We start from the raw sequence: 270,000 nt of genomic DNA, 5'->3' as shown, positions 1-270,000 counted from the left end.
CTGTGCTTGGGCCGACTCTGCACATATGCATGCATGTCCATAACATTTTGAAATTATGGCAGGTATCGATGATGTTGATGAGATAGAGATCTCAGAAACTCTTGTATCAAATATGATACAAAAGGCTTGATAGGGTTAAGTCGATCTTTGGATCTTGTCAAAGTCAGCTCTGCGAGTTCTATGAAACCTCAGATGTGAACTAGCGCCCATGTTTTTTGGTTTTTTGCCTGTTTGGTTCTTCAGCTGCCAGAATTGTTGTCTGACGGCCAAAAAAGATGCCCAACAGATTTACTTTACCAAGTAGATCAGAATCAGAAAGGGTTTTATTGCCAAATGTTGAGAAGGTTTACAACATTGCTTCGGTACTTAGTGCAAACATACTGTAAAACAAACACTTAAATACACATAAAAATTATAATCAAAAGTGCTAGGCAGGTAGATATATACATAAATGCAGGTGATGATTAGCGCAAAAAATGGAACAGATGCAGAGAACACAGTATAGGGTCATCACGGCCTTGCCTTATTGGTCCATTTGATTGACCTTTGTTATTATTATTTGTTTATTTATTTTAATTTAAGTTATTACAGACGAGACAGACATATCTGGGGGATAGGAAAGGAGAGAGAAAGAGAGGAAGGGAAAGAAAAACAAAGGGGAAGAGGGGCAGTGAGAGAAGACACATAAAGGAAAGAAGAAGAAAAATCACCTGTTGAGAGAAAAAAACAGAGAAACAAGCAAAAAGAGAGCAACATAATAAACACAACACCGCAGCAATAATCTAGCTAACAGTAAAGACTAAATATTGAACGCTTTTGTGCAGCACTTAGGACCAACAGCGGACAATGTGCTTTGAGGTAGCAGCCAAAAAAGCTGTAGTTTGTGTGGATCAGCACGCTTGTATTCAAAAGGTTTCTCCATGTAATGATCTGCTAGAGGGTGTGGGGAGCCATAGGGTATGGAGCAGAAACAAAACCACAAAAAACAAAGCAGCGAAAACACACAGAGCAAACACAAAAACAAAACCACAACCACCCACCCAGGGCGGGCGGAGGGGGACCAGGAAGGAGGGCCAGAAACAAAACCACAAAAAACAAAGCAGCAAAAACATACAGAGCAAACACAACAAGGACACAAGAGTCCGAGACCCAGCTTCAGGAGGGCGACCAGGAACCCGGCAGAGCAGGAGCAAATGGCGAAGCAGTTCAGGCGGCCGCCCCAGAGGTCGACAGAAAAGCAAAAGGGAGTACAAAAGTTCGGGAGGCCGACCAGGAGGCCAACGGTCCAGCAGTCCATAGCCCATGAGCTCAGGGGGCCGACCCGGAGGTCGAGAGCACAGCAGGTCACAGGCCAAAGATTCAGGGGGCCGACCCCGACGGCAATGATGTCCAACAAACGGCCCGGAAAGCAGCCGGCGATCCCGAGGGGCAAAACGAGGCTTGGGCGACAGCAACACAACCGCAGAACCAGGCGAGGCCGACACAGAAATTGAGGCCGAAGCTGGACCAGGCGGAGGCGAAGCAGGAACAAAAGCCGAGGCTGGAACTGACGACAGCGAAACAGGAGTCGAGGCCGAAGCCGGACCAGGCGAAACACAGGCTGAAGCCGGACCAGACGAACCAGAAGCAGAAGCCGAGGCTGGACCAGGTGACAGCGAAGCAGGAGCAGGACCAGGCGAGGCAGAAGCAGAGGCCGGACCAGGCGAGGCAGAAGCAGAGGCCGGAACAGGCGAGGCAGCAGCAGAGGCTGGACCAGGCGAGGCAGCAGCAGAGACTGGACCAGGCGAGGCTGAAGCCGAGGCTGGACCAGGCGAAACAGAAGCTGAGGCTGAAGCTGGACCAGGCGAAGCACAGGCTTAAGCTGGACCAGGCGAAGCAGAAGCTGAGGCTGAAGCTGGACCAGGCGAAGCAGAAACAGAGGCTGAAGCTGGACCAGGCGAAGCACAGGCTTAAGCTGGACCAGGCAAAGCAGAAGCTAAGGCTGAAGCTGGACCAGGCGAAGCAGAAGCTGAGGCTGAAGCTGGACCAGGCGAAGCAGAAACTGAGGCTGAAGCTGGACCAGGCGAAGCAGAAACTGAGGCTGGACCAGGCGAAGCAGAAGCTGAGGCTTAAGCTGGACCAGGCGAAGCAGAAGCTGAGGCTGAAGCTGGACCAGGCGAAGCACAGGCTTAAGCTGGACCAGGCGAAGCACAGGCTGAAGCTGGACCAGGCGAAGCAGAAGCTGAGGCTGAAGCTGGACCAGGCGAAGCACAGGCTGAAGCTGGACCAGGCGAAGCAGAAGCCGAGGCTGAAGCTGAACCAGGCGAAGCAGAAGCTGAGGCTGAAGCTGGACCAGGCGAAGCAGAAGCCGAGGCTGAAGCTGAACCAGACGACGGCGAAGCAGGAGCTGAGGCTGAAACTGGACCATGCGAAACAGAAGCAGAAGCCGAGGCTGAAGCTGAACCAGACGACGGCGAAGCAGAAGCATAGGCTGAAGCTGGACCATGCGAAACAGAAGCAGAAGCCGAGGCTGAGGCTGAGGCTGAACCAGGCGAAGCACAGGTTGTAGCTGGACCAGGCGAAGCAGAAGCTGAGGCTGAAGCTGGACCAGGCGAAGCAGAAGCTGAGGCTGAAGCTGGACCAGGCGAAACAGAAGCAAGAGCTGAGGCTGAGACTGGACCAGGCGACGGCGAAGCAGGAGCTGAGGCTGAAACTGGACCAGGCAAAACAGAGGCAGAAGCCGAGGCTGAGGCTGGACCAGGCAAAACAGAAGCAGAAGCCGAGGCTGTGGCTGAACCAGGCGAAGCAGGAGCTGAGGCCGGAACTGAACCAGGCAAAGCACAGGCTGAAACTGGACCAGACGAAGCAGAAGCTGAGGCCGAGGCTGGACCAGGCGAAACAGAAGCTGAGGCTGAAGCTGGAACAGGCGAAGCAGAAGCAGAACCAGGTGACAGTGAGGAAGCCGCAGGTGGTGGCTGGACGGGGTCCTCGGGCCCCCCAGCTGACATGGCAGGAGGCTGTGTAAGTTGCAGCAACACACAGTCTATAGTGGGTGAGTTTGTATGAGTTCTCAGACTGAGGTGTGGCAGAACCAGGCGAGGCGTCGTCCTCAGGCTGAGGCGCAGAAGCAGCAAGCGGTAGCGCAGCAGGTGGTGGCACTGCAGCCACAGGTGGTGAAGCAGCAGGTGGCCAGACGGGCTCCTTGGGCGAGGTGTGAAACTGGACGGGCTCCTCGGGCCCTCCAGCTGACGAGGCATGAGGCTGAACGGGCTCCTCGGGCCCTCCAGCTGACGAGGCATGAGGCTGAACGGGCTCCTCGGGCCCTCCAGCTGACGAGGCGTGAGGCTGGACAGGCTCCTCGGGCCCTTCAGCTGACGAGGCGTGAGGCTGGACGGGCTCTTCTGGCCCTCCAGCTGATGAAACATGAAGCTGGCTGGGTTCACCCGAACCTCCAGCAGACGAAACATGAAGCTGGCTGGGTTCTCCCGAACCTCCAGCAGACGAAACATGAAGCTGGCTGGGTTCTCCCGAACCTCCAGCAGACGAAACATGAAGCTGGCTGGGTTCTCCCGAACTTCCAGCAGACAAGACATGAAGCTGGCTGGGTTCTCCCGAACCTCCAGCAAACGAGACGTGAGGCCGGACGGGCTCCCCGGGCCCTCCAGCTGACACTGAAATAGGCTGCACAAGCTGCACCTCCGTCTCCGGCTCCAAACCGGCCTGGATAGCAGTCCCACGCCGCTTTTTCTTGAGAGTGGAAGACGGCTGTGCAATAGGTGGAAGTCCCTGGTAACTCCGAGGTCCCCCGAGAGCCAGTCGAGTACCCCGGAAAGAGGGCTCGTGCTCCAGAATGAGCCATGGCTTCCACCGGAGCTCCTCCTCCAATAGAGCGCAGAATATCGACTGACGCTCGTCGTGGTCCAAATCAATGGTGTCCAGCGCTTCCTCGCGCTGGACCGTGGCAGGAGTATGGCGAGACTGTGATGAGGGCGTGGAAACTGGTGAGCTGAGAGGTGGTGACGCTGCGGCGAATCTCAGCGAACCGACACGAACACACTCAGGTTCCGGAGGCAGCAATGGAGACGACTGGTTGTGGGGTTGTTGTGACTGGTAGGTGCTGGAAGCCATTTCCTGACTCGACAGTTCCTGGGCCTGCAGCATCTCTTTTACCCTTGTAAAAGCATCCACTATCCGGTTGTTCACTGATGACGCGACGAATCCTACTTCCGGGTCTAAAGTAGTCTGCGTTTAATATGGCTTTTGTGTTGTTAACATGTTTAATGTTATGTATTTTCTTCTATTTGATCTCAAAAAGCTCCTAAAACAGTCAGTGATCACTGTTGACCTCCCTCGGCTTTTATTACCGCTAATCATTTATTTAAGCTCAGTTTTTAAAACCTTAGGATGTAACTACAGCCCAGCCCATGCAGCAGTATATGAATGACTAACCTCGTATTGTGGATGGATTATCTCAGTTGTTCTCCTGGCTGAAGTTTGGTCCTTTTACAGCATCCTGCCATGCGATTACATTTGTTCCTGACCACCGAGAACACTCACGGTAACTTTTATCGAGTGGAAAAAAAAGTTAGCTTGTTTATATTATGCTAACGTAGCTGTGTCGCTAGCGGTCACGCAGCACATCATTATATACCAGCTAGCCCAACTTCAGTAACCCTACAAACGTTACTGCTGTTTAGTTTTCTGTCTTCATTTATGCTGGAAGTGATAACAGAGCTGTACGTTTTAATTTGTTTCCAAAACCCCGCAGTCAGGACATGCTATATTGTATTTAGATAGAAGCTAGCGAGCTAACTCCCTGCTAACTTCTAACTCCGTTAAATGTCATAAATTCCGTTTTCATGGATGCCTGGATGTTAAACTCAATTGTTACACCTGGTAGAGCAGAACGCTGATCATTTTATTAAAGATGAAAGACTTTAGACAGTTTTTCAACTCTCAGTAATGCCACAGTGATCGTTTGATATATGGACCTGCAGCGGAGTTTAGACCCAGACATGGCTAGTGACGTCAGACTGAACAACCGGATAGCAGGTGAGCCCGGGAGCTGAAGGAGGCGGGGATCCCTCTCCATAATAGCTTCAGCAACGTTAACCATCACAAGCTTGCTCTTCAAATCGGGCGCTGTAAAGATGCGGTCGAGGATCGCTTGGATCCGAGCCGTCTCCTCCAGACACTCGGTGAGAGCTGAATCCGCTGGGTCCATGACTGGTCGGTTCGTTCTGTCACGGCGGGGTGCGCCGATGTGTGAGGAAGCAGGACCCAAAAGCAGATGATGGACGAGGAGTTGTAAGTTGTAACAGAAAAGTGATCCTTTATTAATGACGGCACAGGAAACCAAAGCAAACTGACAAAAACACTAAGAAACAAAAACACTAAGAGGGACTGAGACCAAAAAACTATAACTATAACTGTGGTGGAAAATAACAGGCAAAGACTATGACTAAGACTACCGTAGAATAACAGACGAAAACCATGACTGTGACTGAGGTCAAATAAACAGACGAACCGACAATGACAAGCAGAAAACAGAAGGCTTAAATACCCACATGAGGTGATCAGTGGAAGTGGAGGCACATGGGGGAACAGCTGACAGACATAACCCTAATGACAGGACCAAGAAAGGAAAGCTAACTATAATGAACAAGGAACACAAGACACTGTCAAAATAAAACAGTGTTACGGCCCTAGCTGGACCTCCTGATACTGCCCTTGTGTGGGCGTGGTGTTTTCTTCTCCCTCTCCTCCTTCGTTCTGGCCCCTCCCCTTGTCTCTCTCTGCCCCTGCCTTCTCCTTTAGGTCACACCTGCTGTTCATCTGCTCTCGTTACAACCAATTACCCTCAGGGGTGATATAAGCTGGAGAAGAGCAGTGTGGTGGAGGAGGGAGAGGTTTCTGGTGGATTTCCTCTGTGCTGGTCAGAGTGTGCTACTGGCCTAGGTGTGGAACAGCCTGCTGTGTGTGACCAGCCTTCTGGTGTGTGGCCAGCCTTCTGGTGTGTGGCTCTTTGTGAGTAGTGATTGCCCATGAGTGACGGCAGCCTTCATTAGTTTGTGTGGCCTGCCTGGATATTGTTTGCTAGCATCGTTGCTGTCTCTTTCTGTTGAAGCCTTATTGTTGCTTTCTTTGTTGAAGTGGTCATTACCACTTTGGGTTGACCTCCCTGATTTCTCATTAAAGCAGCGGTGCTGTCTCCTTTTGTTGTTGCCATTTATATGATTATTGAGGTGTTTGCCTACAATAAAGATCTATTTTATGTTAAATACCTCTGCCTGGCGTTCTTTCATTCCACCTGGATCTAACTGTTACTGTCCCCCACCCTCATCGCCTAGCTTTTAAGTGGGGACGTAACAAACAGGAACACTAAAACTAAGCATGGCAACACAAACGTAACAGACCTAAATACATAATGATAAATACCATCCATCCATCCATCCATTCACTACCGCTTATCCTTTTCAGGGTCGCGGGGGGCGCTGGAGCCAATCCCAGCTGTCATAGGGCGAGAGGCGGGGTACACCCTGGACAGGTCGCCAGTCTGTCGCAGGGCCAACACACAGGGACAGACAACCATTCACACACAGATTCACACCTAGTGGCAATTTGGATTATCCAATTAACCTATCCCCACAAACTGCATGTCTTTGGACGGTGGGAGGAAGCCGGAGTACCCGGAGGGAACCCACGCAAACACGGGGAGAACATGCAAACTCCACACAGAAAGACCCCGGCCTGATGGTGGAATTGAACTCAGGACCTTCTTGCTGTGTGGCAACAGTGCTAACCACCGTGCCACCGTGCTGCCCATGATAAATACCAAAACCCCAAAACATAGAAAACCAAGGAACAATAAACAATAACAACCCAAACTAAAGACAGATAGGAACTGACACAAAAACTAATAACATATCAAAAATGAAACCAATACAAAAGAGAGGCTCAGAGCGCTGGGTCAGAGACCCAGCCTGTGACACAAGGAGGACCACCGGAGGAGCAACCGTGTCACCCTCTTGGGAAGAGCTAAGGAGAGCCACAGATGAGGGGTCACCCAGCAGCCACGGAGCAGAGAACCAGCTCACATTAACATGCCTGACTCAATAGTCTTCATGTGCATTAGGATGAATGATCACATTGAGGCAGAGGTGGGAAGTAACGAGGTACAAATACTTTGTTACTGTACTTAAGTAGAATTTTCAGGTACCTGTACTTTGGCAGCTTGTTTTTTTTACTCCCTACATTTTAACACAAATATCTTAACTTTCTACTCCTTACATTTCCAAAAACAGGCTTGTTACTTTTGGTTTAAGACATTTGAGGGGAGTTATTATTTCACATCACCGTGCACCTTCAAAACTCAAACCGGTTTGAGCCTAAACACATGAAAAGCATCCAAATGGTGCAGAAATCAGCAGGAGCGATCGCATCTCCAATCGCGATCGCGATCTCCAAGATTACATCGATCGGTGCTTCCAGGATCTTGTAATGAAGAAGGCCCAGAGTGCATCTTCCCCGGCCAAATCTGAGACGCCGTCGTCGAAAAGATGTCGCCCGGCAGCCAGCCGGCAAAGATATTGCCGACATACTGGAGTCAAACGACAACCGATTGTCCAGTTTTGATGCAAGGCTGCAATTGGTGTAGATCAGGGGTTGGCCACCCTGGGCACGCGTGCCACAGCTGGCGCGCGAAGGGTTAACTGATTGCATGACCATAGCTGGACTGGCCATCGTCCATACTGGGTATGTGCCCAATGGCCGATGGTGATTTTTCGTTTTTATGGGCCGATGATTTTTTTTTTCTTTTTTTTTTTGTAAATAACGGTATAAACAATGAAAGCTGGTGGATTGGCCAGGTGCTGGCAGATGTGTAAAAATAACTCTGGCGGTGGCTATGGCGGAGTTTCCACAGAGTAGATGAGGGAAAGGGGAGACAGGAGGAGGAGAGACCCGAGGCGGCCGCCGGTCCGAGTGTCAGGTGAACTGAACTTCAGGTAAGAAGTTATGACCTGCAGTCTATCTGGGTCAGATATAAACCAAGTTTAGGTGGAGTTTATTTTCGTTGTGCTGACTTTTTACAGTCAGTTACAATAACTCGTACTGCGTGCTAGCTAGCATGACGGAGTTTCTACAGCTGGGTGGTGCTATGATGTTACTGATAGTGAATTTTATTTTATTCATAAGGTTAGGTAGTAGAGTTGCCAACCGTCCGTAAAAAGACGGAATCGTTCTGTATTCAGAGACAATGTTATTCGTTTCTTGTTGAGGTGAAAAGAAACACAGTTTGTCCCGTAATTCAGCTACAATGAAAAAGACACAAAGCTGGAGTTATTCTGTGTTTACGCTGCACAGCTGCCTCTTATTCTCTCATTCTCTCCCCTGCCTCTCCTGTTTCTACTTCAATCATGAAACTGATCAATGATCAGCTGATCATCTCTCTTGTTTGTTTATCGCTCACTTTGCGCCAGAAAGAGGAAACCAGCGGATGTTGCGCTAAACAACAGCAGCACGTTTAAGCTTGATCAGCTGTTGTTAGAATTTATTTAATATTAATTTCTAGTATCAGCTGATGTTTGCTGGAGCCACAGCTGTAAAGCTGCTGGTCATGATGTGGGTTTGGATATGTGGTGAGAGGGAAACGTGAAGATGAAACCAGGAGATGTCCTTACTGGATCATCAGAGCTGAACAGGTGATGGAGAAACAGGTTTACCTTTTAGGTGACATGGATGAGTTGAAGTTATGAACTGTTTCTGAGAGACAAATAACACCAGGATCCTTTTCTAAGCAGCTGACAGCTGGTAACTGTGCAGGGGCGGGTCTAGCAAAGTGTTGCCAGGGGGGCAGGTAGGGCATTAACAGGGAGAGGGGGGCACAAAGAAATACTTTTCTTTCTTATTCTCATTTAAAATGTCTCACTTTTAATAAATAATTATCTGAATCTTACAACCAAAGTTTTTATCTGATGTAAAATGTATAGAAATTATACATATACCAACAAGACATGCATTTTCTGTTGTACAGACCATTTGCTGTTATGGAGTTCTTGTTATGGATAAAAAATTTGTTTCAAAATAGCTGATAACTGTTCGCTGATAGCTGCCAACATCTGCAAACAAATACAATTCTATAAAGTTGTTGTCAGGGGTTGCTGAGTGGATGTGGAGAAAAGGACTCAAACGCAGGACTCATGGTGAAGATGCAGGGTGTTTATTGTGAGGGACGAATGACGAAAACAGGAGATGGCTGACTGACTGAATAACTGAATGAACGGCTGACTGATCTGAACTTGGGAGGCAAACATGGGGCATAGACAGCAGTTACAACATTAATGACGCGACGCTGACCAGGAGAGAACTGAGGACTTAAATACACTGGCTGATCAATGACTGATAGGTGACAGGTGAGTGAGCAGCTGAACACAATTGAACTAACGATGCATGGAATAAGAACTAGAACATAATGCACACAGAGTTACGTAACACACTACAGGAAGTGGAACGTACAGAGGATAAACAGTGAACATGAACTGAAAATACTGGGTCAACGACCCAGAAACCCTGACAGTTGTTCTATATAGTGTGTAACTGTTGATATAGAGGGTTATTATATTTATTGCTAATGCAATTATATGGCACATTGACTTCTGAGGAAATTTTAGATGGCACTCATCATCAAAAAGCAGAATTTACACCGTCACTCTCCGTCAGTGATCTAATTGGAATGTTTCCGGGTTTTCATGCTGCTCACCCCTGTCCTTGGTTTCTTTCTTTATTTCTTTCACTGCTTCGATCACCTGCTTCCACACTCATCCACAAACAACAACCTTTATTTCAACACATACGCACAGCACGATCATGCACAATCATGCGCTCAACGGCAGCACATTTACATCAATCAGACAGCGCACACAGTCGTATATGATACACACACATAAGTATGAGGGGCCGTACAAGCCAAAATTTATTCTTTGACTCTCACACACATACATTCTTCTTTCACACGCATATATTTTCACTCTCACACACATATATTTTCACTCTCACACACATATATTTTCACTCTCACACACATATATTTTCACTCTCACATACATATATTTTCACTCTCACACACATATATTTTCACTCTCACACACATATATTTTCACTCTCACATACATATATTTTCACTATCACATACATATATTTTCACTCTCACACACATATATTTTCACTCTCACATACATATATTTTCACTCTCACACACATATATTTTCACTCTCACATACATATATTTTCATTCTCACACACATATATTTTCACTCTCACACACATATATTTTCACTCTCACATACATATATTTTCACTCTCACACACATATATTTTCACTCTCACACACATATATTTTCACTCTCACATACATATATTTTCACTCTCACACACATATATTTTCACTATTCAATTCAATTCAATTCAATTTTATTTATATAGCGCCAAATCACAACAAAAGTCGCCTCAAGGCGCTTCATAGATACAGAGAAAAACCCAACAATCATATGACCCCCTATGAGCAAGCACTTTGGCGACAGTGGGAAGGAAAAACTCCCTTTTAACAGGAAGAAACCTCCGGCAGAACCAGGCTCAGGGAGGGGCGGCCATCTGCTGCGACCGGTTGGGGTGAGAGAAGGAAGACAGGATAAAGACATGCTGTGGAAGAGAGACAGAGGTTAATAACAGATATGATTCAATGCAGAGAGGTCTATTAATACATAGTGAGTGAGAAAGGTGACTGGAAAGGAAAAACTCAATGCATCATGGGAATCCCCCGGCAGCCTACATCTATTGCAGCATAACAAAGGGAGGATTCAGGGTCACCTGGTCCAGCCCTAACTATATGCTTTAGAAAAAAGGAAAGTTTTAAGCCTAATCTTAAAAGTAGAGATAGTGTCTGTCTCCCGAATCCAAACTGGAAGCTGGTTCCACAGAAGAGGGGCCTGAAAACTGAAGGCTCTCCCTCCCATTCTACTTTTAAATACTCTAGGAACAACAAGTAGGCCTGCAGAGCGAGAGCGGAGCGCTCTAATAGGGTGATATGGTACTACAAGGTCATTAAGATAAGATGGGGCCTGATTATTTAAGACCTTGTATGTGAGGAGCAGGATTTTGAATTCAATTCTGGATTTAACAGGAAGCCAATGAAGGGAAGCCAAAACAGGAGAAATATGCTCTCTCTTTCTAGTCCCTGTCAGGACTCTTGCTGCAGCATTTTGGATTAGCTGAAGGCTTTTCAGTGAGTTTTTTGGACATCCTGATAATAATGAATTACAGTAGTCCAGCCTGGAAGTAATAAATGCATGAACTAGTTTTTCAGCGTCACTCTGAGACAGGATATTTCTAATTTTAGAGATGTTGCGCAAATGGAAGAAAGCAGTCTTACATATTTGTTTAATATGTGCGTTGAAGGACATGTCCTGGTCAAAAATGACTCCAAGGTTCCTCACCGCGTTACTGGAGGCCAAGGTAATGCCATCCAGAGTAAGAATCTGATTAGATACCATATTTCTAAGATTTTCAGGGCCGAGTACAATAACCTCAGTTTTATCTGAATTAAGAAGCAGAAAGTTAGCGGCCATCCAGGTCTTTATGTCTTTAAGACATTCCTGCAGTTTAACTAATTGGTGTGTGTTATCTGGCTTCATGGACAGATAGAGCTGGGTGTCATCTGCATAGCAGTGAAAATGTATGCTATGTCTTCTAATGATACTGCCTAAGGGAAGCATGTATAATGTAAACAGAATTGGTCCTAGCACTGAACCCTGTGGAACTCCATAATTAACCTCAGTGTGTGAAGAGGACTCTCCATTTACATGCACGAATTGGAGTCTATTAGATAGATATGATACAAACCACTGCAGCGCAGTACTTGTAATACCTACAGCATGTTCTAATCGCTCTAATAGGATATTATGATCAACAGTATCGAACGCTGCACTGAGGTCTAGCAGGACAAGCACAGAGATGAGTCCACTGTCAGAGGCCATAAGAAGATCATTTGTAACCTTCACTAAAGCTGTTTCTGTGCTGTGCTGAGCTCTGAAACCTGACTGAAACTCTTCAAATAAACCATTCCTCTGCAGATGATCTGTTAGCTGTTTGACAACTACTCTTTCAAGGATTTTTGATATGAAAGGAAGGTTGGAGATTGGCCTATAATTAGCTAAGACTGCTGGGTCTAGAGATGGCTTTTTGAGTAAAGGTTTAACTACAGCCAGCTTGAAGGCCTGTGGTACATAGCCGATTATTAGAGATAGGTTGATCATATTTAAGATTGAAGAATTAATTAATGGCAGGACTTCTTTGAGCAGTTTTGTAGGAATGGGGTCTAAAAGACACGTTGATGGTTTGGAGGAAGTAATTATTGAAGTTAACTCAGAAAGATCAATTGGAGAAAAAGAGTCTAACTTAATATCAATGGTACTAAGAGTAGCTGTAGATAATATTACATCTGTGGGATGATTATTGGTAATTTTTTCTCTAATGATAAAAATTTTATTTGTGAAGAAGTTCATGAAGTCATTACTAGTTAACGTTAAAGGGATGGTTGGCTCAAAAGAGCTCTGACTTTTTGTCAGCCTGGCTACAGTGCTGAAGAGAAACCTAGGGTTGTTCTTATTTTCTTCAATCAGTGATGAATAGTAAGATGTTCTGGCTTTGCGGAGGGCTTTCTTATAAAGCAGCAAACTATTTCTCCAGGCTAAATGATGATCCTCTAGATTTGTGACACGCCATTTCCTCTCCAGATTACGAGTCATCTGCTTTAGGGTACGTGTTTCAGAATTATACCACGGAGTCAGGTACTTCTGATTTGAGGCCTTAGTTTTCACAGGAGCTACAGTATCCAGAGTCGTACGTAGTGAGGAGGTGAAATTATTAACAAGATAATCGACCTCTGTTGGGGTAGCGTTCAGATAGCTGCTTTGCTCTGTGTTGGTACAGGGCATTGGAGATGATAACAGTGGGTGGATTATATTCTTAAACTTAGTTACAGTGCTTTCAGAAAGACATCTACTTTGATAAAGTCTACTCTTCACCGCTGTGTAATCAATTATTGTAAAAGTAAATGTTATCAGGAAATGATCAGACAGGAGAGGGTTTTCAGGAAACACTGTTAAATGTTCAGTTTCTATGCCATATGTTAAAACAAGATCTAGAGTGTGATTAAAGTGGTGGGTGGGTTCTTTTACATTTTGAGAGAAACCAATTGAGTCTAATAACAGATTAAATGCCATGTTGAGGCTGTCATTTTTAGCATCTACATGGATGTTAAAATCACCCACAATAATTATTTTATCTGAGCTCAGAACTAAATTAGATATAAAGTCTGAGAAATCAGACAGAAACTCTGTGTAAGGCCCAGGTGGACGATAGATGATAACAAGTAAGACTGGTTTCTGAGTTTCACAGCTGGGGTGGACAATGTTAAGCATCAGGCTTTCAAATGAATTAAAAGTCTGTCTTGGTCTTTCATTAATTAATAGGCTGGTGTGAAAAATTGCTGCCACACCGCCCCCTCGGCCTGTGCTTCGAGATTTCTGGTAGTTAGAATGGCTCGGGGGTGTTGATTCATTTAAACTAACATAATCATCCTGCTGCAACCAGGTTTCTGTAAGGCAGAGTAAATCAATTTGTTGATCAATTATTAAGTCATGTACTAACAGAGACTTGGAGGAGAGAGACCTAATATTTAATAATCCACATTTCACTGTTTTACTCTTTGGTTCAGATGTGGATACTGTATTGTTCTTTCTTTGTGATTGTTTATGTTTAAGTTGTTTGTTGCTGGTTTTTAGTTTGTTTTTTGTCTTTTTGGAAGCTGACACAGTCTCTATGGAGATGGGTTTTTGGGGGGGTAGCAGGAGGAGAGAAGCTGCAGAGAAGCGTGTAAGACTGCAACTCTGCTTCCTGGTCCCAACTCTGGATAGTCATATTTTGGGGGGTTTAATAAATTTGTCCATATTTCTAGAAATGAGAGCTGCTCCATCCAAAGTGGGATGGATGCCGTCTCTCCTAACAAGACCAGGTTTCCTCCAGAAGGTTTGCCAATTATCTATGAAGCCCACATCGTTTCTGGGACACCACTCAGACAGCCAGCAATTTAAGGAGAACATGCGGCTAAACATGTCACTCCTGGTCTGATTGGGGAGGGGACCAGAGAAAACTACAGAGTCCGACATTGTTTTGGCAAAGTTGCACACCGATTCAATATTGATTTTAGTGACCTCCGATTGGCGTAACCGGGTGTCATTACTGCCGACGTGAATTATGATTTTACTGAATTTACGTTTACCCTTAGCCAGCAGTTTTAAATTTCCTTCAATGTCGCCTGCTCTGGCCCCTGGAAGACAATTGACTATGGTTGCCGGTGTCTCTAGCTTCACATGTCTGAGAACAGAATCGCCAATTACCAGAGTTTGACCCCCGGCGGGTGTGTCGCCGAGTGGGGAAAAACGGTTAGACACATGAACGGGTTGGTGGTGTACCTGGGGCTTCTGTTTAGGACTATGCTTCCTCCTCACCGTGACCCAGCCGCCCTGATTCCCCAGCTGCTTGGGACCTGCCGGGGAACAGCTAGCGGGGCCTACGCTATTTTCGGCTGCACCAGCTACAGGGGCCTGGCTAGCTACGGGTGAATGAAGGGTGCGAAGCCGAGTCTCCAATTCAGTAATCCTGGCCTCCAGCGCTGCAAATATGCTACATTTGTTACAGATATCATTACTGCTAAAGGAGGCCGAGGAGTAACTAAACATCTGACACAATGAGCAAGAAAGTGCAGGAGGGACAGGTGAAGTAGCCATGGTGCTAATGAGTCGGCTACGAGCTAAGCTAAGCTAGCGAGACAGTACAGAGACAGTGAGTGAATACTTTGGCTATAAATTAGGTAGTGAGTACACAGAAAGTGTGCTTCGGAGGAAGCACGTGAAGATTATACTATGAAAGAAGAATGTATTTAAAAGTTGTTAATTAAATCGCTAAGCAAATAAGCTACTCAGAAACACCACCGTGTTTGAGCAGGAACAGGAAGTGATACTCTACCACAGAGCGAGCGAACATATAATTGTTAATTATATTTTTCTAACAACACAGCAGGGCGCATGTCCTGCAGCTGTTTTAACATCAGGTCAGAGACAGACTATCACATACATATATTTTCACTCTCAGGTACATATATTTTCACTCTCAGGTACATATATTTTCACTCTCACATACATATATTTTCACTCTCACATACATATATTTTCACTATCACATACATATATTTTCACTCTCACACACATATATTTTCACTCTCACATACATATATTTTCATTCTCACACACATATATTTTCACTCTCACATACATATATTTTCACTCTCACACACATATATTTTCACTCTCACACACATATATTTTCACTATCACATACATATATTTTCACTCTCACGTACATATATTTTCACTCTCACACACATATATTTTCACTCTCACATACATATATTTTAACTATCACATACATATATTTTCACTCTCACACACATATATTTTCACTCTCACATACATATATTTTCATTCTCACACACATATATTTTCACTCTCACACACATATATTTTCACTATCACATACATATATTTTCACTCTCACGTACATATATTTTCACTCTCACGTACATATATTTTCACTCTCACATACATATATTTTCATTCTCACATACATATATTTTCACTCTCACATACATATATTTTCATTCTCACACACATATATTTTCACTCTCACACACATATATTTTCACTATCACATACATATATTTTCACTCTCACGTACATATATTTTCACTCTCACACACATATATTTTCACTATCACATACATATATTTTCACTCTCACGTACATATATTTTCACTATCACACACATATATTTTCACTCTCACGTACATATATTTTCACTATCACATACATATATTTTCACTCTCACGTACATATATTTTCACTCTCACACACATATATTTTCACTCTCACATACATATATTTTCACTCTCACACACATATATTTTCACTCTCACACACATATATTTTCACTCTCACACACATATATTTTCACTCTCACATACATATATTTTCACTCTCACATACATATATTTTCACTCTCACACACATATATTTTCACTCTCACATACATATATTTTCATTCTCACACACATATATTTTCACTCTCACACACATATATTTTCACTCTCACACACATATATTTTCACTCTCACACACATATATTTTCACTCTCACATACATATATTTTCATTCTCACACACATATATTTTCACTCTCACACACATATATTTTCACTCTCACATACATATATTTTCACTATCACATACATATATTTTCACTCTCACACACATATATTTTCACTATCACATACATATATTTTCACTCTCACGTACATATATTTTCACTCTCACACACATATATTTTCACTCTCACATACATATATTTTCACTCTCACACACATATATTTTCACTCTCACACACATATATTTTCACTCTCACACACATATATTTTCACTCTCACACACATATATTTTCACTCTCACATACATATATTTTCATTCTCACACACATATATTTTCACTCTCACGTACATATATTTTCACTCTCACACACATATATTTTCACTCTCACATACATATATTTTCACTCTCACACACATATATTTTCACTCTCACATACATATATTTTCATTCTCACACACATATATTTTCACTCTCACACACATATATTTTCACTCTCACATACATATATTTTCACTATCACATACATATATTTTCACTCTCACACACATATATTTTCATTCTCACACACATATATTTTCACTCTCACACACATATATTTTCACTCTCACGTACATATATTTTCACTCTCACACACATATATTTTCACTCTCACATACATATATTTTCATTCTCACATACATATATTTTCACTCTCACACACATATATTTTCACTCTCACGTACATATATTTTCACTCTCACGTACATATATTTTCACTCTCACATACATATATTTTCACTCTCACACACATATATTTTCACTCTCACATACATATATTTTCATTCTCACACACATATATTTTCACTCTCACACACATATATTTTCACTCTCACATACATATATTTTCACTATCACATACATATATTTTCACTCTCACACACATATATTTTCATTCTCACACACATATATTTTCACTCTCACACATATATTTTCACTCTCACGTACATATATTTTCACTATCACATACATATATTTTCACTCTCACACACATATATTTTCATTCTCACACACATATATTTTCACTCTCACATACATATATTTTCACTCTCACACACATATATTTTCACTCTCACACACATATATTTTCACTCTCACATACATATATTTTCATTCTCACATACATATATTTTCATTCTCACACACATATATTTTCACTCTCACACACATATATTTTCACTATCACATACATATATTTTCACTCTCACGTACATATATTTTCACTCTCACACACATATATTTTCACTCTCACATACATATATTTTCACTCTCACACACATATATTTTCACTCTCACACACATATATTTTCACTCTCACACACATATATTTTCACTCTCACATACATATATTTTCACTCTCACACACATATATTTTCACTCTCACATACATATATTTTCATTCTCACACATATATTTTCACTCTCACACACATATATTTTCACTCTCACACACATATATTTTCACTCTCACATACATATATTTTCACTCTCACATACATATATTTTCACTCTCACATACATATATTTTCACTCTCACATACATATATTTCCACTCTCACACACATATATTTTCACTCTCACATACATATATTTTCATTCTCACACACATATATTTTCACTATCACATACATATATTTTCACTCTCACACACATATATTTTCACTCTCACATACATATATTTTCATTCTCACACACATACATTCTTCTTTCACACACATATACTTTCACTCTCACATACATATATTTTCACTCTCACACACACATATATTCTTCTTTCACATACATATACTTTCACTCTCACGTAGTTTTATTTTAATTTTTATATTTAGATATTTTTATTCTCATGTTTACACATATTTAACACACACTGCAATATTATGCTCTCTTATACATGTATTTTAATCTACATATTTACACATTTGCACTCTAACATACATGCATTTTCATTTATGCATTCCTACATTTTGCTCTCATTTACATGCGTTCAAAATGCATTTAATGTTACAAATAATATATGTATGTAAGAAGAGAATGCATACATATCTGAAGAAAATATATGTATGCAAGAGAATAATGTATGTGAATGAAAGAGTATAGTGGAAACGGAAGGAGTTTAATGGAAACGGAAGGCTGGGTGTCTGTACCGCTGTGATTGGCTGAGAAGCACGCGCGGGTCACTTTCAAGTGTCTGACAGCATGGAGGGGGGGAGAAGAAACTTGAGTTCTTCAGCAAGCTGTCGGGTTGTTAAGAAATATTTTATCATCTCCTGAAACGGTCACATCGTTGTCCTCGTCACTTGATCAAGATGGGATGGGCTCAACTGCACCCAGTGTTACCCACAGCACGGTGGAAAGTGAGATGAGGGAACTTTTTAGACCAACTAACACCCGGGTATCTTCAACGAGTCAAGTAGCTACACGGAGTTCGACTGGAGTGGGGCAGTCTTTGCGATATCAGACCCAGAAACACTTTGGCAACTGGAACTGCAGATCAAGGAAAAGGTAAGAACAAAACAGTTTGCCACTTAACTATACAACTGCGAAATACAAAATACGAAATGTGCTTTGCTGATTTAGCAACGCACTTTTTTACCCTTATAAATTTTTAGCCCTAGCTAATTTATTCAGCAGCATCCACATTAAAAACAGTAAAGACCGTGGCATTTATTTCAATATTAGTGGCTGTTTGTACTTGTGACCCGAGTGTAAGTTGATGCTTACTTTAAGATTACTTTATTAAATCTTCTTTATTAATGTGGGAGGTGGTAGCTACATTAGCCTGCTAAATAAAAGGTTGGGTTAATTTTCTTGTTGTTTTTGTTTAGTTTTGTATTTATTTATTTATTTATTTATTTTTTGGGGTAGAATTTTAATCTTGCTAGAAGACATCAATCCAACTCTGTGTTGTGAGTGGATCAATATCTGTACCACTGTAGAGGTAGATAAACATGGATGCCAAGTCATGCCTTCAGTCCAGTTTCTACAGTGTATGAAATAAGAAAAAAAGAAATATGATCGGTGTCCTTTTTGTTCTTTAGTCAAAGTAATAGCAAATGTTCCTTTGTATGCCTCTTTGTAGAGCAGTAAAAAAAAATCCTTATGCATTGTACTATATATATATATATATATTTTTTTTTTTTTTTATTTTTTTTTTTTTATTCAAGCGTCAGTGAATTAAAATGGTCAAACCCCAAAACATTTTCTATTTTACGTACATTTTCCATTTTTTTTCAAAGGCAATTTATAGGCATGCTATTACTTTATGCATTTTTTTTCTTTCAAATTATGTTTCTGTTATTTGTGTTTGCTATTATACTCAACTCTTACATGCACAAGCAACTTTAAACATATTCAAGTGGGCTAAATGGCTAGCTGCGATACTGTTTTTTTTAAAAATATAAACTGTGTAACATTTTATTTTATTTATAAAAGCTTAGCAACAGTTTAACATGTAAGCTGGTCACTACCAAGTGACATTAGCAACTTTCTTAAGGAACTGATAGTGTCTAAGTATAGGTAAATAAAACAAAAGATACATAAATCTGAATATAGTTTCTGTTTTGTTTCATAGGGCCAAGACACATTATCATGATACTTTCAACAAAGATGTCATCCTTCTTCCACGGCCATCAAGCAGTGTTGTTGTCAAGCATCGCACAAAACAACATTTACATGAACAAGGGCATATATTGAATGGATTTGAATTCCAAAAATCCTGGGACCAGAAAACTGTCTCTGAACAAATAAGGGACGCCTTTGGAGATAAACTTTCTATTGATGTAAGGTAGGTTGTGCTAGCAGTCGAAACCTAATGCGACACAGCTTTTGTCAGTAGTCTTTTCGATATCTAGGCATTTCAAAGCTTTACATAACGATTTAAGTCAGAGAACAGGTAGACATGAATCAGTAAACTAAAATAAAAGAACCAAATCAGTTATCCTTTCTTGAACACTCCATTTTTGGCATACTTTTTTGACATTTGTATAAAGTTTACTTCTGTTACTACTGGTTTAAGTCTGATTCAAAGAGGAAAACAAGATTAGCTCTAAAAAAGTTATTGGAACATTTTTGCTGTTTTGGATTTTAAACATTTTACAACTTACTGTAACTGTTTTCCAGCCTGGAGTTTCTGATGGCTTGTGGAAACAGACTGATTGCGCCCAAACTGCGAGCAGGACAGGAGCTGGATGCAAATCTCATACATAAAATTTATAAATCGAAAGCCCTATACATCAGACCATCAAAACCAATTTTGGTACGTTGTTTGACTTTTGAATGAATCTACATAGCACTGTACAGTAATAATATGAAGACCAGAAATTGGTGCATAAACAACCTTTGAACTTTCTCATCTCTGTTCTTTTTAAACTTGCCTTTCACCTTTTGTAGTTGGATAGAATAGTACCAAGTTAATGTTCCTTTTTTAAAATGTTAATCCTAAGCTCTGGTATTGACTAAATTTACAGCTGCTCTGTTGGACTGTTTGTGAATTATAGAACGTAAGACTACTGCTGTTCAGGAGATGTGTTACAATTTTGTCTGCCTAGTATGTAAAAGTAATTGTGAGAAAGATCTATTAACTCTTGAAATTTCTCACCCTATGGTAGCTGGGATAGGCTCCAACCACCCCACCTCTGATAAGAATAAGCAGAAGAGGTTGGATATATGGTATTTAATGTTCAAATTCAATATATGTGAATTATTATAATTATTATTTTATTTCTAACACTGTAATCCCTAACAGTTGTTCTAGCTCATAACTAATAAGCTCATAACACTCAAATGTCGTTTTGTAGTTGAGCAAACTATAAAGTATTGAGCTCTGTTGGCTTTTATGCAACTTTAATTGAATAGGGCTCAATATTTTTTAGCTAATTTGTTCGGAACGCTCAAAAAGTTTAAGAAGCATATATTAGTGACGTTCTGGTGGGTGGAGTCTTGTCGCTCCCTCAGGAAAGCTGAGTCAGCCATCTTGAATTTACCTTGATGCAGGGAAGATTTGGCCAGCCCGTGTGGATTAAGAGTCCCCAACTTCAACCTACCACGACCACCACCTTATTTTTTTTCATCAACTGCCCTAAATTTGGTAAGTCTAACGTGTTTTTGTTTTGTTTAAATTTAATTTCGATAAACATTCTTTTTTATTTTTTTACTGGAAATACATTCGTACTTTGCGCACAGTGAATGTTTGTTATAAATGAATTCGAATCCAAGTAATTGTAATTTTAGAAGTTTTCGAATGTGACAAATACGTAATGTTATTTCAAATTAGAACGGTGTAACGTTTTGGCAGTTTTCCGTGGGGGACAACATTTCCCATAATGCATTGTATTCTTGCCCGGGAAGTTGACGGTGGCAGTTCTAGCTCTATGCCTTTGAACTTTCTACTAAAATTTTCTACTGTCCGTTTCTACCGGTTGTCGTATTCGCCGGTAATGCACGTGCGTATTGTGAGTATACTTATTTCAATAAGTGTCCGTGTTACACAGTCAGTAGTTTACGCTGTTGAGCTATGTGTGTGTGCTAGCATGAAGCGAACAATAATAAACAACATGAGTGTGTTATCATGATGGTAATTAGACACATGTTTGTATTTTTTCGTAGTCTCAAATGTGTGGTTGTGAGATAATCTCGAAGTTCTTTTAACAGTTTAGAGGGGTATTCCACTAAGCGAGCTCTACAAGTCAAGCCTTGCGGAAAAATGCATCGCCTGATTCAGCCTAACATTACACACTGGTCAAACTCGGTGCTACGAACGAAGTTCACCTAAATTGTTCGCGCTAATTCGACAAGGCTCAACCAGCCAGACTGAGGTGCCTCCTTGACACCTTTAAGCCAGACCCTATCGATCTTTGCTAGATAAATTGAAATGAAATGAAAATAAAGAGCCGCGTTCTGCTCCCAGGCTAAGAAAGAATCATTGATGCAGACTGTGCGGATCACAAATACTCCCTAACCTGTAAGGCAGGGGTGTCCAAACTTTTTTCACTGAGGGCCACATACATAAAAATATAGGAGGGGCTGGGCCACTTACTAGAAATTAGGTAAAAAACCTTAACTTTAGTGTATTAAAGTGTATTAAAGATCACAAAATCACTTAAAAGTGGTCGAATATGTTATATTGTTGAATATAATTAAAGACAAAACCGCCTTCATCACAGCTTTCCATAAATTGATCTTTATTGATTCATTCAGAAAAAGTTTTGGTAGCTCATTTTCAGAACAGCAGCTTCAGATTTCTTCTTAGACAGAAGATTTACAGCACAGAGAAAAAACAATAAAGGGGAAAATAGGACGGGTAAATTTCAAGTTTGTTATTTAAGTTATTAAGCTTAGCAACACACCTATCAACATTAGTTTGAAACGGTTAACATTAACAGACTGAACTGGACTTAATAACAGGAGTGCATATAATCTTAGTAAATTATTGTGGTGAGTATCAGCTGCGCTGGGTATGTAAATCGGGCCATCCAGCTGCGGTGCTGATTCGACGTGACTCGTGCCAAAAATCCGGACAAATGTCACTTGATCAAGGAGCAGATCTGCATCAGATGAGATCAGCTGACTACGTGTGTGTGTGCTGTGCAAAAAATGTTTTTGAACATTAATAAGTCGTCTTTGTGCACATATTGTTTACAGATATCAGACTGCAAAGAGCGCTACAGAGAGTCAGCATTTCACCAGTTGTCAGTGGGTGAGTTTTATAATTTGTGTCCTAATTTAAATAAAAAATAAATACAAAGAAACTAGAGAATTTTGCCCTGAATTATTCAAAATTTTTAGATTTTTTTTTTGCAACAGAACAGACAAAATTAAATTACTGTGTGAACTTGTTGGCATAATTATGTTCCACCTAATTTAAAAATTGACATGCATTTTAAGTACAATGCGTGTAAACAGTGCATTTTGAAAAGCCAAAAGTGCAAACAGGGCTGAAATGGTTTTGACTGCAAATGTTTTAATTGCAGGGGTGAAGTTGGCCCAATGGAGTGGAAATGCAAGTTGTGTTCTGCAACTTCAAATACTCGGGGACAATTATTTTGGCACTACACTGTATTGCATACCCAATATTCACGAGTGTCCCCCCTGCCATGTCTCTATGACAGTTGCATTTGTACTTTTCCATCATTCGAGGCAATGAAAGCTCATCTGTCAAGATCACATAATGATTCACATAGAGTTGATGCAACTGAAGGAGCACGTAGTTGTTTTATATGTCCTTTGTGTAACTTCACACAGCCCTTTTCTGAGGGAATTCTGTTTGGTCACTTGAGAAATCATTTACGAAGTCATGAGATGGTACCATGCCCATTCAAAAACTGTAATTACAGAACAAATAGTTACTCAGCATTTAATGCACACAAAAGTAGAAAGCATAGTGGTGATTCAGGCTTTGGTGAATGTGTTGTATTGGCATACAACGATAGCGCCCCAGAGCTAGTTGCAGCAGAAAGTCTTCGGGAACCTGCTGAAACTCACAGTCCAGGGTCTGCAGACACATTTGATCTCGATGAGATAAACAGTCAGTGTGACCCAGACATGTTAAAGGCCCAGCTGAACCATAACTTGGCATCGTTATTTCTAAAGATGCAATCTATTCTTCATGTGTCAGAAATGGCATCTCAGGAAATAGTGGAACATTTGACTCAGATATTTTTCTTGTCCCAACCGATACTCAAACATGACATCAGAGAGGTCTTAGAGAGTCATGATATCACTGTCAGTGAAGCAATTCTAAATGAGGTTGTCAGTACTGTTATGGACTGCAATGTTATTGTCAGTGCCACAGCTAAGGGGAAGCCGTTATCCTCAACCAAGAGAAGGAAAACCTTCATCGAAAATAATTACCCTGTGGTAAAGCCTGTACAGTATCTGCTACAGCCAGGACACACAGCAGTACATGTTCCCATTCTCAAAATGATACAAAAAATCTTCAGTCATACAGATATTCTTGATAAAATTAAAGAAACAAAGGTGGCACAAAACGGTGTCTATGTAAGCCACCAAGATGGTTTGTACTTCAAAGAGAACACATTCTTGTCTTCAGATGAGTTCAAAATAACACTAATTTTGTACATTGATGATTTGGAGATAGCCAATCCACTTGGCACATCGCGCAAAATACACAAAATCTGTTCAGTATACTGGATGCTTGCTGATCTTCCCAGTAAATACCGGTCAGCCTTGCATGTGATTCAGCTTGCTGCTTTATGTAAAGTGGCTGACATCCAGACATTTGGGTATGAAAAAGCACTTGGTCCTTTGTTGAGAGACCTCCGTACCCTTGAACAAGATGGGATATTTATTGAGTCTATTGGTAAGGTAGTCCAAGGAACAGTCATGTGTGTGGTGTGTGACAATCTTGCAGCCCATGAGTTGGCAGGCTTTTCAAAGTCTTTTAGAGCAGAACACTTTTGCAGGTTCTGCACAGCAACACAAGTTAAACTTCAGACTCATGAAGTTGCAAGCGGCGAGTTCAGTCTTAGGACAAAAGACAGCCATAATAGTGATGTGCATGCCGTAATGCATGGGGTCATTCGGAGTCAAAATGGTGTTCAGGCAGATTGTGTCCTGAGACAGCAACTAGAGCATTTTCATACTGTCACTGGCTTTCCACCTGATGCCCTCCATGATCTTTTGGAGGGCATTGTGCCTACAGAGCTCGCCCTGTGTATTGGAGAGATGATCCGTCGCAAATACTTCACCCTTGAATATTTGAATGACAGAATTCTGTCATTTCCCTACCAAGGAACAGACAAGCTTGAGAAACCTCATAAAATACCACAGAGCTTTGCTTTAAAGAAAAGCATTGGTGGTAATGGCCATGAAAATGCCACATTGCTTAGACTGCTCCCTTTGATTATTGGAAATGCTGTTCCTGAAGAGGATGGGATATGGACTGTGCTAATGGACTTAAAAGAGGTAGTAGAGTTATCACTGTCTTCAGAATTCACAGAGGAGTCCATCCAGTATTTACAGTCGAAGATCCAAGATCATAGACAGATGCTGAAAGAAGCCTTTCCAGATTTCAAACTCCGTCCTAAGCATCACTACATTGAACACTATCCTGACCTTATACGTCTTTTTGGGCCCCTTGTACACTTGTGGACAATGAGGTTTGAGGGAAAACACAGTTTTTTCAAGAGAGTTGTACACGATACACAAAACTTTAAAAATGTGTTAAAAACACTCGCCGACAGGCATCAGTACATGGTAGCATTTCATCTCAGTGCCTCAGGATTCTTCAGACCTCACCAGCAAGCATCAAATGTCTCCTCTGTACTGGTATCAATGCTTCCAGATGTTGCAAAGACATATGTTAAACAAATAACAGCAAGCAATGTTATTTACAGCACATCAAAGATCTGCATTGATGGAACTGATTATAATGTAGGAATGTTTTTGTCTGTTGGACAAGAGGGAGGACTGCCTAAGTTCTGTAGAATTGAACAGGTTCTCCTGGTTAATAGTAGTGTTATCTTTCTTTGCCAAAGGCACATATCGCACTACATTGAACACCTGAGATCTTACGAACTTTTCCCAAATAATCTGGCTGTTCACACCCCATCAGAGCTAAATGACAAAACACCTCTCTGTGCTTACAACGTAGATGGAAGATTGCTCTTGACACCAAAACGTTTCATATTATTACATTGAAGATTTATTGAAGCAGGTTAACAGCTGACTTCAACATTCTCTTGGAGCTGTGCTGGGCAGTGGGTCCATGAATAAACTGCCTCACTCCAGCAGGTGTCCTTCCATACTTCCCATCGTTCAAGTGAGGCTATGGACTTGTGTACATTGTTTGTATCACGTTTACTCTCCATAAAAATTAATGTTTGTTCTTTTTTTTCCCTTTTTCTTTTTTTTTCTTCCCCTAGGAACCAAAAGATGGCTGCTGCCCAGAAGCATGTGCTGCGTGTGTATGTTGAACGAGACACCGCCCTGAAACTTACTCTACTTGAGCGACCAAAGTCAGTGGAGGAGCTGAAAGAAATAATTCAAGAGAGGTTCAAGCCAAGACTGGATGGGGACTTTAGCCTTCACTATGAGGATCCGGACTTTGATGGTGATCTTTGTCTCCTTGTGGACATCCAGGAGTTACCAGAGAAGGGCACATTAAGAGTTGTCAGACCTGAAAGCGACACCTTCTCTACTGCATCTTCTGACACAGACATACTCCCACATGTACCTGCGATACAGCGCCAGAAGAGTTGGCCTGATGAATTTGTTGTTCCTAGTTTTGGTTATGAAATGGATCATATACTAGAAGAAGGAAATCGAGTTTATGAAGAATCAGGAAAATTGCTGAAGTTAAAGAGATCACAGAAGAGTGAAATCCTTAGAAAAATGGCAGAAACAATCTACAGTTTTAAAGCATACGCACATGACAAGGAATTGGCAATGGCTCCTCAAGCTTTGATTAGAGCTCATCCATGTCTCAGAATGACAGCTGGTGAAGACGGGGCGTTGGGATGGAAACGCCACATGGGGTACAAGCTTGCATCTTACCGTAACAATCTGGCCAAAGCTGGGGTTGCAGAAGTAGCCATCAACACAGGGAGGCAGAGCCGAAACAACCCCAACAATGATCACCCCCATCAAAACATAAAGAAAGCTCGAAAAGCTGAGGTCAACTACATCACTAACCTACCGAAGGATCAAACCCCAGCCTCTCTGGAAAAAATGAGAGAACAGATCATGCATGAAGTCGAAAAGACTGAGAGAAACTACTTGGTCATAGGCAAGCTCATGGACACAACCTATGCCCTACGTCGCCAAGAAATTGTTGGAGCTGTTGTAGCTCCACGAGTGAGAGACGTCGTGGACAGATGGCCAGCCCTACTTATAGAGTCACAGGTAAAAATAAAATAAAATTAAAAGTGTGTGTGTGTGTGTGTGTGTGTGTGTGTGTGTGTGTGTGTATATGTCTGTCTGTCTCTTTACTGTTCTCCCAGTTTTTAAAAGTCTAGATTTTCAAACAATTTACCAAAAAGCAAATGGCAGATGTAAAATGACAACACATCACTGTGATGTTTTTTTTTCTTTTTTTCCCCATTCATAGTAAACAAAGTCTCTAGAAGTTTATTTATTTAAATTTCCTTTAGATAACATTACAAAGAATGACGAATAACTTTCTATTTTGGCCTTGGTTCTGATTAGAATTTCTCTGGTTTTGCTAACCTGAGAACTTTTTAAAATACATTCACAATTCTGTTCCTAATTCATCTTTGTTCATTTCTGTGTATTTCTGTTCATATACAGGTGGTGGCAGAGTTCCACCGAATCAACAATGTTAACCTGCGCACTCAATTCTACAAGGAGCTGGACAGACACACCCCTAGACTCATCACTTTGTTCCGAGACAAGGCCATCAAGACTGGCAAGATTGCAGAGGAGCTAGCAAAGCTCATGAGAATTTATGACATTCGGGTAAATTTTTCATTTCACATGATTCAGGATTACATTAACCGATGGTTTGTACACAGCTGTAAGAAGCCATAGTGTCAATTGCTTCAACTGTGCTCCGAGATTAAGTGATTATGCCATGGATACAAGGTTGTCATTTTAGGAGAAGGACATCTTGACAAAATCTATCCTATCAAAATATCCAAAAAAATCCAAAATACAGAATTTACCATCTATGGCTAGGGTAGGGTAGGGTAGGGTAGGGTTACCCTTCTAGATTGACAAGTTTAGCCCGTTACACAAAAAGTTTGGACACCCCTGATCTATAACAATGACAATCAGAACATGGCTATCCAACACTTTGTTTTTACTCTGCATTTGTGTAAATACTATTCTAATAGATATTGTATGTTCATCTAGGAACAGCATGATGTAAATACAAGACGGGCCCTCGTCCTTCGTGCACTTCCTGTGTACCTGCGTGAAGATGCCTCCATGTTATTCAGGACTTGTGATGTAAGTGTACTGGCCTCAGCATCAACCCCTTTGCCTAGCTGTTCAGTCAAACATATGACATCGCTCAGAACTCAAGGAGAACCAGGGTGTATATCAGGAAGGAGGTTCAACACAGTCCTCATCTGACTTGTTTTCTCCCATATATCAACTATTGTTGAATAAGATTGCAAGAAGATTGTTACGCATAAACCAGAAAACATGAAAATAGTTGAAAGATTATTATACAAAAAAAATCTGCAGATAAAAACTATCTCCCTTTTAAAATTCAAGTGTTCTATTTTTTTGGAGGTGCCATGTTGTGGTCAGAGAAATGTTTGGTAAATAACAAAAACAAAAATCTTGGCATATATTTATTATTGAAAACATTTATTTAAACATATGTTTTGAAGTCAAACCGAAATTAAGATTATTGTAATGCATCATGATGTATCGCCATATCAAATTAAATCATTGACATTATAATCCTAAAAGAAACGTGTGACTTATGAAGATTCACACCTCTAATCAATAGCATGATTTGTGTCCTTGTGGGGCTGAACTCATTCTTGTATTATTTTTGTTTTGCAGTCAGCAGATGGTCCAGACCTCACTGACACTCCTGTGGCTCTGCTGACAGTTGTCACGGATGACACTACTGATTCGGCCCTCTTCCATCCCGAAAGCATCTGCATTGTCATTGAGGATGAAATACTTGTGAATGGTCCCACAAATCTGGCTGAGTCATTTCTCCTGCTCTTTGGGTACATCTATGCACTAGACCTACAATACCCAAAGAAACTTGAGCTTACATTCACATTTATCCAGAAGGTTGTGATGTGCCTTGAGGACAACAAACCACTGAAAGGGCGTCTACTGACGCTGAAGAATGATTTGTTCAATGAGTGAATCACTCAGAATGGACTACTTGTTGAGCTGAGTATTGAGGAAGCTTTTTTTTGTTTGTTTTTTTTCCTAATCATTGGGCTTTTCTACTTCTAATTTAAAGTGAATGACTGCTCATTTTGTGGACTATTCATGTTTAACGTTGTGTTGCCTAATACCTCAATGCACTACCTGATGTTTGTTCCCAGTTATGTACAGTTGTGTAAACCAGTACATGGATGCCTCATTTCTCCTGCTTTTTGGGTAGTTCTGTGCACTAGACCTACAATACGCAGACTCTCGAGCTTTTATTCACATGTATCCAGAAGGTTGTGACCCTTGGAGTCTTTTTCTCTTGTTTTATTTATGAAGCACTTTTTTATGAGTGAGCTCTGTTGTTTGTGCCTTTTTAAAAGCACATTGTGTTTAATAAAAAGTTGTTAAATTGTTAGTGTTGTTACATGTTTTCTAACACTTTTAGCTGATTATAATTTACTGGGCAAATAGTTCAGAATTATTTGTAAGTGTATTTCCCACAGTATTTTAAAAATCTTGAAGATTAAGTGTTATTTCCCATATTATAAGTTAGAAAATATGAAAAAGTTTGAGTTCATTTCCCACATCATATGAGTTGCAATATGTAAAATATTTTGAGTGTATTTCCCACCTTAATTAAGTTGAAACATATTGAACATTTTGAGTTTATTACTCCCTAATTATAAGTTGAGGAATATCAACATTTATGAGTTAACATTGAGGTAATTTAAGGCAACTGCAACTACAATTTTTATTTTAGTTAAACTTAAAACTTTTAAAAACATCACTAGAAAATTGTTGTGTAATCTGTTACACAACAATTTTTGAGTTCTGTGAACTTATTAGGTTTTACAGTGAAGGATGATATTACAAGCTACAGCAGTGAGGAAAACTGTGAAGAAAACCCTGTTTCATCAAGGCAGCTGCGCTCATCATCTTCAGACAGTTTTGCCAGTTCAACAGCTGCCTTCCAACCAATCTCTGCTCCGACGCAATCTCCTGCCTCATCAGTTTGTAATGGAACATTATTAACGGAAACTCCTGCCTTGACCCATGAAAGTAGTATCTCACACAAGTACAGCAGCGCTTCAACAAACATTTCCTTCAGCCAGTTACCAGTGTCTTCATTGGAAATCTACCCTTCCACTAGTCAGCCTTCTACCTCATCATCTGCATCTTTAAGTGATCCAGTTCTGGTCCTGACGTGCCGAAATACCTCAAGCTCACCCTACCAGACCAGGAATCCAGAGAATGATTGTTCAGCATTACCCTCTACATCAACACACAGTCAATCTGTAAACTACGATAAATACCTTTCAATCATGACTCCACTATCTGACATGTCTTCTGATGATGAGGAACTTAACCAGGCTATACTAGCAAGCCTGCAGAGCGAAAGGTTAGTTTCAAATACAAATGTTTTACAGTAGCCAATTAAACACACCATATTTGTTGCAATCCAATACTGTAACCAGTGTTGTGAAGGAGTGTAATCCATCCTCAGATATTTATATGCATATATGATATTTATATTTGCTGTTAACAAAACAGTTTTTTGAATAATGTCTACAGAGTCAAATGATAATGCTGTAATGCTGGCAAATTTTATTTTATTTGAAATAGGCAGCGAATTTTTAACAGCCTATCTGACAATGAAATGAAATTTACTTATTGTGCATTGAAACTATTTTTCTTTGCTCTAGTGCTTTCTAGTTCTCCAAAACATATAAACAATATAAAAAGCCACTGAGCAATATACTCCTTTGTACATTTTGCTTATGATTATGATAATTTCCTTTAGGGATTAATAAAGTATGCTGATTCTGATTTTGACAAAACTTTGTATGTCCTTGTAGCCCTTGTATGTGAATGTTTTTACTGATGTTCTTTTCAATATTTTTTTCTTTTTTTTTCTTTTCTTTTTTTTAATCCTACAGGACTTCAAGTTGTTTGGTATCAGCAAAAGATATTTTGGAGGAACTTTCTGCAAAAGTAAACCAACAGAAGAAATGCAAGTTCAACATTAATAGATCAACAGTCCTGGATGGAGCAATTAGAGGTTTTAAACAAGCGACATATGATCCATGCCACACAATTTCTGTCAGGTTTTCTGACGATATGGGAGTACCTGAAGAGGCTGTTGACTTGGGTGGACCAAGAAGAGAATTTCTAAGACTTCTGATCGAAGCTTTACCCCTGTCTCCAATGTTTGAGGGTGAAGAAGGCAAAATGAACTTGGCGCTTGATAGTGCTGGTATGTATTGATTTTAGGCTGATATCCCTGGAGTAATGCAATAAAAAAATCATTTTTATGAAGTTCGTGTCAAGCGCTTTCATGCATCTATTGACATGTAATGTTTTTCATTATTTCTAGCCATGAGGGAGGACAGGTACTTCATTGCAGGCAGAGCCATTGCAGTAAGCCTTGTACATGGTGGTCCACCAGCAGGCTTTCTGTCCCCAACACTCTTCTCTTGCCTTGTTGATGGCCCAGATTTGGCTAAACCAGTTTTAGAAGATGTTGCCGATAGTGACCTGCGTGAAAAAATTAAAAGGGTAAAACTGATTTGTCAGTTGTTGGATAATGTTTTAGTATTGTGTGTGTCGCGCTGGCCTAGTAGGTGTGGCTGTTATTCCTCTCTTCCTCCTCCTGCCCACTACCTGTTCGGTGCTGCTGCGTGCGCATGGCCACTGATTAGACCTTGGGTGCAATCAACAACTAAGCACGGCCTGGTGTGCGCCGCCCTGCCAGGTGAGCCACATTAGAGCAATCAAGGGTGGGCGTGCCTAGTAGACCTTAAAATGCATGCAGCAGTCATTTGACCTGTGAGCAACATACTGAGAGGACGGCAAACAAAGCACTTTTCCACTGTGAGGAAGACTTTGAACAAGACGGGCTATTGGTAAGCTCTTGAGCTCACATTTGCTGCACATATATTTGGAACTATGGAAGCTCAGTTGTGCAAATGTTTTACGCTTAGGGAAATAGTTGCTGCATTTAAGTTTAAAAAATTATATTGACAAAAATGAATGTTTAAGTTTGAATAAATTGTTTGTTCAGTTAGTGTTCCCACATATTTATGTTAATTAATATTAAAAAGTTACCCCCCCCAAATCCTTGGGTGGATCGTAAAACTAGTGAATAAATGTTTGGTTTTGATTTAAAGAAAATAATTCTTTGTAAAGAAAATCCTTAAAGTCTATTAAAATGTTTGAACTTTAAAATGTATACTTTAAAATACAATTGTTTATAAAAAAAAGTGTTAATGCAAAGAAGACACATTTTGTATATTTAAGAACCACAGTTAAATTAACACAGTTAACCACATGGTAAATGGCTTTACTGAAGTGTATTTTGTTATTTCATCTGTCTTCTGTGTAATGCATGTAATTTATCTGAATGGTTAATGGAATGTTCTTTATTTTTGTGTTGAAAGGTTTTTTACCTGCTGCTACCTACCTACCAGCTATCAAACTAGCTGGTCACAATAAAGTTGAGTGAAATTCAAAGTCTGGTCTTTTTCAAGTGTGGGCACCTCACAGTCAAAGGAACACTTGACAGTGTGCATTTTGTTCTACTCCATGTATTAATTGGGGCCCATTAATTTTTTATTTTTTTTATTTGAAGGTTAAAGAGTGTAAATCCTTTGAAGATCTGATAGTAGCAACTGAGCCACTTCAGGAATACTTAGCCAATGCTGGCTGCCTGAGGCCGCTACGGAGGCTGGAAGACAAGGATCTGCATATACATGACATTATCATGTTCCAAGTAATACAGAGTCCGTGGTCCATTTGAAAGGTATGTATGTATTTATTTATTGTTGTCCAATAAGTAACTCAAACCCATGCTGATTGCCTTGTATTCTGGGAATTTTGTGTGACATTTCTTTGTGTAGGTACACCATGCCTCCAAAGGTGACAGCATCACATGAAAAATGCAGATTTGGGATATACACTTTTGATGATGTGAATAATCTGAAGTAAAAATTATTGTATATATAAATTCATATGTTTTAGATTATACTTCTTGGATCCATTCATTTTTGATGTGATTTGTGATTTTAAAGGTAATTCTGATCATCATTTAGATTTCAGGATGGACTACGGACACTTGAGGTGCTGGACAAAATCCAAGATCACCCAGAGAGTTTTCGCACCCTTCTATGCTGGTCACCTTCAGTGCTTACAGCTGACCTTCTTGACAGCCTCTTTACCATCCGCCTTTCTCCAGCTGGGAGCAATAAAAGGCATGCTGAAGCAGTTGTCATTAGTTTCTGGAGAGACTACCTAACAGATGCAGAAGGTAAATTTAGCGTTTTAAGCATTGTGTTCAATTTATAATGCAGTGCATCTTTTCATTGAATCAGTTAAAAGTAGAAATGCTTGCTGTGTTTTTGTCTTTAATGCCATTTTTGACAGTATTGCTTTTCCTTTAGATCAAGACGGAACACAGAAGCTGGGGACAATTCTTGCCTTCGCCACTGGAGCCAACACTGTTCCACCAATTGGCTTCTCTCCACAACCGTCCAGTTCTGAAATTCTGTGGCAGCTCTTTGAATACGTGGCAAATATATATAATGAAGACAAAATAAATGGACCTCATTAAGTGAATCTAATACACCATGCTCCTCCATAAATTTGAAAAGATTAACAAAATGATATGACACCACTCGATTTAATTCTGCCCATAATCGCTCAATTCTTTGATTATGCACAGACCTGCCAGTGATAACACTATGCCTGTTCAGTCCTTGCCTGTAAAGCATGAAACGGGCAACACCAGTGTTTTCTAGTCCATGATCACATCTCACGCTGGATGGCATTCCAAAGTTCTGAACACCAACCATGAACAGTGACAAAACACTTGATGCCCTGTTGTTATCTAAACACGCAAGGTAGATGATGGTTCTACTGAAACCATCCACACAGCCATGGAACACCATCCTCCATCTCACAAGTTTGTGGTTTCCATCTATATACCTATAGAAAAATGAAATAAGTATAAGTTATGTATGGGGAAACTATGACATGGTCAAGGATATGCACACGTTTGAGTAAATAAAACAATGAGTTATTTTGCTTTAGATAATCCATTTCGCTATAGACTTAGAATCAGGACTGTTTTCCTGTTAGAATTTTCTCACCATAACTGATTGGGGAAAGGAACACTGTACAGTCGTCGACGTATTGCATTGCGTCTTCTGAGGGAACGTCCAAAGGGGTCAATTTCTTGTAGACTTTGTCTTACACGCCACCTTTGGATTCGTAACCCACGTGATCTCAAGCTGCCATGCACATATCGTTCACCTGCATTTGTGGTATACTGAAGGATTTCCCGAACAACCCTGTTCAGGTTTTCATCGGATAATGTTGCATAAGTCAGTGGCTCAATGCCAAGGTCCTCTCTGTGCCTGTACAGAGTACGGGAGCTAACCCCTAAGCATGTTGCAATGCTTTGCCAGTTCATTCCAAGAGATACTAAATGAGATATTTGCTCTCTTGAAATGCTGTATCGCGGTCGACCTTGAGAGCAAGTCATGAGAGGTGGAGGTAGCAAGACAAGTCTGTTCTCAGATGTAGTTCCTTGTCTAGTTTCATAAGCAGTCAGTAAAAAAATTAGCCATCCATTTAAGGACTGTAATGTATTCACTGCTTCTCTATTTCTTGCATCGTCAACAAATCTTGAGATGGACAAAATTCCAGATAAGGTTTGAATGTGATCACCAAGTTCTCTATGGAGCCTCTGACGAACAAAAGAATCTGTAGCTTCTCTTTGAATTTGTTCCAAACATTCTAATACATTATTTAAAAAAGTTCTAATTTCATTTTCATTACTACTTACTCGACAAATTAACTGCAATACTAGCAAAGAAAGCAGGACAACTTTGAACAGCTTCATTGCTTGGTTCTTCTGGTTTAGGTCTGGGTATGTCAAGTAAGTTCTCCAAGTGTATTACATTTCCTGGTTTAAGAATAACTTCCTGCTTAAAGGATTAACTTCCTGTGTTAGGAAATGCAGATGTGAATGTCAGAGTGTATGTATGCAAGGGTAAAGGATAAACACTGGGATTGTATGTGTATATGAGTATAGGAGTACAAATATATATGTGTTGAAAGGTAAAGGGTATGTATATATATGTATGACTAGAAAGGGCTGCACCTGCAAGGAGAATAAATATATGTCAACATAAAAATATGTAGCATTAAGAAAAATAGAATACACGTGTGTGAAAGGAAGAGTGAATATACATGGATATGAATTAAGAATAAAGGTGTGCGAGATGACAATATATGTATGTGAGAGTGAAAATATATGTGCATGAAAGAAGAATATATGTATGTGAGAGTCAAAGTATGAATTTTGGCTTGTACGGCCCCTCATACTTAAGCCAAGCCTACTCATATTAGTAAATATGCACACACATAATCAGACTCAGGGAGCATCTCACCACGCATTTTTTCTCTCTCTCCATCTCTTTACAGTGGGGCAAAAAAGTATTTAGTCAGCCACCGATTGTGCAAGTTCCATCCATCCATTCGCTTCCGCTTATCCTTTTCAGGGTCGCGGGGGGCGCTGGAGCCTATCTCAGCTGTCATTGGGCGAGAGGCAGGGTACACCCTGGACAGGTCGCCAGTCTGTCGCAGGGCCAACACACAGAGGGACAGACAACCATTCACACTCACATTCACTCGCACACTCACACCTTACGGAAAAGTATTGTAGACCTGCACCAGACTGGGAAGAGTGAATCTACAATAGATTAGATTAGATAGAACTTTATTAATCCCTCGGGTGGGTTTCGCTGGGAAATTCGATGGCAATAGGCAAGCAGCTTGGTGTGAAAAAATCAACTGTGGGAGCAATCATCAGAAAATGGAAGACATACAAGACCACTGATAATCTCCCTCGATCTGGGGCTCCACGCAAGATCTCATCCCGTGGGGTCAAAATGATCATGAGAACGGTGAGCAAAGATCCCAGAACCACACGGGGGGACCTGGTGAATGACCTGCAGAGAGCTGGGACCAAAGTAACAAAGGTCACCATCAGTAACACACTACAATGGCAGGGAATCAAATCCCGCAGTGCCAGACGTGTTCCGCTGCTGAAGCCAGTGCATGTCCAGGCCCGTCTGAAGTTTGCTAGAGAGCACATGGATGATACAGCAGAGGATTGGGAGAATGTCATGTGGTCAGATGAAACCAAAGTAGAACTTTTTGGTATAAACTCAACTCGTCGTGTTTGGAGGAAGAAGAATACTGAGTTGCATCCCAAGAACACCATACCTACTGTGAAGCATGGGGGTGGAAACATCATGCTATGGGGCTGTTTTTCTGCCAAGGGGACAGGACGACTGATCTGTGTTAAGGACAGAATGAATGGGGCCATGTATCGTCAGATTTTGAGCCAAAACCTCCTTCCATCAGTGAGAACTTTGAAGATGAAACGAGGCTGGGTCTTCCAACATGACAATGATCCAAAACACACAGCCCGGGCAACAAAGGAGTGGCTCCGTAAGAAGCATTTGAAAGTCCTGGAGTGGCCTAGCCAGTCTCCAGACCTCAACCCCATAGAAAATCTGTGGCGGGAGTTGAAAGTCCGTGTTGCTCGGCGACAGCCCCAAAACATCACTGCTCTCGAGAAGATCTGCATGGAGGAATGGGCCAAAATACCAGCTACTGTGTGTGCAAACCTGGTAAAGACCTATAGTAAACGTTTGACCTCTGTTATTGCCAACAAAGGTTATGTTACAAAGTATTGAGTTGTATTTTTGTTATTGACCAAATACTTATTTTCCACCCTGATTTACCAATAAATTCTTTACAAATCCTACCATGTGGATTCATGGATTTTGTTTTCACATTCTGTCTCTCACAGTTGAAGTGTACCTCTGGTGCAAATTACTGACCTCTGTCATCATTTTAGGTGGGGGAACTTGCACAATCGGTGGCTGACTAAATACTTTTTTGCCCCACTGTAAATGGAGAAAGGGTGGGTGGTTTCTCTGCACAGTTGGATAAATGGTAAATGGTCTGTATTTATATAACGCTTTACTAGTCCCTAAGGACCCCAAAGCGCTTTACATATCCAGTCATCCACCCAGTCACGCACACATTCACACACTGGATGTTGTATACTATTCAAAACCGGGTATCAAAATTACACTGAAGCCTATTGGTTGAGTTTTGGTAGCATCCTGGGTATCAGTAACTAGTCATCATTAGTAGTAGGTTTGAATCTCACCTCTACCTATCCAGTGTAATGTATTTTTGTTTTATTGGATGCTTCAAATTGCAGTGGGTCATATGTGTTGACTTTCACATCTTAACATCAGGGCTCCATTTTTATATCTCATCTATAGCACCTATGTGAGCCTGTCTCAGAGTACCTGAAATCGCAAAACAGCGACAGCAAGAGAGAAAGACACAAAAGGGAAAAAATCAAGCTGCTACTATCTTCAACTATGTCATGGTTATTAATAGACAGAGACTTTCACCAGCTGAAAAACTGCATGAAAACTTACTAGAAAATAATCTAGTCAGATTCTGATATTCCTGTTTTTGTTTTGATTTTTAAAGAATGAAATGAATGAAAGAAATGTGCAAACACACATCCTGTAAGTGTCTATAAGAGGAGAAGCTAAAGGCTTCTACAGAAACTGGAAGAAGAAAACATTCCGTTTGTATTTCCCTTAAACTTTCAAACTCAGTCACTTTTTGTCTCCGTGGACACACACAGCGTGTTAACGTCAAAGCTAGTCAGAAAGATTGAGACAATGAGGGAATGTTTTTAAACTAAATTCTTTTCACCCAGCAACTCTCCTGGTCTCTCTCACCCTTCTTATATTCTATCTCTTTGCAAAGTTCAATATTTCCCCCCATCGTGTCCTTCCACCATCACACGGATTAATGTGGTTCACGGGTGTATATTTGTAGCTATCACTAAGGTGTCAGCTTTCTGTCTGAAGGTTTAGTCATTCCAATGAGCAACAACTGAAAAGCCCTTTTTGGACATGAATTCCCAGTCTTCATGTGCACTTTGATGTGCATCCCGCTTGTTTTCAGAGTCTGTGTGTGGTTTTCACTATTCTTCCAAGTTCATTTGTATGTGTATGTGAGTTTCTAGTGTATTCATGTGTGTGTGTGTGTGTGTGTGTGTGTGTGTGTGTGTGTGTGTGTGTGTGTGTGTGTGTGTGTGTGTGCAGTCGGAGGCTCCAAGCCCTCATGCGTCAGAATGCTTTTCTTTTTCTGTGGCCCCTGAGCAAACATATTAAGAACTACCTTATCACTGCTTATACAGCCATGTCCACATACACAAGACACACATATTAAACACAAGCCTAAGCACACACACACAGACACCAGATTCACAAAACAATACAGCTGACACCAAACACACAAAGCTTGCCGCCACACTCTCCAAATGTCACCGACCCATCGAGGAGGAAGGGCTGGGCTACGTGGCCTTTCAGGTCTCATTGGTTGATGCTGAGAAATCAGTCTGACGCTCTGGGACAAACCAAGGATTATAAAAGCGAGGTACGCTGACTGTGTCCGAAAAAGCAACACACTCTTGACAAGCCTTCTTTGAGAGGTGCATCCATGGATTATGAAAAGAAAAACTTTCTCTGTTTCACAGATGAAACTGATGCTGAACTGTAGGTTTTTTAGAGAAGCTGCAGAGATTTAATTGACAAATACCAATTTAGGTGTAGTATCACACCTGAAGATAACGCTGATTATCTCTTTGAGTAAACTGGAAATGACAGACTCTCCATAGACAAGTCACTAAAAGAACCCAGAAAATCTCCAGAGCTCATTTTTTGGATGGATAATTTGAGCATCAGGAGAAACAATACAGACTGAGAACTTGTAGAACAAAAACACTGTGGGAAAAAGATTCTTAGTCCAAGTTTGAAACTTTCAGAAAAAGTAAATTCATATAGACTTCAGGCCTGAGCATCATCTTTTCTTCTTTTTCAACTAAAGCCACAATGCTAAACAGAGCAACAGCTTTGATGGGGATGGCGTTCATCCTGCACGTTCTGATGATTCTAGGGATGCAAGTGGAAGCAGCAGCTGATGAAAGAGGTAAAAAAATGTTAATAATACAAGACCGCCTAATTCTCATAGCCGGCATTTCCTTATTCTTGAAGAGTTACTGGTTAAAGGTTTGTTTGTGTTTAAAAAAACTGTGCTTTCATTTAAAGCACGTCACAGTTTTTAAAAAAGTCATTCAGTCTTCAGCCTCGGTCTTTGCATCAATCGTTTCAAAAGAAGGTGTATGATGGCTGGAACCGAATAGCAGCTTCTTGTGTTTCTGTGCACGCTCTTCATGGAAAAGCCAGCCTAATCGCTTTATTGTTATTTGTTTTGTAGGCTTTGTGAAACAACCACGTTCCCTTCGTAGTCTTTTTCATGTCTCAGCTGTTCCACAGAAGACCTTAGCATTCAATTCAAACCAATACCTGAAGCACTGGCTCCTCAAAAGCACAGCAGCTCAACATGATGGTACAGCACAAACCACTGACCGAACTGCCACAAGAACTATTGCAGACACCAAGTCCAAGCAACCAGTGGTCAACAGCAACACAGCTGGTCCTGGTACACAAGCCAAGCTGCAGAAGATGATCTCAGCCCTGGAGGAATTTCACCGGGCATTTAACAGAACCCGGAGCTCACAGCTTACCATCATGCCACGAGGTAATACCACTCTTCTTTTAACTTTTTTATGCATTTCCTTCTTCATTGTATTATAAAATGTATTACTCTTTAAGGTTCCAGCATTAGCAGAAAGAAAACGCCAAGAGAAAGGTCTCAACATAAAGAATATCTCTCCCACATTAAGACACTGTATCTGGGATATTTTCTACCATTGGCCTTTATCACAGCACAAAGGAGGAGATCAGATAATCAGAGCATCAGTCAATCACCTGCCCCTCCCCATGTACCTCGATGTCTCCACCAGAATGAATGAATATGCCTTTGTGAATATGTTTTTTAAAGTTCTTTGAGTACTCTGACTAGACTAGAAAAATATTAGTTCATTTCAAAACACTTTGTACTTACGAGTTGCTGCATTAAAGACTATTTAACATCAGACTAACTCAAACATGCAGCTCCTTAGATAATGTCTGGAGAGACTCAGGACTGCACAGTATTTACAGGCTTGGCCTAAACCAAGAAGTGACCTCTGTTTTCCTGACATTTTTGTTTTGTTTTTCATTTCAGTAAGCAGCAGAAATGCCGGGGGGAAAGAGAAAGTGGTAAGTTAGACCCAAAGTCTAAAGATCTGAGTGCTGCATGAATGTATGAACAAATGTCACTTAGTAGGGCCCGCAGTCTGAAGCGGTTCAAGTGGTCAGTCAGATTAGAAACATGCAAAATAACTGCATTCAAATTAGACATAAAGAAAACAGATACGTGAATTGGCTGACAAGAAATGAGAATTTTGTGCTCCCTGCATTATTCACTTGCTTGAGTAGTCTTTGGTTGCTTGCAGGTTAATAGTCTATCTGAAGAGAAAACTGGCTTGTTGTTTAGTTTTATTCAAAACACTGGTCTTTGTCCCAAAGGTGGGCAGTTCTAATGAAGTGCTGGTTGCATTTTGAACATGACTTCTTAAATCCAGCAATAAAGAACTTTGACCAAAGGATTAAATGAACCAGAGTGTGACAGGGTGCAGAAACGAGGATGTCTTGAAATCCAAGCAAAGCCACTATGTAACAATTTCCACGTATAGGAGTGTAAAACAGCCAATGATGTTTGTGTGGTTGCATTCTTAAAAGGGGGGAGAAGGAAAGTATCTCGTTGATGACTCGTGCTTTGATTGCTGACAGCCAGTTTAATCTTTTTGTTACCGTTGTGATGGAAGCTCACTGCTGCTGAAGGAGCGGTGAATCCCACCACTGCGTGCCCAGTGTTACTTGACAGCACTGCATCCAAAGCCAGTGCAGACGTCATCCCAAGCCTGACTGGTCGAAACTGTAGGAAGTCCTTCCCACCACAGACCAAGAAGACCAACAAAAGAGGTGAGCAAAGTTAGTATATATCTTCTGACAGGTGGTGTATTTGGTTGACAGACCATAATAATAAACAGGTCAAACCTATTTATGTATTAAGCCAAGCTGCTCTCATTCAGCTTTGATTAATGCAGCACATTTGCAGAGCGGCAGTTCTTGGGGACTGGAGTGCATAATTATGTGTGCAATTTTTAGTGTGCATGAATTTATCATTGCTCTTTGAGGTGTTGTCACAGCTTTTTCACCAGCATGTCTTCAGACTGATTTATAACCACGTGTTCCTTCTTTGCTTCTTCCACAGTGTGTTTCTGGAAGTATTGCTCTCAGAAATGACAGCTTTCCAGCCGCGGCTCACTTTTGTGTCTCATCTTCTTCCTTTCGCTCATCCTTCCATCTACCCAAGTATGCGTCTCCATTTTTTATTCAGCCTCCATCCTCTTCTGTATCTCCTGCCTGACTTTTGAGTGCTAAGAAACTGTGGCTATGACAACAGAAAGATCTTCGTGCCGAACCAGGCCGGCGCCAGCCTTGGACCTTTTCATTCATGCATCAACTAACAAGACAGACCAGTCAAAACAAACCTTGTGCACCCTTGGTCAAGACACACACACTTGTTAACCCTTACGCTCCTTTATAAGACAGACACGCGTCAGTTTTTCAATGTGTGTGCCATATTTTAAATAAAGTTTATCATTTGCATAGCAAATACTGACTGTGATGACAAAGGCTGCCATTTTATTTCCTACAGTCAGAGATCTGAAACAGTAACTTCACTTTGTGGTTTTTCTTTGATTACACAGTTTGTATTTAAAGGATTTTGTAACACTGGTTGTTGAGCTGAGATCAAATACAGTACTTTATTTAGATACAGCTTCAGCAGCAGTATGTTGCAATCTGACACTAAATCATCATCAGAGTTAATAGTATTTGATGAGTGACACCAGCTAGCCTCAGTAGTCAAACCAGCCTATGTCCAGACCAGCAGTGAATTCTTCAACCGGGCGTTTCTGGGGAAACTGGACTGTGAGTATTTGGTGTCCGGGTATGTAAATTCTGGGTCACTTCATTCAAAGGGTTTCTGCAGAAGTCAGCGTCATTGTCATCCAGCTGGTGATTATATACAAGTCTCTGTGTTAAATGTGCTTGACCTTGCAATCACAATCATTTTGTCTATTTTTATTTACCACAATGATTCAAGCATACACTGCTTTGGAAAGTCAAAAGTCTAGCACAGGACCAAGAGCAGGCTATTATATCAAACATCACACCACTGTTTGAGCACATGATGGACATGGACAGTGGTTAGGTTGTGGACTGTAGCAGTGATGTAGCAGGAAAATATCTAAAAATAGTCTACCCTCGCATGGCAATAATTTGTGCATCCAGCCTTTACACTGCTGCCTTCTTGTGGCCACAGTTAGCTACAGTCTGCTGCCCTTGCTTAAATTTCATAAGGGAATGCAACCCTTGCTGTTTTGAAGGTGTGTCAGTCAATTACTTTAGTGGGCAAGATGAGAGGCCAGGAGGTTTTTCTGATGGTTTGTGCGTAAGCATTGTGGATAAACCACTGGCCTTTGACTATAAACTGATTAGAGACCAGCATGTGGCACAAGCGACCACTGACTGACCTTTCACTGTTCTGAGATCACTTACTATCTGCGCTTCATATACAGCTAGCATTAGCAAGTAAAAGAGCCTCAGTGGTTTGTCAGCGTAATACGAGTCTCCTCTTTGTACCTACTTTGGCTAACATGTGGGATGAAGAGAAGATGGATAATAAAAAAGCCGTTAATAAATTTTAGTACATTAACAAGGAAAGCTCTGATTACGATAGAGAGGGGATGGCAGCTCTAATCATATCTGATCTAATAAAATGCAGGCTCAGCAGTACTTATTAACATCTATGAGATTATCTGAATGTACTGTCTTTAACCAGCAGTTCCAAATTCATTTTCATTCATATTTTTAATCCCCTGTAGATATTTACAGTTAAAGCGTTTGCTCAAGCCTTTAATTCAGCTGATTTTTTTAATTATTAACTTACTTAATGTGCTTTAAAAAATCTAAATGAAGGCCTGTATTTCTGAGCTCACTAGTTTTTCAGAGATAAGTGGTCCTCACAGGACAGCAACTACAAACGTGATTTATTTTATGAACCATGTTGCTGGGCACTAAACTGTATATATGCAGTGTTGGGGAGTAACGGAGTACACGTACCGCCGTTACGCATTTAAAATACAAAATATGAGTAACTATTCCGTTACAGTTACCGTTTAAAAAGGTGGTATTCAGAATACAGTTACTTTGTTGAAATAAAGGCATTACACGGCAGTCTTTTCCTGTTTCATTAGGCTATGCCCTCTCTATTTTTGGTTTCCACGCCGGTGATACTCCCCCACTGAAGCTAAAAGTGAGTCCGCTGGATCCATCCTGGTCTCGTCGTTCTGTCAGGGCTCTGTGTGCGGGCAGGCGGAGATGAGCATCCAAATGCAGGACTTGGAGACATAAATGTAACTGAGAACCTCAGTTTTATTGCTGGCACCAAACAAAAAAAGAAACCAAACCGTGAAAACACAAACTGGAACACACAGGCAGGATCTGAGGGTACAATGCAACAGAGAGCAGAGGAAAGCACAGGAAAACACAGGGCTTATATACACAGGGCGGTAATCAGGGAATGGGCAACAGGAGGGAGACACAGCTGGGAGAAATTAGACTAACGAGACAGGGGGAGCGAAGCTGGACACACTGACATAAGACACAATCCTTCAAAATAAAACAGGAAACAACACACAAATCACAAAGACGCAGACTTGACACTGAGAGGCAGACAGAAAGAATATAAGACATGGAACTCAAACTATACTAAACATAAGACACAACCGAAGAACTAATCCCTCACCAAGAATAAGACATATATATTTATAATAATAAAGCACCAGAGAATAAGAAAATAATCCATAATGCAAAAAAATAAACAATGACAACTCAAAATGCTGCGTCAGAACTGACCCAGAACCGTGACATCCCACCGTTCATCTGACTCCTCAGGACTTGCCTGACCCTCTGCAGCTTGCAGCTTTCCCAGCAGTCTCTTCATGGTTTCTATTTGCCTGTTGTTCCCAAGTTCCTGTCTTGGATTTCCTCGAGCTGTCCTTTGTTGTTATCCGACTACATTTCTCTAGTCCGAATAGCATTCCAGTGTTATTGCAGTAGATCTTGGTGGTGTAGATCAGTGCACTGATGTCTTGTTCACTCTTGGCATACAGTTTGATGTCATAAAATAAAATTATTTGCGATACTTTCTGGATGTCATAATACAACAAAAATCGACATACTACTAGAAAGATAACTTTAGAGTAACTTTGTGCTGAACATTGGGGGGTTAGGGGTTAGGAGGTTAGGGGGTCTCTGGATCTCCGTTTAAATAAATAAATAAATCTGGGTAAATTCCCAGATGGTAAACATGGGACTATTTTGCTGGTAATACCTGAAATGAATAAAGAAAAGCAACAGCCTATTTATGCAAGAATATTCATAATTTTATTGGGGGGGTTATATTGGTTGGGTCTGATTATTGGGGGGGGTCATAACCCCCCTGACCCCCCTGGAGATTCTGCCCTTGTACAGACCATAATACTATTCTGAATGCTGACTGCTTTTAGTCTCCTCACCATTCTAACAATGCACCGTCAGATCTGCCTTCAGGAAATGTTTTCACTTTAATTACATTCATGTATACCTTACATAGAAGGGCTGCAACACAGACAGCAAAGGCAAAGAAAGTCCACAAAGTGATCCAATCAGTTTAATTCTAGCACTGAGCATGTACATGAAGAACAAAGTGATTTTAATACTGGGACAAGCACGGCTGAATCAGAGTGAACTGTGATCTGCATCCATCAAAAACACATTTACAGTAGACAAATCCAGAATCAAAGCACGGCCACACACAGCTAGTGACAAGCGTAAGATTCAAAGTATTTCCAAGATTATTACACTAAACAGTCCCACTGCATGAGCACACATCAGTGTGTTATTGATCTGTTTTGTTGAGACACACTGTGCTCTTTACTACCTAACAAATGCTTTATGTTTTCATTTTCTATTATCACGAAGTAGATCATGAGCAGTGATTATAAATCAGCAGTGATAGAACTGAATCACTAGCTAAGGAGTAAACACATCACACTGGAAAAATAAGATCTTTCCATGTTGGGATTTTAATGGTGTGTGAAATGAACATCATTAACATTTTCACTTTAAATAGAATAAAAGATGAAAAAATCATTTTGATTTTCTATAAACTGAGTGTTGTTATTGATCACAAAGTCAAGGCTGCGATAATTGTTGTCTTTGAGACTGCGTCTCTCACTCTCTCGCTGTGTGTGTGTGTGTGTGTGTGTGTGTGTGTGTGTGTGTGTGTGTGTGTGTGTGTGTGTGTGTGTGTGTGTGTGTGTGTACAACGGTCAGAGTCAGTGTTGCAGTGACACGGTCCTGCCATTATCTGAAAAGTGAAGTAGTTGTGTTGTCATCATTTTTAAAATGGTCAAGATAGAGATGACACACACACACACACACACACACACACACACACACAGACCCGTGTGTTAGTGCTTTCCTCTTTACTAGTTTTCCTTATGTTCTTTACATATTTCTTGATTTCCTTGATTTATACGCTGCCCTACATTTTGTTTAATTCATTTTGCAACATGCAAATAGGCAAACTCAATCTCCCTCTCAGCAGGACAGGTGCCGGTGAACTCCTCTCTCTGGTAGGCACGGTTCAAATACCGCCACACGCAGGTCATCTCCCGAGGAATCTCAAAGCCACGATATTTCTTTGCTACAACCTGAGAAAAAAGGCATAGAAAATAACCAACAATGGGTCCTTCGGATCGAGCTCATGTAAACGTTCTAGCAACCTGAATAAGCTGCAGACCTTTAGAATGTGGAGTTTGGGCAGCAGGTTGCAGTCAGCCAAGGTGAGCTCTGGCCCATCTAGGAAGCTCCTAGTTGACTCTGGCACATCTCCTAAGACATCAGCATCAATCTCTGCAGACAGGGGAGTCCTTAGGAAGTCATCAAGGCGCTGAAGAGACTTCAACAAAGCTTTCTGTAAGGCTACAAAGTCAGAGGGAGAGAAGTTCAAGTTCAAGTTCAAGTTCAAGGTTCTTTATTTGTCACATGCATAGTTATACAAGTATAACACACAGTGAAATGTAGCCTGACACGCTCCTCGACATGTGCAAAAAAAAAATTGGGGTGGGGGGGGGGTGTAGAGGAAAAACATTATATATATATACATATAGTATGTACATTGGGTGAATGTGCAGTAGTTGCAGCAAGCAGGTGAATTCTGTACATTAATATGAATAGACATCTGACTATTTTACAGGACAGACAATATAAACATATTTAAAATTAAAGGAATTGAAATGTACATTGTGCCTTGGTTTAGTGTCTGGAAGAGTCCTGACTCAGTCAATTATAGATGATGTGAGAGGGCGGGTGTGTGTGTTTAGGGCACGGATGGCTTGGGGATAGAAGCTCCTTTTGAGTCTCTCTGTCCTTGCCCGGAAGATGCGGAACCTTCTACCAGATTGCAGAAGTTGGAACAGTTTGTTGCCAGGATGGGACGGGTCCTTCAGTATCTGCTCTAGTCCGGCATCTCCTGGTGTAGGTGTCCTGAAGCGGGGAGAGAGCAATCCTGCAGCAGCGTTCTGCTGTACGGATCACTCTCTGGAGAGCTTTTTGGTCCTTCACACAGCTGTTCCCAAACCACGATGTTATGTTCTGTGTGAGGATGCTCTCCACAGCGCCTGTATAGAAAATCCTGAGGATCTTTGGAGAGACCCTGAACTTCCTCAGTTGTCGTAGGTGATACAGGCGCTGCCTAGCCTTTTTGGTCTGGACCTGAATGTGGGCAGCCCATGTCAGGTCTGAGGATGACATGACATCCTGTCAATCACACGCTGATGTGATTGACAGGATGAACTATCTGAACAAACACTGATGTTTTCCACAACAACCAGCTCCTTATTTACACACCAGTATTCACCATTTCCAAAAGACTTTTAATAAAATGCAAATATTTGCAGGTTTGTTTGGGTTTTTTTGCAAATCATTAATAGTTTAAACATATTGAATACTGTTTTTCAAAAAATACATGATTACTTTAAGGGTCTTTGAGGGTCACCTGAGCTACCCTCCCAACAATATGCTTTATCACAAAGGAGAGTTTTAAGTCTTAAGCTCATCTTAAAAGGGCGTCTGTCTCCTGAATCCAAACTGGGAGCTGATTCCACAAAACAGCCTCTGCCTCCCATTCTACTCTTAAATATCCTGAGAAGCACAAGTGAGTCAACAATCTGAGAGCTTTCTGTTCAGGTGATACCATGAGCTCTGTCACCTGAGATTGAGCCTGATTATTCAAGAAGAAAAAGAGTAAGTTATGGTGAGGGTTTCCCCACAGAGGTACGGCATGGGAAAACAGCTTTAGTTTAAATAGTTTCAATTTTCCAATATAAAACGAGGAAAAGTCTGCGTATTCCATCTTCTATAGTTTAATATAGTTTAACATCTGTATAACACTGCATGGCCATGACCAATGTTCCCTCACACAAACTCCCTGAGCGTCCCTTGGACCACTGTGAGCAACAGCAGACGTGTGCACTGTGGTCACGCCAGCATCCAGTCCATCCAAGTCACATGTTTATTAAAGTAATCAAATTACAGCATTTATGTTAGACGACTTTTAATGAACTGCTTTAGCCCACTTACAATGAAAACTTAAAAGAATCTTGTTCCTGACCTGTAGCATGTTAACACTGTTGGAAGGAAAAATAACTTCAACTCCAACTTTCTTCTTTTTTTTTATATAAAGCTCTGACTTGTATTCTGAGTCTGTGGTCTGGGAGAGAGTCTGTAACTCTGTCTGTAAAATACAGTAAACAATGACCAATGTTGGGCAGTTAATTATATAGTTACTTCTTCAAAAAAGTAACTGAGTTATGCAAACAAAGCTTTTTGCAGCTGTTTACCTAAAAATGCAGCCAAGGCGTTTTTTTATGCTGCAGTCACAAACAAACCACACACACACCTTACTAACTTTCTTGAATACATGTTTCCAACCTAACTGTGTCCCTTCTTACCATCTGTTGTGTCTTTTCTTGAGTTTTTGATGTACGCTGAGAATTTGGCAAAGATGTCGATGCCAGCTGTGTTAGCTTCTGGATGTTTGGGAGCCAGTCTGGGATATCTGGAGACAAAATGGAGAAATTTGAAATTAACCTCAACACGGCTTCCCATCGCAAACACATGTCTTTCAATGTGTGCTTGCATACCGGGGTGGAGTCAGTTTCTCCTCCAAGAATTCTTCTATCTTGTTGACATCAACCTTGACTTCACCATTAAAGGTCACAAAAGGAGGGTTGGTTCCTGGAGCAAGGTTGTGGAGGTCAGCCGGCTTCCTGATAACCCAAAAGTCAGGCGCATGTGGTCACTCTCATGTGTATCATAGTCACTGTATGAATACGTGTATGCGTCTGCACCATGTTACCGCTTGAGGTCGACTGTGGTGACATTAAAAATGACTCCTTTTAGCCACAGGATCATAAAGAGTCTCTGAGAGAAAGGACAGTTTCCGATGCTCTGTCCATCACTTCCTGCCTACACACACAAAGACCAGTCATCACGTGTCCTGCAGGTGATCTATGGATAAAAACTGTAGTGCTTCACTTATGAACAGCAGAACAAATGGGTGGATGAAGGAAATAAAGAAATAAAACCCCAAAAGAACGATACGGTGTAAGTGTAGATCTTACATCTCTTTTCTCATATTATAATTAATTTGACTGAATAAATCTGGACTCTGTGTTTAACAGAGATGTACAGGAGAATATCCTCTGCATGATAATTCCTGTTTCTCTCCCATGTGAATACACACGCACATCAGCTATCTGTTGAAGTTCAGGTGAATCTAACACAACTAAAATGTGTCTGTGTCCTATTATTAGCTGAATTGGGATAAATATCTCAGTATGGTCACTGTTAGAGATCCAATACTGGAAAGAAATTCTAAAAAAATGATCTCGCAGAGGAGTAATGTAAAGAGTAACGTGATCAATAACTTTTAGAAGCAACGTGCTTCATCTTTGCGCTATGAGTGTTGTGTAAAACAGTTTTCCTGTGAGTAAAGAATTCATACTGAATGTTGCTGCAACAGCTCTGAGCTCTCAGTAACAAACAGGAGGATAATCAGCTTACCCAGCGAGACTGCTGAGATTAACATAGCACACCAGCACTATTCAGACTATTTCATTCTGTACTCTTTTACAAACAAAAGCAGAAACTGTGTTTCAGCATAAGTTGAAAGTAAAATGCTTATTTTAAGATTTTCATGATCGTGCTGTTTTAAAGAACTCCTCAGATGTGAGGATTTACAGCTTTTCTAGACCACAGAGAAGGAAACCTGAACTTCTACATAATATTTGTATCTACCTCCATCTGTGCTGCCCACAGGGCCCGTGACAAAGGAAGGCTTTGTTTGAACAAGCTTGTTACGTGGACGCGGCCGACGCTCGGGTATTTGTGCTAAATCTCTCAGGTAATGAAAGTTATTCTCAGGATGCTGTTGAACCAGAGCACAGAGCACACAATGGTCACAGAAGTGCAAGCTTCATGTACTTTGAATCTTTTTCAAATCTCATTTAAAATTACATGCATTAAGTAATGTGGGTTACCATGGCGATGGATTAGAACAGCACTGTCTTAATGGGATGAGATAAGCAGATCAAGATTAGCTTTTTCACTTGCTGTTTGTCTGTCACGGTCCTGGGGTGGTGCTCCAGTTTGGTCACTCTTGTTGTTCATTTTTGCAGATTGTTGATGTTCACTGTGAGAGAGCTCAGCTCTTGTTCAGTTTGTTTTTCCTGTCCAGTGTCTGACACCCAACTGTGGCTGTGGTTCTGCCACATTAATAATAACAGTGACTCTTACAGGCAGCCGTTTAAGTTTATTGCTCTATTCCAGGAAGCAAGCTTAGCTAACAAGTTTGTGTGAGAGAACCAGCTGACAGACATCTGTGCTTATTCATACATTTCTGCCAAACTCACATTTTACATTTTTACAAAAATTCCAATTAGATATTAGTTTTCTATTTTGTGTGCAGTGATCAGCAGTCATGGATTAATCATCCCCTGAGTTCAGTTGCTTCCAGGCACTTTATATAGTAAGATAACAACCCTACAATGAAGCAGCAAGCTCAGAATACGTAGTCTCCATCCTTCTAACTCTCGTGATGCTAGGTTCTCGGGTTAAAATGTGTTCACAGATTGAGGTTGTAAATCATGATATCAAAGAACATTTTGAAGGCTTCTGTGTCTGAAATTCAGAGTCTGAACATGGAAATCCACTGAAATTCATCTAAATCAGATTCCACTTGCATGGCATGGATGGGTCACAAATTCAGACCAGATTCAGTTTGGCTCTGGTCATTTCCCAGCTCATCCTGTCTAGATCGGGCCAGTGTGACAGCAAACATGGATGCTGGGACGTGGAGGAGAAGGGAGATGAGCTGGTAGCTGACAGCTGAGCTACTGGGCAACACTGGCCTGAACAGGCAACTGTGTGAACAAACACTGTGAATACTGAAACAGTGTGTGCAATGTGCTGGGCCAAGACCAGGCTCGACCTCCCAAAACTATATTGAAATATTTAACCTCTGTAAAAGGCACTTCTTACAGCACATTTACTGATAAAACGAAAGACTTGGAAAGTCCCCCTGCATTTGTTTTCAGGGAACTATGAGCACTAGCAGTCACACGCACCGTCTGTCAGTGAAGGCTGAATATTAGAAGAGATTAGAAATGGGAAACATTTAAGCACTTTTCTCTATATTTATTACAGATTTTTATCCAGTACAACCAGAAATAATCTTATTCTATATATAGAAAAATTACATTCTCTCAGTGTTACTGAATAATTATTCAAAGAGTTTTTATTTAATTCAGCATGTTGTGTTAAAGTGGAGTCACTGCTCTTCCTATGGTGAAATGTGGTGGAGCTCCACCGGTCATGGCTCTCTTTGCGTCCTCACACAAAGTTGAGCTTATTGAACTAATTCAGCTGCTCTGGAACAGGAAACTCTCAGCGTCTCAGTTTAAAGTCAGAGTTTGATTAACATACTGATGAAGCTGCTACAGCCTCAAAGTTTCAGGCACCAGTGACACTACATGTGGGTAACAAGTTATAGACACCAGTGACATCTCCACACACTTTACTGAGCAGGTATCACCTGAGCTGCTGTCACAGCCTTCGTGGGCTCTATAACCCTCTCTGCTGCACTGCAAACATCGGTTCTATACATTGTGTGTGTCTGCCGTCTGTCACTGCCAGTGTTGTGTTTGTTTGTGCTCAGCTCTCAGCCTCTTTTCTTTGTATCTGCTTCCTCTTGGTTTGATGAGAGAACACAGCATTGCGTTTCACTTCTATGGTGCTGACTGTCAGATCTATGTCCCTCTGCAGAACAAAGGCTCATGTTCCACACAGCCATTACTTCAGTGTCTCAATTAAGGCTTGGATGTCTCTTAACTTTTTAAAATTCAGTGATAAAGAGACTGAGGTGATGGTGTTTGGTAGCCCCACTGAGACCCCCAATGTGTATTTAGAAACCTTGACCCAATATGTTAAGCCAGCTGTCACAAACCTGGGGGTCAAAGTGGACTGTGATCTGAAGTCATTTACCGAGGGTGCAAAATGCTGCAGCTCGTCTGAAGTTTGAGCACATTTCCTCTATTTTAGCTTCATTTCACTGGCTGCCCATTTCTTTCAGGATTCATTTCTAAAATTCTTTTATTTGCTTTTAAAGCTCTCCATGGCCTCGCCCCATCCTATCTCTCTGAGCTGCTACAGCCTTATACACCCACCCGCTCTCTCAGGTCAGCTGATCAGCTGCCCCTGATTGTGCTTTTGCTGTAGCAGATCCAGTGTTGGTTTATTTTATTTTATTTTATTTTATTTAGTTAATTCTACGTTGTTTTATGTTGTTGGGTTTTTAAAAAAAATATAAGGCTGTTTTAAGTCAAATCTTTATGTATTATGTGTTTTATTTTATTCTATTGTTATTAACTTATTTACTGCACAGCACTTTGATCGTGTGCTGGCTATTTTAAAATGCTTTATAAATAAACTTGGATTGGGGTAGACAAATTGACTGTATTTTTGGAAGTACATGAAATATCAATAAATTACACTGACAGTGAATCAGTATGTTTAATGCTAAAGTAGAATGCCATGGAAAAATCAGGATCCTTTTTGTACCACATAAAAAGACTGTAAAAACACATCTAAGCATAAATTCTACTTAATACGACAAATGCATTTATAACATATGTGGCAGTGAAATATTAACAATAAAGGTCGTTTAGTCTCTGTGTAGATTTATTTGTTATTAACTGATATTTTTGTGTAATTAAGGAAGTTTTCACTAACAATGGTGTAACATGGAAAATTATTAAAAGCTATAATTGTGCTAATTTCACTGATGGCTTAGTATCTTATAAAATTGGTTACCAAAAACATAATAAGAACAAATAAGAAGATAAATGCATATTCTTTATGACTGAGGTATTTACCGTCGCAGATTCTGGGACTCTTACAAAGAATGTGGTATTTTTCACTTTTTTTTGCACAAGTATTTAGAAGCATCGAATATTTTACAATAATTAAAAAAAAACAATCAAATAATTTATTTTTATAACGTAGGTCTCATATTTATCAAAATTATTTTCTAAGTCAGGACAGCTTGAAGTTTTTTTCGTCACATTTTATGGAGCCAATACTCTGATCTTGATGTTCAGGAAGTCGTCTTCAGGTTTGTATCAGGTTCAAACACAGACGGAGGCCTGATGGCGAGTGGGATGGAAAAAGTCTTTGATATATGAAGCTAACATTTCATAACGTTTTATCAGTCTTTATTAGTTTTATCTGTGTTTCTTGTTCCTAATTCTTTTGTGTATTCATATCATATTTCCTTTCATTTTCAGATTTTCTCTTGTACTAATGTCCTCCCTGTTCTCACAAGAACTTTATATTTCTCTGCTTATTTTCTGTGCACTTTCACTTTGCTGTATCATGAGCTTCTCCATAGAGACTAATTCATTATTCATTATGACAAAATGCTCTTTGTAAATTCCCACTATGATAATAGTAATAACTATCCGTCTGGCATTCATCACAGGCCAAAGGAACCATGGAAGAGTTGATTACCTTGACATACAGGGAGATTCCATAGGGTTGGTTCTCCAGTGTTTTACTGTCCACCACAGGACTGTCCGCTCTCCTGTCGGAGGTCACCTTGATCTCTTCCCTCATCTCTGCAGTCATCGCCTCCCGCTGAGGGACATATGAGCAACCATGTTCCAGCAGCACCACTCTCTTTTTCTTCACCTGCTCGTCTTTCTTTTTGGGCAGCGATTCATCTTTGATAACTGACTTCAGCTCATTTATCCAATCCGCCTTCCTCGGTGAACTGATCTTTTCTGCTGACGTTTCTTTATCCACCCATTCTTTCCTTCCCCACTCATTCTCCCAGAACTCTTTTTTGATGTGCCTCAGCTCTTTACTCCAGTCCTTCCTTTCAGCAGCAGTCGTCTCTTCTTCTGGCTGATCTGTTTTAATCCAGTCTCTATCTTTTCTCCTGGGTGACAGCACTTTTACTTTCCCCAGTTCGTCTTTCCTAAGACCTTGTGGCTCAGGACACAAGAACCCATTCTCCATTGTTTGCTTCAGTGTTTTAATGCTCTCATTTAGATCTGCCTCTGCCTCACTGTTGTGCACTTTTAGCTTTACGTCCTGTGTCTCCATGTCCTCTTTACCCAGTATGGCCTCGTCTCCTGGCAGCACTTGGTGATCTTCATCTTTTATCTTGTCTGTGGCATCATCAGAACCGCTCATAATGGTGAAAGGATGTACTTCTTCTGATTTTTCACTGGGCTTCTCCTCCATCGTTTCAGTCTCATCATCAAGAACGGTGACTGGCTCTTCTGCCATCTCCACTTCTCCTTCCATTGACTCTTCTACTGCTCCTCCTCCAGTCTCAAATTCTACAAGCATCTCTGTCTGTGGATGTTCTTTTGTGTTGTTTCTCCAAATTGTGTCTGCTTCTTTCAGGAGCTGCAAAGGATGCTCTTGTAAAGCACTTCCTTCTGTTGTGGATTCATTTTTCTCAGATTTGTCCTCTCCTTCTGTCCCGTCGAGCTTCACCTCGATGCCTTTCTCAGATAGAGAAGCTTCCTCCACCTGGTCCTTTGTGTCTGTATGTACCTCTTCTCCAGTCTGGCCCACTGGTTCTGGAGGAACTGTTGTAGCTTGTATTTCAAGCTTAGCAGCTTTTTCTTCTTGCATTTCTAGATCATTTCTTGCTCTGTGCTCTTCTTGGCCCATTAACTCTCCAGCAACATTATTGGCTATCGTTTCCTCCATTTCTGAACTCTTTCCTCCCCCGTCCATCTCTGCCAAGTTGTTAACTTGCTCTTCTGCTTGCTCCTTCTGGGTGACGTCTTCAGTCCTTTTAGCTTTAGTGTCTCCATCTGACTGTGGCTGTTCTTCAGAGGTTAGGGCCGTCAGCTCTGGTTCTTGTGCCGTTTGATTGGTTCCTGCTCTCACGGGGATCTCAGAGCCATGATTTACACACTCCTGGACTCCCTGGCATTGCCATGTAAGATTATCAATAACAACCTCCTGTTTTATGGATTCTGAGGGATCTTCTCCATCATTGTTTTTTATTTCATTTTGACTCTCATTATCTAATTGGTAGGTTTGATTGGCCACCTCTTCAGCTGTAACACTTCTATCGACTGGTGTGTGATCAGTGCCCAGAGCTGAAGCTTGGATGCTGGCCTGTTCATTTATTCCAGAAGAAAAAGGAGCCACTTCTATGTTCAGATTAACCTCTGTTATGTTGCCAGCAGTGGGCAAAGTAGCAGTTTCTGTTTCGCCTCGGTCACCAGTACATGTGTTGGAACCGATTCTTGACTCCCACACAGAAGTACCTCTGTCCTGAAGACAGGACACGTGATCGTCGGTGCCTTCGTCCATGTTTTCCTGCCTTACATCTGTTCCTGCGCTTGCTGTTTCTCCCCCTTGTTTGTTTTCTTCACTTTCCTCCTCTTTTTCATCATCTCCATTGCTGTTTAATATTTGCCGTTTCCCTGGTTCAACCACAACCAATAGAGGGGAAAGAGAGAGATTTTCAGCCATCTTTGTATCTTCAGATTCTTTGTCTGTTGTCAGTGTGGTGGTTATTTCTTGATGTCCATCTCCCGCTCCCATTTCTCCATTCACCTCTTCTTCCAGTACTTCACATTCATCCTCCCCCTCTCCTATTTCTCCATCTGATAACAGGGTCACATGTGTAATCTCTCCTTTCTGCCAATCATTGTCTTCTTTACTTTCATCTTCAGTTTGTTCTGCTTCAGCAACCATCAAAACATCTTCCCCAACCTCCTCTGCCAGTTCCACCTCATCATCATCATCATCTTCTTCTTCTTCCTCGGCGTCGTCTTTGATTCTGTGGGTATCCAGGTCTGAAAACATACCTTGTGGGCTGTGGGCAACGGCTCCATTTGGCAGGTCTGGACTTTGGCTACAACTTAATTGAGCCATTAGGAAAATAACACAACTTATTTAGAAAGAAATGATAGTGTCCAAGTTTGCAGGATGAATGTGCAGCTTTATAACATGTAAAATTAGTGAAAATGATCCGGCGTTCTAGAAGAGTTCAAAGATGGGTATGAAGAGTAAAACTTACACTCCCAGTTTTAAGCTTGAATCCCAGAGGAAATCAAAGCGCTGATAGAAAACAAATGAATACAGTCTCACAGGATTTCTGACGAGTCCAGATTCTAAAAAGTAAAGATGGATGGTTACCAAAGTTTGACATCTGTAACAGCACTAGGAGTGACACAAGGTTCCAAAGTTCCAAAGTAAAGCAAGAAGAAAAATCCAGATTTCCCCTGTAAGATGGTTATGGGGCTCTCTCATCAGTACTGTGCCTCAGGCACCGCTCCACGTCAATAAGTACGTTTCGCCTCCTCGCTTTCTTCTCTCTCTCTCTCACTAAGGGATTAAACCAAGGCTGATCCCACATGATCACAAGCTTAAACTCTGCCACCCAGAGGCCAGCGCCATTTGATCTGGAGTTTCTTAACACATTCAACCACACATCACAGCTACATCTACGAAACCTACCCTCCAGTAGATAGACAAAGCCATATATACAACATCTAGTGAACTTCAGTTTTATTTGTACAGTGCAGGTTCACCAGAACTATTTTATTGAAGCACTCTCAGCCCAGTTTACTACATGAACGTGTTTAAATGCTGTCTTCATTTTGTCATACTAGTATCTTTAATAGATGATATTAAGATATGAAAGAAATTTGAATAAGTCCAGACGCTTTTCTTTCCAAGCTCCTTAGACTACGACGACCTGGATGACTGAGAAGCTTCACAGACACGTGAAACAGAAAAATGTTTTTGTTTTAATTCAGCTGAAACCAATAAAAGAAAAAGTGTGTTGTTTTTGAGTAAGAAGGTTAGAGAAGGAAGAGCCTACAGACCCTTTCCAAAAAATATGAATATCATGGAAAAGTTCATTTATTACCTTAATTCCATTCAAAACGTTAAACTTTCATATATTATAGATTCAGGGTTTCAAGTACTTAGATGTTTATTTAATTACATAATTTGGGCTTCCAGCTCATAAAAAACTCAAAAACAGGATTTCAAAAAATGAGAATACTGTCAAGACCAGAGGCGGAGCCAGACATTTGAAACACCCGGGGCTTAGCCCTAAAGGGTAGTATGCATGTGGGATTTTTTTTTTTTTTTTTTTTTGGGGGGGGGGGGGGGGGGGGGGTAAGAAATGACTGAAAGATTAATTGGCTCTGTTTTGAGTTTTGTTCAAAAAAGAATGACTTCATAGAGGGAAAAATATATATCATATGCAGGACACCTTAAACTAGTTTTTTAATTAAGCAGCGAGGCAGAACAAAGTCAGGGCTGTATCAAGACACGAGGACTAATCCCCAATTCAACCAGACCCAGAACTGATCCAGAATTAAAACAGGACTACAACAGTTCAAAATCAGGACTACTGAGGACTTAACCAAGACAGAACCAGAAAGCTAGATGATAGTAGCACTAAAAATCATCATAGACCTGCACTACACTTATTTTTTAAATTCTACCAAAGAACTCTGTTTAGATTGAGAAAAGTTTATATAATTATTTATCCTTGTTGTGCAAACAAGCCTGCAGAACTTAATAAATATAGAATTTGAAAAATAGCAAACCTAAAAAGAAACACTAGATACATGAGGACCTATGATACGGTGATACTTTTGGTAAACAACCATTTGACTAACATATGAGTCTCACCTGCTCTTGTTCATCTGTTCTGTCCTCATTCTCCATCTCCCTCTCTGTTCCTCTCTCTCCCTCTCTGTTCCTCTCTCTCTCTTTGTGCTGACAATCATCAAATATACAGTTGAAACCAGATATTTACACACTCTTCAGATCAAAACACAAACACTTTTTTAATTGTAACATCAAATCAGACTAAATGCTTATTTTTTTTTTAGATTGATAAATAAATTATTTATCAATGTGTCTGTGAAGGTTTTCAGTCAACCAGGTCATCGTAGTCAAAGGAGCTTGCAAAGAAAAGCGTCTGGACTTCTTTAAGTTGCTTGAAGACATTTCACCTCTCATCCGAGAAGTTTCTTCAGTTCTAAGGTCAAATGGTGGAGAGTCCCAGATATAAAGCTAGTGGGAGTTTCCCCCCACAGAGGGACAAAAGGACCCCCTGATGATCCTCTAATCGCCTGAGCCAAGGTGGGAAACTGGGCGTGGGTCCCAATCAGCCAGAGTTTCGGGTGAGTTCATTGTGAAACCTGGCCCCACCTTATCATGCGAATTCCTGAGATCAGATGGCCCAGGATGTGAGTGGGCGTTAAGGCGTCTGGGGAGGGATCTCAAAACTGGATTATAGATGGCAGAGAGTTGGTGTCGTAAACCCCGCCTCTGTTCAAAGATGGTCGCTCACAGTGCACATAGATGGCTTCCCATATGGAAAAGATATATATAAATCTTATAAAGTTTGTATCTGTCTTGTGTGAAACTTGTATGAAAAGCATATAAGTGTGAAAACAGATATAAGATCCCTTGAAAAATTATATAATGAAACTTGTATGTTTTGGATACTTACTAAAACAATGTATGAAAGTAATGTGAGAGTGGCCACTTTCATGAATAATCACATATAAGTTTTTACTATTTCTTTTCTGTATGGGTTCTTTCACTCCTCTTTCAAACCATCTGTCCTCTCTGTCCAAAATGTGAACGTTGACATCCTCAAAGAGTGACCTTTGACCTTAAGATGCAGATGGACAGCTGAGTCTTGTCCTGTGGAGGTGGCTCTTCTGTGTTGTGCCATGCGCTTGTGAAGTGGCTGTTTGGTCTCTCCGATGTAGAGGTCTGGGCATTCCTCGCTGCACTGTACAGCATACACCACATTGTTAAGTCTGCTTTTCTTTGCAAGCTCCTTTCACTATTACTTATCAATAACATATTTGTTAACTTTCAGAGTAAAGAGAGAAACTGTCTGTATTTCTTAATTGTAAATGGCACCAATTGTATTCAAACTGAGCCACACTTATGGAGCTCCACAGTTCTGTTCCTGGTGTTTTGTTGACATCTCTTGAGGTTCCCATGTCACAGAAACAGGCTCTGTGTTTTGCCTTATATGCATCCACAGCTGTGCCACCAGTTTACTCACATGGACTCTACGAACCAATCAGAAGCTTCTTCAGCTCAGAATGGAATCGTCTGGAGTTTCTTATTAATTAACAATAAACTTAGTGTACATGTACTCCTACATTTGATGAAAGTGATAATAAATAGACCGATCTCTCTCTCTTTATTCTGACATTTAACTAATTCAAAAGATATTTCAATATTTATCCAAAACAAAACAAGTTTACTCTAAATTGATGTTGTACAGTAAAAAAAATGTTCTTGTGTTTTCCATAAAGTGTAAATATCTGGTTTCAACTGTGAATATACTGCTGTGTATTGAAGTTCCTCTTGTTTTGCATAGGAATATACTGAACAACATACATAGCATAATATATAAAATACTACCAGAGTTTTTTCTTTGAAAGAAGCCCCTTATGTCCATTCTTGTATATCAGTGCATTACTGAAACCGATTTATTTAGCTGTGGAGGGAAACAACTGAAAATATGAAATAAACACACGTGTAAGCTAAGACTCTCTAAAGAAACAGCATTGTTGTTGTTCGGCTTTTCATTTCGCCATTTGTTGATTCACTTGAAGAGCAATAACGTAATATTGGTCAAGTGATCAGTTTGATATCTTTCGTGATGCACCGTCATATTTACATTATTTGTACGGTGCGAATGATTTTCTTTGGTACCTGGTCAAACTTAAGCTCTCCTTAGTATGGCTGGCTCCGTTTCTCCAACAGCGCACTCACAGGCAGCAGCTGCCCCGCCCCCTCGCTCAGTCGTTTAGTGCCTGAGCTCGGATCATACCAATATCAGGGGGGATTCACGCACAGTCGTAAATTCCCACAGTGTGCACTATGTGCTTCGACTATTGTGTGTACTTTTTGTTTTATACAGTTGTCAGCCAGACATCTAACTATGAAAAAATAACACCCCAAAAGACCCCGGGCCTCTGACAAAACAACCCGGGCTTAAGCCCAGTAAGCCACCCCCACGCTCTGCCCCTGGTCAAGACATCACTGTTTAGTTCTCAGTTTTTGCAGGAAAAAAGAAAGAAATTAGGATTACAACAAATCAATCAAAATGTGGTACTTTCAAAATGATACGTCAATCTTCAATACTTGGTTGGGAAACACTTTGCCTTAATCGCTGCTTCAATGCGCCGTGGCATTGAGGCAATCAGCCTGTGGCTGTCGGCAAAGTTATGTGACATCAGTGATGTTTGTACTAACTTGGTTTTAAAGCCTTTACTTTCAAATATACGCCGTTCAATAGTCGACCTTAATCTTACAGAGATTGTGATGATTTTGTGGATAATTAAAGTCAGTCATATATCCACAAACACAACAAGCTGAAAGTCAGTGATGCTGCTCGGTTTGCAGTCCTGAACATCACGGCACAAGCAGGATCCACTGCACTGTTAATGTTAGCTATGTTATATTGCTGCCTCTGTTCGGTGGTGTCGAGCCAAACGCACTTTAACGTGTGTTTGAACGAGCTGACGGTTCACTCGTTAAGCTGAAAGAAAGATGCTTTAATCACAGCAGTCACACATGTGTCCACTGCACCATCTGGAACTCTTCTTGTTTACACTCGTAATAACACAAACACTAAATCCTGCTTCTCTGGTGCTGTTGTGTAGCAGTGTGTACAACTGAGACTGTCACCTGTCTGTCTGTCCTGCACTCTCTGTTTCTTTCTCTCTGATTGTGGAATAAAAGTATGAACATGTGTTTATAAGTTACACTTGTGTTTGAATCCTGCAGCTTATCACACATTTGATGTCCAGGTGTGACGACTGCAAGTGTCCAGAGTGAGGACAGACTGAGGGAGCCACTGCTGCACATCATCTGTGAGGCTTTGCACCCCTGATGATCCACCAGGACAAACTCAGCAGTGTGTGAGGAAGAGGAGGAGGAAGAGCCAGCAGCAGCTGACAGATGGAGAGAATAGACAGACTGTTCCCTGTTTGTGAAGCACTGCTAGGAAAGTTTAACATAACTGTCTGTGCTGAATCAGTCTTATTAGGTAATGTTCAAATAATGTGATCATCCCAGTGTTTCCAGTGTGAGAGAAAGTACTCAGGGCCTTCAAGCTACACACTATGAAAGGCAGCAACAAGTTCAATGTTCAGAAACTAAATGTTGGTTTCAGTTCTATGAAGCTTTGAGTATTTTGGATCAGTAGCTGCTGTGTGTTGCATCATATTGCTGTAACTGTTTATATGCTTTATATATTCTGAGCTAAGTTGATCTATAGTGTTACATCATATTCTATAAGGATGTTATGTGTTTGTAGACTTTCTGCCCAGTTTGACCCATTTAGCAGAAGTCAGCCTGTTTGAGGCTCTGATATCTATTCTGTATGACTTAAAGCAGTTATGACATGGTCTGATTATTACGGAGCCCCGCAAGGGACATGGGAGGAAAAAAAATTACAATGAACTTTTGCGAGATCTCTGTGCCGGGAGAGCGGTGTTCCTCCCGGCTGTAGTAGGACCTCCTGTTAGCTTCGAGATGGTGGGTGTCAGATCTACGAAAACGTCGGAGCACTTTTGCAAATATGTGATATCTTGTAAACCGAGCAGATATTTGACGTTTACACAGCTACATTCACGCCTCAAAATATCTTAAAAGTGTATTTTGTGACCCAGAAAGATTAATATTACAACTGAGTAGCTGCCGCCATTGTTTGAATTCAACTTTTGTGAGATCCCGAGTTACCTTTGCGAGATCTTGCAAAAGTTTTGCGAGATCCCGAGTTTGTTTTGCGAGATCTCGCAAAAGTTCATCTTAATTTTTTTTCCTCCCATGTCCCTTGCGGGGCTCTGTATAAAAGTTTATTTTGTGACCCAGAAAGAGTAATATTACAACTAAGTAGCTACAACTAAGTAACTAATCTTAAATGACTGTTCAGTACAGAAATGAAGCCCAACAATTTTACTAGTGATGTGCGGATCGATCCTGAAATATCGATTCCTCCGATACCAGTCATTTATGTTCTAGAATCGATTCTCACATCAAAATATCGATATTTTAGTAATTTAGAGTCAATTTGTAGTTTATCATTAACAGGAACACAGTGGAAAGAAACTATAACATTCGGATTGTCTACATTCAAAGGAACTACTTCCTCTTCCGCCTTTCATAGTCATGTATGAAATACGGCTGTATAAATGTCTCGCAGCCCTTTGGCGTGCGCACTCACAACAATGGCTGAGCGTAATCGGAGTCATGTGCGGACGTATATTACCTCCACAAACAGCTGAGACGTGGTTTGCGATACATGTGGCAAAAAAGTGCTCCAAGAGTGAGGTGTTGTGGCCATACTAGGGAGACGTTCAAAAGGGCTGTCTTGGGGGGGGGGGTTAAATACATTTTACAGTGTTTATTTATTGGATAAAATACGTTAAATGTCACTGTTATTATTGGCCAGCCCGGAAACAGCGGGGTGTCCAAATTCAGAGGCTGCTTCCACCTGAGGACCCGTCATTGTTCAGAATCAGAATCAGAATCAGAATGGGTTTATTGCCAGATGTTGAGGTTTACAACATTAGGAATTTGCTGCGGTGCTTCAGTGCAAACAATAAGAATAAGAATTAAAGTGCTATGTAGAAAGAAAGATATGTGCATGAGATATACATGAGATATATACATGAGAATAAGAATTAAGAGTGCTACGTAGAAGGATATATACATGAGTGCAGGTGGTGATCAGTGCCAGACATGAAATGATGCAGTGACACAGCGTAGGGTCATGTGTGAGTGGCGGGGACAGTCATGTGGTTATTGTTCATGTGTCCAACAGCAGAGGGGAAGAAACTGTTCTTGTGGCGAGAGGTTCTGGTGCGAATGGACCGGAGCCTCCTGCCTGAGGGGAGCAGGTCAAACAGACTGTGTCCAGGGTGAGAAGGGTCAGCTGAGATCCGGGCTGCACGCCGCAGTGTCCTGCGGGTGTACAGGTCCTGCAGAGATGGGAGTCTACAGCCAATCACCTTCTCAGCAGAGCGCACAACACGCTGCAGTCTCTGTTTGTCCCTGATAGTGGCTCCAGCGTACCACACGGTGATGGAGGAGGTGAGGATGGACTCGATGATTGCAGTGTAGAATTGCATCATCGTCCGTGTTGGCAGGTTGAATTTCTTCAGCTGCCTCAGGAAGTACATCCTCTGCTGGGCTTTCTTGATGACGGAGGTGATGGTAGGCTCCCACTTCAGGTCCTGGGTGATGGTGGTACCCAGGAAGCGGAATGAGTCCACAGAGGTGATGGGGGTGTCAGTCAGGATGATGGGGGGGAGTGGGGCTGTGTGCTTCCTGAAGTCCACAATAATCTCCACTGTCTTCTGGGCATTCAGCACCAGGTTGTTGTGGCTGCACCAGGACACCAGACGTTCAACCTCCCTCCTGTAGGCAGACTCATCCCCGTCAGAGATGAGCCCAATGACGGTGGTGTCATCTGCGAACTTGATTAGCTTGACAGACTGGTGGGTGGAGGTGCAGCAGTTGGTGTACAGGGAGAAGAGCAGAGGAGAAAGAACACAGCCCTGAGGGGAGCCGGTGCTGATGGTCCGGGAGTCCGAGACATTCTTCCCCAGCCTCACGTGCTGCTTCCTGTCCGTCAGGAAGTCAGTGATCCACCGGCAGATGGGATCAGGCACATTCATCTGGGAAAGCTTGCCTCGGAGATGGTCTGGAAGGATGGTGTTGAAGGCAGAGCTGAAGTCCACAAACAGGATCCTGGCGTAGGTTCCTGGGGAGTCCAGATGCTGCAGGATGAAGTGTAGGGCCATGTTGATGGCGTCGTCTACAGACCTGTTGGCTCTATATGCAAACTGCAGGGGGTCCAGGAGGGGGGCCGTGAGGGTCTTGAGATGGGAGAGAACTAGGCGCTCAAATGACTTCATGACCACAGATGTCAGAGCCACGGGTCTGTAGTCATTTAGTCCAGTGATCCTAGGTTTCTTGGGGACAGGGATTATGGTAGAGGACTTGAAGCAGGCAGGCACATGACATGCCTGCAGTGAGGAGTTGAAGATGCCAGAAAACACTGGGGCCAGCTCGTTTGCACAGTGTCTGAGGGTGGCAGGAGACACACCGTCTGGGCCGGGAGCTTTCCGAGCATTCAGATTCTTAAACTGCTTCCTCACATCTGCTTCATGAATATGAAGAGTTGTGGTCGGAGGAGGTGGTGTGAAATCCTCTTTTGTGTGGGGTGAGGAGGGGGGTGTTGTAGGTGAACAGTTTGAAGGTGGTGATGGCTCTATGGAGGGGGGAGAGGTGGGGGAATGAGTGTCCAAAGTGTCTCTATTGTTGGGGTCGTTGGAGGTGTGAAGGCTGCCTGATGGCTCGTCAAAACGACAGTAGAAGTCGTTGAGGGTGTTGGCCCTCTTGGAGACTGGAATTGTCTGGACCGCGCTATGAATTCTGCGATATGGTTTTTCAATTTTGTTGTCCGGGTGGAAAATCGGGAGAAATTCGGGAGAATGGTGGCTCCGGGAGATTTTCGGGAGGGGCACTGAAATTCGGTATTCTCCCGGAAAAATCGGGAGGGTTGGCATGTATGGTTGTGGCAACATCACTAACTTACTTTTAAAAGTTTACTCTTCGGTTGCCCCACTTCAGCCGTCCACCGTTTTTTCGGCAAAATTGTCCACACGCACCGCCGCGCTATGCATTCTGGGATATGTTGGGCTATGCAGTCTACACCACCACGTCCTTAAAATTCAGGGAAATGAAGGGCGCATTTGAGGGCCGCATTTTGAGAAGCCTTTGAAATGGGACAGCCTTCGTCACGTCGCTGTGACGTAATCGGCCTTAAAATGCGGCCTTTAAGGCTGCAGACCCCAACCTGAAACAGTTACTCATTTGTTTTGGTCATGTAAATTTACATGTAAATTCTGGAAGGACTTCCACAAGTTTATTACTGACTCTGTTCTACCTACTTTTCAACTATACTACAAGGATGTTGTCTTTGGCTATTATAATTTTAAAGACAAGGACAGTGATGCTTTCTTCTTTATAAATATGGCTTTAATTTTGGGAAAATTTCACATACACAAAAGCAAAGTCCTCGGCAGAAAGCCTGAACTTCTTGTATTAAAAATGGAACTCAATATATAGGACAATCTCCTCATCAAAAAACACTAAGGCTCTCAAGACTGTTAACATCTGTAACCGTTTGAAACAACTAACTTGATTTTGGCTCTTGCAAACTTTTGTTTATTTACGTTCCCCTTAATTTATTTTCTTTTTCTACTCACTTTTGTTTCACTGTCCCTGTCACTCTCGTTGTTCCTCACTGTAACACCACAATGTCATCTTTTATGTGATTCCTGTTTTACTTAACTCATTCACTGCTATAGCCGTCAATTGCAGTGAATGAGTCAATGGGTTTAACTCATTCACTGCCAATGGCTGGCAGTGAATGAGTTAACTGTATGTCTAAAATGTGATAAATAAAGTTTAAAAAAAAGGCTGCAGACCCTGAACTGGGATACAGCCCCTGTGTGGAGGTAAGTCATCGGACCGCTGAGGAACGTGAGACGGCAGTAACGCACCGTGAACGGATGTAAACTGCCGCGAAGGCCCGGCGAAGAAGAAAACCCGGAAGTGCTTCCGCTGTTCCGTGTAGCTACAGGTAGCTGTAAGTGCAGCTGATGTCAGACAGTAGCTCGGGTTTGAGAGCACAGTGAGGAGCCAGCGGCCGCCTGAAAGCACACACAGAAAGGACATCGCTGCTAACACCGGCGGGTAAACAGCGCAGCGACGCCTTTGTCATAATAATATGTTTATCCACAAAAATAGCTTCATGTCCTGGTTTTGGTACGCGGCATATCAAAGGTGTTGGTAGGTGTAGAGTCAGGCAGTAAGCAGTATGTGTCGGTGCTGACGGAAGGCTGTCGATGTTTCCAGATATTTGGGTGATGCAGCAGGCGGATAATGGCGGCGAGGAGGAGGCGGAGGCGGCCCCGGTAGATGTTCAGTTCACGGATTTACCGGACGCCCTGGTGGCCTGCAAAGTGGCGGAGGATTTATTCAACGAGGAAAGGCTTAAGGTAAGCTGTCAGGCACTGGCCTGTGTGCGGCGCAGCTAAACAGTGCTTACATATGAACGTGAAACATGAACCAATAGCTTTGGCGCTTTTGTGTAGTTCATTAGAGACTGTTCTTTGTTTTTAAACCAAAATATGAAATTATCTGATAGTATGACAGGAATAAACGTGTATCTATGGAGCACAGTAGCCTTAAATGAGAAAGATGTGTGTGCAGGAGAGCCACAGGTTTATGTGGTTTCATCGCTCCATCTGGTGGCAGGGGGATTACTGGCATCCATCCATGAAAATCAATGAATTAGCTCCATTAAAGACTAGTATAGTAGTAGCTATAGTCACGCCCCAAACTGATTCTGCTGGAAACCGTCTCTGGGACTTTGAAATTTCTTTAGTTCATTCCTGAGGTTCGACTTTCCTCTGGTTTGGAGTCTGTTTGCTAGCTTTAATCAGAAAAGAAGGTCCAGTTGGGTTCAGACCCAAAATGCTCCTGGATTAAACCGAATAGTCAGGGTGTTCGTTGATGTCACACAGGGGAACATGGCTGAAATGAAATGCATAATGGATGGTCTCCTACATCTCCTGCAGCTTCTTGGGGGAAGGAGGTGAGCAGGTTAACAGGTGGTTCTGTCACCAAGGCGAATCCCAAATCGGTGAGCATTTTCGTGGACTCCCCATCCTGTAAATCAGAAATGTCACTGCATTAATATTTGATGAAAATAAAACCAGCAGAATCATTCTGAGGCAGGCAGGGAGTATTCGGTCCCAGTGGACATGTGCTGTGTGGAAAAACAGATTTGTGCCGGTGAAGCCAGGACTGTGTGATACTAATAATTTGTGCAGTTACGTCACTTTCACCTTTGGAGCAGTTTCTCCTGTGGATGCTGGGTGCAGCAATGTGCAGCAGCTGGTGAGAGACTCAGTTGAGTAACAACACAAACATCAAAAACTTCTCTTTTGATGTTTGATGCTCATCTAATTAGTTGCTATTGTGATTTCAGTAATGAGACATCCTCACGGTAACTAGCTTAAGCATAACGTTTTCAACAACGGTTCGTAAACAATAACCGGTGGCTTCAGTTTGATAGTGGCTGAACTCGAGATGAACCTACGTGACTTGTTTGTGGCATTTCCTCACACGACATCCGTTTCTTTTTCTTTCTTTCTTTCTTTTGTCTTATACGTGACAGCTCAAAAGTTTTGAATGAATTCTGATAAAACTGAAGTAGTGTAGTGCGGGGTTATGTTACCAGTCCAATCAGATTTGGCTGACAGCCACCAAGGTCAACTCGTTTTTGTTGTTTCCTGTAGTCCACTGTCGCCTCCTTTGTTTCGCTGATGTTGAGAGAGGTTGTTGTCCTAGCACCAGTTGTTTGGTCCCTTCATGTCCACTCTGTAGACTGTGTCATCGTCGCCCGTGATGGTCATATCATCTGTACTGTACCGTGTTTGTGATGAGCGAGGAGGAAGTGTGTTTTCCAACTCTCACTGTCATGTTGAATGCTGAGCTGTAGTCAGCTAAGGGCTTTCACACATATATGTTCCCTTTTTCCAGGTGGGCAGGGCAGTGTGTGTGTGGCCAATGCAATGGCAACGTCTGTGGCTCGGTTTCTTCTGTAGGCTAATTGGACCAGCGTGTAAGGGAGGTAGACTGGATGTGTAGTCTGACTGTCTGCTGGCTTTGTGATGACTGATGTTAGTGCAACAGGGCAGTAGTCATTTAGACAGACCACTTGTTTCTTGGCGATGGGAATGGTGGTGGACGCCCTGAAGGGAGATGTTGAAGATATTGGCAATCACCTTTGCCAGCTGGTCACACGTGCTCTGAGAACATGACCAGGAATGCTTTCTGGTCCTGGAGCTTTATATAGCTTGACCTTTTTGAAGGCCATTGTGGCAGCCTCACTCCCCACTGGAGGACATGAAACTGTGTTTGAGTGAGCATAGAGGGTGTTTAGCTTGTCTGGGAGAGATGTGACGGACTGAACACTGACCTGGTTTTTCTTTTATTAGTCAGTGATACAGCGTAGTCGTAATCGCTTGGGGTCAGAGGAGCGCAGAAGAGCGGTAAGTGGACTCCTGTGGACTTTGTCCTGGTAGTCCCACTTGGCCTTGGTTGTGACCTCAACACTGATCACTACAAAGCGGGAAAATACCTCCAACAGGCCCCTAATCTGAGCTTATACCGTTAGGTTTTAGGGGTTTTAAGCATTCTAGCCATTTTTAATAAAATGACTTCTTATATAGGACTTCATATGTTTTATATAGCACTGAAATTTGATATAGCGCTGATTAAACTTATTCTATTCAGACATTCTTATAGATGCTAATCTGAAAGTGCTGCTGAGCCTGTACTTTGGTCAGCTCGTCATGCCCTCTCTCCATCATGCTGTTGTTAATGTAATGTAAAGAAGTCATTCACTTTTTCAAAACTCATATTCTCTACATTTCATGCTTTGCCTCTCCAAAACGTGAAATAGACATGCATGCAGAAGTTGCATTACTGCATGCAATAATTGCATTACCAGCAGGGGGAGATAATATATTTAAAGCCAGGAAGTCAGTAGTGAGCAAGTATGAAGAGCATTCTAGGGTTCATATTCCTTAGAAAAGATTAAGCTAGGCAGCTAATATGTATGTACATGCAAATGTGTTAATAACGTCTGTTTAAACACTTTTGCCTTGAAATAAAACATATCTCTGGTGTTACTGCAGCTTACTGCATGCATGTACATTTCATATTTTGGGGAGACGAAGCATTAAATGGATTTGAATATGTTTCTAGGGCAAACACTACCTAGGCTGCTTTTGTAGTTTTGTTTCTACTGTAGTATATACTGCGTCAGGCTGAACAGGGAGGGGAGCGACACCCTAATCCCATTGTGGAGTTCACCAGGAACAAGAGAAATGTGACAAAATATGTCGAAGATCAAAAGATACTGCAAAAGCAGCCCTAAAGTTTCTCTGCACTGGTTCTTATACAGCGCTTTACACAACTTGCCTCAATCATGTCTTTCTATGCTTTGTCCGTAAGTGCTTCCTATCTAACATTCATGTGCGTCCACACTGCATCACGTAGCTATTCAGGGTTAGTATCTTGCCCAAGGATATTTGGCATGCAGACTTGAGCACACAGTGGTCAAACCATCAACTTTCCGATCAGTAGGTGATCTGCGCTACCACCCCACCTAAAGAATTAGGGTATTCTTCAAAGACAAGAAGCTCAACCCAATGGAGTACACGTTTCAGCTATTAGATACAAAAATGAATGCAGAAACACCCAAAAAACGAAGAGTCGCTGACAGCAGTAAGGACCTAGCAGAGCGTTTTAAAGGAGGAAGAACAGCGTTTGGTGATATCCACGGGTTCTAGACTTGAAGATGTTATACCTGCACCGCGTGGGCCAACCTCATATTAAACACTATGGATTAAGAATGGAATCGCACTCAGGTTCATATTCAATCACAATTTGGGCAATGTTCTGCTAGGAAACCTTGGTTCCTGTCATCCATGTTGATGCTACTTGGACACGTAACACCTACCTAAGCATGGTTGCAGACAAATGTGCACCATTTCATGGAAACTGTGTGCTCTGATGACTGCAGTGTCTTTCAGTGGGTTAATGCTCCCTGCCATAAAGGGCCAAACAAGGTTCAGTGATGGTTTGAGTAGCATAACAAGGAGTTTGAGGTGTTAAGTGTTCCTCCAAATTCTCCAGATCTCAGTCCAACATCAGTGGGATGTGCTGGACAAACAATCCGATCCATGAAGACTTGACACTGGAACTGGGATTTGAAGAAGTCCTAAAACAAAGATTCTAAGTTCATTGCATTGTTCTACCTTCTAAAAACATATTTGCATGTCCAAATTGCTGCTATGAATGGAACCTTTCACCTATAAGTCACAGCTGTTAATAGTGATACTGATGTTGGTCATGTTCAATGTGTATTTCATGGAAGTATTTTAAGAGTGCACTATTAAATTTGTAAAATGGCAAAAAGCATAGTTGCATGCAGTTCTGGCCTACAAATAAATGATGCAGGAAGCAGCAGGAAGAAATAACATACTGTGATTGAGTTTTAAAAGCTTAAAAACTGGAAACAAGTTGAATATCTTTAAAATGCACGTCAGAAAAATGCAGATTGGCTCAAACAGAGTTTGTGAAGGTTTTACCAAGGAAGCAGTTTTTTAATAGAGCCTCTTATATATTTTAGCCAAAGGTGTAGGGCTGTTCGGTATAACGATATATATCAGCTCACGATATGAAAACGTCTATCGTTTCATATTACGCTATCTATCGTTTGTTTTGTGGGGCGATCGTGGCTCAAGAGTTGGGAGTTTGTCTTGTAATCGGAAGGTTGCCGGTTTGAGCCCCGGCTCCGACAGTCTCGGTCGTTGTGTCCTTGGGCAAGACACTTCACTTCACACTTCAGCCTCGCCTCTGTCAGTGCGCCCCAGGGTGGCTGTGGCTACAATGTAGCTGCCATCACCAGTGTGTGAATGTGTGGATGATTGTGTAAAGCGCTTTGGGGTCCTTAGGGACTAGAAAAAGCGCTATACAAGTACAGGCCATTTACCATTTTTACCATTTGTGGTGTCGCAAATGAAAGTGTTTACGGCAATATTTTTCATGGTTTTGATGGTCACTGTACAACTGCTTAAAGTTCTCTCATTCTCTTATATTTAATATAACCACACTACGGACAGACAAGCGACTGTTTTTATGCGTTATCGCTAGCAACAACGATCGTCTGGCTCCGCCGTCCGCTTGTTTAATTTCCACATAAACCTTTCACAATAAAGCTGAAGAGCCTGTTGAGATTTTTCAAAATAAACTGAATCATGTGAAATAGTATGCAGAGTGTTTATGAATGAGAGGCCAAAAGGAGCCGCCAGGTGCTAAAAAATAAACCTTAGAGCAGGCTTTTCCCCGCAGCATGCTGTGTAATAAATATTCACAAAGAAAAATGCGCCTGTTTCAACTTATCTAATACTGGACTCCAGGTACACAACACCCAGCTGAAAACACTTCACGCAAGTCGAGCTGCCCGAGATTCACAGAATTAGCTGAAAATGTTAAATTTTTGTGATATATATCGTTGTCGGGACGATAAATGTCTTATATCAGGATAAGATCGTGGCACCCAGACTCTGGAATAACCTCCCCGTTCGTATTCGCACTGCCGAGTCTATCCAGTCTTTTAAATTACGTCTTAAAACTTATTTTTTTACTTTGGCTTTTGATTCTGTCTAGTTGGCTGTTTTTAGCTTGTTGCGTTGTTACCTATTGTTTGTTGTCCTCTTTTATTGTTTGTTTTAACTGTCTCATGTTTTTATTGACTGTGAAGCACTATGATCAACACTGTTGTTTTAATATGTGCTATATAAATAAATTTTGATTGAGGAGATTTTGGTCATATTGCACAGCCCTGCAAAGGTGTGCAAAACACTGAAAACTCTTTTTAACAAACAAATGTTTTTAACTAGTGGACACAGTCAGGTTCTGCTAGAGTTTTCTAAACTTTCTTGGTTCTACTAACCTAGTTAGCTGGACACTAACTTCATTTTTCTCTAAGACCTGAAGGTTTGTCAGTATTATCAGCAAAATGATGATTTTCCAAATTTTCTGTTATAGTTTTGCTATGCACCTACTGGCCTCAGGAGGGCAGTAGAGGCCTGTCTCCACATGATCACTGTACCCCAGTATGAACTTAAATACTAATGTTTGCTGAGCTGTGCAAGTTTTATTTCTGTGCTAGAAAGGAGAGCACGGTGCCATAAAAATGTGTGCTTGTTTTGTGTCTGCCTGGTGAGGCAATGGAAACAAATGTGTAGATGAAACAAAAACAGTGGGATGGAAAAAATGCAGGGCTGGGCTTGCACACACAGTGGCTGCAGCAGGGTGAGGCTGAGACCTGCAGGTGATTAGTGCAAGTATGTCTGTAGTTTCTGTAGTGTTGCTTAACATCAATACACAACACTCGATGGACACTGAGCATCAGCAGACTGTCAGGAGGCTCACTAATATTACAGCACTGTGTTTGCACATTTCTGTCTCTCACACACACACAGTGTGGATATTATACATGGTTATGCTGAGGATATGTCGGCCAGTTTCCACTGGAAATGCCTTTTGGTTAAACTGTCAGCAAAGAATTTGCACTGATATATTTTTATATAACTTTAATGCAGATAAAAAAACAGCTGCTTGTTTGCACAGACCCAAAGCAACGGGTTATTTCCCTTTTCTACATCTGTTCTCTAAAAACAGGAAGTGATTTAGTAGCTGAATAAGTTCATCACAAAGTTATAAGGTGAAAAATCATAGACATGTAGATTGCTTAAAAAACAGAAAAACACATTTCATGAAGCTGATCAAATTATATAAAAACAAAAATCTCTTGACAAAGTGAAAATACATTGATGGGTTTTTTGCACTAATAAAGTTGTGGAGTTGTAAAGTATTTTGTGTAGTGTCACTTATATCGTCAGTTATATCGTTATTGTAAATTTTCAAATGTATATCGTGATAAATATTTTTGGTCATATCGCCCTGCTCTAGCATGTATATAAGAATTCACAGCCTTTGCACAATACGTTGCTGAAGCCTTTGGTCTTTCTGAGTATGATGCTGAAAGCTTGGCACCTGTTTTTGGACAGTGTCTCCCATTCTGCTTTCTAGCACCTCTGAAGCTCCTACCGGTTGGATGGGGAGCACTGACGCAGAGCCATTATCAGAGCTCCTCAGAGACCTTTCTACATCTGCTTCAGTTGTTCCCTCAGCCCTGGTACCTCTCGATTTCCCCGTGCTCGTTCTTCCTGATGTTCTAAGCTAGGACAGGATCTATCACAGCTATGGTTTTCTGCCCACCACTGTGTCTGGTTGGTTGTCCAACAGCTGCTTATCTGGAGTCCCACAGGACCTTAGCCTCATTGTTCTCAACAGCGTTTGATGATGGCTCCCACCAGGACTTGGGACTGTGTTGTCCACGTGCCACACAGATGATCCTGTACATCAGTTAAGCTACTTGGTCGTGCCTCTCAGTGAACACTGTCACAGCTTGCATCTTACATCCTGCTGCGATGTGTTGGATAGTCTCCGGGGCAGGTTTGCATAGTTTGGGGCTGAGGTCCTGGATTGTGGCTCTGACACTCGCTAATCCTTGTCCTCCCTCTTTTATAGGGACATAGAGTGTCGTGGTCATGGACTTTGGGTGGAGGGTTTTCCCTGTTTCTTTCTGTGCCTGCTTATTGTTACAGGACATGTGTCTGTGAAGGTTCTCAGTCATCCAGGTCCTCGTAGTCAAAGCAGCTTGCAAAGAAAAGCGTCTGGACTTCTTTAAGTTGCTTGAAGACGTTTCACCTCTCATCCGAGAAGTTTCTTCAGTTCTAAGGTCAAATGGTGGAGAGTCCCAGATATAAAGCTAGTGGGAGTTTCCCCCCACAGAGGGACAAAGGACCCCCTGATGATCCTCTAATCGCCTGAGCCAAGGTGTGAAACTGGGTGTGGGTCCCAATCAGCCAGAGTTTCGGGTGAGCTCATTGTGAAACCTGGCCCCACCCTATCATGCGAATTCCTGAGGTCAGATGGCCCAGGATGTGAGTGGGCGTTAAGGCGTCTGGGAAGGATCTCAAAACTGGATTATAGATGGCAGACAGTTGGTGTCGTAAACCCCGCCTCTGTTCAAAGATGGTCGCTCACAGTGGACATAGATGCTTCTTTCACTCCTCTTTCAAACCATCTGTCCTCTCTGTCCAAAATGTGAACATTGGCATCCTCAAAGAGTGACCTTTGACCTTTAGATGCAGATGGACTGCTGAGTCTTGTCCTGTGGAGGTGGCTCTTCTGTGTTGTGCCATGCGCTTGTGAAGTGGCTGTTTGGTCTCTCCAATGTAGAGGTCTGGGCATTCCTCGCTGCACTGTACAGCATACACCACATTGTTAAGTCTGTGTTTTGGCGTTTTGTCTTTGTGATGAACCAGTTTCTGTCTGAGCATGTTGCTGGGTCTGAAGTACACCGGGATGTCGTGCTTGGAGAAAACCCTCCTGAGTTTTTCTGATACACCGGCTACATAGGGGATGACAATGTTGTTGCATCTGTCCTTCTTATCCTCCCTCGCTGGTGTCTGATCTTCTTTTCTCTGCCTCTTTGCTGACTTTAAGAACGCCCAGTTAGGATAACCTAGGGCTGTTCGATATAACCGTATATATCGGATGACGATATAAAAGCGTTTCATTTTACGCTATCGTTTGTTTCGTGGTGTCGCAAAATAAACTGTTTACGGCAATATTTGTTCATGGTTCTGATGGTCACTGTAGCGGCTATATTAATTTCTTAAAGTTATCTCTTTCTCTTATATTTAATATAACCACACTACAGACGGACAAGCACCTGTTTTTATGCGTCGTCGTTAGCAACAACGACGGTAAAACCATCGCGTGTCCGCTTGTTTATGTTCCACATAAATCTTTCACAATAAAGCTCAAGATCCTGTTGAGACTTTTCAAAATAAACTGAATCACGTGACAGAGCAGATTATTTACAGATGAGAAGTAAAAAAGAGCCGCCAGGTGCTAAAAAATAAAGCTTAGACTCAAACGTTAGAACAGGCTTTTCCCCGCAGCACGCCGTGTAATAAATACTCACAAAGAAGACGGCGCCGTTACAACTTATGTCTAAAAATGTATCGTTTCATGCATCAGTTAAAACACTCGACTCCAGCTACACGACGCGCAGCTGGAAACACTTCACGCAAGTCGAGCTGCTCGAGATTCACAGAATTTACAAAAATGTTACATTTCTGTGATTTATATCGTTATCGGACGATAGATGTCTGATATCAGGATATGAGATGTTGGTCATATCGCACAGCCCTAAGATAACCACACGTTTTGAGTGCTTCCTTTACATGTGTGTGTTCCTTCTTTTTTCCTTCAGGCTTAGAGGGAACATGTTCTGCCCGGTGGTGTAGGGTCCTGATTACTCCAAGTTTGTGTTCCAGAGGGTGATGGGAGTCAAAGAGGAGGTACTGGTCCGTGTGTGGGCTTCCGGTAAACTTCGATGTTGAGGTTGCCGTTCTCTTCAATGTGCACGGCGCAGTCCAGGAAAGGCAAACAGTCGTCCTTTGTGTCTTCCCTGGTGAACTTGATGTTTTTATCCACAGCGTTAATGTGCGCGGTGAAGGATTCCACTTCTTGTGTCTTGATTTTGACCCAGGTGTCATCCACATATCTGTACCAGTGGCTGGGTACTCTTACTTTGAAAGAGCCAAGAGCCTTCCTTTCCACTTCCTCCATGTAAAGGTTGGCTACAATAGGTGACACGGGGGAGTCCATGGCACAGCCATGTTTTTGTCTGTAAAAGCCTTCGTTGTATTTGAAGTATGTGGTGGTGAGGCAGAGGTCTAACAGTGTGCAGGTCTGATCGGGGGTGAAGTTGGTCCTGTCTTCTTGTAGTCGTTTTCTGACCGTCTACACTGGACATATGCATTTACAGCTTGGAGCTTATTCGTACCATTCAGCTGGCTTGTCAGCACCTGCTTTTCCTTCTGGCTGTACCTGACTGTGGCTGACCTTTGTGCATAGTCATCATGTTCCCACTGGCCTGTGGGATATCCAGGTACGTGTAGCTTTTGTACTACATCTGCTGTTGTTCCTCCACCCCTTCAGTGCGGATGAGCTTGCCTGTCTTTGCAGCCATTCGACTGTACTTATCCAGTCTGAATAACATCCTGATGCCTTCACTGTACATCCTGGTGATGTGGATCAGTGAGTCTGTGTCCTGGCTTATAGCTTGTCACCCATGTACAGTAGTTGGCTGATGGTTGCTCCACTGCAAAATTTGTAGCCATGTCCACTGTTAAATGGTAAATGGACTGATTCTTATAGTGCTTTTCTACTCTCAAAGTGCTTTATACAACATCCATCCATTCTGTCGGGGTCGCAGGGCAGCTAGAGCCTTTCCCAGCTACCATAGGGCAGGAGGCAGGGTCCACCCTGGACAGGTCTCCAGGCTGTCGCAGGGCTAACAGACAACCATTCACACTCAGGTTCACACCTATGGGCAATTTAGACTTACCCAAGTAACCTAATTAAGCTTGACACACTTTCATACTCTGATGCACCGGAGAACAACTTGGGGTTAGTGTCTTGCTCAAGGATATTTGGCATGCAGACTGGAGGAGCCAGGGATTGAACCACCAACCGCCCGATCAGTAGATGACCTGCTCTACCTAGCTGCAGCCACCCCAAGTGTGACAGATGTGTGACAGATGTCGGTGATGATCAGGGGATTGAGGTCTAACAGCAGCAAGAACATTCAGTTGGCGTCCAGTGTTGTTTTTACAGTCCCACTGAGTTCCCCGTGAATATTATCAGTGTGTTACTAGCTTTGTACAGCGTAAATGAAACGTGTGCTTACTCAGCTTGGAACATCCAGGTTGGAGTAATCTGCTGGTAGCTTCATGGTGTCTGTAAACTTGATTTTTCAGAGTCTTAACAATCCATTCAAATTTGGCTCAGATCTACCAAAGTCTCCAAGGTCATTGTTCAAAACATCGACCTCTGACCTCTCCTTCAAGGTCAGTCATTTGATTTAGCAGACATCTGCACTCTAAGTGCTTCTTGGTGATCTTTGTAAATATTGTGACTTTTTTCCCCCTCAATGAAATGAAAAGTCATGTATGTTGTATATGTCAGCCGTCATGTTTAGTCTTTGGCTTTCGGCCTCAGAGAGACGTAGTTCTTCTTGTAATTAAATTAGTTAATATCTAACTAATTAAAGATTATACTTTTTCTTTTATTTGGCTTTAATTGATATCTTATGTAACTGTATTATTCAGTTCCAGTGTACGGCACTTTGGTTGTTTTAAAGTGCTTTATCAATAAAGATGATGATGTTGACTGTATGAGCAGTCACAGTGTTGTCTGTCATTGTGTGAAGCTTTAAGCTCTCTGCTATTAATGCCTCACAGAAGCATGTTATCAACCTGCCTCTGGATCCCTTCATGCTTCTCACTCGTCCTGTCTTTCTACTCTTCCTTCACCCCTTTTATTTTTTACTTTGGGCGTCAGTCTCCCAGCTACCTGTGTCATTTCTCTGTCTTTCAGTCATATATACAAAGAAAAGATATGAATGTATGTTTTTGTTCTGCGTGTGGAATCCAAAGTGAGGCTCCCTGTCATAGTTTCCACTAAGAAACAGCATCAGGAGGCAGTGATGTCAGCTCTGTCTCCCACTCTCTCGCACAGACGCAGTCACTGCCCTTCATTCTGTATGATTAGTCAGTGTTGTATCTGTCAGTGGAGGAATAGGAAGAGAGAAGAAAATAGATTTCCCTCCTCCTTCCACCGATGATTGGCCTGCAGTGAATGAGACCAGGAAAAAGAGAGGAGGGGACTGTGGCTAATGCGTCATAGGCTGGCAGGGCCTCATTTAAGTGGCTTTGGATCTGGGAGAGAGAGAGAGATTAAAGTGTGAGTGACATTTTCAGCTCTCCACACCCAAATCTCTGGAAAATTCCTTGAGTTTTCAGTCTGCTGCTGAGCGAGACAGGAACAAGCTGTAGCAGAAGAAAACGCAGATTAGCAAATGTTAGATGTTGTTTTCAATTTCTAACTTTAGATTCTCGTTTCATAATCTTGGAATGTGCCGCACTGCCTCTCTAACGTTGTGGACTTGATGTACTGTGGGCACCGAAGGAGAAAAACTGCTGCTGCGCATGTGAAGCCAGTGCTGGGGAAGAACCCGACCACGGTCCTGTTTGGAACATCCCGTTGTCTCTGCTCGTCCGTCACCCTGGGGAAAGCAACAGTCCTCCAACCTCGTCCCTCCTCTTCCTCAACTTCATTGACTGTTACAGCATTGCATCGCACCCTGAACTCAGTTATCAGGTGGAAAAGGTTGCGGATCGGCGGGTCGCCTGTCATGCACATTAAGACCACTAAATGTAACCGGTTCTGCCTGGTGGCCTCGGTGACCAGCCGGGAATTATTCCACCACTCTGAGGTGCAGGTAACAGTACGGTGTCACTAAAGGATTTCCTGGAATTTGACTGCAGCTGACCCTGTGTGCATCCTGAGACATCTTTACTGGCTTCCAGGCTCGACCAGCAGCTTCCAACTGCATTTTGTGTTGACTGTATATAGGTTTTATGTGCAGTTCATCATGTAATGTAGCTATTGAGAGGTCTGCTTAAACGTGATTTTACAGCTGAATCAACCCAAGCATCCAGCTCAACTACCCTCTAAAAACGGTCTTTCAGTAGTAATGCAGCAACTCGACTGTTAGATGGTGTAATGACAGCCAAGACTGACTGTAAAACACAGTAATGAGGATTTTGCAGCATGGCCGTGCTTTTTAACATAGTTTCCTTAAGCTGTTGGTGCAACTCGATAATAAAACAGTGTTAAGAAAAAGATGAATCCTACATCTGCACTAATGTGTGCTAATCTGTAGGCGTTTAGGTAATATCGATCATTTCAGTGTGTCTGCATGATCAGATGTCTGTGCCTTTATTCATAGAATCTTCAAACTGGCTCTTGCTCAATATTTTTAGTGAAGAAAGTGAAGAAAGTGCTAAATGGGCTGAACGGAGTTGAAGTCTGTAAGATGGTTCAGAGATCTCAGTCATTACTTCAGTCTCCTCCTGCTGTCTGCTTCCTCTGTGTTTCCAGGCTGGCTTTGAGGCCTTGTTCCGTTCATTCGACTCGGAGGTGCAGTTCCAGTACTTCAAGTCGTTTCGGCGGATCAGGATCAGTTTCAGAGATGCTCTGGCTGCAGCGGAGGCGAGACTCCGACTACATAAGACGGACTTCAACGGCAAAGAAATGAGACTTTACTTCGCTCAGGTAATATCTGTAGGCTGAGATCTATCAGACACATGAATGTAACTTGTTCAGACCTTCAACGCGCTAAACCAGGCGGAGCTCTTGATTCACTTTCTGAATGTCATCTATGGTTGTCCCAGAGTTTGGAATAATAAATGAAAATTGAAATAATAACTAAAAAACAGCTTGTACATTGTGGAAGAACATTAGCTTGTGTGTTATAGCAGTGTTCGTTCTTCTCTTATAGAGATGTGCATACTTTCACTTATTGTGACACCGGTCAGTATCCTCCAGACTAAATTTGACATGTTAGCTTCAGTTTAATATGAATGGAGCTGCTGCTCTGTATATGTATATAAGAATAGAATAACTTAGTGTAGTTTATAAGTGTTACATTCTGTCTACCTAAACAATGTTGTTAGCTTGCTTTATGTCAGCTAGCTGATTAATTCATCCTTTCTAATGCTACAAAATAATAAACATTTCAGTTCAGTTTTATGTACACAGCGCCAAATCACAACAACAGTCGCCTCAAGGTGCTTTATACTGTAAGGTCGACCCTACAATAACACATGCAGAGAAAAACCCAACAATCATATGACCCCCTATGAGCAGCACTTTGGCGACAGTGGGAAGGAAAAACTCCCTTTTAACAGGAAGAAACCTCCAGCAGAACCAGGCTCAGGGAGGGGCGGGGCCATCTGCTGCGACCGGTGCACAATGCCCTGTGGTGAATGACGCAGTGGGCAGTGATTAGACGTTCCACTTCACAGTAGGGCGGATCCCAGAAGCATAGGATTTCCACCTCCATGTTTGCTGTGGGGACTTTGGGTGGTACTCTCACTGGAGCAGTGGGACGATGACAGTTACATGCAAATCAACGTAGAACCTTTGCAACGTTTTTTCTTCTTCTACTAGAATGAAACTACCCTAAAAATGAGAAACTGTTCATTTGTTTTTAAGCAAACTTACAAAGTCAGAGGAGGATTGAATAAATAATTTTCTCACTGTAGTTAAAGTTGGTGAAATACACAGGAAAAAATATCCAATAAATCACTGAATCTACAGTTTAATGTGACTGTGTGGCTTCAGTGGTACGACTATAGAAGCACTGTATAAATATCAGTGCATTAGTTAGCTGGGTAGGTAGGTGACAGAAACATAATCATCAATCCATTTCTTTCTATATGATGCTACAGTCTCAGTAAACCTGTGATATATTGCTGGTTATTATAAAGTGCTGCCCTGCCTTTGCACTGTGTAGTCTGTGCACATAGGGAGTCCTCGGCTGGAGCCTCCCAAGCCAGAGAAGCAGTTCCTGATCTCGCCTCCTGCTTCCCCTCCAGTCGGCTGGGAACAGTCTCAGGACGCCACACCGGTCATCAACTATGACCTGCTTTGTGCCATCTCTAAACTGGGGCCAGGTATACAACACATTATGATTTGTGTTTTCCATCCGTGTGTGAATGTGTGACAGGTTTGTAAAACACAATCGACACTTCCTACAGCCTCAAATGCAAACTGAAGGCTCTTTACAGGCTTGGAACGAAGCTGAGTGGTACATGATTTAAAACGCTGTTCCTCTTCTTTTAATCTTTTTGTCTTCCTTCATTTAATTCTCGATAAATTCATCACAACTGATTACAAGTGCAAAGTGTGTGAGCTTGTCTCCACACTGATATTGACATCAACGCCTACAACTCAAAGTCAGGAGCCAGGTAGCAATGACTGCCAGCAGAACTGCAGACAGGTGTGGTGGTTAGAGGGAAAACCCAACACCGCGATCAGAGCGTCGTTACTGTCACGGAAACAAGTACAACAAAATTAAGTGCTGTCCCTGCTGCACTGAAAAGAACAGAAATAATAAAGAGAAAAACTATAAAATGAGATTTAAAAAGGACAAAAGAACCATCTATTGCACTTAAGGAGCTGCGCTATGGTAGGTGCTCATTGCAGTGTTTCATTTTCATTTCCACTTTATTTAACAGGGACCATGTACAACAAAACAATCTCCTTAGAGAAAAGATGTCCCAGGCCGGGATCGAGATGACATCACGTAAATAGAGCAACAGTGCATACTAGATTCCAGATACTCAGGAAGCTGAGCCCTGAATTATGATACAAACCATTCACACTGAGATCTTCAAGGTCAGTTTCATGATAATTGGTCAATAATTGACTAAAAGGCTTAGAAACTATCATTATTACAAACAGTGTATTGTGAACATATAGAAGGTATTGCAGATAAGATTTAAAATATGTCACATTTGACCACTGACCTCTTTTTCATGGGCAATAGAAAGATCTGAAGGTAAAAGTCAGTTTTAAATGGCACTATACAACTTTATTATGTTTCTTACTGCTCTTGTTTCTATTGAATACATATAGGGATTCTAAATATCACGTTACTTTTGACCTCTGACCTCTTCTTCAAGGTCAAACTTTCATGAAATGTGGGGGAGGTTCTATAAATTAATGCTTACAAGTCTTGTGCATGTCACACAATCCATTATTGTTGTTGTTGTTGTTATTGTTGTTATTATTATCATTATTATTATTATTATTATTATTATTATTATTATTATTATTATTATTATTATTATTATTATTATTATTATGTGTTAGTGAAAGTCTGGCAACACAGCTTTGTATAGCCGTACAGGCGAATGGCTCCTCGAGAGACATGGGTGACACTGAGCTCAGGGAAGTGATGGGAAACCCACACTTCATGCACATCTGCTAGCATAGACACACAGCACATTTAAAAGCAGTGAGGATTAGAAACCAACAAATGTTTCTGGCACAACTTCACCTTCTTCCAAGGTGCATGGAGAAGACAAAGATCTGATGACCCGAAGACTCCAGCAACACTTAAAGTAATCCGGTCTTTAAGTGATGACGTGACGAATCCTGCTTCCAAACTGCTGTGTTCACTAAGGCTGTTGTGTTTTTAACTTGTTTTAATGCTTTGTGTCTTGTTCTATGTAATCTACAAGCCCTTACAAACAGTCAGTGATCACTGTCGGCCTCTCGGTTTTTATTACCGCTAATCATGTTAAAGCTCTGTTTTTAAAACCTTACGATGTAACTACAGCCCAGCGCATGCAGCAGTATATTAGTGACTAACCTGGTATTGTGGATGGATAATCTCAGTTGTTCTCCTGACTGAAGCTTGGTCCGTTTACAGCATCCTGCTATGTGACTGCATTTGTCTCTAACCATCAGGAACCCTCACGTTAACTTTTATCAAGTAGCAAAAAAGTTAGCGTTCATCCTCCAGCTTCACCGTGTTTATGCTATGCTAACATAGCTGTGTCGCTAGCGATCACGTAGCACATCATTATATAGCAGCTAGCCCAACTTCAGTAACCCTACAAACGTCACTGCTGTTTAGTTTTGTCTTGATTTATGTTGGAAGTGGTAGCAGAGCTGTACGTTTGAATTTTTCAGAAATCTCTCAGTCAGAACATGCTACATCATGTTTAGGTGGAAGCTAGCGAGCTAACTTCCTGTTAACTTCTAACTCTGTTAAATGTAATAAATCCTGTTTTCATGGATGCCTGGATGTTAAACTTAATTGTTACACCTGGTAAAGCAGCAACGCTGATCATTTTATTACAGATGAAAGAATTTAGACAGTTTTTAACTCTCAGTAATGCCGCAGTGATCATGTGACTTTGGGACCTGCAGCAGAGTTTAGGCCCGGGAACGGCTAATGACGTCAGACTTAAAGACTGGATAGGGGCGGCTTTACTAAGTGACCAACACGCTTTGGCGTGTGGCCTTCAATGACCCCGATGAAGGCCACACCCCGAAACACGTTTGTCACTTAGTAAAGCTGTTCCCTATTACTTTAAATTTGACTATTTGACTGTTAAAACTATTTAGACCTGTTGCAGCTCCACATGCTGATGCTATGTTCACACCACCAATGTCAAAGTTAGAAGAAGTAAAGGTAGTATGGGTTAGGAGTTGGTGTCGGCTGATGTGGCTAAAGCATCTAGATTCTGCCTCCAGATGTATAAAAGCAATGTTTCCTAAAATTGAATGATTAAAATAGTTTCTTTGATACATTTGAAATTGCCAGCTGATGTCAGACCTCATTGACATCTAAAACTGAGATCATCAGGTCGTCAGGATCGTGACAGCTTTGTTCTCCATTTTGCATTATCTCTATCGCTGAAGAGGGAAACCTCATCGCTGCACAGTGACTTGGTACATTGTAGCACGCCCTGTGGGAAACGTCCTCCAATTTGACCTTTTTTTGTTTTATTCTTAGGGGGGAAGTACGAGCTTCACACAGCAACACCAACCACTCCCAGCGTGGTCGTCCATGTGTGCGACGACGAACGCGGTGACAGCTCCGCACCCGATGACAGCGACCAGGATGACAAGCCCCGCCCACCACGACCAAAGATCATTCAGACTCGACGGCCTGACTACACACCTAGAGTTGAGCAGTGAGCGGTGCTGACAGGGGAATCTGTACTGTGTCAGCGTCGATCAGCAGCTGAACACGCTCGCAGAGATTTGGATAAAACTGTGAGAAGGCGTCTGTGGGTGCTGCAATATCCAGCTGAAGCAAATGACTAGAATTGCATGCTGCATTTGTGTCGTGTTCGACAGACCGAAGCGGGAAAGGGTTTAAATTGACTTACTGTGTACGACTGTTGATATCTGCTCTGGTGCTCCATTTGTCTGTTATTAAGGTGTGAAGCAACCCGCTTCAGCTTTTTCACATTTTAGTGGCTTGTGTGCTCACTAGCATGAAGTCATGACAGTGTCCATTGCTCTGCACTGTTGTCTGATGTATCTGCTTGGCCTAAACAAAGCTGGCCTCCTGCTGTCTTTGCTGCGACTCAGTTTCCCAAAAAAAGCAGTTTTCCTGGAATTCTCTTCAAAGTAGTGTTTGAAGTTTGCTGCATTCTGTGTGTGTTTTGGTTGTCTCATAGCAAACAGCTGTTATTAAAGGCACCCACATAGGAAGTGATTTGTAGTGACGGAGACCTTCAGGCAACAACTATCAAGATGGCTGCTGGTGGCATGAAGTTTGGAGTTAACCCTCGAGAACCTGAATGTCTGCAGGCCGCTGACTCTCAACAACACAGCGATACACCGTGATCACATCCTGCGTGGACGGCCGTTTACTCTTTGGCTTAAAGTCCAACCAATGTTTATCTGTTACTTTAGAACGCCACACTTACCTGTTCGTGTCCCTGACCATGCCGTGCTTTAAAAAAACAGATGACACTTTCTGCCATGTGGGGGTTAAATAGTGTTCTGAAAAATGTCTTTCTGCCAATGTGTGCGAGCGCTGCTGTTCAACCAGTGACTCAAGCCCCAAACACGCTGCCGGTTATTTTGGGGCCTGTTTTGTACTTGTGGCACATCCAGCTCATGTCCTATGGCTTCTACTATGAAGCAGGATGGTCAAGATAAAAATGGTCTTATCCAGGTCATCTCAGGGTTAACCCTGGATTTTCTTTACTTAGATGGTGCAGTAAGACGTGGTATATATCACTCATGTACCCATGGTAACTAACCTCTTATAAAAAGAGGTTATGATAGAGATCGCAGATCACCACCTACGTACCAGTCTGTGCGGTCCCTCAGACCTCTGTGTGTGGATACTGGGAGGGTCTAAATTATTTTTAGTGTGTGAAGTCTACATGTTCGCTGCAATTAAACCGTTTCAGTTCTGTGAGGATTAGTGTATGGTCCCAAAACAGAGCTCCTTGTTGTACTTGCTCAGTTTGTATCAAATGAATTCTGCTCTTGTATTTATTCACTGTCAGGCTGCAGCTGATACAATAAAAACTCTTTCAAACAGACATTTCATTACATTATAGTCCATCAGATCCTCTGATGTCTTAATGATAGAGCTGTGATATTGAGAAGTTTGATAAGTTACACAGTCAGCAGTTTTGGCAGCTTTCCTTCCTGGTTTCAAATCGGCTAAACTTCATATAATTTTAATACTAAAGCAGTGTACAGCACCTCTGTTACTGCATGTGTTTAACTTCTCATATTTTTATCTTCCTTCTTAACTCTCAGCCGTATCAGACTGATGGGGACTGTGGTCACCCTGCCGACAGGCCCAAGTTTGTGAAGCGATAACTCAAGAATGAGGCGACATAGATTTTTGAAATTAATACCATAGGAGGCTGAGGGGTAGCACTGTAAAATCTGCTGCTCTGCTGGCTGTTTACGTACCATGTTTGACCAGGCAACACCATCCCTTTCATGTGATAGTGCAGAGAAATCCCGGGTTGACCAGCGATGGGAGGTTTTATCCTGATTTCAGATATTCCAGTAAGAGAATAAAGGATGGGATATACTGGACTTGCTTCGTAGTACAGGGCCCTGTTGTGTGCATGTTTGACTGTGTGCTTTCAAAGATGTACTAACTGCTGTGTTGCTGTTGCATCAGTAGGATTACAGCAATTTCCAACTAATTGTTGTTTGATTTCCAAAATGTTGCAGCCGTGAACGCGGCGTCATTGTCACCCTGCCAGTATGGGCTGGCAGACGTTGGGGACAACGAAGTATTGACTGACTGAACGAAGATGGCTTGTTTCACATTGATACCATAAGTGTATCTACTATGAGGCTGAGGTGCAGCACTGGCTATCTTTAATATGTCTGCTTTTCTGAAGTTTTTATAAGACTAGCTTAGCTTTTTCTGCTATATAGTGCTCAGCTGCAGATGTTCGAACGCTGTGTCTCAAATCTGTGTAGCTAATGCATAACACAGGACTGTCACCTCTACATGAACATTTCAGAACTGGACTGATGCTATATATCCCAGTTTAACTCTGTATAAATGGAATCACAACACATTTGTTTGTTTCAACCTGTAAATGGAACTTTAGGGCCACGTGACACTTTGTGATACTGAAAGAATCTAAAAATGAAAACGTGTCTGTCTTTGCCAGTCGAGCATCTTAACGGGCTGTAACTGCACCTTTAGTCCGGGTATTTTGTTTCCCTTTCATTTAGACACAATTGGACAGTGTGGTGGTTTGGCTACTTTTTTACTAGAATTTTATTATTTTTGAAATAAGTAATAAGTTACCGTGAATAAATATTTCACCATCTAATTCCATCTGTGTCATTGTCCTATATAAGAGTATATGTCTGTATTACACACATAAGTTTGAGTATATTTCTGAACTGTTTTAAGGACTCCTGGTTGAAGTCATTTGAATGAGGTTTGTGTTTTTCCTGTATGTGAATTTTGTAATATTTTGGTCACAGTGGGCTGGACGTTTTGACAGTGTAAATAAACACAGTTCGAAAGCCTTCCACAGACTAGAATCACAAAAAGAAGTGTCCTCACTCTGTTGTGTTAACTTCAGTGATCTCTTCCTCTAAACCATTAATGAGCCTTCTAGACTCCATTCGTTCAACACTTCTCAAAGACATTTTAGCTTTGATTAATGCTTTCTTTACTAACAGACACCGCATGCGTTCGACGTTATTAAACCATTCCTTTAAAAGGCCTTTCTTTGATCCAGCTGTCTCCCCTTATTTACTTCTTCAGACTGAAGACGTCACTTGGATGAGTGACGAAACGTTTCTCCCACTGAAAACTTCCACATGAACAGAATCAACTCTTTGGCTTTTTTAGCTCAGGTGGTAGATCAGTAACATTACTAAAATTTTATTTATATAGCACCTTTCAAGACAAACATCACAAAGGTCTTCGCACAAAAATACAAAGGCATTTAAAACAAAACAGACAAAAGTTCACCAAATGCAGGTCATTGCTTCGATCTGTGGATGCTCCATTCTGCATCTCAAATATCCTTGTGCGAGATACTAATCCCAATTCATACATCAGAGTATGAATGTGTGTGAATGTTAGATAGAAAAAGCATTTTTTTAAAAGTGCTTGTGTGAACGGGTGAATGAGGAATGTTGTATAAAGCACTGTGAGTGCTCAGGTACAGTAGAACAGCGCCATAGATGAAACGTTTTTGTGACAAATGCTAATGGAATCATTCTTATGAGTGGCATCTATTTGGTTCTTTTTTCTTTTTCTTTTTTTTTCTTTTTTTTTTTTCTCGCCTGTCCCATTTGGTTCTTTAGCCATCAGAATTGTTGTCTGAAGACCAACAAGGATACCCAATGGATTTACTTTGCCAAATGGATCATCGTGGCATTGCCGTATTGTTCCATTTGGTCGATCTTTGTTTTTATTGTTTATTATATTTTATTTTCAGATGTTACAGACGGGACAGACATGAGTGAGAGATAGGAAAGGGAGAAAGAAAGAGGAAGGAAAGGAAAAACAGAAGGGGAGAGGGACAGTGAGAAAGGGGGGGAGAAAAAAAATAAAAATCTCCTGGATCACCTGTTGAGAGAAGAATAGAAAACAAGCAGAAAAAAAACAAAGCAACATACTAAACACAACACCATCGCATTAATCTAGCTAAGTGTAAACAGCAGTAAATACTAAATATTCAATGTTGTTGTGCAGCACGCAGGACAGATGTGCTTCGAAGTAGCAGCCAAGAAAGGTGTAATTTGGGTCTACGAGCAGTGAACACCCGTGTGCATACCTGTGTGGATCAGCGCGCTTGTATTCCAAAGGTTTCTCCATGTAACGATCTGCTAGGGAGTGTGGGGGGGCCACAGCCCCTATTTGGTTCTTTTCAATTCAATTTTATTTATAAAATGCCAAATCACAACAACAGTCGCCTCAAGGTGCTTTATACTGTAAGGTCGACCCTACAATAATACATACAGAGAAAAACCCAACAATCATATGACCCCCTATGAGCAGCACTTTGGTGACAGTGGGAAGGAAAAACTCCCTTTTAACAGGAAGAAACCTCCAGCAGAACCAGGCTCAGGGAGGGGCGGGGCCATCTGCTGTGATTGGCTGGTGTGAGAGAAGGAAGACAGGATAAAGACATGCTGTGGAAGAGAGACAGAGGTTAATAACAGGTATGATTCAATTCAGAGAGGTCTGTTAACACATCGTGAGTGAAGAAGAAACACCCAGTGCATCATGGGAATCCCCAACAGCCTCAGGGATTCAGCGTCACCTGATTGAGCCTGAATCTTAGCTGGAAGCTGGTTCCACAGAAGAGGGGCCTGGAAACTGAAGGCTCTGCCTCCCATTCTACTTTTAAATACTCTAGGAACAACAAGTAGGCCTGCAGAGCGAGAGCGAAGTGCTCTAATAGGGTTATATGGTACTACAAGGTCATTAAGATAAGATGGGCCTGATTATTTAAGACCTTGTATGTGAGGAGCAGGATTTTGAATTCTGGATTTAACAGGAAGCCAAAACAGGAGAAATCTGCTCTCTCGTTCTAGTCCCTGTCAGGACTCTTGCTGCAGCATTTTGGATTAGCTGAAGGCTTTCAGGGAGTTTGTAGGACTTCCTGATAATAATGAATTACAGTCGTGTAATTCATGAACTAGTGAACCTTCTCAGGAGTGGCAGGCCGACTAATTACCCCAAGACCGCAGTGACGAGTCCTCCAAGAGGTCACAAAAGACCCCAGAACAACATCCCAAGAACCGCAGGCCTCATCTGTGCCAATTAAGGTCAGTGTTCATGAGAAAGAGACTGAGCACCAACAACAACAACATTAAAATATGGTGGTGGCAGTGTGACGGTGGCAGTGCCGCTATCGAAGAAGAATAGTTTGCACTGCTGACAGAGACGAATCTGTTGTTGAGGTATGAGGTGAGCCAGTGTAGTGCTGTGCCGCTGACACCAGCACTGAAGTGCAGGCGTTGTACAAGACCGTTGTGGTTTCTATTCTATGCTGCAGGTTGCCTTGATACTAATGATGGTCTGTTTGAAGTTGAAGCTTCATGTGTCATAAAAAGAAGTGACAAGAAAAGGAAGAACACAGCATGGATATGTCACATGATGTTAAACTGAAGCTGGTGGGCAGAAACTTGGTAGAGTGGGCAATCATAATGAAGCAGTTCCTTTTAATTTGTAGATTCAAGCTGCTCTTCATATTTCTGGCCACCAGATGTCACCAAAGACTGTATTGAAAAGCTTTGATCAATGAACCTTTTTCAATACAAGCTTCAGTGCTTCAGAAAGTGTCATTTGGCCGTCACTATCCGAAACTCACCTTTTGAGACTTTTGAGAGGATTGGAAGTTTGTAGGTTGGTCAGTAGTTTTTTGGTAAGGTGGGTTCTAGGTTATTGTTCTTCATCAGAGGTCCAACTGCCTGCTTGAAGAGAACTGAACCAGTACTGAAAGACAGAACTGTTGATGATTGAGAGAATGCTTGGACCAGCGTCTAGTGGATGGGTTGTGGATTTAATGAAAGAAGGATGGGATAGTGTGGTTTGAAAACAGATCAGAAGAAAGAATCAGTTAAAATGTGAGGGGAGGTAGTAATACTACTCCTAATATTCTGAACTTTACTAGCAGAGGCATCCTAAAAAGGCACTGGAGGAGATAACAGAGTTGGTGGTGGAGAACAAAATCCTCATAATGGGATTATTGGAGGTTTTTGTGATTTTGTAAAAGAAATATTTACAACAGCAGATTTACAGATTTCTTCTGGGTTATTTTACAAAATTAAAAACAGAGCTTGAAACTTGCTCCTCCTTCACTGTCTCTCTGGTTTTATACAATCTGTCCTGAGAGCTCCAGCAGTGTCACTGATCCAGGGTGACTTTTTAGGCCTGGGTTTACTCAGTTTATACGGAGCAATGGTTTCGATAACTGTGGCGCAAGTGGTGCTAAATAAGTTGATAAGGCGAGGGAGCTGGAGGCAGGTGCTTTCAAAGGCCTCACCAAAATTCTTAGCAGTAGAGGAATTAATACAACCTGATCAGCGTAATGTGTCCAATTCAGTGTTAGATACAGGAAACATGGAGCAGTGCATACAAATGACAGGGAAGCGGTCTGATAAGCAGGCATCAGTTATATTCAGATTAAAATCGAACACCTGATGGCAACACAGTGTGTGGCCTAGTTTGAGAGGGTGTAGTCTGTTCACGAACCGGAAATCCAGAGAGGCTGTATAGATGAATTCAAAACGCTTCTGGAAAATATCTGTCAAATATGTGAAATCACATGTACCACATCACCCTATTAGAGCACTTCGCTCTCACACTGCAGGCCTACTTGTTGTTCCTAGAGTATTTAAAAGTAGAATGGGAGGCAGAGCCTTCAGTTTTCAGGCCCCTCTTCTGTGGAACCAGCTTCCAGTTTGGATTCAGGAGACAGACACTATCTCTACTTTCAAGATTAGGCTTCAAACTTTCCTTTTTGCTAAAGCATATAGTTAGGGCTGGACCAGGTGACCCCGAATCCTCCCTTAGTTATGCTGCAATAGACATAGGCTGCCGGGGATTCCCATGATGCACTGGCTCTTTCCTTTCCAGTCGCCTTTCTCACTCACTATGTGTTAACAGACCTCTCTGCATTGAATCATATCTGTTATTAATCTCTGTCTCTCTTCCACAGCATGTCTTTATCCTGTCTTCCTTCTCTCACCCCAACCAATCACAGCAGATGGCCCCGCCCCTCCCTGAGCCTGGTTCTGCTGGAGGTTTCTTCCTGTTAAAAGGGAGTTTTTCCTTCCCACTGTCACCAAAGTGCTGCTCACAGGGGGTCATATGATTGTTGGGTTTTTCTCTGTATCTATTAATGTAGGATCTACCTTACAATATAAAGCGCCTTGAGGTGACTGTTGTTGTGATTTGGCACTGTGTAAATTGAATTGAAGTGAATTGAACATGTCTGAGTAACTTGTGTACAAAACCTTTGGTGTTTCAGAGTAAGGTCTTTGGATATTGTTGATATTGTGCAAGTATCAAGATTTTAATGGTTTATATCGTCCCCAAATGACACTGGGCTAATTAATTAAATAGTTTATTCTTTGCAAGCACTGTAAAAAAAAACTACATCTGCTCACGATAAATTATAAAACTATCAGGTCCCAGAGAGTAGTTTTACACCAACATTTGTACTCTGAGTGAGAAGACCAGGATTTACTTACACTGTGATTAGTCAATGAAAATGTCACAAACACATCAACATAATAATTTTAATCATACTAATAAAGAGTTTTAACAGTTTATTTGATTAATTTAAAAATGTAAGAAGACTATTTTCACTATTGTCAAGTCACCATAAATCATATTTGTTTGTTTTATAAAGATGCAACAGTAATGATTCATGTCAACAGAATTTTAAAGAGCAGAGCACAAATACACTTTCAGTGCGCGTTTGTCCAAATCTTAAACGTATCAAGTATCGATCCAAATACAAGAACAAACAGCAAATAATCCACTTCTGAACCTGTCGATAATGTAAACTTCCACTGACCTAATGTTAACACCAGTGTGAGAAAACAATTCTTCTCTTTGAAACACTGTTTGTGCTCCAGCTCAGCTGCAGGGTGTAGCTGTACTGAGACTGAAACGCTGATCTAACACCTCGACGTTACAATACACGATTGATACTGGAATACTGAATGCAGTATTCCAGTATTCCAGTAAGTTACTTCTGGAATACTAAATGCAGACTTTCGTTTTTTCTTTGGGAGCTATACCACAATGTACAACTGAGCCAGCGAGGCTACTGCTCCGATGTTATGTTAGTTGGTTAGTTCTGGATTTCTACGTAATTTATTTTCCCTGCTGGACTCCCTGCATTCATCCCTCCTCCCTCTTTCTTCCATTCCTTCTGTGCCTCCTCCTCCCTTTTTCTCTCTTTCCAAAGAGCAGCTTCCTTTTACACTGAAAAATGGAGACGAGAAGTGATCATTCACTGGCTTTCTCTGTCAGGGTCTTCACTCTGCAGGAAAAGGTGAGAGCTGAAGCATGCGTGGATACACATAAAGAGGTGATATTGGAGGTGACAGAGGTGCACTCTTTCACCTCCAATAAAGTGTTTTGCATGCACTGGCATTGGCTACTGTAGCTGTAATTCTGCATGAATGCTGTTGCTGTGGAAGTGAAAGCAAACAGGCTGCTGCTGTTGAGAACGTAGGATCAGCTGTGTATAATTCTAAAAAACATGCCTTTTTATTTATTATTGAGCTGTTAAGAAGAACAATTACACAAGAACTGAAATGAAAATCAGTGAAAGTTTTGGTTCAAACCCTCATCAGTATGTACAAAGGAGGTCTGGAGAGTCGTCGAAGTATGTGTGTCTACAGTCATCTGTAAAAGTCAGCAGAGGCTTTGTCACCTTTTTGCAGTTAGGCTGAAGAAGAAGAAACTGTTCATTGTTAAAGCAAGGTTAAACTAACAGATGCACATAAGTCTTACATCCTGTTGACTTGAACATTTACAGTATAGGGCCTGAAAATTCCAGTAGTGTTAATTTGTCATATTAATGTCGCTTTATAACAGTAAGGTCGACAGAGTATTTTTCCCGGTGTCAGGTAAATCATTCCTACAGTTTAAATGAGCCTGGCAGCCTGTGTTACTGTGGAGAAGCAGGGGTTGGTGCAATATGGGCTGTAAGGCCGGGTTAGGAGAGGCGTGTTCACATGTTAGTGCCATGATCGACGCCATTCTGGTAGCTATCAATAAAGGCTGATTAAATGGCCTGTATTTATATAGCGCTTTACTAGTCCCTAAGGACCCCAAAGCGCTTTACATATCCAGTCATCCACCCATTCACACACTGGTGATGAAGCTACATTGTAGCCACAGCCACCCTGGGGCGCACTGACAGAGGCGAGGCTGCCGGACACTGGCGCCACCGGGCCCTCTGACCACCACCAGTAGGCAACGAGTGAAGTGTCTTGCCCAAGGACACAACGACCGAGACTGTCGGGGCTCGAACCGGCAACCTTCCGATTACAAGGCGAACTCCCAACTCTTGAGCCACGATCGCCCAATTAGTGCATAGCACAGCAGCTATCTGGAATTTTGGTCAAGTTAAACCCAAAACTGTTCAAAGGATGGCTGGAGGGCAAAGGACTGCAGTTTTGGGCGTGTCCCTGTAGCTCTGGCATCACATGAACATTTGACTGAAGCCTGGGTTCTGGCTGGACCACTCACTGACGAGTCTTCCCTGTTTTTGCAGCAAAAACAAACATTCCCACAGTATGATGCCGCACCACCATGCTTCACTGTAGGGATTGCATTGGCCAAGTCAGTAGCATCAGAACGACCAGCTCAGCCTTCAATTTGAAAGTGGAAATTCCCACCATGACATTTCCCATCACTGAAATTGCTGTGTTGAGAATTTATCCAGTGAACAAAAGCAAAAACTTTATATAGTTTTGTCCGTGCAAGATAGGTATTGTTTTTTCTCTGCAGTTAGCAAATTCTGCTCCATAACTAATAATGCAGTTATACATAATGCAGTTCGCTTGTAGGCAAACTTAAGATTTGGAAGACAGAGCTGAACACTTTGCTGTGGTTGGCTTCTGAAGGAGGAGCAGGTTCAAGGAGAGGTGAGCAGAGGCCAGCATATGAATGTGTGCGGACAGAGAAACGACCAAGAACTCACTCTTCATCTCACCACAGGACAGGAAGCTCAGCAGGTAACTGTGCAGGATGGTAAGTACGCAAGGAAAAGCAAAACACATACACAACTATACAAACACACTATGTTTGCTTAGACCAGTGGTTAGCGGCAGTAATAACAGAAAGCCAGTTAGTAATTGAAAGTATGTATATATGTATTTATAGTGAATATCATCTGGCAATAGAAGGTGGTTAGTTCTGACCTAACTTTACTGCTCTTGTATGGAAGTTTGTGTCCCAGTGGGTCACACGTTGGCTGTAACACTTTGCATGTGAGTGGGTAGCATTAGCAGTTTATGTTTTTTGTTTAAGTAAAGTTTTCATGGAAATACGTCGCTCTGTCTTGTATTTAGTTTTCCTCAGTGATGTTTCTGAGGTCTTTATGGGTTTTGGGGTCTTTCAAGCTCACGTAGGTGGCCCAGCCAGTGTTGATCATACTCCGGCTTTCATCTAATGAATCATTCTTCCTAATCCCGAGTCACCTAGAAGCCCTTACAGCAGCCTTCATGGTGAACAAGTGAAAAGGCAAGACCAGCACAGACCTTGTACAGTGAATGGCCAGCAAAACCTTGTGCCACACATTAGTCAGTTGACTTCCATCCTCCCCTCTGGTACTGATTCACGAGGTCGCCCCTGCTTCTGTACAGTCCCAGAGGGGAGGTGTCATGATCTGAAGAAGCTGAATACTGCACCATGTCTGGTGTCAATGCAGTTGCTATGACGTGTTCTTTAAATGACTCACAGCTGCTGATCTCGGTGACGTTTGGCACTTAAAAACTCTGTGGATACAAATCTTACTGTTTTTAAGTGTCCTCTTTATGTGTGGAACGTGTTTACAGCCAACGAAGCATTGGTTTTCCAGTTCACTGTTTCCGAGGAGATGGACTGCTGCCAGGTCGGAGGTCAGTCCTTCTTAGTCACCAACAACAACAACTTCAGTCTTCTGCTGCAATTCAAAACTCCAGCTGGTTTGTAGAGTATATTCTATAATAATTCCTACCATGAGAAGTTCTGATTTGTAGACTGCTGAAAGAAACTTGTCTTTGACTCTTTAGATATGCAGAACTTCCAGAGATTACTGAAGACCGAGGAAAATGAAGAGAAGGGGAAAGGTTGGATTGAAGTACATCAGGGAGGCAATAAGGATGCAGAGAGAGGACCAACAATGTTTAACAGAAGGATTGAAAAGAACCCTGCACAGTGCTACCAGGTAAGCGAACCAAGAATTCGAACCTTAAATTTGACACTCGAACATGGTTTAATGCTTCTGCGTGTTTGCAGTTCCACAGCTGTCTGACCCAGCAGCAGAGCCTGCTTCAGGACTACTTGAGGAACGCCACCTATCAGAAAGCCATTTTAGTCAATGAGGCTGACTTCAGAGACAAGGTGCACTTCTATGAATGGATAGTGTTATAGCACGTTCCTTAATTATGTCTATAAGGTCTGTACAGTTTACCTATTTCACTGCTGTGAAACGTGTTTTCCCATTTCCTGGTTTCTTATTGTTTTCCATATAAAAGCTTGTGCTCTTGCTGAAAAGCTGTCTACAGTTTTTGCTTTGTGACACTTTCAGTTCTTTTCCTTTTCACTTTTGGTCTGAGGTTTTCACTTTGTCTTTATTCTATGGGAAGTTTGACTTGGCGTCTGCATGCTTTCTTGTCTCTGTAGGTGGTTCTGGATGTGGGCTGTGGTTCTGGTATTCTGTCTTTTTTTGCAGTGCAGGCAGGGGCTGCCAGAGTGTATGCTGTTGAGTCCAGCCCTATGGCCAAGTATACACAGGTCAGCGTGGTTCATTCTTTTACCGTTTATATTGTTTTCCTTAACTGTGCAGGTTTAACTCTTTGTTTATATTTGAAAACCTTTCTTGCAATAATGAAGCCATTGTTTAGCATTCTCTAACTAACCTACAAGCATAATTTGAAGTTTTGGTGTGTAAGAGCTAAAGACATGAAGGGCCTGGATTACAGTCTACATGCATTTTGGCTTTGATAAAGTCTTAAGTGAGACCAGAGTCATGCGTGCAAGCACATAGGGCACATACATGAGATGCAGAGCGTGGCATTCTCAGGAGTTAATGGATTGCTTCAACATGTGGCCAAGAGTTTAGTAGGATAGGGGCTGCAGAAAGCTGAAGCACACAGTACAGACTTACACCAGTGCTGGAAATGATACATTCGTAACTGAAACAATACTACTGTCATGCAAAAGTGCTTTTTAAACACAGACAGGAACAGCTATTTGTAAAAACTCTTTGGGTTAAATAAGTAATGCAAACTTTAACAACAGGAGACTTTCTGTGTGTGCATTCTTCCTTTGTGTCTGCATGGATTTGCTCCAAATATTCTGCCATCCTACCACAGTTAGAAGACATTCGTGTTAGGTGGACTGGTAATTACATATTGGCATGTACAGTGGTTTGCAAAAGTATTCGGCCCCTTGAACTTTCCCACATTTTGTCACATTACAGCCACAAACATGAATCAGTTTTATTGGACTTCCACGTGAAAGACCAACACAAAGTGGTGCACACGTGAGAAGTGGAACGAACATCAGACATGACTCCAAACATTTTTTACAAATAAATAACTGCAAAGTGGGGTGTGCGTAATTATTCAGCCCCTGAGTCAATACTTTGTAGAACCAGCTTTTGCTGCAGTTCCAGCTGCCAGTCTTTTAGGGTCTGTCTCTACCAGCTTTGCACATCTACAGACTGAAATCTTTGCCCATTCTTCTTTGCAGAACAGCTCCAGCTCAGTCAGATTAGATGGGCAGCGTTTGTGAACAGCAGTTTTCAGATCTTGCCACACAAGCAACTGTAGCTTGTAGGCTAAAGTACTTTAGTACTGCAGGCTTTAGACTACAAAAGTCCATTCCTGAGTCAAATGAGTTTAATAAACCCTAGCTAAAGTCCTGTTAAAAACTTGAGAAAACTATTTCTCATAAACATGAAAGTTTATTTGGAGACAAACTTCTCTAAAAAGTGGGGTTCACAATGGCTAAAATGATTACTTATTATGAAACAGATTGATAATGACTGGGATACAAACATAAGACAAAATAGGAACGTCTGCTAACATGTTTCCAGAGTGTTGCACAGTACAGTATAGTATGTGGGACAGTGTCCTGGTGCTATGGAGTGAAGTTAATATTCTTTAATAGTCGTGCAGTCTTACAGTGAGTTGTTTAACGCAGGAGATATTTTCTGTCTCCTGTTCAGATCCTGGTGGAGGATAACCGTCTCTCTGAGCACATCAGGGTCTTTGAGGGGGAGATGGAGCAGGTCAATCTTCCTGACATGGTGGATGTCATCATCTCTGAGCCCATGGGTTATATGTTAGTTAACGAAAGGCTCATGGAGAACTTCTTGTTTGCCAGGAGATGGCTCAAACCCAATGGTAGGAATCCAGATATTGAGGTTAAACTATGTTTTAATGTAACGAGGCATCATTTGTATAAGCCACTATGGATGTGATTAAAAACACTGAGAAAAAGAACACCTTTAATTGAGTTCCAACTGCAGGAATTCTCTTTGTTCTGAGTAAGAAGGTACTTTGTTCCAAGTGGCACCTCAAAAAGTACTGAGCAGGGCTGGACTGATTAGTTCAGCTCTTCAGCTCGGTGCATTTTCTTTACGTGAGAGGAATAACAAATGAAAACTGCTGCTGTCACTCTAATGGTGGAAGTAATAAACAGCAATGCAGTGAAATCTTGATTTCCTCTGCTGACGAGGTTTGGTTCAATTTTATGGTGACAGCAGCTCATTGGCTGAAGCAGTTTTATGAAACTGCACCTTGAGCCTGCCCCCACATTCTGCAGTGGAACAGGAGCGACTATATCTTCCTCTGTTAGCGTTTTTGTCTTTCACTTATTCATTTTCTCTGCCTTTCTATTATTATCCACTTCTCTCAATTTCCAGGTGTGATGTTTCCCTCCTATGGAGACATTCACGTGGCTCCTTTCAGTGATGACCAGCTGTACTTTGAGCACTACGCACGGGCCAATTTCTGGTCTGTCACTCACGCACAGATGCACAGACATAACTCTATTCCCGGGGACACGAACACACTGGCTCCTTTTTATATCTCGCACGTTTGACAGTCAGGCTGTGAAACATTTAGTCCAGTCCTGACTCATACAAACCAAAATGGATTTGGGTTTTTTTGTATCAGTCGAAGTCCATAAAGAAAGCAGGAAAAAGTCAGAAGCTGAAGAGGTACGGGACATATAGTAGGGTGCAAACGAGGGAAAAACATGTCAAACTGAGGGCTTAAATATGCACAGGAGGTGATTAGAGAGAAGCAACTCAGCTGGGAAAACAATGCACTGGTGAACTGAACCGGACCAACGAGACAGAAGGGGAAGTAAAACCAAATGCAAGGCACACAAAAAAAATCTAAATAACACATAGAAAGTAATATTGCTGTACCCTCTGAGTGAGTGAAATCGGTTTTAGTAGCAAGGAAGGAAATGATCTTTTTGCACAGAGACACAGTGTGGTTAATCAGATGGTGCAAAAAGCTCCATTTGGTCAACCTCACAAATAGGACGAGTGGATTTGTACAAATTGAAATGGCTGGTGATGCACAGATGCAAGGTTATCAACGGTTCCACCCTCGTGCAATAAAGGACGTATGTTCTATCACAAGACGGCTAATCATCTACATAAGGCGTGAGGGTGTAGTATCCATGGCAGTTTATCTTGAAACAACAACTGTAATCTGCATATTAGCACAAATTCCCAAATAGAATCGTTTTCTCAAAATAGTATTTAAACCTTATTCTCTGAAACACAACTGGACCCTAGTCTTGACCTTCTGATTTTTAAGCTAAGGCAGGAATATTTCTGATCACCTGGACCCATCATTTCATGTTAACACAGGGAGAAATATACTTTGAAGAAACACAACAAAAAAGGAACAGAAAGAACTTTTATGATGAGACAGCATGCCTTTCTTGTTTTTATAACATTTGTCATTCATTTGTTTGATGTGATGTTGGACAAAGTGGAAAACGGCATGCATACTAGACCAGAGGTCATACAGGGGACTCTGAGCACCTGACTCATGTGGATACAGCCCTAATTACTGGGCTCTCAGGCCTGATCACCGCTCGTATGTGCCAGCATGCTTTGGCCAGTTCACAGAACATGTTTTTAAGACTTCTGACTTCGTTTAAAATACAGCTCTGGTGACGATCGCTTCCATGCCTTTGACGTGTTCAGCCTGCAAACAATACCACCTCTGTTTTGGAGTTTGCATGTGCATGCATGCATGCCACCATGTGTGTGTATGTGAGTGCTGCTATGCTCTCTTCCCCTCACTGCTTTACCACTATGTGCAGGTCAGGCTCCGTCGGTACTGAGGAATGAATGTAAACTGTAAACGTTTTCCATCAGTTTCTACTTCCCTCACTTTTCAGCAGTAGAAGAAAGACATTTGACAATTTTAATCTTTGTAATCACATTTACAATAACATTAATTATTCTCTGAAGTTCTGCATGATTTCCTGTTTTTTGGGGGGTGGGGGTTGTGTATTTCTCATACACATTTCTGATCCAACAAACTTAAATATTAGACAAAGTTAACACAAGTGAACACAAAATGAAGGCGTTTATTATTAAGGGGAAAAAAAATCAAAACCTTCATGGCCCTGGGGGTCTGGTCTGGGGAGGTTTTGCTGCCGCGAGACCTGGAAGACTGGCCGTGGTAAACGGAACCATGAATGTCTACCAGAACATCCTGAAGGAGAATGTCCGACCATCTGCTCGTCACCCTGAGCTCTACAGCAGGATAACGATCCAAACACATCAGCAAGTCCACCTCTGACTAGACCCCTCCAAAGTCTTCATTTTGTTTTTCTTCATCCATCCAAAATCCTGACCTGAATCCGACTGACATGCTGTGGCACGACCTTAAAAATACCCTGCAGCGTGGCTGAATTACAACAATTCTGCAAAGATGAGTGGGTCTAAATTCCACTCTAAAACACTCATTGCCAGTTATGACAAACATCTGACTACTGTTGTTGGTGCTAAGCGTGGCCCAACCACTCGTTAGGTTTAGGGGGGGTAATTACTTTTGTAGGTTGTAGATGCAGATTGTTTTACACCTTCATTCACAAACTGCATGTTGTGTTTACTTTTGTTATGTTTTATCTAAATGGGAAAAAAGGAAGAGGGCAAACATTTTTTCACACCACAGTATATATAAGCTATTGTTAAATATTTTGCTCAGACTAATTAAGTTGCAATCTGAGCGCATTTAGAAACTGAGGGGTAAAATTACAGGTACGGTGTTAACCACCAGTTGTGCCAATCGGTCGACTGCAAATAACTTGATCTCTGCTCTTTACATGTTTCCCTTCAGGCAGCAGAGGAGCTTCTATGGCGTGAACCTGAGTGCTCTTCACAATGCTGCGGTGGAAGAGTTATTCAGGCAGCCTATAGTGGTATGGTGCACTGTATGATACAAAACATACATGTAGATGAATAGAAAATGTGTAATGAACATTAAACTCAGCACAAAAACTAAGGATATTTGTGATCTTAGATGGTGCCACATTTGTAAGGAAAATGTATTAGTGGGTTGCACCCATGAAAAACGTGCCAAATCTGCGCTACCATTTCCAGTCAGCTTGTTGTATGATTGACTCTTGTTTTGAGCTTCTGGTAGAGCTGATGATCAGGTGGCTGACTGGTGCCTGATTATCAGGACCTGTTAGCATGGACCCCGTTTCAACAGTCAATAGATATCTTATCCAAGCATGACACATTTGGCTGATCTGGCAACTACAATTTGGTCTTCTGCAAAATCAAGTAGCAGCACTGTTTCAAGTGAGGCCTAGTACCATCTCTAAATTGAAGGTGAAGTTTCATATAATGGGAGGTGTCAGAGACAGTCCATGAGCACTGAGTCCAGATTCTGCCTATGGCGGTTGGATCATGGCATCAAAGTACTTTTCGATTCGAGTACTAACCAGGCCTGATCGTATTTAGCATTTGAGTTTGGACAAGATCAATCATGCTCAGGGTTGTATGGTCATCAATGCCAAATTCTGTGTTAAACTGACTCCACTTTTAGCAATGAAAATTGTTCTCACAGATGGGTCATTGGCTTGAACCCAGAGACCATCATGAGTTTTACTGAACAGTCTAAACCAGGCAGGGAATAATGTGGTCAGCATGACCGGGAACATGTGATTAGTTTTTTCAATTGACTGCAGAACAGTTCCCAGTTGTTTTGATTGTCTTCCTCGTCATGTTATGATAAAAACAAAAGATAAAGCTGTTTTATTGAGGGCTCATTGGATGGTTTTGATCAAAATGATGTACATAATATTGTCAGAATTGTGGAGTCCAGCACAATTGCAGGCACGGTCTCTGCGCACAGATGAAAAATCTAACCTGAATTGAAATTAAAATAAATACTTTAACAATTCAGTTCTGCAGTGTGAGTCAGTGACTGGCTGCTCCCGTATGGGATCAGAACGATGCCACCTTATCCCACAGTCCAGCCAATGATGTGATTCACATTCGTATATATGCAGCTAATCAACGTCGCTGACAGGCTCTGACAGCGTCCTTATGTGCCGACACCGGTGTTTTAGCAAAGCGGCTGATGTGGAGTGAAGCCACGTTAATGACAACGTGTCCAACCATTGGAGATGTGAGCAGGACAGACGAACAACTGACGGGAAAGTGTGGACTTTATACCAGTTTTTAAATTGTGTTGATCGGCCACGTAAAACCAGAGTTATGATAAAATATCTGCAATGTTTGTTTTTCTTCCTGAATACTGTCGTTGTTTATATTTACTGCAGGAAGAAACGGTAAAAACGGCGTTTTATAAGGAAAACGCTCGAAAGCCTGTGAGCAAAAACAAAACTCCCAGCCTTTCCTATTGGTGGAAAAATGTACCATGTGGACCAATCAAAAAATTATATGGCAACATGGCCTTTAGTTGTTTAGGGAGGGGGAAGTTTTAGGAGTGACGGCGTGTTTGAGATGTGAGAGATTTGCGACGTTTAGCACAAATCTTGTGTAATTAGTGTGTAGTTAGTGTGTAGTCAGTGTGTAGTTAGTGTGTAGTGTAGTCAATAGTGTTGTTGTGTGTGTCAGAACAATGAGGCGACTGCTGAGTGTTACAGGTGTTACAGCAGTGACACATCTGCTGCTGTCAGGCCTGCAGGTATCAGGCTGTTGTTCTCCTTCATCTCATAGTGGACACAAATTATTTTTGGAGCGACACAAATAATTTGTGTGGCATCAGATTTGATGCAGAACAGCTGATTGTTCTGTAAATAGTTTGAAATGTTTGTTTAAAAACACCTTGGCTGCATTTTTAGGTAAACAGCTGCAAAACTTTGTTGTTTGCAAAACTCAGTTACTTTTTTGAAGAAGTAACTATATAGTTAATTACCCAACATTGGTCATTATTTACTGTATTTGCATACAGAGTTACAGACTCTCTCCCAGACCACAGACTCATAATACAGTCAGAGCTTTATTTAAAAAAGAAAGTTGTGTTTTCAAAATTGGAGTTGAAGTTATTTTTACTTCCAACAGTGTTAACATGCTACAGGTCATGAACAAGATTCTTTTAAATTTTCATTGTAAGTGGGATAAAGCAGTTAATTAGAAGTCGTCTAACATAAATGCTGTAATTTGATTACTTTAATAAACATGTGACTTGGATGGATCGGATGCTGGCGTGACCACAGTGCACACGTCTGCTGTTGCTCACAGTGGTCCAAGAGACGCTCAGGGAGTTTGTGTGTTCGTTCAGACACGTGAAACATTAGAGGCAACATTGCATGAGGGGAAGGTAAACTGGCGGTCTGACAAAGGGAGCTGAAGGCAAGGTACACAAAACAAACACAAAATAAAGCAGGAGGAGTGAAAACTGAAGAGGGAAAACACATATTCATAAACTTAATACAAGAGAACTGTCACCAGAAGGAAGGACACAAAACAAGGAATAAAGCTAAGGAAACTAGGAACTGAGAACTAAATACACTAAGGACTTCCTGAAGTTATTATAAACATTACACAAAGCAGCAACCACAATAAGCTTTTCTATTTAAAACAAAAACATCAAAGTGATGCAAAATGCTGCGTGAACTCACCCAGGACCATGAATAATATGTTCCTCAACACAACTGAGCACTCTCTGTGCATGACATCAAAACAGGAAAACAAGGAAATGTCTTTTGGACGAATGCGTCCACAGAGCCAGAAGTTCAAGTTCCAGCCTAAAGGGACAAAGAGAATCAGTGCAAAGGAGCCCTGGAGCCGCTGTGGACGAACACTTACTGTGACATTTTTTAATGTGTGCTCTTTTAATTTGTCATCACTCTGTGTGATAATTGGCATTGTTGCTTTCGCAGTTTCTTTTTCCTCCTAAATTCTATACTCTTATCAAAAGCTTGTAATAAATTTAAACGTTTGTTCCAGGACACATTTGATGTTCATATCCTGATGGCCAGGTCTGTCAAGCACTGCATCAATTTCATGGAAGCTAAAGAAGAGGATTTACTCAGGTTATACACTGAATCATATTTGTTGCCTGATCAGAAACATTGTATCTACACCTCATCTATGCAGTGATTATGTCACATTATTGATGATTTAAGATGTGACTGGAATGTACTTATAGGCAGAAAACAGATGAGTGGTTATATAAATAAACGAGTCACACCTGAGTAAAAACACAGCGTACATCAGTTAACTCTAAGAATTCCTGTTGGTTTTGTTATAGTGTGCTATAAATGATAGCTTTGCCATTTCATTTTTTTAATGTTCAAAGTTGAATTATTGACTTACTTTATGATTTAATACTTTATTATACTTTACATATGTTACTACTTAATGTTTTACTTTTTCTGGTTGGAAAGTAAGGTGATGCTAGATAGTCCAAACAGTTTGAGAAAAACACAAGTTAATGACATATTAACGAACACTGGATGCCAAAACCTTTGTGTGCAACACTTTTCTTATAATGTTTTTAACTATTTGATGAAAATTGAAAAACAAAATCTGTGTTTACAGAATAGAGATTCCCTTTGTGTTTACTCTGCTCCAGTCTGGTCTGATCCATGGACTTGCCTTCTGGTTTGATGTGGCCTACCTGGGATCCAAGTAAGTAATCCAATGCTTTCTTTCTAAGATTTAATGAAGGATTTTCAATGCAGACCAAATGGAAGGATGCATGGAACGAAAATATGTTATAGCAACAGAAAAACTTTGATTATTCAAGCACACAGAAAATTTTGATCTGACAAACAAAATATTAAGCCATGTCCCCCTCAATAGGTATATTCACCTGAAGCCGTTCAGTATGGAGGTGATCTCTCTCACTCTCTTTGTAGGGCCACAGTATGGTTCTCCACTGCTCCCACAGAGCCTCTGACCCGCTGGTTCCAGGTCAGATGTCTACTTCAGACGCCGCTCTTTGCCAAGCTTGGACAGACTTTGTCTGGGACAGTCCAACTGGCTGCTAACAACAGGTACAGCTGTGCTGTCCATAGGACTGCATTATCAATAGGGCAAAGAGGGAAAAGCAAAGGAGCTTTAATACCCTGCTTTAGTTCCACAGGTGCTTAAAGTGCTCGAGTTGCCAGTTGGACACGTTTTCACAAGAAAAGAGAGAAACTCACAGAAAAATACATAATCAGCTAATTCAGACTGTCTCGTTACTTACAAATATGAATGATACAATATTTGCCAGTTAATTATCTGTCAGTTGCCTTCCTAATCACTTTTTATGTACCTTTGTGGGCAAATAAAGGCACTTATCGCAGACAGGTCAGTGGGGTTGGGGATCAATAAAGGTTCAACAACAAGTTTTTCCCAGGTTACAGATTTCAACTTGTACCAACCCTTATCTTTCTCACTCCAGACAAAGCTATGACATCCACATCACAGCTACAGTGGACCAATCAGGCTTCAGATCTGGGAACATCCTGGATCTCAAGAATCCTTTCTTCAGGTCACTTCTCTCTACTCTTTAATGCATACATGCTGAATTATTTTGCTATAAAATTTGCCCATGAAATCTTGATTTGTTTCGTTTTGTTTGCTTTCAACTTCAGAAGTTACCCAAGTGGAAATCTTCAAAGTTCATTTTGTCAGTAGACCAAATTTAAACATGAGTACAATTTGTACAGTTCATGTAAGTTCTATGTCCATAAATATCCATCCATCCATCATCTTCTGTTTATCTGGGCATGGGTCACGTGGACAGCATTCTAAGCAGAGACTCCAAGACCTCCCACTTCCCAGCCACCTCCTTCAGCTTATCCAGGGGAACACCAAGCTTTCCCAGGCCAGCTGAGAGATGTAATCTCCCCCAGCATGTCCTGGGTCTTCTTGGGGCCTCCTTCTGCTGGGACATGCCCAGCATGTCCCTTTCAAAAGACTGAACTCCTCACACTCTCTCTAAGGGAGAGGCCAGCTACCCTTTGGAAAAAAATAATTTCTGGCACTTGTTTCTGCGTTCTTGTTTTTCTTTCAGTCACCATCCAGAGCTTGTGACCATAGGTGTGGATAGGGATGTAGATCGACCAGCAAAGCGACAGCTTAGCCTTCTACACTATGACAAACTGGTATAGCCCCAATCGCTCTGTCAGTCTCTTGTTTCCCTCTCCCCTCACTCATGAACAAGACCCTAAGATATTTAACCCTTTGGGGTCCACGGATGCGCCAGCGCATCCAAATCACATGACCAATTTAAGATGACAGAGCAATAAGTTGCAGCCACCCTGAGTCTCCATTTCAACTTGTGTTGGAAATGTGGACTTCAAACTATATACCAGTTTTTAAATTGTGTTGATAGACCAGGTAAAACCAGAGTTATGATAAAAATAAATGTTTTTTCCTGAATACTATCGTAATGTTTACTGCAGGAAGAAGAGCATAAGAGCAAAGGAAAGAGCGAGATAGCAAGTTTTGAAATGTGAGAGGTTTGTGACGTTTAGTGTGTTTGGAGTGTGAAGTTAGTCTGTTGTCTTGTGTAGTTAGTATTTAGTGTAGTTGTCTGTTTTGTTTTGTGTGTCAAAATACCTCCTGCTTCCAGGCCTGCAGGTATCAGGCTGGTTATGTGCTCCTCTGTCTTATGGTGGACAGAAATGATTTTTTTGGAGTGGCACAAATAATTTGTGCAGCATCTTATTTGATACAAAACACCTGATTGTTCTGTAAATTGTTTTAAATGGTTACAAAAAAAAAAAAATGCCTGATGTCTTTTAGGAAAATAGTTGCATATAACTTTGTTGTCTGCAAAACTTGTGCATAGGTTTTTAAAATGTACAATTTCTATTTTCATTTTTAACAAAAAATAATTCATTAAACATGTTTGTGGTTTTTACACTAAAATATATACATTTTTTACACTGATTATGTTTTATGTCTGATTTTAGATCAACTGTGTTAATAAAATTTGTCAAAATTGAAAAAATTGCTGTAAATTCAGACATGTGAGGTTGTGTTGATACCAAACAAGGCAAGATAAATAGTTTTTAAAGGTGAAATATAGAGGTAAAATCAAAGTAGTTAAAACAGCCAAGTATACCCTGGACCTCAGATGGTTAAACTCCTCTACTTGGGGCAGCAAGTCATTCCTGGCCTGAAGTGAGCACTATATACTCTTTTCTGGCTGAAGACCATGACCACCCCAGATCTCTATGTGATGTTGCAGAGACATGTCAACCAAGACAGCCCTACAACATCCAAAGGTTTTGGGGAACTCAGGGGGAACCTTGTCAAACCTAGGGGCCCAGCTACCAAGGAGCTGTTTAACTACCTCAGTGATCACGTCCCCAGTGATGGGCGGGTCTTCCCCTTGTCACTAGACTCTGCTTCCTCTACAGAAGGCGTGTCTGTGAGATTGAGGAGGTCCTTGAAATATTCCTTCCACTGCCCAACTATATCCCCAGTTGAAGTCAGCACCACCCCACCTCTACTGCACAACCATGTAAGGGCAGCACTGCTTTCCCCACCTGCGCCATGTTGCACTTGTACATCAGCTACCTCTGAAATCCCACAAGCTAACCAAGCCCAACAGAACTCCATCTTCAGCTCTCTTTAGCTCTGGTGTCCATCATCTGGTTTTGGGGATTACAACCATGACAGGCACCAACCACCTTGCTGTCAAAGCTCCTTGCAGCTGCTTCAGCGATGGAGGTGTAGAACATGGTCCATTTGTCCCCAACTTCCCCCAGAATGCTGTCAACGTTTTGCCAGAGGAAAGAGTTGAAGATCTTGCAGACTGGCACCTCTTCCAGGTGTTACCAGAGCACCCTCACTATATATTTAGGCATACCAGCTTTGTCTAGCTTCCTTCTCTGAAACCTGATGCAACTGACCACCTGGCAATCAGTTGAAAGCTCAGATCCTCACTTCACCCAAATGTACAGAACATGTGGGCACAAATCCAATGATATGATTACAAAGATCAGACATCGACCTGCGACCTAGGGCATCTTGGTGTCTCATGCCCTTATGGACACCCCTGTGTTCGAACATGGTCCTTGTTATTCACAAAAGTAAGAAAACCACTCGGGTTCAGATCAGGCAGGTCTGCTCCACCATCTTCACTGTTGCTGTCCATGTTTAGTGTTGAAGTCTCCCAGTAGGATGTTTCTTCAGGCTGTGCCCAGCCAGGACCCATGGGCTAACCTGACCACCAGACCCTCTCCCTTGAGCTCCATCCCAAGGCCTGGCTCCAGGGTAGGGCCCTGGTAACGCTTTGCAAGGCAAGATACACTGGTCCCTTGATTTTATTCTTTCCTTAGGGGTCAACTGAACTGCTCTTTGTCTGGCCCCTCACCCAGGATCAATTTGCCTTGGGAGACCCTTTCTGTTTATAAATAAATAAGATATTTTTTGTCTGTGTATGAAATTACATTTATTTAAAACAAAAGCACTTCTCCTGAGATGGAGATCCAGTGCAGGTAACCTCTGCATGCTGTGGTAGAAAGTAAGTTGATCTTCAAAATCTCCATGTATAAACTACCTTATATGCCTATATGTTGTCAATACAAACAAAGACAAACAGCTTTAAATAGCTTTATATAGGACTTTTATCACGTTGACCCTAGATCTTTCAACTCCAGAGAAGAGGTCAAATGTGACATGATATTTTAAATCTTTATACAGTACTTTCTATATGTTGTTAATACACACCACACTTACTGCATAAGAATTATAGTTTTCAAGCTGATGTATGAGGTTTTTTTCCTGAACAATAAAGCATTAAGTTGACTGTCACTTGGTGTTCGCTCGCTCTGCGGTAGAGTATCACTTCCTGTTCCTGCTCAAACACAGTGGTGTTTCTGAGTAGCTTATCTGCTTAGCAATTTAATTAAAAACTTTTAGATAACTTCTTTTTTCATAGTATAATCTTCACGTGCGTCATCCGAAGCACACTTTCTGTGTACTCACTACCTAACTTATAGCCAAAGTATTCACTCTCTGTCTCTGTACTGTTTCGCTAGCTTAGCTTAGCTTAACTCGTAGCCGACTCGTTAGCACCATGGCTACTTCACCTGTCCCTCCTGCACTTTCCTGCTGATTGTGTCAGATGTTTAGTTACTCCTCGGCCTCCTTTAGCAGTAATGATATCTGTAACAAATGTAGCATATTTGCAGCTCTGGAGGCCAGGATTGTTGAACTGGAGACTCGGCTTCGCACCCTTCATTCACCCGTAGCTAGCCAGGCCCCTGTAGCTGGTGCAGCCGAAGGTAGCGTAGGCCCCGCTAGCTGTTCCCCGGCAGACCCCGAGCAGCTGGGGAAAGAGGGCGGCTGGGTGACGGTGAGGAGGAAGCATAGTCCTAAACAGAAGCCCCAGGTACACCACCAACCCGTTCATGTGTCTAACCGTTTTTCCCCACTCAGCGACACACCCACCGGGGACATGTGAAGCTAGAGACACCGGCAACCATAGTCAATTGTCTTCCAAGGGCCAGAGCAGGCGACATTGAGGGAAATTTAAAACTGCTGGCTAAGGGTAAATGTATGTAAATAAGGGTAAAATTCACGTCGGCAGTAATGACACCCGGTTACGCCAATCGGAGGTCACTAAAATCAATATTGAATCGGTGTGCAACTTTGCCAAAACAATGTGGGACTCTGTAGTTTTCTCTGGTCCCCTCCCCAATCAGACCAGGAGTGACATGTTTAGCCGCATGTTCTGCTTAAATTGCTGGCTGTCTGAGTGGTGTCCCAGAAACGATGTGGGCTTCATAGATAATTGGCAAACCTTCTGGAGGAAACCTGGTCTTGTTAGGAGAGACGGCATCCATCCCACTTTGGATGGAGCAGCTCTCATTTCTAGAAATATGGACAAATTTATTAAACCCCCCAAAATATGACTATCCAGAGTTGGGACCAGGAAGCAGAGTTGCAGTCTTACACGCCTCTCTGCAGCTTCTCTGCTCCTGCTACCCCCCAAAAACCCATCTCCATAGAGACTGTGTCAGCTCCCAAACAGACAAAAAACAAACTAAAAACCAGCAACAAACAACTTAAACATAAACAATTACAAAGAAAGAACAATACAGTTTCCACATCTGAACCAAAGAGTAAAACAGTGAAATGTGGATTATTAAATATTAGGTCTCTCTCCTCCAAGTCTCTGTTAGTAGATGACTTAATAATTGATCAACAAATTGATTTACTCTGCCTTACAGAAACCTGGTTGCAGCAGGATGATTATGTTAGTTTAAATGAATCAACACCCCCAAGTCATTCTAACTACCAGAAATCTCGAAGCACAGGCCGAGGGGGTGGTGTGGCAGCAATTTTTCACACCAACCTATTAATCAACGAAAGACCCAGACAGACTTTTAATTCATTTGAAAGCCTGATGCTTAGCCTCGTCCACCCCAGCTGTGAAACTCAGAAACCAGTCTTACTTGTTATCATCTATCGTCCACCTGGGCCTTACACAGAGTTTCTGTCTGATTTCTCAGACTTTATATCTAATTTAGTTCTGAGCTCAGATAAAATAATTATTGTGGGTGATTTTAACATCCATGTAGATGCTAAAAATGACAGCCTCAACATGGCATTTAATCTGTTATTAGACTCAATCGGCTTCTCTCAAAATGTAAAAGAACCCACCCACCACTTTAATCACACTCTAGATCTTGTTTTAACATATGGCATAGAAACTGAACATTTAACAGTGTTTCCTGAAAACCCTCTCCTGTCTGATCATTTCCTGATAACATTTACATTTACAATAATTGATTACACAGCAGTGGAGAGTAGACTTTATCACAGTAGATGTCTTTCTGAAAGCACTGTAACTAAGTTTAAGAATATAATCCACCCACTGTTATCATCTTCAATGCCCTGTACCAACACAGAGCAGAGCAGCTATCTGAACGCTACCCCAACAGAGGTCGATTATCTTGTTAATAATTTCACCTCCTCACTACGTACGACTCTGGATACTGTAGCTCCTTGAAAACTAAGGTCTCTAATCAGAAGTACCTGACTCCGTGGTATAATTCTCAAACACGTACCCTAAAGCAGATGACTCGTAATCTGGAGAGGAAATGGCATGTCACAAATTTAGAGGATCATCATTTAGCCTGGAGAAATAGTTTGCTGCTTTATAAGAAAGCCCTCCACAAAGCCAGAATATCTTACTATTCATCACTGATTGACGCCAGGACCGCCTCCTACAACGCGGGTCTCGCCACTGGCGATATGAGCGCCTACAAAGCGGCCTCATACGGCGTGCGGCGCGCGGTGAGAGATGCCAAACGCCGGTACCGGGAACGTGTGGAGTCCCGCTTCCACCAGGGCGACACACGGAGTATGTGGCACGGACTACGCACCATTACGGACTACAAAGCCAGGGACACTGCGCCGATCAACGCCGACTCTGCATTCACCAACGAGCTGAATCGGTTCTACCCCCATTTCGAGGTTAGCCAGGCGGCTAATGCTATCTACCGCCTGACTACCGAGGACAGTGACGTCATCAGCGAGAGACCGGTGACCAGCATCGCGGAGCATGACGTCCGAGCGGCACTGAGGAGAGTGAACACAAGGAAAGCGGCGGGGCCAGACGGCATCACCGGCCGTCTGCTGCGCTGCTGTGCTGACCAGCTAGCAGGTGTGTTCACTTACATCTTCAACGAGTCCCTGGCGAAGTCTGTGGTCCCCACATGCTTCAAAAGATCCACCATCATCCCTGTGCCCAAGAACAGCAAACCCTCATCCCTGAACGATTACCGGCCAGTTGCACTGACCTCAGTAGTAATGAAGGTGTTTGAGAGGCTGCTGAAGAACATCATCTCCTCCTCCATCCCAGACACCACAGATCCGCTGCAGTTCGCCTACAGATCCAACAGATCCACCGAGGATGCCATCGCCCACGTCCTACACACCACTCTCAGCCACGTGGACAAGAAACAGGGTAACTATGTGCGAATGCTGTTTGTTGATTACAGTTCAGCGTTTAACACAATAGTGCCCTGCAGACTGTTCACAAAGCTGAGGGATCTGGGACTTAACAGCCGTCTGTGTGCATGGGTGTTGGACTTCCTCACTGGCAGAACTCAGGTGGTGAGGGTGGGCAGGTGCTTCTCCAACAGCATCACCATCAACACAGGAGCACCTCAGGGATGTGTCCTCTCGCCACTGCTCTACTCCCTCTACACTTCAGACTGTGTGGCCACCCACGGCTCCAACACCATTGTGAAGTTTGCTGACGACACAGTGGTGTTGGGTGCCATCTCCAACAATGATGAGGCGGCCTACATGGATGAAGTGAAGAATCTGGCATCGTGGTGCCAGGACAACCACCTCCAGCTGAACGTCAGCAAGACCAAGGAGCTGGTGGTGGACTTCAGAAGGGGTCAGCACAGAGACTACAAGCCCATTATCATCAATGGAGCTCCAGTGGACAGGGTGCAGTCCTTCAAGTATCTTGGTGTCCACATCTCCTCAGACCTGGCATGGGCTGCCCACATTCAGGTCCAGACCAAAAAGGCTAGGCAGCGCCTGTATCACCTACGACAACTGAGGAAGTTCAGGGTCTCTCCAAAGATCCTCAGGATTTTCTATACAGGCGCTGTGGAGAGCATCCTCACACAGAACATGACATCGTGGTTTGGGAACAGCTGTGTGAAGGACCAAAAAGCTCTCCAGAGAGTGATCTGTACAGCAGAACGCTGCTGCAGGATTGCTCTCCCCCCGCTTCAGGACACCTACACCAGGAGATGCCGGACTAGAGCAGCGCAGATACTGAAGGACCCGTCCCATCCTGGCAACAAACTGTTCCAACTTCTGCAATCTGGTAGAAGGTTCCGCATCTTCCGGGCAAGGACAGAGAGACTCAAGAGGAGCTTCTATCCCCAAGCCATCCGTGCCCTAAACACACACACCCGCCCTCTCACATCATCTATAATTGACTGAGACAGGACTCTTCCAGACACTAAACCAAGGCACAATGTACATTTCAATTCCTTTAATTTTAAATATGTTTATATTGTCTATCCTGTAAAATAGTCAGATGTCTATTCTTATTAATGTACAGAATTCACCTGCTTGCTGCTACTACTGCACATTCACCCAGTGTATATACTATATGTAGATATATATAATGTTCTTCCTTTACACCCCCCCCCAATTTTTGCACATGTCGAGGAGCGTGTCAGGCTACATTTCACTGTGTGTTATACTTGTATAACTATGCATGTGACAAATAAAGAACCTTGAACCTTGAACCTTGATTGAAGAAAATAAGAACAACCCCAGGTTTCTCTTCAGCTCTGTAGCCAGGCTGACAAAAAGCCAGAGCTCTTTTGAGCCAACCATCCCTTTAACGTTAACTAGTAATGACTTCATGAACTTCTTCACAAATAACATTTTAATCATTAGAGAAAAAATTACCAGTAATCATCCCACAGATGTAATATTATCTACAGCTACTCTTAGTACCATTGATGTTAAGTTAGACTCTTTTTCTCCAATTGATCTTTCTGAGTTAACTTCAATAATTACTTCCTCCAAACCATCAACGTGTCTTTTAGACCCCATTCCTACAAAACTGCTCAAAGAAGTCCTGCCATTAATTAATGCTTCGATCTTAAATATGATCAACCTATCTCTAATAATCGGCTATAATAATGACAACATATTAAACGAACAATATTTGTCTCATATATATAATACAGCTATACATACACTGTCAAAAATACTTGTCTTTGAGTGAAGATTTAAGGTGATAGGAAATATAAATAACTTTAAATAAATAGCTTGAATCTTTGACACAGAGTTCAAGCTCACTGCTGTAATATCTCATAATAATCTGACAATAAATATAATATTGGCCACATTGTATTTACATTACCAAAGTGAGATGATTTTAGTCTCATGAACAACATCAGCTAATTGTTATTTACTAACAAACCTTAAAATGACTGTTCAGTACAGAAATGAAGCCCAACAATCATCTTTTACTAGGGGTGCAACGATACACAAAATTCACGGTTCGGTTCGATACTTTGGTGTAACGGTTCGATATTTTTTCGATACAAAAAAAAAAGTTTGTGCCTTTTTAATTTGTCATTTATTAAAATTATAAATATATATTTTAACTCAAAAGTACAGTTTTTAAATTTAATGTTGCTGAAACAACAAAGTAATAAAATAATAAATCTATCTGATTGAGGAATCACTCATCTTTGGAAAAGAGTTTATTACAGAGAAATGCCTCTTTCCAAAATAAAAGCTATACTATATACTTCTTCTGGGCTATATAGGGCTTTGGAGTTGACGTCACGCCGCAATGCATTATGGGAGCGCAGCGCCATTTTCGGGGTCTACGAATCAAAACAAACACACTGTGTTGGAACGACAACTACAAGAAAGATGCTTAAAAGCAGCTCAAAAGAGAATGAACTGTATAGAGACCGATTGCGTCCAGAGGCGAAGCAGCGGTACTTGCAGAAAATAGCGTGCATTGGAAATGTGGACCCGTATGAAATACGGCCGTGGAGTAGAAACCCTGAAGACCAACCGCTACTGACGTAGCCTGACATATTTTCGTACCTTGTCTGTGGAGTCAGCGCATACAAGTCGTCATTCAAACAAAGGTAAGTCAGCTCGAGTACTGCGAGTAAAATGCGTTTGATTTCCCTGCAAACATTCACATTAGTGCAGCATAAATTCATTCATGAGGGGAAATTACAGTGAGAACATGTGGAGGCTGTTAGGTGGATAACATAATGAGTTCAGTGCATTGATGAGACACTGTCCTGAAGGATTTAGTTATTCTTTATGGTTAAAGAAATTGCAATGATTTATTCATATTTATTATAAATAATCCTAATTATACATCTTGCTTCCATGTTTGTATCCTGTGTCACTAAAAATAAATTTTATTTTAGTTTCATATATTGATTAATGACCTGCAGAATCTCATTATCATATTAAGTGATTCATAATTGTCACTTTATGCTTTCTCCATCTTGAAAGTGATCACATCCTTGCATTACATACTTTAGGTTCATTTTCTGCTGGCAGGTTTCTGACAGAGAACAGGCAGATTTAGAATATAACATGCAGCGTTCTATACAGGGAGTGCAGAATTATTAGGCAAATGAGTATTTTGTCCACATCATCCTCTTCATGCATGTTGTCTTACTCCAAGCTGTATAGGCTTGAAAGCCTACTACCAATTAAGCATATTAGGTGATGTGCATCTCTGTAATGAGAAGGGGTGTGGTCTAATGGCATCAACACCCTATATCAGGTGTGCATTATTATTAGGCAACGTCCTTTCCTTTGGCAAAATGTGTCAAAAGAAGGACTTGACAGGCTCAGAAAAGTCAAAAATAGTGAGATATCTTGCAGAGGGATGCAGCAGTCTCAAAATTGCAAAGCTTCTGAAGCGTGATCATCGAACAATCAAGCGTTTCATTCAAAATAGTCAACAGGGTCGCAAGAAGCGTGTGGAAAAACCAAGGTGCAAAATAACTGCCCATGAACTGAGAAAAGTCAAGCATGCAGCTGCCAAGATGCCACTTGCCACCAGTTTGGCCATATTTCAGAGCTGCAACATCACTGGAGTGCCCAAAAGCACAAGGTGTGCAATACTCAGAGACATGGCCAAGGTAAGAAAGGCTGAAAGACGACCACCACTGAACAAGACACACAAGCTGAAACGTCAAGACTGGGCCAAGAAATATCTCAAGACTGGTTTTTCTAAGGTTTTATGGACTGATGAAATGAGAGTGAGTCTTGATGGGCCAGATGGATGAGCCCGTGGCTGGATTGGTAAAGGGCAGAGAGCTCCAGTCCGACTCAGACGCCAGCAAGGTGGAGGTGGAGTACTGGTTTGGGCTGGTATCATCAAAGATGAGCTTGTGGGGCCTTTTCGGGTTGAGGATGGAGTCAAGCTCAACTCCCAGTCCTACTGCCAGTTTCTGGAAGACACCTTCTTCAAGGAGTGGTACAGGAAGAAGTCTGCATCCTTCAAGAAAAACATGATTTTCATGCAGGACAATGCTCCATCACACGCGTCCAAGTACTCCACAGCGTGGCTGGCAAGAAAGGGTATAAAAGAAGAAAAACTAATGACATGGCCTCCTTGTTCACCTGATCTGAACCCCATTGAGAACCTGTGGTCCATCATCAAATGTGAGATTTACAAGGAGGGAAAACAGTACACCTCTCTGAACAGTGTCTGGGAGGCTGTGGTTGCTGCTGCACGCAATGTTGATGGTGAACAGATCAAAACACTAACAGAATCCATGGATGGCAGGCTTTTGAGTGTCCTTGCAAAGAAAGGTGGCTATATTGGTCGCTGATTTGTTTTTGTTTTGTTTTTGAATGTCAGAAATGTATATTTGTGAATGTGGAGATGTTACATTGGTGTCACTGGTAAAAATAAATAATTGAAATGGGTATATATTTGTTTTTTGTTAAGTTGCCTAATAATTATGCACAGTAATAGTCACCTGCACACACAGATGTCCCCCTAAAATAGCTAAAACTAAAAACAAACTAAAAACTACTTCCAAAAACATTCAGCTTTGATATTAATGAGTTTTTTGGGTTCATTGAGAACATGGTTGTTGTTCAATAATATCATTATTCCTCAAAAATACAACTTGCCTAATAATTCTGCACTCCCTGTAGATGGATACATAAAAAAATGAAAAATTACATGTATGTGCTAACTTTCTAAACACTTTGTTACATTTATGATAAAGTAGATAAAACACATTTATGTCGGCCTTGGCTCATAGTTCTTGTCTTTAAATGAACTTTGTGTGTGTTTCAGGTCCTGCACTCTCAAAGACTGAATGAACCAGCATTGCAGCCATGGGTCACTGTGAGCATCACAGGAAAGGTTGAAGCCGCCCGCTGCACCTGTATGGCCGGAGTCGCGGAGACCTGCAGCCATGTCGCTGCTCTTCATTTTAATGTAGAAGCAACAGTGCTGATCCATGGCACAAGGACTGTTACAGATGAACCTGCATACTGGGTTTTGCTGGGTAATATGACCAAGATACAGCGAGAGGTTGGCCATAAGATAGACTTCTCCTCTTCAGCTGCCCAAAAAAAGGCTCTTGATCAAAACATAAACAGACCATCTGTAGTGACAGGTAAAAGAAGCCATCCTCAAAACAGAAAAATCCCACCTGCTACTGTGGAGGAGTTGTCACTGCTATTGGATACTTTGCTGGAACGAGCTAACTGCGCTAACGCTCTAGTTCACACCAATGTAATTGAGCATTGCGTGGCACATCCAACATACTGTTTTACTTTAGTCCATGACGCGCTTACCTTCAGGGTCATACATCACATGAAGACCAAAATAGTTCCAAAGGCCAGATCTGAATGAGGGTGGGGGAGGTTCAGTTTGCCATGTTGCAAGGAGACCTTAGCTTCTGTCTCGCTAGCTTGCCCTGTGCTCAGATCCACTGAGCGCTCAACACAGACAGCATCGTCAGAAGGAAAGTTGATAAAATAAATTACAAATGTTGTGTTGTTCGATACGAATGCGTACCGAACCGAAAGCACTGTTTCGAACGGTTCAATATCGATACGAGTATCGTTGCACCCCTAATATATATATATATATATATTAGGGGTGCAACGATATGTAGCTGGGTAATTATGTCATTGGCATCGGTGAGCCACTGTCAATATGTGACATATTGAAATCGCGTTTGAATTTGCACTTGTTTTTTTGCTTTCACTTTGCAATCGCGCGAACTGTGTATAGAGAGCGACAGCACTGATCTGTGAGTGATGATAATTTGCGCACCAATTCCTCTGACATCGTCTTATTAATCGTTAGCTTACTATGCAAACATGACAAGTGAAATCTCCCGCAGCTTAAACATGTGAGAGGTTGATCGCGCAGAGAATCGCTGAGCTTATGTGAGTGTGTGTGTAAAAGCAGCAGGATATATATTTGACTACAATGACCTGGATGACTGAGAACCTTCACAGACAGATATATATTTTAGTTCTGCTGAGCCAAATAAGACAGGTCAGGGTGAAGAAGTGACAGCCAAAGAAAAGCTTACCACAAAACGGAGAAGTTATGACAAATCAGACTATAAGGCAAAAAGAAAGTGCAGCTTTATGGTTTCATGGACAAAATAATTTCTGTGGCTGCAATATGACGAGCTAAATAACCAGGGCTGCACATAAGTGGTCCGCAGGTGCGCATTCGCTGTCAAAATAAAAAATGCGCACAAGGGTTAGGGTTAAATTTAAAAACTGTACTTTTGAGTTAAAATATATATTTATAATTTTAATAAATGACAAATTAAAAAGGCATGAACATTTTTTTTTTGTATCGAAAAAATATCGAACCGTGACACCAAAGTATCGAACCGAACCGTGAATTTTGTGTATCGTTGCACCCCTAATATATATATATATATATATATATAACACCCAGCACGCCCCTGCGGGCGGTTTATCCTTCAAGCTCGGGTCCTCTACCAGAGGCCTGGGAGCTTGAGGGTCCTGCGCAGTATCTTAGCTGTTCCCAGGACTGCGCTCTTCTGGACAGAGATCTCCGATGTTGTTCCCGGGATCTGCTGGAGCCACTCGCCTAGCTTGGGAGTCACCGCACCTAGTGCTCCGATTACCACGGGGACCACCGTTACCTTCACCCTCCACATCCTGTCGAGCTCTTCTCTGAGCCCTTGGTATTTCTCCAGCTTCTCGTGTTCCTTCTTCCTGATATTGCTGTCATTCGGAACCGCTACATCGATCACTACGGCCGTCTTCTTCTGTTTGTCTACCACCACTATGTCCGGTTGGTTAGCCACCACCATTTTGTCCGTCTGTATCTGGAAGTCCCACAGGATCTTAGCTCGGTCATTCTCCACCACCCTTGGGGGCATCTCCCATTTTGACCTCGGGACTTCCAGGTTATACTCGGCACAGATGTTCCTGTACACTATGCCGGCCACTTGGTTATGGCGTTCCATGTATGCCTTGCCTGCTAGCATCTTGCACCCTGCTGTTATGTGCTGGATTGTCTCTGGGGCATCTTTACACAGCCTGCACCTGGGGTCTTGCCTGGTGTGATAGACCCCAGCCTCTATGGATCTTGTGCTCAGAGCTTGTTCTTGTGCTGCCATGATTAGTGCCTCTGTGCTGTCTTTCAGTCCAGCTTTGTCCAGCCACTGGTAGGATTTCTGGATATCAGCCACCTCCTCTATCTGCCGGTGGTACATACCGTGCAGGGGCCTGTCCTTCCATGATGGTTCCTCGTCTCCCTCCTCTTTCTTGGGTTTTTGCTGCCTGAGGTATTCACTGAGCACTCGGTCAGTTGGGGCCATCTTCCCAATGTATTCTTGGATGTTCGTTGTCTCATCCTGGACTGTGGTGCTGACACTCACCAGTCCCCGGCCCCCTTCCTTCCGCTTAGCGTACAGCCTCAGGGTGCTGGACTTGGGGTGAAACCCTCCATGCATGGTAAGGAGCTTTCTTGTCTTTATGTCAGTGGCTTCTATCTCCTCCTTTGGCCAGCCTATTACCCCAGCAGGGTACCTGATCACGGGCAGGGCGTACGTGTTGATGGCCCGGATCTTGTTCTTACCATTCAGCTGACTCCTCAGGACTTGCCTGACCCTCTGCAGGTACTTGGTGGTTGCAGCTTTTCTAGTGGCCTCTTCATGGTTCCCATTCGCCTGCGGGATCCCCAAGTACTTGTAACTGTCCTCTATGTCTGCAATGTTGCCTTCTGGTAGTTCAATCCCCTCAGTTCTGACTACCTTCCCTCTCTTTGTTACCATCCGACTACACTTCTCCAGTCCGAACGACATTCCAATGTCATTGCTGTATAGCCTGGTTGTGTGGATCAGTGAATCGATGTCTCGTTCACTCTCGGCATACAGCTTGATGTCATCCATGTACAGGAGGTGGCTGACAACTGTTCCGTTCCGTAGTCGGTATCCGTAGCCAGTCTTGTTAATGATCTCACTGAGGGGGTTCAGGCCTATGCAGAACAGCAGTGGGGACAGAGCATCTCCTTGGTAGATCCCGCACTTGATGGTGACTTGTGCTATGGGCTTGGAGTTGGCCTCTAGTGTTGTACGCCACATCCCCATTGAGTTCCTGATGAAGGCTCTTAGGGTCCCATTGATCTTGTACAGTTCTAGGCATTCCAGTATCCAGCTGTGGGGCATTGAGTCATAGGCCTTCTTGTAATCAATCCAGGCAGTGCACAGGTTGGTCAGTCTGGTCTTGCAGTCTCGGCTGACTGTTCTGTCTACCAGTAGCTGGTGTTTTGCGCCTCTGGTATTCTTGCCAATTCCTTTCTGTGTCCCGCTCATGTATTGACCCATGTGCCTGTTCATCTTAGCCGATATGATGCCTGACAGGAGCTTCCATGTAGTACTGAGGCAGGTTATTGGTCGGTAGTTGGAGGGGACCGGTCCCTTCTTGGGGTCCTTGGGGATCAGGACCATCCGGCCTTCAGTTAGCCATTCCGGGTGTCTCTCGTTAACTAGCAGCTGGTTCATTTGTGCTGCCAGACGCTCGTGGAGTGCAGTCAGCTTCTTCAGCCAGTAGGCGTGAACCATGTCGGGCCCTGGTGCTGTCCAACTCTTCATACTGGAGACCCTTTCTTGGATATCTGCCACTGTGATGGTTACTGGACCCTGTTCAGGGAGGTCGCTGTGGTCTGCCCTCAGATCCTCTAGCCACTGAGCATTGCCGTTATGGGTTGCATCCTTCTCCCATATGCTCTTCCAGTATTGCTCCGTCTCCAGCCTTGGTGGTGCTGTTCTCTTATTATTGTTCCCTTGCCACTGAGAGTACACCTTTGCTGGTTCTGTGGAGAACAGCTGGTTTATTCTCCTGCCTTCTATCTCTCTGGTGTACCTCCTCAAGCGGCTGGCCAAGGCTGTGAGTCTTTGCTTGGCAGTTTCCAAGGCCTCAGGTATGGACAGCTTGCTGTATTTCTTAGGCACCTTATTTGTCGCACCTTTCTGCAACTCCGTTAGTTGGCTAACCTCCCTCCGTGCTACTTTGATCTTGCCCTCTAGCCTCCTTCTCCATGGAGGGTACTGCCCCTTGTGGCTGTTCAACTTGTAGCCAAGCATCTCACTGATCACTGCTGCCGTATTGTAGATCAGCTTGTTAGTGTCGGTAATCGTGGTTGTAGGTATTGCCCGTAGTGCTGCATTAACATCATCTAGCAGACCTTCTGAGGGTACTTCACGTAATCTTGGTAACCGGCTACGGGGGATCCAGGTTTCAAGCTTGGCCATGATCCTATTTTTCAGGTCAGTTCCTCTCGCACTCAACGATCCTTCTCCTATCGCACTTGGGGCTATGTACCCAATCTCGGGTGGGAGTGATGATATCGCCCCCCTGACCTGGCGTCCTGACTCCTCCTTGCCGTAGCATTTGTGTTGTACCTCGTCAATCTCTAGCTGTGAGAGCAGTCCCTTCTTTCGAATGTTGGAACACTGAGCTACTAGTTGTTTCGCTGTCATTGTGGATGTTGGGTATCGAAGAATCCATAGGTCCGTCATCCTATTCATGTAGCCCCTTCCGCCGGCGTTACTTGCGTAGTAGCATTCCATATATATATATATATATATATATATATATATATATATATATATATATATATATATATCAAATCAAATCAAATCACTTTTATTGGGGCGGCTGCAGCGGGGCGTGGTCTGAGCGGAGTATGTTCATACACTGCTGTCTCTCTGAGACTTGAGTGATCAGAGAAATGTCTGAAAGTCTTATGGGCATCACAGCATTTACTATTCTGAACAGTGACATTTTAAAAAATGGCTCAGACAATTTTTTGTTGACTGGAGAGCCACTGAGTTACAGTAAGTGTAATAACAATAAATTATGTTGCCATATCAACCACCTGAATGAAACATTTGAAAACATTTAAACAGATGTAAGGATTGCAGCGACCCAGAAGGTTTCTGGTTCCAGTTTTTGTGGGTGTTACCTCTTCAAGCAGAAGAATGAGCCACTGTCTGTTAACTTTGCAGAGCTCAAATTGCACTGGAATCTTGGGAATACTGTCCCATAGTTCCTGTCTGAATTCCTCAGCATATAGGTTGTCCTGCCAGTTTTACTCAACAGGTTTTACTGAAAATGGGAGAGACAAAATCGTCACATTGTATCATGTCAATGTCAATTTACTGGTCCAAAGAAAAATAAATAAAGATGATTTTTCAGGGGAAATGGTCCTCCAACTCTCCAAAGAGACTTCAGCCCGCTTGTTCAAGCTTGTGGTGCATATTATCTACATTTGTCTGACAACTCTGGGAACTTTTGTTATAGGAAATCTTCAGTGGTTTCATTTTTTTTCTTTAATCACTGCCATTAGTATGTTTTGCAACCATGAGATTGCAAAGGTCTTGAGAGAGCTCAGTGGTTTTACCCATCATTTCTCGTGTGACACTTTGGTAACAAGTTACCTTTTTAAGTAAATATATTTCTAAAGATGCTATTGTAGTTATAGTCCATCTAAAAATAAGGTTTTACCATGATGAGAGTCCTGTGATAAGTTGACTCCATGATTCAGTAACTTATGGAACCACCTTTACCAGCAGTAACTGCCAGTTTATTGGTGTATGCAGGCATTTGGTTATGCACTGCTTTCTGAATGTAGTTTTCTTTTTGGACTCTACTGATGAATAAACTAGCCAACCCCCTGATGCATAGTCTCAGTTCTTCTAGCCTTCTACCTACTGGGTTCTACAGCTTGTGCTTGATGTGAGGGAGCCCATCCATTTTAACATTGGCTTAGTGAGTGTAATTTGAGGTGAGGAGCTGATCTGAAGCCACAAATTATTGATGCCCCTGAACCTGAGCAGAAACACAGATGAAAAGCACAGAGAGAATATTCATGTTGTAAACTGGAAAATTTGTAATGCAGCTCTCCGTTGCATAAGTAATGTTAGTAATCAGGCAACTGGTAATCTGTCACATTGTTTATTGTTTTGATAGGAAAACATTACCTGATGTATTCTCTCCACAAGCCTGCTGTTAAACTGACTTGATCAAACTTTGATGATTGGGGATCGGTAACATGACACAGGGCAGAACACATGCTGCACTATCAGTTTGAGTTCTGCTGCTCCTAAACCTGCCATCACAGACAACGTAGTCTGTGTGCAATTCTCTGCCAAAGAGTTTAGGGGAATGACAACAATAAATATTTAATAAAAATAAAACACTGTAATATTTCAACACAAGAGATATAACGAGTCTGGCTGCTGTGAGTCAGTCTCACTCAACAACTTCCTAAATATTGAAAACTTTCAATTAGTTGGAAAATGTTTATTTAAAATGCACAGTAAATCATTTTCGGTAAATAGGCATTGAAAATTCTTAAAATCATTTATTACATTTAAATGTGAAATGAGCACAATCAAGGTGAGTCAAAACTACATTTATGCTCATGGCCAAGGTGCAAGTATTCACATGGATTCATAATGCCAGTGAAACTCACTGTACTGAAACCCTTCCCCACCAAACAATTCAGGCTATTTACGGCGCTTTCAACCCAACTCTGTGCTATTCATGATGTTTTAGGAGCTGAACTTTTGCATCCAAATGAAGTCTTTCTTCAGCTCCACATGTAATGCATGCACAGCTTGCAGAACACTTTAAGAAAGGGGACAGGAAGCAGATGGGGAACAGTGAGGAGGAGGGGCAGCTCACTCACCTGCTCACCCAGGTTTGACTTGTTCTCTTATCAGTGCATTGTGGCATGCAGATACACAGCAGCAGCAGAGGCTCCCAGATTTTATGATCTTTTAACAGCACAGCAGCAGTCAGCTGGACACCGGGATGATCCTGCAACAGGTCAGATTCACCTTCATTTTCCAGTGTTTTCCTCCCAGCCTCAGTTTTATTCTTCCATGGCTTCGTTTACATTCCTTATGTATGAACTGTAAAGGACACATACTCCTCAGAAACGCAGGAGCACGCTCACTTACTTGCTGTAATACTTGAATACTTGAATTGAATCTTTGTCATATTTTTTGTTTTCTAGTAAAATGTTACCTTTTATCACTTGATAAAAAACAACACCTTGCACTTACCAATATGTAACACAGCAGCTTTGTGGTTTTTGCTGTAGTCAGAGTATAGTGTAGCTCTGCCAGTGGTTTAGGTAAAGCAAATGACTTTACTAATGTCAGAGACAACTGTAACTGATTCTGTGAAACAGAAAGAGCTTGGTTAAAGAAATAAATGACTAACGGTAATGAAAAAAAGAGATTTGTCAAGCGTAGCTGGATTAAAGAGCTTAACAAAGACAGTATGAAAAATGTATTATGAGACATGAAACCATGAAAGACCAGCAAAATAACTCCCAGCAGCATAAACAGCACAGGGCAGGAAGCTTCTTCGTGGAGCAGGCATCTCATGAATATGCACTCGGAGAAAGTGAGTCTGCATTCATTCATGAAGTAAAACAGCTGGCTGGTGAATAGGATGTCTTGATCCACGCTCAATCATCCAGGTGAGTAAATCTCCAAAAGCTGATTCTGTTCATCTCGACGTTTTCAGTGGGAGAAACGTTTTGTCACTCATCCAGGTGACCAGCTGACTGCAGGTTTCCCCAATCTTATAAACTGTTCCTTCAGTGGGCTGGTGTCAGTTATTATGCACTGTTTATAAGGCTGGGGAAACCTGCAGTCAGCTGAGACTGAAGACGTCACCTGGATGATGATGAAACGTTTCTCCCACTGAAAACGTCCAGATGAACAGAATCAACTTTTGGAGATGTTATAGGACCTTCTTTCTTTGAGGGGACAACACAGATCTTCCAAAATACAAAACAACTTTGTCTCATGGTAAATGGATGAACAAGCCTTTCTTTACACCTTCAGATTGTTTATCTTCAGCATCCACTTTACTGTTTGTTGTTTTCTTTAACAGCCTAAAATGATATGCGGGCCAGGAACTGGTTTGATTTATTTAATAATTTATTTATTAATAATATAAGAAAATCCTACAGAATCGTATTAATACAGTGGTACAAAAACCGATCTTTTAAAAAGTAAAGGGACTGGTTCTTATATAACACGTTTCTACTCTGAGCACTCAAAGCACTCAAAGCACTTTGAACAACTTGCCTCATTCACACAAGCACTTTCTCTATGTTCTTTCTATCTAATGTTCACGCTAGATAAGCATCCAGATCCTTATCTAGCCTAAGGATATTTGGCATGTAGACTGGAATCAAGCCACCAAAATGTACCATTTTAAGAAAAAAAATAGGCTAATTTTGAATTCTTTTGGCAGCAACACATATCAACAAAAGTTGGGACAGCGTACCACACCCTGTTCTTTAAACAAGAGTCCATAAATGTCTGAGGAGACCAGCTGCAGGACTTTTAGGAGAGATATGTTGTTGCACTCTTGTCTAGTTGTGAAATGTTTTCAGTTGGTAGAAGGACTGCATAAGCTGCAAACACTATCACAGTCTTTGCAGATTATGCAAGTTGGGAGGATATTTTTAGCTCTAAAAGCTTTTAGGATTGATAGGCACCGTGCACATTTTCACTGCTATGCAGATGACACCCAGCTCTGTCCATGAAGCCAGATAACACACACCAATGAGTTAAACTGCAGGAATGTCTTAAAGACATAAAGACCTGGATGGCCGCTAACTTTCTGCTTCTTCTTTTTTCCAGCAGTGTCTTTATTTATTTTGAACATAGCAGTGTACACATCTATGAAGCGTAACCAAACAAGTAGAATAGAATAGAATAGAATAGAATAGAATAGAATAGAATTAAACTTTATTGTCATTGCACATGCACAGGTACAGGGCAACGAAATGCAGTTTGCATCCATCCAGAAGTGCTTTAGTGATATAGATATATTACAATATATATTAGCAATAATATAGATATGTAAGTATATAACAGAAATGGGTCTATTATGGTATGTTATAATGTACACAGTATGAAGTATGTTGTGAATATTCTATAACTATAAGTATGTACAGGCTGTAGTGAGTACAAGCTATGTACAGGCTATGAACAGGATATAAATATGAAAAAACTATACAGAATATGAAATAAATAACTTTACAGAATCTGGGATATACAGCTATACAGAAATGGGAACTATGCAAGTTGTAAACAGTTGTAGGATTAAAGATTATCGAATGTACAGAATGATTATTCACACAGAGCTATACAGTAGTGCAGTTAAGATAAGTGAGGGTGTAGATAGTTTCTACAGAGGCTATATAAAGTGCTAGTGGTTGTGAGTGGTGGTTCAGTCCATGTTATTATTGTGTTTGAGGGTACAGTTGTCCATTGTGGGTGTGTGTATGTTCAGTCCATGAGTTTAACGTGGGTCAGATGTCAGGAGGCAGAGTTCAGGAGTCTGACAGCTGTGGGGAAGAAGCTGTTCCGGTACCTGGTGGTCTTAGTCCGGAGGCTCCTGTGGCGCCTCCCAGAGGGCAGGAGGGTGAAGAGTCCATGTGATGGGTGACTGGGGTCTTTGATGATTTTCCCAGCCCTTTTCAGACACCGCTTCCTGTAGATGTCTTTTATGGCAGGAAGTGGTGCTCCGGCGATGCGCTGGGCAGTTTTCACAACCCTCTGCAACGCCTTCCGGTCCGAGGCAGAGCAGTTCCCGTACCAGACTGTTATACAGTTGGTCAGGATGCTCTCGATGGTGCAGCAATAGAAGTTCACCAGGATGTCTGAGGACAGGTGGTTCTTCCTCAGAGTCCTCAAGAAGAAGAGGCGCTGGTGAGCCTTCTTGACCAGCTTGGAGCAGTTGGTTGTCCAGATGAGATCCTCGGAGATGTGGACTCCCAGGAACTTGAAGCTGCTCACACGCTCCACAGCCGTCCCCTTAATGTGGATGGGTGGATGTGGGTCAGCATTCCTCCTGTAGTCCACGATGAGCTCCTTGGTCTTCTCGGTGTTAAGCAGCAGGTTGTTTGTGTCGCACCACTCAGCCAGACGATCCACCTCCTCCCTGTAGGCGGCCTCATCGTTGTCACTGATGAGGCCAATCACCGTGGTGTCATCTGCAAACTTAATGATGGTGTTGGAACCATCAGCAGGTGCACTTCAAGTAGCTACACTTACAGAGACTACAAGCTACACATACTGCCTTTATACACATAACACCATATAGGAGAGGATGAGAAAAAAAAAACAGCAACGACAAAACAACAAAAAACAACACAACACAAAAGCAAAACAAACAAGGAGGAAAAAAAAGAAAAAAAATTATGCACCCTCACAGGTATATGTTCAATGTAAATTAGAAAGTAGTTGTTTAATGTCAAGCAATAAACATATTCCCAAATGGACTGCAGAGGGCCACCTATGAATCCTCCCCAAAAATTTCCACCAAGTGGGGCAAGTTTTTATTAGCAAGGAAGTTTTTGAAGGGGCCCCAGATGCTATCAAAGCATCGTTGCTTACCCCTGATTGCGTAGGTGATCTTTTCTAAGGGCAGAGTAGATGTTAACTCTGAAATCCATTTACTTCTTCTTGGTCTATCCACCTCTTTCCAAGTAATGGCAATCACTCACTTAGCCATCAGCAGCCCTATGTCTAAAAATAAGCGATGTTTCCTTGTTATATTACAGTTAGCTGGACAGGTGCCCAGCAGAAAAAGTTTTGGTTCTAAATGCATTTTTATTTCTAATATTTCTTCAGTCCATTGTTTCACTTCTTCCCAGAATTTCCTAATTTCAGGACACTGCCACAAACAATGGAGAAGTGTGCCCTTTTCCTCGTTGCATTTTATACAAACATCCGGGATGGTACTGTAGAAAGCATTAAGTTTGACTGGAGTCATGTACGTACGCATTAACCAAGAGATTTAAACGCGTGTTCACTGTTTGTGATTGTGCCCTGGCGCAAGCCCTCTCCCTCTCTTCAAGGGAGATGTTCTCCTGTAAGTCTTCTTTCCAGGATTCAAGCTTCTTTACGGACGTTTCTGTAGAGGCAGCCACCAGTTCATTATAGGTTTTGGAAATCAAGCCCCTTCCCCGGCAATCTTTCACCATCATTTCTTCAAGTGTTGATAGGCCAGGAATGGACAAGGGCTGGTTTTGCTGTGCTCTAATAAAATCTCTCAGCTGTAAATATCTAAAGAACTGGCTGCGGACTATGTCATGCTTTACAACCATTTCATCAAAGGACAGTAAATGTTTATTTATTATTGTAAAGATCTCCTATTTTTTGTAACCCCCTCTCAGCCCATATTTTAAATCCCCCTTTCACCCCGTCCTGGGGGGAAATTATCATTTCCCCATATCCACAGTGGCACATTCTCTTCTGAATAGTAAATTAGTGTTCTCAGCATTGCATTGGGCCCGAAGCAGCAATAAATTTTGGTGTATTTCAGGGGACCTTGTTTGATAGTATTCATTTTCTAATTCCTTTATTTTTGTCTCTATCCGTTTTGCCTTTTGGAAAGTCAATCTTGCTTTAGAGCTAGTGATGCTAATTATTTGGCCCCTAATAAAAGCCTTAAAAGCCTCCCATCTTATGCTTGCAGAAGTTTCTGTTTTATTCATTTCAAAATAGAGGCTAATTTGTTCATCCAAAAGTGAGACAAAACCAGGGTCCGCCAACCATTTTTGTTTGCAACGCCAAATCCTAGCATCTTTCACAAGCTTTGAGTCCTCAACCAATGAGCCCTGACAGGCTCACCTGTGAGGTGAAACCATATCAGGTGATGACATCATGAAGCTCACTGAGAGAAGGCCGAGGGTTTGCAGCGCTGTCAACACAGCAGAGGGCGGCTACTGTCAGGAATGTAAAATATAAAATATATTTAGAGTTATTCATCAATTTTTTTTGCTATATAATTCCATATATCTTGTTTCATATATTTGATGGCTTCACTTTGTATCTACAAAGTAAACTATTAAAAATAAAGAAAAACCATTAAAGCGAACGTGGCTCAAGAGTTGGGAGTTCACCTTGTAATCAGAAGGTTGCCGGTTCGAGCCCCGGCTAGGACAGTCTCGATCGTTGTGTCCTTGGGCAACACACTTCACCCTACCGCCTACTGGTGTTGGCCAGAGTGGCCGATGGTGCGATATGGCAGCCTCGCCTCTGTCAGTCTGCCCCAGGGCAGCTGTGGCTACAACTGTAGCTACCTCCACCAGTGTGTGAACGTGAGAGTGAATGAATAGTGGCATTGTAAAGAGCTTTGAGGGTCTCGAAAAGCGCTGTATAAATACAATCCATTATTATTATTAAATGAGAAGGTGTGTCCAAACTTTTGACTGGTAGTGTAGCTCATAACTTGATCTTCAGGCATATTATTGTGGAGCTGATTGATAGATACAGAATGAAAGCATCAAATACTTTCCATTCAGTTTAAATGCTTAAGGCCTTAAAGCTAAGAGTAAAATTAACATTTAACTTGTGCTTGCTCATAATTCAATTCAATTCAATTCAATTTTATTTATATAGCGCCAAATCACAACATAAGTCGCCTCAAGGCGCTTCATAGATACAGAGAAAAACCCAACAATCATATGACCCCCTATGAGCAAGCACTTTGGCAAAAGTGGGAAGGAAAAACTCCCTTTTAACAGGAAGAAACCTCCGGCAGAACCAGGCTCAGGGAGGGGCGGGGCCATCTGCTGCGACCGGTTGGGGTGAGAGAAGGAAGACAGGATAAAGACATGCTGTGGAAGAGAGACAGAGGTTAATAACAGATATGATTCAATGCAGAGAGGTCTGTTAACACATAGTGAGTGAGAAAGGTGACTGGAAAGGAAAAACTCAATGCATCATGGGAATCCCCCGGCAGCCTACGTCTATTGCAGCATAACTAAGGGAGGATTCAGGGTCACCTGGTCCAGCCCTAACTATATGCTTTAGCAAAAAGGAAAGTTTGAAGCCTAATCTTGAAAGTAGAGATAGTGTCTGTCTCCTGAATCCAAACTGGAAGCTGGTTCCACAGAAGAGGGGCCTGAAAACTGAAGGCTCTGCCTCCCATTCTACTTTTAAATACTCTAGGAACAACAAGTAGGCCTGCAGAGCGAGAGCGAAGTGCTCTAATAGGGTGATATGGTACTACAAGGTCATTAAGATAAGATGGGGCCTGATTATTTAAGACCTTGTATGTGAGGAGCAGGATTTTGAATTCAATTCTGGATTTAACAGGAAGCCAAAACAGGAGAAATATGCTCTCTCTTTCTAGTCCCTGTCAGGACTCTTGCTGCAGCATTTTGGATTAGCTGAAGGCTTTTCAGGGAGTTTTTTGGACATCCTGATAATAATGAATTACAGTCGTCCAGCCTGGAAGTAATAAATGCATGAACTAGTTTTTCAGCGTCACTCTGAGACAGGATATTTCTAATTGTAGAGATGTTGCGCAAATGGAAGAACGCAGTCTTACATATTTGTTTAATATGTGCATTGAAGGACATGTCCTGGTCAAAAATGACTCCAAGGTTCCTCACAGTGTTACTGGAGGCCAAGGTAATGCCATCCAGAGTAAGAATCTGCTTAGATACCATATTTCTAAGCTTTTCAGGGCCGAGTACAATAACCTCAGTTTGATCTGAATTAAGAAGCAGAAAGTTAGCGGCCATCCAGGTCTTTATGTCTTTAAGACATTCCTGCAGTTTAACTCATTGGTGTGTGTTATCTGGCTTCATGGACAGATAGAGCTGGGTGTCATCTGCATAGCAGTGTAAATGTATGCTATGTCTTCTAATGATGCTGCCTAAGGGAAGCATGTATAATGTAAACAGAATTGGTCCTAGCACTGAACCCTGTGGAACTCCATAATTAACCTCAGTGTGTGAAGAGGACTCTCCATTTACATGCACAAACTGAAGTCTATTAGATAGATATGATACAAACCACTGCAGCACAGTACCTGTAATACCTACAGCATGTTCTAATCACTCTAATAGGATATTATGGTCGACAGTATCGAACGCTGCACTGAGGTCTAGCAGGACAAGCACAGAGATGAGTCCACTGTCAGAGGCCATAAGAAGATCATTTGTAACCTTCACTAAAGCTGTTTCTGTGCTGTGATGAGCTCTGAAACCTGACTGAAACTCTTCAAATAAACCTCTGCAGATGATCTGTTAGCTGTTTGACAACTACTCTTTCAAGGATGTTTGATATAAAGGAAGGTTGGAGATTGGCCTATAATTAGCTGAGACTGCTGGGTCTAGAGATGCTTTTTGAGTAAAGGTTTAACTACAGCCAGCTTGAAGGCCTGTGGTACATAGCCGATTATTAGAGATAGGTTGATCATATTTAAGATCGAAGAATTAATTAATGGCAGGACTTCTTTGAGCAGTTTTGTAGGAATGGGGTCTAAAAGACACGTTGATGGTTTGGAGGAAGTAATTATTGAAGTTAACTCAGAAAGATCAATTAGAGAAAAAGAGTCTAACTTAACATCAATGGTACTAAGAGTAGCTGTAGATAATATTACATCTGTGGGATGATTATTGGTAATTTTTTCTCTAATGATTAAAATGTTATTTGTGAAGAAGTTCATGAAGTCATTACTAGTTAACGTTAAAGGGATGGTTGGCTCAACAGAGCTCTGACTGTTTGTCAGCCTGGCTACAGAGCTGAAGAGAAACCTGGGGTTGTTCTTATTTTCTTCAATCAGTGATGAATAGTAAGATGTTCTGGCTTTGCGGAGGGCTTTCTTATAAAGCAGCAAACTATTTCTCCAGGCTGAATGATGATCCTCTAAATTTGTGACACGCCATTTCCTCTCCAGATTACGAGTCATCTGCTTTAGGGTACGTGTTTGAGAATTATACCACGGAGTCAGGTACTTCTGATTAGAGACCTTAGTTTTCACTGGAGCTACAGTATCCAGAGTCGTACGTAGTGAGGAGGTGAAATTATTAACAAGATGATCGACCTCTGTTGGGGTAGCGTTCAGATAGCTGCTCTGCTCTGTGTTGGTACAGGGCATTGAAGATGATAACAGTGGGTGGATTATATTCTTAAACTTAGTTACAGTGCTTTCAGAAAGACATCTACTTTGATAAAGTCTACTCTCCACCGCTGTGTAATCAATTACTGTAAATGTAAATGTTATCAGGAAATGATCAGACAGGAGAGGGTTTTCAGGAAACACTGTTAAATGTTCAGTTTCTATGCCATATGTTAAAACAAGATCTAGAGTGTGATTAAAGTGGTGGGTGGGTTCTTTTACAGTTTGAGAGAAACCAATTGAGTCTAATAACAGATTAAATGCCATGTTGAGGCTGTCATTTTTAGCATCTACATGGATGTTAAAATCACCCACAATAATTATTTTATCTGAGCTCAGAACTAAATCAGATAAAAAGTCTGAGAAATCAGACAGAAACTCTGTGTAAGGCCCAGGTGGACGATAGATGATAACAAGTAAGACTGGTTTCTGAATTTTACAGCTGGGGTGGACGAGGCTAAGCAGCAGGCTTTCAAATGAATTAAAAGTCTGTCTTGGTCTTTCATTAATTAATAGGCTGGTGTGAAAAATTGCTGCCACACCGCCCCCTCGGCCTGTGCTTCGAGATTTCTGGTAGTTATAGGGGGTCATATGATTGTTGGGTTTTTCTCTGTATCTATGAAGCGCCTTGAGGCGACTTATGTTGTGATTTGGCGCTATATAAATAAAATTGAATTGAATTGAATTGTTTGAGCCAAAGTGGACTACATGGGAGACGACCAAGGAGGACACCATTACTGAAAACAAACAATAAAAAAGCCAGACTGGAATGTGCCAACCTACATGTTGACAAGCCACAAAGCTTCTGAGAGAAAGTCCTATGGAAGGATGAGACAAAAATGGAACCTTTTGCCAAGGCACATCGGGTCTATGTTCACAGACTTTGCTTGATCTGGCACAGTGTCTTGAATCTGTGCAGGGTACAATGAAATCTCAAGACTATCAAGGGATTCTAGAGAGAAATGTGCTGGCCAGTGTCAGAAAGCTTGGTCCCAGTCGCAGTCAGGGGTCTTGCAACAGGACAATGACCCAAAGCAGAGAGCTAAAACCCCCAAGAATGGCTAAGAGGAAAACATTGGACTATTCTAAAGTGGCCTTCTATGAGCCCTGACCTCAATCCTATTGAGCATCTTTGGAAGGAGCTGAAACATGCCGTCTGGAAAAGGCGCCCTTCAAACTGGAAAAAACTGGAGCAGTTTGCTCATGAAGAGTGGGCCAAAATACCTGCTGAGGTGCAGAAGTCTCATTGACAGTTACAGGAATCATTTGATTGCAGCGATTGTCTCAAAAGGTTGTGCAACAAAATATTAAGTTGTGGGTACCATCATTTTTGTCCAGGCCTGTTCTATGCATTTATTTTGTAAGTAATTCTGTTGAAGCATGGAACGCTGAACACTGTAGCAATGCTCACAGGTACTAGTAAGACAGCTATTCAGGTGAAAGAGATTAGACAGGTTCCTCCGGCTTATCTCTCAATACATCTGAGGGAGGGCAAAAGGACTTTACATACAGCCTTTTATGATTAAAGTTATATAGAGTGACATACCAGAGTTTATCTGTACAGTGTGTGGTTTTGCTAATAGTTAATTATTCTTAAATCTAATCAGAATATGATAGAATAAGTGGTAAATGGCCTGTATTTGTATAGCGCTTTACACATTCAGTCATCCACACATTCACACACTAAATAGATCTAATCAAAATGTAATCAATAAAGTTAGAATCACCACAATGAAATGTTTCTGATACCAGAGTTCTGGTCTTTTGTCTGTGTGTGTGTGTGTGTGTGTGTGTGTGTGTGTGTGTGTGTGTGTGTGTGTGTGAACGTAATATGGTCAACACCTTGGAGACGCTTACAGCTGCTGTGAAGGCTCAAAACAACACCACTGAGCGTATGAGGGGAAACATCAGAGAAAGGCCTGCTCAAAATGAGACCCTTGAGCGACAGTTGGAAAACATCGCGGAACGGATCACTGCAGTTGTGAAGTCTCAGAATCAAAAGACTGACAACACCACGGAACAGAAGTTTGATACCATCATGGGGAGGCTCGCAGCTCTTCAATGGGAGATCGAGAGACCAGCCTCGGAGTGCTAGAATTCGAGCTGCTCACAAAGGAGAAATCAACAATATTCAACATTTGGACACCACGGCCCCAGCTGCAGGCCCAAGGCTGGAGCCCACCAAAACAACTCCCTGATAACGACTGTGTGATGACTATTCTTCCCGTCCCATGAAGGCCACCTGGATTGGCTGGAGGACTGTTTACTTAGCCTGATAGGCCGAAGGACACTGTCTCAGCTAAACTATGGACACGCACACACACACACTTACACTGATAAGCACTCACTCATCCCCCTCCCTTTCCAACGCCTTCGATGCTTGTGCCCTACCGGGGATGATAGCAGTCAACTGGACCAGCACAGATGCTGCAGGACCGGATGCGCTGTCTACGCCGGATCTCTCTTACCCTTTACTCGCCCCTGTTGCTTGTCTCGTGTTTCTATGGTGTATTGATAGTCATGTGCTTTTGTGCTGAGGTGTTTTTTCTTTTATCAAACTGTTCTCCCACTAGGAGCTCAGTCTGAGTGGAGTTTTTTTTCTCCTCCTCTTACCTCATGTAGTGTATTTTCGTTGTTTTTTTCCTATCAGCCTACCTTCTGACATGTCTGCCCAATGTGATGTTTGTGTAAAGTTGGTCAGAAGGTTCCTTTGTGAGTGCGCATGCGCCATTAGCGTGCTGCCTGCTGTAACCCCTAATTTCCCTCGGGATGAATAAAGTATTCTGATTCTGATTCTGATTCTGAATGCAAACAAACGCTGTTGTGACAGTGATGTACGCTGTTCTGATGGTATATATGCATCAATCTATCAATCGTTTGTTGTAAGATTCAGATAATTATTTATTAAAGTGAGACATTTTAAATGAGAATAAGAAAGAAAAGTATTTCTTTGTGCCCCCCTCTCCCTGTTAATGCCCTACATGGCCCCCTGGCAACACTTTGCTAGACCCGCCCCTGCACAGTTACCAGCTGTCAGCTGCTTAGAAAAGGATCCTGGTGTTATTTGTCTCTCAGAAACAGCTCATAACTTCAACTCATTCATGTCACCTAAAAGGTAAACCTGTTTCTCCATCACAGCTCTGATGATTCAGTAAGGACGTCTCCTGGTTTCATCTTCATGTTTCCCTCTCACCACATATCCAAACCCACATCATGACCAGCAGCTTTACAGCTGTGGCTCCAGCAAACATCAGCTGATACTAGAAATTAATATTAAATAAATTCTAACAACAGCTGATCAAGCTTAAACGTGCTGCTGTTGTTTAGCGCGACATCTGCTGGTTTCCTCTTTCTGGCGCAAAGTTAGCGATAAACAAACAAGAGAGACGATCAGCTGATCATTGATCAGTTTCATGATTGAAGTAGAAACAGGAGAGGGAGGGGAGAGAATGAGAGAAGAAGAGGCAGCTGTTCAGCGTAAACACAGAATAACTCCAGCTTTGTGCCTTTTTCATTGTAGCTGAATTACGGGACAAACTGTGTTTCTTTTCACCTCAACACGAAACGAATAATATTTTCTCTGAATACGAGATGATTCCGTCGTTTTACAGGACAGTTGGCAACTCTACTACCTAACCTTATGAATAAAATAAAGTTAACTATCAGTAACATCATAGCACCACCCAGCTGTATAGAAACTCCGTCATACTAGCTAGTACCCAGCATAACGAAAATAAACTCCACCTAAACTTGGTTCATATCTGACCCAGATAGACTGCAGGTCATAACTTCTTACCTGAAGTTCAGTTCACCTGATACTCGGACCGGCGGCCGCCTCGGGTCTCTCCTCCTCCTTCCTCCCTTTCTCTCATCCACCTGCTGGCCTCCACCACTTGCTAATGTTGCTGAATCTGTGGAAGCTCCGCGATAGCCACCACACGAAGTAACGAATAACGAGCCTATCAAAATCCCAGTAACGAGTAACGCGTTCCCGGTTTTGGCATAATAACTAGTTACCGTGCTCGTTACCACAATAATAACCTAGTTACTGTAACGCGTTACTTACGTGTTATGACAGACAGAGACACAGACGCAGACTCATAAGCAGGCTTAATGACATCATGGACAGACAGGGGGGGACATGGAAGGAGGGAGCAGGACAGGCACAGAACAGAAACCTAACAAAACGGCGAATAATACTGGGATACCTAATCAGAATAACAAAAGCACAAAGAAACACAAAACACAACACACAGACTCAGGACCATGACAGTGTGTGCTTCTGTGCTGCTATTGTTTGTGTTAACTGAGAACGTAGCAATGGCACAACGCCCACATCTTGTCTGAGGCGGACAAGCTTTTAGTGTATGGTCAGAATGACTAAGCAAACATTTAGGGAATGTCTGACTTTACCATGTATGATTTAATATAAGGAACCATATAGAGTATATTGTGTTTGAACCACAGACCCATGAAGAGAACAAGTATTCCTATGTAACTGAGTTAAAACGTAATCATATTGGAATCATGATATTCATATGGGGTTGCGTTAAAAGGAAGTATTGAGAGATCATACAATCATAAAGAGAAACGGTATATTCATGTCATGTCAAGTATATAAATATATGATTACGCTGAAAAAAATCATTTGAATCTATCTGTGACTGAGCTAATGAGAGCTGCTTGTTTGAGGGCCTTTCTGTCTGTTCATTGGGTTAATATCAGGCGAGTGACTTGACCATTCAAGAATATCCCACTTCTTTGCTTTAACAAACTGCTGGTTACCACTCCTAATATCGTAGCAAATTCTTAGATGTTTTTCTGTTTTCACAGCTCGAGGATGGCTTGTTTTACCTGCATGGGGAGCTCCTTTGACTGCATGTTGTCAGTTTACAGCAACATTTTACAAATGCAAGCACCACACCTCAAATCAACTCCAGGACTTTTATCTGCTTAATTGACAATGACATAACAAAGGAGCTGACCACACCTGCCCATAAAATGGCCTTTGAGTCAACTGTCCAGTTAATTGTCGTCCCTTTAAAAAGAGGCCCAAACCGCTGATCCAATTCGAATGTGGATGAACGCTGAGAGTCTGCACATTATGTCCATGAGAAATGTAACCAGAGTAATAAGATGATTTAAATGAAGTAATCTCTGACCTGGTAGCTGAAAAATGAGAGAGAAAGAGGGTAACAGGGTGTGGCTGGACATCAGGTGATTGGATGTCAATAAAGTTGATGCCAGAGGTCATCTCGGCACATGTGACGTCTAGAAAGGACGTCTAAGAGTTACTTGAAACAAGGCATTTTTTACAGTCAGAGCTTTTCTCCTTTCCTTGCACTGACTGCTATGTTATGCCCTTTAGATGGCAGAGTGACCACACAACAAATGGCTTCCACAGGAAATGGCCTCCGTAAGTCAGCTCACGTCTTGTTTATGCCTGCTGGGGTAACTTTGTTTGATTAATAAGTACATGTTCCTTTTCCCCCCTGACCTTTTTCCTGTGTGTGTACACTGGAACATCTGATTCATTTTAAACAGTTCATTATAGCATCATTCTTGTCACTCTGATTTTAGAAAGATAATCAAAGAACACAAATGATACAAATGTGAGTAGAATATCTGCTTAATATTTGATTCACAGATGAAACAAACTAAATCTTATTTTGCTAAACCTGACTTACATGAAATGTTCTTTTTTTAAAATTCACATTTAAGATGCACAATAATATTTTTTGTTTAGCATATCTATTCAGTAGTAGATGTCTAGACAGTGTCATAACGCTTTGGATGTGTGATGGAATTTCACATTAGCCTGTCAGAAACTTGAAATTAAAATTAAACATGGCATGTTTGCATTTAAATTTCTTCGAACCATGCTTTATTTTTTTATTTGTGATGACTGTCTCTTTTACACAGGTAGTCAGGGGGATGATAACCTCCAGGCCATGCTGGTGGGGGCGATGATGAGGAAAATTAAGTCTCGTAACTGGAAGAAGCAGCGATATTTCAAGCTGGAGGATGACTTCATGACCATCTGGTACCAGTCTAAGAAGACTGGCAATGTCCGCTCCACATGTAAGAGAACAGTTATAATTAAAGAACCAGTGGAAAAATGACCTAATACACCTGATCCAACAGTGGGCGTTTTGCTTACAAGTATATGTGTGTGCGGGTCACAAGCTCTTGGCATTAAGCATGCTCACAATCTGGCACAATTTTTCTTTTTTTTTGCTTTATTTTTGTGTCTAAAACCTCCTAAATTCCACTTTCTTTGTTCCTAGTTTCTGTGAATGATGTGGAAGCAGTTCGAGAGGGGCACCAGAGTGAGGTCCTCCTCAGTATTGCAGATGAGTTCCCACCTGACAGATGCTTCACATTGGTCTTTCGCGGTCGCAGGGGCAATTTGGACCTGGTGGCCGAGTCAGCTGAGGAAGCACAGTCCTGGATATGGGGCATGAGGAAACTGATTGAGAATGTGGAAAACATGGGTGAGAGGGAGAAACTCGATCAGTATCCTTCACTCAGTTTACATACATATGCGGTCAACCTAACTATATATAAAGAATTTGTGTTGGGTGTACATTACATCACATTACATTTTTCAGTAATACAGTAATGTAATGAGTTACTGTACTAAACTCAGTAATCTTATAATCACATTTGCATGTCAGATAGAAAGAGAAAAAAAATAAACATATCTTCTTCTTCCTGCAGACATGTGCTACTCTTTTGTGTGCAGAGAGGAGAACTATAGTGCCGGGTCTACAACGTTTCGGGAGTGGAGATTTGGGGTTTATTTTTATTGCATGAAAACACAGTAATAAAGTATGTCAAGGAAAGAAACTGCAGTATACTGCTATCAAAATGTCAGCTCTTTGCAAACGTCTGAACAGATAGCAGGCGAACACAAAACTGGCGAAAAACCCAGTGTGATCTTACAGCTACATGTATGCTGACCTCAGCCAGCAGCCAGTGCAGGTAACATGGAAGTGATGAGCAGTCGGGTTTACACAAGTAAACAAAATGCAGTTTCTAAATGAAGGTGTTTATTATTAAGGGGGAAACCCTAAAGGGGAAGAACTCCAAACCTGCATGGCCTGGTGTGAAGTGATTGCCCCTAAACCTAATAACTGGTGGGGCCACCCTTAGCAGCAACAACTGCAATCAAGTGTTTGCAGTAACTGGCAATGAGTCTTTTATAGCGTGATGCAGGAATTTTGGCACACTCATCTCTGTAGAATTGTTGTAATTCAACCACTTTGGAGGGTTTTCGAGCACAAACCGCCTTTCTAAGTTCATGCCACAGCATCTCAATCAGATTCAGCTCAGGACTTTGACTAGGCCACTCCAAAGTCTTCATTTTGTTTTTCTTAAGCCATTCAGAGGTGGACTTGCTGGATCATTACTCTGCTGTAGAACCCAAGTGCACTTCAGCTTGAGGTCATGAACAGATGACCGGACATTCTCTTTTAGGATGTTTTATTTGACAGCAGAATTCATGGTTTCATTTACCACAGAAAGTTTTCCACGTCCTGAGGCAGCAAAACAGCCCCAGACCACCATCACCATTTTTTTTACTGTTAATATGATGTTCATTTTCTTTTCTTTTTTTTTTTCTTTTTTTTTTTGTGTCCCGTTTGGATCTTTAGCATCAGAATTGTTGTCTTAAGGCCAAGAAAGATGCCAAGCGGATTTATTTTACCAAGTGGATCATCATTGCCTTGCCATATTGGTCCATTTGATTGACCTTTATTATAATTATGAATTTATTTTATTTTCAGTTGCTATAAACGGGACAGACATGACTGGGGGATAGGACAGGGAGAAAGAATGAAAGAAAGAGAGGGAGAGAAAGAAAACCAAAGGGGAGAAGAGACGGTGAGAAGGGGGGGAAGAAAAAACAAACAAACACCTGGGTCACCTGTATGGAGAAAAAAAACAGAAGAGAAAGCAAACAACAAAGAGCAACATAATAAAAAAAACGGCACCATCACAATAAACTAGCTAGCAGTAGATATCAGTAGATACTAAATAATAAACGATATTGTGCAGCACGCAAGATAGACAGCGCACAATGTGCTTTGAGGCAGCAGCCAGGAAAGGTGTAGTCCGCGTCTGTGAATACCCGTGTGTACACCTGTGTGCACACCTGTGTGGATCAGCATGCTTGCATTCCAAAGGTTTCTCCATGTAACGATCTGCTAGGGAGTGTGGGGGGGCCACAGCCCCGTCCTCCAGGGTATGAAGCAGGTATGGAGGAGATCAAAACTCCAGACATCCAGAGGCCCCCAGAACACAAGAGACCAAGGAAGACCAACAGAGGGGCAGCCGGGCCACTGTCCCAGTAAGAGCTGAGGAGAGTCCCAGATGAGGGCTCACTCAGCAGCCGCGGAGCAGAAGCCAGGGGGGGTTGCAGTGACGCGCCCGTGAGCTCCGCCGGCAGCCAGCTGTGCCTGAGTGACCGAGCCCCAGGCCGAGAGGCCGGGGGCACCCCACCTCCGAAGTGGCCCGAGCGAGCCCCAGGCTCCAGGCCCCGATAAGTGGCCGCCAAGGAGTGAGCCGGTGTGTACCCGGACGCCCACCCCCAGACACAAAGAACCACCAACGCACCGACACCTGAGGGAGTCCGCCACTGGCAGGGGAAGTGGTGGTGGGTGGAGATAGGCCTCCAAACCTTGGAGGGCCTGAGATGTCCCCAGAGAGGTGGCGTCTGATACCCAACCTGACATATAGACACAGACATACAGGCACACACAGACACAAACATCCATTCCCACCCTCATGCTCTCATATGCACTTACTCCACACTCAACCAACGTGGAGACAGACATAAAGAGACGCTGTACACACGATCATACTCCCCAAGCGTACTCTACGAACCGGGTCTAGGTACCCTTGCCCCTGGAGGGGGGAACTGCACCCAGACCCAGGTGGTGTTACCCTTTTCCCTGCGGTGGGGAGAGGCAGACTGCCCCGACTCCGCAGCAGCAGGGAGGCCCCACACCCCAGACCGCAGTCGGACGGCCAACTCCTCCTAGCCCCCCCCCCCGCTCTAGCAGGCCGCAGAGAACGGGGGTGAGAGAAGACTCCAAACCTCCCTCCACCCGCTCATTGTAGTGTTGATGCATGTGTGTTCTAAGGTGCAATGAAAACCCAGGAGGGCATGGAGCTACCTGCCAGAGAGCAGCAGGTAAGCGCATGGTCCCTCCTGCTAGCCCTCAATGTCTACGTGTATTTAAAATTGAGAGGTGGGCAACGATGCCAGGGGTGGGGTGTACACCCTGATGGTAATTTGGACTCCGTGTATCATGCCCACCCCCAAGATCCTATATGTATGTGTAATGAGAGTGTGAGTAATGTGAATGTCTAAGTTGTGGGATAAAATTGAGGCAGAGGCAGCCAGAAGGGGACAGAGGGGGGAGTAGCCTCCTCTGCACCCTGGTGACATACCCCTACTCCAAGGCCCTGCATGTGTGGGTGGTTGTGGTGGAGCGGGAAGAGGGAGGCAGCTGGAGATGGGGAGGGAAGGAAGGGAGGGGCAGGTGACCCCTCCCTGGGGCCAGCTCCCCCGCTGACCCCAGTAGGCACTCCCATACTCCGCGACCCGCCAGGGAAAGGGGGCCCAGGCCCATCCAGACCGGGGCCCAGCGCAGCAGCGCCCCCCGGCCCCACAGAGCCCGGGACAGTCCACCCAACCCCACCACAGAGAAAACTGCACCCACCCCACCATCCACTCATCTTCCAGACTACATGAGACAATAAACACCCAGGCTGAGATCTTCCTCCACCTCTCCTGTATCTCCCCCTCCTGCAGAGAGTTCCTGAGGAGAGGAAAGCTCCTGCAAGGTGTGACAATCTCCCCCACCAGTTGAAGAGCCCCCCAGGTGGCTCGACGCACCGGCGGAACCCTGCGCCAGGGATGGGCCCCCATGCACCCACCCGCCCACAACCCCGGCAACACACAAACCAGGACCCAAGGCCCCGAGGCCCGGCCAGGGCCCCAGCCCAGAGACGGAGCGCCCCCAGAACCTCACGCCCATCCCGGACCCACCCAGGGGCAGCCAGGCTACCAGGTCAGTAACCCACGTCCGTCAGCACAGACTCTCCCCTAGCCCCGCTACATGCAGCCACGAGGAAACAGTCACTCGAGAGCCAAAAGAGCCCCCAACCGGACATAACCGCTACCCCGGGTTGAGCCCCCCAAGGAAGATGCCTCCGGGGAACCCCCCGACGCCCTAAGCCTGTCCCTACCCCCACACCAATCACAACAGTGAAGGCGGGACCAAACTATGACCCCCCACCCCCATGTTCATTTTCTTAAAAGGTGTGTTACAACTGTGTTACTTTTACCCCAGATATAATGGGGACAAACACCTTCCAAAAAGTTCTGCTTTTGTCTCATCAGTCCAGAGAATATAGTCTTGTGGATCATCAAGATGTTTTCTGGCAAAACTGAGGTGAGCCTTTAATGTCCTTATTGGTCAGCAGTAGTTTCTCCTTGACCTGCTCTGACTACTGCTTTTGATATAGTAGACCAGGGGTCCCCAACTCCAGGCCTCGAGGGCCGGTGTCCTGCAGTTTTTAGATGTGTCCATGATCCAACACAGCTGATTCAAATGGCTACATTACCTCCTCAACATGTCTTGCAGTTCTCCAGAGGCCTGGTAATGAACTAATCATTTGATTCAGGTGTGCAGACCCAGGGTGAGATCTAAAACCTGCAGGACACCGGCCCTCGAGGCCTGGAGTTGGGGACTCCTGCAGTAGACCATCTCATGTCCCATTTAGAATACCATGTGGGCATCAAAGGTACAGCTTTTGAGTGGTTCAGGAGAGAACTTTCTCAGTCCACTTTGGTGACTCTGTATCTTCCTCAGCCTCTCTGGCATGTGGTGTCCCACAAGGAGTCCTTCAGGTGCCTTTTGGGAAGCTGGAACAGCTGGCCTGTTTCAAACTTGTGATTCTTTCTGACAGTCTTGTCATTGCCATAGTATTATTCATATACTCAAGAGTACTACTCCATTTCTCTTCATATTTACACCATGGACGTACTTGAATCCACCTTCAATGCTCCCGGCTTTGCTTTACCTGTACTACTACATTGTCACACATAAGATCCCAAAATTATTTTTGTATTTATACCTTCATGCAATTTGCACATCTCTCTTACAAATTATCAGTCTTACTTTTACTGTTTTTAACTAACTTCATTTCTACCTTTCTTTAATTTTTATCACCATCCATCCATCCATCCATCCATCTTCTTCTGCTTATCTGGGCCCAGGTCAGGGGGGCAGCAGCCTAAAAAGAGAAGCCCAGACCTCCCTCTCCCCGGCCACCTCCTCAAAGAGATATAATCCCTCCAGCATGTCCTGGGTTTGCCCCGGGTTGGACATGCCCAGAACACCTCACCCAGGAGGCATCATTTTCAAATGCCCAAACCACCTTTTCAATGTAGAGGAGCAACAGCTCTACTTTACACTCAGTGCTCTCTTTACCACAATGGACCAGTACAGGATCTGCATCACTGCAGCCGCACCACCAATCCATCTCCTGCTCCTGTCACTTGTGAACAAGACCCCAAGATACTGTCCCGGAGTGGGGACCCTTTTCCAGCTGAGGACCATGGCCTAAAAATTACAAACAGAATAGGTGACAAAGGGCAGCCCTGGCAGAGTCCATCAACCACCTGAAATAAGTCTGACTTATTGCCGGCTATGTGGACCAAGCTCTTGCAACAGTTGTGTAAGGATTGAATGGCAACGCATACTCCTGAAGCACCTCCCACAGGACACTCCGAGGGACATGGTTGAATGCCTTCCCCAAATCCACAAACAACATTTAAACTGGTTGGGCAAACTCCTATGCACCCTCAAGTATCCTCAAGAGGATAAAGAGCTGATCCAGTGTCCCACGACCAGGACAAAAAACACATTGTTCCTCCTGTATCCAAGGACTTTCCTTTCCACCACACCAGTCTGCCGATCCAGATGTACCGCCCCTGAGCTCCACACAACACTAAAGAGGCATGTCAACCAAGACAGCCATACAACGTCCAGATCATTTAGGAACTCATCCACCCAATGGGCCGTGCCACCAAGGAGTTGTTTAGCTACCTTAGTGACTTCACCCCTGGAGATAAGCGAGTTGCCCCCCTCGTTCCCAGATGCCACCTCCACGGAAGATGTGCCAGTGGGATTAAGGAGGTCCTCAAAGTATTCCTTCCTACAATTTTCTCAGTCAAAGTCAGCAGTGCTCGACCCGCACTATACACAGTGCAGGTAGAGCACCACTTTCCTTTTCTGAGTCGCCTGACAGTTTGCCAGAATCTCTTCAAGGCAGTCCAAAATTCTTTTCCATGGCTTCTCCAAGCTCCTCCCACACCCAAGTTTTTGCTTCAACCACTGCCTGAGCCACGTTCCGCTTGGCCTGTCAGTATCTATTTTAGTATTTTTAGTATTTATTTATTTATTGTCATTGTCAAGAACAATGAAATTGCGTTTGGGGCTTCCATACAACCCAAAAAAAAGAAGAAAATAATAAATACCCCTTAAAACCCAAGTGTACATATTTAACCCAGTGTGACTCCAATGCAATAAGACAATCCTTAGCAATAATGTTCGTAGAAATTCAGACAAAGACCTGAGAAACATGACAAAATACAACAATGCAACCCATTCAATATTATTGTACTGTGAGATATGATATCAGATATGATAGTTATCTATTTAAGAAAGAGGGGGGGGGGGGGGCAGGAGGGGGAAGAGAATAAAGATATGATGCACCAATGCAGACCAGTTCATTGCTATTAAGAAGTTGGATATGGTTATTGTCCGTGAGAGGGGGGCAGAGAGTTCAGGAGCCTCACAGCCTGTGGATACAGGCTGTTGGCCAGTCTGGATGTTCTGGCCTGTATAGACCTGTACCTTCTCCCTGAGGGCAGCAGATGGAAAAGGTGGCGCGCAGGGTGATGTTGGTCCCGCAGGATACTGTGCACCCTCCTCAGACAGCGAGTGGGGAAGATATTACTGATCTCTGGCAGACTTGTTCCAATAATTCTGCCAGCTTCTTTCACCACCCGCTGGAGTGCTTGCTGATCGGCCTTGGTGCAGCTGGGGAACCACACTAGAAATCCATACGTCAGAACGCTGCTGATGGCACAGTTGTAGAAGTTCAACATCAGAGATCTGGGAATGTGTGCGCTCCGCAGTCTCCTCAGGTAGTAGAGGCGCTGTTGGGCCTTCCGTACAACTGAGGTGATATGGTTGCCCCAGGACAGGTCCTCGGTCACAGTTACCCCCAAGAATTTAAAACTGCTCACCCTCTCCACCGCCTCACTGCCAATGAAGAGAGGCAGATGGTTGTTATGACCCCTCTTCCGGAAATCTACAATGATCTCCTTGGTCTTTTTGGTGTTTAAGACCAAGTTATTGTCGTGGCACCATGACTCTAGTTGTTGCACCTCTGTCCTATAGTTTGTCTCATCGTTGTTGGATATAAGTCCGAGCACTGTAGTGACATCTGCAAACTTAACAATGATATTGGACGCGCAGGAGGAAATACAGTCATGGGTGAAGAGAGTGTATAGCAGAGGGCTCAGAACACACCCCTGAGGGGCACCGGTGTTGACCACAAGGGTGGAAGAGGTGTTCTTACCCACTCTGACACTCTGTCTACGGTTAGTGAGGAAGTCCACAATCCAGTTGCACAGAGAGGAGTTAAGTCCCAGTTGGTGGAGTTTGGGACGGAGTTTGTATGGCCGGATGGTATTAAAAGCCGAGCTGTAGTCTACAAAGAGGAGCCGTGCATAGGTGTTCCTGTGTTCCAAGTGCTTCAGTAATGTGTGCAGCACTGTGGCGATCGCATCCTCGGTTGACCGGTTCTCCCTGTATGCAAACTGGTGCGAGTCCAGGGATGGTGGAAAAGCAGCTCTGATGTGTTTAATGACCAGTCCCTCCAGGCATTTGGCGGGAATGGGGGTGAGTGCCACAGGTCTGAAATCGTTCAGACATGTGACATTTGACTGTTTTGGGATGGGAACGATGGTTGCTGCTTTGAAACAGGATGGTACCAGTGAACAGGACAACGAGGTGTTATATATAGAGGTGAAGACGTCCGCCAGGTCCGCAGCACAGTCTTTTAGCACCCGGCCCAGCACTCCATCCGGCCCGGCCGCCTTCCTGGTGTTAATGCTCCGGAACACACGCCTCAGCTCATGAGTGCTCAGGACCGGAGCAGGGTCGGTTGAGGGGAGAGGGGACAGGACAGGGTCGGTGTTCTCCCTGTCAAAACGGGCATAAAAGAGATTTAGATCCTCAGCCAGAGTAGAACTGTCGGCTGAGGGTGATGGTGTTCTTCTTTTGTAGTCCGTGATAGCCCTGATGCCCTCCCAGACCTGCCTTGGGTTTGTGTTGTTCTCAAACCTGGCCTCGATACGCCTCCTGTGCTGCTGCTTGGCAGTCTTGATGCCTCTTCTCAGGTTGGCCCTGGCAGCACTGTATGCCTCCTGGTCCCCGGATTTGAAAGCGTTGTTCCTTGTTCGAATAAGTTGTTGAACTCCGTGTGTCATCCAGGGTGGATTATTAGGGAACACACGGAATCGTTTCCAAGTTGTTACATTGTCCACACAGAAACAGATGTAGTCCAAGACAGTGGAGGTGTAACTGTCCAATGCGACACGATTGTCAGTGTCCTGCACCTTGAATACATCCCAGTCTGTGCAGTGGAAACAGTCCTGAAGCATCGGAATAGCGTCCTGCGGCCATGTTCTCACGGTTTTGGTTGTAATCCCAGTGCTCTTGATCTTTTGTGTGTATATTGGGTGTAGCAGAAGGGAGAGATGGTCTGACAGACCCAGGTGGGGATAAGCCTGGGCTCTGTACGCATTCGCCATGTTGGTGTACACCTGGTCCAACGTTCTATCTCCTCTGGTAGCACACTTCACATTACGGTGGAAATTGTGAAGTACAGATTTCAGGTCCGCGTGGTTAAAATCCCCAGCCGCAATAAAGACACTGTCCGGGTGTGCTACCAGGCTGTTATTGATGCTGCTGCTCAATTGTGCTAACGCTAGCTTAGCATTAGCATCTGGTGGAATGTAAACAGCGCAGATGTAAACGGCAGAAAATTCCCGAGGGAGATAGAATGGACGGCACTTTAACACCAACAGTTCTACCTCTGTACTGCACAGTTTTTCCGTTACCGTGACGTTCGTGCACCAAAGGTTGTTAATATAGATGCACAGCCCCCCGCCAGTCTTCTTACCCGAGTCCGCAGACCTGTCGGCTCGATAGGCGGTGCGGCCTGCTAGATCGATAGCCGCATCGGGAATGGCGCTGTCCAGCCAGGTTTCAGTGAAAATCATGCACGAACAGTTATTAAAAGTCCGTCGAGTGGCGATCTGCAGTCGTATTTCATCCAGTTTGTAACGGATTGAACGGGCGTTGGAGAGGAATATGATCGGGAGTGGTGGTTTAAACGGACTAGTCTTTAGCCGTGCCCACAGGCCTCCCCGCTTGCCTCTCTTCTGCCTCCGCTCGCAACGTCTCCTCGTGCGGCTTGCTGTTGCGGGTAGCCCCGGGGGTTGCTTAACGATCTCCGGGGGGATGAGATACTCGGATGTTAGTTGAAGATCTCCACGGCTTAGTTGTAGTAGATCATCTCTGTTGTATTGAAGTAACCCCAGACTGTGTGAAATAATACACAGTACCACCAAAAGTGCAAAAGTGTAGGAGCTCCGGGCCGCTGCGTCTGTGCGCGCCGCCATCTTAAATCTTTGAGGGGTGAGAAGACATCAGCTGTCTCCACAGTACCACAGGCTAGCCAAGCCTTCTTCAGCCTGGTGGCTCCCTTCACCTCTGGTGTCCACCATTTGGTTCGGGGGTTACCACCACGACAGACACCAACCACCTTGTGACCGCTGCTCAGTGCAGTGGCTTAATTCAATTCAATTCAATTCAATTTTATTTATATAGCGCCAAATCACAACATAAGTCGCCTCAAGGCGCTTCATAGATACAGAGAAAAACCCAACAATCATATGACCCCCTATGAGCAAGCACTTTGGCAAAAGTGGGAAGGAAAAACTCCCTTTTAACAGGAAGAAACCTCCGGCAGAACCAGGCTCAGGGAGGGGCGGCCATCTGCTGTGATTGGTTGGGGTGAGAGAAGGAAGACAGGATAAAAGACATGCTGTGGAAGAGAGACAGAGGTTAATAACAGATATGATTCAATGCAGAGAGGTCTGTTAACACATAGTGAGTGAGAAAGGTGACTGGAAAGGAAAAACTCAATGCATCATGGGAATCCCCCGGCAGCCTACACCTATTGCAGCATAACTAAGGGAGGATTCAGGGTCACCTGGTCCAGCTCTAACTATATGCTTTAGCAAAAAGGAAAGTTTTAAGCCTAATCTTGAAAGTAGAGATAGTAGCAATATGCTTAATGCTTAAGCAATAGAGGTACTGTACATATATATATAAAAAAAAAAAAACCCAGCACGCCCCTGCGGGCGGTTTATCCTTCAAGCTCGGGTCCTCTACCAGAGGCCTGGGAGCTTGAGGGTCCTGTGCAGTATCTTAGCTGTTCCCAGGACTGTGCTCTTCTGGACAGAGATCTCCGATGTTGTTCCCGGGATCTGCTGGAGCCACTCGCCTAGCTTGGGAGTCACCGCACCGAGTGCTCCGATTACCACTGGGACCACCGTTACCTTCATCCTCCACATCCTCTCGAGCTCTTCTCTGAGCCCTTGGTATTTCTCCAGCTTCTCGTGTTCCTTCTTCCTGATATTGCTGTCATTCGGAACCGCTACATCGATCACTACGGCCGTCTTCTTCTGTTTGTCTACCACCACTATGTCCGGTTGGTTAGCCACCACCATTTTGTCCGTCTGTATCTGGAAGTCCCACAGGATCTTAGCTCGGTCATTCTCCACCACCCTTGGAGGCATCTCCCATTTTGACCTTGGGACCTTGGGATATATATATATATATATATATATATATATATATATATATATATATATATATATATAGATAGATAGATAGATAGATAGACATACTGCACTTTGTCATAGTATAGGCCCTTACCAGGCCCCTGTGACTCTTTTAATTGTGGTGTTTATTGTGACTTTACTATTTTTATTCTTTGTCATGATGCTGTTAGGTAACAATTTCCCTTGTGAGATCAATAAGGTATCTGTCTGTCTATCTTTACAGTGACCATTGTACCATTACTGTAGCAAAAAAAAAAGTTTTATTAGAAAGTTCCTTGATTGTTGTACTCAGATGGATTGGTGAATGGTTCAAAAAGGCAGACAAGAACAATGATGGCAGGATGAACTTTAAGGAAGTGCAAGACCTGCTGAAGATGATGAATGTGGACATGAATGAACATCATGCTCACCACCTTTTTACAGTGAGAGACCTGTACTAAATGTGTATACTAACAAAGTATACACATTCCTGTGATTTAAATATTCAGTATTAAGGTTGTTTGGGTTCTGTTGTAATTTTCTTGGTACTAGGATTAGGAGATTATTAAATCCAGTTCTTTGTATTCTTCAACGAACAAGAAAGACACGGCTCAAAGTGGTCTAACTCAAAAGATCTTTAATTTGACATATTCCAGAATATGGAGACTAGGCACACACAGCAACGCCAGCTCAAGTCTCAGGCAAAAACAGGAAGCTTGGTTATTTATATACTTCATCTAGACGTCACACACACTTTAAGTTTCGATCAAACACTCTACTTAGTTTCACTTTCGGCCTGCAGCTCCTATTTTTGCAAAAGCATGCAGTTTCCTGTCAGCCTGCGACCTAGTTTTACACTGAAGTTTGGGCCTCTCATAAAACAATCTAATCAGCAAATAAGCATTAAGAATATATATTTATTTCTCAACAAGATCTTACACTTTGATGCATCTGTCCACCTGGCTACAGTACACATTTTTTGCCTCTTGTCTCAGATGGCTGATAAGTCCCAATCAGGTACCCTGGAGAATGATGAGTTTGTGCTCTTCTACAAGATGTTGACTCAGCGAGAGGATGTACTGAAGGTATTTCAGGAATACTCTGTTGATGGTCAGAAGCTATCCCAAAGCAACCTGGAGGACTTCCTTAGAGAGGAACAGCTTGAGGGGGATGATATCCAACTGCATGCTAAGCAGCTCATTGAGTGCTATGAACCCTCGGACAAAGGTGCACACATTGTAAAGAATACACTGCATCTTGATGTTTTGTTTGAATATAATTTTTATGACATTAGGATCAGTCTATTCCCTCATGAGATTTTATGGTACAGTTAGCACATTACACCATTGACACCATCTTACTGTCATTCCAGCCAAGCGCATGAATGCCATGACATTTGATGGCTTTTTGATGTACCTCGGCTCAGCTGAAGGCTCCATTTTTAACCCACAGCAGAGGGGGATCTTTCAGGACATGACTCAGCCACTCTGTCATTATTTCATCTCATCGTCCCACAACACCTACCTGATGGAGGACCAGCTCAGAGGACAAAGCAGTGTGGAGGGATACATCAGGTAGCAGTACTGGCTTAAAATTACCATGCTTTGATCAAATTCACCCCAACATTATTCTAAAATATGTTGCACATGAAGAGCTGGGGTAGCTAGTGAACCACTCCTTCTAACAAGCGTGTCTGCAATATGCTAGCTTGTCCAGAGATACTTCTAGAGAGTAGTACCTTGAAAGAGTAGGGGTTTGTAAAATTGCACAGTAAGCCAAAACATGGTTGCTCACAGCTAATTCATCAGGTTGAGATTTATCAGTACGTATTCGTAGTCCAAAGTTGGATTATCATCAATTTTGATCATTTTGGTTTGCTTAAGTCACGCACAAGTAAATACTGGACTAGATCATTAATAATTAAATGCTTTCCTTTGTAATCATTTTTGTATATTTGTAATATTCTTCTTATGTATTTCATGCATGTATTATTTTAAGACAGGTGGGGATTATGTCTCCTCCCCCCCGTCTTCATCATTAATGATCTAGGCCAGTATTTACTTGGGCATGACTTAACCAATTAACCAATACCAACCTGTTATATATCAGCTGATTTATCTATGAAGATGTGATTGGTTCATTTGAATTTTTTTCTGTTTTCTGAAGCACACTTCTACTACAGGGAGTGCAGAATTATTAGGCAAGTTGTATTTTTGAGGAATAATGTTATTATTGAACAACAACCATGTTCTCAATGAACCCAAAAAACTCATTAATATCAAAGCTGAATGTTTTTGGAAGTAGTTTTTAGTTTGTTTTTAGTTTTAGCTATTTTAGGGGGATATCTGTGTGTGCAGGTGACTATTACTGTGCATAATTATTAGGCAACTTAACAAAAAACAAATATATACCCATTTCAATTATTTATTTTTACCAGTGACACCAATATAACATCTCCACATTCACAAATATACATTTCTGACATTCAAAAACAAAACAAAAACAAATCAGCGACCAATATAGCCACCTTTCTTTGCAAGGACACTCAAAAGCCTGCCATCCATGGATTCTGTCAGTGTTTTGATCTGTTCACCATCAACATTGCGTGCAGCAGCAACCACAGCCTCCCAGACACTGTTCAGAGAGGTGTACTGTTTTCCCTCCTTGTAAATCTCACATTTGATGATGGACCACAGGTTCTCAATGGGGTTCAGATCAGGTGAACAAGGAGGCCATGTCATTAGTTTTTCTTCTTTTATACCCTTTCTTGCAGCCACGCTGTGGAGTACTTGGACGCGTGTGATGGAGCATTGTCCTGCATGAAAATCATGTTTTTCTTGAAGGATGCAGACTTCTTCCTGTACCACTGCTTGAAGAAGGTGTCTTCCAGAAACTGGCAGTAGGACTGGGAGTTGAGCTTGACTCCATCCTCAACCCGAAAAGGCCCCACAAGCTCATCTTTGATGATACCAGCCCAAACCAGTACTCCACCTCCACCTTGCTGGCGTCTGAGTCGGACTGGAGCTCTCTGCCCTTTACCAATCCAGCCACGGGCCCATCCATCTGGCCCATCAAGACTCACTCTCATTTCATCAGTCCATAAAACCTTAGAAAAACCAGTCTTGAGATATTTCTTGGCCCAGTCTTGACGTTTCAGCTTGTGTGTCTTGTTCAGTGGTGGTCGTCTTTCAGCCTTTCTTACCTTGGCCATGTCTCTGAGTATTGCACACCTTGTGCTTTTGGGCACTCCAGTGATGTTGCAGCTCTGAAATATGGCCAAACTGGTGGCAAGTGGCATCTTGGCAGCTGCACGCTTGACTTTTCTCAGTTCATGGGCAGTTATTTTGCGCCTTGGTTTTTCCACACGCTTCTTGCGACCCTGTTGACTATTTTGAATGAAACGCTTGATTGTTCGATGATCACGCTTCAGAAGCTTTGCAATTTTGAGACTGCTGCATCCCTCTGCAAGATATCTCACTATTTTTGACTTTTCTGAGCCTGTCAAGTCCTTCTTTTGACCCATTTTGCCAAAGGAAAGGACGTTGCCTAATAATTATGCACACCTGATATAGGGTGTTGATGTCATTAGACCACACCCCTTCTCATTACAGAGATGCACATCACCTAATATGCTTAATTGGTAGTAGGCTTTCGAGCCTATACAGCTTGGAGTAAGACAACATGCATGAAGAGGATGATGTGGACAAAATACTCATTTGCCTAATAATTCTGCACTCCCTGTATGTGTTACTATGACCCTGATGAAGGCCACAAGCCGAAACGCGTTGGTCAGTCAAAAAAATTGTTCCTCTTTCCTTTAAGTGTGCTGTCTTTAAGTGTGCTCTGCCACTAAGAGTACTCCTTGGGTGGTTCAGTGGAGTTCAGCTTGTTTTTTTTTTCTCTCTGGCATACCTCTTTAAGCAGCTGGCCAAGGCTGTGAGTCTTTGGTTGGGAGTTTCCAAGGCTTCAGTTATGAACAGCACTTTTTAGGTACCTCTTTTATCATCGCACCTTTCTACAGCTCCGATAGTTGGCTAACTTCCCTCCATTATGGCTTGATCTTGGCTTCTTGTCTCCTTCTCCATGGAGGGCACTTCTTCTTGTAGCTGTTCATTTTTGAGCCAGGCCACATCTTCTAGTAGACCTTCAGAGGGTCTTGGTAACTGGACACTTGCTACGGAGAGTCCAGGTTTCTGTTGGAGAACTTGTCCCCTTGGTGCTCAGAAAATAACCGAAAACTGAACATCCTATCACGGGTAATGGGAAATACAGACTCAGTCGTGAAGCTCTGGATGCAAAGCAGACAGTGAGTTTATTTACAGTCCCAAAAAAACAGTCTTAAACATGAAAAGAAGTGCAATAGTCCAACAGTGCTTTTCTCCAAATTCCCAGTAGTGGTGCAGGTGAGTCTCCCCAGTGGTAATCCTAGCAAGCTTCTTCTCTCCAACCCTCCTCCCCATACTTTTCCTCCTAAAAGACAAGCAACAACAACAGATGAGCAGGTTAACCAGCTAAAGCTACATCACCAATAACGAGCACACTTTACTTACGCGTACAAACCAGCGTCGACTGCCATCCGGACACACCGTTACCTCAGCCCAAAATGGGGGCTGATTAGTGACAGCTGGGTTGAAGATTAGGTACAGGTGTGTTGTCTGCTGAGCGGAGACACTTCCGGGTCAGGGGTCGCCACACTCTCACTCTCCCAGAAGCAGACCCAGAGGGCGGGGAGAAGAAAAAAAGGGAGAGAGCACACAAGCACACCACAAGCAGGTCGTCCATGGAGGACCTGAAACAACTTATCATGAACTTTGGGAGGCACAGGCAGGTCCACTCCCCACCTTACAAATGGAGAATGGCTTCACAAACACCATCGCCCCGGTAAAGAAGGCCCAGCAGCGGATTCACTTCCTCTGTGTCCTCAGGGAGAATAACCTGTACTGGAAGATGCAACTGGCCTTCTACGACTCCTCAATGGAAAGCGTTCTCTCCTACTGCTATGGTGTTTGGTACACAGGGGTCAAACACTATCAGCAAACACTTTCCTCGCAAAACCCACCCCTGCCCACCCACCTCATCAATATGAGCCATGGTCTGAGTAACTCTCATCACTAAGGCCAATCACACACAGACTCTACTCAGACCAAGTCCTTTGCTCTACTTTCAAGCACTTTGCAACCTTTTCTCCAACGTGTTCCTTTTCTATTGTTTTTAATAGATTCGTCTTGATTGTATATATTTCTCCTGTTTGTTAATTATACCTGCTGTCTTACTATTTATATTTTATTTATCCACAGTTGGTGTGGAGCACCCATAATTTAATTTTACATGTGCAATGGAAATAAAGGGCAATTCAATTCAATTCTTATTACGACACTTAAAACAGAGCAAAGTGGCTTAATGCTTCCCACAACGTCTACTTTTTAAATTTAAATGTAAAATTCTAAATTTTAAAAGTAAGTAGACAATGATTTAATTGATTTCAGAATTTTCTTCTCAATCAATCAATCAATCAATCAATCAATCAATCAATCAATCAATCAATCAATCAATCAATCACTCAATCAATCAATCAATGTTTATTTCTATAGCACATTTAAAAAGGACCAGTGTCCACAAAAGTGCTTCACACAAGTGCCGGAATGCAGGTTACAACAAAAGACAACAAAAACAATTACAGTTATGTAGCACAAATGCAGACCAGGTGGAAGTCCGAACTAATGTGCTTAAAAGGCTAGATTAAACAAGTGAGTTTTTAAGCGCGATTTAAGTCTAACTCTAGTCTTTCGGCGGAGCCTTGGTTGCACTAAGAGCAGTTGGTTAGAGGATCTAAATGCTCTTATGGGGCTATACAAGTCGATGAGGTCAGTTAGGTAACTTGGTGCCAGGTTATTTAAAATTCTAAAAGTATACAAAAGGATTTTAAAAACGATATGGTATTTGATGGGGAGCCAGTGTAGATTGGCTAGAACAGGGGTGATGTGATCATGCCTTCTGGAGCCAGTTAAGAGGTGTGCTGCGGCATTTTGAACTAATTGCAAGTGTTGGAGGAGAGAGAATTGGAGGCCGAAATATAGCGAGTTGCAATAGTCCAATCTAGAACTAATGAAGGTGTGGATAAGCTTTTCAAAGTCTTAATGTGGAATATAGGGCTTTGCCTTGGAAATTTGGCATAGCTGGTAAAAACTCATTTTTGCAACTGTGGGCACGAGTGAGTGCCCACAGCTGACTAGCTTTTCTAACTGGAAAACATTCTTATCACTATACTCCGCTGAGTTTAATAAAATAAAGAGAGGGCCTTGACATCATATTATTTTTAAGTGATTATTTCTCATCCATTAAATGTATCAATGAAAATATTAGAATAACACAAGGGATACCATGAAAGATTTGCTAATAGTCTTAGTTTGGAAATTAATATTCAATTCAATTTTATTTATATAGCGCCAAATCACAGCAACAGTCACCTAAAGGTGTTTTATATTGCACAGTAGATCGTACACTAATAGATACAGAGAAAAACCCAAATATCATATGACCCCCTATGAGCAGCACTTTGGCGACAGTGGGGAGGACAAACTTCCTTTTAACAGGAAGAAACCTCCAGCAGAACCAGGCTCAGGGAGGGGCGGGGCCATCTGCTGTGATTGGTTGGGGTGAGAGAAGGAAGACAGGATAAAGACATGCTGTGGAAGAGAGACAGAGGTTAATAACAGATATGATTCAATGCAGAGAGGTCTGTTAACACATAGTGAGTGAGAAAGGTGACTGGAAAGGAAAAACTCAATGCATCATGGGAATCCCCCGGCAGCCTACGTCTATTGCAGCATAACTAAGGGAGGATTCAGGGTCACCTGGTCCAGCCCTAACTATATGCTTTAGCAAAAAGGAAAGTTTGAAGCCTAATCTTGAAAGTAGAGATAGCGTCTGTCTCCTGAATCCAAACTGGAAGCTGGTTCCACAGAAGAGGGGCCTGAAAACTGAAGGCTCTGCCTCCCATTCTACTTCTACTCTAGTAGAAGTCTAGTACTCTACTCTACTTCTACTTCTACTTCTGCTCTGCCTCCCATTCTACTCTAGGAACAACAAGTAGGCCTGCAGAGCGAGAGCGAAGTGCTCTAATAGGGTGATATGGTACTACAAGGTCATTAAGATAAGATATTATGAAAATGTTTCCTCCTTAATTTAAATATTTCTTTTTAGTGTTAGATTAAATTCAAAGTCAGCTGTTTAAATAAGAACAGAACATTTTTCATCAGGGGATTTGACGTGAAAATATCTTAAAAATTTATTTTGTGACCCAGAAAGAGTAATATTTCAAACTCCGCCACTCTGCGTTCCTCCGCAACTGCCTTGTTTAAGTTTTGGACAAAATGCATTCTGGGATATTTGCCTGGGTTTGGCTACAGTAGCTTGCGAGCTGTAAATGTATGTCTTCTAATGATGCTGCCTAAGGGAAGCATGTATAATGTAAATAGGATTGGTCCTGAACCCTGTGGAACTCCATAATTAACCTCAGGCTGGCTGAAACTCTTCAAATAAACCATTCCTCTGCAGATGATCTGTTAGCTGTTTGACAACTACTCTTTCAAGGATGTTTGATATGAAAGGAAGGTTGGAGATTGGCCTATAATTAGCTAAGACTGCTGGGTCTAGAGATGCTTTTTGAGTAAAGGTTTAACTACAGCCAGCTTGAAGGCCTGTGGTACATAGCTGATTATTAGAGATAGGTTGATCATATTTAAGATTGAAGCAATACAGTTTTTTCTGAATGCTTAAACCCTAACTGTGATTCTTATAGCACAATTCCTAAAACTATTAATACTTATAGCAAAACCACTCACTGAGTTTGCAAAACTAAAAGCACAAACACTGCTTTGCACTCAGCTTCCAAATGATCAACACACTCCTAGCAAAACTATACACATTTATGGCTGTTATTTACAGTATTTTGCCAACTGTCTGGCACACTGTCTCATGTGAAAACTGTGTTAGATAATTAGTTCACTTTGCAATCAGCCTACGCACTATAAATAAGCTACAGGTAAGCTGTGCGTGTGGAGTACAATGGAGGGAGCAGGAAGAGTGAGAAGAGTGAGAATTAGAGGAGGCCGAGGAAGAGGACGTGGAGGTGAAGAAGTAGGACGAAGAGGACGACAAGGACAAGGAGGTGAAGTTAGAGGACAAGGACAAGGATGAGGAGGGGGAAGAGGAAGGGTAAGAAGAGTAAGAAATAGAATTACTGATGACATCAGAGCTACAATAGTGGACCATGTAATCAACCGTGGAGTGAGTTCCATTTACCACAGCAGGTTTTCCAGGTCCTGGCAGGCAGCAAAAGAGCCCCAGACCAACACACTACCACCACCATATTTTACTGTTGGTATGATGTTCATTTTCTGAAATGCTGTGTTACTTTTACACTGGATGTCGATATGGGACACACACCTTCCAAAAAGTTAAACTTTTGTCTCGTCAGCTCAGAGTATATTCCCAAAGGACTTGGGGATCATCAAGATATTTTCAGGCATAACTGAGATGAGTCTTTGTGCTCCTTTTGCTCAGCAGTGGTTTTTGAACTCTGTCATGAAGGATCTCTTTCTCATGGTGGAGTCACGAACACTGACCTCAACCAAGCGAGGCATTCGGGTCTTTGGATGTTTCTCTTGGGTCTTTCTAACATCTTCATCGCTGTACTAGATTTTGAGGATCTTTTGGCATACTCTACTTTGTCAGACAGATCCTATTTAAGTGATTTCTTGATTGAGATCAGGTGGTGGCAGTAATCAGGTCTCGGTGTGGCTAGAGAAATTGAACTCGGCTTTCCAAAGATATAATACACCACCATTAATTTAAGTTATAACAGGGGGTTGCAATGATTTTTTCACACAGGATCCTGTCAGAAAGTCAGTAGAAGCAATCCAGAATCCAGAATGTGTGAATAAAAGGCAGACGGGGTCAAGTGAGTGTAGGCAGGGTTGTCTGGGTGGAGAGAAGTGTTAGGGATGATGTGTGACACAGGGATAGCAGCAAGAGTGAAAGGGAAGGTGTACAAGATCATAGTGAGACAGACTATGATGTATGGTTTGGAAAAAGTGGCACTGACAAAAAGACAGGATGGTAAGCCGGAGGTGGCAGAGTTGACAATGATAACATTTTCATTTTAAAAAAATGAGTGTATTAGAGGGATAGTTCATGTAGAGGAGTTTGGAGACAAAGTTAGAGAAGCAAGGTTGAAATGGTTTGTGCAGAGGAGAGATGGTGGATATATTAGACAAAGGATTATGATTATGGATCTGCTTGGAAGGGGGAACACAGGAAGACCTCAGAGGAAGTTCAGGGATGTAGTGACGGACATATAAAGGGTTGGTGTGACAGTGGAGGATACTAAAAATAAAGTGACACGGAGGCAGATGATCCACTGTAGGAGCAATCGAAGGAAGAAGAAGAAGAAGAAGATGAAGGATATATTCATGGCCATTGTATTTTTTACCTTTCTGTGAACCAGAACAGAATCAATAATAAAGGAAAGATTGTATTTGTCCTTGTTCTTCAGGGCTCTGAATCGTGGCTGCCGATGTGTTGAAGTAGACTGCTGGGATGGTGCCAATGGAGAGCCCATTGTATATCATGGACACACTTTCACCTCCAAGATACTTTTCAAGGATGTGGTTAGTGCAGTTGGAAACTATGCCTTCAAGGTAGGATCACCTGAGTGGGTTATTTTACACTTTTATAAGGGAATAGCAGTGTTTCGGTTGATAGCTGTCCTACAGCTTAAGCAGAATGCTTTGCCTAAAACCTCTGCTCCCTGAGAAACAGAACAACGTACAATGTATTTAGTATAGGATATCACACCCCCATGTGTCCTGGCTGAAGAAACATCTACTCACACCTTTAAAGCAGATGACCTGTAATGGCACATGTGAGGCCCTGCCTGCACATATACATCCCCGTCATCACAGTCATAAACCAACCTCTTTTTTTTTTATTCCAGACCACTCACATGGCTTTACTCCTTACTAATATTCATTACCTCCCTGTCCTTTGGATATTAGAGAGACATCCCTCCGTGCTGAAAGAGAGAGCTGCACAGTAAGCTACATGGAGAATGTAACCCATGGTGACTCTGAACCCATTAAGAGGCTGCAGTGGGCTGTCTGTGGGAGCCACTCCACAATCACTGGCGCACACCCCACTTTGCAGTTATTTATTTGTAAAAATGTTTGGAATCATGTCTGATTTTCGTTCCACTTCTCACGTGTGCACCACTTTGTGTTGGTCTTTCACCTGGAATTCCAATAAAACTGATTCATGTTTGTGGCTGTAATGTGACAACATGTGGGAAAAGTTCAAGGGGGCCGAATACTTTTCAAGCCACTGTATGTTATACTGTATAACAGATTAATGGGACAGCAGTGCAGTGGCTTCAGAACTTGCCTTAGAAGCCTCTGGTTTAAAATATTTCTTCAACAGTAAAGTAACCCAGTGACAGTTGTCAGTATTTCCACTACTGCACAGCAAACAATAATTGTTAATAGTTCCTTTGGCAAATCTCATTTTTCAAATTGTAAACAAATACAGTTTAAAAGATGGTTTCTGTTGCTGCCACAGTATAATTCAGTTTAATGTAACCTGAAATGTCTATCATAGTGGCCAATCATATTAGACCTCGTCTTCCTTTGGGCTCTGCCTCCAGACAGTCACAAGTAAGTTTATTCATACAAGCAGAAGGTGCAGAGAGCTATCTGTGAGAGCCTAAGAGTATAGCAGCGTGTGCAAAGCAGACACTGTCCCAGGCATGATGGCTTCTTTGTATGCAAGGCTGCTGAATTCTATACGCATGGGTTGTTGAATTGACATGAAAGGAATCTAATTCCAAATTTCATATTTGTTGGAAACTCAATATTGCCCATCCATCTGCTGGTCTTACAGCCAGTCAGGCACAACCCGAGATGATGTGCAGACATTTAAGTTTTCTGTTATCATACAGTGGTGTGAAAAAGTGTCTTTCCAATTCCTGATTTCCAATTTTTTTACATGCTTGTCATATTTAAATGTTTTAGATAATCAAGTAAATTTAAATTTTAGATAAAGATAACACAAGTACACACAAACTGTAGTTTCTAAATGAGGGTGTTTATTATTAAAAGGAAAGAAAACAAATCTGCGTGGCCCTGTGTGAAAATGACTGACCCTCCCTCGTTTTAACATAAACTGACATCTTTGGAGAGCTGAGTTCAGTTTCTCTACGCAGACCTGATTACTGCCAACACCTGTTCTTATTCAAGAAATCACTATACAGGACCTGCCTGACAAAGTGGGGTAGACCAATAGAACCTTTAAAAGCCAGACATCATGCTGTGATCCAAGGAAATTCAGGAATTAATATGAAACACATTTATGGAGATCTCCCAGTCTGGAAAACCATTATATGGCTTTATTATGGCCTTATAAGGCCATTTTTAAAGCTGTGGGAGTACAGTGAACCACAGTGAGAGCCATTGTCCACAAATGGTGAAGAGGTCACAAAGACCCCAGAACAACATCCAAACAAGGCCTCAGCTGCCTCAGTTAAGGTCAGCGTTCATGACTCCACCATAAGAAAGAGACTGAGCAAAAATGGCATGCATGGCAGAGTGTCATGGTCCTGGGTTTTGACCCAGTGTTTTGCATTTGAAGACTTTTGAATCTTGGTTATTCATTATTGTCGTATTCCTAGGGTAACTTATATTTCCTAGTTCAGTTTTCTTATGTGTTTGAGATTTTCTGATTGTGTTTATCCCTTGTGGTTCTGGTCTAGTTCCCTGAGTGTTTTCCTTTCCCTCTGTTTCCTGTGTATGTCAGTCTTGTTCTCATTTCCCACAGTCTTTGTCTCTGTGTTCTGTCTTTACTCCTTAGTCTCCCTGGCCTGTTGTGTCTCTCGCTCCCTCTCTCTTTGTTTCTTAGCCATGTCTCTGTTTCGTCTCCCTTACCTGTTCCCATGTTACTCTCCTTATATTTCTTCCTTTGTCTCCTCTGTCTGTTATGACCTGTGTTACCACCTGTTGCCCATCCTCTCGTTATCCAGTGTATTTAAGTCCTCAGTTTGTATTTGCTCCTCATCACATCATCAGTCTTCAGGTAGTCCTCCGGTCATGTTACCCCTGTGCTGTGTGCTCCATGCTTTGCTTTCTAGTGTCTAGCTACTATGCCAAGAGTTTAGTGTTTTGTATTTTTAGTTTGTAGTTATCGGCAATAAAGCTGCTTAAGTTCAGGTTTTGTCTCCAGAGTCCTGCATTTGGGTCCTCATCCTGGCTGCCACACAGCCAGACCTTGACACAGAGTTCCAAGACAAAAACCACTGCTGAGCAAAAGGAACTTAAAGGCTAGTCTCAGGTTTCCCAGAAAACATCTTGATGATGCCCAAGACTTCTGGGAAAATATTCTGAGGAATAACGAGAAGAAAAGTTGAACTTATTGGAAGGCATGTGCCCCATTACATCTGGCATAAAAGTAACACAGCTGTAAACACATTGTCAGAAAAGGAACATCATACCAACAGTAAAATATGGTGGTGGTAGTGTGTTGGTCTGGGGCTGTTTCCCTGCCTCAGGACCTGGAAAACCTGCTGTGGTAAATGGAACCATGAATTCTGCTGTGTAGCAAAACATCCTGAAGGAGAATGTCCATCCATCTGTTTGTGACCTGAAGCTAATGTGCACTTGGGTTTGGCTCTGGATTCAAAATGGACAAGCAAATCTACCTGAATGGCTTAGAAAAAACAAATGAAGATATTGGAGTAGCCTAGTCAAAGTCCTGACCTGAATCCAACTGTCATGTTCTGGCTTGACCTTAAAAATACAGTTCATGCTTGAAAACTCTCCAATGTTAATGAAATCCAACAATTCTGCAAAGATGAGTGGGAAAAAATTCCTCCACAGTGCTGTAAAAGACTTCCAGTTATGACAAATGCTTGATTGCAGTTGTTGCTGCTAAGATGCTAAGCTGGCCAACCAGTTAGTAGGTTTGGGGTCCAGTCACTTTTACACAGGGCCTGTCTTTATAATAAACGACTTCATTTTGAAACTGCATTTTGTGTTAACTTGTGTTATAATATTTTAATTGGTTTGATCTGAAATATTTAAGTTTGCCAAACATACAAATATAGGAAATCAGGAAGGGTGCAAACACTTTTTCACACCACTGTAGGGGCGATCGTGGCTCAAGAGTTGGGAGTTCGCCTTGTAATTGGAAGGTTGCCGGTTCGACCCCCGGCTTGGACAGTCTCGGTCGTTGTGTCCTTGGGCAAGACACTTCACCCGTTGCCTACTGGTGGTGGTCAGAGGGCCCGGTGGCGCCAGTGTCCAGCAGCCTCGCCTCTGTCAGTGCGCCCCAGGGTGGCTGTGGCTACAATGTAGCTTCCATCACCAGTGTGTGAATGTGTGTGTGTGGATGACTGGTTGTGTAAAGTGCTTTGGGGTCCTTAGGGACTAGTAAAGCACTATACAAATACAGGCCATTTACTATTTTTACCATTTCACTGTAACTGTTTCCAGTCTTCAATTACAAAAGGTACTCACTCCCTCCATCTCTCTTCCTCCTCCTCTCCCCCATTCAGGTATCACAATATCCAGTCATCCTGTCCATTGAGAACCACTGCAGTGTTGAACAACAGAGAGTCATGGCACATCATCTAAACCACATTCTTGGTGACAGGTTGTTGAAAACTATACTGGATGGCAAGGCCCCCATCAGACTGCCCTCTCCTGAGGTGAGGGCTGTAATCTATTGTCCAACTCTAATGCCATATCATTTGATAGAAATGCAAATTATCAACTACTAGAATGCTAAATTCAAAGAAACCCCGAACACCTATGGTATATGTTAAAGATGACTTTTTGACCCCTATGTTAGGATCTTAAGGGGAAGATTCTTGTGAAGGCGAAGAAAGATGGTGGTTTAGAGCAGAGTTTAAGTGGGATGGTGGAAGATTCTCTGAATGGGGAGGTCAGCGATGACGATGAGGCAGCTGAAATTGATGAAGATCACCCACACCATGAGAGTATCCATTGCAGACTCAAGGTGGGTCTAGATGTTTGACACAGTCTCACAACTCTCAGACAACCCACTGTGCATGTGCTGATGATCCAGTCTGATATACAGGGTGGGCCATTTATATGGATACACCGTAATAACATGGGAATGGTTGGTGATATTAAAGTCCTGTTTGTGGCACATTAGTATATGTGAGGGGGCAAACTCCTCAAGATGGGTGGTGACCATGGTGGCCATTTAGAAGTCGGCCATCTTGGATACAACTTTTGTTTTTTCCAATAGGAAGAGGGCCATGTGACACATCACACTTATTGGTAATGTCACAAGAAAAACAATGGTGTGCTTGGTTTCAACGTAACTTTATTCTTTCATGAGTTATTTACAAGTTTCTGACCACTTATAAAATGTGTTCAATGTGCTGCCCATTGTGTTGGATTGTCAATGCAACCCTCTTCTCCCAATCTTCACACACTGATAGCAACACCGCAGGAGAAATGCCAGCACAGGCATCCAGTATCCGTAGTTTCAGGTGCTGCACATCTCGTATCTTCACATCATAGACAATTGCCTTCAGATGACCCCAAAGATAAAAGTCTAAGGGGGTCAGATCGGGAGACCTTGTGGGCCATTTAACTGGCCCACAATCACCAATCCACTTTCCAGAAACTGTTCATCTAGGAATGCTCGGACCTGGCACCCATAATGTGGTGGTGCACCATCTTGCTGGAAAAACTCAGGGAACGTGCCAGCTTCAGTGCATAAAGAGGGAAACACATCATCATGTAGCCATTTCAAATATCCAGTGGCCTTGAGGTTTCCATTGATGAAGAATGGACCCACTATCGTTGTGCCCCATATACCACACCAAACCATCACTTTTGTTGTTCCAACAGTCTTGGAGGGATCCATCCAATGTGGGTTAGTGTCAGACCAATAGCGGTGCTTTTGTTTGTTAACGTCACCATTCACATAAAAGTTTGCCATTCTGCAAATTCTGTGCGCCGATCTGGGTCATCCTCATTGAGATGCTGCAGTAGCTGGAGTTTGTAAGGGTGCCATTTGTGAGTAGCTAACATCTGCCGGAGGGATGTTCGACTAATGCCACTCTCCAGTGACATGCGCCAAGTGCTATGCTGTTGGCTCTTGCTGAATGAAGCGAGGACAGCCACTGATGTTTCTTCATTAGTCACAGTTTTCTTGCGTCCACATTTTGGCAAATCCAACACTGAACCAGTTTCACGAAACTTAGCAAGCAGTTTGCTGACTGTAGCATGGGAGATGGGTGGTCTCGTAGGGGGTCTTGCATTGAAATCTGCTGCAATGACCCGGTTACTGCGTTCACCAGATAGCAACACAATTTCGATCCGCTCCTCACGTGTTAACCTCTTCGACATGTCAATGGCTGTGAACAAAGAGAAACTTGTAAATAACTAATGAAAGAATAAAGTTACGTTGAAACCAAGCACACCATTGTTTTTCTTGTGACATTACCAATAAGTTTGATGTGTTACATGACCCTCTTCCTATTGGAAAAACAAAAGTTATATCCAAGATGGCCGACTTCTAAATGGCCATCATGGTCACCACCCATCTTGAGGAGTTTGCCTTACAAACCCAACAGTGAGATCTTAAGAGATCCAGCCTACAGCTCTTCAATGGGTGTCACAGGGTCCCCAGGAAAAAAAATTGTAAATGTAAAATAATAAAATAAATATTCTTCGGTGGCAATAACAAAGTATAACATAAATTATTCAGTAGCAATTACACAAGAATATCCAGAAATGTCCCTGCCTACAATTAAACACATTCACTTACCGAAAATTGGGGGCATCTGCTGCGGCAGCCTTTTACCACAAACTTAGTCACTGCTCGGTGACATTCGTCTATCCTGGCCTGAAAGGAGACGCTACCGGTAGACTGCAGCGAGAACTGCCAGCATCTGAGCCAGACTCTGTCTGTCTCATCATGGTCACCTAAATGCACATAATGGCAGGTTTGTAATAAGGCAGATCGCGCTAACATAATATGCACTGTTAGGTGATTATTTACCTGCCGCATTAACGGGAGAGGACATGCAAACGTTACCGCTGCTGCTGGGTTGAGATTCACGAGTCCGGAGCGAATTAAAAACACGACATTCATTTAATGTCATCGTGTGTTTTGTGAGCAAATGCTTTTGCATATTCGTAGTGTTTCCACCCTTAAATGAAATATCTACTTTACAAGTATTGCAAGTTGCCCTGTTGTCATCCGTTCTCGTAAAGTATAACCATACTTTTGAGCATTTGAGCCGCTTACGTGCCGTGTTTCCTGCCAGGTAAATGACGCTCCGCAACGTGGTGACGTCATTTACCTGGCAGGAATCGATAAGGGAATCGTTTGCAAAAATGGCAAACAATTCCAAGGAACTGAAACAGTGGGAACCGGTTCTCAACAAGAACCGGTTTTCGATACCCATCCCTATTCAGGATCATTTGTTTTGATCTCTACGATAAATCGCTTGCATTAAAAACTGTTTCCTGAGGAAGTCAAATGCTGGTTGAACCATGAGTCTTATCAGAAGTAGTCCTTGGGAGAAGTTACAGTGAGCAGAGAGATAGCCTTGCTAAAATCTGTAAACTTTTATTCGCATATCTATATATGATTCCAACCAATTATGGAATAATAGACTCCATAATTAACCTTATTGTGTGAAGAAGGTTCCCTGTTTACATGGGCAAACTGGAGTTCCACAGCATTACGTGCTAACACCAATTTTGTTTACATTGTATTTGCTTCCCACCTGCGGTTTCCCAAGGCATGGGTGTAACCCTATTAATACATACACGATATATAATAATTTACCCTCTCCCAATTGCATCCGTCACCCGCCATTGTACCACTCAAACAGATGACTTTGATGGGAATGGGAGGCAGTGGCTTCAGCTTTCCGACCACTCTTCTCTGAGGCCTGCTCCCAGTCTGGATTTGGATGACAGATACCCTGTCTACTATTAAGATTAGGCTTCAAACTTTCCTTTTTGCTAAAGCATATAGTTAGGGCTCGACCAGGTGACCCTGAATCCTCCCTTAGTTATGCTGCAATAGGTGTAGGCTGCTGGGGGATTCCCATGATGCACTGGGTGTTTCTTCTTCAGTCACCTTTCTCACTCACTATGTGTTAATAGACCTCTCTGCACTGTATCATATTAATCTCTGTCTCTCTTCCACATCATGTCTTTATCCTGTCTTCTTAACCCAATCGGTCAAAGCAGATGACAGTCCTTCCTGAGCCCGGTTCTGCCGGAGGTTTCTTCCTGTTTTTCATTTCCTAAGTGTCAAACACCTCACACAAGTTTGTCACAAGGCTGAAACAGCCATGAGCACTCAATGGAACTCAAAGGCAGACCCACCCAGGGAAACAGAACAGGATTCACAAGGAGGGGGCTCACTAGGAGAGAGGGAAATAGAGTTGGTGTCACTGGTCCAGGGGAAAACCTTCCAGTTACACTGACTGGAGGTGGTGAACTTTGCTTACTTGAGCAGAGTAAAGTGATTTTCAGGGAGGGGAAGCAACTGCTAGACTCTCTCAGCTCCAACAATCGCTCTCTCCGATTCCAGTGGGAGACAGGGTCCAGGAGGGCAGACAGGTGAGTAATGAAACAGTGACCGAGCTTAGACCAGTGCGATGGAGAGAAGAAGAGCAGTGTTGAGTGAACAGGTGAACCAAGCAGGTAAGTGATATAACCTGGACCCAAACTGAGACAGACTGGAAACAGGGAGAGAATATCATTAGCCACGAGAAGTCAAAAGATCTAAGAAATTACATAGAGAAGCCAAGTTACCACTAAAGAGTAGCAGAAAATCTGGCTGGATCTGGACTTGGTGGCTGGAGAAAACACTGGAAAAATCCCAGTATATGACAGTATTATATTTGCATATTATTTAAATAGTTAAATAGATCAAATAGCATTTGCAGATCTTCTTTGTCTCTAGATGTTTTAGGGAGTGACAACCCCTCACCCACCGTGGGCAGCGAGAACTGTCTCAAGGTTAATGGTTACAGTTCTGGGTCAGGCCACCATGTTTCCTCCCATTAACAAACACTCCTGTGGGAGACAAGGCAGCAGCATTACTATGGGAGGAAATAAACACCACCTGACAGAAGCCAGGCTGCCATATCGCACCATCGGCCCCTCTGGCCAACACCAGTGGGCGGTAGGTGAAGTGTCTTGCCCAGGGACACAACGACCAAGACAGACAGAGCTGGGGATCGAACCATAAACCTTCCGGTTACAAGATGAGCTTGTTGGGAAGCATGTAATGATGTGCTACAAGATCGCTAGCGACACAGCTATCTTAGCATAACATAAGCACAGTGAAGCTGGAGGATGAACGCTAACTTTTTTCCACACGATAAAAGTTAACGTGAGGGTTCCTGATGGTTAGAGACAAATGTAATCACATGGCAGGATGCTGTAAAAGGACCAAACTTCAGTCAGGAGAACAACTGAGATAATCCATCCACAATACGAGGTTAGTCATTAATATACTGCTGCATGCGCTGGGCTGTAGTTACATGACAAGGTTTTATAAACTGAGCTTAAAAATGATTAGCGGTAATAAAAACCGAGAGAGGCTGACAGTGATCACTGACTGTTTTTGGATGTCATGGATAATTCCTCCCAGCTACTCCATGACGTGCTGGCTGGGCACAGGAGCACGTTCACTGAGAGACTGAGATTACCAAAAAGCAACACTGACCATCTTCCATTGGTTTTAATAAGTATGAACACCCAGCCCCCAACTCGAGGATCCCCACAACATAACCTAATAAACCTACACCTTAGTTCACAGATTCGCTTTGTCTAGGCTGTATTTCTGGGGTTACACACAACCCAGGAATGAAATCATGAATACATGATGGACTTGGATTTACATCATTATGAATGAAATGTGCTCTATTTGGAAGCAGCCGGCCCCGCCCCTTTCGACAGGTTGTGTGAGACTTTAAATCATCAAACTGTAAATTATAAATTTTAAATTGTTATTGATCCTTTACCTCTAGTCCTAAAGTGTATATTTATTTTCTTACTCTTCTTATATTTATTGTTTGTTTACTTGCACTGCTGTAACTGGAGCCTCGTCGTCTCTCTATATACCGTATTTTCACGACCATAAGGCGCACTTAAAAGTCTTAGATTTTCTTCAAAAAGTGCGGCGCGCCCTATAGCGCAGTGCGCCCTGTGTGTTGTAAGGAGGACGTAGTAGAGAACACCATGAGAACGCTAAAGGGTGAAGTGTGGGCGTTGATCGTATATACCGGGACAATGGCACATACCTGTATAAAAGGACAGGTATGTGCATTATGTGGAACATCGTTGTTTTAACAACCCTGAAAATGGCAAAGAGACACGCTTATGAAGCACAGTTTAAACTGAAGGCCATCAGCTACGCGGAGGAACATGGAAATCGAGCAGCGGCGAGAGAATTTAAGATTAACGAATCAATGGTTCGCAAATGGAGGAAGCTAGAAAACAAGCTCCGGCAGGTCAAGAAAACGCAGCTGAGTTTCCGCGGACATAAGGCAAGGTGGCCCGAGTTGGAGGAAAGACTCGAGCGGTGGATCATCGAGCAAAGAACGAGCGGGAGAAGCGTTTCGACGGTCACCATTCGGCTAAAAGCAGTTTCACTTTCACTTTTTATGAAACTGTGCCATTTTTCCATCCGGACCAGGACTACGGCAGCGCAGCAACTTCCAGCGGATTATAAGGAAAAGCTGGCCATCTTCCGCTCCTACTGCAGCAAACACATCCGCGACAAAAACATCCAGCCCAGCCACATCACAAACATGGACGAGGTCCCGCTCACTTTTGACATCCCGGTGAGTCACACTGTGGAGAAGAAGGGGACCAGCACGGTAGCGATACGCACAACGGGGTATGAAAGGTCTTCTTTTACTGTTGTGCTTGGCTGCCATGCTAATGGACAGAAACTGCCGCCTATGGTGATTTTTAAGCGAAAGACTTTGCCTAAAGAGAAGTTTCCAGCAGGAATCATCATTAAGGCAAATGAAAAGGGCTGGATGGATGAGGAAATGATGAAAGAGTGGCTGAGGGAGGTGTATGTAAGGAGACCAGGTGGTTTTTTCCACGCATCACCATCGCTCTTAATCTGTGACTCTATGCGTGCCCATCTCACAGCCGATGTGAAAAAACTTGTGAAGCAAATGAACTGTGATCTTGCTGTCATTCCGGGAGGCCTGACAAAGGAACTCCAACCGCTGGACATCAGTGTGAACCGCCCGTTCAAAGTAAGGCTGCGAGCGGCCTGGGAGTGATGGATGACCGATGGAGACCACAGTTTCACTAAGAATGGAAGGCAGCGCCGGGCGAGTTACGCCACAATTTGCCAATGGATTGTAGATGCTTGGGCTAACATGTCTGCTGGCACTGTTGTCCGAGCTTTCGCAAAAGCCGGCATCGTTTCCGAGGAGCCGCACGGCACGGAAAGTGACTCTGACGGTGAAGACAGTGAACCTGGCATGTTTGATGGAGATTTAGCGCAGCTGTTCAATTCAGACACAGAGGATGAGGACTTCGATGGGTTTGATGATAAAAATGTGAGTACCAAACTTTGTTTTGCTCCTGCTTTATTTTTAAATACGCACACTTGTATGCTTGTGTGTTGTTGATGATGACGATTACTGGTAATAAAAATGTGAGTAAGGTACCGAACTCAGGTTTGCTCCCGCTTTATTTTTAAATACGCATACGGTATTTGTATGCGCCCTATGATCCAGTGCGCCTTATGTGTGTGTTAAATACAGTAATGGCACACATAACTGAGACTGCGCCTTTTAGTACAGTGCGTCTTATGGTTGTGAAAATACGATACTGGACTGTATGTAGCGGAGATGACAATAAAGTTTACTTTGACTTCAGCAGCGAGCAGGCGCACCGAGGGCTCTCGCGCATGTACAGAATTTCAAAAAAACATCGGTGCAAATTATACGTCTGTATCCTGATGTCTGGTGTTTTCGTGTTTTGTTGTTTTGTTTGTATTTTGTTTTTATTTTGCGAGTTGGTTATTAAGCGCTGCTCCAGCCACCAGTGATTCCCCGCCGCCCCGCCCTCTCCTCCCTGTGCCGCAAGCAGCAGGCGCACCTCGCAAACGGAGGGCGTCCTTACTCCCAGGAAATGGGCGATAGAAAACTGATCAGTGCCTATGACATTCCCAAAGTTTGCTGACATGATGTCGGGGCAGCATGAGTACGAGCAACTTTTTTTTTTGCCAATGCCTGTGATGCCGCCCCCATCACGATGCCGCCCTAGGCAACCGCCCATGTCCCCCATATCAAAAGCCACTGCTGGGTATTGGTATGGTGAGTAGCCTTCAGTGATAGTAATAACAGCAGTAGTACATTCGTGTAGTTGTAAAAAGCATGATAATATATTAAGTAATCCAAAGTATTCAGAATACGTTACTCTCATTGAGTAACGTAACGGAATACGTTGTAAAATAGATTTTGGGGCATGTAATCTGTAATCTGCAGTGGAATACATTTTAAAAGTAACCTTCCCAGCACAGTTTGTGTCTGGTGTATGCGCTTCATACCTATATTGACCACACTCAGATTATATATTTATTTGATTGCTCTTGCTAATCCAGCCATCTCTGTAAAGCTCTGTCTAATCAGAGGATATCCCACTGGATTGTGGAGGCTTGCAGCAGCAAAGGTCTGGCAACATCACGGTGTCGTGGTCTGGGTGAGTGCTGGGGTTTTTCCACTCAGTCACAGTTCCACCCCAGGGCGGAGTCGCTGCTTTCCTGCATGTCTCCACACCTGCTGGCAATTGAGCTGCCAGTACTTAAGACCAGCGCTCACCTCTCCTCTTCGCCAAGTCTTCAGCTAACCACACTATCCTGTTGTCTGCCACCTCCATCTCCTGGCAATACACACTTTCATCCGGAAGCTGGTTTGTGCTTGGCAGCTCTTTGCGTCACAGCACCTCTCGGATTCACTCACCTGCCTGCCCTCCTGTCACAGTACTCAATCAGACCACCATCTCCTGGAGACCAAAAACTGCTCACTCGGACCACTCACTCCTTCCTTGCCATTCCTCCACCTGCCAAAGTAAGAATGTTTCTTTATGGTTCATACTCACCAGGATTCACAGACTCAGTCACTAAAACTTGTCTCCTCTCATTCTAGTGTTCAGAGCCTCCAGGTCATGTTTCCTGCCCCGTGCCCCTGTACATATCTCCTCATCACAATTCTCTGGTGCTTTCCTAAGTCTAGTATTTCTCATAGTTTAGCGTCACTCCTGTTTACCACCGTAATTGAAGTCCCATGTTATTCCTCATAGTTCACAGTATTTGTCAGGCCCTAGGAAATAAAGTTCTGTTTATCACACTCGTCCGTGCCTCTGTGTGATCTGCATTTGAGTCTGGTTATCGGGTTCCGCCGCCACTGAGGCTGGTTGGTCAGGGCGAGTACTGCAGGGAGTATTCCTGCAGTCATTAAGTGATGCTATGAAGGATCAGCTTGCTACCTGTGATGAGCCTGCTTCCTTTGAGGAGCTGGCCTCTCTCACTCTCCGCATTGACAACCGGTTGTGGGAAAGAGAGAGGGAGAGAAGCCGCGAATCACAGTACTCTCTTCCCCGCACCCCGCCGCGTTCGCTGGCGCCCATGCTTATGGTCTCTCAGCCTCTGGATGCCGGAACGTCCACCTCCGTCGTGGACATTAAGCCCGAACCCATTCAGGGTTACCACTCTCGGTTATCTCCAGAGGAAAGAGAGAGGAGATTGAGCTCTCGTGCCTGTTTTTATTGTAGCTCGCAGGAGCATTTAGTCGCATCCTGCCTCAGGAAGAGATGGAGCGACCCACCTGTAGTTTCGGGGGTACGGGTGGGCGGTTCACACTTCACCAGGAAACCCAGACTGGTGCTGACAGTCACTCTAGAAAGTAATCAAGCTCTCCATTCCCTGCAGGCATTAGTGGACTCCGGTTCTGAGCGGAATTTAGTCAACACAGGCCTTTCCACACAGTTAGGAATTCCACTGACTCGACTGGAGCAGGCCATTCCAGCGCGTGCATTAAATAATCCGATTTTCGCCCAGATCTCTCACATCACCAAACCCGTCACTTTAGTCACCTCAGGTAATCACAGAGAGAGCGTCACCTTTTATGTTCTCCCTTCTGCAGACTCGCCCCTCACTCTAGGCTTTCCTTGGTTAAAACTCCACAATCCCCACCTGGACTGGGAGGGACAGAAGGTGATAAGCTGGAGTCTATTTTGCCATTCAAACTGTCTGACCTGCGCACGTGTGCCCAGGCCCAATGAGGCCACTCCCTTGAGTGAGAGGTCACCCGACCTCACAGGCGTCCCCACCATTTACTATGACTTACGTGAAGTGCTTAATAAAAGCAAAGCTCAGTCACTGCCCCCTCACAGGCCATATGATTGTGCAATAGATTTGCTCCCTGGCGCACAGCCGAAGATAGCGTAGGCCCCGTTAGCTGTTCCCCGGCAGACCCCAAGCAGCTGGGGAAAGAAGGCGGCTGGGTCACGGTGAGGAGGAAGCATAGTCCTAAACAGAAGCCCCAGGTACACCACCAACCCGTTCATGTGTCTAACCGTTTTTCCCCACTCGGCGACACACCCGCCGGGGGTCAAACTCTGGTAATTGGTGATTCTGTTCTCAGACATGTGAAGCTAGAGACACCGGCAACCATAGTCAGTTGTCTTCCAGGGGCAGAGCTGGCTAAGGGTAAACATAAATTCAGTAAGATCATAATTCACGTCGGCAGTAATGACACCCGGTTACGCCAATCGGAGGTCACTATAATCAATATTGAATCGGTGTGCAACTTTGCCAAAACAATGTCGGACTCTGTAGTTTTCTCTGGTCCCCTCCCCAATCAGACCAGGAGTGACATGTTTAGCCGCATGTTCTGCTTAAATTGCTGGCTGTCTGAGTGGTGTCCCAGAAACGATGTGGGCTTCATAGATAATTGGCAAACCTTCTGGAGGAAACCTGGTCTTGTTAGGAGAGACGGCATCCATCCCACTTTGGATGGAGCAGCTCTCATTTCTAGAAATATGGACAAATTTATTAAACCCCCCAAAATATGACTATCCAGAGTTGGGACCAGGAAGCAGAGTTGCAGTCTTACACGCCTCTCTGCAGCTTCTCTCCTCCTGCTACCCCCCCAAAAACCCATCTCCATAGAGACTGTGTCAGCTCCCAAACAGACAAAAAACAAACTAAAAACCAGCAACAAACAACTTAAACATAAACAATTACAAAGAAAGAACAATACAGTATCCACATCTGAACCAAAGAGTAAAACAGTGAAATGTGGATTATTAAATATTAGGTCTCTCTCCTCCAAGTCTCTGTTAGTACATGACTTAATAATTGATCAACAAATTGATTTACTCTGCCTTACAGAAACCTGGTTGCAGCAGGATGATTATGTTAGTTTAAATGAATCAACACCCCCGAGTCATTATAACTACCAGAAACCTCGAAGCACAGGCCGAGGGGGAGGTGTGGCAGCAATTTTTCACACCAACCTATTAATCAACGAAAGACCCAGACAGACTTTTAATTCATTTGAAAGCCTGATGCTTAGCCTCGTCCACCCCAGCTGTAAAACTCAGAAACCAGTCTTACTTGTTATCATCTATCGTCCACCTGGGCGTTACACAGAGTTTCTGTCTGATTTCTCAGACTTTTTATCTGATTTAGTTCTGAGCTCAGATAAAATAATTATTGTGGGTGATTTTAACATCCATGTAGATGCTAAGAATGACAGCCTCAACATGGCATTTACTCTGTTATTAGACTCGATTGGTTTCTCTCAAAATGTAAAAGAACCCACCCACCACTTTAATCACACTCTAGATCTTGTTTTAACATATGGCGTAGAAACTGAACATTTAACAGTTTCCTGAAAACCCTCTCCTGTCTGATCATTTCCTGATAACATTTACATTTACAATAATTGATTACACAGCGGTGGAGAGTAGACTTTATCAAAGTAGATGTCTTTCTGAAAGCGCTGTAACTAAGTTTAAGAATATAATCCACCCACTGTTATCATCTTCAATGCCCTGTACCAACACAGAGCAGAGCAGCTATCTGAACCCTACCCCAACAGAGGTCGATTATCTTGTTAATAATTTCACCTCCTCACTACGTACGACTCTGGATACTGTAGCTCCAGTGAAAACTAAGGTCTCTAATCAGAAGTACCTGACTCCGTGGTATAATTCTCAAACACGTACCCTAAAGCAGATGACTCGTAATCTGGAGAGGAAATGGCGTGTCACAAATCTAGAGGATCATCATTTAGCCTGGAGAAATAGTTTGCTGCTTTATAAGAAAGCCCTCCGCAAAGCCAGAACATCTTACTATTCATCACTGATTGAAGAAAATAAGAACAACCCCAGGTTTCTCTTCAGCTCTGTAGCCAGGCTGACAAAAAGTCAGAGCTCTGTTGAGCCAACCATCCCTTTAACGTTAACTAGTAATGACTTCATGAACTTCTTCACAAATACAATTTTTATCATTAGAGAAAAAATTACCAGTAATCATCCCACAGATGTAATATTATCTACAGCTACTCTTAGTACCATTGATGTTAAGTTAGACTCTTTTTCTCCAATTGATCTTTCTGAGTTAACTTCAATAATTACTTCCTCCAAACCATCAGCGTGTCTTTTAGACCCCATTCCTACAAAACTGCTCAAAGAAGTCCTGCCATTAATTAATGCTTCGATCTTAAATATGATCAACCTATCTCTAATGATCGGCTATGTACCACAGGCCTTCAAGCTGGCTGTAGTTAAACCTTTACTCAAAAAGCATCTCTAGACCCAGCAGTCTTAGCTAATTATAGGCCAATCTCCAACCTTCCTTTCATATCAAACATCCTTGAAAGAGTAGTTGTCAAACAGCTAACAGATCATCTGCAGAGGTTTATTTGAAGAGTTTCAGTCAGGTTTCAGAGCTCATCACAGCACAGAAACAGCTTTAGTGAAGGTTACAAATGATCTTCTTATGGCCTCTGACAGTGGAATCATCTCTGTGCTTGTCCTGCTAGACCTCAGTGCAGCGTTCGATACTGTCGACCATAATATCCTATTAGAGCGATTAGAACATGCTGTAGGTATTACAGGTACTGTGCTGCAGTGGTTTGTATCATATCTATCTAATAGACTCCAGTTTGTGCATGTAAATGGAGAGTCCTCTTCACACACTGAGGTTAATTATGGAGTTCCACAGGGTTCAGTGCTAGGACCAATTCTGTTTACATTATACATGCTTCCCTTAGGCAGCATCATTAGAAGACATAGCATACATTTACACTGCTATGCAGATGACACCCAGCTCTATCTGTCCATGAAGCCAGATAACACACACCAATGAGTTAAACTGCAGGAATGTCTTAAAGACATAAAGACCTGGATGGCCACTAACTTTCTGCTTCTTAATTCAGATCAAACTGAGGTTATTGTACTCGGCCCTGAAAAGCTTAGAAATATGGTATCTAAGCAGATTCTTACTCTGGATGGCATTACCTTGGCCTCCAGTAACACTGTGAGGAACCTTGGAGTCATTTTTGACCAGGACATGTCCTTCAAAGCACATATTAAACAAATATGTAAGACTGCTTTCTTCCATTTGCACAACATCTCTAAAATTAGAAATATCCTGTCTCAGAGTGACGCTGAAAAACTAGTTCATGCATTTATTACTTCCAGGCTGGACGACTGTAATTCATTATTATCAGGAAGTCCAAAAAACTCCCTGAAAAGCCTTCAGCTAATCCAAAATGTTGCAGCAAGAGTCCTGACAGGGACTAGAAAGAGAGAGCAGATTTCTCCTGTTTTGGCTTCCTGTTAAATCCAGAATTCAAAATCCTGCTCCTCACATACAAGGTCTTAAATAATCAGGCCCCATCTTATCTTAATGACCTTGTAGTACCATATCACCCTATTAGAGCACTTCGCTCTCGCTCTGCAGGCCTACTTGTTGTTCCTAGAGTATTTAAAAGTAGAATGGGAGGCAGAGCCTTCAGTTTTCAGGCCCCTCTTCTGTGGAACCAGCTTCCAGTTTGGATTCAGGAGACAGACACTATCTCTACTTTCAAGATCAAGCTTCAAACTTTCCTTTTTGCTAAAGCATATAGTTAGGGCTGGACCAGGTGACCCTGAATCCTCCCTTAGTTATGCTGCAATAGACGTAGGCTGCCGGGGGATTCCCATGATGCATTGAGTTTTTCCTTTCCAGTCACCTTTCTCACTCACTATGTGTTAACAGACCTCTCTGCATTGAATCATATCTGTTATTAACCTCTGTCTCTCTTCCACAGCATGTCTTTATCCTGTCTTCCTTCTCTCACCCCAACCAATCACAGCAGATGGCCCCACCCCTCCCTGAGCCTGGTTCTGCTGGAGGTTTCTTCCTGTTAAAAGGGAGTTTTTCCTTCCCACTGTTGCCAAAGTGCTTGCTCACAGGGGGTCATATGATTGTTGGGTTTTTCTCTGTATCTATGAAGCACCTTAAGGCGACTTATGTTGTGATTTAGCGCTATATAAATAAAATTGAATTGAATTGAATTTTCAACATGGATGTATTTTTCAACAGATTCAATACTGCAGTCAGCCAGCACTCCACAGCCGCTCCAGTGTCTCTCCCTCTCTCTCCATATTGTACCATAGCTTCCTGTGAGAGTCCTGACACCCCTCCCCCACCGGTCACTTTTACTCATGGCCAGGTTCAGAGACTAATGAGAAGACTCCAATCAGGCCAGTCTGCTGGACCAGACGGGGTGAGTCCTCCAGGCCTGTGCACCCCAGTTTTATGGAGTCTTTCACAAAGTGTTCATGATGAGTCCGAGCGTCCCAGTGCTGTGGAAGATGTCATGCCTGATTCCTGTACCAAATACGCCACATCCCAGTGGCCCCCACTTTCCACGTCATGAAGACCCTGGAAAGACTCATCCTGGACCAGCCCCGACCCATAGTCAGACCACATCAGGATCCTATTTAGTCTCCTCGAGCTAAGGAGGCTCAATCTACACCCAGCTGAACCAGCTGGTGACCACTGTGAGTGTCATGTTTTTGTCCAGTGTATTGAACACCACCAGCCTGACCCTCTTGGGTGATAAGCTGACAGCGATGCAGGTGGATGCCTTTTCCGTGGCCTGCATTGCTGACTACAATATGTGTCTTCAACATTGTGTGCCTGACAAGGTGATCAGCAACAAGGACTGTCCTCTCCCCCTCCCTCTTCACCCTCTACACCACAGACTTCAGCTTCTGCACAGAGACCTCCATCTTCAGAAGTTTTCTGATGACTCTGCGGTGATTGGACTCATCAGTGAGGGTGAACGAAACAGAGTACCGGGCTGTGGTTGAGTTGGCATTGCACCCTACATTTGCTGATGGAAGTACTGATGAAACTTGCATCCATCTATTCTCTTCTTTATCCTTGTTAGGGTTGTGGGGGTGCTGGAGCTGTCTTAGGGCGAGAGGCAGGGTACACCCTGGACAGGTCGCCAGTCAGTCGCAGGCCTAACACAAAGAGACAAACATTCACACTCACATTCACACCTATGGGCAATTTAGTGTTTCCAATTAACATAACCCCACTAACTGCATGTCTTTGGACTGTGGGAGGAAGCTGGAGTACCCGGAGGGAACCCATGCAAACATGAGGAGAACATGCAAACTCCACACAGAAGGGCCTTGGCCTGAGGGTGGAATCAAGCTCAGGACGTTCTTGCTGTGAGGCAAAAATTACAGCACTGTGCTGCTTTGAGTGTAAAATCAATGATCATAGGCAGGTAGTGCTAGAGGTTTTTCCTGATGTTAGGCTTCAACCTAAACATCATTATGCAAAACATTATCCAACTCTGCTTTGGGGCCCTGCTGCACATTTAGACCACAATAATTGAAGCCAAACATCTTTTTTTTTTTTTCAAAAGAGTGGTGCATGACACTCAAACATTTCAAAATATACTTTGAAAACATTGGCAATTAGCCACCAGCAAATCATGGCAAACTCCCAGCAGATAGATTCCTGTCACAATCATCATCATTCTGGGTGTCTGAACTCTCACAGTCAATGTTGTTGTTAAGTGGAATGAAACTATAAATCTCTTGTGAGCTACTCTGAGCTACAATGAGGCTCTCTTCTTTGCAGGATGAGTGAAATGGCTGGCTCTGCAAAAATGTGTGGTCACATGACCAATTTCTTCTATGGTTCCCTAGAAACAGGGGTGGCACAACTTCCCCGCTGGCACAAATCACCCCACTTTGCCCTAAAGCAAAGGTAAGAACTAAACTTACCTTTTTTTAACCTCTGGCAGTTCACCACTTACCTTTGTACCATTTCAAGTTATTCATTGGACGGGAAACGACCTGAATTGCAATAAATAACTGGAAAGATTGGGGTGTTCTAAAACTTCGATAGTGTGCAGATTTAAGAAAGCAAATTTTTGCTGCCATCTGTTTGTCTTTTTTTTTTAGCGTTTTCGTTGCATCTCAGTTAGAGTACCAAATATCCAGATTTGGTCATCCTTAAAAGTCTGTAAGTCAATCAGAGGGATCCGATTCCAGTTCTCACAACCAGGACAAATATTGGCTGGATTACATGATCCATCATTTACACCTATTCAGGCTCAGACCATAACACTATCATCACGTTTGACTGTTGGTATGATGTTCTTTTTATGAAATGCTGTGTTAGTTTCATACCGGATGGAATGAGATGGAAACCTTCCAAAAAATTCAGCTTTTGTCTCATCAGTCCACATAATATCTTCCCAGAAGTCTTGGAGATTGTTAAGTTGTTTTATTGGCCAATGAGCCTTTGTGTTATTGGTCACCTGTGGTTTTCGTCTTGGAACTCCTGAATGCCATTCTTGCCCAGTCTCCCAGTCTTTCTTATTCATGAACACTTACCTTTAACTGTGTTAACAGTGGGAAGTAGAGGGGCAGTTCTCTGGATATTGTTCTGGGTTCTGTGACCTCCAGGATGAGTCGCTGATGCACTCTTGGAATAATTGTTGTAGGCCTACGAGGGTTCACCTCTGTTCCAGTTTACGCTCTTTGTGGATAATGGCTTTTACCATGGTTCACTGGAGGATCAGAGTCTTAGCAGTGGGTTTGTAAGCTTTTCCAGACTGTTGATCTCAATTACTTTGTTTTATCGTTTTCTGTTCTATAGTTTATAGCTTCTTTAAATGATGACTTGATATGTTGTTTTTGAGATCGCTTAGCCTGCTTTGCTTTGTCAGACAGCTTTTATGTAAGAAATTGAAGTGGTTGTAATTCAACATTGTTTTGTTCTGTCTTTGATGCTGAGACGTAGTGGCCGGGATACAGCAAAGCTGAAACCATGAAACTGCCTTCACCATGTTTCACAGATGGAGCTAGGCTTTTGTTAGAAGAGTAACAGTAGATAGAAATCACCTACATAGAAAAAGCAACTGAAAAAATGCCAAAGTCATGTAGCCTGTAACGTCGTTCAGCATGAGATGTTTTGTGTTGGGGCATTAATTATCTGGGAAGAAATATGCTTGGGGGGATGCTTAGACCTCAACCAGCTAGGCCTCATGTAGCAGGAGTATCCACCTGAGACTGGGAGCTGTTCACGAGCATGGAGGATGAAGGAATGAATATTGACTGGTTTTTACTGAAACATAGTATTTAATAATGCAAGAGAGAAAACCCAGCAATCATGATCCCTGTTAAACAAGCATTTGGCGACAGTGGGAAGGAAGAACTCCCTTTTAAAACAAAGAGACCTCCAGCAGAACCAGGCTCAGCAAAGAGAAGATGGGTAAGAAAATAGAAAAAAGAGAACATAAGGAGACAAGGATAAAGCAATCTTTAGCAGCATAACAAACAGATGGTTCAGGATCAGCCTGTCCTGTTCTAAGTTTTTTTCAGTCGAATCTTTAATGTAGCAGTTGTGTTTTTCTCCCAAATTGTAACCGGTTCCACAGGAGAGGTGTTTGATAGCTGAAGGCTCCGCCTCCCATTCTACTTCTACAAACAAATAAGCCTGCATCAGTTTTTCCTAGGGTGCTTTATTTGGATAATACAGTGTTTTAGAGTCATTATTCAAGATTTAGTTTGGGAGGAAAATAATCTTAAATGAACTTTACAGATGCCAACAAGGAGAAGTAGCTTCTTCCCCTAAAAGGCTGCTCCTCTTAGGAGTTACTACAACCGATCATCTCCTTACATCTCACCGTATCCCTGTCACCCTCCTGTAATTCCAAGCCTCTGCATATCCTCTTTCACTACATCCATCAATCTTCTCTGCGGTCTTCCTGTTTTCCTCCTGCCTGCCAACTCCATATTTAAAATCCTTTATTTAGTATATCCATCTTAAACAGTCCCTTCCACTCCTGCTGTTGTTCTTCTTTCACACGTTACCCCTGACACCTGTCTCCACTCACTCCACCCTTCCTGCACTCTCTTCATCTATTGTGCTCTGTGCGTTTCTTTGAATGGGTGACCCCAGGTATTTAAATTCACCTATCTTCCCCGTTTTTTGTCCTTGATGCTCACCTTTCGACCCGTTTCCCTCTCATTCACATACATGTAGTTCCCCTGAAAAGAAACTGACATCAGAGAAATATGGTGATTCTTTCTACACGTAGTTATTACTCTCACTGGAGTGTTAAGGATCAACTTTTAGGCTGATTTTAATTATGATTTTAAAACAGTCTGATAATAAAGTAATTATAGGACTCCAGCCTAGAAGTAGCAAATGCATGAACTACTTTTTCAGCAACACTTGGAGATGCTTCTAATTTTGTGTAATAATGAGGACCCCAACCTATTGCAAAACTAGCAACTGAACAGATGATGGAGATGGAAAGCAGTCCTACATATTTGTTTAATATGTGCACTGAAGGACCAAAATGATCAAAATGACTCCAAGGTTCCTCACAGTGTTCCTCGAGGCTAAGGTAAGGTCATCCACAGTTAGCATCTGGCTACACATCAGGTTGCTAAAAATTTTAAGGCCAAGAACAATAAGAACTTTTGTCTGAATTTAGAAAACTACAGTTTACCCACGGCTTTAAGAATGCTATATATTTCAATTGACTGATTTGTGATAGGTTTCTGGTTTCCTATAACGGGGCATCGTCTGCATAGCAACGACTATATATGCCTTCATTCAGTGTCTTACTTCATTTGTCCTTTGTGTTTTTCACAGAAGTCAAAGCAACGCCTCTCTAAGGAGCTGTCAGACTGTGTTGTTTACTGCAAAAGTGTCCATTTCACTAGCTTCAAACACTCACGTATTCACTCCAAGTTCTATGAGGTGGCTTCTTTCACAGAGTCTAAAGCCCGGAAACACCTTAGAGACGCCGGTTAGTTCACTCACATGCTTGTTTTCTGATACAGATTTTGTTTTTGACCACACGAGAGTGTAACTTTTCTGATATCTATTTCAGGGGCTGAATTTGTGCACCATAACTCACGGCAGCTGAGCAGAGTTTATCCCAGTGGTTTTCGAACAGACTCTTCCAATTTTAATCCTCAGGAAATGTGGAATGCTGGTTGCCAAATTGGTGATGCAACAATAAGACAGATTTAAGTCTATATCAAGCATTTTTCAACGCTGCTCTCAGATCATTTACATTAATGCCTGACTTCTCACTGTGATATGTTTTGCTTGATGATATAATTTCACTCTTAATTTGGAATGATTAGGAGTTTTATTTTCATGGTAGTCCAGGTAAAATACAGAAATACCAGGTTTGCTGGCAGGAATCCCCTAAATCAGGCTCCTTTCAGCGTCTTTAGATCTTTTCTGAAGCAAAACTAAAGCAGAAAGTCGGTATTGTCCTTATTTTAACACTATGTTTAGCAGCAGCCACCATCTGTGTTAGGTGTGGCTGTGTGCAGACAGGAATAGGACCCAAGGTGCAGACTCCGGAGACAGAACTTAAACCAAAACAGCTTTAATGCTGAACTCAAACATAACATAACTGGGGAAAAAGGTCAAAAATAAACTAACACCAGCGGATTGACAAAACACACAGCAAAATAAACGGTAGATCGCAACACGGACACAGAGAAACACAGGGCTTAAATACACAGAAGGAGCAATCAGGGAATGAATAACAGGAGGGAAACACAGCTGGGACAAATCAGAACTGACGAGACCAAAGAAGCGTAAACTGAACACACTGAGAAAAGACAGAGACCTTCAAAGTAAAACAGGAAACACATAACACAGACTCACATGCAGGCACTACAGAGGGACCAGAGACGTGGGACCAGGGCAGACACAAACACTGACTGAACACGGGGATATAGGAACTAAGGATACATAGAGACGCGAACTAGACAAGGGGATGCAGGTGATAGGGGAGACAGAGCAACTAAAGAAGACAGAGACCTAAACCATAAGACAGAACTCAAAGAAACCAAAGACTAAAAAGTATAAATAATATAATAAACTCAAATACCCTGGGTCAACGACCCAGGCATCCTAACAATCTGAGTTCTGTGTGTACATTTACAAAGATGCTCTTTTTCAGCTTTTTATAATGACGTACTGATGACGTGTTTGAAGGGTTAGAAACAGGGTTGGTCAGCAGGCTCAGCACAGTCTAAAGTATTGTTTGTGCGTCAATGGTCATTAAGTTTCCATAGTAGAAACTCAGCTTTGCAAAATGAACCCTTTATTTATCTTATTGTGTTTTTCTTTGACACCAACAAATAATTGTATTGAATTATTATTATTATTATTTACACAAAACTGTGATTTTCTGAGTTCTAACAAATATGCTTGGATATAATAATTATTTATTTCACATTTTTGTTCAGTTTTTTCATAATTAATATAATTATATTATATTAATATAATTAAATTCACAACTAAGCCTGCTGACAAACAAAACGTGACAGTTAGGCGTCCCAGGAAGAAACTGATACAAATGTAAGGAGACTTTCGTAAAACACTTTTTATTCATTTAAATTCAAATGTCAGTGACAGATGAGGAAGGAGATCCAGAAAGGAAAATTAAAATTACTTTAAGATGAAACAAATATTTTTCCTTCAAATAAAACATAAATAATATCTGTCCACATAATGTCACCACTTATTATACTGAATGATCCTGGCTGAAGCCAAAATCTGTGCAGCTTTAATAATAAAACAACAAAATGCCAAGTGGCCCAGCACATCATGCACTTAATCAGAACTGAACAGACCCAAACATTTCCCCAAAATCCCCACAAAAAATGATTTTTCTCCTCTTCCACTCAGTTGCTTTAAACTTCCAGACAGCAGGGGAGGGGATGGATGTGAACGATGGACTTTTTAGTCAGAACGGCTGCTGTGGCTATGTGTTGAAGCCCAGCTTCATGAGAGAGGCGGACGTAAGGTTTGACCCTGAGATGCCTCAGAAACGGGATCACTACCATCCTGTTGTCCTCACCGTACAGGTGAAAGAGAGATTTTTTATATATATTTTCATTAAAAAATCGATGGATCTCTTTAAAAGTGACGTCTTTACCACGCTGAACAAAATGTGTGTTTTCATTAAATGTAATGAAGGTGATCAGTGGTCAGCAGTTACCCAAAGTCAACATCAAAGAAGACTCTATAGTGGATCCTCTGGTCAGAGTGGAGGTCCATGGAGTTCCTATGGACCAGGCCAAGCAAGAGACGAGATATATTGAGAACAACGGTACATACTCACACTGACTTCAGTTTGATAAGGAGAGATCACTTGGAAGAATTGGACATCATTTATAGAGATAGAAAAGTTAGACTGCGATTACCCATCGTGGCAGAATGGAAACCCAGCCGTGGTAGGTTTAGGACCGGACCCCCCAGGAGCTCTGGCTGAGGTGTCTGAGGTGGAGATGGGGAAGAGGTGGGTCTTAAAGGGAGAATGACGGAGAGCACAGATTTAAACCGTGCAAAGCGGAGGCTGATTGGCTCAGATTAGACTAGTAATGATGTCAGCATTGACACTGACAGCGTGGTACAGCAGTAGTCATGTAAAGAACAGGAAAGCAGGTAGATGAGTGATTACAGGCCTTCTTTACTGCACTTATGTTTAAGCTTCATCAGAAACCATTTTAAATGTGATATATTAGACCCTGTCTGAGCGCTGGTGCTGAGCAGTTCATCCTTTTCACAGGGTTTAACCCCATGTGGTATGACACTCTGCATTTCACCATTCACACGCCTGAGCTGGCCATGGTGCGCTTTGTAGTGGAAGACTATGACAAGACATCTAAGAATGACTTTGTGGGCCAGTACACACTCCCTCTGAGCTGCATGCAGCAAGGTACGGATCAGTTTCTTCTTTAAACTTTGTCTTCATATTCACATTAACATTTAAAACAAATTTTTATTTGTATAGCGCCAAATCACAACAACAGTTGCCTCAAGGTGGTTAATATTGTGAGCTAGACCCTACAAGGCTATGTTGGGTCTGTGTTTCCACAAGCCCCGCTAATTCTAGAGACTTATTCATCATGAAGAAAACAAGACAGTCGATCGATCAAACACTTGCGCAAGGGAGGCCTCATCTGTGTCCACCATGAAAATGACCTCGACCACGACCTCCCTCGCTGCCCTTTTTATTGAGACACAGTTCACACAAAACATGTCAGAACAAAGCCACGCCCCCTTGGTTCTGAGACAAAGCATTTGTATGTATATGTGTGAACTTCTGTAAGAGTGTGTGTGTGTGTGTGTGTGTGTGTGTGTGTGTGTGTGTGTGTGTCAGACCTTCTGCTGACCAAAGGGTCGTAAACCCTGGAAGCTTACATCAAAAGAAACAGATCTTTCAGATAGGATGTATCTACAATAAAACCTCCCCAGCACAGAATGGTTGGAGAGGTGGTCAGGATCAAAGGAATGGCTTTGATCCTACTGCTTGAACTAACGCTGTACAAATTTAAGAAACACAATGGCAACATTCAACAATTAGACTTATCAGGATACAACCCCCCCCCCCCCCCCCCATGTTCTCATTGGGTTTTCATGTGCTCCTCTTTGAGAGTCATCACCATTGCTAAGAAGCATCAAACACATTATATTCTTTATGCAAACTTACTGTTTGTGATCAGTGTTGCGGTCATTATTCAGAAGCGGTCATATATTACACACATTACACACACATTACATTTGTAATGGAGTACATTAATTAATTAGAGAAGAAAACAATGTTGAACTGCTACTTTGGCGTTTCTCTATAAAATAACCTGAAATGTCTCATAATTAGCATTTAACAATGTGAACCTGAGGCTACAGTTACACACCACATACACACATCCCTACGTGTGAGGACACACATGTGATCTTTCTCTTAGTATTTAGCCTGACGGCTCATCACTGCTTTTGTTACCTGTTGAAGTTTAGGATCTGGCTGCTGGGTTGGAGTCGCCATTCACTGAGCCAAGAACCCAGACTGATGTTAAAGCTAACCTAGTGTTAGCATGCTGTGCAGATGCTTGCAAAGAGAAGATTGTGTTAGCAACATAACGCATTTCTTTCTGTCCTGGATGCAGTTTGCACTTTACCATCGTGCTCTCGTCCTTTTGTGCAATAATAAGTAATTTCCATATCCACACTGTACACTGCACCACTATTTTCCTCCTCTGACACACAAATCAGCTGATTGTAGTGAGAGTGGAACAGATAAGTGGGATCAATAGGCAGGCAGACCAACGATTCCAAGGAACTGGACTACTGGGAACCAGTTTATTTTCCATTATACAATAAGAGTCTGAAAGATGTGGTGAAAACCCTCACTAGTAGAACCATAACATGACATTTGCAGTATTTTGTCTCTCATCTGTCGGCGTGTATAAATATACCTCGTTGCCTCCTAATTGTTTCTTCTTGTGTTCTTAGGTTATCGTCACATTCACCTGTTATCCAAAGATGGGACCAGTATACCTCCCTCCTCCTTATTTGTTTACCTCAGGATCAAACATCTGGAATAGCTGTGGGATTCTTTCTTCATACTATAACATTAATCTGAAAACAGTTCCCACCTGATCCTGTTACATTCAGATCATTTTTTTAACAATCACTTTATTTAATGAAGCTGCACAAAATGTCAAAACATTCATGATGAGAAAAATATGAAGTTACAGGATTTTTGCATTATTCTTACTCTGTCATACTTTTAATGTTTGAAATAAAAAAAAAATCTCAAAATATCGATTTTGTGCAGAATTTTTTTCTATGAACAAATATAAACATCGATATCATGAGAAATCATAGTTTCAGTGGTGGATCACAACTATTTTGATGTAATAGTACTGTTGTACTGTTTGTTTTTGATCCTTCACTGGAGGAAACATTTCCAGTTCAACTTTAAATGGTCCTACGTTCATGTAATGATGTTGACCACATTATAAAATAGTTGATATGAAAGGAATCATGGATAATATGATGGCTTCACTTTATAGCTGCAGTTATTGTACTCGTGCTTTGATGAGATGAGAGAATACGTCCAAATCATAGAACCATTTGTATTTGTTGTCTTATTTGACATCACTGATACACTGCCCAGTGTGGGTCGTAGGGTTAGTAAGTAAATGTGCATATTTCTTCTTTGCTCCCTGCCCAACATTACTGCTCCTGTTGGGTGGACTGTGTGCACCTGCTGTACAGGTGAATGTGCTCCTTTCTATCAGTGCACTGTAGATTTTTACTTAGACAATCATGACTACTCTCCAGTCCTCAGGTTTAACTCTGGTCAAAGATCAGGACAAAATTATTCGCCCCCCTTTGAAAATTTCATTTTTTATATTATTTTAACGATTATTTTCCTACTGCTGTTATTTTACCATAGTTATATTTTTGTTACTGTATCGTTTTACTTTGCACACAGAAACAAAATTAGTTCACAAAAATAAAATCAAGTTTGCTTATTGCTGATAACAGGTATCTGCAGGTATTTGTTGTGTCTCACACACATCTCCTGAGTAATCCCAGCCCATTCTTCTTTGGTCAGTCATTGCACCAAAGAAGAATGGAAAGAACTTTTAACAGGAGGAAGAGTGAGGGAGGGACAGCCATCTGCCCTGACCGGTCTGGGGGGAGCGCAGGAAGACACAGTGTGAAGCAGAGCTAGAGTTTAATAATGACTGAATACAAAGTGGTGTATAAACACAGAGTGAAAAGAGGCTGATGAAGAAGTGCATCATGGGAAGCCCCCGGCAGCCTCGGCATATTGCAGCACAAGTAAACAAAGGATCAGGGTCATCGAGGATCCTTTGGGAGGCAGCGGCGAGAGAATCACTCTCTGCTCCTGAGCTGCAGTCACCCAGCTCCTACAGGGAGAGAAATAGGGAGGGACGACCTCCCCACACTAAACGACCACCCAGGCATAGTCTCACACACACACACACACACACACACACACACACACACACACACACACACACACACACACAAACGAATGACACAAGAACACACAAAGATATTTGAGACCGAGAGGTAGATCACTCCCATGGAGGGAGGGAATCAACCAGGAAACGGGTAACCCTGAACACCAAGGCCCCAGACTCCCCTGCAGCATCCACCAGCACCCCACACCACCCTAGACCTCTTTTATAGATGAAGAAACTCTTTCCTGGCTAAATGAAGATCTTCTGGGTTAGTCCAGCACCATTTCTTCTCCAGCTTACAGGTTACGTTTTTAAAGGTGCACATTTGTGAACAGGGAGTCAAGCACTTCTGAACGGAGGCTTTTCTTTCCAGACGGGCAACAATGTGCAGGGTCGTGTGCAGTGAGGATGTAACACTATGACCAATATAATCCACCTCTGTGGGAACAGAGTTTAACCAGCTGCTCTGTCTGTCACACTTTCAAATGACTGTTTTGGTAAATCACCAGAGGTGAAGGGAGCCACCAGGCTGAAGAAGGAGTCCTATCGGGCTTGGTTAGCCTGTGGGACTCCGGAGGCAGCCGACAGGTATCGACAGGCCAAGCGGAATGCGGCTCGGGCAGTGGCTGAAGCAAAAACTCGGGTGTGGGAGGAGTTCGGAGAGGCCATGGAAAAAGACTTTCGGACTGCCTCGAAGAGATTCTGGCAAACCGTCAGACGTCTCAGGAGGGGAAAGCGGTGCTCTACCTGCACTGTGTATAGTGCTGGCGGAGCGCTGCTGACGTCGACTGAGAAAATTGTCAGGCGGTGGAAGGAATACTTCGAGGACCTCCTTAATCCCACTGACACGTCTTCTGAGGAGGAAGCAGAGTCTGGGGATGAGGGGAATGACCCGCCAATTTCCGGGGGCGAGGTCACTGAGGCAGTTAAACAACTCCTTGGTGGCAGAGCCCCTGGTGTTGATGAGGTCCGCCCCGAGTTCCTGAAGGCTCTGGACGTTGTAGGGCTGTCCTGGTTGACACGCCTCTGCAATGTTGCGTGGAGATCAGGGGCAGTACCTGTGGACTGGCAGACCGGGGTGGTGGTCCCCATCTTTAAGAAAGGGGACCGGAGGGTGTGTTCCAACTACAGGGGGATCACACTCCTCAGCCTCCCTGGGAAAGTCTATGCCAGGGTGCTGGAAAGGAGAGTTCGTCCGTTAGTCGAACCTCGGATACAGGAGGAACAATGCAGTTTTCGTCCTGGTCGCGGAACACTGGACCAGCTCTTTATCCTCTCCAGGATACTTGAGGGTGCACGGGAGTTTGCCCAACCAGTCTACATGTGTTTTGTGGACTTGGAGAAGGCATTCGACCGTGTCCCTCGGGGTGTCCTGTGGGAGGTGTTGCGGGAGTATGGGGTGTCTGGCCCATTGCTACGGGCCATTCGATCCCTATACAACCGTTGCAAGAGCTTGGTTCGCATTGCCGGCAATAAGTCGGACTCGTTCCCGGTGGGTGATGGGCTTCGCCAGGGCTGCCCTTTGTCTCCGGTTCTGTTCATAATTTTTATGGACAGGATTTCTAGGCGCAGCCAAGTGGCGGAGGGCTTTCGCTTTGGTGGCCTCAGAATCTCATCTCTGATTTTTGCAGATGATGTGGTTCTGTTGGCTTCATCGGGTGAGGGCCTCCAGCTCGCACTGGAACGGTTCGCAGCCGAGTGTGAAGCAGCGGGAATGAGGATCAGCACCTCCAAATCTGAGGCCATGGTTCTCAGCCGGAAAAGGGTGGAGTGCCCACTCCGGGTCGGGGATGAGTTCCTGCCACAAGTGGAGGAGTTCAAGTATCTCGGGGTCTTGTTCGCGAGTGATGGGAGAAGGGAGCCGGAGATCGACAGACGGATTGGGGCTGCAGCTGCAGTAATGCGGACGCTGCACCGGTCCGTCGTGGTGAAGAGGGAGCTGAGTGTAAAAGCGAAGCTCTCAATTTACCGGTCGATCTATGTCCCTACCCTCACCTATGGCCACGAGCTGTGGGTAGTGACCGAAAGAACGAGATCACGGATACAAGCGGCAGAAATGAGCTTCCTCCGAAGGGTGGCTGGCCTCTCCCTTAGAGATAGGGTGAGAAGTTCGGCCATCCGGGAGGGGCTCAGAGTAGAGCAGCTGCTGCTCCACATCGAAAGGAGCCAGCTGAGGTGGTTCGGGCATCTGACAAGGATGCCCCCTGGGCGCCTCCTGGGTGAGGTGTTCCAGGCATGTCCCACCGGGAGGAGGCCCCGGGGCAGACCCAGGACACGCTGGAGAGATTATATCTCTCGGCTGGCCTGGGAACGCCTTGGTATTCCCCCGGATAAGCTGGAGGAGGTGGCTGGGGAGAGGGAGGTCTGGGCCTCTTTGCTTAGGCTGCTGCCCCCGCGACCCGGCCCCGGATAAAGCGGATGAAGATGGATGGATGGATGGATGTTTTGGTAAATCTATACGTAGGTTTGAAAGACTGCTGCTCCTCCTCCTTTTACAGCATATGTGCTTTAACTGATTCATCCTGGTGTAACCAGGTCTCTGTGAGGCAGAATACATCAATCATTCACTAACAGGTCATCAGAAGACAGAGACATGATGTTTAATTGTCCACATTTAACTGATTCAGTCTTTGGTTCCCACAGGGTGTCACAAGCCCGAGTCAGCCGGCCTGCAGCCTGGTTCAGGTGCTCCTGTGTTTTCAACTTTTTTCTTACTTTCTTTATTGGTTTGTTTTGAATACTGTTCTCTCTCTAAATTGTGGTGATATTTTATGCTTGGATTGTTTGTGATCATTTTTGGTGGTCTGGGCCCAGACAGTCTCTGTGGGGATGGCAGGAGGCGAGAAGCTGAAAAGAGGTTTTGCATCTCTGCTTCCTGGTCTCAACTCTCAATAGTTTTTGGGGGGTTTAATAAGTTTCATCAGATTTCTAAACATCAAATGTTCTCCATCCAATCTTTCCTAATAAGAAGAATTATCTTTTCTTATTTAAGAAGACCGCCAATTGACACAAGTGGGTGTTGACGTGAATTCTGATTTTACTCGATCAGTTTCTGTCCTTAACCAGCAGTTTTGCTGGGTTTGGGTGATCATTGGCTTTGAGACTACAGTTCCTGAAGTCATTCAGTGTTGGCAGCTGTTCTGGAGTCTTTAGATACATCTCTCACTATTTATTTCCCCTACTTCTGCCAGGCTTGTTCTTAATTGTGTGGCTTCCTTTGAGCATCTCAATGATACTTATCAGTTCAGCTCTTGACACTTGGAGACATTGCGATACTTTTGTGTATCCATCTGCATGTTCATATTTCTTTTTCTAAGCAAGAGCAAATACAAAACCTGAGCGAGGTTGTTGTGTGTGTGTGTGTGTGTGTGTGTGGATAATAGCAAACACTGAAATACATTTTTTGCACGCAACAATGAATTTTGTTCACTCAGCTTGTCTTCGCTCAAAATAAATTTCTCCTCAAAACGCAGCACTTGTACTTGCAAATTCTTTTCACGTGCGCTCAGAGTAGTAACACAAAAATAACACCATAGGCCAGTATGTCCCAGGCTAACACACAGACAACCATTCACACCTGCCATTGATTTGGAATCACTCATAAATGTGGATGCATGTGTTTGACTGCGGGTGGAAGCTGAAGAGAGCATCTGCTCATGATAAACTGATTATTATGTTATTATATGTTGTAAAGTTGAATATTTTACTTTACACCTATTACTGAAATGCGTGTTCTTAATGTTTTGTCCCCAGTGCCAACATACAAATGTTTAGGAAGACACTTTGTGTAAGTAAAAGCTTTATAACAGCAGAATCATAGCAGAGCTGATCCCGTTAGAAATGCTTCTTATAAAGTAAACGAGTCATTATAAAAAACCTGCTGAATTATTTTATTTTCTATTGACAACAGTAAGTGACTAGACTGAGTTGGTAAAGCTTTGTACTGTCCCACTGTGAACCAGCTGGAGGCTGGAAATGAAGAAGCATGAGCACACCTCCCAACACGGCTGCTTGTGTGCATTTCCCCCACATCCAGCTGCACGAGTTTCTCAGAAAAGTCAAAATGATTGTAGACGATTTGCTTGAGTTCTTATTATCCAGCTGTGTTTCACCATGTCTGTGTTTGTTTACACAGGCACATAATGTACAGTGTAGCACACTAGTGCTGAAAAGACTGGTTATTTTTTATTGCTAAATCCAGCAACAAATAAACATCGTTTTCACGTAATGATGGAACTATTTTATCTTTCATTTTCTTGCATGCTGATGATCTTATTACCTATCAATCCAAGTCTGGGGCATTCTGTTCGGCCCAGAGGAAATATCACCCTGACTTTAACTATGATGTGTAAGTATGTTTGCAAAATCCCTTCTGGTCTCTACTTGTTATTCTCAATAACTCACTTCAGTCATAGCGCTGAATCGATGCTTTTGACTCTTATTACATGAAGGGCCAACTCGCATAAAGCAATGTCCAAAATCATTATTCCTGACAGTGGCAGAGCTGAACAGCCAGAGGTTTACAGGGAAAACCTGCTTCTAACCAAATAAATCCTGAGAAAACTCTAATAAGAGACTCAGGGCAGTAATAATTCGCTTATTTTTCTTTTTTAAATCTTGCATCTTATTTTAGGTTTGTGGGGGTGCTGGAGCCTGTCCTGCTGTCATAGAGAGAAAGCACACCAGTCTATCACTGAGGCAGTTAAACATGCTCACATTGACACTTACATGCGTTCAGTCCCTAATCTCTTTCTCCTTTAACCCACAGTTCAAACCATTCCAAAATAGTCATGCACAAATTATTAAATAGGACGTCCGTAACGTATACACATTTGTACTTTTACTTGTTTCGTGAGCTATATTTAAGAAGACTAAAATTATTCACATAAATAAATGTTTTGTCATACTGAATTTAAATGTGCAGATAATGTGAATATGAATTGGTTGGCTACCTTTGTGGCTTACTTCCAACTATTGTATAAATAGAAAATAAAATATAAAAAGATGTATCAGAATAAATATTTTGTGCACTCTCCTCGAGTTGCAATGTTAACTACTATTTGTTTTATTTCATCAAACCAAGTTATTCAGCAAATTTAAGGAAGTAATTATTTTCCCATTTTCTAAAAGGTAAAAATAAATAAATAACATAACTTGGTACTAAACCTTTTTTGGAAATTATACCAATATATATATTAAAGTTTTGGAGAACAACTTTTGGAAATTAGTATCACTAGGAACTTTCACTCCTCCTCGTTTTACACCGAGGCACTAAGCTGGTACACCAGTCGCCTCAGAACTACTATAACTACTTCCGGTAGTTATTACCAAAGTAAAATATGTTCAAGCTTCTTATACGCTCTCTAAGTCAGTTAAAATGTTAACACCGTCGATGGCAGCTGCGATGACAGGGGGGAAGTTAAGTACGCGGCGTGTTTCCCATTAAGGAAATACCAAAACCTTGTTTGAGGCAACATGTTCAAAGGAGAGAAAACACTTTTGAAGGCAAAACAGAACGATTTCCGGTGTTAGCTTGGACGACTTGACCTACATTGCACGCTCTCTAATGGAAATATCAACACGAGGGAGTTCGTGTAAGAAGTGGACTTAAAGTTGGTTCGGCGGTATTAAAATGGTTGGGAAGATAAAATATGTTCGGCAGAAGCTTCACCACGAGGCCGTAAAGGTCGATGGGCCGATCGGCTTCGCGCAGCACGGCTCACTGGTGTCTTCTACTGTACGGAAGGATCCTGGTGAACTACTCACAGCAAATCTAAGACTGGGGAGCAAGCCTCACAGACAGGTGTGTGTTTAAAACCATGGACATAACGAACAGTCCAAATCCGTCACTGCCACTTTCTTGGGACGGACGTGACAATATCAACCTTTACCTGACTGAAACTCTTCATATAAGCCATTCCTCTGCAGATGATCTGTTAGCTGGTTGACTCTTTCAAGGATGTTTGATATAAAGGAAGGTTGGAGATTGGCCTATAATTAGCTAAGACTGCTGGGTCTAGAGATGCTTTTTGAGTAAAGGTTTAACTACAGCCAGCTTGAAGGCCTGTGGTACATAGCTGATTATTAGAGATAGGTTGATCATATTTAAGATTGAAGCATTAATTAATGGCAGGACTTCTTTGAGCAGTTTTGTAGGAATGGGTCTAAAAGACACGTTGATGGTTTGGAGGAAGTAATTACTGAATTACTGAGTAACTAATTACCAGCTCGAGACCATTACACTTAGAGACAGACAGAATCACACATTAGGCTCCATTCTAGCACAAATGTGGTGGATAGAAGTCTTTGAGTTATAGATGCACTTTCAAACCCTTGCAGGCGCCTGCGTTGGCATCCTTCCCCTCCAGTGTTTTTGCTGGCACCAAGATCTCTCCTGAAGCTCTGGTACAGACACTCAAGTTTGATGAAGCTCCAGATGTGCCCACACCTGTCACGAAAGGTAAGAGACGTTTGTCCATGTCAGTGTGATGGCTTATTTGATTATTGTATTATGACCCACAGAGGTCAGTGAAGCAAATTAAGGTATCAACTGTAAAGACGGTATAAGTGTGGCTCAGGTCTAAAGCTGCACTGAAGCACACAAAGCTCTGTGTCCTTTGCTTCTGTGCCTGAGTCTTAACCTACATGTAAATAATTCAGAAAATGTATTCCTAATCGGGTAAACTGCTACAGTTAAATGAAAACGATTCATTATTTATTTATATCAGTGACATTTGTAAGGTGTCTGATAGGGCTGGGCGATATGGCCTAAAATTCATATTGCGATATAATTTGAAGCATGTGCGGTAACGATATATATCACGATATACTCTTTTCTTCTGTATAACGTATTTTTCACACTATAAGGCACACTTTGGTAAGTCGCACTGCTTGATGGATGTCAGAGCATTACGGCTGCCGTAGTGAGGAGCTTCGCGAAGTAATCTGGGTCCAAAACTCCGTCTACTTCAGGTCCCAAAGTCAAACGAACACTGAGAGTTAAAAACTCTCTAAATTCTTTCATCTTTAATTAAATCATCAGCGTTGCTGCTTTACCAGGTCTAATAATTAAGTTTAACATCCATGAAAACAGAATTTATGACATTTAACGGAGTTAGAAGTTAACAGGAAGTTAGCTCGCTAGTTTCCACCTAAACATTTCATACCGTGTTCTGACAGAGATTTTTTTAACTAATTCAAATGTACAGCTCTGCTGCCACTTCCAACATAAATGAAGACAGAAAAATAAACAGCAGTGATGTTTGTAGCGTTACTGAAGTTTGGCTAGCTGGTATATAATGTTGTGCTACGTGATTGCTAGTGACACAGCTATGTTAGCATAACATTAGCACAGTGAAGCTGGAGGATGAACACCAACTTTTTCCACTCGATAAAAGTTAACGTGAGGGATTCTGGTGGTCAGGGACAAATGCAGTCGCATAGCAGGATGCTGTACACGGGCCAAACTTCAGTCAGGAGAACAACTGAGATCATTCATCCACAATACGAGGTTAGTTATTAATATACAGTAACAACATGGGAACAGAGCAGCTGCAGAGAATTCAACATTAATGAATCAATGTTACGGAAGTGGAGGAAGCGCAGTTTTTGGCTTCCCCCATATTTCAAAAGTGCTTCATCTCTTTGCCGTGACCGTCGGCCGCCATCATTTGCAGATGATAATGGTTTTAGCCGCTGCCATGCTTTGACCAAAACAGGCGCAGCTTGATGACATCATCAACATGCGCTATCGCGATAGAGCGGTATAGTCAAAATCTCTATCGTTGGCCAAATTTATATCGTTTCTATCGCCCACCCCTTGTGTCTGACTTATTAAAATGAGTGTTATTAAAATGCTGATGAGAGAAATATTTTGTGTTTGGGACCTAACAGAGCTGCTCGATATGGTTACTTAAGAAATGTACAAAATTTTAAAAAATGGTGTGACAGGAACAAACTATGCTTGAATCTCTGTAAACTGTTGATGTGATTTAGAAATAAAATGAAATTCAGTCAAGTTGTTGAGCTGACTGAGTGTCTCTCTTGCTCAGCTGTGAAGCCAGTTGCAGTTAATCTTAGGTTTATGTGCTCAGGCCCCGGAGTGTAAATGCTGGTTTTCACTCAGTGTTTTGATTTTATTTCAGCATTTGAGAACAACAGAGAAAAAGCAACAACAGGTAAGAAGACTTCAGAATCTCTGTAATTTGAGAATAGAGCAGTTTCAAGTTTGAACTGTACAGAGGCAGAAAAACAGCATAATTGTGTGTGTCTTTTAGGGCTGCCACGATTTGTCGACTAGTCACGATTATGTCGACTATTAAAATCGTCGACGACTAATTTAATAGTCGACGCATCGTTTGAAGCTTTGTAAGATCACAAAGGACGCAGGAATAAGTAGCAGGATTTAAGAGTGTAATAACGGACTGAAACAGAAGATGGCAGCACTGCATGTACAAGGATGCCAGCTGCCGTTAAACCCCGAAGAAGAAGAAGCTGTGTCCCAGAATTCATAGCGCAGTCAACAATGGCGGCAGCTAGTTAGTTTTAACTTTACTCTTATTATTCTTTCTGGGTCACAAAATAAACGTTTAACATATTTTCAGGCGAGAATGTAGCTGTGTAAACCTCAAATATCTGCTCAGTTTATCAGGACACCGCATATTTTCAAAAGCGCTCCGACGTTTTCGGAGACGTCTGTTACCCACTAGCTCGATAGCTAGCCGGGGGCGAGGCTAACTAGAGCCGTGAGAACACCGGACTCCCGGCAGATCGTTTTCAAACCCACCGCTGTCTTTCGCTACTCAGGTTAAATATGATATATAAGTCACTTAGATAACTTAAAAATGTTATTGTTTGGCTTTTTTTAGTATTTTATTTGTTCCTGAGTAAATCGGTTTGGCTGAGATTAAAGTTTTTGCACAGCTAAAACTGTCAAGCAGACAGCTGATCATCAGAAGTGTGAGATGCTCCAGAATATACTCCGGTGTCCTGTTATATTTTAGATAGCAAGGAGTTTATTAAACTTCACCGAAACAATCTGCAAATTTCATTAAAATTTAATAAACTACCATCTTGTCTTTATTTTTAGTTAGCACAGACCTTAAACACTTAAAGCTGTAAGCTAATGATAGTTATATAAGACCAGATGCTGCTGGTGCAATAAGCTGTACGCTGTACGTCCAATGGATGATGATCTGATTAGTCGACTAATCGCAAAAATAATCGGTGACTAGTCGACTATCAAAATAATTGTTTGTGGCAGCCCTAGTGTCTTTAATGAGCCTGTTTTGGTTCTTCCGTGTATATGAAGGCCTCCATGAAACTGTTGAAATGCTCGTCACTACTTAGAGTCGTCTAAAGCAGCTGCAAAGCTGTGATGTGCTGAACCAGTCTTCTCTCTCCCTGCTGTGGTGTTGTTTTCTCATTTGCCTTCAGCTGTTCGATATCACTTACTCTGCAGTGTGTGCGGTGTGGTGGATGTACGACGGTTAGGTGGAGAACTCGTCTTCTGCCCACCTCAATCACAGAGATCCATTTCATCTGACAGTGGAAAAATGAGGCTCCCAGTGGGAACAGTGGTGGTAAAGCATGCCCCCTGCCTAACAAACACACTGGAAACCCCCACCTACTTGTGAAAGATTGGATTTCTCCACCTGTGCTCACAGTTGTAGCCAGTGGCAGATGCTTATCTTTGCCTGTTCTGTTGAAACACTTGTGTTGTTTGGTGCTGTGCTGGTAGATAAAGGCCTGCTAGGATGTCTGCACTGTTCACAGTGTGGAGATAACATGCCTGTCTGAACAACACTGGCTGACATACAGTGGGGTAAATAATTATTGGATGAGCAGCAGGTTTGCACACATCTCAGGGGGGATTTTGGCCCACTCCACTTGACAAACAACTCCATGCTTCAGCTCCCTCCACAGATGTCCTGGAGCATTGACGTTTGGAGACTGGGGAGCCTTTAATGGGCCTCTTCCTTAGCCTGTCTGTTGTTGCCTTGGTTGGTATTTTGTCTCTCCATTACATTTAAACATGATAAAAATGATAGACAGCTCATTCTTTGTAAGTGAGCAAACGTACAAGATGTTGAGTTAGGCATGTCTCCCCATCGCTAGCTTAAACAAGTCCTTGGCAGTTCCTGTTATATAAAATATATAAAAAAATTCCCCACTTGCCCCTGTGGGCGGTCAATCCTTCAAGCTCGGGTCCTCTACCAGAGGCCTGGGAGCTTGAGGGTCCTGCGCAGTATCTTAGCTGTTCCCAGGACTGCGCTCTTCTGGACAGAGATCTCCGATGTTGTTCCCGGGATCTGCTGGAGCCACTCGCCTAGCTTGGGAGTCACCGCACCTAGTGCTCCGATTACCACGGGGACCACCTTTACCTTCACCCTCCACATCCTCTCGAGCTCTTCTCTGAGCCCTTGGTATTTCTCCAGCTTCTCGCGTTCCTTCTTCCTGATATTGCTGTCATTCGGAACCGCTACATCGATCACTACGGCCGTCTTCTTCTGTTTGTCTACCACCACTATGTCCGGTTGGTTAGCCACCACCATTTTGTCCGTCTGTATCTGGAAGTCCCACAGGATCTTAGCTCGGTCATTCTCCACCACCCTTGGGGGCATCTCCCATTTTGACCTCGGGACTTCCAGGTTATACTCGGCACAGATGTTCCTGTACACTATGCCGGCCACTTGGTTATGGCGTTCCATGTATGCCTTGCCTGCTAGCATCTTGCACCCTGCTGTTATGTGCTGGATTGTCTCAGGGGCATCTTTACACAGCCTGCACCTGGGGTCTTGCCTGGTGTGATAGACCCCAGCCTCTATGGATCTTGTGCTCAGAGCTTGTTCTTGTGCTGCCATGATTAGTGCCTCTGTGCTGTCTTTCAGTCCAGCTTTGTCCAGCCACTGGTAGGATTTCTGGATATCAGCCACCTCCTCTATCTGCCGGTGGTACATACATGCAGGGGCCTGTCCTCCCATGATGGTTCCTCGTCTTTTTTAATTTGCTTCGTATTTCGCCGCATGTCTTCACAGAACAAATGTGGACTCACTCAGCCTTAATGTTAAACAAGAGGGAGTTGTTATGGAATTTAAAACACCAACATATAGTCAGTAGATTTTATTTAAAAGTGTTTATATTGACAGAATACTGCATCTCTAATGTAATTAACCCCAATATGAGCAGTAGTGCACCGTATACCAGAACACACTGACTGGGTAAAGCTGCCTGTGTGGGCGCTTCATGGGTCAGTGTTGACCTAGCTTTTACTTTAGTGCTGGGCACTGCTATGATTTTAAAAAAGGGACGTAGAGCAAAGAACAGCATGTTTGAAGCTGCTGCTAAAGCATGGATCAATAAGCTTCAATATATTTCTGATGCTGTTGCAGCTACAGGGACAGGACTGCTCAGAGCCTCTACAGCCTTTTGTCTTCACTCTTTCATTTCCAAAAGGAAAGAACTGTGTTTCTACGTTGGGTTAACCCTGCATGGGTTTTGGTCCTGACACATGCACGGAGTGTCAGCGCTGGTTTATGCAGCACGAAGCTTTGTTTTCTGTTCACGAAGGAAGGTTTGCAGCCATCTTTGATGAGTCGCATAAAGCTGCCTCTCATAGGCCCCTCCCACTGTGCTGTTATATCGACTGATATTCCTGTTTGTGTGTGTTTGTGTTTCTACAGGCACAGAAATCAAGAAAATGCAGTCAAAGAAAGAAAAGATGAAGGAGAGGAGGGAGCGGTGGCTCAGCAGTGAGTTCACATGGACACAACAATGTAACCTGCTCTTATTTAGTCTGGCAGCTGTGGTTCAGTCGTACAGCTCCATTTCTTACCAAAAATCTCAGGCCAACACGTATTTTCATCTGAGTGAACAGTCCAAACACACTCTGGAGTCTGCCACGTTGGGACCTGTGTTCATTCTTATTAATGTAATATTTTTGTCAGTGTCACTTCACTATTACACTGTTTTAATTACTGAGTTAGGGTTAGTTTGCAGGGAGGCTGAGGTGAAGGTACTGGTGTCTGATCGCTCTGTGCTCGAGCCCCACTGTGGTCCACAAACTCTTCAAAAACATCAGAAACAACAATGGCAGGTTTCGATCTGCCGTCCAGAGGGACCTGTGTACGGTCCAGGTGTCGCATCAGTGCTGCTAGAACTGAATTCAAAGCTCGTGAAAAAACAGTCGGACGCGTCGTTCTGTGGAGAAGGTGAACCCGTCACACTCCACTCACCGTGGACACGCGTGTTTGGAAACTGTGTGTTTGTGTGATCTTAGTTGTTTTCATGTAACACAGATTATTAAAGGTTTTAAAAACGACATCTTCTTCCAATTAGGAATCTTCTCTCCGTGATCATTTCAGCTAATTGGGATTAGCCTGTAACAGTAGCCCTGTGATGAGCCAATCAATTCGTCAGTAACACAACACGTCTCCTCTTCAGGCGTATAATTAGTTACTAATGGCTTCATGTCTCAGCCCTGCTGAAACCCTAAACCAGCTCCACAGTGGATCGTCCCAGTGTTACAGTCTGGGCTCCACTGGCCAAGGACATCCAGCTTTCACTTTAAATGTACAGCTTGAATGGACACGTTAGGGAAAGAAGATTCATTTCCAGGAATTGCTAAACTTAAAGTAATTCTGATGCTTGGGGAGTAAGAAGTATGGTAAATGGTCTGTATTTATGTAGCGCTTTACTAGTCCCTAAGGACCCCAAAGCGCTTTACATATCCAGTCATCCACCCATTCACGCACACATTCACACACTGGTGATGGCAGCTACATTGTAGCCACAGCCACCCTGGGGCGCACTGACAGAGGCGAGGCTGTCGGACACTGGCGCCACCGGGCCCTCTGACCACCACCAGTAGGCAACGGGTGAAGTGTCTTGCCCAAGGACACAACGACCGAGACTGTCCAAGCCGGGGCTCGAACCGGCAACCTTCCGATTACAAGGCGAACTCCCAACTCTTGAGCCACGATCGCCCCTGTAATATGCAGTACATACTTTAATGGTTTGTTTCCACATCACTGGGGCTCAGCTGTTTGACAGGAGAATGAATCCTGGTACTTGGTCGTCAGCTGTGGAGAGTTTAGTTGGCATGAAGGTTCCTTTGGGATCAATACTTCTTATTGTTTTGGTAGACACGCCGCTCATTTTCACTGTGATGCCAGAAAATAGTTTGAAAAGAATTAAGTGACAGTAAAATGGATAAAACCCTCCTGTTAAAGTACCACAGAGGCTTTCTTCATGTGCAACGGTCTGCATGTGTGATGTCACAGAGCTGCCATCACAGAGCGGCTGAGAACGCCGTCGCTCACAGGTTCGGCTTGTTGTTGTCAGCCGTCCCTCGTCTTTATTCTGTAGTCTGCAAACACTGTCTGCGTGTGTTACTCAATGTAACATCTCAGTTTAAATCAACTTTGACATGTTTAAGTTCACATGTGAGAGATAACGGTGTCATTGCACAGTCCTACGTGGTACAATAGCACAATGACACTGATAACTGTCCCACGACGGCACATCACAGTGACTTCAGTAATAAAATGAAGAAGAATAAGTGTATGTTATATAGAAACCTCACATCTTGTACTGACATTTCCTGTTACTATATGTCTCACTGTAATAATTTCGCTGCTGTTTCTCAGAGATCAGCTCCATTAAGCAGGCGAAAGAGCTCCAAGCAGCCGAGGTCCGGAGACAGGCCACTCCTGTAGTGGGAGACATGAGGCCGCTGGCTGACGCCTTACCGGATCTCTCTCAGCTCATCTCCCCAGCTTCCACAGCCCCCGTCGCTTGCCGCAAAAGCAGGAAAATCAAAGTGTAAGTGCCAAGGTGACCGCTGAGCAAGCCAGGCATCAAGTGTCAACATGACAGTTGTTGATTATCAAGTGCAGCGTCCCAAAGTGATCCCGTTTCTTTTGTCCTTGAAGACAGCAAATCAGGACTAATGGCATGTTTGTGGCTGATGAGGCTTCATCTACTGGCTGCTCTCACTTGTGTTCGCTGTCCGTTTCTTAATGACCAAATATTTTAGTAGAAATGAGCAGAGGTTGGAAAAATTAGCTTACTTTGGGCTGATCAGGCCAAAATAAGACGTTTTATTTCAATAATAAAGAGATTTTCTAAGCTTAACTGTTTTCCGCAGGCGTGTCCATCAGTGCCTGCTATACTGACACAAAATGAATTATGGACCATCGCACGAGCACCACTGTTTTACTGCTGACACAGGCCTGCACTTACATCTTTTGCTGGACTCGGATGAGTCGTCAGTCCAGTCAGTTTTTTCCATTGTCACCATGGTTCACCACAGTCCTCAGAAACTTTGTCATCTTTGTACACTGATGTGCTGGTTTTCACATCTTTAGTCTCAATCACTTTCTTTGTATTTTAGAGAATTTGTACTTCACTTTGTTCTGTCGTGTTCATGATGAGTGACAAAAAAAACAAACCTTGAACTGTAAATTTGTTATTCAAGCAGCAGTAATCAGGCCTGGGTTCATCTAGGTCAAAGTTCAACTTTAACACTATTCAGTAATAACAACAACAATGATAAGAAGAAGAATATCAAAAGCAAACACTAAGTGATGCTTTCATTTGGATCAGTGTCAGATATCTCCTAAGTACAGTCAGCTGACTCATGACCACAGGTCTGTCTGAGAGAGGGAACCTTTAGTAATTAAATGAGCTTCAATGTCTGTCCTCGTCTGTCCCCATATGTGCCTGTCCTGTCCCCATATGTGCCTGTCCTGTCCCCGACTGTCCCTGTCTGTCCCCTGCTGTCCCTGTCCTGTCTCTGTCTGTTTCCATCTGTCCCTGTCCTGTCTCTGTCTGTCCCTGTCCTGTCTCTGACTGTCCCTGTCCTGTCCCCCGCTGTCCCTGTCCTGTCTCTGTCTGTCCCCATCTGTCCCTGTCCTGTCTCTGTCTGTTTCCATCTGTCCCTGTCCTGTCTCTGTCTGTTTCCATCTGTCCCCGTCCGTCCCTGTCCTGTCCCCGTCCGTCCCTGTCCTGTCCCCGACTGTCCCTGTCCTGTCCCCGACTGTCCCTGTCCTGTCCCCCGCTGTCCCTGTCTGTCCCCCGCTGTCCCTGTCCTGTCTCTGTCTGTTTCCATCTGTCCCTGTCCTGTCTCTGTCTGTCCCTGTCCTGTCTCTGACTGTCCCTGTCCTGTCCCCCGCTGTCCCTGTCCTGTCTCTGTCTGTCCCCATCTGTCCCTGTCCTGTCTCTGTCTGTTTCCATCTGTCCCTGTCCTGTCTCTGTCTGTCCCCATCTGTCCCCGTCCGTCCCTGTCCTGTCCCCGACTGTCCCTGTCCTGTCCCCGACTGTCCCTGTCCTGTCCCCCGCTGTCCCTGTCCTGTCTCTGTCTGTTTCCATCTGTCCCCGTCCGTCCCTGTCCTGTCCCCGACTGTCCCTGTCCTGTCCCCATCCGTCCCTGTCCTGTCCCCGACTGTCCCTGTCCTGTCCCCGTCCGTCCCTGTCCTGTCCCCGACTGTCCCTGTCTGTCCCTGTCTGTCCCCGACTGTCCCTGTCTGTCCCCCGCTGTCCCTGTCCTGTCTCTGTCTGTTTCCATCTGTCCCTGTCCTGTCTCTGTCTGTCCCCATCTGTCCCCGTCCGTCCCTGTCTGTGCCCATCAGCTCCATTTCTTTTTCCTGGCCTACGTCAGATGTCTTGCAGAGTTTGGGTGGAGCTACCTGAAGGAGCAGCTTCTCCCACAGACTGTGATAAAAACATCTTTAGTTTGATTTACACTCTGTGGTCATGTGACCACCACATACTGATGTCAAAGCAACATTAAAGTAGTGACTGCCTGATAAATAAACCCCGCAGCGTTTCCCTGCTGTGTGGAAGACCAGTAGGAGACACCATTAGAAGAAACTGTCCACTGTTCTTGATGTGTTAAAGTGTCCCCATGTCTCTGTCCGATGTCCTCCCTTTAGCCCGGTGAAGAGACCAGAGCCCACAGATTTCAGTCAGATGAAACGCTCACAGAAACGCAGACTGCTGTAAGAGTTTTCTTTCTTTCTTACAGTGATTGAGAGCCAGACTACACTCCTGTGTGGAAATCTTCTGCCACTCTTCTTTATTGTTTTTACAGGGAGACTGAGACCAGCAGGTTCAGCAAAGCAGTAAGGACGCTCTCAGGTAAAACCAACCCTCTGGCTGATATCGGTGAGCTGCTGAGGAAGAAGATGAGACAGGAGGAAGAGCAAAGCTGCGTTTAGCAAGATCCCAAAGCTGGACTGTGGGAGGCTGAAGAGTATCCACACACGAACATTTCTAACTGTCAGCGAACAGCAACAACCCTGATACCTGTGAGTGACACAGCAGGGTTTCTCTGAAATAATAAATCACAACATTCAGACCCAACATGTTCTGTTTCATTTCTCCTACAAGGTCACAAACTTTAATCACTGTGTTCATTAAAAATAATAATAACATCCCAGGATGTGTACTTTCAGCTGCTTGCCTGTGAATAAGGCCTGACAGTAGTGTTCAGACTGTCACCACATGCACATACCTCTAACATACAGAAATGTGGATGCTTCTGATAATTCCCCTTTCTCTCAGCCTGGTGTGTTCCCAGGAATGTGGCACATGTCTCCGTGCTGACTCTCCGCTGTAGATGCAAATGAAATAACAGTGTGAAACCCAAGTCTGACTTACAGGAAATGCAGAAATCAGAAGAGAGAAGACATAAGTAATGTCAAGGCAACGTGCTAGCTTTGATGTGTGATTTTAGCTTCTGCTCTTTTTTAGACTCTTCTTCATTAATTCTTAATAAATGAAATGAACGAATGAAGGTCTGGATTTGACTCCCAAGTATTTAATTTGCAATTAAAGACATTTATGTGAAGCCACAACATACGATCAAGGCTCTGAATGCACCGAAGGACAAACCAAACATTACAGGAGTGAATGACAGAAAGAAGAAGAGCACAGTGAACAGGAAACGGCCTGGGCAGTGATGCCAGGATTCTGTCTGTGGTTCAAAATGCAAACAAACTCCTACATGTCATTCTGTACACGGCTGTACTACAAACTGGGGTTAATGGTAAGTCAGAGCTTTGCTTTCTGCTTTTATTTAAACAGCTAAATCACATTAGTCGTTTATGCTTAACACTAAACCGGGTCTAAACGGGTTATATTTAGAGTTTCAATCCAAAAGCACCACCTCATAATTCAATTACATTTACAGCATATGTTCAATGTGCTGCAGAACCTGTGCTGGGGATAAGCGTAGGGATCATGTTGAGAGCCGTCTGACCTCATGTGACCCATATGAAGGCTCTCACAGTATGGATCAGTTAGAGAGACAATGCTACTGTATGAAAGCCATCCAGTTAATAAATGTATTCCTTTGTTTCCAGAGTCATCGACTCGCACCCCACCCCCCACCCGAAGCCCTTTTATAATTAGAGGCAAGAAAAACCTAATCAATACAAAGTCCGGTGCTGCCATTAGAACTCATTAATAATGAATCTATGGGACGAGCGCAGTGTTGAATTAAAGTAACCAGAGCTCATTGTTAGCAGCCTCCAAATGAAGTGAATATATGAAGCACGGCGCTTCCCAGGCTTGTATCTGTGAATCCACTGTTCTCAGATCTCACAGCCTTAAACTGCAAGCACAAATATTTCATGACCAACAGACACAAACGCAGCTATGAAAGAACACAATCGCAATTCAAGTGTGGCAGTGAATGAACTGTGACAACAACAATAATAATAGTGCCTGAAAGGCTACAGATGCTGGGTTCACTAGGACAAAGCAAAGTGATCCAATGCGTTAGGAGAATTTAGTGGAGGCTGGGTCTGTAGCCCATGTGCTAATGACTTATTTTAAAGTTACAGTCAGATTCAGGCACCAAACCTAGTTCAGTTTAGGAAAAGATTTAAGTTTCAGTATAAATACTTTCAGAATATGAAATATCCAGGTGTTCTTACTTCAAGGTTAGAACTCCTGAAGGTACGTTTCTCTCACTACTGCAGTATAACTCTCTACATCAGGGGTGGGGAGCTCCAGGCCTCGAGGGCCTGATTCATTCCTTGCCAGGCCTCTGGAGAACTTCAAGACGTGTTGAGGAGGTCATTTAGCCATTTGAACCAGCTGTGCTGGATCGAGGACACATCTAAACCCTGCAGGACACCGGCCCTCGAGGCCTGGAGTTGAACACCGCTGCTGACACAGCAGAGCTTCTTTCTAAGCCTGTATCAGTGCTGCTGGCCTCTCTTTAACTGTCCCTCGCTCTGATCTTAAAACCAGATGTGCTTTTGAGGTTGTTGCACCCAAACTGTGAGACTGCCTCTCTCTGTTTGTTTCAAGCGATGTGTGTGAATGAGGCACGTTGTATAAAGCGCTGTGTGATTTTACCCTTAATCTTTTCTCTTCATGCATACATGCGTGTGTGTGTGTACAGGGAGTGCAGAATTATTAGGCAAATGAGTATTTTGTCCACATCATCCTCCACATGCATGTTGTCTTACTCCAAGCTGTATTTGCTCGAAAGCCTACTACCAATTAAGCATATTAGGTGATGTGCGTCTCTGTAATGAGAAGGGGTGTGGTCTAATGACATCAACACCCTATATCAGGTGTGCATAATTATTAGGCGCAAATTAACTGCCCATGAACTGAGAAAAGTCAAGCGTGCAGCTGCCAAGATGCCACTTGCCACCAGTTTGGCCATATTTCAGAGCTGCAACATCACTGGAGTGCCCAAAAGCACAAGGTGTGCAATACTCAGAGACATGGCCAAGGTAAGAAAGGCTGAAAGACGACCACCACTGAACAAGACACACAAGCTGAAACGTCAAGACTGGGCCAAGAAATATCTCAAGACTGGTTTTTCTAAGGTTTTATGGACTGATGAAATGAGAGTGAGTCTTGATGGGCCAGATGGATGGGCCCGTGGCTGGATTGGTAAAGGGCAGAGAGCTCCAGTCCCACTCAGACGCCAGCAAGGTGGAGGTGGAGTACTGGTTTGAGCTGGTATCATCAAAGATGAGCTTGTGGGGCCTTTTCGGGTTGAGGATGGAGTCAAGCTCAACTCCCAGTCCTACTGCCAGTTTCTGGAAGACACCTTCTTCAAGCAGTGGTACAGGAAGAAGTCTGCATCCTTCAAGAAAAACATGATTTCCATGCAGGACAATGCTCCATCACACGCGTCCAAGTACTCCACAGCGTGGCTGGCAAGAAAGGGTATAAAAGAAGAAAAACTAATGACATGGCCTCCTTGTTCACCTGATCTGAACCCCATTGAGAACCTGTGGTCCATCATCAAATGTGAGATTTACAAGGAGGGAAAACAGTACACCTCTCTGAACAGTGTCTGGGAGGCTGTGGTTGCTGCTGCACGCAATGTTGATGGTGAACAGATCAAAACACTGACAGAATCCATGGATGGCAGGCTTTTGAGTGTCCTTGCAAAGAAAGGTGGCTATATTGGTCGCTGATTTGTTTTTGTTTTGTTTTTGAATGTCAGAAATGTATATTTGTGAATGTGGAGATGTTATATTGGTGTCACTGGTAAAAATAAATAATTGAAATGGGTATATATTTGTTTTTTGTTAAGTTGCTTAATAATTATGCACAGTAATAGTCACCTGCACACAGATATCCCCCTAAAATAACTAAAACTAAAAACAAACTAAAAACTACTTCCAAAAACATTCAGCTTTGATATTAATGAGTTTTTTGGGTTCATTGAGAACATGGTTGTTGTTCAATAATAACATTATTCCTCAAAAATACAACTTGCCTAATAATTCTGCACTCCCTGTGTGTGTGTGTGTGTGTGTGTGTGTGTGTGTGTGTGTGTGTGTGTGTGTGTGTGTGTGTAACCAACATAACCAGATCAGGTTAGAAGTCTGTGTTCACATAAATAAAGTGTTGATGAATCCAGACATAAATATATTTCATTAGCTTAACTCACTTATGTAAAGACAACTTTAGTTAAACCAGTGAAACCTTGCAGCTCACACTTACCTGACTGACACTAGTGAGGCAGTCGCTGGGTTTTATTTTACTAAACCCGTTTTAAGTGGTATAACCGTAGAATATTTAAGTTGACTTACTACACCAGGATATGCCCACAGCTTCCACACAGTGTAGTTAAGTAAACTGAAATGACAGCACTTTAGTGGAACAAACGTTTGTTTACTCTGCTGAGTATCAGTGAACATGTTCTTTCTTCCTCACCGAGCTTAATGTTTAACAGTTTTCACTAAAACTGTTAAACTGTTAAAAATAGAAACACTTTTCCTATAATAAGCAGGAAAAGTGTTTCTATTTCACTCTCACATGAATGCGGTCATAGCTGCCATTTTCTATGCTGCTTTAAATTTGTTACTGTTGTCAAACCAACAACAAATGGACTCGTAGCAGAAAGGAAGTGGAGAGAAACAGAAAATGCATAGAGTAAATATATTTACTTTGAATCTGTTGTCTGTTAATGTGAAAAAGCTAATCACCAGCTTTACCCTTCAGCTCGAACAACCACCAGCTGTCATTAATATTCTAAGATAAACTCCCAGAACCAGAGGAAACACTGGAGTCAGTTTATGAGATTGTAAAAAACTGAATATACTTTCTCTGCCTCTAAATATGATCAAAACATGCAATCAACAAAAACCTTCTGGACTTGTTGGACCTGCACAAACCCAGAGAAACTTTCAAACAGTATTTCAAAGGGTTACACAGTGCTGTGCCACAGGAAATACTTCAGTCAATTCATTTCCTCACTTGCTCCACTCTCCGTTTTATTTCTTTCCTCTTCCCTGACCGACATAAAAGGAAAACCTCACGTGAACAAGTGGAAAGTCTGTTAAAACACATCCAGACATCGTTTCAAAGCGCATTAGTAGCTCAGTGTGTGGATCCATTCAGTTTGTTTTTTACCACCTGAGCTTTCGTCGAGAGACCGTTTCCGTCACAGTTCTTTGTAAAACCTCAGATGTGTACTTCAGCTTTGTGGGGAGGCTCCAGTCCAGTAAGTAAACGAGGCCAAACAAAACAGCGACTGCATCTGCAGTGTTACCAAGGTCACGAAGCATTTCAGCATCTTCAGTGATTACTCTGACATCTTCAAGGTCACCGGTGGGTTCTGCTCCTTCCTTCCTAATGGTAAGATTCCCAGGATCTGCCGCATTGCCTCCTGGTTCTCCTCAGCATCCTCAAAAACAAAAGAAATAAACCTTCAGCCAGAACACAAACCACAGTAAATATCTGGTGTAGCTTTCCAGCTGTGCTAACATCCACTTTTGGCCTGTTGGTATCTGTTCCCAGCCATGGATAAGACAAAGGCTGCACTGGAAAACTCAACAGCACATCCGCTAAAACATTTGTTAAACGTTAGTCTATAAATTCTTAATGTTGGTGAGAAGAGATCTTTACTGCATGCAGTTGTCCTGAGGGAAGAACAGATATTCTGTATTTCTGTGCATGCACCCCAACAGGGTTTATTCTGTGGGCCATCTGTTCTGATCCCAGGAAGAAATGAAAATAAAAATACTTTATTAATATCAATGAGGAAAAGAATGAATAATTAATAATCAATTAAATTAAAAATGTAAACATCATCACAACATTCAAAAAAGCTAAATCTGTGGAAAGCAGAGGTCACTAAACTTACCATGTACGCCTTTATGAGGGTTTCTGGGTCTTCATTGAGATAAACAATTACACAAGCTCTTTTAACTTCGTTGGCATCATCCTGCAGCGTGTAAGATTATTGTGCAGTAAATAACACAAGAAAAAAATAAAAATAAATAAAAAGAAGAAACACAAACACCAAAACTGACATTTTTTATAGTTTCTGTAGCTGAAACAGTTCACATCTTAATTTCATGGAGTTTTTAGGGAGAAAGACAGGAACAAACGCCAAACAAGCATGCATTATTCAGAATAATAAAAATGAAATGAGTAACAGTTGCATTCACACAATAATTACAGAGTGAATAAAAATATGTCAGTGAACTGAAGTTTGTTAAAAACAAACACACCTCGTCTGCCATGATGTTCTTAATGTTTTGTCCAGCAGCTCCTCCTTTCATTAGCTGCGCGGAGAGGTGGTGTAGCCGCTGCATGAAGCTGGATGTCAGGGGTGATGCTGCAAACATTTAATCGTTACCATATATGGCGCCGCTGCTGTCCAATGAGAAGCGCAGCCCTGAAGCATCCAGAGGAGTTTTGAACCTTCACGCTCTGCAGGCGCCGTCACACCGAGGAGGCTTCAGCGCCGTCACGCAGCTCGCTGTGAGTAGCTCTCATTAGTTCATTGGTTGGTTTTCCAGCCTCCTGTCAGTGTTGTCAGAGCGCGCGGTCAGTAAACAGGACAAGAGCTTTAGCAAGAAAGCATCAGGTTAGTCATGTTGCTTAAAATGTGTCTTTTATTCTCAACTTTAGGAACCCGTTTTCTTTAATTACTGTCTTTTTTTTTAATCCTTTTACTTTGGCGCGAGTGCTTGGAAGTGCGCAGACGCACGCGGTGCACTAAGCTGGGGCCTAGTTTGATTTGGGCGGACAGCTAAAATATAACAAATCAGTCAGTCGATCAATATTTAGGGGGAGGTCACACGAACCGACCTCTAGCACAGGTTTGGCTCCCTGCTGTGACACGTGTGTGTCTAATTAAATAGCGTTGTAAACAAACAAACAAACAATGGTTAATATTTCGCTCTTTTTGTTCACATGGTCGTGGAATATCATTAGAGCTTAGATTCATATTTGAAATATGATCCTTCATATTATTTGAATCTGCTGCATCACAGAAATACTGCCATCAGTCTAAATATGGAGATCTGTGAATCTTCCCTCAAACTCGGGTTTTTCTGTCTACAAATGAAATTAACAAAGTTTTGTGATTTTCAGCCTTTGTTGCCTCATAGAAAAAAAAATTTTTTGACAGGTTTGTGCAGTAAGTACAGTGAGTACTTATGGAAGAAGTAATCACTGGGTTTCATATTCAGTGCTTACAGAAAACGATAGGTTCACATTTTCCCTCAGCTTGCCTCACTCGATGATGGGCCTGGGTTATACAGGGGCTGGCTGCAGTTCAAACAGCTGATGCTATGTGTTGGTACATTCATAATGCAGTGTCTGTGTGTTTCTGTGCCGCTGCCTCCGTCCAGCTTTTCATCCCTGCTGTAGTTCAAATTGAAACTTATGGTTGACGTCAGAATTTCCTGTAAAGCTGAGCAGCTTCTTCTGTGCAGCATCAGTCTGACTTTCACTCTTGCTGTAAAGGACAAGAAATGAAGAGGAAAACGTGACTCTATTAATATCCTACATGTCACATTTATTAAAACATATTTACAATATTCTTGTAAAAGCAAAAAGAGCCTCAGGATGAATCATGTCTGTCCCTGAGGGTGACAGCACAGACAAAGAAACAGTGCGGAGCATGTAAAGGTTAAAGGGGAGCTGGCAGGCTGTAGCTGTGGGTGCAGCGTTGGTCCGTCCAGGCTGATATGAGCCAGCTGGAATATTTCTGATCATCATGTGAAACATCTCCTCGCTGTCGGATGATGTTAATAAACGTTTTTGGATACAACACTTCACTTTTCATGTGAACGGCATCAAATACGTCACCTCCAGGAGACACTGACTAAGTCTTTATGATCATCCCCACATTCAGAATATTATCACATCTATTTTCTTTGGCTGCACTGAGCCTTCACACTACTGTGGGACACTCAGTGGGCTTGTTTGGAGCGACTCATATTCTGAAAGTTTTTTTAAAAAGGATCTAATTGAAAAATAAAACATAGCCGTCATCAGAAGCATTAAAGTAAGTGCTCATATGACTTCCATGATGCTTCCTCATAATTTCCCTGTTGAAACTAAAAAAAGAGCATGTGATGTATTCAGCCACAGAAGCTAGTTACCTATTAGTTTAGTAAACAAGTATTTTCATTTGTTTTCCATTAGTCCATTGATCAATCGAGTAATCTGATTTCTTTTCCTTATTAATGAATAGTAATAAATATTCAAAAGAAAAAACAGGCATTTCCAAATGATCTGTCGTTGGTTTCAGTTTTTGAAAGTTTTAAACTGTAACTGCATGCAACATCTGTCCAAATAAACTAATACAGCATTTACATTAAACCCTTATTAAAGTTGTATTTTTTAAAGAAAACGTTTTCTTAATTGTAAAAATAAATATAGTAATGTCAAATAATATGAGCTATACATGCATAACAAGCGTTCTCTGTTAGGAGGCTCACTGGCATTAACCGGAGCCTAAAACTGTTTTCAGCAGTTTGTGTGCTGCTGAAAACAGGACATGATGACGGTGTAGACGTTAATGTGTCCAACTGGACAACGCTCAGAGATTTTCTGTACTTAGATTTTTTTGTGAAAAAATATTTTATTTTTATATTTTTAAAATATGAAACCAATTTAATAACAGAGTTGTTTTTTTATTTCACTTTTAATCTGAAAAATGTTACAAAAGCCTTGAAATAAATATGGTCTCGTACATCTCTTTAGACTCAGCGCTGTTTCCTGCTTCCATGTAAAGTAGGATGGCTGCTGTCAGCCTTCAGCACGCTGACCTGACCATAGAGACTAACGTCTGGAGCAGCTGCTTTGAGGAAGGGCTCCCGCAGCTTTTCCCCAGTAAAGGTTTAAATTGTGGTTACAGGAACAGGAGCTCCTGCTTTGGATGCTACAAACACATTTCTTTCTCTCAGCCTGACCTCATCATCTCAGTAACAGATGAACTCCACACACACATCTGAAGCACCTGCGATTACAGGGTGACAATGGGACGCTACAGAGCAGCGCATTGAACAAAGAACTGAGCAAATAATTCATGTTGAAGGTTTTTAACGATCACATTATTCTAATTACTGCATGATGTAGCAGCCTATATGTCACACACTCCCACTCAAAGGTTTGGACACCCCTTTTCTTTATTTTTACTATTTTCTACATCGTAGATACAAACTGAAGACATCAAATACATGAAGCAAGATATATGGAATCATGTAAAAAGAAAAGATAAATAACTCTAACTATGTTTTCGATTCCTGACAGTAGCCGCCCTCTGCTGTGTCGACAGCTGCAAACACTCGGCCTTCTCTCAGTGAGCTTCATGATGTCATCACCTGACATGGTTTCACCTCACAGCCTGTCAGGGTTCATTGGTGGAGTTTCTTGCCTTCTTAATGGGGTTGGGACTAGGGCTGGGCCATGTCATACCGTTCACGGTAATACCGGTGTAATGTTGGGCAATGATAAGAAAATGAAATATGGCGATAGAATATGGGTAAAATGCTCACGCACAGTGCCTTTGTTTTCATACGCACACGGTGGCGACGCAGAATGAGGAGGGCGAAAGCGGATCGTTGAATGAAACGATGAACCAGAACTGGTTTGTAAAAATGCTGCAGCTTCACTGGTGTGGAACTGGTTTAGCTTTCGTCCGTCAGATACACAACAAAGCACTATTTTTGGTAGCGCATGCTAGCGGGCCGTCGTTATTACCGTGTTTTTTGGAAAATACGGCGCACTTAAAATCAACCCTTTGATTTTTCTGAAAATCGACAGAGCCCCTTATAATCCCGTGTCCTTATGTATGAATCCTGATTGTGTTTACTGACCTCAAAACGATTTTATGTCAAATATCAAATGTTTTAGTGCGACTTTGTGCTACGAAGCCGCACCGCTTGATGGATTGTCGGAGCATTACGGCTGTCGTAGGCGGAGCCTCGCGGAGTGATACGTGCTGTGCTTCAACATAATGTTACCGTATTGTGTGTGTATAACTGTTTTTAAGTTTTGTGGATATTCTACATGGTTATGCTGAGGATATGTTGGGTAATTTTATACCTTTTGGTCATATCGCCCTGCTCTAGTTGGGGCCATCAGGTGTGTTGTGCAGCGGATGATCTGATATCCTCGTGTTGGTGTTGTTCCCAGACCATCATGAAAATGTTGTTCCAGGTTCAACATTGCAAGTGACCAATCACATTGTTGTGACGTTATTCTTCTGCGCACCAAGCCATTCGTGCATTTATGAAATTCCAGTGTTGCAAGGACAATATCAATTCTGCTTACTGTTTATTAAAGGGTTACGGTTAGGGTCAGGGTCCGTTGATCGGCGGACAGAGGCGGTTTCACGCAGCTTAAGTACAGTTTTTTGTTTTACGCCGGTTTTTCCCGAAGTCGCAAAAGTATGACGTCACAACATTCTGATTGGTCACTTGCAATGTTGATCCTGGAACAACATTTAGTATGATGATCTGGGAACAACACCAACACGAGGATATCAGATCAACCGTTGTGCAGCAGTCAGGTTGGTGCACAGCTGACAGACCTATTTGACAACTGTTAGAGTTCATATTATTAAAAGAACCAATCATTGATTTGATTTGATTTTATTGATTAGCATTCAAATATCTCAGTGAAGACAGAACAAAGATCTACCACAAAGCAAGAAAGCATGAGACAAGGCTAATCAAAAGGTACTGGCTGAAGCGTTTGCTTATTACGCCAACCCTTTAACAAAAGATCTTTTTGCGTGTAGCTCCTGTACACAGGGCTCGAAGCAAAGAATAAAACAAAGCAAAAACAAAACAAACAAAAAAAACCCTGTCCACCTTAGATAAGTAACTACATCAAAGCAAAAGAATCAAGAGGGTTTTTTTTGTTTTTTGTTTTTTTTTTTGCTCTTTTCATTCTTGATTTATATATTTTTCTAATACTCTATTTTTAAACATATTTTTAAACAAGGAAAATGAACTACACCTTTTTAAATCACTGTCATAACTATTCCACAGGTTAACTCCTCTAACAGAAACACATCTCTGCTTTATATTTGTCCTTATCTTGTTTTTTTTAAAGAAATCTGTTCCCCTTAAGTCATATTGACTCTCTCTGACTTTGAACAGCTTCTGAGTACTGCGGCAAAGCAAGTTATTTTGTGCTTTATACATTATCTGTGCCATTTTATATTCAACTAAATCATAACATTTCAGGGTATTCAGATTAATAAACAAAATGTTAGTTGGTTCTATAGTTTGATTGGTTTATAATTCTTATAGCTCTTTTTTGTAACTTGAAAATATGAAGAGTGTTCGTTTTATATGCATTACCCCATATCTCCAGACAGTAAGTCATATATGGAAGCAACAGAGTACAATAAAGTGTGTATAATGATTTTTTGTTCAGGACATGCTTTGTTTTATAGAGAATAGCAATGGTTTTTGACATTTTTTGTTTTCACGTGGTTTATATGAGACTTCCAACTCAGCTTATCATCAATTATCACTCCAAGAAATTTATTTACGTACACTCTTTCAATTTCAATTCCATTAACCCTGATTTTAGATACATTTTTCATTTGTCTAGTGCCAAAAATAATCAATTTTGTTTTCTTTATATTTAATGATAACTTATTTACATCAAACCAGTTTTTTAATATATTTAACTCCTTTTCCGCTGTAGTCAGAAGCTGTTCTAGGTTTTTACCTGAGCAGTACAGAGTGGTATCATCAGCAAACAATACACATTTTAACAGTTTGGAAACACTACATATGTCATTTATATATAATATAAATAATTTAGGGCCCAGCACAGAGCCCTGAGGAACACCACAAGTTACCTTCAACTGCTTAGATTTTACATTATTGAATTCGACATATTGACATCTGTCATCCAGGTAACTTTTCATCCACTTGTATGCTATCCCTCTTATGCCATATCCCTCTAGTTTATTCATTAATATAGAATGATCAATTGTATCAAACGCCTTTTTTAAGTCTATAAAAACACCAACAGTATATTCCTTATTATCTATTGCATTAGATATCCCTTCTACAAGTTCCATCACTGCCATTGAAGTGGACCTTTTCACTCTAAAGCCATATTGGTTATCACTTAGGAGATTATGCTTCTCAATATATTTATCAAGTCTATTAACAAATAACTTTTCTAAAATTTTTGAGAACTGTGGGAGTAGTGATATTGGCCTATAATTGGTAAACTGACATCTCTCTCCGTTTTTATGGATTGGAATAACTTTTGCTATTTTTATTTGTGAGGGAAACACACCAGTTTGAAAGGACAGATTACAAATGTATGCGAAAGGTTGCACTATATATTCTATAATACTTTTAACTAATATCATGTCAGTACCAAAACAGTCAGTGGACTTTTTATTTTTAAATGTCTTCACAATGTTAATTATTTCTCTATGAGTTGCAGCACCAATAAACATGGAGGACACATTCTGAGTAATATGTTTATTTAGGTCGTTATTATTTCTTGACTCTGGAATTTCTTTTGCTAAATTAAAGCCAACATTTACAAAGAAATCATTAAATTCATTTGCAATGTCTTTAGTTTTATCAAGCACAATATCTTTATCTTTTTTAAAATAATCTGGATAATTCTTATTTTTTGAGCCCTTTTTGATTAGACTGTTTAATATCCTCCATGTTTCTTGTGTGTTACTACTTTGCTCCAATAATTTGTGGTAATATTCTTTCTTAGTTGTTCTTATAATATTTACTAATCTATTTTTATATAACTTGTACTTTATTTCAGCATCCTTTGTCCTCTGTTTTATGAATCTCTTATATAGATTATTTTTCTTTTTACATGCATCTTCTATCCCCTTTGTGATCCATGGCTTATTTGATCTGTGATGCTTTCTAGTGATCTTCATTAAAGGACAATGTTTTTCATATAGTGAAATTACTGTTGATAAGAATGCATGATATCATAGTCATGACAATAAAGAAAAACCATTAAATGAGAAGGCGTGTCCAATAGGGCTGCCACGATTTGTCGACTAGTCACGATTAGTCGACTATCAAAATCGTCGACGACTGATTTAATAGTCGACGAGTCGTTTGAAGCTTTGTAAGATCACAAAAGATGCAGGAATAAGTGGCAGGATTTAAGAGTGTAATAACGGACTGAAACAGAAGATGGCAGCACTGCATGTACAAGGATGCCAGCTACCGTTAAACCCCGAAGAAGAAGAAGAAGAAGCAGCTGTGTACCAGAATTCATAGCGCAGCCCAGCGCAGTTTCCAATACTGGCGGCAGCTAGTTAAGTTTTAATGTTACTCTTATTATTCTTTCTGGGTCACAAAATAAACGTTTAACATATTTTCAGCCGAGAATGTAGCTGTGTAAACCTCAAATATCTGCTCAGTTTATCAAGACACCGCATATTTTCAAAAGCGCTCCGACGTTTTCGGAGACATCTGTTACCCACTAGCTCGTTAGCGAGCCGGGGGCTAGGTCACTAGAGCCGTGAGAACACCGGACTCCCCGCAAATCAGGTTAAATATATATGAGTCACTTAGATAACTTAAAATGTTATTGTTTGGCTTTTTTTTAGTATTTTATTTGTTCCTGAGTAAATCGGTTTGGCTGAGATTAAAGTTATAGTTTTTACACAGCTGAATAAACGTCAAGCAGACAGCTGATTATCAGAAGTGTGAGATGCTGGAGAATTTACTCCGGTGTCCTGTTATATTTTAGATAGCAAGGAGTTTATTAAACTTCACCAAAACAATCTGCAAATTTCATTAAAATTTAATAAACTATCATCTTGTCTTTATTTTTAGTTAGCACAGACCTTAAACACTTAAAGCTGTAAGCTAATGATAGTTATATAAGAGCAGATGCTGCTGGTGCAATAAGCTGTAGTTTTACGTCCAATGGATGATGATCTGATTAGTCGACTAATTGCAAAAAATAATCGGTGACTAGTCGACTATCAAAATAATCGTTTGTGGCAGCCCTAGTGTCCAAAGTTCTGACTGGTACATGATGAGTTTTAAGTGATGAAAGTTTTCTGGACAAGGAGAGCTTCTACATACTGAACAGATTTACTCACTGTTTATGGAGGCGGTGGTAGCTCAGAGCGTTTAGTTATATAGCAAACTAACACAGCATGATGTTACATAGTTACAGCTAATGTCCACTTTAACGAGTGAACATGAAGTTCCACAGTGCTGACTTGACCTCCATGAAACAGTTGAAAGAGTGTGTTGCACACCTGGTCTTATCGATTGTTGAAGGGCTGTCTGAGATATGAGCTGCAGGCTGTTAGATTTACATCAGCTTTGAAAGAACGACCCATTTCGCATGTACATTAGTTTACATGGTCTCTGTCGCACATTACTACTGGTCTGAACCTATAAACAATGTTCAAAAAAGCTGAATCTCTGAGGTTTGCCCTCATTTTCATTGTTGCTTGTTCAGTTATTTCTAATAATGAGGTCTCATCTCTTAAAGCACTCAGTAGTAAGAAAGTTTAATCACATATTTGACACATGTAGACTTTAAATGATCTATGATCTATTAAAAGTGTCTCACAGGTTTGTAATAGTGAAGTTAGTGGGCACAATCATTATGTTCACGATCAGACATACAGTGTGCAAAATCTCACCACTAGATGTCACTAGACTGTAGATTGCAGTCAATGCTACTGTAAGGCTTTTAATCAAACTAGCAGTAACATTTTTGTATTATTAATGGCACACTATTAAACACTAATAAGTGCTCTACTGATCACTTGTAAAGCTTCTTACTCCTTTGAGTACTTCTAATCCAATCATCTGCCTAATTTTTCTTCAGTTACTCGATTAGTCAGCGATTATTTCAATAACAAGTTTACAGATGATGCAGTGGAAACGCTCTGAGGGAGGCTTGAGCTGATGTTCCCAGCTGCTGATGACCATGCTAAAGAGCCTCTTTACAGGACAAGCTATAATTATAACTATAATTAAAAATGTGATGTCCACCTGTACACACAAAAACTGAAGATTGGAGTTCTCAGCATTCGTTCATACCTTTATTAAAAGGTATCCACACCTTCTAAAACAACTTCGATAGAGCATGATATTGATGTGGGTGATGCAAAACCAATCCGGCAGAGGTTCTACAGAGTCTCTGAGGAAAAGAGGAAAATAATTGAGCAGGAAGTTCAGTACATGTTGGAAAACAACACTGCAGTGCCGTCGTCATCAAGCTGAGCTTCCCCATGTTTGTTGGTTGAAAAAGCTGATAAATCACCATGTTGTTGCACAGACTTTCGTAAAGTAAATGCAGTGACCAAACCCGATTCCTATCCTTTGCCTCATATTGACGACTGTATTGACCAAGTTGGTGCAGCAGAATATGTGAGCAAGTTTGTGGCAGGTGCCACTGACTCCCAGAGCTCAGGAAATATCTGCTTTCATCACGCCATCCGGTCTTTATTCATATACAGTCATGGGTTTTGGTTTACGCAATGCTCCAGCTACATTTCAGCGACTCATAAATATGGTTGTTAATGGGCTGAAAGGCTGTGCTGTTTACCTAGATGACGTGGTGGTATATAGTAGCACCTGGGAGGATCATCTGGATCGTATTCGCACTCTGTTTGAACGACTAGTTTGGGGAAATCTGACTATCAACCTGGCATTCCAAGAAGTTCAACTCCCATCAGCTGAATTATTCGGTCATTGAAAAGGAAGCTTTGGCATTAGTTTTGGCCTTGCAGCATTTCAGAGTATATTTGGATTCTGCTCGGCCAATTGAGGTATCTTCTGACCATAACCCTCTCACTTTCTTGAACTCATTGCAGAACCCAAATCAGAGGCTCATGCATTGGCTCTCTTTTTGCAGCCTTACACTTTGGACATCCAGCACATTAAGGGCAAAGATAATGTCTTGGCAGATGCTTTGTCCCGTGCCCCTTTGTAACCAGCAGCTTCACTCCTCATATGCTTTGAAGTATGTCCTCTCCAGTATCGTTTTCCTTCCTCTTAAATTGCTCCTAGGTACCAAGGTTGCTGAGGTTGGAAATGTGCTGAAGATGGAAGGACTTTGAGCATGCAGAAAGGTGTTGCGTGGGTGTACATATGTTGGACATTAATCTCTACACGTTCTTCTAGCTGCAAATTCATAATGTACATGATTGTGTTTGTCGCCTCAGGGTGAAACTCTATTCTATGGGGGGAGTGTGACAGCCAGTGGGCTGGCCTTTTGTTTTGCTTTTTCTGTTACCTGTTTCTTGCAGGTAGGTGGAGCTGACCCAATTATAGATGCAGCACACCTGAGAAGGCCAGTCCCAGTATATAAAGACATCTTGACTGAACCATGGGCGGCTGTCTCCATCCATCGTGTTTATTTGAGGCTTCAGTTACGGCTGTTATATCATTTCAATTGTGTTTCAGTTTCTTCACCTTATTTTCATTAAATATATCGTACAGCCTTTAAAAGCCTGTGTGTGGTCTCCCACTTGCTTGTCACTTCCTTTGAGCTGGGTTGTGACAGACCCGGCTCAAAGACAGACATTTTCCAATACAGTAAGAGACAGTCAATCGAACGGCCTCTGTGCTGGTGAAATTCAGCAATGCTCTGGGGACTCATTCAGTGGAGTGGCTTTACAGATAAAAGCTCCCAACATAAAGAAAAATGGCAGCAAGGAACTTGAGCTGAAGACTGAAGATTGAGGGAAAATGTGTTTATTGCAGAAGCACATACCTCAGAATTACTTTGGCTATTTTATTTCTATCCCATAGCTTTAAAATTCTTTGGAAGTTCTTTGACATCACACATGACATGAAATACAAGCAGATTCTGGAGTGGCTTAAATGATTTGAATTACTAACTACACTGTATTTTTACACACCAGTGCTGGAGCTCCCACAGATCCCACGAGGCAGGTCAAGTTTGGCTTGATTAAACACTGGGGCATCACATCCACTAAACATTCTCAGGATAATGTTCAAACTGTTCATCACCTTTATGATATTAACTAGAATGCAGAATGTTACTATGGTGCTGATCAGCAGCTTCATGAAACCATAGGTATTTGTATCCATTCTGTGAGGTCTTGTGGATAAAGTCAAGTTAATGACAAGGTGCAATAACAATTTTGGCATCTATGGTACATGGATGTGGTGCTTCTGGCTCCCCATATACAGTATGTATGGTCAACCGATTTGGCTCAGTGTGACACTCTTCGTGTTCAAGCCCATAGTTTCAGAGATTCATTCATTCATTGTGCAACAGCTGCTAATATTTTCACTGTCTGCAGAACTGGAGGGCTCTTAATCTTCACATGAGTTCAGAGTTCAGCTGGCACAGCGATTTAGAATCTTTTACCCCATGTGGGTATATTAAATTTAGTGTATGGTATTCAGAAAGTAAACAGTACAAGGACTGTGTTTGTTGGGCCAAAACCACAAAAGATGATCTCCTTGATGAGGAGGAGTTGATACAACCCCTCTTCTCTGACTCCGCCCACCTCTGCACTGCTGCTTGAGTTTGGTCTGAAGTTCTGCTGACAACCCCGACTCTAGACGATATGAATATAACAGTGCTGGAAAAAAAACAAAAAACAGAGTCTCTTCCACCAAATCCAATATTTACATTTTTTATTAGAAATGGTCAACACCTGTAACATATCTGACTCAACTTTGCATGTTTCCTGCAGGTGAAGGGCTGCTCATCATTGGAGGACACAAAGTAGAAAGCATGAGTGAGTCACTAATGTCTTTGTTTCAAATCCTGCTAAAGATAAAGTCTTCATTTGAAATTTAAAAATAAATGAATAATACATAATATATGTCCAGGTATTTTATGAGGAAACACAATTATTATTTAAATATCCCACATATTCACATAGGATGGTCCTTGAACATGTATCATCTTTAGCTTCTTTTTAGGATTGATCTACTATGAGACTTCAGTCTGATTTGATGGCAGATTATGCTTGTTCCCTTGCTCTTAAAGAAGTTCCCTCTAAAGACCCCTAAGAGTTACGTTCCAGAAGTAGTACAGTACACACTTTATTATTCGTGTTAGACAGCAGTAATCCTGTCCCTGTCCTGTGTAAGCCCAGTGTTCCTCCAGCGTCGCTTCCAGGATATTTTTGGCCAAATATCCAGAATTTACAAAGTAATTAGAATACAATTTCTGTTAAATAAGATAACATTTTAAGCATAATAGTCTGAAAACAGAAGGGGAGATTATGGGTTTACTCCACATTTGTTCAGATGCTGCTGACTCTAATCTCTGGTAACCACATTTCCTTAAAACCTTTGCTACATATATATAAGGTGAATCCTGCATTTTATAGGAATGTTTTCTGTACGTAACACTGGACAGAGTAACCTATTAAGCTGTTGCGTGAGGATGTTATAAATGAAAATTGGCACCAAGTTTGGCTTTGTTGACCGGGCCTTGTGATGTGTGCCCCCAGACTGTTTATGTAGGTTTTCAGTCATCCAGGTCGAAGCAGTGTAGGGACAACCCCCACGAGGGTTTAAACACCAATGACTCTCCACCATTGGGTTTTAGAAATGACGAGGCCTCTTGGATGAGCGGTGAAATGTCTTCACAAAACTTAAAGTCACTTTCTTTCCAAGCTCCTTTTACTGTATTCCCAAAATATAAAATCATTTCGAGAAAGACTTCAGGAAAGATACATAGTGAGTAATGTATAATGAGATACATATTAAGCTTTCCATGTTAAGGAAAGTATTAAATGTTAACGATCTACATCCACAAGATAAAGCAATCTCTAAATTTTCCATTTACAAGATCCTTCAACAAAGGCATAGTGAGTTACTCTTTCTGGGCACTGCAGGTTCATGCAGCGTTAAGGAAAATCAGAACCGGGACAACCACGTCTCCAAAGAGGGAATTGCAGCTGAGGCTGTTCAACTCCCCAGTGGGAATGCGAGGCATGGGCGGAAACGTCCCTTAGAAGAAGGCAATAATGGACATACCAATTCCAGGTACAGGCCCAGGAAGCGTAAGAAAGTCCCTCGGCCCATACCGCCCAAAAATGCTCTTATGCAGCTGAACGAGATCAAGCCAGGGTTGCAGTATAAGCTCCTCTCTCAGACTGGGCCGGTCCATGCACCAGTCTTTGAGATGACCGTGGAGGTCAATGGGCAGGTTTTTGAAGGTCTGGGTCCTACCAAGAAGAAGGCTAAGCTGAGTGCAGCAGAAAAGGCACTGTGCTCCTTCGTCCAGTTTCCTAATGCATCGGAAGCACATGCTGCCATGGGCCGGACCCTGTCTGCTCACACGGACTTCACCTCGGACCATGCCATTCCAGATATGCTCTTTAGTGCATCGGAGACATTCAACCCTACAGAAGACACTTTTTACCTTGGTTCCAATACCAGTTTCTTCAGTTCACTGGGAATAGAGTACCCATTGCCATCCTCTCCTGTCCCAAACCTGACACAGTCTCCCATACCTCCAGCACCCTCCGCCTTCATCTCCCTAACAGCCGGCAAGAATCCTGTCATGTTTCTCAATGAGGTGCGGCCAGGCCTCAAGTATGACTTTGTGTCAGAAAGCGGGGAGAGTCATGCCAAGAACTTTGTCATGTCGGTGACGGTGGACTCTGAGAATTTCCAGGGTTCTGGGCGCAATAAGAAGCTGGCCAAGACTCGGGCTGCCCAAGCTGCTCTGTCTGCTCTCTTTAAGATACAGCTGGACCAGACACCATCACGACAGCCAATACCCAGAGAGGGACTGCAGCTTCACCAGCCACAGGTGAGCATGGAAGAAATCAGTCTGTCCCTCCGTCTGACTCACTGACAGACTGACGTATGTGTGGCCTCTTCCTGATGACAGCATATTTGTCACACATGTTTCAGATCATCATTGGTGAGGGTGAGATGATTATACAGCATCTTTAATAACTTTAAAAAACAAGTTTGTATTTATTTTGGATTTCTTTTAATACACAGGGCCAGAATTATGCATGTCTGTGCATTGGGACCAGCAAAGACTGTTCAATTCAATTTTATTTAAATAGCACCAAATCACAACAACAGTTTCTTCGAGGTGCTTAGCTGACCGTAACTACATAGAAGAGTAACTCTGCATTTGATCTTAGCTCATGTTTAAATCCTTTATCTAATTTGCTGGCCGGGGTTTCTGATGAACTTCAGCGATGCTCTATTTTGAGAGTTCTTGAACTCTGTAAGAGCCCCTTTCTTTAACCAGAAACGATGGAAAAGTGGAACACGGATGTGTCTTGATGCATGCTCAGTCATCCAGGAGAAACGTTTCGTCACTCATCCAGGTGACTTCTTCAGTCTCAGCTGACTGCAGGTTTCCCCAGCCTTATAAACAGTACATTTGCAGAGTAACATAGTGTACGCTGTTAAGTGCCAGGAGGATATGGCGTTATTTTTGTGCCACTATTCTGAGTGCACATAAAAAATAAATTGCTGTAAAAGCTGCTGCTCATGATATCAGTTTGGATACGTGGTGAGAGGGAAACATGAAGGTGATACAAATCATACCAACAAGACAGTGTACATCACCGTCACAACAGTGTTTGTTTTAGTTCAAAGGCTTTGTGGTTTTTCCTGTAATACCTGGTGGTGTAGTCGGTGATTTTTTTGTCAGTTCAGCCTTTTATATTATGTTTAACCCGAGTGACCACCCGGTCAGCTGGTGGGTAACGGGCATCTCCGAAAACGTTAGAGCACTTTTGCAAATATGTGATGTCTTGATGAATCGAGCAGATATTTGAAGTTTACACAGAAACATTCTCGCATGAAAATATCTTAAAAGTTTATTTTGTGACCCAGAAAGAGTAACATTTCAAACTCCGCCCCTCTGTGTTCCTCCGCCACTGCCTCGTTTGAGTTTTGCATGAAATGCATTCTGTGATATTGCATTTTGTCATTTCGAGCTGATTGGAGACCAGAACAGCCAATCAGGTTTTTTTGCATCCAAGTCTGTGATTGGCTGGTTTTGTGGCACAAATATAACGGTGTAGAGAAAGAGTTGAAGGCACGGGCAGAAATGTTGAGAGCGTGAGCAACACATTGTGATCGAGCGCAAATGCAAAAACTGAGTGAGAGGGGCTGCTGTTGTGTGTGTGGATAATAGCAAACACTGAAATACATGTTTTGCACGCAGCAATGAATTTTGTTCACTCAAATTCAGCTTTTCTTCGCTCAAAATAAATTTCTCCTCAAAATGCAACACTTGCACCTGCAAACTTTTTTTTACGTGCGCTCAAAATAGTGGCACAAAGATCACGCCATAGGAGGATTGCCAGGATTTATGCATCAGGGAAACCAAACAACCTCTGGCTACAACACAGCAGAGCCACCTCGTCAGGCCTGGACTCTGCAGTCTATCTACACCTACAGGCCAGTGGACACTCTTTCAATGATGAGGATGTAACATCCTGGACAGGGAGGAACGCTGGTTTGAGGGCGGAGTCAAGGAGTCCATTTACGTGAAAAGAGAAAGACCATCTCTGAATCGAGGAGGGGCCTAAGGGTACATCTGTCACCATCTTACAATGCTGTGATTGCAGCCATTCCCCACCTCTCTGTGAATGGGACTCATGGTTATTGATCAGTGGTTGTTGATCAATGGTCATGAGAATTTGCATAATTAAGATTAAGGAACTGACCTCCCAGCCCATTGTTCCTTCAGTGGGCTGGTTTCAGTCATTATGCAAATGCACTGTTTATAAGATTGGAACCTGCAGTCAGCTGAGACTGAAGACGTCACCTGATGATGACGAAACGTTTCTCCCACTGAAAACATCCAGATGAACAGAATCAACTTTTGGAGAATACGGATGTGATTGTGCAACAAATCCATTCCTGTTCTGATGAGGGGGATTTAAAGTGATTACCTGAACCATGTAAGTGACAAATATAAGAAAAAGAAATCAGGAGTGAGGATTTCTTTTGGACTACAGCCTGAGTTGAATGAGGCAGGGCTGTATTGATCATGGACAGATCCTCATTGCTCATGACCACGCTGTCTAAGGCTGATTGAAGATGATAGCTTTAGGAGATAACTTTCATGATGCTGAGAAGCTATATAAACATGCTTCCAATTCCTATATTACAACAAAGCTGCTATGTTAACCCTCTGTGTGCTATTCAAACACTGCAATTTGTTATACCAGCCTTTCCAAGTCATTTGTTGAATTAAAGGATTTGGGTGTTTTTTGAAGCTACTCACATCCCTGCTTGGCTTTCACAGTTATGCAGCATTCCTTAATGAAATAAGGAATGATATACTGAAATATGGATTTAAGCTGCTTTAAGTAACTTCTTATCCTCCTTCACTAACATTTTCTTTTGCTAATGTTTGTTAAATACAATTGAATAACAGTTGCTTCTCTAAAATTGTTGGTTGGATATTTGTTATGTCTTATTTCACATAATTTCACTGTTGCACTTATGTGTCACTCCTCAGGTCCTGGCAGATGCAGTCTCTCATCTAGTTATTGATAAGTTCAGCAAACTGACGGATAACTTCAGGGCTCCACATGCTCAACGGAAAGTCTTGGCAGGTGTTGTCATGACAGCAGGTATTCTTGTAGCCCAGGTCATCTCCTAATTAGAAGGTTGCTAGTCTGATCCCAGCTGCTCCGAGAGTTTAAATGTGTACATAAGGCTCATGCCACCAACCCCCAACCAAATCTGCAGGAGATCTATAGTGAGGTACACGTACTTGTTCAACTCAATTCAAATGACTTTTATTTATACAGCACCAAATCACAACAACAGTCGCCTCAAGGTGCTTTATACTGTAAGGTAGACCCTACAATACATACAGAGAAAAACCCAACAATCATATGACCCCCTGTGAGCAAGCACTTTGGTGACAGTGGGAAGGAAAATGCAGAGAGGTCTATTAACACATAGTGACTGAAGAAGAAACTCCCAGTGCATCATGGGAATCCCCAGCAGCCTACACCTATTGCAGCATAACTAAGGGAGGATTCAGGGTCACCTGGTCCAGCACTAACTATATGCTTTAGCAAAAAGGAAAGTTTGAAGCCTAATCTTGAAAGTAGAGATAGTGTCTGTCTCCTGAATCCAAACTGGAAGCTGGTTCCACAGAAGAGGGGCCTGAAAACTGAAGGCTCTGCCTCCCATTCTACTTTTAAATACTCTAGGAACAACAAGTAGGCCTGCAGAGCGAGAGCGAAGTGCTCTAATAGGGTGATATGGTACTACAAGGTCATTAAGATAAGATGGGGCCTGATTATTTAAGATCTTGTATGTGAGGAGCAGGATTTTGAATTCAATGTTTAAGTTGTTTGTTGCTGGTTTTTAGTTTGTTTTTTGTCTGTTTGGGAGCTGACACAGTCTCTATGGAGATGGGTTTGGGGGGTAGCAGGAGGAGAGAAGCTGCAGAGAGGCGTGTAAGACTGCGACTCTGCTTCCTGGTCCCAACTCTGGATAGTCATATTTTGGGGGGTTTAATAAAGTTGTGGGATGGATCCAAGGTGGGATGGATGCGTCTCTCTTTATAATCTGTTTATTCACAAGTCAAATAGTGAAGTATTAGTTTGAATGAAAGCCTTACTAGTACTACATGTAAAGCTGGCTTAATGCAGAAAGATCAATCTTACTATAACTACAGCTTAGAATCAAATATGTAAATTAGGCAAATTCAATTACTGATAAACTTTTACACTTCTTACAAAGACCAGACTATTGGGATACTTAATATTCTGTTTCTTCTGGGCTGCACTGTAACTGCACATGTGAGCATATTTTCTATACATGACAGCAGGCACACAAAGGGACACAGGTACAATAGGGGGAGGCATTGAGAGGAGGTATGAAAATAATACATTTACATTAGCTAAGGTAACCCTTACTCCTAGCATGTCAACATCTGGTGGCCTGGCATTGATCTTAATGCATCTAAATCACAGTATCAGCTGAACCATTAGTTCAAGGGCAAAGTGGCCGTCGGTTGGAGGTCAAGCAACTGCTGTTAATCAAATCAACCAATTTGAACTCAGGAACTTCTTTAAACCAGCTGGGGCAGGGATAGCTCAGTAGGTAGAGTGGTCGGCCCATGATCAGAAGGGGGTCGGGGGTTTGAATCCACTGAGCGGTTACCCTGAGGTTCCATCTCTACACACAGCTCCCCAGGTGCTGGATTGGTAGCTGCCCACTAAGTGAATGGGTTAAATGCAGAGGACTAGAAATTCCCCCGTGTGGGACTATATAGAATTAAATGTTTAAAAATTAATCAGCAGTCTCTGACAGTCTCAACAGTGAGAAGACACGAGTGAAACCAAACATGGTGCATGATCATGCTTCATAACAAGGTCCAACAACAATAGACTGGTATAATGTTTGATGGTCTATATCTGCTTTACAGCTTATGCACATGGGCTACACAACTTGATAATCTTGTGAGTAAAATGGGTAGAGCTCTGTCAGCGGTGGGAAAAGTTCCAAAATAAATGACACCAAATATTTTGAATACATTAGGTTAGTCACAGCTTGATTATTGTGTGGAGGTGTTTCAACTAAAGTAATTAAAAGTTCCAAGTTTAAATCATGCTGCTCATTGTGCATTGCAGTGCTCTTCAAGAACCAGTGCAAATCCGATTTATCATAACTTGGGCCGGCTAATTGTTCGAGGTCATGTCATGATCAGAAATGTACTAGTGAAGAGATTATGGACAATGTTACATCAAAATTGAGTAAAGGTTATAAATAGAAAACACTAATCTACCAAGTTGATAAGTTTCAGTTCAGTGAAAGCACTACTTCACAACAAAAGATGGCTCATGTGAGCAAGCATGAGTGGGAAGGAAAATCTATCTTTTAAGAGGAAGAAACATCTGGTAGAACCATGTTCATGGAGGGACAGTCATCCATCATGTTTGAGGTGAGAGTAAAGAGAAGACAGCAGAGAGAGAGAGACTGGAAATATGGTAAACTAAAGGATTGTTAATGATTAAATACATTAGTGATATATAAACACGCACCAAACAAAGGTGAGTGATGAATTTAGTCCATCATTGGAAGTCCAGTTCAGTGTAACTTGTTCTGCAGCAATGCAGGTTGATCAAGCCTTGAAAGCTGCTGCTACTAATTCCCACAGCTGTTCCAACTTTTCTGGATTACTTCCCCCTCTGTCTGCATAAAAGCAGTGCTGGGACACACTGATGTACCCTCGTGAGCATCAGCTGAACAGTATTGTACTGCAGAAAGTAGTGTGTTGCTACAAACATGGTGAGAAAAACCAATGGAAGAGAGACAGACCATCATAACACTTATAAACGTAGATCTGCAAAGAAAGTCAAGGTGTCAGTGAGTCCAGTTTCCTTCAGCATCAAAGGCTCAGAAACTGTGACAGCAGGGGGTCTGCAGACCCAAAGACACGACTGACTCAGAGGAAAAGTTTCTGAAAGTTAAGAGCTGTGTGATGGCGGCTCACAGGACAACAGCTTCAAGCAGCTTCATACTGGTCGTAGTGAGAAAGTCTCAATTTCAGCTGTGAAGAGAAAACTGCAAGCTGCCGGTTTGACAGGACGAGTGGCAGCAAGAAAGCTCTATCTGTCCCACAGGATCTTAGCTCGTTCATTCTCCACCTCCTTTGGGGGTATAGGAGCCATATGAGTTGCTCCTTTTTTGATTAAGTGCGTTGGTTTAAATGGACTCACTGTATTGGTGCACTGCTGAGTATGGATATGCTAAAGCTAAATCTTTGCTCCAGGAGAACTTTGGCAATTCGCTGAGAATTGCTGCTGCCTACATTGAAAGGGTCAGTAAATGGCCTCCTATACAATCTGATGACGTGAAGGCTTTGCAGGAATATGGGTTTTTATTAAGGCAATGTTGCAATGCAATGGGAGACGTTGAGTCCTTGCATGAGTTGGATGTCTCTGCTAATATGCAAGCAGTTATAAAAAAGTTGCCTTATAAGCTCAGGGATAAATGGAGGAATGTTGTGTGCAATCTGCAGGAGAGGTTTCAACGTAAAGTGGTTTTTAGCGATGTTGTTGAGTTTGTCGAAAGGCAAGTGAAGATCGCAAGTGACCCATTGTTTGGAGACATAAAGGATCCTCCAACAGACATCAGAAAAGAGGCGAGGAATGGTAAGTCTCAGTTTTACCCTACGGCTAAGAGGAGTAGTTTTGCTACTACGGTGGCCAAGGTGGAAGGGAAGATTGAGCCAGTGTTGAGGCGTTTGAGTGGTTCAGTTGTGACCAAGGCTTGCTTGTTTTGTGGAGCAGGGCATATGTTGGATTTGTGTCCTTCATTTGAAAGAAAGTTGCACTGTGAAAGATTATCTTTTTTGAAAGAGAATGGTGTGTTTTGGTTGTCTGCGCATTGGGCACAGAAGCAAGGACTGCAGGAAACGTCTCATGTGTAAAGTCTGTAATCAGAAACACCCCACACTCTTACATATCCACTCCAAGCAGAGGGAAAGCGTTTCAATGCAAACTATAGGAGGGAGAGAACCACCAGATGAAGGTCCTTCGTGTGCTGTGCAAAGCAGTGGTGTTACTGGGGCTGGTGAGCAAAATAGTGCTCTGTCCATGATACCAGTTAGAGTGAAGTCCAAGAAAGGTAATCAGTCACTGATAACCTTTGCTTTTCTAGATCCTGGGAGTTCAGCTTCATTTTGTACTGATGGGCTCATGAATAGGCTGAATCTTTCAGGAAGGAAAATTGGCATTCTGTTGCGGACAATGGGTCAGGAGAAAATGGTCAGTAGTTATGTGGTTCCAGATCAGCTGGTTTGTGCTGCCAGACGCTTGTGGAGTCCAGGCAGCTCCTTCAGCCGGCATGAATCATGTCAGGGCCTGATGCTGTCCAACTCTTCATACTGGAGCTTACTGGTCTCCTATAAACAAGCATTTGGTGACAGTAGGAAGGTAAAACAGCTTTTAACAGGAAGTAACCTCTGGTGGAACAAGGCTCAGGTACGGGCAGCCATATGCAGCAATTGGCTGGGGTAAGAGGAGGGAGACAGGGCCATGTTTGGACAGGTATCCTTATTATGCAGATTGGAAGATAAGATATGTGGAAAGATAAAAGAAACAGGGAGATTTTCAGTTGAAGCCACATAAGCAGGCACGTGGTAGCCTGGTTACTCTGAGAGTGGTTTCTCAGCAGGACATCTTTCCTTGAAGAAAAACTGTTCCAGACACTATTCATTTTAAATTTTCTGGATAATAAAATATGCTGAAGTTGAAGCGGTCAAATTGATTCGGCTGAAGTGACAAGATGTTAGGGACCTTATGAACCAGTGCAATGTTTTACCCATCCAGGTGCAGATGTGAAGGAGGCTCAGGTCATCTGCGTATCCACAGGGACAAAGTGCATCGGTCGTGAATACATGAGTAACCGAGGTTTGGCCCTCAATGACTGCCATGCAGAGATTGTAGCTCGTCGGTCTCTCATTAGGTTCCTGTACTCCCAGCTGGAGTACTTCCTCAGGTAAAAGCCCCCCACCTACTTTCAAAGTGCTCCCTACAAACACTACATAGAACTGAGTCTACCAAAGCAGTCTTTACCCTTACTTACTGAATCAAAAGAACTAAATACAGTTGGTCTGTTGACTGTTTCTACAGTGGTGTGAAAAAGTGTTTGGGTCCTTGCTGATTTCCTATTTTCTGTATGTTTGTCATACCTAAATGTTTCAGATCATTAAACAAAAATATAAATATTAGACAAAGATAACACAAGTAAACGTGTCTATTATTAAGGAGGAAAAAATCCAAACCTACATGGCCATGTGTGGAAAAAGTGATTGGCGATGGCCCCGAAACCAAATAGCTCTTTGGGCCACCCTTAGCAGCAACAACTGCAGTCAAGCATTTGCAATAACTAGCAATAACTCTTTTACAGCACTGCAGAGGAATTTTGGCCCACTTTCCATAATTGTTGTATTTCAGCCACATTCGAGGGTTTTCGACTATTAACCACCTGTTTAAGGTCATGCCACAGCATCTCAACCGGTTTCAGGTCAAAACTTTGTTTTGACCTTGTTTACTAGTGTTATCTCTTTCTAATGTTTATATTTGTTTGATCATCTGAAACATTTAAGTGTAATAGAAATGGAAAAAATATTAAATCAGGAAGGAGGCAAACACTTTTTCACACCCCTCTAGTGTTTTAACAAATGAGCAATTACTGTCAACCAGCCGTTCTGAACATTTCAGAAAGCACTGCTAGCCTACCAGTCTTTTGTCTGCATTTCTGTTTTAGTAACAGTGAAGAAGAACATCAGAAATCCATTTTTATGCGGTGCGATAACAGTCAAGGCTTCAGAGTAAAGGAAAATGTCCAATTCCACCTGTATATCAGCACCTCCCCCTGTGGAGATGCTCGCATCTTTTCACCTCATGAAGGCGGAGTGGACGGTAAGTGGATTATTATGATCGTTACAAATAGAGATTCATAGTGATGAAACAATATTTGTTTGCCTGAAAATATGTAGGTTACTGTTATGTCGTCAGTGATTTTTTACCTGTGTCAGATCAGGGAGATGGACATCCCAACAGAAAGGCCCGTGGGCAGCTGCGCACTAAAATTGAGTCTGGTGAGGGAACCATACCTGTGCACTCCAGTAACACCATTAAGACATGGGACGGTGTTCTTCACGGAGAAAGGCTGCTTACCATGTCTTGCAGCGACAAGATTGCAAGGTGTCTGTTTTGTTTGTTACATGCTCACATGGTGATTAGCAACATCACATGTTGTCCTTTCCTGGGGGCTTTTATGGCCAGGTATAAGGGCATAAAAGCTCTTATACCTGGGCCCTTTATATAATCTTTGTAAAGTATGAAAGTACAGATAACAATCTAAGGAGCTTGGAAACAAAAGCGTCTGGACTTAAGTTTTCTTGAAGACATTTCATCTGAGAAGTTCTTAAATTCTAAGAAAAATTGGTGGAGAGTACCAGATTTTAAGCCCTATGGGAGTGTCCCCCCAAGAAGGTCATGGACCCCCTTATGATCGACTACCTAATCACATGAGGCAAGGTGTGAAAATCGACGTGGGTCACAATCAGCTAAGGTTTCGGGTGGACCTACTGTGAAACCTGGCCCCACCCTATCATGTGATTTCCTGAGGTCAGATGGCCCAGGGTGTGAGTGGGAGTTAAAGCATCTGGGAAGGATCTCAAAACTGGATTATAGATGACAGATAGTTGGTGTTGTAAGCCCCGCCCTCTGTTCAAAGATGATTGTTCACAGTGGACATAGATGCTTCGTTCTAGAACTGAAGAAGCTTCTCGGATGAGAGGTGAAACGTCTTCAAGCAACTGAAAGAAGTCCAGACGCTTTTCTTTCCAAGCTCCTTAGACTACCATGACCTGCATGACCGAGAACCTTCACAGATATACAGATAACATTAAAATTATACCCTCCCCACCCCCTCATATAAATTTGAGAGTTTTGTCAAAAATTTCTGAAGTTCATTTTTAGCTGAGCAAGGGATTTTCAACATAGCATTTATAAACATACTAACCCTTTTTACCTTCTTCAATATGATATGTGCCCTAATTACTAACTTTCTAAGGTGGCCTTTGTGGCTGGAAAGAAAATTATACAAGGCACTGCTGAGAGGCTGGGCCGATACAATATGTAATAACCAAGTACATCCATGAGCCTTGGTTTTATTTAATGTTTTATTAAATAAATAATAGTACTCTGGGAATACTATGAACAAGCATCTTATGCTTCCACATCGTGAGATAACATTAGCCAGGCAAACTTAAATGAAATGGGCTCAGCTGTCATCATCATCATTGGACACATTTGGTTTCCTCCTAATTCAGAGTGAGCTAATGGCAAGAAGGAGAAGGAGGAGAAGAAGAAGGCGGCGGCGGAGAAGAAGGCGGCGGAGGAGGAGAAGAAGGCGGCGGAGGAGAAGAAGGCGGCGGCGGAGAAGAAGGCGGCGGCGGAGAAGAAGGCGGCGGAGGAGGAGAAGAAGGCGGCGGAGGAGGAGAAGAAGGCGGCGGCGGAGGAGGAGAAGAAGAAGGCGGCGGAGGAGGAGAAGAAGAAGGCGGCGGAGGAGAAGCGGCAGAGGAGAAGAAGAAGGCGGCGGAGGAGGAGAAGAAGAAGGCGGCGGAGGAGGAGAAGAAGAAGGCGGCGGAGGAGGAGAAGAAGAAGGCGGTGGAGGAGAAGAAGAAGGCGGCAGAGGAGAAGAAGAAGGCGGCGGAGGAGGAGAAGAAGAAGGCGGCGGAGGAGAAGAAGAAGGCGGCAGAGGAGAAGAAGAAGGCGGCAGAGGAGAAGAAGAAGGCGGCAGAGGAGAAGGCAAAGAAGAAGGCGGTGGCGAAGAAGAATTTTGATTGTACAGGTCGTCGAATAGGCAAAATAGATTTTGGTGTGAACTCATTTCTACTAGCCATTGTCTATGCTGTCGTCTAAATGCACAAGTTTAACACTCCATCTTCATATTTATAGCCTTGTACTATCCATTTGTTCTAAATATTAAAACCAGCTCTGCAGAATCACTTTAGTTTGAAGTGTTTTGGAAGAGATCAATGGGAATCCTGTTGATGTGTACAGAGGCTGAATCTAGGAGGACACTAACAGCAGCAGACCCCTCTGTGCCTGTATCAGATTTATATTTTCAGGAAATACTAATCTGCTTTATTTCTTTGTTTCTGTCAATTTCTCTGAAGATTTTACTCTGTTCCTTCAGGTGGAACGTTGTCGGATTTCAAGGCTCTTTGTTGAGCTACTTTACTGAGCCCATCTATTTCTCCAGCATCATCCTGGGCAGCCTGTACCATGCCGACCACCTCTCCAGAGCCATGTACCAGCGGATTACTGAGATTGAAGAGCTGCCACAGTCCTTTAGCCTGAACAGGCCACTGCTCAGTGGTGAGAGGCACTGTAGTTTTCCACAGTTCACTGATTTCTCTGATCTGTTCATTCGGACCTGATTGTTCTGAGAATCTGAAACCAGGTCCTGCTCACAGATTTTATGGAAAATTCCCAAACCAAGAGATATAATTTTTGTTTTAATTTTTAACATTTGAAAGGTTGCCAATTAATTAGTAAAATAATCCATGAGGTAATGAAAATGGCTGGCAAAATGTGTTCACATGTTTTGAACCTGTGTACAATACACAGCATTGATATCAAACCCATTTTACATCATGGGCCATGTACAGCCCACTCTGATGTGAAGTGGGCCAGTAGTGTGGATGGCATTCATGGCCGTGGGGGTCTTTATTATTAGAATAATTGGTAAAATGTACAAAAATACAGTTAAAAGTTAAAATCCACACTGTGAAGTATGCGACACACACACCTCCCCCACACACCCCCACCGCACAACTGAGGCCGGGGAGCCATCCAGCCGAACCTACCCCCCCCCCGAGGAAATCGGCCACAGCCATCTGCGCCCCTGGCCTATGGACCACCTTGAACTTAAAGGGCTGTAAAGCCAGATACCACCGGGTGATCCGGGCGTTGGCATCCTTCATGTGGTGGAGCCACTGCAGCGGGGTGTGGTCCGAGCAAAGGGTGAATGAGCGCCCCAGGAAATAAAGCGAAGGGAGTCAACCGCCCACCGGATAGCCAAGCACTCTTTCTCCACAGTAATGTACCGCCTCTCCCACTCGGACAGCTTCCGGCTAATGTAGAGCACGGGCCGGTCTCTACTTGTGGACCTGCCCGCCCCCCAAGTGGTACCCGAAATACTGAACCTCCCTCCGTCCAACCGCACACTTCTTCGGGTTGGTCGTGAGCCCCGCCTGCCTCAGGGACTCCAGGACTGCAGCCACCCGCTGCACATGCTCCGCCCAGGTGTCCCTATGGATGATCACGTCATCCAAGTAGGTGGCAGCATACGCAGCGAGCGGACGCAGCACCCGGTCAATGAGGCGCTGAAAGATGGCCGGGGCTCCAACAAGCCGAATGGAAGCATGATGAACTGGCACAAACCGTACGGAGTGGAGAAGGCGGTTTTCTCCTTGGACTCTGCAGACAAGGGAATCTGCCAGTAGCCCTTGGTTAAATCCAGTGTCATGAAAAAACGGGCCGTGCCTAACCGGTCCAGGAGCTCGTCGACCCAGGGCATGGGATAAGCATCAAACTGTGACACCTCCTTCAGAACCATATGGTCTATATGGTTCTGAAGGAGGTGTCACAGTTTGATGCTGGTGTAGCCCCATCATTCTCATGGTGAAGAAGGATGGGTCTCATCCTTCTTCACGCACCATCACGCCAGGCTGTGTTTCAAAATGATGCTCAATGAGAGACGTTCAGCCGGGCAGGGGGGAGAACATGTCGACAAAGCGCTGTTGCAGCGCTCTCTGGGCCTGTGTGAAATGGTCATCACAATGGAGGGAGGCGGGAATGATAGAATTTGGCACCTCTGGCCCCAACTCATCTCTCTCCTTAACCAGGCTCACTAGAGAAGCAGACTCGGCCTCCCTCCATGCTTTCAGGAGGTTGAGGTGATAAATCTGCGTGGCCCCTCCCCTGTCCATTCGTGCGACCTCATAGTCAACGTCCCCCACTCGCCGTGTGACCTTAAAGGGACCTTGCCATTTGGCGAGTAACTTTGAGCTAGAAGAAGGGAGTAATACAAGCACTTTGTCTCCCAGTGAAAATTGCCTGAGTCTAGCCCCTCTGTTATACAGGCGCTGCTGACGCTGCTGAGCCTGGAGCAAATTCTTCCGTGATAACCTCCCCAAAGTGTGGAGTTTCCCTCTCAGGTCCAACACGTACTGAATCTCGTCTTTTTGCGGGGCTCGGACCATCCTCCCAGCTTTCTTTAATTAGGTCGAGCACCCCACTTCGAACGGCCGATCCTCGCCAGTCAGCTTGCAGGCACAGAACCGCCGGCGATGGTCTTCCGGGGTGAGGCCCATCCGGTCCAACATGGCCCGGCACACGTCGTCGAAGCTGCTCCACGAGGCTGGCGGCAGGCCGTGGGCCCACTCCGCTCGTAGCCACTGGCACGTTCCGCTGTAGCACGGAACGCCTCCAAAAAAACCTGGGGATCGTCACCGTCCCCCATCCTGGGCATCACCACTAACAGAGGCGGCGACTTCGGCGACGCAGCACCTTTTGACCAGTTGCTCCAGGACCTTGGTCTGGTGGTCTGAATGTTCCTGGAGCTTCATCAGATGTTCCCGCTGGGCCACGGCCTGGTCCCGGCACATCGTCGCCAACTCCGCCAGCATCTGTGCCAACAACTGCACAGGCTGAGTGGGCGACGCATCATGGGGTCAGACATCCCACACTGGGTTTTAGCACCACTTGTGAAGTATGCGACACACACACCTATGCACCGTGACAGCTCGTTCCAGTCCAGCCAACCTCCCGCTCGACTCTGCCGTCACTATATAGACACACAGAAGGAAGACACTCATGATACAATCGCCACCACCTGTGGCTCCCCTGCCTCCCGGTACCACCCCCCTGAGCTCACCACTCCACCCCTCCGCTGCAGCTACGCCAGGGACCACACCTCCACCACACACACATTTCCTCACCTTTTCTAAAACTGTCCGGTGGGCTGGATTGGTGTTTTCAATGAGCCGACTCTGAAACTCTGACCTTTTGTACAGCCAAACAGCTATCTCATTCATGTTTTTTAAAATGGTTTAATGTGCCCAATATGCAGGAATAAGTAACACAGAGGCCCGTCAGCCAGGAAAAGCTCCAAACTTCAGTGTGAACTGGACGGTGGGGGACAAGGGTTTAGAGCTGATCAATGCCACCACTGGGAAAGATGATCTGGGTCGACCCTCCAGGCTTTGCAAACATGCCCTCTACAGCCGATGGATGAATCTACACTGCAAGGTAACACAGTGCTGATTTTTCAATGCATGTACTGTAGTGTGAGATTGCATACTGTATCTATCCAGTCTTTAAGTGATGACGTGATGAATCCTGCTTCCGGGCCCAAAGTAGTCTGCATTTAATACGGCTGTTGTGTTTTTAACATGTTTTAATGCTTTTTATCTTGTTCTATTTAATCTCAACGAGCCCCTAAAAACAGTCAGTGATCACTGTCGGCCTCTCGGTTTTTATTATCGCTAATCATTTTAAAGCTCAGTTTTTAAACAATTACGATGTAGCTACAGTATATTAATGACTAACCTCGTATTGTGGATGGATTATCTCAGTTGTTCTCCTGGCTGAAGTTTGGTCTGTTTACAGCATCCTGCCATGTGATTGCATTTGTCTCTAACCATCAGGAACCCTCACGTTAACTTTTATCAAGTCCTCCAGCTTTACTGTTTATGCTATGCTAACATAGCTTTGTCGCGCTAGTGGTCACGTAGCACATCATTATATACCAGCTAGCCCAACTTCAGTAACCCTACAAACGTCACTGCTGTTTAGTTTCCTGTCTTCATTTATCTTGGAAGTGATAACAGAGCTGTACGTTTTAATGTTTCAGAAATCTCTCAGTCAGAACATGTTATATCATGTTTAGGTGGAAGCTAGCGAGCTAACTTCCTGCTAACTTCTAACTCTGAATGTAATAAATCCTGTTTTCATGGATACCTGGATGTTAAACTTCATTGTTACACCTGGTAAAGCAGCAACGCTGATCATTTTATTACAGATGAAAGAGTTTAGACAGCTTTTAACTCTCTGTGATGTCCCAGTGATTGTGTGACCTGCAGCGGAGTTTGGGCCCAGTTACGGCTAATGACGTCAGACTTAACGACCGGATTAATAATGAAAGTGTGTGAGCAGGAGGTCTGGCCAGAAAGCCTGCGCGCGAGCTCTTTTCTCTTCCTGCACTGTCCAATAAAGGCAAATGTCAAAAAGATGTATTTTTAAAAAGTCATTCCTGGTTGTTGCACATTGTTGCTGTTGTCTAAGTGAAGGCTTGTCTCCATTATACCATAGCTCTCCTCCATGCTGCGAATCAGAACGGTGAGACCCAGAAGCTACCATGAGGCCAAACAGGCAGCAAAGGAATATCATTCTGCAAAGCAGACACTCTTCAGGGCCTTCCACAATGCTGGACTGGGCGCGTGGATAAAGAAGCCTATAGAGCAGGACCAGTTTGCTCTCTCCAGCTGATGTACCTCATTCTACCTTGATTTTGTAGCATTGTGCTACTCCCTCTTAGCCTGGACTACATGTTTAAAAGGTCAATATTCAGTCAATTATACAACTTCATACGAAGGGTAAATGTAAAAACAGACCGAGAATAGCAGCAACTTTGTAAACTGTTAGTTCTTTCTCAGGTATGGTTATGCAAAATTAATCAAGTATGAAAACCTTTGTTTTCACATTCTGTATTGGGAGCTCTAATGATCAGAGCTGCACATCTCTCACTGACTAAACTCACAAGGACACAGCATTTCTTTCTGAGTTCTAATACACACACTCGTATGTCTTATCTGCTTGAAAAATGTGTGTCGTTGCATCTTCTGTTCTCAGGTAAGCACACCTACAGTCTGTTTATGCATGGCGGTTTAACATGCCTGGGCACGCTTAAACTGCCATGTTCACAACCACGTAACTGTTGGAACAGTTACAATATTTTAATTACTTTTAGTCAATTTCGTATCAATTACAGAAACTGAAACGTGAATGAAGAATAATTCCTGAGTTCCAGTGGGAAAACAAAAAGTCAGAAAAGACCTTTGTGAACACTTTGGAGTTACCAGGATTTCTAAATGGCAAGATTTGCAGAGTGTTGCGGTCTAGCTCAGTTTTTCATGAAGGGTATGCCGGGCAGACTTCAATATCTTTCAATCCCATCTTTCTTCACAGTAAACAAGCACTCTAGCAGTCTGTGACTCTTCAGTCTGGCTTAAGTTGGATTAGACTTGCAGTCAAGACCGCCTAATCTGAGACCAAGACAAGACCAAGTCGAGACGAGACCAAGACCGAGACAAAGTCGAGACGAGACCAAGACAGAGTCAAAAACAGTCTTTAAACTGCAGCCAGATGCTGCTTCGTTTACGGGTTTCAGGCATAGTTATGTGTTTTTGCTTTCGCACAGCCCTCCTCACCGCTGTCTACTGTCTCACTCACTTACTGAGAGGACGGACGCACGCTCCACTTGACTGTCGCCTCTCTCACCCTCTCTGTTTTTCACACAATGACATTATCCTATATCCTCGCATGTGATTGGCCACAATATGGAGGGATTGGAGCGTAGCAGAGCCACTGTGTGAGAGGTGAGCAGCAAAAGGAAATGAAGTGAGGGTAGAAATGACTGAAAGATTAATAGGCTCTGTTTTTAGTTTTGTTCAAAAAAGAATGACTTCATGTAGGAAAAAAATAAATATCACATATGCAGGACACCTTAAACTAGTTTTTTAATTAAGCAACGAGGCAGAACAAAGTCAGGGCTGTATCAAGACACAGGGACTAATCCCCAATTCAACCAGACCCAGAACTGATCCGGAATTAAAACAGGACTACAACAGTTCAAAATCAGGACTACTTAGGATTTAACAAAACTAGATGATAGCAGCACTAAAAATCATCATAGACCTGCACTACACTTATTTTTTAATTCTACCAAAGTACAATATTTAGATTCAGAAACATTTATATAATTATTCAGCCTTGTTGTGCAAACAAGCTGCAGAACTTAATAAATGTAGAATTTGAAAAGTAACAAATGGTATCTAAAAAGTTACACTGGAAACATGTTCTGATGAGTTCTCTCTCTCTGCTCCTCTCTGCTCCTCTCTCTCTCCCTCTCTGCTCCTCTCTCCCTCTTTGTGCTGACAATCATCAAATATACAGTTGAAACCACATATTTATTTACTCTTCAGATAAAAACACTTTTTTAATTGTAACATCAAATCAGACTAAATGTTTATTTTTTAGATAAATATAAAAACATATTTGTTAACTTTCAGAGTAAAGAGAGAAACTGTCTGTATTTCTTAATTGTAAATGTCACCAAATTGTATTCAAACTGAGCCACACTTATGGAGCTCCACAGTTCTGTTCCTGGTGTTTTGGTTGACATCTCTTGATGTTCCCATGTCACAGAAACAGGCTCTGTGTTTTGCCTTATATGCATCCACAGCTGTGCCACCAGTTTACTCACATGGACTCTACGAACCAATCAGAAGCTTCTTCAGCTCAGAATGGAATCGTCTGGAGTTTCTTATTAATTAACAATAAACTTAGTGTATATGTGCTCCTAAATTTGATGAAAGCTCCCTCTTTTTATTCTGACATTTAAAAGTCTCAGGTACATCAAAGTGCTTCACAGACGAGCCACATTTGTGGGGTTACAGCAGTAAAGGAGCAGGAAATACAATTATCAGCAAAAGAAATACAGTTATAAAAGGGTGACGTGACAACAAGCATGAACCGGGGAAAAGTTAAAAACTAAGTTGTTTGGAAGGCTTAAACAGGTGGGTTTTTAAATGTGATTTAAAGGATTGGATGGATTCCGACGCACGGACATCCATCGGCAAGCTGTTCCAGAGGTATCCGATAGCTGTTTCAAGGGCATGTGACTGTCAAAGATGATCATTCCTGTTTTGTTTTCATTAAGGGTGAGAGAGTTGTGCAGTAGCCAGTCTCTAACATCAGCAGGCAGTTGAACAAAGGCAATAGAGGGGACTGGAGATCCAAATCCAGAGGAAAATAGATTTGGATATCATCCACATAACAATGGAAAGAAATATTATGATTTCTGAAAATTTGTCCCAGGGGTAACGGATATAAAGAGAACAGGGTAGGACTTAACACAGACCCCTGGGACACACCACAGCAGAGGGGTGCAGAGGAGGAAGAACGATTCCCCATAGAGACAGAGAAAGTCCTCTCATTTAAGTATGATTTGAACCATGAAAGTACTTTGCCTTTAAGACCAACTACATGTTCAAGCCTTGAAAGGAGGATGTCATGATCAACCGTATCGAAGGCAGAGGACAAGTCTAAAAGAACTAAAACCACAGGACGCCTTGTATCAACAGTCATTAAAAACTCTCAGCAGGGCTGTCTCGGTGCTGTGGTGAGGTTTAAAACCAGACTGGAATCTAAATCAAAACACGTTTACTCTAAATTGATGTTTAACAGTAAAAAAGTTTTTGTTTTCTCCCTAAAGTGTAAATATCTGGTTTCAACTGTGAATATCCTGCTGTGTATTGAAATTTCTCTTGTTTTGCATAGATATACTGAACAACATCCAAAGCATAATATATAAAATAACATCTACCAGAGTTTTTTCTTTGAAAGAAGCTCTTTGTGTCCATTGTTGTGTTCATCAGTACGCAATTGAAACCGATTTAGAGAGTTTGTTTAGCTGTGGAGGGAAACAACTGAAAATATGAAATGTAAGCTGAGACTCTCTAAAAATAAACAGCATTGTTGTTGTTCGGCTTTTTATTTGTCCATTTGTTGATTCACTCAAAGAGCAAGTAACGCAACCAAGTGATCAGTTTGATATCAATCTTTTGTGATACACCGTCATATTTACATTATTAGTTCAGTACGAATGATTTGCTTTGGTTCCTGGTCAAACTTAAGCTCTCCTCTGTCTGCAGCAAACTCGCAGGCAGCAGCTTCTCCCCCCTCGCTCACATGGGTGCTGTGCTCAGTCGCCTAGTGCCTGAGCTCGGATCATACCAAAATTAGGGGGAATTTACGACGGTGCGCTCTGTGCTTCGTGTGCTGTTTTTGTTTTATACAGTTGTCAGCCAGGCATCTAACTAACAAATTACACTCCAAAAGACCCCATGCTTCTGAAAAAATGACCTGGGCGTAAGCCCAGTATGCCACCCCCCCGCTCCGCTGATGGTTGACTCCAAATCTCACGAACACTATGTCGATTTGAGAACGCAGGACCGAGACAGCGAGACCAAGATGAGACCAAGACCACTCTCGAGTATCTTTGAGCTACAAGTCTGACAGTATGACTTTATTGAATACTCCCTCTTACCACACTGTTTTGATACAAAGTTACACCCAACAGTGTAACTTTGTAAACAGAATATTCATGCAAACTTCAGGCCACGTGAGAGTCCAGAGCTTCCCACGAAAATCCAACACTGTTAATGTCACCAAAGAGGTCGTCTGTGGGTGTTTTTGATTAGCACTCAACTCTTAATCTCCAACACTACGAATGATCAGTCAGCTCAAACAAGTTCTCAGTCTTGTATCATCAATCTGAAATCATGTTCTGTCTCCCATAGTGTACGTGATCCTTCAGCACTGCTTAAAAGACTGCTGCTTGCCTTTCAGAATGAGGAGTTGCTCCCAAATGTCACAAACTGTACACACCTTGCCTTTAAGTCCTGCAGTTTTTAGTTGTCTCGTTTGGAAGGGTCCTGCTGCAGTTATCTATATACCTAGCACTAACTAGATACCCAACTGCAACTTAAGCAGTGAAACTGCTCTCCTTACACAAACCCTCTTACACTAGAGTACAGTACCAACCTTTGTGCAGCGAAGCTCAACTAAACCAACATCTTCATTTGTACAGAGGCAGTAAATCACAATACTTCTGGAATCCAGCATATCTGGTTGTAGACGTGGTGTTGGCACAGATACTGTAGTCCTTTTTACTACCAGTTAAAACCTGTGAAATTCCACCTTTTCCAGGATTCCTGCTGTTCTTTTATAATTGTAATATACCTCAGTAGACCTTATATCTCAAGCCTCAGAGGAGGATGTGAATGGACTGCAACCAACAAAAGCCATTTTTAACTAGTTTAACATTTGTAAAGAGTGAAAGTAATGTGAATCCTGCTGTTCGTAGTTTAATGCTGAAGACACGCCCCATCTTTGCGCACCTGTGAACCTGACCCCTCTGTGCTTGAATCTTTCCTCTCCATGTGCCACTAACAGGTGAGCTTCTTTGGTTGCAGATTGTTCACTTTGTTATCGTTCCATAAAATAAAACAACCCCTTGGGGCCAAATGTGTGAGGTCTACCTGTTAAGCATGTAACATGTAAGTGTCTAATATATACAAATACAGTCAAGTCCCTGATTTAATGAATACTGAAATAATGATCAAATAAAATGCACTGAAGTGTTTTGTTTTGGGTTGTTTGGGTCTTTGAAAATCTTTTCTTAAAGTAGATTATTTATATTCACCCTTACTATCCTACGTTTGACTAAGAAAGACGGAAAGCTTTGGAAGGATTTGTTCTTTGGACTCGAACAGTGTGGACCGTTTAGAGACCAAACGAGGCTCTCCCCTGTAAGAAACAGAGATGATGAGGTGGTCTGTCTGAGGAGTGGGGAACTCCAGAATCCACCCAGGGGGTGGAGTGTGCCTGCTTAACCAATCCAGAGAGAATTAGTACCTAAACAAACCAGTGCAGTGAACTTGCCCAAGGACCCTGGTCACACATAGCATTAGGCTTTATAATCAGTCCTCCTCCTTCCAGAGACAACGCTACCATCCTAAAAATCACCATTTAATCAATCGGCCCCGTGAACGTCGGGGAAACTGTGCCAGAACATCGTGTTTTATGCCAGCTGGTGTTGGTGGAAGCAGTCTGTAACACTGTGATACTGACAGACCCCCTCAAAGGAATGTGGCCTGGGCCTGTTGAGGAATGCACTCTTCCCACCTTTTTCAAGTCTACAGGCCCGACTGGAGGACAAAGGATGGTTGCCATGGTAATGGGAATGTCCTGACCACCCTGTAAACATTCATGCTTCTCTAACAGAGTGATCCAGGTCTGGTCCTCCAAAGAAAGAAAAAGGAAAAGTAGGCTGAACAAGTGACAGTGACAGCATCCTGATTTATTAAACGGCAAATTTAACATCTTAATGATGTTATCTTAACTAAGAGGGCGGCGCGAGCAGTCACAGCAGCCCGGTGCTCTCCACAACTTTGCGGCTTTCTTTTTATTTTGTGTGTTTTTGTTTCACTTTTCCTCCGACATGCAGGAGCACATATGCAGTACAGTAAGGCTGAACTGCTCACGCTTCTAAACCACAAAAACCTGCACACCTTCGCTGACAGTGACTGGGACTCACTCCCCCCAGAGATCCAAAGTGACACAGACTCTAATTTCACCATGCCACCGCTGAAGTGGCGTAGGCGACGGAGGCACAGGGAAGAGAGCGGGACTGAGGGCTAGGCTACGTGCTAACCCACACAGACCGGCTATTCCGAGTCTCTTCCTCACCAACTCACGCTCAATGAACAACAAATCAGATCACTTTTATTGTAGCATCACATGTGCAGGTACACTGGTACAGCACATGCGAGTGAAATTCTTGTGTGCGAGCTTCACAAGCAACAGAGGTGTGCAAAATACAACAAGAACAAAGCAAAATATAAGAATGGGAATCTGAGAATTATAAGAATAAATATATGTACAAGAATGTATGCACATTACTGAATATACCAAATATGTATATATACAGTATATATGTATGTGTGTGTGTGTGTATAAAATAAAATATACATTATACACCAACAACACAGTTAACAACACTGCTGCACGGACACAGAGTACATGATGGTTCAGTGTAGACCCTTCTACTTGCCGAGAGAGCTCACAGCGATCACAATAATAGCAGTTTATGTGCCGCCGCAAGCTAATGCTAAGTCAGCCACCATTGTTCCAGTGCCCAAGAGAAACACAGTGAGCTGCTTGAATCACTATCGTCCAGTTGCTTTAACACCCATAATTACCAAATGCTTTGAGAAAATCATCATGTCACACATTAAAGCTGCCATCCCTGCAGACCTCGATCCACACCAGTTTACATACAGGGCAAACAGGTCGACAGAGGACGCCATAATAACAGCTCTTCACACAGCCCTCACACACCTGGAAGTCGTAACACCTATGTTAGAATGATGTTTGTGGACTTCAGCTCGGCCTTCAACACAGTTCAACCCCACAAACTGGTTAATAAACTAAGCAACTTGAGACCCAGCAGCTCACTGTGCAGCTGGATGCTGGACATCCTGAGTGACAGACCCCAGAACGTCAGGATGGGAGCGCACACCTCCTCCACCCTCACTCTGAATGTAGGTGTCCCACAGGGGTGTTACCTCAGTCCCCTCTTATAGGGCTTTGGAGCGTGATGTCACGGGAGGGGGCGTAACCACCGAAGCGCCATTTTAGCAGGTCAAGCTTAGGGCTAAAGGAGCGAAAGCACACAGATAGCATCAGCAATAGCATGCACTTCGGGAAGGGAATAAGCTGGAAAATGGGCTCTCTTTTTATCATTTCCTCACCTGGAAGCAACGTGAGGCAGCTCATGTATCGGATGTTACCAAGAGAAGGCGTCTAGCCTGGATAGCAGCTGTGAGACCAGCTGATATCCAGTTCTCTATCATCCACAGATATCTGTTGGTGCTCCACACATTTTCATTCAGGTAAGATCTAAATAAGTTCATATCACTCTTTATAGCCCATTAGTTTTATTTTCAATGCGCTCTGAGGTCATAGCAAATTAGAACAACATCCTAATGAGTGATTTTGCAGAACTACCTTCTATTTATAGAGATGCTAATTGTTTTTCATTATTGCAGCAAACCAGCCGATGAAATGAATGAAACACATCGTGACTGAGTTCCGACGCTACACATGGGGCACTACGAAATCCCTGCTTCAAACCACATGCTACATACCAGCATGCCAATCAGATTACTTCATCCATGTCGGGGTGAAGAGGCGACCCTTCTGATGGCAAAGGTTCCCAGTGGGGCAGTAAAACCAGGGAAAATGCTCTTTTTAAATACTCTTAAAAGTCTTGTGCTGTTTATGTAGTGACAGTAAATTACAGAACGCTATAGTGGGTGATATTATTTAAATGCTGTCATGATTTTATGTGAACATTTTGTCGTTTGTAAACTATACATGACATTGATTCTACATTGTAACTGATGTGATGTTCTACAAAGTGGTTTTAATTAAAAATAGGCAAACATTTGTTTGTTTCTTCATTCAACTTTTGAACAGTGGTATTTAGTAACTACATTATCAGTAAATGCAAATTATTTACATGCCCCCCTAAATTAAAACATTATGGGTTATTCAGAACGGAACTATGCTTGGAGAAATATTTTCCCATCAGTTGATCCAACTCCTCCACAGTAGCAGGTGGAATTTCTTTTTTGAGGACGGCTCCTTTTACCTGTCACTACAGATGGTCTGTTTATGTTTTGATCAAGAGCCTTTTTTTGGGCAGCTGAAGAGGAGAAGTCTATCTTATGGCCAACCTCTGGCTGTATCTTGGTCATATTACCCAGCAAAACCCAGTATGCAGGTTCATCTGTAACAGTCCTTGTGCCACAGATCCTCACTGTTGCTTCTACATTAAACAGAAGAGCAGCGACGTGGGTGCAGTTCTCTGCGACTCCGGCCTTACAGGTGCAGTGGGCGGCTTCAACCTTCCCTGTGATGCTCACAGTGACCCATGGCTGCAATGCTGGTTCATTTAGTCTTAAAGAGTGCAGGACCTGAAACACACACAGACAAAGTTCATTTAAAGACAAGAACTATGAGCCAAGGCCGACGCAAATGTGTTGTATCTACTTTATCATAAATGTAACAAAGTGTTTAGAAAGTTAGCACATACATGTAATTTTTGATCTTTTTATGTATCCATCTATAGAACGCCGCTGTTATATTCTAAATCTGCTTGTTCTCTGTCAGAAACCCACCTGCAAAAAATGAACCTAAAGTATGTAATCAATCAATCAATCAAAGCTTTATTTGTCACAAGCAGGTTGCCCTGCAGTGAAATGGGACCCCCCGACCTTGAAAAACACTGAAAAGTACATAACAACGGGAAGGTACAAGAGGCAAAAGAGAGACCTCCACTCATGCTGTGCTTCCATGGTAGGACAGCACGAGAACAGGAAACAAAAAACTCCTCTGCACAAAAAAGCACATGAATGTCCACAGCACAATGTTGTGCTGTGGACATTGTTGTTGTCTTCACATTAGAGATGGAGAAAGCATAAAGTGACAATTATGAATCACTTAATATGATAAGGACATTCTGCAGGTCATTAATCAATGTATAAAACCAAAATAGAATATATTTTCAGTTACACAGGACAGTGTTGGTCAAGTTACTTGAAAAAAGTAATCATTAACTAATTACTGTTTACTTCCTGAAAAGAGTAATCCTGTTACTTTACTGATTACTTATTTTCAAAAGTAATTAGTTACTTAGTTACTTAGTTACTTTTTAAAAACACGATTTACAACCTGAATAGGTGATAAATCGATAGATCTTTCAGCCCAATTCTACTTTTTCTGCATAATCCATCATACAAAATGTAATCAAATGGAAAAGTCTCTTTTTAAAACTTGTTTTATTAGTTTTAACCTTTTAACTTTATGCATCAAGCAAACATTAGATTATATGCAACATTCTCTGACTGGAAGAAATTAGTTTAACATTTAAACCTATTTTCTGCACATTCCAGCACATAAAATAAAATATTTTTTGTGTTTACACTCAGTCTTTCAAATAGATGCAAGTAAAACACAGCAGAACATAAATAAAGTCAAAGACTAGCGGTCCTGTTGCTCTATTTTCACCTGTATAGCAGGAGTGAGGTAGGCGGAGGTTTACCCTGGTGCAGGTGTGCCGCAGCGGTCAGTGGAAGGATACGGCAGTTTCTCTGTGAAGTTCACATTCCAGCGGCAGCGTATTTGGCGTTTGCTCGGGAGTTCAGGGGTTTTTTCGCTGTAAAAAGAAGTTTTCTTCCCACACGGTGAACAGCAGACGCAAATGTTTTTGTCACTTTTTGCGGAATCAAACTCAAAGTAAGGTCAGTACTTCCACGCTTTAAACGCTGCACGCTCATACTATCTGCAGCACGTGTTATATGATCCATTGTTGATCTGCACACAGCTGTTGTCACGAACGTCGCACACGCTTACGTCACTGTCATGAGACGCAAAGAAATCACGGTTTTAGTAACGCAGCGTGCTTACTGGAAAGTAACAGTAATCTAATTACCTTTTTTGTAATAGTATCCCTTACTTTACTCGTTACTTGAAAAAGTAATCGGATTATAGTAACACGCTACTTGTAACGCGTTACTGCCCATCTCTGCTCAGGACATAAACACGGAAGCAAGGTGTATAATTAAGAGAAAGAGGTCGCGTCCAAATTCATGGGCTGCATCCTCCTGAGGACCCGGTCTACATGGTCTACGTGGGCCGGGTCCTCAGAAGGTCGGGTAGGCCGGAAGTAAACGGCTGTGAAATTGGACGGTCCAGCCTTCTGATCTGCGTCACCGCTGTCTCGGTGGAGTTTAATAAACTCGGCCGTCGGGTCCTTGCGGTCTAAAATATAACAGGACACTGGAGTAAACTCTCGACCATCTCACACACTGTTTATCAGTTTTCTGTCTGACGTTTAGTCAGCTGTGTGAAAACCAAGGAGGAACCCACCCGGGGATTAATAAAGTTTTATTTTATCTAATCTAATCTAATAACTTTAATCTCAGCCAAACCGATTTACTCACGAACAAACAAAACACTGAAAAAAGCCAAACAATAAAATTTTTAGGTTGTCTAAGTGACTTATATATTACGTTTAACCCGAGCAGCGACAGTCCGTGGTGATCTGAACATGATGTGCCGGGAGTTGTGCCGTTCTCGGCCGCATCAGTGACCCTCGAGCTCCCGGCTTGCTATCGAGCTGGTGGGTGGCAGACGTCTCTGAAAACGTCGAAGCACTTTTGCAAATATGCGATATATATGATATATATATATATATATATATAGATAGATATGCTTGGTTGGCAACCAATGTTAAGGTGCATTACCGCCCCCTGGCTCACAGCTCAGTGGACATTTAGATGAGAAAATATATATTTGACACATTTAAGGAAAATACTAATAAAATAAAAATAAACAAAATAAATGTTTATTAAGCAATTTTGATAGGAAATTGCTTAATTTTAGAAATGTTTTTGCTCCTTTTTGCTCCATAAAATAGTTGTTGTTTTTTTAGAATCATTCAACTTAGCAGTGGGATTTACATGAAAAGAGAAACAAATTAAGTTTGAGTGAAAATGTACATTTTTTTGCACTCTCTGGTCGACTGACTCAGTGAATCAAATGACTCAAAAACCGATTCAATTTGGTGAGTGACTCATTAAAACTTGATTCAGTAAAAAGAATCAAATTTACCATCACTAGCACTATGAATTCTGGGATATGGTAGGCCATGAAGGACACACCCGACCCATCCTTCAAATTCGGGAAAAAGGAGGACGCATTTGTCGGCTGCATTCGGAGGAGTCTACGAATTTGGACAGCCTTGTACCAACTGCACTGTGGCAGTGATGTGTATTCCTCTGATTGGGAGAAAAGAAAAAAGGAGGTGTGATTCTGTTCTGAATGATTCAATATGTTGCTTGTCTCTTTGAGACTGTCATTGTTTTTGTTCTAAATAAAGTTCATTTAAAAAAACAAGAATTTGGACAGCCTTCGGCGCGTCGCTGTGACGTAATCGGTCTACAAATGCGGCCTCAGGAGGACGCAGCCCATGAGAAGTTTTGGTTGGATTATAGGAGAAAAATAAATGAGACAGGAATTAGTAGCAAAAATATTAACCCAGCAGAACCAGTTTCAATTTTACTGCCATGGATATATGACAACTCCTGATTTCATTTATTACACAAGGGAAAAGTCAGATATGATCATATACGGGAAAAGTGTTCAGAACATGTGGAGATAAATACTGATGCATCGTAATTGTTAGATTATAAAGCAGGTGTTGTGTTTGTTATTCCAGAAAGAAGCTTTGTGATGAATAAAAGAATTACTGATGACCTAACAGTTTATACTGGAGAACTGTAGCAGTTTTAATCACTTCAAACTGGGTAGAGGAGGCACCAGTAGGAAGTATTTGTGCTTCCTACTGTCACGTGGCCGGGTGGCCGGTACTGAACAGGACTCAGGTGCAGAAACCCAGAGCGGAGACAGCAGATGATGCAACAATTTATTAGGTTTAAGTGCAAGAGAAAAACGTGGCAAAGACAAAAAACAACGAGACGTGGAGTCTTGGTGCAGCGTGGCCTGGGGAACGTGGCTATGGCGAGGGAATGAGGCCTGAGATGCGGAACGGAGCTGAGTGGGGAACAGTCACACTGAAGGAAGAGGATATAGGAGTTAGGTAGGTAGTGAAGGCAGCTCTGCAGTGGCCAGTTGTAAGAGCAGCAATTCTTACTTGCAGTTAGGGACCTGGAGTGTTGAGAGGGGGGTGATGAAGATCCAGGGGAGGCTGAGTGGCGTGGAAAAGCTGGCCTGAGATCCGGGGCTTCAGATGGAGTGTGATGGCAGGAGGGCAGGCAGGTGAGGCACAGAGAGATTTCCAGAATGATTACTAGGTATCCTGAGTCCAGAGGTGGAGTGTGAGCCAAGGTGGATACAGCAACTGTAGCACAAGAGAGTCGTGTTAACAGGCTGAATCACAGCAAGAACTTAACGTATACGGCCTGTTACCAACATGTGTTGATGACGAACCGGCAGTGAATGAACATCAACGTGTGGTTTAAATCCCTCTGGCTTGATTGCCTGCAATAGGCTCCAGGTGTGCGGGAGCTGGAGTTGGCCCTGCCCAGGGGCGGATCCCAGGTCAGTTCAGGAGCCTTATGGAAATTCCAGCCACCCACCGCAGACCATGACACCTACTGGACGTACAAATATTTGATTTACTGTTTTTTTTAATCAACTTTAAATCATGCTTTTTATTGTTTTTGTTTTTTAATGTCTCTGTAAAGCACTTTGAATCAGCTTGTTGTTGAATTGTGCTATATAAATAAACTTGCCTTGCCTTACTCAGACTCTAGTAGCGCACCATTGAGCATATGTGATATGTGTTTGGATTCTAGACACAATATTGTTTTTTGATATAATTCATTTGATCTGGGTGATCGTGGCTCAAGAGTTGGGCGTTCGTCATGTAATCGGAAGGTTGCCGGTTCGAGCCCCGGCTTGGACAGTCTCGGTCGTTGTGTCCTTGGGCAAGACGCTTCACCCGTTGCCTACTGGTGGTGGTCAGAGGGCCCGGTGGCGCCAGTGTCCGGCAGCCTCGCCTCTGTCAGTGCGCCCCAGGGTGGCTGTGGCTACAATGTAGCTGCCATCACCAGTGTGTGAATGTGTGGATGATTGTGCAGAGTGTAAAGCGCTTTGGGGTCCTTAGGACCAAGTAAAGCGCTATACAGACCATTTACCATTTAATCTATAGAGTCAAACATACGGGAATAGAAATACATTTTCCGTGTCGGTTTGGATGAAAATGAACAGGCTGATAAGTTTGCAAAAGCTGCAACAAGAAAAAGTCATGTAGATATGAATATAATATACAGTAAAGGTGAGGTTAAAGGAACAGAGCAGGGAAAGGTATATTATTATAGTATACAGAGAGCAGTGGGACACTGTAGAAGAAGTCATAGAAGTAAAAGAAGATATCATTTCAAGAGTAAGATTTGGTCACATAGGTTTAAATAACACTAAAAAAGATGAACAAGAATGAGACAGGGAATTGTGAACGTTGTGGACCACAGGAAACATTTGAACATGTGATGTTGGAATATGGTAAACATAGACGGGAAAGACAAATGCTCAAATCTGAATTGAAGAAGAATAGAGTTCAATTAAGGGTAAAAGAAATATTTCAAAGGGACACAGGTGGTGTAGTTTATAGGGAAATATTTGATTTTTTTTTGTTTGTTTTTAATATTTTTATTAGGATTTTCTTCATAGTAACAGACAAAGACAAAAGAAAACCAGAACTTAGCTCAGGCTGTTTTGAGGCACATACAAGGCAGTTGAGGTAAACCACAACCCCTCCAGGAATCAAAACAAATCACAGTAAGACCAACAGTCAGGCAAATTAATTCAGTTTGGGAAAGCCCTGCAACAAGGAGGATGCCAGTACAGGTCCGACGTAGATATGGGTCCCAGGCCTGTGGAAAGAGTCCAAGATGGAGTTGAGCATACAAGTTATATATTCATTGGGAATACAGTCCGTACAATGTTATGCCAGGATTTCTTAGTTGGGATGGCTAGCCTGCCCCAGAGGAGCAGGATATTGTTTCTGGATGAAAAATAACAACTGGAACAGCCTCTTGTGTTTGCCTTAGAAAACCAGATTGTCCATTACTCCCAGTATAAGAACTAGAGGGTCCAGAGGAACAGCAGGAATGAAAATAACTGAAAGCACCGTTGCAACATCAGACCAAAACCTTAGAATTTTCCCACATGACCAAAAACAATGCATAAAGTCCCCCCCCCCCCCCCCCCCCCATTCACATCTAACATACAGGGGAGCGGTTTACATCTGTTTTACTTTTTAAAGAGGGTGTGATGTATGCACAATCAATACATCACACAATTTTGAACTGAAACGATTTATCTTGGTTACAGACAGATATCCTAGAGACACAGGCCCAAATCTCCTGCCAGTCTGGACCATTTCTAGAGCGGCCTAGGTCTCTTTCCCAAGCCTGTTTAGCAGCCAGGAAGTGAGGGGCTGGCCGGAGTATCCTTTAAAAGGAACTAATGGAAATATTTGGGTTTTTAGAGAGCAATAAGTATTTATATGAGACCATAGGTGTAAAACTGTTCCGATCCACACTCCAGCCCAGAAGGTGGCGGTAATGCACCTGAAGTTTGACAAGATAGACGAAGAAGAAGAAGAGAGGGGGGGGGGATACCTACCTTGGCACGACACCTGTCGGATAGTTTGCTTGTTACACTTGTTTGAAAAAAAACCCCCTGTCGGATAGTTTTTTTGTGTAAGCTGATTGGTCAACAAGTCGAATAACCACTTCCTATTGGTTTACTATAGTGACATCATCGCGCACTTATTTGAATGACGGAAGGAGCATATTTTCTGCATGAGATGTCTAAAAATTAGCAAAGTGTACATCAACAGCTGGTAACTTAAACTAAATTAACCAGCCTTCTTTGTTCACTACGTTTGCTAAGCTAACGTTCAGGGCCAACGCTAACTTGTTAGCTACTAGTGCTGCTAACACAGTCTGTGCCTGTTTGCTCGATTACAATTATATTTTTAAGTGGACGTTTATTTATCGACTTTCTACAGGAAATACTTAGAGTAAGGACTTAATTTAACCACTTTAGGGAGTCTAAGGTGAATGAATGTGAATGGCTGAGTAAAGAATACATTAAACGAAGGTTCCCGAGTTGTGTTGAGACGCCAAAAGAAGAGCTTTTCACTGAAGCCCTTTGGACACTTGTTGATTTCTTTCTGCAGACCGAACCGATGAAACAGGTAAGCTACGTGATTAAAACAGCATGATTAAGGTGGTCCGAGGCTGCTGGGTTGTTGGATCGCCTTTCATACACTGCTTAGCGACCGCTCTCCGATACACGAGCTGCATTGTTAATGAAAGCTGGGTTTACGTTGAGTGGGACGTTTTTACGCGTGGATATGGACTTCAGGACTACTTATGCTTTACAGTCAAGAAATCAAACATATGTTTATCTGTGGAGCTACAAGCAGTTTCAGGTAGAGCTGTATTTGTGTTAACTGGAAAGTGTTGAACTCCGCTGTCAGTGACGGTTTGTAAATGGCCTGTATTTATTTTATTTTATTTTATTTTATTTTATTTTATTTTATTTTATTTTGTGTGTGTTGCAGCAGGAACAAGTGGAGTGGGATGACGTGAACAAACGTTTACAACATCATGGTTTTAAACCGGTGTTTTTTGCAGATCCCGCTGAGAATAAGAGTCCTGCAGGTAAGAATTGTCACTACGAGACTTTATCAAAGGTCACGTGTTACGGTGGCCGAAAGTGAACAATCGTATCAGGCTGAAGACTGTAACAACTATACATGGAAACAAAAATCAGAATTGAAGACGGCTAAGGACAGAGTGTTTAAAATTAAAGTGGCTCAACAATATAGTTACTGTGTTAAATTTCAATAGATTTAATTTACATGCAACTTTAAATGAAAAGAATGATTTAAATGGTCTTTTTGTTGTTTACTTGTTTATAAATTCTACTTTGAGTTTTAAGCAAAATGTTTGGCTTGTCAGTGTGATTTGATGAGTAATGTATACGGTTGTCTGTGTGTTTGCAGATTTGGTCCTTCTGGATAAGAAGTCGGCTGCTGAGCTGAGGACAACTCTGAGGGTGATGCTCACAGACTCGGAGAGAAGGCAGGCCCTGATCCAGGAGCTTGTCATGTCCAACAACCAGCTCAAGTAAGTTCAGCACTGTGTAAGAAACATCCTAAGTGGTGCTGGGATGTTATTTAGTGATGTTTTCAGTGAAACATGTTTGTAACTATCTGTTTAAACATGGAAACTGTAAATAGCCCCCCACCCCAAGGACATTATTGCAGTTACGAATGTCATCTTACTGGACTGAACCTCAGACTGTCCTGTAACGTGGCTAGGAGAGCTGGGGTCTGTTTCAGTGACACATGTGCAATGCTACTGCTGGATATTAATAATGTATATGCAGTGTTGTATAGACCACCTGTCCTGCTGTCATTTAACCTCTCCAACATCAGATGAGTATCAGGAACACACATTTCTTGATCCTCACAGACCAGTACAGGCATGAAATGTGAGACTGGGTGGCACACTGCTGAGATGGAGTCTGTATGGAGCATGTATGCTCACCAAGTGTCGGGCAGTTTCTGTTGGTGCTTGGCTTTTCTCCAACAGTTCAGCTCTATTCAATTCAGTTTATGTTTATAGGGCCAAATGATAAGTTTCCTGAAGACGCTTTATATTCTCAAGCAAAGACTCCAAATTAGAGCAGAGAAACCCCAACAATCATGTGACCCCCTATGAGCAAGCACTTTGGCGACAGTAGGAAGGAAAAACTCCCTTTTAACAGGAAGAAACCTCCGGCAGAACCAGGCTCAGGGAGGGGCGGGGCCATCTGCTGTGATTGGTTGGGGTGAGAGAAGGAAGACAGGATAAAGACATGCTGTGGAAGAGAGACAGAGGTTAATAACAGATATGATTCAATGCAGAGAGGTCTATAGAAGAAAGCAGTCCTACATATTTGTTTAATATGAAGGACATATCCTGGTCAAAAATGACTCCAAGGTTCCTCACAGTGTTATTAGACGACATGGTGATGCCATCCAGAGTAAGAGTCTGGCACATTCTTCTGGCTACATGTGCTCTTCTTTTCTCACCCTTTGAGATTTTAACTTGTTGATGCTGTTTTAATAATTTTACGTAGAAGTTTGAAGTCATGTTGCCATAAAGTATTCAGTGAGCCGTTCAGGGCCTTAGGACTACACAAACTGCAGTCAGCAGGTGCAGACATGCTTTGCTTTGTGTGTCGTCAGAATGGAGGTTCAGGAGCACATGAGCCGAGCAGCTCAGCAGTGTCAGAGGGTCACAGAGCTGGAGGAACTGTTGGACAAGGTGAAGACCAGAGTCCAGGATCTGGAGGACCGCTACCTTAGCAAGGCAGTCCAGCAGCACAGCCACACACAGCAACTGCAGAAGGAAAAACTGGAAGCACACGTGGGTCGTTCAGCTTTTTATTTCACTGTCTTTGAATTTCCCGTTAACAAAAGGGCATTTACAAAGAGTCAAAACAAACGGCACAAGCACTCGAAGCCACAGTTACTTCTTACAACTCGGCACCAAGTAAATTAAATTTCTTTTGGAAGTCTTAGTCATGCTGAACAGCTCTGTGCATGTAAAACACTGAAAAAACACTATAGTTCATATAAGCAGATGTCTCCAGGTGTCTGCTAAAGTTTACATGATGTGAACATATTATCTGTAATGAACAAAGTCACCAAAGTTAACACTGAACCTTGAGCTGTTTCCCAAACATTTAACAGGCTACCCTGAACTCTTTAAGATGAGTGTAGGTGTTTATTTTCATCGACTGCATGTTTTCTCATAGAGCACACATTTAAACATTAATGTTATGTTTCATGTTTCAGTGGTTTGCAGTTTCCGTGTACTGGTAAAAGAAAAACCTTCTGCGTACTTTCAGAGACGGTGTGAGATTCTAGAGCAAAAGCTGTCGAAACAGAAAGAGGAGGCAACCCAGCTTCAGAGGAAACTCCATTTCATCACCAAAAAAGAAGAGCAGCGATTGGCTTTGCAGCGTCAAGCCTCCCAGCAGAGGTCTCCTGCAGATCAACAGTAAGATATTTGAAAACCTCACACACAAGATCATTGAACAGTGTGTAAAGTCTGTTCTAGACTGTCTAGGGAGGGCAGTCAGCCATACTGTTGTGCAGATCTGTAGAGGAGGGCTCATATCAAATAATACTACAACAATACCAAGTCAAAGTGAGCGTATCCACATCAGTCAAACATGGCATGTTGTAGCAGGGCCCATGCTCAAAAGTCAGGCCTGTGCCCCAGACGTGCTCAGACATGCAGACGGGAACATGCTGTGAGTTTTTGGGGAAGTTTGACTGAGTCAGCGAGGCTTAATCTGACCTCAGATTGCCTCAAATTTGGCCTCATTCTACCCCTCTAAGTCAGAGCACCAGCAGAAGAACCTGGAGGAAACAGACCAATCTGACCCAAGGTCAGTGCACGTCACATTGTCAATGCGATGTCTCGAGAACAATGCGATGTAGGATTTTCAAATTGATACCATAGTTACATGTAATAAAAACAAATCGGAGACTAGTTTGAATCCTGGTGACCTTGACTTCAAGGTCAGGGGTCAGGTTTTCTGAAAATTCAGTGAATAACTTTAAAACAAGGCGATTCTGAACCTGTTAGGAGGCTGAGGGCTAGTACTGGCTGCTGCTAGCAGTTTCAGATCTCTCAAAAGATGTCTAGTTGGATTTGTATCTTGGTTCCGGCTGAGCCACTTAAGGACATATACAGACTGGTCCTGAAGCCAGTCCTTTGTTATCTCAGCTGTGGGCTTAGGGTTATTGTCGTTTTGGACGATAAACCTTTGCCCAGGTCTGAGCTTCAGAGCCATCTGGAGGCCACTGTGCTCATTAGGACCATCGGTGCTGCAGGGATTGTTCTGTAGTCTTTCCCAGATCTGTGCCTCGATACAGTCCTGTCTCTGCGGTCTGCAGACTGCTCTTTGGACTTCAGGACTTGTGCCCTGACATTCACTGTCAACTATAGGATCTTATATAGACAAGTGTGCTACTTCACAACATGTATCCAGTCAACTGAATTTACTACAGGTGGACTCCAAGTTGTAGAAACTAAAAGATAAGCAGTCTAAGGAGCTTGGAAAGAAAAGCTTCTGGACTTCTTTAAGTTTCTTGAAGGCAAGGCAAGGCAAATTTATTTGTATAGCACAATTCAACAACAAGGTGATTCAAAGTGCTTTACAGAGACATTAGAAAGAAAAACATAAAAAGCATGATTTAAAATTGATTAAAACAAACAAACTAACTAAACACACACATTTCACACCTGTTCGCGCGATCTGAACCCTTATCGTAAGGGGAGCTACCAGTCCTTCTGTGGACGAGCTACTTTCTATTTTAAATTCCCTGAATTTAAAATACTCTCTAGACCCAGTCTAGACCCAGCTGGGGAGCTACCCAGAGCTCTAAACCCACTTAACAAACAAACAAAACAGTATATAAAATCAAAACAGATAAAATCAGAACAGTAGATAAAATCAGTAGTTAAATGTAAGTTTTGAAATTTAAACTTAAAAGTGTGGATTTGGTGCTTTATTCAAATGCAGCTGAGAACAGGTGAGTCTTCAACCTGGATTTAAATAAACTGAGTGTTTCAGCTGATCTGAGGCTTTCTGGGAGTTTGTTCCAGATATAAGGAGCATAAAAGCTGAATGCAGCTTCTCCGTGTCTGGTTCTGACTCTGGGAACTGATAAAAGACCGGATCCAGATGACCTGAGGGATCTGGAAGGTTCATACTGGGTCAGGAGGTCACTGATGTATTTTGGTCCTAAACCATTCAGAGCTTTATAGGCCAGCATCAGAACTTTAAAGTCTATCCTCTGACGGACAGGCAGCCAGTGTAAAGACCTCAGAGCTGGACTGATGTGGTCCACTTTTTTGGTCTTAGTGAGGACTCGAGCAGCAGAGTTCTGAATGAGCTGTAGTTGTCTGACTGATTTTTTAGGTAGACCTGTAAAGATGCTGTTACAGTAATCAAGCCTACTAAAGATGAATGCATGGACTAGTTTTTCCAGGTCCTGTTGAGACATCAGATCTTTCATCCTTGATATATTCTTGAGGTGATAGTAAGCTGACTTTGTTATTGTCTTAATGTGTTTTTCTAAGTTTAGGTCTGCATCCATCACTACACCCAAATTTCTCGCCTGGTTTGTGGTTTTTAGATGTATAGATTGAAGTTCTCTGGTGACCTGTAATCGTTTTTCTTTGGCGCCAAAGACTATTACCTCAGTTTTGTTTTTGTTTAGCTGGAGAAAATTGTGGCACAACCAGTCATTAATTTCCTCAATGCATTTACCAAGAGCCTGTACAGGGCCTCGGTCTCCTGGTGACATTGTGATATATATTTGTGTGTCATCTGCATAGCTGTGATAGTTTATTTTGTTGTTCTTTATAATCTGTGCCAGTGGGAGCATGTAAATGTTAAACAGAGGGGGTCCCAAGATGGAACCTTGGGGAACTCCACATGTGATACTTGTCTGCTCAGATGTGAAGTTACCTATTGATACAAAGTATTTCCTGTTTTCTAAGTATGTTTTGAACCAGTTTAGTACAGTTCCTGAAAGACCTGCCCAGTTCTCCAGTCGTTTGAGTAATATGTTGTGGTCAACTGTATCAAATGCTGCACTGAGATCCAGTAAAACTAAGACTGACATTTTTCCACTGTCTGTATTCAGACATATGTGTTTCACCTCTCATCTGAGAAGCTTCTTCAGTTCTAAGAGCAACTGGTGTAATAAAAGCTGGGACTCTCCACTTCCTCCTCTTAGAACTGAAGAAACTTCTCAGATGAAACACCTTCAAAGTAGGGCTGGGCGATATGGCCTAAAATTCATATTGCGATATAATTTGAAGCATGTGCGGTAACGATATATATCAGGATATATTCTTTTCTTCTGTATAACGTATTTTTCACACTATAAGGACTTAAAATCCTTTAATTTTCTCAAAAATCGAGAGTGTGCCTCATGTATGATTTCTGGTTGTGCTTACTGACCTCGAACCGATTTTGGCAGAAATCTGTTAAAAAATGTTTTAGTACAACTTTGGTAAGCCGCACTGCTTGATGAATCGTCAGAGCATTACGCTGCCGTAGTGAGGAGCTTCGCGAAGTAATCTGGGTCCAAAACTCCGTCAGTTCAGGTCCCAAAGTCAAACGAACACTGAGAGTTAAACTGTCTAAATTATTTCATCTTTAATTAAATCATCAGCGTTGCTGCTTTACCAGGTGTAACAATTAAGTTTAACATCCATGCAAACAGAATTTATTAAATTTAACAGAGTTAGAAGTTAACAGGAAGTTAGCTCGCTAGTTTCCACCTAAACATTTCATACCGTGTTCTGACAGAGATTTTTTTAACTAATTCAAATGTACAGCTCTGCTATCACTTCCAACATAAATGAAGACAGAAAACTAAACAGCAGTGGCGTTTGCAGGGTTACTGGAGTTGGACTACCTGCTATATAATGATGTGCTACGTGACTGCTAGCGACACAGCTATGTTAGCATAACATTAGCACAGTGAAGCTGGAGGATGAAGCCAACTTTTTTTCCACACGATAAAAGTTAACGTGAGGGATTCTGGTGGTCAGGGACAAATGCAGTCGCATAGCAGGATGCTGTACACGGGGCAAACTTCAGTCAGGAGAACAACTGAGATCATTCATCCACAATACGAGGTTAGTTATTAATATACAGTAACAACATGGGAACAGAGCAGCTGCAGAGAATTCAACATTAATGAATCAATGTTACGGAAGTGGAGGAAGCGCAGTTTTTGGCTTCCCCCATATTTCAAAAGTGCTTCATCTCTTTGCTGTGACTGTCGGCATAATTTGCAGATGATAATGGCTGTAGCCGCTGCAACGCTTTCGGCCAAAGCCGGCGCAGCTTGATGACATCATCAACACGCGCTATCGCAATAGAGCGATATAGTCTAAATCTCTATCGTTGGCCAAATTTATATCGTTTCTATCGTATATCGCCCACCCCTACTTCAAAGAAATCCAGACCCTTTTCTTTCCGAGCTCCTTAGACTACAATGACCTGGATGACTGACAACCTTCACAGACTAAAAGATGAACACTTTTGTTAAAGTTACATTTATTTATTTTATGAATTTGCATTTTATGAATCCAGTTTCAAACAAGGCTGACAAAATGTGGAGCCAGTGAAGGGCAGTGAATACTGTAAAACCCTTGTAGGTTGTACTGTGAGGGGAATCGGGTGTAAACATCTGCCAAGTCAGTTATGTGGTAAAGAGCAGCTTGTTCTTAAGCAGCCTTGGGCCCTCTATGGCCCACTGTGAGTCCTGGTATCAGGAGGAAGTGTTGTTATTTATTTATATAACAGCGAATCACAACAACAGTCGCCTCAAGGTGCTTACTGTTGTAAAGCAAACACCCCACAATAATACAGAGAAGGGACGGAAAACCTATCAGCAACCGCTTTGCTGATTATTTTGATAGTTGACGAATTTGCCTAATATTTCTTCAATTAGTTGATTAATCAGCGATTATCTCAATAATAACCGTAGGGCCCAGGCCCACTGTAGGGCCCCGTGCCCACTGTAGGGCCCAGGCCCACAACTTAATTGTTGTGACACGTGTTAGAAACGCAGAGAGGTGTGCTCGATTTGCCACACGGAGCAGCGCGAGAGTAAAGAGATGATGAGATTTGTCAGTTGCAGGTCTTTTGCCCACAACCGAGATGACAGACCTTGCCGACCGTACATACAATACAAACATCACATTGGGGAGACAGGTCAGGCCAGGTAGCGAGGAAAAAAAACATCAAAATGTGTAACACAGAAGGATAATACAGGAATGCACAGATATCAACACACCACAGCACAATAAACACAGACAGCAACATGGGAAAGAGTTCCAGTGTGTACATCTGATCTGGGACCGCTGCAATCTTTGACTGCGCCTCCAGCTGACCCGATGTCCACATCAGAGGGGAGGTAAGCGTTGGAGGTGGCGTTGGATCCGGGGTAGGGAGGGTGATGTGTCAGTGAGTGCTTATCAGTATATGTGTGCGTGTCCATAGTAGGGCTGCCACAAACCATTATTTTGATAGTCGACTAGTCACCGATTATTTTTGCGATTAGTCGACTAATCAGATCATCATCCATTGAACGTAAAACTACAGCTTATTGCACCAGCAGCATCTGCTCTTATATAACTATCATTAGCTTACAGCTTGAAGTGTTTAAGGTGCTAACTAAGAATAAAGCCAAGATGATAGTGTAATGAATTTTAATGAAATTTGCAGATTGTTTCGGTGAAGTTTAATAAACTCCTTGCTATCTAAAATATAACAGGACACCGGAGTAAATTCTCCAGCGTCTCACACTTCTGATAATCAGCTGTCTGCTTGATGTTTATTCAGCTGTGTAAAAACTATAACTTTAATCTCAGCCAAACCGATTTACTCAGGAACAAATAAAACACAAAGCCAAACAATAACAGTTTTAAGTTATCTAAGTGACTCATATATCATGTTTAACCTGAGATAGAAAGACAGCGGTGGGTTTGAAAACGATTTGTCGGGAGTCCGCTGTTCTCACGGCTCTAGTTAGCCTTGTCCCCGGCTAGCTATCGAGCTAGTGGGTAACAGACGTCTCCGAAAACGTCGGAGCGCTTTTGAAAATATGTTAAACGTTTATTTCGTGACCCAGAAAGAATAATAAGAGTAATATTAAAACTAACCAGCTGCCACCATTGTTGGAAACTGAGCAGGGCCGCGCTATGAATTCTGGGACACAGCTTCTTCTTCTTCGGGGTTTAACGGCAGCTGGCATCCTTGTACATGCAGTGCTGCCATCTTCTGTTTCAGTCCGTTATTACACTCTTAAATCCTGCTACTTATTCCTGCGTCTTTTGGGATCTTACAAAGCTTCAAACGACGCGTCGACTATTAAATTAGTCGTCGACGATTTTGATAGTCGACTAATCGTGCCAGCCCTAGTCCAGAGTTCAGCTGAGACAGTGTCCTTCGCCCTGCCAGGCTAAGTAAACAGTCTTCCAGCCAACCCAGGTGGCCTTGCAGGGAAAGGGAAGGAACAGACTCAACACAGTCGTTATCAGGGAGTTGTTGTTCAGTTCCAGCCTTGAGCCCACAGCTGGCACCAAGGGGTAGCTGCATTATGATGGTAATTTTTCTTTTGCAACAACTCATGAGAATTTCAAGCTGTTCTCTAACAGTCCGACACCGACACTGGTCTCTCAATCTCCTGTTGGAGAACCGTGAGCTTCCCCATGATGGTATCAAACTTGCGGTCCGTGGTGTTGTCATTTTTTTGCTCGGAGAGCCGATTCTGAAAACTCACAACTGCAGTCAGCTGTTCTACGATGTAACCCAATATACGCTCAGAGGTGTTATTCTGAGTATTCACGGCAGCTGTAAAGCACGAGGGAGGGGCTAATAATCGGCTCAGTCATTTTTAATGATCGTTGAAAGCCCAGATCGTAATCAAGATTAAAATTCGATTAATTGAGCAGCCCTATCGTCAGTCACACTCCATTAGAAATGGTCATGCACTGCATTGTGACTCATGATAGACACAAAATCCAATTTAAGTAGAAACTGAACTCCCACTGACAAACAAAAAGCCTCCAAATAGTGTTTAAATATGAGTCTCGTGAGTTTTTTGCTGTCCAGACTTTAACCGTGTGAAGAGCACCAAAGTGAATTTGACCCCTGTTCCTGAAATTAAACAGAATTTCTGTATCCAGGAGTTCATCTCATTTCTCATTCGCAGAGCCAACTTCCTGTGGAGCTCGCCAAAACAAGACGGCACAGCTGAGATTAGCGAGCTCATCAGTGACCCAGCCAAGGAAGCCCGGCTGTGTGTCTACTATCATCATGTAAGTGTGACTTGATGTGGTCTCGGGCACGTACTGCTTTGAGCCTTTTTTCCTGACATAACAGAAATATTTCTTCTTTTCTTTCCTGAAATTTCAGCTGTTGAATGAGATCAGTGCAGTTGTAACTGATCATAAAGGTCCTGTGAGAGTGCACAGACCGGACTTCCAGGATGTCCTGTCTACACTGAAAGTGTGGGCAGAGCAGCTCGATCTGCTGAAGGTAAACACCAACAACCTGCCAAACTATCTCGAGCCCTCGGTTAGGTATGTGACGTTTGCTTTGAAGATGAACTTCCTGTGCATGCGTGCTTGTACGTAGGGTCTTCAGTGCAGTTTAAAAGAACTGTCTGTCAGACTAATGCCCTTACAACCATGCGATGGTGGTTATAACACTGACGAAGCAGCAGAGGTTGGAGACATGTTGCTGCTTGTAGACGCCATGCTGGAAAATGCCTCGGCTGATGATAAGGTACAAGTTTGTTACTCTTGTTTGTAGTACTTTATCAGGCTGTTGTGTAAATGACACTGCAGGGCGCGGTGGCTCACATGTCTGAGCGTATACTTCAGAGAAGCCTGCTTATTGCAGCGTTTTCTTTCCTTGTTAGGTCCTCAGAAGCCCCACTCGACACACTCTGGAGTCCATGGTGTCTCATTTTCAGAAGCTGTTTGACGTCACCTCTCTGAGAGGAGTGTACCCCCGTATGAATGAGGTCTACACTAAACTGGGAGAGATGACCAATGCCATGAGGAACCTTCGAGATATCCTTGATCTAGGTGACTTACACACAGTGCCTAGTTATGGATGTTATTTATGCAGTATGACAGTCTGGGCTTCTATCAGCATCTCCTGGACACATTTTCCTTCGTTTGGATTGAAACCCTGAAGTTAAAAGTAACTAAGAGTCATTAAAATAAGCAAACTCACTCCTGGAGGCAGAGTAGACCTGTACGAGGAGGTACTAGTGCTAATGCCATCCATCCATCCATCCATTCGCTTCCGCTTCTCCTTTTCAGGGATAGCTGTCATAGGGCGAGAGGCGGGGTACACCCTGCCTCTCGCCAGTCTGTCGCAGGGCCAACACACAGGGACAGACAACTATTCACACTCACATTCAAACCTAGTTTGTGAATAATTTGGATTATCCAATTAACCTATCCCCACAAGCTGCATGTCTTTGGACGGTGGGAGGAAGCCGGAGTAACCGGAGGGAACCCACACAAACACGGGGAGAACATGCAAACTCCACACAGAAAGACCCCGGCCTGATGGTGGAATTGATTGAACTCAGGACCTTCTTGCTGTGCGGCAACAGTGCTAACCACCGTGCCACCGTGCTAATGTCCTCATGATAATCCATTGTTTGACTGTATAAACATGTGGATGTGAACTGCTCGTTCTTCACATCCAAGATATTCCAAAGTACTGCACAGTAGTGCTTAATTAAAACTCTTGGCAGACACACTGTCCAGAGTAAACTAAAAACAATGAGTGTTTGGAACATAAGAGCAGTGACTGTAGAGGCCTGGACCTGCCGAACACTGCTACTCCCTGCAGGTAGCATCACCTACACTTATCTGCTAATGCACGCCTTGGCCACTAGATGGGGCCGACTGACAAAAATGAATATTTGTATAACTGTATCGTCTTCTTTGTTTTTGTGTGGTTAGATTAGTGTCATGTCTCCACTGGCTGTGACTCTTTGTTTTCGATTACTAACAAGCATCTTCCTCCTGACCTTGACCACAGCAGTAGCTTTCATAACGGCTTCTTTTTCATGCTGCTTCCATAATCAGGAGAGTCTTCCATATTACACTGAGTGGATTACTGTCATTCAGCATCATTCAGCATGAGACTAACAGGGCTGTCTGTGGTTTTGTCAGACGGTGGCGTTTCTCCTGCTGAAGTTGTGAAACATGTGTCCAGACTGGTGTCCTCCATTGAAAGCATGGCGAGGTTTCCTGAGCTGCTGGGAGACATTGATATTGACAGGTTTGCTTTTCTCACACATGAGTTGGACTACCAGATGGCAGCTGCTCAGGCCTGCTTCAATCTTTGCTCCTGTTTTTCAGCATCATCATGAAGGTGAAACAGCACGAGGAGTTCTTCCCTGCGTTCCATGCCCTGGTTACAGGAATCTTACAGACTCTAGGTAAATTCAACCAACTCTATTTATTTTATTTACAAATGACTTCTTGGTAGAAATAAATCCAGGACTCTCATCCAATATTACTGAGGAAACATGAAGATGAACAGATCGTGGTGTTTCCAGGAGCTCGCAGTCAGAATCATTGTGGTGTTGGGTGCCTTCCGAGCACTGACTCGTTGTGAACTGCTCGTTGTCATGTGATTTTAAGACGATCCTGGGCTGGGATTGGCCGAGCTGACTTTAAGCCTGAGATTTCTACTGCTGCTCTTCTCTCTGTGTGTTACAGGAGTGAGCCACCTAGACGACATCCTGCCAGCTCTGAAGGCTTTGACAGAAACAGCACAGTGACCTGATCAGCTTTTTGTTTTTAGTCAAACCTCTATTTTATAAGCTGCCTGAAAGCATGGCTGATGCTGTTTTCACCTCTGTGTGGATGATGCCAGCAGATTTTTACACTTTTGATACTTACCATTGTAAACCTGGCAGGAGTAGATGAGTTAAAGGCACGATGTGATGGTGGTGGTGCCGTAGGAGGTGTGGTCTCTGAAAATCACGTCAGTACTGTCAGCACTTGTGTTTGACATGTGTACATAGCTGTAACAAAAGCAGGCCCCAAACATGGGAGGAATAAAGCATTTGTCAGTTACTAGCAGTTTGATGTCTGTGGCGTCTTCATTTGGTTTGGTGAGCGCAGCGTCCACACACGTCTCATAGATTTATACTCCCAAGCACTAAGAAGCAAAAGTGTTCCAGCTGTAAACGGACGAACGCCTCACATGGAGCTGGTTAGCATACCGTGTTACTGAGGGAAGCACAAAATGTTGCGCTTTAACACTTATTGTGTTTTTCACAGATAACGTCTCGATCAGTAGGTTTAACTGGACACTGTTTGCTGGTTTACCATCAGAATGGTTTTATTTGGTGGCAGCAGCAACGTGTAGCTGAATCATGGTTAATCACGGACAATAACCATATCCAACTTCTTAATAGCACTGAGCTGGGCTGCATTGGTGCATCATATCTTTATTCTCTTTCTTAAATAGATAACTATCATATCTCACAGTACAATAATATTGAATGGGTTGCATTGTTGTACTTTGTCATGTTTCTCAGGTCTTTGTCTGAATTTCTTATGAACATTACTTGTCATGTTCTCATGTTGTTGCTAAGGATTGTCTTATTGCACTGGAGTCACACTGGGTTAAATATTTACACTTGGGTTTTAAGGGGTATTTATTATTTTCTTCATTATTTTATTTACGGGTTGTACGGAAGCCCCAAACGCAATTTCATTGTTCTCTGACAATGAAAATAAATACTTAAATAAATAAAATAAATCCTAATCAGAATATAATCAAACTCATGAATGAGAAATGTAGTCTGAGTGATGGAAAGGATTTGTAGGCCTGACCTTTTGACCCTGACTCCCAGGAGCATTGTTATCACTGCTGTGAGAGCGCAGCAGGTAGTGTGTTATATGTGAGAAGCCCCGACTTTACCGTGTACGACTGAAAAGGGGATTTTAGATTATGTTGTGATTGAAGAGTTGTGAAGAGAAAAGGTAACCCTGTGAAACTAAGAGGAGATGTTGTGTCATATTCATGTGCGACTGATTCAAGAAGAAATCATGTTGAAGTAAACTAATGATGAACTCTGAGTCGTTCTACAATAAAATTAATTCCAGTAAGGAAGACTCGAACTTTTGGAGTAATCAATGATAGAGGGACAGTTTTATTAGCCGTACACCTGAACAGTTTCCCAGGAAACAAACTGGATTTCTGCAGTTTTGAATGTCGAACAGTCTGTCTTTATTCGTTTGAATGTTTGTGGATATAATGGAGACTCTAAGAACAAGATATTACTGGAGATGTTATTGGAGATCTAAAAGCAAAATACCCAGATGACTTTACATTAGCTGGTGTTCGTTGTGGCCCTGATGAATGGTGTGGTAGTCTCCTATTTATACCATGAACACAATCCAAAGATTCTTTTAATACGCATCTCAGGACAACTGTTGCTGTGATTTGGTGCTACATAAATAACATTGAATTTAATTGAATAATAATAATGTAATTGGTGTATGGACACATTTTAACCCCATAATAAGCTGGTTTTCATGGATCAGACCCAAATGAAATTGTTGATCAAGAATTAGTTTTTGGTTTGTTACCCAAGATATTTGTTAAATGTGTCGCAAGCCAACATCTCTGCAGCTGCCATTCATCTGAATCAGAGCACTTTAACTAAAAGTAAGACAAAGTATGGAGAGAAAAGCGGGAGCAACTGAAACAGGCTGCATGCCGGTTGACGCATGCGCACTCCTTAATATAAAAATTATTGATCATTGTGGCGTCACTATTACTTTCAAACCTGGAACAGAACTAACTCTCTGACACAAATGGTGGAAATTTAACGCATAAAGTTTAAATGATGGTGGAAAAAAATCCTGTTCAGGTAATGAAAAAGTCAACTTGTTTATTTATATTTACAAAGTGAGAGAATCCCAGAAGACAAACAGATTTTCAATTCAACTTTATTTATACAGCACCAAATCACAACAGCAGTCGTCTCAGGCGCTTTGTAAGGCAGACCCTACAATAATACATACATGACTGAAGGTGATTTAAAAACAGTTCCTACTTCATCGAATTACAAAAAAGGAGAATGAACAAATGTGACGGTAAAATTATGAGCAGCCGTAAAGAAATGTAAATGTTATCAGAATATTTTCATAGCTACTCTCAGGTATTGTTTTTAGAAAAGGTTAAACTGGTTATTTGTCTAACCTGACTTTTTAAAAATTAACTTGACTCAGAGCTGAAAACGGCTCTGAGAAAATCACCAGGACAAGAACGCTTCAGCATTTTGCGCAGATATCAGAGGTAAAAACAATAAAACAATGTATACAGTGAAGCGAGAGATAATTAGTTTCAAAGTATCCAACGGAACTATTAACATGATACACCAAATTACTATTTCACTTAAAATAATAACATCTCCCTCGAAAAAGCTTTATAGTAAAGTCGTAAGAAACAGGAGGTTAGACTGTAATACATGCTGTGAGTGCGGCACAGACACCCATCAGTTCTGGTTTAGTCCCAGTATCCTGTCCAGTAAACACTGGGTGGGGTCCAGTTGGACTCCTGCGGGTATTACTGCCTTGAAAAAAGCCTCTGCAAGAGATTTTCTTCTCAAACTGAGCGATAATATTTTCCTAATGTGGCTTTAACACTCCGTCGTGGGTTTTTACGCACACAGGTACACGTGTAAATAAAAAGTCTGCGAGTATTTTAGTTTCATAAGCGCTGCCTGTTTCAAAGAAAAATGGTGCTTTGGCGCAATCGGTACTTAACAAGTAGAAGTCCAGTGAATCATAGCTGTGAGTAGTTTTAGTGGATGCGTTACAGCCAGCCCGCGGAACAAGAAGTGAGGAGAAACACCTGGTTCAGGTTACGGAAATAACAGCCAAGTCAGAGTTCCGCATAATTTCAACACTGAAAGAATTTGACAGGACAAAGTGTCCTCGGTGTGTTTGTACAGAGGACAGCAGCTGGAAGGCGATGGGAAACTGGGAAAGCTTCAGACGAGACGACAGGGAGTCCAGAAAGGAGCCGGTTGGAAAAGAGCCCAACGTACCAGAAATTACAGTGGCTGAAGCGTCGCCGCTCGCTCCAGAGAGATCTTTCTTTAGCGTACCCGGGCCTGCACACACCGGTAGGACGGGGCAGGTACTTACTGCTGCTGAGCAGCAGGCTGAGTCACAGGAAAGCCTGAGCGCAGCAGAGGGGCTTAGTGTGACCATGTGCAGAAAGTCTGCAGAGTCCCAGCACAGGTCTCCCTTTGGCCCGCCGGAGTCACAGGAGGAGGAGCGCGTAGATACGCACAGTTTGTCTGGAAGTGACGATAACAGCACCCCGAGAGGGAGTCGCAAGCATTTCATAGAGGTCATGATGAACAGCTCCCCAGGGATTCGGCGCTCTTTTTACCTGTCCCCCAGGGCTGAAGCTGACTCCACCTCTATGGTTTCCTCCACCCTGGATGAAGACAGGACAGCTGTAGCCTTGGAGCCTATGGAGCACGAGTGGATGATGTGCGCTTCAGACGGGCAGTGGAGCAGCTTGCATCGCCTCCTCACCGCAGAACCCAGCCTCATCCTGAAGAAGGATTTTGTGACTGGCTTCACCTGCCTGCACTGGGCCGCCAAGCACGGCAAGCCTGAGCTCATAGCCATGATTATTAATTTTGCCAAGCTGCACAACATTTCTGTTAGTATTGATATTCGATCCAGCACTGGCTACACACCTCTGCACATCGCCGCCATGCACGGTCACGTGGAGGTGGTCAAGCTTCTGGTCAGAACCTACAATGCAGATGTGGAGATCAGAGACTATAGTGGGAGGAAGGCCTGCCAGTACCTCACCGACAACGTGAGCGTGGAGATACGGAGCATCGCTGGAGGCTGTGAGTGCTCTGCAGGTGAGAACTCTCATCTCAGGGACGGAAGACGCTGGAGGATCTCTAACATGAAGCCCCTCAGCCAGCTGAACTCCAACGATTGTGCTTCTGGGGACAGCGAGGGCCAACCCAGGGAAATGCCCCTCTGGAGGAAGTCCTCACTGAGCAGGATGAAGCCCAAACTGCAGAAGCTTCGTGACAGGACATCCCAGATCGTGCACAGCACTTCATTCAAAGATAAAGAGCAACAGGGAGGGTCAAAGAGAGCCTCTAGATCCAGAGCCAGGAGCCACTTCTTTGGGTCAGATCAGTACTGACCCAGGATGTGGTGGAGCACTACCTATATCTCCCAGCTTATTTTCATCCATCGTTATTGCAAACGACCTTTCAGTGCAGTGTCTGCTTGACTTGACTGAACATCGTGTTGATTCAATGGGAACGTGAAAAACATGCTTTACTAGCTTTGGATTATCAGACGGGAACTTCTCTGTGTGGTGAATATATGAAGCAGCTTTCATGGTTACTGTGGCCCGCTGAAGGTTGTGGGGTCAGTGGAGGTGGACATGAGCGAGTGTACTTTTAACGGCTTTTCTCTCCTTTTAGTTTTCTTTATGAAATAAACTAAGGGAACAGTAATGATCAGCTCCATGATGTACAACAAACGCACACTGTGTGTTCACAACAGTAACTGCTATTAGCCTTTAAATCAGATCACAGACGGTGAGACTCCCTCTGCAGGCCAAGCTGGGTATTTTTATCCATCCACAGCTGACACTAAAGCCCGTGGACCTTAAGTCCGTAATCCGCCTGCAGTGATCCAGGTTACTGTGTCACGAGGCTGTGAGGGAGTGTAAGGTGACAGAGAAGCTCTGGCAAAGTGTGAGCACTTTGTGTGACCGCTGAGCACCGAGTGCACGTCACGTGATCCGTTTGGTTTACTGTATGTGAGGACAGCAGTGCTGAGGTGGAGGCACAGCAAAGCGGAACAGAGGCTGACGAGCCACGCATGTACTAAACGCCCTGCTTCACCTTCTACTCACACCCGGCATCTCATTTCTGGGAAAACCTTCTCCCTGATGTTGTGTGGATGTATAGAAGTTTTGTTTCTCATCAGTGTGTAAAGAAGCACTTCTTCTCTTAGCTGCACGTTTAATCGTTAACAGCTTGCACTTCAGCATTTATTTTTGCACGTTTACCTGGTTTAATGACACCATTTGAATGTTTGTTTTACTTATTAAATAAAACATCTGATTTAACTCTTGTTTCAGCTCAGCTTGGGTTTCCTGGTCTGAGGAAATATGCGGCTGTCCGTCTTTGTAATGTTACCAAATCCGTTAAAGCAAACTGCTGCTTCAGTAGAGATGCAGATTTTTACAAAAGCCCAGTGAGTGACTTTGATTTAGACCTTTCTAAAAACTCTTCCCTAAAAGAGTACATGCAAGAAAAAGTACTTACAACAGTACTAAGCTACAGAGTAACAACACCAATCCTTGATATACCGAGACGTGACTTTTATTTACCATTTCA

General features: G+C 42.7%; 11 protein-coding genes and 1 pseudogene across 16 annotated transcripts in view; 10 read left to right on the top strand and 2 right to left on the bottom strand.

Moving 5' to 3' along the window:
- The first annotated feature begins 26,682 nt into the window (after positions 1–26,682).
- LOC146548395 (uncharacterized) lies at positions 26,683–29,724 on the top strand. The gene is made up of 4 exons (XM_085265937.1): positions 26,683–27,192; positions 27,598–27,765; positions 28,162–28,257; positions 28,825–29,724. The coding sequence occupies exons 1-4, from the start codon at positions 26,683–26,685 to the stop codon at positions 29,140–29,142; spliced, it is 1,092 nt and encodes a 363-aa protein (XP_085122063.1). The 3' UTR covers positions 29,143–29,724.
- Positions 29,725–32,554: 2,830 nt separating this feature from the next.
- On the top strand, positions 32,555–33,760 carry LOC146548394 (G2/M phase-specific E3 ubiquitin-protein ligase-like; annotated as a pseudogene). Its single transcript, XR_014890741.1, has 4 exons — positions 32,555–32,647; positions 32,783–32,953; positions 33,243–33,457; positions 33,591–33,760. The product of XR_014890741.1 is annotated as a G2/M phase-specific E3 ubiquitin-protein ligase-like (transcript).
- A 5,377-nt stretch (positions 33,761–39,137) lies between these two features.
- urp2 (urotensin II-related peptide) lies at positions 39,138–41,889 on the top strand. Its single transcript, XM_085266002.1, has 5 exons — positions 39,138–39,246; positions 39,535–39,858; positions 40,387–40,421; positions 41,030–41,186; positions 41,479–41,889. Exons 1-5 carry the CDS (start codon positions 39,150–39,152, stop codon positions 41,508–41,510), a joined length of 645 nt encoding a protein of 214 aa, XP_085122128.1. The 5' UTR covers positions 39,138–39,149; the 3' UTR covers positions 41,511–41,889.
- Positions 41,890–44,881: 2,992 nt separating this feature from the next.
- Positions 44,882–56,214, bottom strand: LOC146548392 (uncharacterized). The gene is made up of 6 exons (XM_085264814.1): positions 53,448–56,214; positions 48,739–48,848; positions 48,524–48,649; positions 48,332–48,438; positions 46,120–46,301; positions 44,882–46,030 (listed from the first exon to the last, which is right to left on the bottom strand). Exons 1-6 carry the CDS (start codon positions 55,842–55,844, stop codon positions 45,878–45,880), a joined length of 3,075 nt encoding a protein of 1,024 aa, XP_085120940.1. The 5' UTR covers positions 55,845–56,214; the 3' UTR covers positions 44,882–45,877.
- Positions 56,215–65,584: 9,370 nt separating this feature from the next.
- Positions 65,585–86,195, top strand: LOC146548391 (calcipressin-1-like). 3 transcript variants are annotated; one of them, XM_085264103.1, is made up of 5 exons: positions 65,585–65,738; positions 65,901–66,043; positions 78,714–78,887; positions 80,131–80,290; positions 83,146–86,195. In XM_085264103.1, the coding sequence occupies exons 2-5, from the start codon at positions 65,912–65,914 to the stop codon at positions 83,328–83,330; spliced, it is 651 nt and encodes a 216-aa protein (XP_085120229.1). In that variant the 5' UTR covers positions 65,585–65,738; positions 65,901–65,911; the 3' UTR covers positions 83,331–86,195. The 3 variants fall into 3 exon arrangements, 2 of the variants coding, with proteins under 2 accessions (XP_085120229.1, XP_085120228.1); XR_014890655.1 differs by lacking the exons at positions 65,585–65,738; positions 65,901–66,043 and adding exons at positions 66,060–78,051; positions 80,855–81,014 and having other exon boundaries at positions 83,146–83,281; XM_085264102.1 differs by lacking the exons at positions 65,585–65,738; positions 65,901–66,043 and adding an exon at positions 66,072–78,051.
- A 5,391-nt stretch (positions 86,196–91,586) lies between these two features.
- LOC146548390 (histone-arginine methyltransferase CARM1-like) lies at positions 91,587–106,198 on the top strand. Its single transcript, XM_085265682.1, has 14 exons — positions 91,587–91,669; positions 93,252–93,378; positions 94,185–94,313; positions 94,401–94,555; positions 94,627–94,731; positions 95,014–95,124; positions 96,563–96,740; positions 97,262–97,352; positions 99,711–99,792; positions 102,797–102,882; positions 103,391–103,480; positions 103,711–103,848; positions 104,241–104,330; positions 104,434–106,198. Exons 1-14 carry the CDS (start codon positions 91,607–91,609, stop codon positions 104,474–104,476), a joined length of 1,488 nt encoding a protein of 495 aa, XP_085121808.1. The 5' UTR covers positions 91,587–91,606; the 3' UTR covers positions 104,477–106,198.
- Positions 106,199–122,653: 16,455 nt separating this feature from the next.
- On the top strand, positions 122,654–184,992 carry plcd4a (phospholipase C, delta 4a). Its single transcript, XM_085263588.1, has 16 exons — positions 122,654–122,689; positions 136,179–136,226; positions 136,733–136,891; positions 137,098–137,326; positions 148,102–148,231; positions 148,784–149,015; positions 149,161–149,362; positions 157,345–157,489; positions 161,389–161,541; positions 161,685–161,852; positions 180,063–180,219; positions 180,304–180,420; positions 182,127–182,305; positions 182,418–182,550; positions 183,010–183,159; positions 184,734–184,992. Exons 2-16 carry the CDS (start codon positions 136,202–136,204, stop codon positions 184,823–184,825), a joined length of 2,271 nt encoding a protein of 756 aa, XP_085119714.1. The 5' UTR covers positions 122,654–122,689; positions 136,179–136,201; the 3' UTR covers positions 184,826–184,992.
- Positions 184,993–191,534: 6,542 nt separating this feature from the next.
- Positions 191,535–203,011, top strand: slx9 (SLX9 ribosome biogenesis factor). The gene is made up of 7 exons (XM_085265337.1): positions 191,535–192,023; positions 192,560–192,680; positions 194,365–194,397; positions 197,902–197,970; positions 199,867–200,041; positions 202,153–202,218; positions 202,311–203,011. The coding sequence occupies exons 1-7, from the start codon at positions 191,853–191,855 to the stop codon at positions 202,435–202,437; spliced, it is 762 nt and encodes a 253-aa protein (XP_085121463.1). The 5' UTR covers positions 191,535–191,852; the 3' UTR covers positions 202,438–203,011.
- A 13,962-nt stretch (positions 203,012–216,973) lies between these two features.
- LOC146548387 (double-stranded RNA-specific editase 1-like) lies at positions 216,974–240,241 on the top strand. 2 transcript variants are annotated; one of them, XM_085265470.1, is made up of 9 exons: positions 216,974–216,983; positions 220,818–221,740; positions 224,429–224,543; positions 229,266–229,434; positions 230,206–230,360; positions 230,477–230,645; positions 232,648–232,829; positions 235,588–235,766; positions 236,829–240,241. In XM_085265470.1, the coding sequence occupies exons 1-9, from the start codon at positions 216,974–216,976 to the stop codon at positions 237,003–237,005; spliced, it is 2,079 nt and encodes a 692-aa protein (XP_085121596.1). In that variant the 3' UTR covers positions 237,006–240,241. The 2 variants fall into 2 exon arrangements, with proteins under 2 accessions (XP_085121596.1, XP_085121595.1); XM_085265469.1 differs by lacking the exon at positions 216,974–216,983 and adding an exon at positions 219,675–219,707.
- Positions 240,242–251,510: 11,269 nt separating this feature from the next.
- Positions 251,511–264,663, top strand: cep70 (centrosomal protein 70). 2 transcript variants are annotated; one of them, XM_085265350.1, is made up of 12 exons: positions 251,511–252,153; positions 252,523–252,622; positions 252,967–253,090; positions 254,197–254,377; positions 254,862–255,013; positions 261,766–261,871; positions 261,969–262,091; positions 262,191–262,340; positions 262,477–262,645; positions 263,753–263,861; positions 263,942–264,021; positions 264,305–264,663. In XM_085265350.1, the coding sequence occupies exons 1-12, from the start codon at positions 252,145–252,147 to the stop codon at positions 264,364–264,366; spliced, it is 1,365 nt and encodes a 454-aa protein (XP_085121476.1). In that variant the 5' UTR covers positions 251,511–252,144; the 3' UTR covers positions 264,367–264,663. The 2 variants fall into 2 exon arrangements, with proteins under 2 accessions (XP_085121476.1, XP_085121477.1); XM_085265351.1 differs by lacking the exon at positions 251,511–252,153 and adding an exon at positions 252,253–252,390.
- A 2,571-nt stretch (positions 264,664–267,234) lies between these two features.
- On the top strand, positions 267,235–269,734 carry LOC146548385 (ankyrin repeat domain-containing protein SOWAHC-like). The gene has a single exon (XM_085264649.1). It carries the CDS (start codon positions 267,579–267,581, stop codon positions 268,788–268,790), a length of 1,212 nt encoding a protein of 403 aa, XP_085120775.1. The 5' UTR covers positions 267,235–267,578; the 3' UTR covers positions 268,791–269,734.
- Positions 269,735–269,962: 228 nt separating this feature from the next.
- dhrsx (dehydrogenase/reductase (SDR family) X-linked) overlaps positions 269,963–270,000 on the bottom strand; it is a 21,566-nt gene continuing 21,528 nt past the window's right edge. The window contains exon 7 of the mRNA XM_085264650.1: positions 269,963–270,000. This exon is cut by the window's right edge and continues 1,386 nt beyond it. The gene's annotated coding sequence lies outside the window, so the exon portion shown is untranslated.

This window comes from Mchenga conophoros, linkage group LG23 (genome assembly GCF_057382185.1).
Source record: "Mchenga conophoros isolate Kocher_MC1m ecotype Shallow Benthic linkage group LG23, M_conophoros_male_GT1.1, whole genome shotgun sequence".
NCBI lineage: Eukaryota > Metazoa > Chordata > Actinopteri > Cichliformes > Cichlidae > Mchenga > Mchenga conophoros.
The sequence above is the reverse complement of the archived record's forward strand: the minus strand, read 5'-3'. Positions and strand labels throughout refer to the sequence as shown.

What these genes read in the sequence shown, in the direction of transcription:
- LOC146548395 (XM_085265937.1), top strand. Translation starts at nt 26,683, where the DNA reads ATGGCAGAAACAATCTACAGTTTTAAAGCATACGCACATGACAAGGAA. An exon ending in CCCTACTTATAGAGTCACAG is followed by an intron (nt 27,193 to 27,597) that starts GTAAAAATAAAA and finishes GTTCATATACAG; the next exon opens with GTGGTGGCAGAGTTCCACCG. An exon ending in TGAGAATTTATGACATTCGG is followed by an intron (nt 27,766 to 28,161) that starts GTAAATTTTTCA and finishes ATGTTCATCTAG; the next exon opens with GAACAGCATGATGTAAATAC.
- urp2 (XM_085266002.1), top strand. Translation starts at nt 39,150, where the DNA reads ATGCTAAACAGAGCAACAGCTTTGATGGGGATGGCGTTCATCCTGCAC. An exon ending in AGCAGCAGCTGATGAAAGAG is followed by an intron (nt 39,247 to 39,534) that starts GTAAAAAAATGT and finishes TTTGTTTTGTAG; the next exon opens with GCTTTGTGAAACAACCACGT. An exon ending in CAAGAAGACCAACAAAAGAG is followed by an intron (nt 41,187 to 41,478) that starts GTGAGCAAAGTT and finishes CTTCTTCCACAG; the next exon opens with TGTGTTTCTGGAAGTATTGC.
- LOC146548392 (XM_085264814.1), bottom strand. Translation starts at nt 55,844, where the DNA reads ATGGCTCAATTAAGTTGTAGCCAAAGTCCAGACCTGCCAAATGGAGCC. An exon ending in AAGAAAAGACACAACAGATG is followed by an intron (nt 46,302 to 48,331) that starts GTAAGAAGGGAC and finishes CTGACTTTGTAG; the next exon opens with CCTTACAGAAAGCTTTGTTG. An exon ending in CCAAACTCCACATTCTAAAG is followed by an intron (nt 46,031 to 46,119) that starts GTCTGCAGCTTA and finishes CTTTTTTCTCAG; the next exon opens with GTTGTAGCAAAGAAATATCG.
- LOC146548391 (XM_085264102.1), top strand. Translation starts at nt 77,719, where the DNA reads ATGTACTGTGGGCACCGAAGGAGAAAAACTGCTGCTGCGCATGTGAAG. An exon ending in TGAGACTTTACTTCGCTCAG is followed by an intron (nt 78,888 to 80,130) that starts GTAATATCTGTA and finishes TGCACTGTGTAG; the next exon opens with TCTGTGCACATAGGGAGTCC. An exon ending in CATCTCTAAACTGGGGCCAG is followed by an intron (nt 80,291 to 83,145) that starts GTATACAACACA and finishes TTTTATTCTTAG; the next exon opens with GGGGGAAGTACGAGCTTCAC.
- LOC146548390 (XM_085265682.1), top strand. Translation starts at nt 91,607, where the DNA reads ATGGAGACGAGAAGTGATCATTCACTGGCTTTCTCTGTCAGGGTCTTC. An exon ending in GTGGCCTACCTGGGATCCAA is followed by an intron (nt 103,481 to 103,710) that starts GTAAGTAATCCA and finishes CTCTCTTTGTAG; the next exon opens with GGCCACAGTATGGTTCTCCA. An exon ending in CTCAAGAATCCTTTCTTCAG is followed by an intron (nt 104,331 to 104,433) that starts GTCACTTCTCTC and finishes TTTCAACTTCAG; the next exon opens with AAGTTACCCAAGTGGAAATC.
- plcd4a (XM_085263588.1), top strand. Translation starts at nt 136,202, where the DNA reads ATGGCTTCCACAGGAAATGGCCTCC. An exon ending in GAGAGGGAGAAACTCGATCA is followed by an intron (nt 137,327 to 148,101) that starts GTATCCTTCACT and finishes TGTTGTACTCAG; the next exon opens with ATGGATTGGTGAATGGTTCA. An exon ending in GAATGCTGGTTGCCAAATTG is followed by an intron (nt 180,421 to 182,126) that starts GTGATGCAACAA and finishes TCTTCCACTCAG; the next exon opens with TTGCTTTAAACTTCCAGACA.
- slx9 (XM_085265337.1), top strand. Translation starts at nt 191,853, where the DNA reads ATGGTTGGGAAGATAAAATATGTTCGGCAGAAGCTTCACCACGAGGCC. An exon ending in CAGAGAAAAAGCAACAACAG is followed by an intron (nt 194,398 to 197,901) that starts GTAAGAAGACTT and finishes GTGTTTCTACAG; the next exon opens with GCACAGAAATCAAGAAAATG. An exon ending in TCACAGAAACGCAGACTGCT is followed by an intron (nt 202,219 to 202,310) that starts GTAAGAGTTTTC and finishes TTGTTTTTACAG; the next exon opens with GGAGACTGAGACCAGCAGGT.
- LOC146548387 (XM_085265470.1), top strand. An exon ending in GAACAGGCCACTGCTCAGTG is followed by an intron (nt 232,830 to 235,587) that starts GTGAGAGGCACT and finishes CCCAATATGCAG; the next exon opens with GAATAAGTAACACAGAGGCC. An exon ending in GGATGAATCTACACTGCAAG is followed by an intron (nt 235,767 to 236,828) that starts GTAACACAGTGC and finishes ATTATACCATAG; the next exon opens with CTCTCCTCCATGCTGCGAAT.
- cep70 (XM_085265351.1), top strand. Translation starts at nt 252,268, where the DNA reads ATGAAAGCTGGGTTTACGTTGAGTGGGACGTTTTTACGCGTGGATATG. An exon ending in GGAGCTACAAGCAGTTTCAG is followed by an intron (nt 252,391 to 252,522) that starts GTAGAGCTGTAT and finishes TGTGTGTTGCAG; the next exon opens with CAGGAACAAGTGGAGTGGGA. An exon ending in TGTGTGTCTACTATCATCAT is followed by an intron (nt 261,872 to 261,968) that starts GTAAGTGTGACT and finishes CTGAAATTTCAG; the next exon opens with CTGTTGAATGAGATCAGTGC.
- LOC146548385 (XM_085264649.1), top strand. Translation starts at nt 267,579, where the DNA reads ATGGGAAACTGGGAAAGCTTCAGACGAGACGACAGGGAGTCCAGAAAG.